Here is a 259,215-nt window from a genome sequence, read left to right as displayed (position 1 = left end):
AAGATAACTATTATCTGTAGCTATATTGGTTTGGATCACCACACCTGATCTAACAGAAAAGAAAAACTAGATTCGTTTGGAGATTTTTTGTTGTTGTTTTGGAACATCATTCAGTTTCTCCCTTTTGGATAAATCAAACATTAAGCAGCCCCAGATGAACTGATTCAAATGAAATGACTGTTCTTTTTGTATCTAGAGTATACAGAACTAGTTGCCAAAGGCAACTGACGGATTGATGGGAAAAAGAATTTAAGTATTGTCATTTAAGTATTCTACACAGAATCTGATCATCACTGACTGATGGATTTTCATGAGATTATGAGAAGCTAGATCTCATTTTTAAATGTTCATAAGCAGAACAAAACACTCATGAAGAATTTTTTAATTTCAGAGTTTATTTTTAGGGATGTATTCAAAGTATAAATCTGAAAAAAAGATCACAGAATCATAGAATGGTTTAGTTGGAAGGGATCTTAAAAATCATCTAGTTCTAACACCATGGGGGGATTTTTATGATCAAAGCTTAATTTTTCTAGTTGCATCTGAAAAGAAAAGGCATTTTCTAATGTCATTGAATTATTTGGATTATATAATATCTTTTTTTTTTCTAGACAGAATCTTAATATTTAACTTATGGCTTTCTCAGTTTTTATTTAACACTTTAAAGAGTTAATAGTCAGGGATGCATACATAGACAATAGCAAAATATCCCAATATATTTTCCCAAGAAAAGTGATTTTCAATAGATGAATATTTTGTCTCAAAGGAAAAAGGTTTCTTAGATTCACATTAGTTAATACTTCCACATTTTGAGTCCCAAAGAGTTACTAACAACAGTAGTTCTCTAGGTAAAAATGTGCCTGATTTATGACTGAGAATATATCCTCGGATCAGACTTCTTAAAACAGTGCAAGTGAAAAGGCTACCATTTTTGAAGATGCACTGAACTTCGCATTATGAGAGATGAAAACTAGTTTTTGTGGAGTCTAAGGTCTATGAAAGAAGAATCTGCTAACTATTGCTTTGCAGTTCAAGACATTCCTGCCTGTAACTCTCCCTCTTGGACACTATGCCACTTGCATCTGTCCTGGGAGTAAGGTTGATAACAGGGAACATGAACCGTCATATTAACCACTTCAGTGGAAAATCTTGTATCTTGGTGTATTCTGCCAAGTGTTTTGGTCTAAAATATCATGCCATGAACTGGAGAGCTGGAGAAACAGACATATTGCTTTGTTTTTGTTCTGTGGCTGAATGGAAAGTTTCCAGCAGCAGGGACAAAATGCAGCTGGGTAATGTTATGAACTCCCTTTAGAAAGGAAACACTGGAGCAAAGGAAATGCTTAGGAAGACCCAGGTTCTTAACTAAGTAGTAACTCCATGTCACTTTGCAATCTGAGGTTCTGCAGTCACTTGAAAAAGTAAAGTTTCTCTTACGGTTGTCCAACTTCTTCTTTACCTTAACTGATGATTTTTATGGCACATAGGTTAATTTTATTATTTATTTATTTGATGAGTATTTAAAACTGCAGATTGCACTTCTGTCCTTTAAGCAGAACTCACAGTGGTTTTGAAAGCAAAGATATATATAGTTGGAGTAGGAACAAGCATAGTGTTTTGAAAGTTTTCTGAGACTCATTTATGTATTGCAATGTGGGAGTGTGTCTAATTTGATTAGCTAATTTGCTGTGTTAATAAATGGCTGTTCCTTTGGGGTCATGTGCTTTCTCTTATGGAACGATCTGATGAAAACTTGTACTCTCAAAAAGACCATAATAAGTTGCACCTGCAAAAGCAAGTTTGTGTTCAATCATCATCTGTAGAAGTTATCCCACTGATAGTGATACACAAACCGTGTTTGTATTCACAGTCTTCACACAGACTCCAAAAGTATGATTCTCTCAAGAAAAAAAAATGCTTTGTTTCAGTTATTCTTTAGCATATTTGCTTAGATTAAGGACTAAGTTAACTTTGGTGTGTTGACCTGCTTTTTCTTTCAGAACCAAGAATTTAAATTTCACCTTGTAATCAAAGATGCAATTTTACAACAATATTGAAGTTGTATTGGGGGTTATTTGGTTTTAAAATAGCCCAAGGCATTCCTGATTCTGACACAGGGACTTGAACAGTCTCAGGAACTGGGAATCTGATAATCTTCTGTGTGCTTTATATTTTGCATCTATGCCTTATGCGTCACAATCCCATTCTTTCCTTCAATATCCTCAGGAAGAATATGCTGTGAAAAAGCAATTTTCCAATAGCCATTTCCAGAGCAGAACTGCATATTAATTCCTTTAAAATTCATGTTTGCTCACTCACCTGCAGTAAGGTATGAATTCTGACATTAAAAAAAAAGTAGGAGATTGGATTTTGTCCCAGCCTAGAGTATTCAGTGAGTACTTAAAGTGAGATAGCAGTGAGACCCTTTTAAGCTCTCCTTAGCACCTAGCACACAGTGGAAGTATTGTTAAACTCCCCGTGTTGAAATCATAAACTCAAATCTGCGAGTTACAAATTTCAAAGACCTGGGAAGGGCAACCACCAATATGTCATCTCACTCCCGTGAAAGCATTGAGAGAAATTTCATTTATAGCTTCCCAGCTCACTGTACTAGCATTGGTTGGCAAAGCTTTATCATTAGGAATGGAGAACCCTTGAGACTCTAGAATTTTTCTCTGTATTTTCCTTTTGAGGTAGATTTTTCTGCACCATTCTTATTTCAGAAGCAAATTTCCATTCAAATGGAGATTAAAATAAAGAAAGCACTGTAATAGTGTGGGAAGGAAACATAAGAGGCTCTGAAAGAAACGTTACAAAGTTAAGGATCACTAAAGGAGTCTCTGAGTTACTTTATTTTCATTACCATGTTTATATTCTTCATTATCCTTGATCATGTTTCTATGAAAAGGGTTAATGGATTTGGTCAAATTCAAAAGTAGGTCTATTTTATGAGGTGCTGCAAAATATTGATAAAACCAGAAAATATTAAAGAGAATTAAAGTCTTTAGAAGTATGTTAAGGGAGGTATAGGTTTCAGAGAGGCAGATATGTGATGGGAAATATTCAGAAAAAAAAGTTTAACAGTATTAAATTCAGAAATATTAAATTGAAGAATTAGAGATCAGACAAATTTTTAAAGGAATACGCCAGCATAAAAGGCCCGTGGAATTGAACTTTGTTAACATGCAGCAGTAGTTTCTCTCTCCCTGAAGCTAACAGAATTGTCCTATGGGCACTACCAGACATGTCCTTAAAGACAGATAATCCCATAAAGGATGAGTCTGAAGGGAGAAAAAGAAAAAAAATCTGATGGGTCTGTTTGGAGGGATTAATTTATGCGGAAAGAATACGTGAAGAAGGATATAAATATGCCTTGTTTGACTAAAAAAACATTAAAAGAGAGAAGGGACAGAATTATCTACACTTTTTCAAAGGGTAACAAGTCTTAAATTTATGTTTAGGTTTTTTTTTATTATTATTATTATTATTCAAGCAAATATTCCCATTGAGATTTCTTAGGGAAAAAAACCTTCCCAGAACTAAGCCCTTTCATATCAGCAAAACAGAGATCTACTATGTCTAATGGCAACATCAATCAGTCTGCATTCTCTAGGACAGATTTTAATACAACACTTTATAAACAGACAGAACAGATTTCTTGGAATTTAAAGCTGTCTAGGTAAAAAAGTGAAATAATCAAAATAAGAAAGTAATATGAATTTATAATTTTTAAGGTAGAGGTTCCTTTATCTCCCCTATGAAGCAAGAGTCCTTAACGTAACCAGAATTCACGGTTTAAAATATTGCATTAAAATGTGCAATCCTGAAACAGAGTAAGCATTCCCACCATCCTCTAGTGGAAAGCTTTTGTAGCCCTCCACTTATTAGCTTAAATGGTAGTGATTCCTCAAGAGTGCTGTCTTTGAAACACTCTGGTACTGCCTGGCTTATGCTATGGATCTTTAGTTCAAGGGATCTGAGAACCAGGCCCTTCATGTTTAATTAGGATTGCTGCATTTGTCTCCTTTTTATTTACAATTGACTGTAAATCAACATTTATTTTTGATTGAAATAGTTCAGCTTTAATTGATGTTCAAGGTCAGCCTGCCCACACTCATCTACCTTTGGACCAGAAATTGTAGCAGGTGAAAGAGGTTTTGCATGGAATGAGGGCAACTTAAAGAAAGGAAGGAAGCCAACACCAAGCAAAAAATATCTAGCAGGTCTTAAAGAGGAGGGGCAGGGCTGAAGGAAGTGAAAATTGAGCTGCATCAACATTTAGCAATAAAATCACATCCTATTGGCTTAGATTTAATCAAGAAAAATATCATAGTAATAGAATTTATAAAAGTAATATAATTTGGAATGACACGACTCCACTGTGCATGTGGCACTCAGAGGAGAGTTAATTTTTCTTTGCTTTTGGGAATGTAATGTTCTCTTGTTAAGGTGCAAACTGACTTGTCATCACTTCTGTGAATTGAGTTTTAGTGGTCTGGTGTAATTTCTTGGGGTAAATATACACTGCCATTACTTAACATACATTAGCAACAGAGTGTGTCTAGTTATGAAAATGCAAATCCCAAGCTTTAAGACATCAATATGGAATATAAACTGCAACCTGTAAAAAAACCCTCCTAAATCTAAATTAGTAAGATTGGCAGATTTTTTATTCTATTGTAGGAACTGATTACTCTTTTCACTTAGAAACCTTTGAAATTGAAACCTTGTGCAACCAAAAGCCAAATTTTAAAATATTTTGTGTCAAGAAACCAGAGTGAAAAGTCATACTGGAGTGTCTCCCTTTATTAGCCATATTTTAACAGATACTCTCCATGCTATTCCATAACAGTTTGTTAAATGACCAGAGCAGTTTGAGATATAAGTTTCCTTGGACTGTCCATACTTTTAACCTACATTCTGCAGCTCACTGAATGTGGGCAATAAGACACGGCAATTTATTTAGTTGGCCTTGTGTTCACTGGATTTGAAGCCCACCAGTGTATCACTAAAAAACCTGCTAAATCATTCTTACTTCTTGAAAGGTAAGGAGAAAATAAAGCCCATAATCGTTAAAAAAATTTTTAAAGCCTTGGTTCAGAAGAATAGGACCAGGAAGAATGCTTTGGCACATAAATTAAATGGCACCAAACCCTGATGTTAAAGTGGGCAATTACTGGTTTTTTGGAGCCCAGATCTTCCTAATACTCAAAGGATTCACTCAAACACATACTTAAAAATTAAGTATTTCCACTTGTTTTTATGTTTATTTCTGCTTTATTTGTAAACAAAATTTGTCCATATCCCTGTCTACTAAATATGATTTTTCATGCCATACTAAGCTCAGTGGACTAGTGTTCTGTCAAGAATTTGCGATGCAAGTAAGAAGATGTTAAGCTCAAAGCTACTAATAATAAATGTTATATAACAAGAAGAATCAGTGAACTAAAGAAGCACTTAGCAGTTAATGATGCAAGAATTATAGAACCAGAGAAGCAGTGAATGGCATGAACCTCAGAGGTCTCCACCCCAATTTCATTATTGCAGTGGGACTGCTGCCAACACTGTATGAGGTGGCTGGCTGTGCATACCTGAATCTTGAAAGTTATCAGACAAGGAGATTACCCAGGCTCTCTGAGTGGCATCTTCTAGTGCTGCCCTACTCCATGAATGTTTTCATTTCCTCCAAGATAAAACCAGCTTTTCCCAAGTTTGGGGAAGTTCCTGAGCAATTCATAGCCCCTTGGTCCATCTGCTCTAACTGAGAAGAGTTTTGCTCTTTTATCCTTCTAAACTCTCCTTCAAGTAATTATGAACAAACTCATTTCCAGCTGTAAGATCAGCTCCGACCTGTGGGACCAGGAAGACCAGTGTGATACCCTGCTCCCCACAAGGTCAGAGTGTCTCGTGGCTGTGGAAGCTCAGCAAGGTACCGTGTTGTCCTGCAGACCACCTTGCCTCTGAGACCCAGTGGCCTGTTGTGGTGCCCCTCTCCCCTCAAGACTGAGCATTTTGGGCCAACATAGTGGTCTACTAAGGTCATCATGCCTGCAGGGTCTAGAAGGCTATGGTTTTACCCTGTTCCCCTCGAGGCTGCTGTGCCTCTGTGACCGCGTACACCATCACGTTGCCCCTGTCCCACTGAGGTCACCGTAACTCCTGGGCAGAGTGAGGCAGCATTGTGCCCTGCTCCCCTTGAGGCCACCCCACCACCTGATCCTCTCAGGCTATCCCACCTTCAGGGCTCAGCATCGTGCCCTCCTTCTCTCTAGGCTACCCCACCTGGCAGGGGTTTCACTCCCCTCTTAGCTGCCCTGCTTTGGGGTCTGTTAGGCTGCACTGGTGTCCTGCTCCCACTCAGGATGCCCAGCACTGAGTTCCACCACTCCAGGCTGCCCCTCCTCCAGAATCTAGCAAGGAGGCCTGCTTCCCTCCAGGTTGCTCTGTTTCTGGAGTCCCACATGGAAGTCTGTTCATCTCAAGGCTGCCTGATCAATTTGGCTCTGGAGAAGCTGCCCTGTCTCCTTGGTCTGGCAGGTGGGCTAGTTCCCTTTGAGACTGCCTTGTCTTCAGGGCATGGTGTGGTGCCCCATTTCCCTTAAGGTCACCACTCCCCTGGAGCTGAGCACGCTGGTGTGGTTCACCAGTCCCCCACAGCTCCTGTGCCTGGCAGGCCAGCATCATGCTCCATTCCCCTTGAGGCTGTGCTGCCTCCATGCCCAGCCTGGAAGTTCAATGCCATTTCAGCTGGGATCACTACATTCCAGCCCTTGATCCCTTCAAGATATTGTAAGCTGCAGATTCAGTAAGTGATTACTACAGTTAATAATACAAGATTAGTGGTAAATAAAACCAGTGCTGACTGTGATAATGTGTAGACTTATTCTAGCATGAAAGTCTTAGTCAAGTACTCACTGCAGCCTCTGTTCTCTCTGGCAGGGAGAGCCAGAAATTCACTAAAGGCCTTCTCTACAAGTGACTTCTGTCCTGTAGCTGTCCCAAGGGGCTCATTAGCCCCACTGTTCTGGCATGAAATCCTGAGAGCAGTAACTGGAATCAGATCACAGGTTGGAGGGGACTATCTGTGGTACCAGCAGCTGAAGAGACTTCACCAAAATTGCTGGTACAGGCAATAATGAGTCACTACCTCCACTATAAACACAGGATTGAAGCTGTCACATTTCTCTCAGCATTAAAGGCAAAATTTCTATATCTTGCCTTTTGGATCTACCCTGCAACAGCCCCAAAACTGTGCTAGTTGAGCTCTTTCTTCAACTATGCAGTAAATGAGTTTAGTAAATAAAATGGAATAAAAATAAACCCTTCAAGAGAAAATGTCACACGCCCAAGAAAAGGAAAAAGATTGGTTTTGTAATTCTAGTCAGTGCCCTGGTCTGGATCAACCTGCATCCACACAGACAAGTAGTCTAACAAACAAAAAAATGCAACAATGGGCAACCAGCATTGCTGTTGAGAAAAATGCCACTTTGAGCTGCATCTTGAGCTCACTAAATCTTTTCATACACTGGTTCATATAAATGCTCATTAGAAGAGAATTATTTCTATAACTACCAGCTTCAGTAAATTTCTGGTTCTGTGATCTAGGGATTAAAACTCCTGTTCCTCTAATAATCTTTTGTGCCACTGTTCCACTCTGACATGCACTCTCAAATTGATCCTTGTGATGTGGAAGTAGGATTCACAATGGAAGTAATTGCTCATCTTTCTGGAAAACAGGCCCTCTGTAAAAAAAACCAGTATGGAGCTACGTCAAAAAGTTTGCACATTTTGCAAAAACAAAACAAAAAAATCCCAACTTGTCACTACCCCAGAACACAGAGCATGGAAATTTGTTGCACTTTAAATGAGGACAGACTAAAGCATTCTTAAATTATTATGCAATAATTGGATCCACATGAAGGAGTTTGGTATTTATTGCCTATGTGAAAGAGTGGTTACTAATGCATGAAACACTACAGTGTTACAGAGCAGTGCTTATTTCAGTTCCCTCTTCCCTTGATTACAAGAACAGCAGCTGACTGTCAGTGTTCTGGAGGAGTAGGCTGTTAAGAATATCTGTTATGGCCATGTGAGCTTGGTCCCAGGTATCCCTGGAGGTGGCTCCAGAGTTAGGTACTCCAGAAGGTAGAGTTCTCCCCTTCAGGATGAGGTGCATGAGAAAATTCTGGATTTTTAACCTGATTATTGATGGGCTTCTCTGAGGTGCTGTACATTGATCAGTGTAGTGGGTTGACAGACAGATATCCTTGAATAGTTAAGTTCTGTTATTTCTGCCAGTTACATGTATTTCATAATACCTGTCTATGCACTTTAACTAATAAAAGTTACATCCCTAACAACCTTATAGCAGTACACCAAATGTCAAACTCTAGGCCTTCAACACCAATCTAATTATTCTAGTCGTCTCAGCTCAGTAGGGATTTACCTCCTTGTAAGAAAGTTTGCTTCTGGGCCAAGTCCCCATTTCTCATGATGTTTTGGCCCCACACATTCCCCCTCTGTCAGTTCCCCATTCTGAACATTCCATTGGGGGTAATGTACATTAGAATGGGTGCACAGACACTCATAATACATACTGTTTGTTAAAAAAAATATTTATATGGATTTTTAGCACAAGATAAAACTCACATAGGAAATCAATCTCTCAAACAGGTTGGTCAGTTGCATTTGGACAGTGATACTGTCAGTCTTCATTGCAAACGTTTTTTGCAAAAGCATCTTCAGCTGAATGAAATGAGACTCACTGAGCTGTTGGTCTGCTGGATTCTTATAACACAGCTGGCTCACAGTCCTATGTGTGTAAATGTAGCCTAGATGTCTTGTTTTGAAGTGTTTTGTTTGAGCATTTGTGTAACTGCAAGAACAGTTCTAAAGACTAGTTACAAGAGTCTGTATACAGTTTGGTCAATTCTGCAGCACCAACTACATGGAAGCACCTCTGAGATAACAGTGCCTGTCAATTAGCTTATACACAGCAGGAGCTGCCTGGGGAAACCTCTAGGACTGTCTGAAATTCCCACTTGGAGAGTTTCTGCAATGGTTTGTCAAATACTTTGTTGTGAAGACAACCAGGAGTTCGGTCAACCACCTCATATTGTGTCAATCCATTGTCTCAAATGAGTTGTCTCAGTCAGCAGAATCTATCTGTGGAGTTCCTCAGCCGCCCAGAGAATTAGTGACTGTGCTGAGTATGCACACTGGCACAGCCAGCATACACAGCTACACTGTGACTGTAACTTGTCACAAATCAGTGCATCAAGGTATTATATATCACTTAGGGAATTAGAGATTGGTGGACTGACAGTGCTTAGAAAACTGAGAAAACAGGCCAGTTTTAAACTGAAAAACTATTTTTTTTTCTAATTTCATCCACCAGCAACACACTTCTAGGTAAGAGTTGATATTTACACTATACTAATCATCTGTACTTATACTATGCTAATCATTACCGCTATGTATACAGAACTGTCAGTCTTTAACAACCATATTTTAAAATAGTTCTGGGTACACATGGAACTGATGGCTCAGAGGTTAGGATGACCAGGCTCGAGAGCACAGCAACAAACCACATTGGAATATTCTTATTAGTATAATTATAGTTTTCAAAGGCTTCTACAGTGGTCACAAACTGTACGTCAAATGCAAAGCTCAATCTTATATCACAGTTAAAACCTAAAATCCATCATTCTTGGCACAAGAGGCACTCAAGACTGTTTTTCTTTTGGTGTGTTTTCAGATGTTTGCATTTTTGTGTCTTTCCCTTCTATATTTGTACTGATGATAAAACAGTTATTAGATATAATAGAGAGGCAAAATAATCACTCAGAGAGACAAAATAATTTTAAAATAGTCTAATCTAAAAATATATGAAGTACATTCAGCTCGAGGGAATAACCATGACTAGGTTACTGTATCTGAAAATGCTACTTGACAATGCCCTCAGTCTTTTTAGTTCTCTTCCTTTTGCAAATCACAGTTTGAAGACTTCTTCCTCTTTGTTACTACAAATTTTAAGGTTGTACTGGATAATGAAACTTTTGGTTTGCAGTGCATGGGATGATTAGTATAATATAAATTTGCAGTCTATAGGTGTTTGCATGCTAATACCACTAATATGACACAATGATATTATAAATATCACTGTAATACCCGATGATGTCCCAATATCCTACCTGAAATGATAATCCAGGTGGTCTCTGCCATTCTTGTGTCACATATAAGAAGTGCTTTAAATAATACTTTGCACTGAGGGAGACTTTTATATTATCTCTAAACATGTACAACACAAGGCATGTACAACACAAGGCATGTACCATCAGCTAGCTACTTATCCACACCTCAAAATGCACCATGTATGTATTTCTAACATAGGCATTAAAAACTTCATTATGTTTTTCCATTAAAAATGTTTTTCAAGGTTTATGCTCCTGTTTGACCCTGCAGGTATCATTATAGGAGTCATTGTGATAAGGTTATTGGTGTTTATTTTTTTATTTATCCTGACAGCAAAAGACAGAACAGCTCAGATTCCTCCTGAGCTCATATTCTTAAAAAATGAGCATGACCTCTCAGATGCCACTTAAAAAACATGCCTTAAATTTGCTTATAATGTAAATCTTCTGTGGTTTAGATTGCTGTAGTTTCCTTTTCCCTCCTCACCAAGTTGGTAATTCTTTGAAAGCTGTACACACATGGATTTACTACATATAAATCATAATTTTTATTTATTTCTAAAACATATTAAGTGCAAGGGAGAGAATGGGCCACTTTCTTTTCTTTTTTTCTGTCATTAAGAAATGACATATTTTGTCTAACCTTTTGCACTAAAGATTAGAATATTTTCATTTGGAGTTGCAGTGGCTTACCCTTCCTGTTAAACCCATCCATTCTATTATTGTTGTTTCCACACTGAAGCAGGTAGTGTTCCTAATGAAAAGGAATGGAGCACACAAATTAGCTTAGTCACAAGAAGAGTTCTAATTCTGCATTATTTTTTTCTAAGTCCTCCATTTTAATTATATACTGCTTTGATTGAGCAGCTTGAATTTCATTTCAAGTTTTTTCCAGCATGCCAGCTCTTAGGTTTACAGACAGAAAGATCCTGTCAGCTTCTGAAATAGACCTGAAAACTGGCTCTGGCCCAGCCATCCTGGAATTTGTTTTATGTTTCATGTAATTCACTTGAGCTCCACGGCACAAGTGTAAAGCAAGAATCGGGGAAATAATGCTTTGCTTTCATCAACTTAGTGGCAAGATACCAAAGCAGGATCTGAAGGGCAATACCTAGAAAAATAGGGTTTCAAGCTTGATGGGCTCCTCTAGGCCACTTCTGTAACAAAAATCACTAGTGTCAGAAACTCTTTCCTTAAGGAAGCTTTACCTCACCTTTAGTAGTATTAGCTATGTTCTAGCTCCGCTTTCCTTCTCAGAACAAGCTTTCACTGCCACTGAAACTGGGAACAACTCTGCTACACTGACTTCTCTAACTTAAAAAATTACGCCCAATACATCTGTATTTCCAGAGGTTTTTTATTACATCAAGCAGGTTTCTGAACTCTACAAGCAAAACTATTATGTACTGCTCACAAAATGTTTTTTTTCCCTGAAAGAATAGACAAGTGCACCGCATATAAAGTTCATGTAATTCTCAATATTGGCTCTTTTGTTTATACCACCTTCTATTTTATGAAGTGTGAAGAAAGAGAGAAGATGGGCACCATTAACACCCACAGTTCACACAATTATACCTATTATGGAGAGTTTAGTATAAATAAGTTGATCTCTCTGGCAGAGACCACAGATGAACTAGCAGAATCTCTAGATTCTGCCAAAGTCCAGAACCACAGCAGTTGCCAAAGTCCACTACTGGATCAATAACCCAGGAGGCTGAGCTCTACTTGCAGCCAGAAAAGTCATCATCTTAGGCACCTCAGAGTGCTGACTCCATGCTATAACCTGGCCAAAGCCTGAATGTATTTAATTTATTTGGGACCATCATCAAGCAACATTCTAAAGAGGTATGACCTCAATTTTACTGAGTTCTAGACAGTTCTAGAAAATGAGCTACATTGTTCTCAGCTCCGAAATCCACACAATACTGATCAGACTTTCCTATTTTTTTATGTTTTAGAGGGAGTCAGCAGCATTTTGGCAATTTTCCTTAATGGAAGAGAAAGGAAAATACCAAAATGGGAAGAAAAAAATGCCAACCCACTATCATAGTTACAGTTGGTTGCTTGTCGACAGTGACGGCTGAACACATGTGCATGTGTTTGAAGAAAATTGCTCACTACAGGAAAACGCGAGACATGTAGCAGAATTACTTACTCCCTGAGACAGTTATGGAAGGGAAAGCAAGAAGACAGACAGCTATTTGCCAGACCTGACAGAGACATCTAAGTGATTTTCTTAGCTCTTCCACTTAAAATGCTTTACGGGAGCGCTCCCAAAGTATTATGTGTATTACTAAAGAAGGCAAATAAATGCCTCCACCATTTTCTGAAAAACAAAAAAGTGACAGAAACCAAGATGACAGAATGCCTGCTATTGGGCAAAGAAGCAAAAAAGGGGTGTAATTTCAGTTGTTGCAACTTCATCTGCAGTCCAGATAAATTCCTCTAACTCCATGTAACATAGCAACTCAAAAGTTTAAGCACAGGCTGTATCCTGAGAAACAAAGAATCAGCTAATATTTGACATTTTGAAAGCAAGAAAACCTCTTGTTTGAATGAATAGTGACATTTTTACATATCTTCACCTCAGACTTGCTAAGCATGCTATAATCCAGTAAAGAAAAGCAGAGCAGATGAAAAAGAAGAGTGTTCTTAAGTGTAGAAATTTCACCTCAGATTCCAGAACACAATATAAGGCAAAAGGTAGTTTTTCTCAGATAGGAAAGTTTCTTAAAGCTATCACATAAGAATAGAAAGTGACAAGATAGGATGGAAGCTAGTGATTTGCATTTCTTTTCAGTAAAGAAGGGTTCATGATTCTGAGAGTATTACTTCACTTTCTTTCTGATAAGCTGAACCAGAACCAATATTCTCTACCCCTTGATAGCTTATGGGTAATGGCATTATAATGAGGTTTAGCTCTTCAAACAACATTACACATTTTCTGTCTCCTGTGAGCACTTAAGAATAGAATGTAAACAACAGTCTGTCACTTCTCTCAGCTTATTTTTTTCTGTGAAATTATTGGCTGCACTTATCAAATCACCTTAGTGTAAGACTATTCATGTATAATCTTTTCAAGGTTTCGTAAGAAATATGGAAGAGAAAGCAAGAAGACAGATGCCTATTGCCCAGATCTGTCAGAGTCATCCATGTGATTTCCAGAGGTCTTCTAGAAGAACATAGAATCACAGAATCGTTGAAGTTAGAAAAGACATCAGGAAATCACGTAGCCCAACCCCCCACTCAGGATAGTCAACTGCAGCAAGTTGCTTGGGGCCATTTATAGCCAGGTTTTTAATATGTCTAAGGAAGAAGATTCCAAAATGTCTTTGGATGTCTTCTCAGCAAAAGAAGGATTTTTTTTTTTTTTTTTAATGTCCTATACTTCAGTTTGTGCCCATTTCCTCATATCTTTTTGCTGGGTAGCATTTAGAAGAGTCTGGCTTCATCTCCTTTACACCCTCCCTCATCAAGCACTCCCAACCTGTCTTCGCATGAGAGAGCTTCCTGGTTACTTAATAACTGTTGCGTCCCTTTCACTGAACTCACTTCAGTATATCCATGTTTTTTCTTACAAGGGAAGAAGTTTTGCATAACATTTCTTAGGCACCTCTTAATTTTAGGATAACTTTGACATCAAACTTCAGAAGTATTTTGTTATCTGTTCTGAGTGCATGATTTGTAATTGTTCAAAAGGTTGAGTGAGAACTGAATGAGGTCAGCATACAATCTTTCATGATACTTATGTCCATTTATCTCTGCCGTTGTAGTAATCACAATTCCCAATGGCCTGCTTAGCTCCTCTAATCCACAGAGGACTGGAGACCCACTTTGGTGGCCTTTATAGAAGTTGTCAGAATAGGACTTGCTTCCAACTGACCTAGTTTAAACTTTTTTAGAATTTAGCACTCACAACAGAAAAAAAAAATGGAAGGAGCATTTTGGTTAAATTTAGATTAAGTTTTCAGTTTGCAAAATGGATCTTCTGTTGTCAATTAAATCTAAAACCTTAGAGAAAAAAATTGGAATTCTGGTGATGAATCCTTGCAGAGATAGTTCCCTTCTGTTTCATTACTTGCAAGCACAGATAAGGGCTCATTCATGACAAGGTGTCTATAATTTAACCCTGAATTATCTGAGCCCTGGACATATATTCTTGGTTTGTGGAAGTGGGTATTTCAGATCATTTTAGCTTCTGATAGACCCTTCCTCACTCAAACCTACGATCAATGTTTTAAAATTGCAATGGCTCCCAGTAAAAGGCTGGAATATGGAGTGTTCATGAAGAAGGATAAGAAGATAATACACAATGAAAAAAAAGGTTACTGAGGAAAGCTTAATGACCATGAAGGAACAGCATATATAAACTAAGATCTTTAAATCCACAGTGTCAATTACAACTCACTTCAAAATCTTCTGAATTAACATGGGCAAATTGCAGGAATAAGAGAAATATTTGAACTGCTAACAACTTCGAGAGGCATAGTAGGGATAGAAGATGTATTAAGAGATTGAAAAGATTGCCAAACATATGGTTTGAGGCAAAGGAAATCGTTAGGACTTCCTGAGCAATAAAGAACAATGGAAAGTGATGCTACAAAAGGATCCTTCCAAATGTCTTCCTTTGATCAGATAACAAACAAAATTTGGTGAAGATATTGGAGTAAGAATAGATTTTTTTTTTCTACAATGTTTTCTCATTCAACTAGGAAGTGGATTTATAGCCTAAGAGTTGCTCCCAGTCTCTGTCTAAAGCCATTCCCCACTTTTCTAAACAAAGAACAAAAGCACAGTTTTTTCTGCTGAAGTCTGAGGTCAAACAGAAGGAGAGAAGTCTTTTCCAGGCTGTTTATGCCCTGTTTTCTTCCTTTCATCAAGATGCAAAATATTAGCACAGATGAAATTTCCTGGATTAATCTTCTGTAGGACCTGTGAATTGGGGAAGAGATGGCCAGTGCTACAGAAATGAGGATGACAGGAGGGCTTGGAATACCCAGTGAAAAGACTGTGTTTTATATGACAGAACACTGCAATGTAATAAATGCAATAGTTTAACATTGATCCAGGCAATATGACCTGTGACACAAAGTGATATTCTATTTAACCTTCTCCTGTCTTCAGCATTTCATGTTTGCTTTTCTTTGCCTTCCATGGCTACCTTATGCTTCCCTATGCAAAACCTTTCTACACTCTTGTTCTCTGCCAGTCTTCTTCTGCTAGTCTTCCACCTGACTTCCTTCCTTACTGATATTTTCTTTTACTCTCTTTTATTTCCTGTCCATTGTTCAACTGGAGCACTGCTATTGCCTCCTACTTGAAATTATGCCAGACTGTCAATGTTTGAAATAACTCTTACCTACTTCAATTGGAATCATCACAGCAGAAACTGCATTCCGTCTTCTTCCCCGAAAAAATATTTTGGGGAGAAAGTTTTCAACAAAGGAAAAAATGTTCTTCTGTTCACACCTGTCCTTAGCTATATCTTTAGCAGATCACCTATTTCACTGCTGTTATACTCAGGCTCACACATTCAATTGCAAAAACGCCAAACAAACAAAAAAAACCACACACCCAAAAATCCCAAAACACAAAACAGAGCAAACCAAAACAAAAACAAAATAACAAAAAACCCCCAAAACTAACCAACCAAACAAGCAAAACGAAACAAAAAAGACTTTTCTTCATAAAGCATGAAGAAAAGGCATTTTTATGTGGATGAACACTCTTTGGGCAATATTGAATCTGAACTTCCAGAGCCACAACTTGCAGCTGCTGCTCTTTTTCAAATGACCTGATGGTACTAAGAGAAGTTTGGATCATCTTACTTACAATCCTTAAGGCTAGTCATAAGCCACTACTGGGTGTCTCTTGGCCTATTCTTCTCCAGACTCGACACACTCACCTCTCCTCAGAGGTTAATGTCCTAAGAGACCACTGTAGTAGTCTTTCACTGAACAATCTCCAATGTGTCAGCCTCCCTCTTGAATCAAGGGATCCAGCTCTGGATGCCGAATCAAAGATGCAGTGTCACCAGCACCAAGCAGAGAGAGAATCATACTTCCCTCATTCAAATGGCCACTTTCCATCTAATGTGGATAATTATACAGTTTGCCTTTCATGCAGTGAGAAAGCATGATGAGTCATATTCAGCCTGGCTACACCTCCACCCCATAACCTCCGGATGCTTTCCATCAGGACTGCTATGCAATTTCTCAGTCTGTACCCATGCACAGGATTACCCCACCTCAAATGCAGACATTTGGATTTCATCCAAGCTAATGACAAAGCTGGCAGTGAGTCTGGATCTTCTGAGGGCCAGCGCAGTATTATTGCCACACTCAGCAAGTAGCACAGCAGCCTCAACCACAGCTGCTATTATTGGATGTCTGAAGTAATAAATACTTCCCTTTCCATTTTCCCTTTAGCACCGCTTCACTCTATTTCTAATACTTTGTGACCTTCACATGTACTTATACATGATATATTTAAACTCAGAAGATGCTTTTGACATCTGGCTTTGTTACAAACGCAGTCACATTTGCATTCACATGGTGAGAGTGGAATTTGTCTACTAAACAATATGTAAGCTCACAAGTTCAGTGTTGCTGTGAATTTCAGTATCAACAGGAACTTGCACTAAGACTCATTCAAACTGAAGGACTCGCCAAGTATCTGTGTGCACACAGACATCTCTGAGTGTGAACAAACTGCTTTGAGTATCTTAAAAGATATTACAAGGAATAACTTCTAACTATGGCTGACTGGAAAAAAAAAAATATCCTGTAGGACAAACCATTTTCCATTTGGAAGAAAGCAGATTAGAGCAAATGGTGTGTGTGTTTTCAAAGTAGTTTCCTCAATCACATATAGAACATAAAAGGAGTGAGGACACCAACCATCTGGCAGATTCCCAAGGGAGTTCAGGACCAAAACATTCATCCTCATGATGGAAACTATAAGACTGGAAGGTTTTCCTAGTATCTGTAAAACATCAGCACCGCGTTCAAGGATGAGCAGTCAGGTATCATCTGTGTTGACAAAGAGGTGGAGGAGGACAAGAATAGGTGCCAGAGTAAGTCATGCAGTATCTGGAGCAGAAGAGGGAAGGATATATTAAATCTCTGCCTGCGAGTTTTGCTGGTTGCCGAGTGCTTTTGAAAATCTGATGCCTCATTTAGCTGACTAAAGAGTGATTGAGCTGTACCAGAAATACAAACCCAGCTGTCAGAGAAAACTGGAAAATATGTTCTGGAGTAGTTTTGCAAAAATCTAATTCTTTATCTCTATATAGAACACCAGTTTATTTTAAAATATTGAATTAGACTAAGTTAAGCTGTGTATATCACCTGAAAATAGAAAAGACACACTAAAACTGTGCAGGTTAGTCCAAATGCATGCTGACTAAAAATCTATGCTCTCACTAATCACCAGATACTCACGACATAGCAGCGAAAAACATTGTGACAAAGACTGCAGAGACATTAAAATTTAAACTGCAGATTATTTTTCCCTTATCTCTCCACCTAGAAATTGAAGAACTTGATGAGAAAGATGTCTATAGCCCAAGACTTTGAGGGTAGCTTTAGAATATTCCACAATAACTATAAGGGTTTTCATGTTTGAAGGGTTTTAAGACCCTTGAGAGCTCTGTGAATGTCCCAAAAAAACGGGGAGATGGCCTGCATCCACTTCTGTCATTACTGTCATCATTCACGCCAAGAAGGTGTGAAATTAAATTCTACTATATAAACAAAGGAGGTGTGGGTGATCACTGAAAAAATTAGCAGTGGTGTGGAGCTAATGAAAGAACCCAAGATGTTAAAATATGTGTGAGCTGAAAGGAATAGGAATCAGAAGCTTGGGAAAAACTGAATGATCAAATGGCTCTGCAAAGTATCTCACAGAGGTCCAGTCTCAAGCTGTATGGCATGTGTGTCTGTAACATACTCTCTCTCATATTCCGAAACCGTTTCATATGGTACCATTGTGCCCTACATGGCATACTGTCATTGTCACTTGACATTTCAGCATACCACACACCTTCTGCTTCCCCAGGTTTCTTACTTTTATGTGATCTATTACAAATTCCTGAATCTATTGCATACCTACTGATCTGTGTCTGAGCAAGAATTTGTGAGGGTCATTCAAGTAAAAGCGAGAAATTTGCTTATTTAATTTTCTTGGCCCCACCTCCTCATCCCCATGGGGCAGGAGACTAGTTTTGCTCTCTACTCTCTAATTCACATTCTCTATTTTCATTCCCCCACCCCCAGGAATATTTCTGCCTCCTGTGTGCCCAGAGACCTCCTGTTTCTTCGGCAGTACTTCATGGTATGTCAGTATTCCAGAGGTCAGCCGAGGACAAACTCTAATTGAAAGATATTAAAATAGGCTGCAAGGGACCAAAATTCAAAACCCCAGATCTATCATAATCTGTTACTGATGAAGCATCTGAGCTGGCTATGTCCTTAAAATATGCATCAGAAGTAATTTTTCAAACCTCTTCTTCAGGTCTCAATTGGCACCCCCAGAGGAAATAATTTCAAACTGTTCAGAGAGCAGCAATCCTGTTCTGGTCCTTGAAATCCTTCGAGCAACACACACCCACACACCAGCATTATTTTGTCACCTCCTCCATATAAAAACAAAACAGAAACGTGAGAACAGTGGGCTGGAGATAGAGCTGCGGAAAGTGAAGTTGGAAGGATTAATTATGTAATACGCCCCCTCTCCCGCCCTTACCCACAGCAACACGAGTGAGGTAAACCCAATCCTCCCAGCTGACAACTCAGAACTAGAAAGTGCCCGGAGGAGTGAGAGCAAAATAAACGTGTGGGGAAGGTGGCGATGCACTCCTACAGAGGAAGATGTCATTAGGAAAAGGCTAAAAACAAGTTCAAATCACCTTTAGCCTCTTCCCTTCCCGCCCCAGCAAGACCTCTCCCTCCGCCTCTTTCCCCCTCCTCCCCCTGCTCCTCCTCCCCCCTTTTCAGCAGGAGCTGCAGCCGGATCGGGACTATATTTCTACAGTTCACGGCTATCTGACGGAGTGTGGAATCTCCTGAAAAACTTCAAGTAAAACAGGAGCTGGGAGCACACACACGAGAAGATATATTAAGAAAGCAGGTTTGCTACTTAACTCGGAGGAAAGAAGCTGGAGCAGACTTCTTCGGTTGCTCTCTAAGAGCCTTGCCGAGAGTCCTTGCAAAGAAAAGTGTTGCTGATTCAAAAGAAGAGGAGGGATGGGGAAGGAAAAAAAATCGTGCATGTCTGTGAGAGGGAGACAACGTGTGTGTGTGTGTGTACGTGTGAATGCGTGCTTGTGTGTGAGAGGGTGTAGGCGATGGGTGGGGGGAGCTTGAAATAATATTTTTTTTCTACGAAAGACACGTGAGTGCAATTCCCAGCGAAGGGCACCAAGCTCTGCCCAACAGCAGAAGGGGTAGGGAGAGGGAAGGGGAGAAGAGAGGGAAGGGGAGAGGGAACGGGAGGGTGGGGGGGAGGAGGGAGGGAGAAGGAGGAGGAGAAGGATTTCTATTTCAGAAGACATTCATAGAAAGAGGGTGGCAAATTCTGTGACCATCTTTAAAGGAAGTGTCTTGGGACATAGAAAGAAAGAAGCCCAAAGAAGGAAAATAAAGGGCTATGATTTCCTTGTCCTGTTGCTTTGTCTCTGGCTCCCTCTGCCTCTGGAAGAGTAGCCACAGGACACAAAGATGCCCAGCTGGTCACTGCACGCCCAAGTTCAGTTTAGCTGGTGCTTCTCTCCTGTTTAGCCTGACTGCTTTCACTGAAGGGGAGGACTCATAGCCCGACAGCCTTATAGTGTAACCTGAAGAGTGTGTGCCGCCTCTCTCTGCCCACCCCAAGAACTCGCTGGAGGTGGAGGAGAGGGGAGAAAGAGGAGGACTTGAAAGTGCCCGAGGAGCTCCCGATGCTAAGAGGAGACAAACATTCCTGTGGACGACGCAGAAAGGACAAAGCTGACTGATTTATTGCTGTTTTCCATATTTTTTTTTCTTCTCCCTGTCCTTTGGCGCACACCAGTGTTTGGAGATCTTTGAAAACACAAACCTAAACACCAGCCCCGAAGCCCCAACCCCTTGGCTAGCTCTTATGGGAATGAAACACTCCTCCCGCTGCCTGCTCCTAAGGAGGAAAATGGCGGAGAACGCTGCTGACAGCACCGAGGTAAGGATGCGAGCCGGAGCCCGGCGCCCGCGCTCCCCCCAGACCCCAGCGCTGCTCCCTTAGCAGAAGCAGCAGTAAGCGCAGAAGAACTTTCCCGGCCCCTTCGTCCAGCTCCGGCCTGCCTTGCTGCTACAGTTTAATGCATTTGCCCCCCTCTCTCCCCCCACACACACACTTCCCCCCGTTCCCCGTAGACAGAGAAGTTTGCACCCCGCCGAGCGCTCCGGGCGCTCGGGCTGCTCGGGGCCGCCGCTCCACGGCTGGATCCCCGGGAAGTTGGGTGGCCGGGCGGAGGGGATGCTCTGCGGGGTGGAGGGGTCTAGGGGAGGCGGCGGGGGATGTGAGCGGCGGGGGGTGTGAGCGGCGGTAATTCGCGTGTCTGCGGAGGCCGAAAGGGACAGACTGTCTCTTGCGGCAGCACCTTGGCCAGCTCCCCGTGCTCTCCGCCGGCAGCCTTGGCTAGGGTTGTCAGGGGGGTCTTTAGCAGCATTCGTGTCTGCAGCATCCTAGATATTACCAAGCGGAGTTGCCCGGGGCGAGGGCTGTCCGGCTGGCCTGGGCAGTGCCGAAAATAGCTTTGCATTGCCTTCAGGCCGGGAGGGTACCCTGCGAGCTCTCAGGTTTTTCTGCAAGGAATCTACTCCCCCACCACCCCCCCTGCCCGTTACCTTCTGTTTCCTCAACATTTGGGTTGAGCAGCCCTTGTTTACTGGGGCTATCTTGACCTCACTGAGACTTCTCAAGGGATACAGCAGTGTGCGAAGTCTCAGGTCTGGAAAAGCAGAAGGATGCAGGATGCAGTCCCAGCATCTCTGGGAGCATGTGAGAAGGAGACAGGCGAAAGTGCGAGTGTGTGCCAAACTCCCTGTTTCTATTAATAAACCATGCCTAGCACTCTGACTGAACACTTAACACATGGGTAAGCGAGATGCAGCACAGCCGTGCTCAGACCCCAAGGACATTGTACCCCAACCAACTTTACAATGTTGCCCTTACACACACGGATGGCACTGAAACTTCTCCCCAGCTGCCCTGCAGGGGTAATAAAGAGCAAAAGCAATGCTTCAGTGTGAGTGAACGAACACATAACTATTCCATCCTTTATTATTTCAACATCTCTGCCAAATGTCTCCTCCTTTCAGTTAGTCCTCCCAGTAGGTGTCCTGCTCGCTCATGAATTCCACATTTCCCTTTGCAATAATGTTCTCTCTGCCTGACCTTCATAAATATGCCTCCTTTGCCATGCCAGGTGAAGAGCCAAATTTTCTTAAATGAATATGATGTAAGCACTTAGTCAAAGAACATGTCTGTTACTGCGCTACAACCCCATGGAGTACTGTTTGCAGAAGAGGCATCTATAAATAGCAAGAAGTCTGGCTGCACATCTGTAAACTGTCATAGTCCTGACAGCACATATTGCATTATAGGTCCCAGGATCCCAGGACAGGATTGCAATGAGAAATGTACAAGCACAGACAGTTCCTTTCGAAGCCAATTTTTTCAATGGAAATCATTTTTAGACAGGGAAAATAGGTGAGAAGAGCTCTTTAAACATTACTCTTCTATATCAGTTCACTCTTAGCACATTTTTGTTGTTTAATCACGCTTGTCTTTCTCTTTATGCAATGCTGCAATGGAGAAGGATTTTTTAAACGATGACAGATTCATTTCAATGCTGCATACAAGTTAGAAGAATATTAAAATGCTGTGCTTCGTCTCCTTGGAGTACCCATCAGTGACAGATTTGTGAAATGAGAGTGAAAATATTGCAGATTAGGCATATCCTGCTGTCCTTCTACCTTAAGAAAATGAGAAGAGATACGTTTGTAACTCATGCCTAGATATTTTCTATTTTAATAATTTTCATATTTCTGATATATACTGAGAGAAGTAATTTGCATATGTGTAGATGTAGAAGTGCACAAAGCAAAATATGCCAAGACCTCTGAAGCTCTTTCACTTGTCAAGCATCTATATTTAGCAAAGTCATATGATACTAGTTTGACCTTCAAACCTGTATTTCTCTAACTTTCTCTTGAAGGTAGCAAATATTCTGTGACAGAAGGGATGCAGGACAAGACATCTCACTTTTGGAGTTACTGCAGTGTGAGAGAAAATTCGGAATTGCTATAAATTCGTTTCATGTGAAACCAGTGGGGTACAAGTAATACTCATATTTTGATACTAAATTTCTGAAGAATTTTGATGTCATGGTGATAGGCATGATATAAAAAATATCATCTATAATGAGAGATGAAGAATTAAAACATTTGAGAAATGGTCAAAATGCCCCACTTCCAAATCATTCCAAAGACCTTCTAGTTCTTACTCAGATTGATTTGACCCAATTACTTATGTTACAGCTTCATAGTACATTTTTTATGTTTGAGGTTTGGTGTTTTTTTCTTTTAAATGCCACACAACTAAGAGCATGAATCTAAGTTTTGATCAAATATGGCAAGTATTCTCTTTCAGTAGCAGGGCAGTTTAAAACACTATATTAAGTCAAAGAACATGGACACTACATGAGAAACTTTTTATTCCCTTAACTGCACTCTGATGACCATAGTGCTAAGTCTTTAGCTTAAAGAGCTTAAAGAAACGATGACAACAAATACAGACAAGGGAAAAACAAAGCTATGGTAAAATAATACTCACTATTTCCTCAAGCAAGAATGCAAGAGAGTAGCATTACTACTCACTAGCATTACTTTCCAGTCAAGGAAGACACCTCGTGTTACTAAGAAACACAGGAGAAGGGTGCTCCTGTGGTACAGATAGTTTTATTACCAGTATTCCTATAGCCTTACATCTTGGTCATCTTGAGTGGAAGGTCTTAGATAAGGCCCTGAATAGTTTTGTGATTTTATTGTACAGATAACAGCCTGATATTAGTCCATCTGTCAGGGTTGAAGTGTAACTAGTGGGGTTATTGTATGTGTTTATAGTAGCCTGATAATACACAGTGTTTGTATAAAAATAAAAGTCAACGGGAATAAACCCATAAGCCTTTTCTGTTTAGAGCCTCACTGAAGGATACGGAGTCCCACTAATAGGAAACTTGCTAAAATAGTTTCAGATCCTTGTTTGAAGCGCACAAGGAACACCCTTGGCCATCCCATGAATTGTAAGAGAAATTCCATTGGAGCAAAAGTTGTAGAATCTCTCCTCAAGATATAATAGTGAAACTCTGTATCTTTAGTCATGAAAGGACACTTTGACTAAATAAAGCAGGCCTGTTTGCATAAATAACAGATGCAGAATTGAGTTCTCTGCAAATAATTAAAGACACACTGACAGAAAACAAAGTAAAAGAGAAACAGTCCTCTGTAGAACATATGCATGGACATCCTGCAAAATTCATGGTGCTGACCTGCTGTAGATTTTGGGTTCTGGGTGTTTTTATTTTAAACGTATTAAGTGGAAGCCTCATTAATAGTAGGCCTTATATCAATGGTGTGAAAAAAATTGAAAGAAGTATGTTTTCACAAGTGTACCAGAATGTATCTTGTGAAACTATGCCATGTGAAAGAAATAGAATCATAGAATCATGGACAGAGGCATCTTCAACTAGAACAAGTTGCTCAACTTGACCTTGAATGTTTTCAGGGATGAGGCATCAACCACCTGCCTGGGCAACCTGTGCCAGTGTTTCACCATTCTCATTGTAAAAAATTTCTTCCTTATGCCTTGTCTAGATATGAGTGTAGTCTAAATCTATCCTCTTTTAATTTAAAACCGTTATTCTTTGTTCTGGCGTAGCAGGTCCCGCTAACAAGTTTGTCCCCATCTTTCTTACAGGTCCCCTTTAAATACTGAAAGGGTGCAATGAGCACAAAATGCTACAATAGCACAAAGTGCCAGGGTTTATGTGCACATCCAACAGACATAGACATGTAAGAGGGTAGTTGCTGACTGAAACAATTCTAGAACTTTAAACTGGTCTGGTTTTGTACAACATACTTGCACAGTAACTTAATAAAAAGCAAATTCTATGCTGAAGACTTTGCAGTGTCTGCAGAAATAAATGATTCTTGTATCATTGCTAAGAATGGAGAGATTAGGTAATTTATTTGTGGTAACAGAATAGAGTCCTCACTGAACATCCTATTATAGAAACAGTGGGCTTTGGTTACACATTTATGCTTAAGTAAAGAATAACAGCAGTCATTCAAAGCAGAGTTTCAAGATGAAATATCTTAGCATGGATCATCATGTGCCATCAAAGGTTTGTTTTAGGGAACAGCATTTTAGTGTCAAGAAGACTGGTATTTTTTAGAAAGGGTATGGTTCATCTTTGTGACATATGGGCCAGATCATATTGTGTCATTGTGCCAATACTAAAAGAGAGGTTCCATGGTAGTGAGTGGGCTTCTAATGGCTCTCTTTTCCCAGCCTCAGTCTGTGAAAAGCACCAAATACTAGAAAGAAGAGAGCAAGAAATTCTACAGGTTGTTACCTTTGTTCTACATCCATGCCAGAAGTGAGCTTAGCAATGGCTCACATGCCTTCCAGAGCTTCACCCTCAGCTGGACAGTGAAAGATGAAGGTTTGTGCAGGCCTACTGGTAGAGGCAGAGCAGAGAAATACATAGAGGTAAAAAAAGCACTGAGTTTATTCTTTTCATAAGATTTTGCTTTAACCTGAGTTTGCAGTGGAGTTCAGTTCATTGACAGATGAGGTTTGTCAGGTCTCAGTTGTGAAAATAAAAAAAAAATTAAAAATTTTAAAAGATATGCAAAATTTGGGATTTTTTCCATGATCTAAATAACTATAAAAATAGTTTGACATTATTGAAATACTCAATTGAAATTGAACAGTTTAAAAACTCAATTTGAAAATCTGAATTAGAAAATCTATTTATCTTCATTTTATTGCATCAACAAATTGGAGATTTAGAGACCAGAATTGGAAATAAGGCAGACTCACTTTAGGAAGCACTCACTGCCAGGTTTGCTTTTCTGAAAACTCTATTAAATGCAGAAATTAAAGATAATTTTGCTTTGTTAGAGCTTGAAATGCTAGGTGATCATAAATAAAATCTCAATGTGTTTGCTTTCCAAAATGAAGAGAATATTTCAATAACAAAACCTTTGCAAGGGTATTATGTTGAGAACAAAATGTTTAGTTAAAATTTTTGACGGAGACACAATAAAGAAGGTGAAAGAATAATATTCTCCCTCACTTAAAACACCATGCCCTGCAGTTAAGATGTGCTTGGAAGTTTGTGTGTATTGAGGACTGCATTGTACCTGGGTGTTTTTAAAAGAAAAAGTAAACACTTCCCTCTCTTGTAACAGTATGATGAAAGTAAACATGTAACGGTTGGAAAACAGTAATATGTAGTGGTCTCCACAGACTAGTATTGAAGTGTTCTCCCAGTGGCCACCATGAACACCTGGGGTTATGTGTGGCCTTGCAGTTCTCCTGTCCTTCTTGTCCTTTTTTGGCCATGCAGCTTACCTTTTGCAATAGGAGAGCTCAAACCCAGTTTCAGAGGCCAGAATAACATGTGACCAAGCCAGGGCCTTCCAGCATCAATCCACCAAACCAAATTTATTTCTGTCATGGACCTTCTCTTTTAGAAAGGAAGACAGGCAATGTTGGCATCTATTTCAGTTTCTAGTTACCTCCTTGTACTATTTATCAATCCATTGTGAAACTTGACCCCAGCTTGGGTTAAAGACCAGCTGCTGATTTTCTTTTCCTCAGTCACAAACAGGGAAGTAATTACCCTTCCTGTAACACATTCTGAGCTACTTGTGCTTGAGAACTGTATACTTCATGGTGTGCCCTCTCTTAGACATGAGCCTGCCTGAGGTACATGTATTTCTCTTTTTTTTTTTTAACTTTGAGTTATATTAGGCTATATCAGGAATAACATCGCTGAGTCCTATATAAATAGGGATCACAGTGGTATGGTAGAAACACAGATATGTTGATTAGCAAGAAGTGCTATAGAACATCTCACACAACCTCACACACAGTGTAGAACAGTCACCAGCATGTTGGCCATTGCTGTTTCTAGCCAAGTTTTGAAAATCAACAAGCACGAAGATTCCACTGCCTCTCTAGGCAATCTCTTGCAGTGCTGCACAGACCTCTACGTGAACAAGTTTTTCTTGTTGTCCTATCTGAACCACCAAAACAGCAGGTTGTGACCTTTGCACCTTGTTATATCATCTGCCAACCGAGAAGAGTTTTCTTCCCCTGTCTTTGTAACTATCTTTCAAGTAATTGCAGGCTGCTATTAGTTTGTCCCTTAGTCTACTCTTTCATAAATCAAGTAAGTTCAGCACACAGTAATTTCTTCTTACAGGTCATCTTTCTTCTCAGGCCCATGACCATTGTATTATATAGCATCTTGCTTTCCTCTTTTTAACTAAAAGCTCTGCAGAAATCGTTATGAGAATGGAGAGGAAGAATATTTTCCCAGCTGAAAGAACTTAGCAGAACACTAACTGATTAAATGCACATGGCCAGATAGTAGCAGTAAAGTGTATTCTGCAAAAATCCCTTGTGACTGAGCCCAGCTGTGTATCTGGCATGTTTTACTTCAGTGTTTTGGGTTAGTTGTTTCTTATTTATTTTTCCTTAGAAAGAGAGGTCAAATGTAAAAAGCAGCACTGCTTCTTACCCACAGTTTGCATCTTGCTAAGTGCACATCTGGAACAGCTGTTTCAGAAGCAAATAAAATGGGATAGTGTTAGCCGTATCACAGTGTCTCCTTAGGAGTCATGGTGTTTTAAACTTAATTAGGAGTAGCCGAATTTACTGGGAGCAGGGGCTGCTCAGCAATTGTTAAGGATGCTCTGCCTCTTGCTGAGCCTTAAAAAAATCATTACCCTTCAGTCCCATTTGCTTTGATAAAGCCTGCTAGATGCTCTGCAACCCTGAAGCATAACAAGGATGCAAAATAGAAAACTGAGATACAAGAACAGTTATTGGGTAGAGAAGGTGAAAAAAGGAAACATATTTTATTGTTCAAAAAAATACGATGCAGACTGAAATTTCAATTAAATCCTTTGCAGCTCGGTGTAAGTTTGATGATCTCTTATATTTCTGGGATTAGAAGCGGCAAACATGAAATTACACTCAAGTAAAAGTCCTGTTGTAGAAAATACTATATTTAGTCATGAAATAGAATGTGGTTTGCAAATTTACTGGAAGTCAAAGTATATTGTGAAATTATTTTGTGAAGCTGCAAAACAAAAGGATGAAGGGAAAAAAGGCAGGCAGGAAAGTGGGTGGGCAGGTGTGCAGGGAGGGAAGGAAGGAGGGAGGGTGAAAAGGAAGAGAAGAGAGGGAGGGAGACGAGAGGAGAGATGGGGAAATAGAGTCAACAATACAGAGAAAAGCAGGAACAGTAGAAATCCATACTTAAATTTACTGCCAAAAAGTCACAGAATCATACTGTGACTGCCTTGAAAGCTGTTCTTACCAGTAAAGGCCAAGGTGAAGAACACACTGATTAACTTGGCCTTCTCCACTACCATTGTCACCAGGGATGCAGTAGGCATCTCCATTTGGCAATAGGCCCACATTTTCCCTAGCCTACCTAGGGCGTATGTACTTGTGCCATTGTCAGATTCAACACATGTCAGGAACCAAGGAGCTGTAGGCTGAGGCAGCAGGAGGCCATCAGAAGAGTGAATCAATTCACCCATTTGCAGCCTGTAAATAGGGAAATAATAGGGGGTTTGGCAACAGCTAGTAAGGTCTAATGCAAATTTCAACTTCTCTGTCAGAAAAAATAAAACCAACATTCATGGCTTTTTGACACGTTAGTCAGCTATGGAATAAGAAGAGATGTGATCCACCCCCACCAGTCATGAACGAGAAAAGAACATAATGCAGAAAAAGACAAGACTGTTTTTAATTAGTTATCAAGGTGTGTATTTGAAAGCTTCCTTGAAATTCTCTGTTGAAATTTGCCTTTACCAGCATTGTCTCACAAATGGTTAATCAATTATTAATCTCAAAAATAACAGATTTACAATACAAAAGTGAGAGAGACTGATAATTAAAGCTTTTCACCCACTCTTACACCTTTGCACACACACATGAAACCCACCCCAATCACCTCAAATAAGTAGAGCTTGAACAACATGTGACACTCCTCACCAGTCTCCATGTCAGGATTTTGAGCAGCACCTCAGCTCCACCTCAGGCACACACTCTGGCTCTCACCTCACCTCATCTCACCTCACAGTCACATTGTCATTGCTGAATCTGAAATATTACTGAGAAGATCCATTTCCTAGCTCGCTCTTTCAACTGCATTACCTTTCTATTAATATCTGAATTGCTGAATCTTTATATTCTATTAAATCAAAAAGCTGATTGTAATTTTCAAGGCGGTTTGAAGCATGTGTCCTGCTACCTATCTGAATTTCTTATTCAGTACCAAGAGATTAATTCAAGCCTCCAGTGCCAAACTCCATCTCACACTTCTTAGATTTTTCTAATAATAAAATTTTAATAGTATCATGGCAGTGTGTGTGCTGTTTTAATGGAGGTTAGCCTAAAAATTGTAAAATTAAGCTAATGGGTTTATATTTCTGTTTTCTCCATATATGACATTGAATTTCTGTCCTGCTTTTCTAAGAGAATTTATTTTAAGCAGATAAACTTGATGGAAGAAAAAGATAGATAAAGATTTTAAGTAAAGAACGTGCTTTCACTTATTACTGTGAGATTTTCATGAAAATGTGAAACTATTCTTGTAGCCTCAGTACCATTATTTTATTGAAGAAAAAAATCTCTGTGCCATCCTTCTATCTTTTAGGTCTGTTCCTTTCTCAACAAAAAAACAATAGGGCTCCTTAGTGCTCATAAAAAAAAAATGTCTTTGTCGCCTTGTAAAATGGAAGGCAAAAGTATTTATGTTTTGCAAGACCTATTTCCATCAGGTAAAACTGAGTATTCTAACCATGCCTACTGGAAACAAAGGCATTCTAAGCTCAAGACAGGTCTACCCTCATGTAAATGCATAAGTTTCAGCAGAATTATTTGTGATTTTTGTAGATTCAAAACCAGCTCAAATCTATATATAAAATTTTATATAGGATGATGAATCACCATTGTTTTGCTCAAGAATAGAGTTTTCATATTCTGTTTTGTGATTGTATAAAAACGTTAAGACCATACTTTCTTGCCTCCTTTTCTTACCTGTATTTAAAAGATGCGTGTAAAATAGCAAAAGCTTATTCGATTGTTAACACAAAGCTAAAAAACTCTGTTTAATATCAACATGACTATCAGCAACTGCTTTTGAAATACACTGTACATTTAAAGGTGAGTTTTAGAACCCATTGTAGTTAACATAGCTCACTGAAGATTTTTGAACACTTCAGTAAATGTTTGATTAATAATGCAAGAAATGCTGAACACAGTTTTGCTCATGTGTGTCAGTAGCACTCAGCATGGTTATTTATTGTAGAATCAAGCTCCATGCCAGCAGGGTATTTAAAACCCCTCCTTATCGACCTTATATAATATGGAGCAAGTGTAATTCCACTGAACTAGTGGTATTACCTCTGTTCTGAATGATAGGTACATATCCATTTTCTTAAATAACTGCTGAAAACACATTTAAGTCAATTGGGGCATTTGCAGCCCTCTTGAGAACAAATATTCCAAGCCTGGAATTAATAGGTTATTAATCTCAGTCTCTTCCAATGACATTCTCACACTAGGTGAAACAGAACCAAATAATGTTTAATGGTCAAATATGAGCAACTATAATTCATTAGGCTAAATTTACAGAGTGGTTAAGAACATATATGTTGGCCTTGCTATAAATGAGGACTAGTCTCAAAGTATACATGATTACCTTTACAGTCTGAAGATTAATATTTCTTTCTCCATTACTAAGCAAACTGTCATGGTTTAACCCCAGTTGGCAAATAAGTACCACACAGCTGCTCCTTCACTGCCCTCATTCCCTGGGGGAATAGCAAGAAGAAACAGGAGAAAAAAAAGAGTAAAATTCATGGGCTGAAATAAGAAGAGTTTAATAATAGAAAGTAAAATATAATAATAACTACTAATTCTATTACTAATAATATGTATTTTAATGAAACGGAGAGGGAGTGAGAAAAAGAAGTGATGCACAGTATAGTTTCTTGGCACCCACTGATTGATGCCCATCCCATCCCTGAGCAGTGATCACTGGGTCCCATTCATGTCACCCCAGTTTATATACTGAGCATGATGTTCAATGGAATATCCCTTTGGCCAGTTTGGGTCAGCTATGCTGTTTATGCTCCCTCCCAGCTTCTTGTGCACCTCCTCACTGGCAGAGCACGAGACACTGAAAAGTCCTCACCTTAGATTAAGCACTGCTCAGCAACAACCAAAACATCACCGTGTTATCAACATTATTCTCATACGGAATCCAAAACACGGCACTGTACAAGCTACTAGGAGGATAATGGGCTCTGTCCCAGCTGACTTATGAGAAACTTTCTTTTACTTGGATTTTTAAAATTGAGATTAAAGTTTAATTAACTGCTTCAATGCAGTTTCAAAATACCATCCCCATTAAAAAAAACCTGTTAATATCCAGTGTAGTTCTAGAGTCTGATAATTAATGAATCACCAAAAGGTGTTCAGTCACACTGACCCAACAGTTTCTACTCTGACACTATTTCAAATCAAGACAGTTACTCTACTCCTCATCTTAGAACTAAAATGCAAATGCAATTTACAACTGTAGTTCTGAGTGAGCAGGGCTATGCTATGTAACAATTCAATAATTGCCTTAACATTGTGATCATTTTTCATTTCAGCCACACAGTTCCTTAAACATTCATTTAATATGCTTTCTTACAAAATACTTGAATATTGTGTACAGTTCTGGTCACTGCAATATAAGAAAGATATTAAGCTATTAGAGAGTGTCCAAAGGAGGGCAACGAAGATGGGGAAGGGTCTTGAGGGGAAGCCGTATGAGGAGCGGCTGAGGTGATTTGTTCTGTTCAGCCTGGAGAAGAGGAGACTGAGGGGAGACCTCATTGCAGTTACAACTTCCTCATGAGGGGAAGAGGAGAGGCAGGCACTGATCTCTTCTCTGTGGTGACCAGTGACAGGGCCAGAGGAAATGGCCTGAAGTTGTGTCAGGTCATTAAAAAAAAGGTTTTTCACTCAGAGGGTGGTTGGGCACTGGAACAGGCTCCCCAGGGAAGTGGTCACAGCACTAAGCCTGACAGAGTGCAAGAATCATTTGGACAACTCTTTCAGGCACATGGTGTGACTCTTGGGGATGATCCTGTGCAGAGTCAGCAGTTGAACTAGATGATCCTTGTGGGTCCCTTCCAACTTGGCATATTCTGTGATTCTGGAAATTACTTACCAGGTGTATGTGTGTGCATACATATACATATACACACAATGTTTTATATTTACACAACATTCGAATTATGCTGTAACATTCATTCCTTTGTGCACCCATGTTGTCCGTGTTAATAAAACTGTCAGAGAAGACACTATTGTGCCTATGTGGGATCATACATTGTAGCATGATAAAATCCTGGTTAAAGTCTTTTACCACTTCAAATATATATATATATGTTGACAGAGAAACTCTGTGTTTAAAAAAGAAGTTTCATGGAAAAGTCCTAGCTTTAAATTCCTTTGCCTCTTTTATGTTCACTGTATTCCTCTGTATGGGTGTTGTGACAAAATGCAGTTTAGTTATGGAGAATCTCAGGAGGATAAACCCTTCCATTTCAAGTTGAAATAACAAACTCATATTTTAGATACAGTACTAACAGAGCTCTAAAATATGTTTAAATTCAACTAACTTGGTGAGCTGTTAGGAATACAGGCCCCCAATTCAGAAAGGGAGCATTTAAAAGTATTTGTCTGTTTCAGTTTAGATCACTTCCAAGCATTCACACCTTTGATTCAGCAATTAAATAAAACTGGTCTTATTTTCTTAAATTCTATAACACACATCTCAGTGGTCGGAGAGTTCCCCACAGGATCCTCCACTTGCCAGCTGGTCCAGCTTGGTGTTTGTTGCAAATATGCAGCACTCACACACTTGTCCCTCATGTGCTTCATGTTCACAGGTCTCCCCGGGCATAGCAGCCCAGACCCCCTGCCCAGGGAACCCTGCCCTGGACCTCAGGCCTCCCAAGTCACTGGCTATTGCAGCTTAAAGTTTGGTGGTGATTATACACGTGCATGGATGGGACTTTGAGATACCTGGTCGAATGGAAGGTTTCCCTGCCCATGGCAGAGTGGGGTGGAACTAGATGATCTTTGAGGTCCTTTTAGTATCATTCTGAGATTGTATGATGGACACAGGCTCAGTTCAGTGGTGCCCATTGACAGGTTCAGAGGCAACAGGCAAAATTTGAAACACAGGAGATTCCATCTGAATACCAGGAAACGCTGTCTTACTGCAAGAATGACAGCACTGGCACAGATTGTCCTGGGAGATTGCGGAGATCCTGGGAGATAATCAAAAGCCATCTGTGCAAAGACGTGGGCAACTGGCCTGGAGTGGTCCTGCTTGAACAGGGAGGTTGGACCAGATGACCTCCAGAGGTCCCTTCCAGCCTCGACTGTAATGTGATTCTGTGAAATCAAACACAAGCTATAAATAAAATTGAAGAGCCTAAAGTTTTATGTATCTATTTTATGCATCACATTCATCGTCTTTTCTTGGTTAATATTTAAAATATCTGGTAAATCTGTAACAAAGGAGCAGAGTCCCTGGTTTTCCTCAGACATTTAATGCTGTGAAATGCTGAGTATGTCCAGATCTCTGTCGACTCTGGGGTTTTTTACACCTGATGAACTGAGACCTAAATAAAATGAAAAGAACCAATGATTTATTACAGTTGCTGGATTGTACAGACTGTACGATCCAGAACAAAGGAAGTCATGTCAATTAATTACTTAAGGTACTAGCCAACAATTCTATATTTAGCTTTCATCCCTTTGCATTATTTTAACTTTTTTTAAACTGCTGGATATGACTTTACTGACACAAATTTAAAACCCAAACCCCTGCTTTATCATCTGTTTTTAGTGAGAAATCCTAGGTTACATAAAGATAGTATTATTGTTTTGGACCTTTTTAAGGAGATAGGGGAGATGCTGTTGTCAGTGTCTGGTTTTCTTCCTTCAACTTTTAATCATTTAGACCTTTCTCCATGGTATGGTCTTTAAAGCAAACCCTATTGTTTGTAATATACAATTTGTACTCTGCCGGTGGCAGAACATTGCATTCCTCTGACTTGCATCCTGCTTCGGAGTTCTGCTGAAAATGATTATATTGTCACTAAAGGGAGAAAAATAAGCTCTTTTTTTATGTGGTGCTGAAAGGTTTTACTTCCACTGCTTCAGTGGCTAAAAAACCCCCATTTTTACAAGCCTTTTGCAATGCTTAAGTTCCTGAAAAAGTTTGAAAGTTGAAATTCAAATCACCCTTTTGGAATCTTCTCGATGAAAGTAATTTAATTTCCATGCTGTTTTAACAAACACGCACAACTCATTGGATAGAATCCAAATGTTCTCTATCATTGGATCAACAAATCTTATGAAAAAAAGATTTTAATTTTTCTTTGAATGGGTTAACTAGGATCTGGAATCTGCTCAAAAACTCAAATGCTTTTACAAGGTGTCTGACTTGGTGGTCTCCTTGTCCTGTCTAATCAGCAGAGACAAACACTTCTGAATGGCAACTCTGCCCGCCTCAAATCTGAATCATACTTTAAAGAAACCTTTTTCTTTCTGTTGATCCTAGACGGAGCCTAAGGTGGTCTGGCGGCCAACCTTCAGTAATATTAACAGACCAAGCACAGTGTTTCTTCATTTGTATAACAGTGCTGAAAGCACAATCCCTTGATTCATAAGCCCATAAAAAAATCCTAGCTTTTTTCTGTTTTTCACATTTTCAGAATCTTCCCCTCATCAGAAGGCTCTCCCTAGCCATTAATCCTGAATGTGCAACCAGTTCAGAAGTGAGAGCTGATGCTTCTTCATCTCTATCCGATTCAGTTGCCAATCATTCCATGAACAGGAAAAATATTTAAAGAAACAGAATTGCATGAAGCTTGATGTGTTCCAAAATGGGGAAAAAAAAAAAAAAAAAGGCAAGCAAACACTCTTCCATGTCAATAAAACCTTGAATCACCTTGAAATGAAACAGTATTTTTACTTCTGTTGTTTCTCTGGTCTTTTTTTTCCATTTTTCAGATCATGCCAAAATTCAGAAAACCAACAAGTGAAACTTTCAGTCTTATCCTTTACCTCCCTGGTTTTGTTGTTGTTTTTTAAATTTTATTTATTTTAGGGGTTTTTTTGGCCAACAGCACATCAAAAGACAAAAAAAACCTGAAGGTCTGTTCCACCATCAGAACACAGATGGGATTGGTGTAACAAAGAATTTTGCATTGCTGTACATCATGCTGTGCCCATACTGTGGCTAAAGAACAATAATGCCAACCTTATATGTGGAAAGGTGATAAGACTAGCTAAAAAAAGACACTGAATTTGCGTCAATGTGTTCCTTTTATAGGCCCTTCAGTACACAGAAACTTTTACTCAGTTTTTTCAAGGTTTCTTCACAACTGTGAATAGTAAAAACATTTCTAAAGCTGAAACTCACTCTCTTAAGCTTTTCAGGTTCAGAAAAGTCACATGAATCATTGAAATTCACAGGTCAGAAGCACTTCAATCAGAGAACATCAGCCTTCATGCTAATCAACCTATTTACACAGCATCAATGCAAGGCTAATTTGAACAGAAGCCCAGTTATACAGATCTTTCTACTGTCAGTTACATTTTCTGCTCATGTTGTCACTAGTAATTTCCTTTTTGATCTACAGCTCTTCTAAGTGGAAATACTTCAGTCTGTACTGATTCTACAGCAATCATTTGTTTTGCTTGTCTGTATTTATTCTCCCCCAGTCATTTGTGTTGCTTCTCTATTACTGCATAAGTGAAGGGAAAGATGAACCACTCATGCATGTACGTGGAGGTCTCACTACCCAGCTGCTCCTGTGAATGCATTTGGCAGAGCCAAATCTTCTCACAGAAGAAGGAAGAATCGGAACCCAGAAGGGATGGCAACAGAAAAGCATGAAAGGGCATGTATACAGAAACTGGGTAGCAGAATGCAGATTGTCCTTGCATGCCTGAGACCTGCAGCAAGGATTCAGCTTCAGCCAACACTGTGTGGTGCAAGTAGCAGTTGCTTGTCGCAGAAGAGGCATTTGCCACTGTCAGGACAGTTTGCATTTTGTGGACAAAGCATTCTACGTTGTGTTCGTAAATCAGGCAAGGATTTCCATTCTGTCTTAGCATGCACCCGCTCTCAGCACACAGTAACATATGCTGCCTTGTGAATCAGCATCGATAGAGGTGCTGAGACACAAAGGGAAAGTGCTGCCAATCCCTTATGAAAATGGCAGCAAGCGAGAAAGGGAAGGAAAATTTTAACTGCAAAACACAGGATGGAGACAGCCCATTAATTTATAGCAATGAGGTGGCTCAAACTCAGCTGTTTGTGATACTTTTACTAACCTGAAAACATTCAGTATAAAATTCATACATTGTGACCCCCAGAGAAGCCTGGAGAGGGAAGAGAAGATGCACTCTTCATTTTAAGTTTTGAGGGGAAGTGTCTTCCTGAACTTAAGATGCCTAGGAGAGAACAGAGTTAGAATTTTCCTCTACCACACACTTAACCATGTTTGAAAGGCAGAAAAGCTACTGATTTCCTTTTAGCAGCTGGGGCTCCTAAGCACAAGTTAAAGGCTTTCTGCCAGGGATTTAATTACAGCTGGGCCCTTTACATGTGGTAAGAAAATAAGCTTTGAATGTCCTCACAAGACTTTTATTCCAATGATTACAAACGAAAATAAAAATTGCAGATAGGCCTTAGAGTTTAATATGCTCTTGATCAGTTTCTTTTCAATAGTCCATGCATGGAGTGTGCAACATTAAATATCAAATGACTTATTAATGTCTTATTTGAAGACAGATGACTTTATATGGGATTTCTGATTTAGTATAGTGATACAAAATACACTGAAAATGCGATACAAATGTATGTTACACTTAGCAAAATATGAGATTGCAGTTCAATCATAATACCAGTGTGTTTTTGTAATATTCTCACTGACACTGGGTATCCCAGTTACTAGGAAGGAAAACAAGAGCTGAAGAAAGCTGAAGCCCAATGCTCTCATTGAAACTATTAGTTATTCAACTTTTGAACTCCACATTGGTCTGAGCCATATAATCACTTCCCCTCATGCATATCTGGCTAACCCAGGGAGACATTCATGCTCATTTAAACCACAAGTTGATCCACTCAAAGTCAGTTTATTTGCAACAGATGTGGTCATTCACACCCTTCGTTATTCACTGAATTTCATGGGCACTTCATCCTTACCTATCTCCAGTGAGCCTTCTTCGTTTGCAGGGGTTGATTCAGAGAGTTACATTCCACCTCTAGGGGTTTCGTCCATGGCAAGAGGGAGCAATACTCTGATAACCCACATTAAGAGACGGCTGACTCCTTCAAAGTCATACCATGAGATGGACTTAAAATCAACACAGAAGTAAAAAAGAGTGCCAGGTGACCAAGAGAAAGTCTGTGCTATAACATATTAAGATCCACTGAGGTACAGTTTCAAAGGAGGTGGCAGGGTGTGTGTGATTGTTCTGTGCAGGGAAACAGGCTATTTTTTGCCAGTTGACAATTGACAGTGCTAAATATGGGACTTCCATTCGATGTTGGTGCCTGTGTGCTGCTAGTTCTGAAGCTGTGCTGACCTGTAAGTTGCTGTGCTGATTTTGTCTGGCACTTCAGCTCAGGAATTACCATTTCTCAGTCTTCTCCTTTCTGTCCTCATTTATCCTGCAGAGGCTAAGAAGTAATAAACTTGGATACTTCATAGAGAGACACCTCTTCTAGAGCTGAAGTGCATCTGAAACTACACTGAAGTGTAAATCAAAAGCTTGGCTAGGATATGGAGTAGGGGTTCAGTTGGATGTTTTTCCCTTCCCCCATACTAGAGCTCAGCAAAGGCTACAGAATATTATGTCTTCCTAGAACTGTTGGGAAACAGCTGAAACTCAGTGAGAGGGGAAGAGAAGACTGGGATAGCAGCAGCAAAGTGACTTTCAGAGATCAGTGCCTTAGAAATTTGCTAAGCAGAGGAGGCCTTCCATTAAATTTTCTGCTAATTTAAGAAAATAATTTGTACAGAAAGAATACTCTGGTTATTTTTGTTAATAATTAGCCTCTAAAAATAGTGGAGCTCTACTTTTTCTTGTGGATTTCAGCTTACTGCCTGATACTGAAAAGGAGCCTAAAAATAACTGGGTTTATAATTGATTAGCACTTTCTGGTTCTTGTTCTTTGTCACTAGAGAGTCAGTCAAGATGATGGTGGGGAGGAGAAGAGGCCATCCAGTGGTACAGCTACTTTCCCTACAAGAAATGTATTATGAGCATTGATAATGGAGACTGTAGTTTCCCCCAACCTTTCCCCAGCTGATTTTCATGCACCTGTCATGGTGATGTAAAGTAGTTTGAAAGTACCAAGTCCCTTTTCCTTCCATTCTATTTTGTGTCCATCTTGAGGAGTTTCTCATAAGGGGATGTATCACTTGTTATTTAGTTGTACATCACTGGAACCATGATCTGTTCAGCAAGGCACGTGCTTAAGCAGCAGCAATGATAGTAAAAACCAGTAAAAAATCACAATGGAAAGTTCACGCTTCTCTGGCTTTGTATCTCAATATCTCTTTATGCAATGATCTGCAACAAACTCTTCCTTTTCACTGCATTCAACTTTGGTATTTTCAGTGCAGGCTTCTATAACTTCTGTTGCTATTTCTACAGCAAGCTGTGCCTTGTGATGTGAGGCATTTTAAAGTAATCTGGCAGATGAATATCTATCTCTTTTCACTTGAAAATCAATAAAAACTTTCAGTCACATTTACATTTCTGTGTACTGCTTCCAGATAACAGTGGCATGTCTTCTCTGGCCTGTAGTTGATCACAAAGTGAAAACAACTGTGAGGGTTTCATGCCTCAGAAAATGACCTTGTCCTTAATATTTTTTTTTTCTTTTCGCAAAAAGAGCTGACTTGCCCAGCCATCCTTAAAATAGAACTAATTACCATCTGCTAACAGGCCTCTAATGCTCTGACTCTAGATCCCTATGCACCATTCATGGTTTCATAGCCATGATGATAAATTGTCAGTAATTCAGAATTTATGTGGAATTATCACAGCTTACGAGGCTGACCCACCACACATTATGGAGCCTTCTTTTGTAGAGGCTTTCAAACTGAATGTTGAATTTTGAAAAGAAATGCAAGGGGAGTCTTTTAGTCTGTGTACACTGTGAGCTATACTGTAGAAAAGGAGTATTAAGGTAACACTAATGAGTCGTTTCTGATGCACGCAGAAGGGAAGGAGCCAACAAGGGCAGAGAGCAATAAGAAACCTAGATCTTCCTTCCAGCTAGTCCAGGTTTGTGCAAAGGTAGTCCTAGAAGACTGGCTCGTTTCGTACTGAGCCCCATATTACAGGAGGAAAAGGAGCTGAATCGTGACTTGTTAAATAACGATACAGGCTTTGAGCTACTCCCAGGGAAACATAGCATGGAATGATTTCTTCATTCTGTTTGATTGCATAGTGCCAAATCTACCCAAGCAGCAGAGAGCATGACTCACCAGGAACCCTGAACTTTGTTATGTGCACAGAGGAAGAACCATTTACTCTTGTTCCAGCTACTGCTTCACGGTACCCAGGTACCCTGGAACTAGCGCTAGATTGACAAGTCTTGGAGATTCCACTCAGCCACACATGAAACTGAGGGTTTCCATCCTGTCTCAAAAAAAGAGGCAGGACTAGTGCTATTTGACTATTTGTATTGCAGAATTCAAGGGGAAGGGGCAGACTTTACACCTGTAGTAATAAGCCTGTCCTGGTCAAGCAATGTGACGCCTTTGCAACCTTCTCACTCTGCTGTACCAAACCTGAAATGGGAGTTGGAACTGGTAGGGAGAGTTCAATCCCTGAACAGCACCCTATGGCTGTGTGTTATTTGTTGGTGGTATAGAAGTGCTTACCCAGTCAGACCAGATGGGACATTACGTATTGTTATCAGTGGAAGTAGTAAGCATTTATTGTTAACAGTTATCACTGCCAAATATAGAGGTGACTCTGCAATGAATGCCCAGGGATTAAATTGATACCTTTTTAAGATTATTTGAGTTTGTGATCAATATGTTAAAATCCTCTGGAAGACCTGATGCATTTTATTAATTCAGAGATATTTCTTCCCTTATGCAATTCCCTGAAAGACAAATCAGAAATAAAATGACACTAAAATTGGAAAGGCTCTTTATTTCCCAGAGGCTGTAGCCTAATTCAAATGGAAAATTCTGCTATCAGCTTTTCCTCTTTCCACTTTCAACAATAGACAGACAGTAGTCATACCTCGAACCTTCCCTCTGAACAACCACAAAAGCTAAGGCTCTTACAGCTCTGTCAGAACAACGGGCATTTCCTCTTCTTATATCTGTGAGTCTGGATTGCTTTTGTTCTAGAGAGTTTTGGATGTAGCCCTTTTAGAGACAAGAGATCTGTCAAAACTCCCAAAAACCCCCAGAAATCTCAGAAGGAAAATCTGTTGCAGGAAAACATACAACATAGTCTATACCTACTGCTTGTTTTTTTCTTGGTAATTAATTACATGGAATAGGGAAAGTATTCCGTGGTGATCAGTCAGCATAAGTGCTCCCTGGCCTTGATTGGCTTCAAATTTTTATACAAGGAATACCAATTATGGTTGGCAATAACAATCTTAGCTCTCACAGTTGACCTCAGTTTTAAATTTTAAATTCTCATGATGATATCAGAATTTCACTTAGTCAACATTGATAGGTTGAGGACCATGCATTAAGGCACCTTCCTGTTTTTCACTACTGACTCATCTTTACCTAATGAATAAGGAATGAAAATAAATTAAATTATCACCTTCCTTAGTCAGAAAAGGAGAGGCTTAAACTGATAGGAAGGTAGGAAGGATTTTTTTTCTTCATAATTTGATTTTATTTGCCTTTCATGAATCCTTTAAAAGGGTCTGGATGCTCCAGTGGAAAGCTGGGACTTGCAGTGCTACTGTGTCAGACATAGCTTTAAATCGGTATGAGTCCAGAAGCTTCCACCTGTAAGAGACACTGGCTTTGTGAAACTGCTTGTTGCACTTTGTGCTGCTCTGTGATCCACACACCAGAGTCAACTGTTCAGACTGGATTCTGGAACAGGAGAACGGCTGCTGTAACATACAAGAACAAAAAGCTCATACTTCTTAGCAAGGCACCAAATTCTGAAGAGCTGTATTAGAGAGGATGCTCTTCCTAGCTGTCCTGATACATGGTACTGAGTCAGTAAAAGGCTGAGAATTTGAGAATGGCTCTCAGAAACACCGTAGCCCTGATGGTTTAGCCTTTGTTTCTTAGCCTACCAGATTTACTTAGAGGTGTCAATCTTTTGGCAAAATAATCAATATGCTTGAGGATACCCATCTCTTCCATTTCTCATTACAGTGAAGAATGGAAACAAAACCACATGACTTCTAGCCACAGATCATCACAGCTTGCTTTCTTTCTTTCTTTCTTTCTTTCTTTCTTTCTTTATTTATTTATTTATTTATTTATTTATTTTTCTATTTATCTATTTATATATTTATTTTAAATTCTCCTCTATTTAATTCTCCACCTTTCAGACTCTTGACTGACACAATAGAGACCATTACACTACAACAAACCCATACGCTGTATATATGGAGGGAGCAGGATGGTTGTACACAAAGATCCGTTTCCAGATTATTAATTGCAGTTAACCTCACGAAATCGAGAATGAATTTAGCCATTTGCCAGCTGTAGTTCACTTTTAATATTATCCACCAGAGGGCAACGGTTCTAAAACACAATCCCCCATTGAGCTGAAGCTGTGAAACTGTTTTCAATAGAAAGGTGTTTGAGCCAGCATTTGAGGACCCCCTCACTGTGCAACTTAGCTCACTCCTCAGGAGGCTTAAGGGGTTTCAAACAAACAGATGGGCAACAGAGTCTAATGACAGACCATCTGCTCAACACCACAGAGTACAGGTGAGAAAGCACAAAACATTTCTCCAGCTGTTTCTTTTCACAGGGATCTTGTAAACCATAAGGTGTTGCAGTTAAGTATCTAAAACAATAATAGACATTAGATCTATCACAATCCAAAGATAATGAAAATTAAATCTTCTCCTAAAGAAAGGTACCTCTCAGCACTTTAAAATTAATGCTTTGCTATCCTTTCATAAGGTGCTTGGCAAAGAGTAAATTTCAGTTAATAGTAATACATATCTCTCCTATTTCCTACTGTTTTGTGCTGAACTAGGACTGTTCGTGCCCTGCACAGGACCTTCTACTTTACATGCATTGCAAAATCTCCATCTTTGTGAAAAGGAACACAACTTCAATTCAACATCAACATCTGTAACTACAATTTGTCACTTTTTTTTTCGCAGCTGCACTATGCACTAAGCAGTCATGACAGCAGGCTGGATGAAGAGCATTTTAATTTCTTGCACTGGCCCACAGAATGGTCTAAAACTGCTCAAAATTTTATAAATGCTACAGATACCTAATATCACTCCCATCCTTGCATTTTGTCAACTCACACCCTATCATCTCAGCCCATTTCTGTTATGAGTAGCTTTAAAAGCTTTTCACTCCTGGGTGTCATGTCCTCCTGTTCTTCTTATAGTGTGCATTCTTTAATCTCATGAAAACAGGTCCTGTTTGTATTGTGTGTACAAATCTATTAATCCAAATTTATAACTCACCCTGTAATCTAAACTAGGCTCAGGTTTATAAACCTTGCCTCCTATATCTCCCACATAGTTCAGACATAACTCTCTATGTCTCAATATCATAGAATAATATGGGTGGAAAGAACCTCTGGAGGTCACCTAGTCCAGCATCCTGCTCAGATGAAAGTTAACTTTTAGGCAGATCAGGCTGGTAAGGGACAGTCTCAGATGAGGTTTGTAATCTACAAGGTTGAAGACCCCACAGATGTGTAAGAATTTATTGCAATGCTTGACATCTATTAGGGAGAAGAATTATTCCTATGTACCCAACTGGAAATTTGCTTGCTTAATTTGTGACCCATCAGTAAGAAGATTCTGGTTTCTCTGAAACAGATAGTCCCTATTACCTTGGGTCAAATCCACAAAGGTATCACAGCTCTTGTCTTGAATTTACACATCTAATTTCCTTTTTAACTTTTAAACAATAAATAACAACTTTGCAAACCTTTGTAATCTTTACATTCCTTCTTGGTACTTGGTACTATTTCTTTTGTAGCCTAAATATCCCATCCACATCTTTATCATACTGAAGACCTGCTTGCAGCTTCTGCTTTGACTTTTTGAGGATTTGTACATCTAAGGCAGTGTTTTCACAATATTTTTGCTATCACCATTACGTTAGGGATATGATGTAGCAGTTGTAATGTACTCTAAGCTATGCTTGCCTGTAAAAAGGACAGGGAATTTCCTGCTGATAACAAATGGACAGGTTTGTCTATGACAAGATGATCTGGCATTTCAGATACTCCATGTAGGAAGTTCATAGCAGCGCTCAACTTTGAAGTGGCTGAAAAGGGGTAGCTACAAAGCAAGCAGCTTTAAGAATCAGTTCTCTTTCTTACAGAGTCTGTCTGACTAGATCTGCAGTTTTAGAGTTTAAAGATATTTGCAGTTGCATTGAACTCATGGCTATCTGCAATTTGAAACAGCCTAAACATAATTTTCATCAAACAGAAAGTGGATTTATAGCTGCTGAAGAACTGGCTATTTTATGCTGGTTTTGAGACATATCACAGCATAAAGCTTCCACTAAGCAGACATTCTTTACCAGTCTTTGAAGGCCCTACTTCCTGAAAACATGTACCTAATACAGGCATATAGAACATCCTTGTTTCCAAGCAGTTATGTCTTTCTGCAGCTGAATGTTTGTCTCATCTGGTCTGTGTTGGAACCCCTTGATTTCTGGCGATTTTTCCCTCCTTGTGAACTTTACACCTTTAGCATAAAAAGGTTTTTCCATGAGTAGAGGAGCTAATGGAACCTTGTTTCCTGCAAGTATGTGCTCTTTATGCCCTCATCTCCCAGCTTAGTTCAGAGAAATGCTTAGTCTTCTTCCTACACCTTCATCACCAGTCATCCAGTATGGTTAGAGGGACACAAGTCAGTGGGCTTAATAAACTCAGAACAAGTAGAAAGCATGACAACTGAAATCTAGCTGCTTAAATTTTAGTGGATCATCAAATCACTTATCCTTCTACCTTATTCCTAGTTTTCAAAAAATGTATAGGGATATGACTGTGTTTGACATTTCCATTCTTCTGTCAGATTACACTGGGTTGGACAAACTCAAAAGTTATCAATGGGGGACACGGACAAGATATTGTAGCAGCTTCATTTCCTCAGAAAAACAGGTTAAAATGTCTTTGATAATGGACTAGATTCTTTGCTCAATCCAAAGATCACTTAAGATAAGCCCAGGACAAAGACTTACTTTATAAGAATACAAGATAAAGGAACCAAGCGAGGTTTTAACCTGTGCCACTGTGTAATGATTTTCAAGGAGTGATTGTAGAAGCCTAAATTTTGGCAGGAGGATATCAAATACCTCTTATATTTGGTTATGCCTTTATATCTACAGCAGGAAGAAGCTGTATTGTTGGAATTTTTGTGTTGACTGCATATCGGTTGATAATCTCTTGCACTCTAAAGGTTTTGATTATTAAATTCAGACTAATGAAAATGATGCTAGGCATATTCTATTCTAGTAGTTCTGACAGAGAAAGCTGTCTGGCCAAAAAAATAAGTAAAACCAACATTTAGATATAATAAAACCATTTCTTTAAAAAGAAAACAATGCTGAAATTGAAACTATATGCTGAAATTTAAACTATAATTCCATTTTTAATTAATTTCTTAATGAAAAGGTAAGCATTTCCAGGTAGAAGGTTCTGTTAACATCTTAAATGACACAGAAATGTCATAAATAACTAAGAATTTGTCAGGAATAAAACACTGGACCTTGAACAACAGTTTTACAAGGATTGGAATTTTAACCTCCAGCCCGGTGTCTCCATAGTAATATCAAGAAAGGAGAATTGAAATTCAGGTTTATTTTTACTCTACACATCACAGCTTTTGTCACAAACCTTCTAAAAAATGAGTTGTGCATATTTCAAAATCTTGCCTCTCTGTAGATGGATGGATATATTTAAAAGGCTCAAATTTTCAAAAATAGACCATCATTTTTGAATACCCAGTTCACTTTTGTATTTTGGGAATTTTAAACCCAGATAACCTTGTAAGTCCATGTTGAATTGGTCAAGTTTTCAAAGAAGCACTTCAACAGTATCCACTGATGCACATGGGCAACTCTATTTGAAAGTCACATCTATCACTGAGGTGCCTATGTGTGTTTTAGAAACCTATGTCAAGATGTTTAGATGTGAGATTTTTAGAAATGAATGAGGGTTATGAATCTTGCCTTTTGTAAGAATTCAAAGCTTTTTTTAAAAAAACAGTCCTGTGCTAGTACATTTGACGTATCTGCAATGTACCAACCTTCTCCAAAAAAAAAGAAGAAAGAAACTTTATTTAATTTTTATAAGTAGGAAAATATCTCCCTAATTTCCTTTGGTTTAAATGTTGAAATAGTACAGAGCAGTGGGGCTTAAGTCCCATAGCAGTGGTAGAAAAAGATTCCTTCTCAGATCCTTCAAACCCTCCAACTCTGCCTTCAGTAGCAAATGGGAAATGGAAAAATAGAGGGCTGCATGTTTAGCACAGGAATTAATGAATTCTGAGGCAGCTGCTTGCATTCTTTCAAACTTCATCTGCATTAGCAGTGGGCAGCGTTCTGGAACTGTGTGCAGCTGACTGGAATCTATACATGAGTTTGTTAGATTCTTTACACTGGTGTGAGGTTTGCCCCCTGCCCATATGCTTTGCCTTTTCAGGAGTTACTCAAAAGATGAGTTGTTTCTCAGGTAGGGTATATGCAAGCTAAACTTGTAAATCAAATCAGGGATTTTTTCAGTTCGGGAAAGAATACAGAAAGTTGTGTTTCCTTGATAGCTTTTCTCTCGGAGGCATGTTTTCTCCTAAAACAGTTATATCATATCCCTAAAAGCTTAATTGTTTCTAGTATACAGTCACAGAGCTGTACACCTGAAGACTTCATTGTTTCTGATGCTATATGTTTCTTTATTCTGTAATTGCCCACTGTGTTTATATGTCTTCCCCAGATATTTGGTGTCATAGGACATGAGTTACTCTTAACTGAAATTGTTCACAGAGTCTATAGCAAATTTATGACAGAGGGATTTCCTGAGCCCCACTCACAAAATTATTCATGTAATTGTGACGTTGTGGTGTTCCAGAATTACAGGGCTACACACAGAAATTCTAGCACTAGGTATTACAGATGCTGCAAAAAAATTTACATAATTTTAATTTGAAAGGTCTGTGTTGTGTTAATATGCCTAAACCAGAAATGAAGCAGCTGATTTAAGGTCCCTGTGACAGTGCTGCTGGTTGAGAAAATAACCACCCTCGTGCAGTTTTCTTTGGCCCCTTCTGCATGAGGCTGTGGTACCCATAGCACAGGATGGACAATGATGTAAATACCTGATGGTATTTACAGCATAATGTTGTCAAACAACCACGGTCAACACATTGTAGCGCGAGCTGCTTGGCTGCAAACTAAGGTATCTGAGGAGCCAACATAATAGGTTTCTACTTCTGCTACATAAGATATGTTCTTTCTGGTGGAGATGTAGATGCACAGTTCAGAATAGTAAATCTTCAGATGCTATAGATACACCTGAAAAGGACTGTGAGTCAAAGGGGCTGTACTGCCTCAGTAGCTTAATAAAAGTTATCTTGCCACCCCTTGGCTGTAGCAGAATTCAGCTGTCTTTGCAGACTATGAAATAATTATGGTAATTTTTTTACATGAAACAAAATCATTCAGACAACTTTCTAGCCTAAGTTGCTGGATTTATTTTCATTCTGTGTCTTTAGTCACAATAAGCCTTGTTCTCACAACCCTGTCTAGATCCTTCTGTCCAGCCAGGAGCAGAACAAGTACTGCCTGAGACCCATACAGAAGATTTGCCTTCAAGACTAGTGTCTTTTGCTGTAGGAAATTCTTTCTGTTGTACAGCAAATCACATTTGAATTTGTAGTTTTACAGCAACAGAAATGCTAGAACCCCCTTGTTTTCATTTACAAAAACTGACACATCTTCTCTCCAGTATGTAGCTTTTGAGCAATTGCCTGTGATGTACTATCTCGTGTCTGGTGACCTTCTTACCTAAGACAGGAACAGAATTAAACTTTCAATGACTGTTCTACATGGTTTTATTTTGTAATTTATATAAATATATATAATTTTGCTTTTAAAATGATGCAAAGGACAAGATTTAGGAGAAAAGTATACGATATTAGAGAGTTCATATTATATTAAAACAGAATTCCAAACATCTACAGTTTAAGTCTTTGTAATCCAGCAGACAAATACAGAAAGTGATACTGAGCAAGGTAACTGCAAAAATTACATAGTGTGTACACCAATGGAGAAAAAGGTTAGGATATAACCTCAAGTATGTAATTAAAAGTAGCAGGATCAAATTTTCAACTATTACAAGCAACACTTTGACAGAAAGAGTTATCAAGGTGTTACTGGTGGCAATGAACTTGCAGTGAAGCAGTGTCTCAAGAGAAATGACTGCGGATGGACACTTTTGAAACTAGACCAGGCAGAAATACAAACACCAATTGGGAGCAATTGTATTCTGCGTGGGAGGTGAACTGGGTGAGGTGAACTGGGTGAGGTGATGAAGTAAAATACGCCAGAAATAGAAAAGATGTATAAATAAGGCACTTCTGTATCTTTGGGGATGAAAGGTGTTACAGGAACATAAACCACTAGTATTCATTTTTCACAGATGGACCAAAAACCCATGAAAAGATGACACACTTAAATCTTTAAATGAACAGGGGAAAAATTGTGGGGGGTTTTTTGTTGTTTTTTTTACATCGAAGCAAACTGAACTAGGCTAATTGATGCTATTCAGAGAGAGTACAACAGATTGATATTTCACAGTACCAAGCTATAGGAGATAGAGTGAACTTTATGAAAGAAGCTAGGAGAGGCTCAGGCAACTCTGGTCCCCACTGGGAAACTACTGAGTCTTAACAAAAAAAAGTACAAGAGAAGATGGCACATTTTAAGTGGGATTGACCTTAATATATGAAGTTGTTGACCCATAATTTACAGTGGCTTAGTGCATATGTAAAGCTGTATCATATTGCTCAGTCATTCCCTGTTTTCAGTATTTTGCTTTATGTTAGGGATCAAAGATGTCGATATACATGTGGGCCAGACCATGAGTTGTTTTATATCATCTTTGCAAAACACTCGATTTTCTGTCTTATATGCTACAGGCATTAAATCTGAGTCTAAGGGGTGCGAGCATTCTGTGTCGATTGAAATACTAATATTGGAGATACAATACATATCAAAAAATTAGGTGCAGTGGGCCATAGTGTGTTGGTAACACATGACTCCTGCATCTCTCAACAACAGGAAACTACATTAAGGGATCACATATGCCACACAGCCCCCTATGGTTTCTGGACGTGCTTTCTGGAAATGCTGAGAAACTTCAGATAGTGTCAGGGACTTTCAGATACTGTGAGCATTCTCATCCCTACCTCATCAGTACAGACAGGTATATTACCTGACAATTAAAAATCGATGGGGAACCCTGTTCTCCTTGTTGGCAACACTGTGTTCCAGATGCTTTGATTATGAGCTCTTCTTTTAAGGGGAACTATTTATTTATTACAACTTGCCTCTCACAGTGCTGTGGCAGTTTGACAGAATATGACACTAAAGGAGAAAACCTAGCTCTTCACTGCCTTGGGTCAACGTTTGCAGTAACCCACTTCAGCCAACACCAATAATTTGCCATTACTCTGCACTAATTTAGGTATTTGCAGAGAAACATCAAGGAAAAATCCATTAAGGCAATTTTCCAAGGCAGAGCAAGTAAGTTAAAGATCCAGGAATAGAAGGCAGCCTAAATTTCAGTTACGGTGCTTCAGGTGTCTTTGAACTTGCTGTCTCCTAGGTAGTTAAAATAATATCACTATACTATATACAGAGAAAAATGTTTTCTTTTAATGATGCCTCTTTACAATATTCCATGTCCTCCTAGGTTTGCCCCATTCCATCCCAGCCACCACAGCCTACTGTTGTTCCAAAGCCAGTTCAATCTGTCATACATGTTCCATTGCAACCAAGCTGCCCGGGCCGAGGCAAGATGGCAAAACTCATCAATCCAGAAGAGATGACATCCAGGGATTATTACTTTGATTCCTATGCTCACTTTGGAATTCATGAGGTAATGCTTATTTTTATTTCAGCAGTTATTAAATAGCAATATAGTAATAATTATAACAACAATATAATTATGTTTTCCTTGATTTATTTCTTATTTATCCCCATCTCACTTGCTTATGACTATATTCCTCTGCCTTTCCTCAGATGAATGTAAAATCTGGTTAAGTGCCAAAGATCTCTAGAGACCTGTACCCCAAACCTCCGTCCCACTTAGATTCTTACATATGGGTTCTCCCCAGAGCTTACAGCAGCTATCTTTGCAGTGGTGAGCTTCACAAGTGCATCAATTTGGTGCATTTATGAGGGCTGCAAACTAACCTGATTACACATGGAAACGACATTATTGCTAAGTTAGGTCTTCTGTTCTCTTGCGTATTTGATCACAGACGTCAGCAGCACCACTACTTCACTGACATGAGAAGCTGAGTAGTTTCTTGACTCCTGGCATGTTACTTGAATTCCTGTATGCATAAAGTGTATTGATGGCAGCATTAAGCTCAGTCATCTCCAGTAAATATACACTCCTGGAAATAATTCAAACTACAGAGTGGACCATATTTACCTTCAAAAAGTTTACTGTAAACCAATTCTAAAGAAGACACTGATATCTTGCCCCACTGATATTTGCAACTCTCAGGAGGACAGGATCTTTAAGACTAGGATGCAGAAAAGCAACAATATGAAATGAATTAGCGACACTTTTCACAAACTGCTTAGCAAACAGTATCTATTTCCATTACTCTAGTAATTGTTTGTGGGGTGTATACATGAAAGTAAGATTTCTATCTGCCAACAACATCTTACGAGTGTAGCATTCGGAAATTCAGTCCAAGAAGGGAAGAAGAGAGAAGAACAATTGAGTGGGAAGGAGACCTAAGAGAAATTCTGAAGACACATCAGAGACCTCAAATCAGATGGCTCTCCTGATGGAAGGATACAGCCATGTAGGTCTCGGTGGATGCAGAGAGTACATGGAGCCTCTTGCTGAGGCTGGGAAGTGGGAGGTTTCCTCCTTTCCTGCAGGAGGTGTGCACTGGTAGAGGATCTGTGTCAACAAGTAAAGGAGGTGCTAAAGGAGGCTGGCAGACTCTGGAGCATCAGAGACATGAGGAAGATTGCCTGGATCTTCTCTAGGAGCCTGAAGATACAAGAGCCTAAATCCCCAGCTGTGCTGAAAGGAGGGGCAATCAGAGTCTATACTTACCAGCTTTGGAAGTGGAGACTCCTCTGATGGTGAGGGCTGGAAACTTGTGACTTCTGGTAACAGGAGGAAGGCTCTTGATCGACCTGCAGATCTCAACCTACAGAACAGGGTCAGTGTCTTCATTGTAGATGAGGGGCAGGAGTTTTTGTCCAACAGACCATTAGAACCAGTTGGCCCTGAGCCATGGAGAAGCACTAGGAGCAAGTACCGAGTGATAGCAGCAGAAGGCTCTCTCCCGCAGGGGACAGAGGACCCCACCTGCTGAGAAGACCTTCTGTCAAAGCAATTGGATCTGAGACACGGTGTAGAGGCTGCTGACATTTGTCCAGCCCTTAGACCAGCCTCAGACTACTGCTGCTGCTCTTTTACATGAGCACCAGTGAGACCCGGAGCATATCAAGTGTGACTAGGCAGCTCCTAGGATGATGATCAACAGCAAAGTGTGCAGTGCCAGGTGGTTTTTTGCCTCAATCATAACAGTTCAAATGGCTTGAGAAGAAGTGCTCCCTCAGGTCCACAGTTGGTTGTGCAGCTGGTGTCAGTGATAAGTTTTCAGTTTTTAATGTCTATTGCACTCTCTTGGAGGACTGAGGTCTGCTAGGAAGAGATGCAATCCACCTGAAAAAAAACAGGCCAAAAGGCATCAGTATTGACTCTTGGGGAGACACCACTAATAACTGGCCTCTAGGTTGACTTTGAGTTGATAATCACAACATCTCGAGAGCAGCAGTTCAGTCAGTTTTCAGTCTACTGTCCATTTTTCATCCATTTTTAAATGAGGATGTTATGGGCAACAGCGTTGAAAGTCTTGCTAAAATCAAGATAAAATGCATCCCCCCTCTTCCCTCATCCACGGAGCCCATTACTTCACCATAGAATGATACCAAGTGATCAGTCATCTCCAAATCCATGCTGAATACTCCCAGTCACCTTTGTGACCTTAATATGTTTGGAAACTGTTTCCATGAGAGTGTGCTCTATCACCTTTCCAGTGCTGATGGACTGTTTTTTGCCTGATGCCAAACCATGCTTTATGATGATTAAAAAACCCCTTTTATTCATCTGCAGTTATTGCATACAGATAGTCTCCAGCCAAGACAGGTAAGTGAGCAACTGATAAATGTAACAGTCCACTTCACTAGTGCCTCAGACTGCATGGCAGTGAACAGATTCTTTTTACCCCAAAATTCAAATCTCATTTGCCTACTTGCTTCAACTATGAAATTATGGCAGTAGTATAAGCAGAAGTTCAGCCTTCTAGACCAAAAAAAGCATTTTCAGAAAATAAAAGTGTTGAGTGGCCTACACTTCTCTTGAAAATGGCACTTGGGTCTTGACCTGAATCCTCTTTATTGATATGGTTTGACTGACATGCATACCTGAAAGCAAGGTATCAATGGAATTAAATGCATGTACTGCTGCTATCATTGGAACAAAAATCAGCACCTAACAATGACAACTTAAAATAGTGAGATAGGGGTCTGGGTTATACATTATTATCTTCTGGAAATTTGTCAGATAAATGAGTGAAGAGTGTTAAGGGAGGACCATGCAGCACAGGATTTCTAAGCTCTGCTGTGGACTTCCTGAATCACTTTGGGCAAGGCTATTAAGACTGCTGTCTTACAATGGTTTATGGAACAATTTCTTTTGTGTTCAAAGAGGAACCTCAGAAGGTCCCTTCATTGAGGCTCTGGGTTGTGCATGCTTTAGGAGGAGAGTAGTGTTTGGATTTCTGTATGGCTTCTGTCTATTCCCAAAGCAGTGCTGCGGTTAGATTATGTTCTGGTTGTCAATTGTAAAAGTGAAGTAATAGCAAAATAAAATTGTACAAGTGGCAACATGCTGCTTCTTAATAATTCAGTTCTAAGTAGCTATCGTTTTACAGTTGCTTTGATGTGTGCACCCCAAAGTACTTGAAAAACCCTTCGTGCTGGGTATTAATAATGCTGAAATAACAAAGAAATGCGTTCAGCAGCAGTGTTGAATGCGTCTAAAGCTCTTCAAATAGTAACACAATGCTTTTATTTCCATCACAGGAAATGCTAAAAGATGAAGTGCGCACCTTAACCTATAGAAACTCAATGTATCACAATAAACATGTTTTTAAAGATAAGATTGTCCTTGATGTTGGAAGCGGCACAGGAATCCTCTCCATGTTTGCTGCAAAGGCAGGAGCTAAGAAGGTATACGGGGTAAGAAGACTTTCTCTCATATTTTGAATTTGTTTGTGCATTTTGCCTGAGAATTTGGCTTGGTGATTTACCTTTTCTTACTTGCCTTGGTTTGAAATTCTTCTCTCCAAGCTCTTCTATGGCTTGATTTACAGGGACTTCAGTGGAATTCTGTTGCATTAGTGTGCCTTTTCCAAGTTGAAATGTAATGTCTTTTCATCTGTGGAACCTTTGGTGACCTGGTACATAACCACATATCTTCTTGGATGAAAAAAAAACTGGTAAAGAGACTCACTCCTACTCAGAGAAGTTAAAGGAGCTATCTTGTTTTTTTAAATTTTCAAGGTCTGCAACTTTGTAGTCTTGGAAACAAATTTCTTTAATACACTTTTCCCTGCATATTACAACTCAGCAAATCATGCAAGAAAGCCCGTGCATGTTTTCTGTGCCAACAATAACGCTTTTCAGAGGCAGAAGGAAATCATTACCTTAAATACATTGAACTTTAGGAGCATGAATGTGCAATTATCTGCAGAGAAGTCATTAGAGAGAGCATAGATTTGCTTCCTAAGTATACTCAGTTATTTGTACTGACTCTAAAATGACAAATACGATTTCTTTTTGCTTTGGACTTCTGTTTGCCTTGCAGACACAATGCAACATAGAAAAGGGGAAATAGATCCTATTTCTCTATGTAGTTCTCTTCAAAAAAAACTGTTTACTAAAACTTAATTGGCTACCTCTGTGCATTTGAAGACACTGATGTCACTAAGTACCCAAACTGTGTGTCTTTGTTACTGGTAATGCCAATACATGAAATGCCAGGGCTCCTGTTCAATTCTTAGGTTTATGTTTTCAAAATCCAATGTTAATTTTGAGCGTCTCATCTGAATATTGGACTAGAGCATGGAAGTATAGATAGATGAAAACAAAAGGTGCTGGCAAAAGTTTTGGAGCTTAAGCATGAGATTTTGTGTACAGAACTGGCAGCTAAAATGTATTTTTTTTGTAAATCAAATATACAATTTATCGTCTCAAAGCCTCAAGGAGGATAAACCCGTAGCTTTCTCTGATGCAGAAATGCAAGTCTCATGCAAATATGTTGCAGTGCTCTAAAAGTATATACAAAATGATGATGCTGTGCTCCCACCTTCCTATCTCTCAGATCCCTGGCCATATGGTCTTCCTCCCTCCCTTGTGCTGGCACTGATGCTTATCTGATTCTACAGTGAGCCAGCTCACTGGCAGAAAATTCACCAAGTAAAATAAAAGTAAATACTTTTCCACATGTTTGGTGATGGTGGTGATTTTTTTTTTTTAGTGGTTTGTTTTTTTCTTTAGACTTCTTTACAGTTCAGGCTGTACCTCAGGCCTTCATAAAGCTCAGTGGTGCACCATTGCCAGCTCACCTATGGACTGTTCAGTACTGAAGCAGAGGGGGTGTGCTATCCAGGGAACTCTCTTAGGTGTGAAATTCCTCTGCTGCAGCCTGAGAATTTCAACCTTCTTGTCACATGAGCTACCTCACCATGAACCCTGTAACAGAGCAAGCTGCAGAGTGGTATTTGTGTTGAACGAGCAGATACTGCAGAGATCTAGCAGTGGAAATCCTATAGTCAAATTCAGACTTTATGGTCATATTGGCAAAGAGAGCTGATGGAAACTGCTTGTGTTCCATTTAAAAAGCAAACATTTGCCATGAGTTATTACATAGAGCGAGATGTTCCAGTTTCTTCTCTAGAGTTATATGTGATTTTTCAAATAGCATGATGTGGGAACTGTTGACAAATGCAGAGTGTTGGTTTTCTGACTACAGTGCCACTGAAATCCCCCTCCTCTTTCTCACTCTTTCTCTTCTTTGGGTTCAAATTCATCCACTACCCTGCCTGGTTCTTCTTATTCTCTCTTATTCACTGTTGGAACTTACTCCTTGCCACTGCCTAAGCCAACTGCTAGAATCATCTCTGGGTCTTCAAGAGATGTAAATCATAGAATCACTGACTTAAAGCTATATCAAGTTGCCCAAGGGTGTCCAGTCCATTTTGGAAAATGTCCAAGGATAGAGATTCTAAATCCTCTCTCAGCACCTATTCCAGATCTGCAATCACCCGAAATTTCCCTTGCCACAGCTCATGATTGCTGACTTTTGTCCTGTCACTGTGCACTTCAGAGGAGAGTTAGACTTTGCCTTCTATAAGCCCTTTTGAGATAGTTGTAGATAGCTATTGGATTGGGGGGTCTATTGTTGTAGATAGCTATTGAGGGGGTCTGTTCTACAAGCTGAACATAACCAGCCCCCTCATTTCCTCTTCTTCATTTAGTTATACAAAACTCAGGACAATTACTGCAGTAAACTACCTGAATTCTATATTATTTTCAAACAAACAAGGCAGCTCAGGTAAGGAGTTAAGCAGACACAGGAAATGAAGGCACATGTTAGATGTTAGCTGATTTGTATAAAAAGGGGCTGATGAGGACACAGCCCAGGGGAAATCTGGGAATGTGGTGACTGTTTCAGAAAGAGACGACAGTAAAAGAGGAGACATTTGCAGAATTAGATCAAAGACTGAGTAGTAAAATGAAAGTAGAAATGAATATACACACACAGAGCTAGACACAGCTGAAGAAACTCAAGGGTCCATACTGGGACCACTCCTATTTAATATCTTCATTAATGACAAAGATAGTGGGAATGAGTTCACCCTCAGCAAGTGTGCAGCTGACACACAACTGCATTGTGCAGCTGGTATACTTGAGGGAAAATATGCGACACAGAGGAATCTTGTCAGCCTTGTGGAGTGGGCCCATGTGAACCTCATGAATTTCAACGAGGCCAAGTGCAAGGTCCTTCACTTGAATCAAAGTAATCCCCAATGTCAATACAGACTGGGTGATGAACTGATTGAGAGCAGCCCTGCAGAAGAGAACTTGGGGCTACCAGCGGATGCACAATTGGATGGGACCTGGCCATGTGTGCTTGCAACGCAGAAAGCTGACTGTGTCCTGGGCTGCATCGAAAAATGTGTGGCCAGCAGGCCGAGGGAGGTGATTGTGCCCTTCCACTCCACTCTTGTGAGACCCCACCTGAAGTGCTGCATCCAGCTCTAGGGCCCCCGGAACAAGAAAGATGTGGACCTTTTGCAGTGGGTCCAGAGGAGGCCACAAAGGTGATCAGAGGGGTGGAGCACCTCTCCTATGAAGATAGACAGCCCGAGACAGCTGAGGTTGTTCAGCCTGGAGAAGAGAAGGTTTCTTATAGTAGTCTTTCAATGTATAAAATGAGCTTTTAAGAAAGGTGGAGAAAGGCTATTTACCAGAGCCTATAGTGATAGGACAAGGGGCAATTGTTTTAATCTGAAAGAAGGTAGGTTGGATTGGATATAAGGAAGACATTTTTTACATGAGGGTGTTGAGGCACTGGCACAGGTTGCCTGGAGATGTTGTGGATGCCCCATCCCTGGAAGTGTTTAAGGCCAGGATAGATGGGGCTTTGAGCAACCTGATCTAGTGGAAGGTGTCCCTGCCTGTAGAATGGAGGTTGGAACTAGCTCATCTTTGAGGTCTCTTCCACCCAAAGCATTCTGTAATTCTGTGACTGAAAACTCAGGTACAAACTTATTTTATTGGAACATACAGTTTTCATAAAATCCAAATGCTTTGTTAAATAGGACAGATTTGAGCAAATCACTGACTTGAAAAAGAACTGGGAAAAATCCTGACAACACTGATTTTTTTGCTATTTTTCTTCACTTACAGAATTTGGTGTTTTCTTTTTTTTTTTTCTGAAATGAGTTGCTTTTTAAAAAATCAACCACAGTATAAAATCCAAGTCAAAATGCAGGTGAACAGCTTTAGCTACCCTAAAGGAAATTTATTTTATTAAGTATCTATTCCTTCATGAAACATTGAATTGTTGAAGGTTTTTATTATTTTGCTTCTTTGCTAATGAAGCAGATTTTTGGAAACTCATAGTCATTCATGAAAGAGAACTTATTTCTTCGCATTTATTTTCTTTAGAAAGGTTGGAAAGCCACCTCCAAACACCTACATGCTTATGCTTTATTTAAAAATCATCCAAACTGTGCAGTGGAATTGAAAATGCCAGACAGGTGTGAATACAGACAGGGAAAATCACAGGATCACAGAATATGCTGAGTTGGAAGGGACCCAAAAGGATCATCAAACTCAACTTCTGGTCCAGCACAGGACGATCCCCAAGAGTCACATCATGTGTCTGAAGGAAAATGAGTATGTTATAGTGGCTGTAACTACAAACAGGACATAGAGTCTATAGAGTTTACAGTAAAGGGAAGAAGTTGGACGGAGCAAAAGGATGGTGCTGTCCCCAAGGGATTTTTTTCCTGAACTCTCTGGGCTGATATTCAGGTGTTCCTTTCTTCAAGCCAGTTTTAGTTTATGTTCAGGCCATTGAGCCAGACATTTTAAGGAACACTTTACATCCACAGGCAAGTAGAATTAATAGTCAAGTTCCCATGGGGACAGGGATTGATATTGTGCCTGCTGTCTGTGTCATATACAATATAAAAATTATAAGGGATTTGTGTGTCCTTCCATCCATTGTCCTGCCATCTGTGAGTGCTATCAGAGAGGTCAGGCACAATTTAGCTTTTAGAGATTAAATGGGATTCGCTGGATATATAAAACACTTCATTAGAGATAATACAGTTCTATTTGACATTCCCATAGGGGATTTAGAGAGACAAGGATTATGCAAAGTAGTATTGGCAGTTTAATGTCAAATTTGGAAGAGGTAAATTAGGAACTGATTCATTGACTACAAGCAACTTTGGCCTCCGTGATTTTCAAAGGGCACAAAAACCAGATTAATGGAATGTAGTATTTCTCTAAAAGATAGTAAAGGTCATTGCAAACATGGGCTTTTATGCTGGTACGCAGATTGTACCAAATTTAAGGGCAAATCTAAAACTAGAAAGTGCTTTGTAATTATTTTCCTAGTAAAAGCACAGAACTTACCAGAGGAAAAGACATGCAGATCTAGATTTTTTTTGTAAGTAGAAAATTTCAGTCATTTCTTATGTGTAAAATGTCCACATTCTTTTGGGATAGCATCCATTGGTAAAGATTATAGAATTTTCATGTAGAAAAATAATTGCTTCTTGGCACAGACCAGTATTGGCATAGTTTGAAATTTAACATTATTCACAGAATTTGAATGTATTTTGTTTTAAAATATGTGTGGAAATATAGCACCATGCTAATTCATTCCCTTCAGCTGAATTTCTGGGGAGAGGAGGCAATATTCTAAAGTAGCAGGAATAAATTAAATAATGCAACTAATAAATCATATAAATTTTGTATTTAGGACCTCTTTTTTTCCCCACATTTCAACAGTTCTAAATCTTTTCTGTAGGAGCCAGTTCAACTCAAACACAGACTGCAATTTAAATATTAGGATATTATTGGTTATGATTCTTCACACGCAGGTTTGATTTACTTTTTATCAGTGGTTCCATGTTCTGTAGTCTTTGCTGCCTTCAGTAGATATTGTTTTTATTCACATAGCTGAGATCTTTAACATATAAATTATTCTTCCTTTTGCTTTTCTTTTTTTTTCTTTTTTTCCCCAGATTGAATGCTCAAGTATATCTGACTACTCAGAAAAAATTATCAAGGCCAACCACTTGGACAACAGTAAGGCATAAATAAATACTTTTATCTTCAGGAAAAAAGAGAAGATAACTGTTTTGCTTTCTCTTATTAATTTATGTTGTGTGGTTTATATATAAATGGTAGTTTTGCAGAATTGACTTACATAAATACAAAACTAAGCGTCTCATTCCAGGCACTACAACAATTCTTCACAGGAATTACTGTTGCTTCCACATTTCCTTCTAGGCTCACAGACAATAGAAGCAAATAGGACTTAACAACAGGCAGTTTGGTTTAGCAAAGCAGACAGAAGATCCCAGCTGAACTTTTCAAATTAATTCTGCCATTTGAATTCCAACTTATCTCTTAAATAGAATTCACACACACACATACACTGACATTCAAATTGAAATAAGGTTTAAAGCAAAAAAGTATTCTATAGCAATATAGATTTTTCACTAAGATTTCCAACTTTCAACTTTAAAAAAATACTGTTTTTTTCCAAAACATATCAAAACACATACACAAACAAAAATGTCCTGTTCTCAAAATAAAACTAGCATAGAAAACTTCTTTTTTTTTTTCTTGAAGAAAAACTGATGAAATTTCCAAGAATGTGGAAACTCTGAAAAAACACACTAAAAATACCCCCAACCTACTGAAAATTCTTAGCACAAAATAATCTCTAAGCAGCTCTATTTCATGCCTTCGGTCCTCCTCCAAATCACAGTACACAAGATATCTTTGTAACAGCCAAAAAAATCAGTCTTTTTTTAACTGAGGCTGTGAGACAGCTCCTGTTAAAAAGTGCTCTTTGTGAAGAGCTTGCCTTTGCTGCAGAGCAGGTCAGGTCTGAGCTGGATGGGCTGTTCCATGTGCCCCCAGTTTTAGCTGTGTCTGCACTGATGCTCTTCTCGCAAAGGCGCAGGAATAGATTTCTGTTCCAGTTTAGATTTGTTCTGATTTTTAGTGCTGTCACTGGCAGTTTCCGACTAACACGGAGCTCTTTGGAAGGAGAATTTATTGTACAGTATGGATATTCAAGGAGTGTGGTGTGAAACAGCAGTGACATGGGATATAAGAGGCCAGCCAGCATGTGCAACTTTTGGTTCAGGAGAAGAAAGAAGTAAAGGACCACGAAATACTCTTCTTCACAGTAGGGATAAGGCACTAAAGCAGTGAGGTGTGATATTAGCTTGGCTTTCCTGCACCTTTGGTGCACAGCTCATATATTCCTGGAGTGGCCTTTTATCAGATAGGAACAAAAATAGCATACCACAAATCAATTTGCATTTGGATTTCCAGCAACGGGAATTGTGTGTGAAGGGACAATTGTCAGAATAAATTAGAAGGTTCCAGTGTGCTCCAGAGGTTGCAGAAGGTATTTATCTCTGCTTCCTTCTCCTGTCTCTACAAGGAGCAAGTCACTAAGAAATTGTAGAGGAGGAAGTGGAAACCCCTCCCCTTTGTCAGGAGACTTGCCTGGACAGGTTCAGCAGTCTGCATGACTGCAGTATAAACAAGTTACATACCTGAACCAACATTTACACTTTCACACTCTACACTGACCAGCATTCACTTTCATTTTAATGCAGCCAAGTACCGAGCCAAAGGATCTTGTTGCTCATGGAAGTTTTTCTTTTTTTTCCCCTAAATGTTTAGAGAAATGCAGACTCAGCAAAAGGGGCTGAACCAAGAGAAAACCCAGAACAGATACAATACAGCTGGGGACAGCACAATCTGTTCCCACATGATGCCTTATGAAGTTTCATCAAAATAAAGGGAGATGGGAGGAACTTGTGCTGCTGCTGCTGCTGCTTATACTATGGCTGTTCTAGGTGTAAATAGAGGGCTTCGAAGTCTGCAGGTGTGCCTGGCAGCTGTCAACAGTGCTAAAATTCACTCTGAAAGAATTGAGACAGTGAAAGTTTTGGGAGAAAGGAGAACTAAGGAGAACTCATGTCTGGAGCTTATAGACGTGCATAGTCTTCAGTATACCTACAGATGAACTATTGGGTACTGTGAAAGAAAGTTGAATGTTTAAAGTAATTTTAAAGAATGGCAAAGAGAAGAGAACTCTTCTCTTTTCCAATCAGGTTGCTCTTACCAGCTGAAATTTTGTGTTACCAGTCTGAATCAGAGTGTTCCGAACCTCTTAAGGGGCCAGTCTGGATTAAAAGTTTGCTATGCAAATAAAGTGGTCACATCTGGTTAGAGTCATACTAGTACTGCACATATTTGGGAAAGACAAACCTCATTTTTCCTGGGCTGAGTTCTAAAGTTCACTTAACCCGCACTTCCACTCTTAACCAGCTAATCTAATTCTAGCTAAATTAAATTACCTTCATCTTTCCCAAACTGAAAGTTGCCCATTTAATCAATAAAAATTGCCATTAATTAAGAGTAATAGAATAATGTTATCAATTAGTAATGGAAAGTAAAATATTCCCTGTCCACCTTATTCCTAAATTTCACATGCATCTGTTACCTGGTCAAGGAAGAATCCAGGACCATGAGACTTTATGCACTGCAGCAAACAATATAAACAGCAGGGAAACACAAGTGGTAAGGTATTTGTCACAAGCTGAAAATACATTTGTAAATAGGAAATGTATTTTTTAAGAAAGCAGGAATGATTGGTGACTTGTGTCACTTGTGCTAAAACAAAATTATTTGTTACAACTGAACTGAATATGGACCACCTTTTAATTTTCCATTAAGCACTATATCTGTTCTGGTATCGAAGAGTTCTGTCATTACTCATTGATTTGCTTTTGCAGGGCATAATCAGTGTCCTGTAAGTAGTATACAGTATTGCCAGTAATTTAATGTGCTGTGTTGTCATAGTGTCTCTGAAGATCTGGTATTCTACTACATCAAACTCCTAGCAGATTTTTTTAATTTTCTTGAAACTAATTCGGTGACGAAGTACCTGACAACAATGTTTCCCAGCAGTCACTTTGGGTAACTCTGGAAAGTTGTGCATGTCTGAAACAGATGGAAGATTTAGAGATGAATGAGTCAATCATGAAGCAGAAAGGAATGAAAAGTTATTTTTTGCGAGAGAACTGTTTTTACAAACTTTCTTGTTTGTGTACTGTCAGGCTAGATATGACTTTCTCAGTTGAGTCAGCTCCCCAGAATTCATGGAAAGAATAAGTCCTAGTTTTCCTCATTGGGAATCCATCATCATATATTTGAAAAACAGATGAGAATGAGATCCTAGTTCAATAATCTCTAATATCTCAGTGATAATATTGAGAATGTGTAAACCTGCAGGCATGTTTTAAGGATTATAGGTGAATTCTTTGCATTGCTTGGTCAATGATCTAGAAATCTTTCAAATTTCAAAGGTCATGTAAAATGAGATCATGCAGGTGAGCAGGTAAGGCCTGTTTTTCTGGTTTTTAAACATGAGGCGTTTTTGTTTGGCCTTTGTTTTTTTGTTTTGTTTTTTTGTTTTTCCCCCCCCTTTTATACTTATTCTATAACTTCTTTTTATTATACTTACTGCAAGTAGTTTTTAAATAGTTTAAAATTCATTGAGTCACATGGAGTCACCCCTTATCTACAGGCACTCAAGAAGAGAATCATATTGAAAAGGTCATCCTGACATTCACCAGAAAGGAACTTGTTCAGGTGTTTTATTATGTGAAACGTATTTCTTTGGATTCTCTTTTCAGTAATCACAATATTTAAAGGTAAAGTGGAAGAAGTTGAATTACCTGTGGATAAAGTAGACATCATCATCAGCGAGTGGATGGGTTACTGTCTGTTCTATGAGTCAATGTTAAACACAGTCATCTTCGCACGAGACAAGTGGCTGGTAGGTGCTCTGCATGTCATGCTCCTTGCTGGAGCAATCATCATTTATTTTCTGACTACAAGCCTTTCCTTTGCTACTGGCACCTGAATAAAATTCAGTTACCTCTCCAAGTGCCATTTCTTAGGCTTTGAGATAAAAAACGGAAAACTCAGTGAAAGAGCTTTGCTTTTGATTAGCTGCTGGCTGGTGAAATTTGTATAGGCACTACCTAATGCCATTGCTACAGGCTGCGAGAATTGCTGAGATTAAAGCTGGTGTGACAATCTGAAGGAAAACAATAAAGGCATGCAAGGGGTGCTTGTCTGGTTTTTGTATGTGCAGTTCAAAATGTGATGTCTTTGTCAGGTGAATAGATTACGAGATCCATTTCCCCAAAATTCATCAACAGAAACCTGGAGGGCTAATGTTTCCAGACCGAGCTGCTTTGTACGTGGTAGCAATTGAAGACAGACAGTACAAGGACTTCAAAATTCACTGTGAGTAACACTTTCCTGTGGTTATTTCCCTAAAATACTTGATTTATAGTGGCTTACTGTAATCTCTGTATTGGCAAAGGATTGCAAAAGCCAAGAAATCTCACTGACCAGGCCAGAATTACAGTATAAATGTTAACACTAAGAACATGTTAGTCTGCTGATAAATTCAGGAAACTTGCAGTAATTTAAAGTGCACAAAGATGCATCAGTAAGTTGATGTAGACTTTGCTTAGAGTTATATTAATACCCCTACCTGTATTTAAAATGTGGATTATAGGAGATTTAGTTTTGTGGTTGTTTTAATAAATATATAATCTATCATAACAACCAGGAAAATTGGTGATATTCTTTTGCCATGCAGGTCCCTGTTTTTGTCTTTTAACATAACAAAACCAGAAAAATAATAAGATGCAAATTAATTGTAAATGTGAAGAAATAAACCTAGAAAAAATTATATCTCCATAATAAGCTTGTCAACAACAACAAAAAAAAAAACACACAACATGTAATGCTTTTTTAAATTTTTTAAAAAATTTTCTCTGAATTTTTAAATTTAAAATTATTAGAAATTTCAATTTTACTTTTATGTTAAAAAGGGTTCCAATTTTTTAAATATATATATACTTCATAGATGCATAAAATTGACTTCTCCTTTGCTTTTAAAATGTTCAGAAGGTTTCCTTGAAGTATCATTGAATAACTGGTGCTATTAGTGACCTCTACAGGTGACCTAGTCCAGGCTCCTGCTACGAGCAGGCCAGATTTCACAGTTAAAGCAAGTCACTCATAGAGCCCTGCCCTGCCATCAGGAGATGGGGATTCTGTAGCTTCTGTGAGTGAAGCAGCCTTAGGAGTGAACATGTCCAGACTGACTTTTCCTTCCTGAGATTTGCCTTCATTCCCTCATCACCAGAAATGAATCTGACTTCTTCTTTGTTTCTGTGGCAGCAGATAGCAAGTAGATACCACCATTAGTCTTTGCTGTCCCAGGCTAAGCAAACCCAGTTTTGTTGGACACTCTCCAAGTCTTAGCATGTGGTTCATTTTCGTCACTAAAAAGATCATACTCCTGGTTCATGTTCAGCTTGTCCCCAGGTCACACATGTTTGGATTTATTTGATCATAACATCATAATAGTTGTGATGAAATGAGTAAGTTTTACATTATTTCAGTTTTTCTTTCCTTTTGAATTTTTTTGCTTTTATTTATTTTTCAGAGCTTAACAATTTCACTTAAAGATATTTTCCACTAGGGGACAAAAAAAAAAAAAAAATCACAAAATTCCTAAGCAGTTATATTAATGAAAGATGAAAGATACGCACAAAAGTTTGTGTTACTTTAGTGGGTTCAACTTTTAAATGAAAATGCCTAACTCCTTGTCCCTCAGAAGAAAGTTTGGTGTTTCTGTAATCAAATTCAGTGCTAATACATGGAATTGTCAATTGGTCATATTTGCTGTTTTGGGTCAAAAGTGAGCCCAGTGCAGTGTGGCGGTGACAAGAAGTCTCTGAAGGTACCAGGGAGAATTATATCTCCTCTTTAAGCACAGCCTAGATTTTTCTCCTTGGTTACATGATGATCTTGACATGTAAATTCCTTACAAATTGTACAGATTCAACTGGATGTATGAGGCACCCGTTCCGTAAAGCAATCAAAGCCATTTTGGCCTAAAATCCTTTACATATTTTTTTCACCTTGCTTTTGAACCCTTTCCTTTCTAGACCTTGAGCCTTTTTCTTTTCTGACTGAAAAAAAAACACTTCAGGTTCTTTTTTCTCTTCTAAAATTTTGTTTTCCTTTAAGACACTTCCTTTTCTAATTTCACCTCTAATTTCTCTTTCCCCCTCACTTTATGTACTCTGTGTTTTCAGTTATTTCCATCTCACTATCTGTCTGCACCACCACCTTCTCTCTCTTACTTTTCTGCCACGATGTACTTGCACATTAAAACTTGGATGTCCTAAATATTGAAACACACCTGTAATTCTACTCCTGTCAGTAATTCACTTGCTGAAACTAAGACTACTTAAATAATCAAAAGAGCATGCAAAGTGCTGATTGAATAGCAATCTATTGGGGGGGGGGGGGAACAAAAACAAAAACAAAAGAAAAAAAAGGAAAACAAACAAACAAACAAACAAACCTCAAAAAACCACCACAATAACCACAATGGATAGGAAAGGCTAGAATAACCCTAACAGCTTTCCAAAGACTCGGCCTGACATATTATATGATTTTGGGCAACACTCTCAAATATCTAAAGCCACAATAATCATCAACAAATCTCATATAACATGGCTTTGGAGACACCAAAGAATAAAGGCCACTTCTTCAAAGGTGTACATTGAGGGGTTATTTTGCCACAACTGCATTATCTGTAAAATAGCAATAATGACATAGACAAGTGGGGCAGAGAGCAAAGAGCTAAAGAGGGAATCTGAAAATTGGGGGATGGTAGAAATTCTTTCAAATGAAAGATGCTTTGAGAAACAAAATGTACTTTCTGTTATTACTGCTAATCTTGGCACATCTGTTTGCATTGGCAGGGTGGGAGAATGTGTACGGCTTTGACATGACCTGTATTAGGGATGTTGCCATGAAGGAGCCGTTGGTGGACATAGTAGATCCAAAGCAAGTGGTGACCAATGCCTGTTTAATAAAGGTTTGGTAATTCCAAATATACTTAATTATGAATGTTTACAACTAACTGTAGGATTCTTTGGAGACCTGCTGCTTATGTTTTACTGCTATCTTTACATGCTTTTATCTAGCTGCAGAAGCCATTATCATAGAATGCTACCATGCTGAGAAGGAAAGTCATGCAGTTTTAAATTAGTCAGTATTGGTATGTTGTACATGCTCAATATTGTCACATGAGCTAAGCATGAACATTGATACCTTAATTTCTTATGGAATACCCAAAAGCAAGATGCTACTCATCTGCTGCTGCAAGCTGTAACTCTAGACTCTTACAAATTTTACATATGCAAATACTGGATAAAGAGAGACATGATGTTTTTAGATATGAATTTTAATTGGCCTACCTTCTTGTAAACAGAGGTTGGAAATTACTGATGGAATGCTGCTGAGGAGAAGGGGTAAATTAATTCTATTTGTGGTAGAAGATGGAAGCATCAGTTTCTTGTCTGTCTGATGATATAACTAACTTATTCCAGAATGTGATCAGAAATGAAACCTAATTTATTTGTCTAACTTCCTAGTTCTTAGCCTTATCCAGAATATTACTGTATTCTCCCAGCCCCAACATTTCCATTCAGAGGTTAGCTTGTACCCTGTCCTACATATAAGACAGAATGGTCACTAATCCCTTTTCACAAGATCATGTTAAGAATGCAGGAACTGCCTGCAGGAATACTTTAAAGCTCTAAAATTCCTTCCATGTGAAGGAAGCCTCCTCATGTGGGACGACTCTCATAAATAAGGCTGTCTGTGTCAATAGCAGTGGAAGGATCAGGTCCATGAATCCAAGAGTATGTTCATTTATCCCAAAGAGTCGGTTTTCGTTTTTCACTTTCACTTTTTGCCAGGAACAAACACAGCATTAAGCATTCCCATATGTAGGAAAGACACACCTCTAGTCTGCAGAACCTTTACTGAAAGCAGCAGAAGGGAACAGAAGTAGAAACTCTGTGTGATAACGTATGCATGCACAGTCCATCTGCATTGAGGGGAACACAGGGTGGTTGTGCCTGAAAACAGCCTGAGCCAGAGCAATTTAAAATTGCAATACACACAAAAGAAACAGCATGTTTCTGTGTAAAATATGTCCAGAGAGTAAGAGGTAAAGCGGCAAAATGGGTTGGCTTCTCTGGAATAAAAAGCTGCATATCCCTAAATGAAGTGCACATCCAGTACTTTATTTAGAAGGGTTTTGAAAGTAATTGGTTTTAAGAAGACCGACAGAAATTTTCAAAGTGTTCCTATTCAGGTTTTATATTTAATTTTGACATCTTTTGTCCATATATTGTATGGTGCTGTGCCATATAGTGGCACTGTGAGAGCAAAGCAGGTAATAACTACACAGTCAGAGACCACTTTCCATTCCAGAATCTGTCACTAATCTCACAACCTGATCACTAAAAAAATAGAAAATTGCTAATGAAAGGGAGGCCTATGTTCAAGCTAGCAATAATGAAGCAGAAAAAACAGAATCTGCATTGTTGGGTGTTTTTTTTAATTTAATTTACTTTTGCACATGGTGTATTCATATAAAGTATATTTCTTTCATCCTGAAAATATTTGTGAATTCAGAAAATTATATTAGCCAAAGAAAACATTTGAGAATAAACAAAACCATAATGTTTAATTATTTAAATGTTTTATTACAGCACTTCAAGATGGCACAGCTTGTTCGTATTAGATTCACAGAGGGATTTTTAGGGGTGCATTCAACCCAAAGCCAGCTAACTTAGGATGCCTACCAGATGAGTCTGGGTTCTCTCTGCCTTAGTCAGTGGATGGACTAGTCACTAGATGCATTCCTCAGAGACCAGTCAGAGCCCTGTGCTGCTGCAGTTATTTTGATTCCCAATTTAGATGCTCTGAATTGTTCTACAAAATCAGCAAAATAAGACATCAGCCCCTGCACGCTGTGTAACCATGGCACTTAGCTAAAATGCTGGAGACTTGAGTAAAATTTCCTGTTTTGTACTCCTCAGAAATTGGATGTAACATAAGTCTTGAATCCTTTAAGGAACTCTAGCCACTAGGCCACAGGTGTACCGGGAGTGGTATGCAGAGAATACAGCACGTTCTGTGTTGTGGAAGCCATTCCCTTTTGAATGATCTCTTAAATATATCTCAGGGGCACAGGAGTGGGACTCCTCTGTTTTAACTTCCAAGCCAGGGAGGGTAGTGGGATCAAAGCATCTTGAAACCATCAGTCAATAACTGAACTCAAGATAAGTGTATAGATGTCCTATTGAGGGCTTACTGCTTTCAGTAATACTGCCAAAAAAAGAGGAAGTTTGTTTCAAACTCAGTAAAACAGTTGTGTTTTCTTCTCTGATCCCCTTGTATATCGAAAAAATACATATGGTTTTGAACTGACTGAAAACTTTTTCTGCCTGTTAATTCTGATATGGTGTCAGCACCAGAGACTAAAATAACAATAACAATAATAACAAACATAATAACAAAATAACAATAAAATAACGTTGTTTACATACCTGTAGAAAAACCTGCAATGAAAGAGTAGCGAAAACTGACAAAACCAAACAAGAACAAAGGACACGCCACATCCAGTTTGTAATAAAAAATATTGTTAAGCTTTCCTGAATATCCTTCCCTATCTAGACACAGAACTAAAAAAGAAAAAACAGAAATCTGTTTCTGTGTTCTTTCCAAGTACAGATTACAGCTCCTGCAGATCAGACACCACTTCAAGATTACACAGTCTAATGCTACTTAAATCACAAACTGCCTTCCTTGCACCAAAAAAAAAAAAAAAAAAAAAGAAAAAAGAAAAAAAAATTATGCAACATTCTTGTTTCTCAGAGACTGTCTGGGAAGGGGATCAGAAAAGAGGTGCTGTGGCACTCTAGAAGCAACCTTAATTCTGATTCGTATGAAGAAATGGGTCAGGCAGCAAGTCAGCTTTTTTTCCATGAGCAAACCTGATTGAGAGCTGTTCCATTAGAAGGGAGCTGCCTGGGTGATACCATTCAAACAACAAATATACAGTAGCTGGCGACACGGCATCTCAACCTCACAGTTGATTCTAAATGATCATCTATACATTGTTTGCTCAATCCTAAACCAATTTGTGCCACAGGACAGTCCAGGAACCATTCTTTATGAAGTGAATGTGAACACTGAACCTCTCTCTGTCTCTCTGCAACAGGGACATGTACCATGGGATATCTCATGGTCTTTCATGCAGTGTCAACTATGGTCTGAACCCCCTTACTCAGCTGATAATTTTGACACTTTTACTGCTGCTTAGTTTAAAATATTCTATCTTTGTATTGTGATAATAAAGAGCTCTATTTTTATCAGATCCCTGCATATCTATGCCCATTTTGTTGTTGTTATTGTTGTTGTTGTTGTTGAAACCTGAATGAAATCTGGTAAATCATGACTTTTCCATTTATTTTATGCAATGATAGTGTTTGTCCCTGTGAAGTTAGCTGTAATAAGCAGTGCCATTGAATATAAGAATATGTAGGTAGACAGGCTAGAATTCAGAGATCACCAAAACTGGATTCATCCATTCTCAAAATTGTATTAACTAATAAAAAAACCCCACACATTTGTCTCACACCTTGCATAGAAAAAAAAAAAAAACATGTTTCTGTCCTTAAAAAAAAAGACTGTGAAAGTGACCAACATTTTAGGCAGCCCGTCTGTTCAATATTTTTGATAAATTTCTACTGACTTCTCTAATAAAAATATTTCCTGGTTCTTTCGATTCTACTTTACCCTGCAGAGCCAACACAACTCAGAGAGAGGGAGCTAGATCCCTTTTATGTGCCTCACCATTAGACCTAAGTCACAATTTCCCCACAGTAAAACCACTAAAAAGACACCAAAAATTACAGAAATCTCCAGCTATCACCCACCAGTCCAGTCTAGCTTGTCAAAGCAAATTTTGCAGTCTGCTGTGGATCTCTGCTAGGAGACCTCAGAAGTTCTTATTCCTGTTGTGCTTTTTTCATACTTTCTTTTAAGGGCAAAACCCCCAAAACATTTTAAGGCTATCACAGCTTTAATTGACCAATTATATGCATGGGAGTCACAGACTTCTGCATGTAAATGCCTTTTTCTTTCTCCTCAAAACAGGAAGTAGATATTTATACAGTGAAGACTGAAGAATTGGCATTTACTTCTGCATTCTGCCTCCAAATTCAACGTAATGATTACATTCATGCCTTGGTCACCTATTTTAATATTGAATTTACGAAGTGCCACAAGAAGATGGGATTTTCTACAGGTAATCTGTATTTCTTTTAATTTCATTTCTGTTGCTATCAGTCTAGCAGTTCTGCTGGTCAGATGGTACAGAAAGGTTTAATGTACTACCAGGTTTGAATTTCAGTGATAAAAATTGTTGTCATTTTGGGGGAGGTGAGCACGATGGGGAAAGAGCAACTGCTTATAGGAATTTTATAGAAACAGAGGCATGATTTCACTATGGCTACCAAGCTTAGGGTTCAGTGGGAATTATGACCTAGGAGTTTATGCTCCTCACCAGTTATATCTAAATACCATGTCAAGTTTTCAGATTAGATAGGGAATTATCAGCTCAGTGAGAGATAGCAGCTCTGCATCCTAGTTTTCCCTAAATCCAAAACTCAATAAAGCTCTTGCTTGTCTCTGACTCTAGGATAAAATCATAATTCTTTCCAAGCACACACTGCTTATGTAAATCATCTCTAACAATGTGAAACTCTAACTTACCTTGGTGAGCAGAAATTTAAAAGAATAAACCCACTCCTTTAAGGCATCATTTAACAGACTGAATAAACCACAGAGTGTTGTAAGAAATGCAAAAACCTCATCTGTATTAGCCTGACCGCATACAGGAGGTTGAAGAAAGCGTTTCTCTGCCTCTGTTTAGTACATCATGGTAAGGCAGGTGCAGAAGTTACTCCATAAAAAAGTCATTTGGCCATCTGTTGCTGAAGGTCACCACTGTCTGGAAGACTGGTCTAGATTCTCAGCTGGTGACTGTTGGCAAACTGAATTCAGTAAAATATACGAGTTTGTAGGACATGATGAAGTTTCCCTTGATTGATATGTAGTTTTTTTAATTATGAAGAAACTAAGTATGTGATTTGGAGTGGACCTGAAGACCTGTGCCTACATTACATACACACACACACACACACACACACACACACACAAGTTTCCAGTTATGTCAGGCTTTTCCAAGGAACATAGCCCGGCAAAAGGGTATACACACATGTACGTGTGTGTACAAGGTAGCAGTTACAATTTAAAATATAAACTCCATTTAGTTTTGGTCTAACATGTTTTCACTTAAGAGTTTTACAGAGGCATGTCCAAATAGTAAACAGAGTCTGAATCTGAACTCCTACAAGAAGATCTCTCCGTTTAAATATTGCGATTAGTAGTCATTAAAACTGTCTGGACACAGAGAGAGAAATTATCTGGTAAAATACTTTTCCTTTGGAAGATACAAGTTTGCCAGCGTGGTTTCTGAGAAAAACTTTGTTTATATCAGTCTTCTGATACTAGAATTTTGGGAGGAAAAAAAAAGTTAAAAATTCCTGTCTCAACAGTTTTTTGAAAAAACAACAGTATTTCCCCAGTCACAAAAAATGTCAAAATCCAAATATTTTTTTAATATTGATGTTGAAATGAAATAAGATCATCATTTTATTACACAGTCTTAATATATTATTAGTATGATATAATAAAATGGCCTCATGTGACTGGGGATACAAATAGAAGACAAATTTATCAGAGGATTTTTGCCCAGTCAGGAAGTCTCTGAACTTGTTTAGGTATTCTTAGCTTCCTAGATGCTCCTGACTGCAAGAATGCTAGAAGTGCTAAGTAACCAATGTCATTTCATTAGGCACTGCTCAAAGGTTTGAATTTAAATTAAAAAAAAAAAAAAAATTACAGCCTGAAATAGCAGAGGAGTGTCAAAGGGATTCTGCTAAGCAAGACAACAAATTAATTTAGATCAGTTTCCATCTCTGGCAGATTGCCCACAGTATCTGCCTTTTAAAAATCCAAAGCCAGGCCAAGGTACAAGTACCCTTTCAACAGCTCTATCCTCCGGGAAACTATAAAATCTGCTGTTCAGGGATCATGAATCAAAGGTTTCATCTGTGGCATTGTAAATAATAGTTTTTGATGATTTTGTGTAATTCTTTTTTGAACTAATTTAGACTTCTGACATTCAAAGCACTTAGTGGTAAAGATTTCCCCAATTTGAACATGTGTGGGTTGAAAGGAAAGCATCAAAAAGTGCCTGTCTTGCTCTGTAACCCCCTTTGTGGAATCCTTCTTGCTGGGTGTGATTCACGTCTGGCACATTCCAGTAAAAATTAGAAGACAACCCACTGACAGCCAAAGAATTAATTGTGTTGTTATAAAGTACATTTACTGGTATAGTACATAAGTTAAAGCATTCTGTGAGAAGAAAGGTTTTTTGCAATTGTTCCCAAGTCTTAATTTGATTTGCAAGACAAGTAAGAAATTTTGTTAAGTAATACCCGTATATATTTTTTAGCACCTGATGCTCCTTATACTCACTGGAAGCAAACTGTCTTCTACTTAGAGGACTATTTAACTGTGAGACGAGGAGAAGAAATCTATGGAACTATATCCATGAAACCAAATGCAAAAAATGTGGTAAGTCAGCATCCCTTATTCTAATTCAAACTCTATTGATCACAAACTATAATCAACAGTAAATGCATACAAGTAAAAACCATGAGAATGCTAAAGGCATTCATGTTTATTAGGAAAAGCTCTAGTCACAGTTTCACCAGAGCTGATGACTGCAATGATACAGCAGTGCTAATGTTACAGAAGTCAGCCTGCAAACAAGCTAGCATGCGGAGAAAGGATTCAAATGCATCACCCAGTCAGCTGTCCTCTGCAATCTGCTTTATTCACATTTTGTGAAGCACGTAGGCAAGGGTTTCTTCATATTGTCACTTAAATCAGTGGTAAGATCCCTTCTGCCAACATAGGATGATCAAGAGTAAGTACTTCAGTTCCACATCTATGGCCAGTGAGTGATTTCCCACTCAGAGCCCAAGAACTCTCCAGTAGGAAATCAAGTGACACAATTCATTTGAATGTCTGTGTGAACTCATTGATCAAATGTACTTAACACACTAATCAAGTCACAGGGTTGTTTAAAAATTATGGCTTTCCATAAACAATGCAGTGTTTTATTCAAGACTAAAACTAAAGCATGATGGATTTCATACTACGACTGGTGAAAACTTCCTCAGTTTCTGTGCTATGGGTTGAATCCCTCGATGTCAGTTATTCAGTACTTCTTTTAACTTGTAAGTAGACTATGAGACCTAGCTGCAGTTGCTGTAATTGTTGAACTATTGCGTTTGTTGATTGCAGCAAATCTTAACATTTTATTGTCTTCCTTTTTTGTGTTACTTTTCCATTTTTGTGCCAAACACAGCTTGGATATGGTTTTCATAGTAGTGGAATACTGTAGAGGGGAAGAAATAAACACAAAATAAACTTGGCATTAAAAGAAACACATTCACCCCTGAAGCTACAGCTTGCTGTGAAAGAGAGGAAAATAGTCTGTTTTCCACCTTTATATTGTCCTTGGGGGACTGGAACATTTTCTTTTGGGTTGAGCGTATCAATTTTCTTTGACAGAAATGAATAAAATATCAAATTGGTTTGCACAGCAGTAAGCACCTGAATGCAGATTTACGTGCTAAAATTAATGTGTTCTTGATAGTTGTCATAAAACAGAGAGACCACCTTGGTTAAAAGGAAAGATGAAGGCTTTCAAGAGCTTGTAGAGTCAGAGCTTCCTTTTGTAGGGCTATGTAGTGCCTCTTTCCTAAAACCATGTCATTATAAGATAAAGAACGACTACAGGCTTCTCTACAATGGGAAGTTTACTAGATCTATTCTGGAATAACCCCTAGTGTGAGAGCCCTTTAGCCTAGATAAGGAGCATCTCAATGGGGAATACCCTTCAGGAAATTTTTATACGATATGTATGGTAACAGCACCTCAGAAGCTTCCTAGTAGTAACCGGGATATTAAATCAGCCTCAAGAAGAATACAGAAATATGACCTAAGCATAGATTGTATGGTGAATGCTATTACACATCCTACACCCTGTTTTTTCAGTGTTAGCACCATTTAAAACCAAAAGAAGTTAGAAATCACTGTAGGTATCTCTTGAATCTGAAGGTCTTTTCAACTCAAGCAATGATAACTGAATTGATACACTAAACTGATGGTCTTACTTACATGTTACATTTTAATCTTTTTACAGCGTGACCTGGATTTCACAGTAGACTTGGATTTTAAAGGACAGCTATGTGAAATGTCAGTATCTAATGACTACAAAATGCGTTAGCAGGAAACCTTTCAGAGAGATGAAAAGGAGAATTTTATCGAGTCTTGAACTGCTGAGCTTCAAGCTAAGAGCAACTGTTCACAAGATTATTTTATTAACTACTAGAATGTTTACTCTGATGGAGAGCAGTAACTTGATCTTTCTTGCAGACAGTACAGGGGGCTGGGATCCCACTGTGAATGTACAGTATACAGAACTGTAGCTTTTGTCAAACATAGGAAAAATTAAGCAACAGTCTTGAGTGTTCTGGTTAACTTCAGGATGGCAGAAGATGCATATACAAATTGTATTACTTACTGTGAATTTCTGGTTCTTCCAAGCTTTGCATGTTAAGATGATTAGGGCAGTTTTCTCACTATGAAAGACTACTACAGCACATTACTGTGATAGTATTACTGGACTTATATTCAATATAAATGAATATATATATATTGTACATGGGGAAAAAAAGTAATTTCATAATAGGAATTTGTTTTGTGAATATTTAATTCTCATTATGCAGTTATGGAAAGATAATGGTGTTACCTCTGGCACTACTCTAGGCAGTGACATTAACTGTCCATCCAATGTTACAGCTTTGGTAAATACTTCATGCAAAGTGTACATAAGAGCTGGGCATTTACAGGAAGTTCAACAACTATATTTTTGAATGTCCTCTGGAAAATGTGGACCATTAGTTTTGAAATTCACCTTCACAACTGGATGTCTGTCAGAGCTTTAAAAAACATTAGCTTTTTATCTTTGAAAATATTCTGTGGTGAGTTTTTATAGCTGGATTTTGCATGAGACCTGAAATCAGACACCTAGTATTTAAATGTGATGAATGCAAAGTCTCTGAAATGGTGGATAATTCATGTTTTTTAGCCATGCCATATTTCAGTTCTTTGCAAGATTCTTAATACAAAATAATTTTAAAAAATAGGAATTAGTGTTTCCTTTTGGTGATGTTTTAGATAAGTTTTAAATTGCAAATACTATTCTCAAGAGTGCGGTGATTTGCAGGAACAGATTAATGTCTTTAAAAATGTCAATGGCTTCTGATAATACTAAGATGTCTGTAGCTTCCCCATCCCCTTAAGCCCCTTGTTTTTCTTACAAAATCTCCCGCTTATTGTTAAAACATTAAGTGCTTATAATTCCGTATATGTATGTATCAGGTCTTTTTACTATATGAATGTGGACCATTTAATCACATGTAATTCATCAACAACTGCGTCATCAGTCCTATCTTCGCATTTTCCAGTCTGTCTGGCATTAGGTACTGAATCATTCTATCATGTATTGGGTAAGATTGACTAGTTTTTTGCCTAAAAATCTTTTTAATCACCTGCAAATAAAGCATACTTGAAGATGTATTTTGTCAGTATTTGTCAACTTCTCATGTTTTAGAAACCTGTATCTATTGATTTTCCCTTCACAGAAACTGTACAGTGCCTCCATTTTCTTATGGTCTAAAGATTACGGTCTAGGGGCTGTATCACATGGTATCTATGTAGAATGAAATTAAACTGTATTTCAGCAGTAAAATGCTTTTTGCAATGTAGTGCATCACTGTTGTTTTAAAGCACTTTTCTTTCATTTTTTTAAATGAGGATGAAGAACTTTCCTCACGAAATCACTAGGGTTTTATCTGTCAAATATTACTGTCATTTTCAGGGAATCAGTTCAGCTACTCTTTCAGTAATGGACTGGGAAAAAACCCTCTGCAAGTTCCCTTTCTAGTAACACTTCTGTGATTCTAGAACTTTAAGGTAAAGAATTCTACCAGATTTTTTCTCAGGCCCCTTCATTTATATAGAGATGTTCAAATGATGTTTTCATCCTCTCCTTTGCCACTAATCACTGAGCTGTTACTGAAAGAAGAAGGACTCTTGCTTCATTTGCCTGAATTATACTTTGACAGCATTTCAAATCATCTACTTCTCTTGCCCACTGCAGGAATCTTTAATAAGTTTAATATTAAAAGAATAACAAAGAAGAAAAAAAATCCCACACCTTGTCTGAAACAAGAAAAAGACCATAAAAAAAAATAATCCCAAGGGTCTTAATAGAGAATGTGCCATTTTTGCCTGACAGACAGCACTAGTCAAGAAGCTGAAAAAAAAAAAAAAAAAACCTTGATCAGGACAGCTCATTAACCAATTTGAAAGGCATTTAAGCAGTGTTGAATAGTGACTGCCCTTTCTGGCTCATCTTTCAACTACTGACAGTGAGGTGAAGGTCTCTCTTCGACAGTGGCCAGTGGCCACCTTGCCTTAGTACTTAAACTGCCCATTCACTTCAACATTACAAGATTAAGTCCTGGCTGATACTGTTAATGGCACAGTTCTGGGATGGCAATCAGACCTCAGGGACACTCAGTCCTGGAAAACTGGTTTGTGCTTTTCTTTATTTATAAAACATATCACATATTGCTCCATCACAAAAAGAAATGAGAGTGCCTACTGCAGTGTGGCTGAGTGTCTTTAAAATCAAAGTGATCAAAAAGCAAATTCAGGTTTCCAAGGCCATTATAGGTGTTACCTATCACAAAGGTTTTAAAAGCACCAAAAGTTCAGCATACATAGGATCTGTTATGTCAGCATTCCTGAAACTGGTACGCAAAAACTTGCAGACCAGGCTCTTAGGTTTGCTCAGCAATCCAGCAAGTCTGGGTACCTACCACAGAGTCTGAGCCTAATTTTCTCAAGGCTTGGACAAGAAAGCCTCCTGTGAACTCCAGGGTTGAACCAAAGCCACTGGTTTTCAAAGCTTTACATTAAAATACTAATGACAAAATGACTGCTGACAACTGAAACAGACACATGTTTAAAGCATTTAATTTCCCTCCCACTGACAGGAAATGAAGAGCATGAGCTGAAGACAGAGCACGAGAAAGAAACTGAAATACAGTATTTACACAAAAAACTTTCCCTGATGAGTAGTACAGGCCTGGAGAAAAGAGAAAGCAGGTCACCTCTGCCTTGACTCTGATCTAAGGCAAAAGTATTAAAACTCCTCTCAGGGATTTTCCTGTCACTTGAAACACAAAGAAACGTCCAAAAAAAAGTTAAATACTGAGCATGGCTCTAAAAGGCATAGTGGGCAATTCAAACTTGCAGTGCTTGTAAGGATTAAGGAAGTAGTCTGTAATGTTAGGAGGGCTACTCTGTATTCCCAAGGTTCTCTACAGAACAAAACAGTATGACTCCATTCTCACATGCATTTCTTATTCCCAGCACGAACTGGCCCTTGACAGATGTTACTAAAGATTCAAGTTTAGCTTGGTTTTTGCAGAGGTTGTTCTGGGGACCTTCCTATGTGCAAAATTAGGAAATTTAGAGCCTTTTTACACCAGCTTAGACTTTTAATAGGAGTTGAAACAGTCCAGAATATAAACAATAGTATTATCCAAGGCGGCATGCTTTTACTACAGAGCTAATTTGAAGAAGCTTCTCAGAGATAATTTCTTACAGGATTTTAAATTTAATATTAACTGATAATTTAACAAATACAGATTTGATTATACATAACCAAGAGAAACTTTATTCACTTAGAAGGTAATTTTATAAAGGTGGCCCAACGTATAAAAGGAAGAATAAATGCTTGCTTTAAGAAGATAAGAAAATACAGGCTGGGAGCCGGCCTGCTGGAAAGCAGCTCTGCAGAGAAGGACCTGAGGGTTCTGGTGGACAAGTTGTCCATGAGCCAGCAGTGCCCTTGTGGCCAAGAGGGCCAATGGCACCTTAGAGTGCTTTAGGAAGAGTGTTGCCAGCAGGCTGAGGGAGATGATCCTGTCCCTCTACTCAGCCACAGTGAAGCCACAGCTGGAGAGCTGTGTCCAGTTCTGGGCTGCTCAGTTAGGAGAGACATGGAGCTCCTGGAGCAGGTCCAGTGGAGGGCAACAAAGATGATTTCCTCTTAAGAGGAAAGGCTGAGGGAGTTGGGCCTGTTCAGCCTCAAGAAGAGGAGACTGAGAGGGGAACCTCATCAAAATATGTAAGTATCTGAAGGGAGTGTGTCAACAGGATGGACCAGATGCTGAGCAATAGGACGAAAGGCCATGGGCAGACACTGATGCACAGGAGGTTCCACCTGAATATGAGGAAAAACTTTACTGTGCACATGACCGAGCACTGGAACAGATTGCCCAGAAAGGATCTGGAATCTCCTTCCTAGAGATATTCAAAAGCCACCTGAGTAATGTGCTCTAAGGGACCCTGCTTGAGCAGGATTTAGACTACATGACCTCCAGTAGTCCTTTCCAAACCTAACCATTCTGGGATTATGTGATTTCCAAGAACAGAGACTCCCCAGCCTCTCTTGGCAGCTGTTCCAATGTTGGGCTAATCTCACATAAGCACTTTATGTTCAACTGGAATGTCTTGTGTTTTAAATGGGGACTGTTGGTTCTTGTTATTTTCCTATTTGCCCCTGAGAAGAGTCTGGCTCTGTTTTCACTGTAATCTGCATTAGATACTGGAAGATAAAATTAGTTCCCACCTTAGTTCCCTCATGGTACCTCCTCTCCTCCCTATACAACCCATGATTGCAGCCTGGCCTTTTATATGAATTACACCTCATATCCACCTGTAATCCTTCCTCCCTTTTTTTTTGTCCTTCTAACAGAGTCTAAGCATATATTGCTTCTGTTACACAAGTTTTAACAAATGTACCTAAGGGTTTTGCAAAGAATATAACCCCAAAGAGAACTTCAGGTTCTCTTACTGCATTGTGTTGGTGGCACTGAGGACATATTTTACGAGTAATTTTCAGGGTGGCATATAAGGTCATATATAAGGTCACTGCCATATAAGGTTTATGCCAATGTGTGCACTTGCCTAGTTTGAATATACAACAAAGCCACGTGATTTCTTTTTCAATAGGTACTCAGCATTCACAGATTACTTCCAACTGGAAAAGTGGGAGGGTTCTAGTCTTTTTTGAAACATTTATTTTCAACATTTCTCAGAGATGTTAATCCCCAAAGCACACAGGCACGTGGGTGGAAGACAAATCCTTTAGATCTAAACTTCCTAAAAATTAAATGTGAATTTACAGCACCTACAAATCTTCTTGAAGAGCAACTAAAGAAATAAACCTGGTGTTTCAGATCTGATAAAACAATATATTTAAAGAAGATGTGAATAATGAGCTAGAGATTTCCCAGAAAAATTATATTTGTGCACAGTATGTTGACTGAGGTGAGCCAGGGCAGTAGTACGCCTACAGGGAACAAGAGTGTTCCCTGAAAATAGCTGCTGCTTCTGGGGATAGACACAAAAATGGTAAAAGACGTGCTCTACACAGCTGAGATGGAGAAAGACACAGACCACTGCTCACAGAGGGCTGCTAAAGCAGAGCACTCATCCTTTAGACAAAAAATTATTCCAGGGCACAAATACGGCTGAAGGGAAATAAAAAGGTTTTTATGATCTTAAAATTCTTGCAATCAACATTGTTCTCTTTGCCTGTCTTTCCAGTCTCTGCAGGTACCAATACAATTTCCCTGAATTTTCCCTTTTCTTATGTTTGATATATTTTTCTCATTTTTCAGTGGAAACAAACATTGGAGATAAGTGATGATGCAAACAACATAAATATAGCATTTTTTGAGAAAGCTTGGAGAGAGCTATAGTGTGACTGTGAAACAGAAAGAAACCATGTTAGCTTTGAGATGACAACTGCAACACAAAATCAGTCTTACTTCTCACAGAGCACACAGGGCTACTATCCAGGTCATTCCTCTGAATCATCAAATGTGGTCTTTTAGAGGCACATCAGCAAAATCAAGCCTAAGCTGACCTCTAAATCTTCATGTGGAAAACAGAACATCCTCTTTTGCAGATTGACTCTGTGGTTTTGTGCCTCGCCATTTTCCATTTGCTCACATGAACCATCAGCATTTCCAGTAAAACACAGCCTTAGAATCAGAAATGGACTCCTGTATTAAGGTCACAACAGCATTTAATCACAAATCATACAAGCCCTGCCATTTTGATGCAGGAATATGAAATGGCAGCCCCGAAAGGCACGTGTAACTCATTAACAGTAACTTGCAATGCTGATCAGTTAGCAGAAGTACTTTATCATCATAGTGGCATATTTTCACATTTATTGGCATGACAAATCAGTGTCATTAGCTAATGAGATCTGATTGAAGTAAAAATAATTGCTATTACCACCACCAACAGAGTATCTCAGAGAAAAAAAGCTCATTATTTTGCTTGCTTTCTATGGGATGAGTGTAGGTAGGCAAGGAACATAAGTGCTCTGTCAGGCTGAAGCAGGAGCATGTGATGGATAGAATTTGTATGTCAAATAGACAACAAAACACATGATGAAAAAAAATTCTAAGCCATGAATTGAGGGTATGGAAGCAGCAGAATTCGAAAGGTCAAGGTATCCTTTACCAGTAAAGATGTGGAGGTAACTAAGAAAATAATCAGAAAATACTCCGAAGACCAGGTAAATTGGTCTGACTCGTCCCACTAACAAATGTCGCAGAGACATTAAAACATAACATCTTCTGTGAGAAATTTCCATTTGAATTCTACTGCTAAAGTGATACCATTAAGTAGGAATTCTGTTAAGCAGCAGGATGTCTGATCTCAATCTGAGCAAATGCCTGGACTATTCCAACCTAATGTTCATGGCTCCAAATACAAAATTCACTTCTGCTTGCCAGAATATTTGATACTGTGTTATGTTCTTCCCATCCTTGTTCTTTCAACAGTATTGGCACAATATGCTGTTTCTTTTCCTTCATCTTGAGATGTTTCTAGCTTGTACTTTAGTGATATACAAGATTCCCATTCTGGAACCTGCTTAGAAATCAAATCCAGACCTAAATCAAACTTTTCAACTAAGTTGTCCTCATCTCTTATTTGCCTGTTTGTCATGTGTTCTTTTTATTACGGTCCACTCATGCAAATGCCTGTGGTAGCGAGGATAAATCTAGTCAGCCTGGAGATCCTGCTGGTCCCATGGAACTTGGAACATTTATAAGGAGTCAGAATTTTAGAAGTCAGAAAGTACCACTGTGATTTATCAATCTCCTGTAAAACATCCAACCCTACTGCTGAAGCAGGACAAGCTGGAACAGGTTGTCCAGGACCATTTATAGTTGGGGTTTGAGTATCTCCAAGGATGGACAACTCCACAACCTCTCTGAGAAAACTATTCTGGTGTTTGACAACCAACACATTTAAAAAAAAAATAATTAATTCCTATGTTCAAATGGAATTTCTTGTGTTTCAGTTTGGTGCCTGTAGCCTCTTCTCCTGTCACTGGGCATTCTTGAGAAGAGTTTGTCTCCCTACTCTTCATTCCCCATATCCATCAAGTATTTACACACACTGTTAAGCTCCCTCTCTCTTCTTTAGGCCCTCTTGGCCCAATCATATAACATGAATGCAGCAACTAGAAATGTGGGTTAAAACTACAGCTTGGAGGAATGTATTCTGTAAAGTACTGACTTCTGAAAGTATGTAGAGGCTAGTAGTCTGTTCAATCTTAATTGCTAGGAGACTATAGCAAAAACTGGTTAGGCAATCTCACAATGGATGAGTGCAACAATATTTCTTAAGAACAAGTTACTGATGATAATTCTGTATACCATAGCAGTAAAATAGGCACAGTAATTGCATGGAATTTTGATGTCCTGATTTTTAATTTGGGCTAGTAGGGCTTGTTATTTGAAAAAAAACCCCACAGGTGGTTCTCTATGAAGAATAAAATTAAGCTGTGGAATTCCTTGCAAAGGATACTGTAGATCTGACAGATTTATTTGAGTTCAAAATAAGATTCAACATGTTCCAGCCTCAGAGGAGAAGCCAATGGAAGCTCAGGAAGAGCCTGCAAAGTAGGCTGTGGAAATCAGAAGAATATAGAAGAAAATATCATAAATTGCAGTCATATTGATATTTCTTTTAGGCATCTGGTTTTGGCCACCTGCTTTTGATCCAGTATGGAAACTGGAGAAAGAGCAGATGACTTATAGTCTCTAGGTATTGCCATTACATATTAAAGGCTCTTTAGTCTTCTGTAAGAGAATATCAGTCAGAAGCTGAGGCCACTCATTTCAAAGAGATAATAACAGCATTTTTACAGTGAAGAAGACTATCAACTTTCTGAGCAGTTTGTCCCAATAGTTAAGGTTGTCAGTTCTTAATGTCTTCAAATCAAGACAAATGAAAAGAGATACAGTAGATACAGATAAAAGAGATACATCAAAGTTCACCAAACACAATGTTTTAGATTTCATTCGGAGTAATTGGGTGCAATGGAATGCCTGGTAATACACAAATCAAATTGACTTAATGGGCCCTTTTTCCTTTTAAAACTCTACAACTCCATAAATCATACCTCAGCAAAAAAAGTTCATTGCGTGTTAATGCAGGGGAGAGGTGTAAAACTACCAAATGTAATTCACTACCAAGGACTTCTTGCCTTCTGAACCACTAACGGAAAGCAAAAGCAAATGGGAAAAGTACTTTCAAATTAAGCTAACATTTTAATCTGAAATACTTTTCTTTAACTGCCTAATTGTGGGATTTACAAACTTTTATAAGAAAACTGAGCAGACAAATGGTTTTCCACATGATAGAAGATAAACTCATCCTTTGATTTCTTGTTGAAGAAGGCAGTATTTTTCTCTGTAGAAAGTAGAAACTGCACATCTTATCTGAGTTTAGTAATTCCTTGCACAGTCTCCCCTGGGGCTTCTAATGACACCAATGATTTCAGTGCAGAAGGTGACTTTACAGGGTGGTTACAAATAAAAATGCCTATAGCATACCTGTAGAAAGTTTTACTCCTATCATTCGTCCTTCTCTGCTGACAGACATGTCATTTAATGCAAATCAGTTTCTCTGTTAGAATAATACCTAAAGAAGCGCTGTCACTGAGAAGCTGCATTAGTGATTTATGCCTCATTTCAAAGGGATGAGCAACGGCCTTATTACAGCTCCATAATATAAATCCATACAATACAGGGGTTGCTATGACAACTGATGAGCCTTAATAGCTAGATTCAAAGGACCTTGTTCAAAACTGTCAAGTAGTGCAGTTCAATGTAGCTCAGTCATTTGCACCTGTAAGAACTGGGAGAAGGCCATGCAGGAATAGAACAGGACAGAACAGTTCACTCACAGTCACAGCTTTCAAGCTGAGTGCCTTACCTCTGAGCTGTGCAGTGGTAGTCTGGAGGCTTTTCAGCCCCTAGCAGAAGTATGCAAACTGGTGTTTGGCTGCAGCAATACTGACCGGCCCACGAAACCACCTGAGAAGCATGGTGAATTAGTTCACATCCAGTTCCATTTATCCATATTAAAAGACGATATTATAAAGAGATAAGACAATTAAACACCTTGCTGTTACTGAAAATGGGCTGGCCACCCCTCTAGACTTCTTCTCTCAAAACTCTGATCCTAGCTGTGTTTTTTGCCCATATCCTCCCACTAACTCTGATATTTGCCAGATTTTGCTGGGCTAGTTCAGCTCACTAATGCAGTAGAGAACTCTGTCTTCTTCCCCCCCCCTCTCCCCTTGAGATTCTGACAAGGGAGTAACTTAAAATCGTTTACTGCAGAGTTCTAATGCCTTGGAAAAGGTAAAATGGAGGAGTAATGACTAGCAGGGATGGTCACAAACCTATCCTGTACTCTACCCCCTGAAAACGGCACCTGAGCTTTAATAGCAGCTATACAGACACAGTAATATACACATGCATGATTCATATACTTGATTTGCTCTGCAAAGGCTAAAGATGGCACAAGATAAAACACAAGGCACAACACAGTATATCATACAGGTATGATAGTTGTGGCTGCTGCTGTTCCTTTGTGCAAGTCCAGACAAAAGCTGAGCTGCGTACATATTGCAAAGGTGCAGATACACACATAACACAATGATGTCATCAGCCACACAGACAACACAGCAGGGTCTTCACTGTTCATTACTCACATACACACAAACAGCAACTCAAGTAATATGAGTACTTGAGTAAGACTCAGAGCCATGTAATATTCTACCTGAATGTCTCCATTCCACAGGCTTCCCTACTCACTTTTAGTGAAAACCAGTAATTTCCAGTGAGAAAGTTCCTCTGAATCTGGATTCTTCTAGGAATAGGAAGACTTGCAATGATTGTTGTGCCCCAAAGAAGCATGTTGCAGAAAAGGCACTGGAAGGAGACTGATAACTTCAGAAGCTAAACACCATTTTCCAGTGTAGCTGGATTTGTTTGAAACACTTTCCTCTTCAGTGTTTGAAAGGGAGGAAGCAATGCTTATCTGACTAATCAGATGTCCTTTAACTTCCAGTACATTTGGAAGGAATCAATGTCACTACATACAGTATCTCAGATTAGTAATAGGAAGGAACTTTTATACCTGCCCTGTAAATTTAACCTACAGATTTTTTTCCCTTGAGAAGCCTATTTTCATCATATAATAATCAGTTGTCTTTTACTAGTTTCATATTAAAAGAACTTTAGTTGTTTGTGGTCTAAACAGGTCAAAGTGTCCATCTTTCTTTTTTTCAGGAGCGTATGAGAGTGCTATTGCAATTCCTGTAATTTCAATAACCAAAAAGACCCATTATTTCAACAGCTGTGGATGAATTCAGGAAGTTGCTACTGATTAGCTTTATGAGCATCTTTCTGCTTTCTAAAACAAGCTTCCACTTGTGCAGATGATGAAGTGGATTTATTCCAAAACAATCTCACATGGTGAGAAATTCTGCCAATATACGGATGTTGCAAACAAAAACGGTCTCAAGTTGGGAAATTTTACTTGAGTTAATTTACTATGAAGCAACACAAATATTTTATCGATGATTCAGGTTCTGGGGAAAAAAAAAGAATGCAGACCATTTGACAAAAACATTCATGTACATTTTTTCCTCTGCTCTGCTCCCAAATTTCAGTTTCCTCTATTTTCACAGTGAGGTACACTCTGTTAGAATTTACCCAGTGAGCCAACAGGCAATGTGTGTAACACTTGGGCCAAACCAAGTAATATGGTTTCTGCCATTCAGTGCTCAACGCTTCCAGTTGTCTTGAGCATAGGGATTCCAGTTGTCCTGTTCTTCATTTGTCCCTGCTCCAGCATGGGGAGTGACCACTGACTGCAGTTCTTTCAGAGGCAAACTTTCTTCAGCGTGGTCTGTTCCTCACACATTCCTTGTGTGTGGAGCAGTTCCCACCTTAAGCAGATTACTCCATAAATATGTCACGGGAGGAGGTGCTGTACACTTCTCTCAGTAAGCTTATGGTGTGCAATGATTTTTTTTCCACTGATGCTCGGCTCGCATCTGGGCAGGCTGGAATCACTTTTAACTGGCTCACAGTAAGTCATGATCTTGCCATTCCAAAGGGAGCACTGTATATCCATGCAAATACACTGTAGTGTGCATGATGATACCCAAAGATCTGTTAGTATTGGGTACTTGACCAGGCTGAGATTAATTCCTCCCACTTTCTCCTACCAACTCATCATCTTCTCTAAGAGTTTACGTAGGTGCACGCTGCCTGTGAGCTGATTTACTGTACACAGGGTGACATCAGAAGAAACATTCCTGAGTCAAGGAGTTACATCAGTGAACTTGAGAAGATGAAGCCTGATGAGCGTAAAGAGCTACTTTTCAGCAGAATTTCTCATTCTCTGTTGTTGGTACTTTTCATTCTAGTAATGGAAATTTTCAAGACCTTATACATCCCTAAAAGAATACACTACTGTCACTGATCTTACATCACCTATGGATTTTTTCATGGAAGACTCCATGACCCAGAGGCCACGATGCACAGTTGTATCATGATCTTGGCTTATCTTCATTCAAAATGATTTTGCAAAGAGGTGGATGGGGAGACTGTGAGCAAACTAAAGCTAATTCAAAAAGAGAGAAGGAGAGGGAGAGGGAGGAAAAGGGAAAAGAAAGAAAGTTTAACTGCTACTAAGCCAGTATTAAATTTCTGAAGATCTGAGAAAAATACTGACAGGAAGTACGAAATTCTGGTGAAGAGTCAGAAGACAGCAATCCAGCAACAGAGATCAGATGGCATTAAGGAGAATGGAAAGCTGACAATTCCCACACTGGTCTGATGACCACCTGGACAGTAGAATCTGTCCAAAACCAGAGTCCTTTCACGTTACTCATACCTGTATTCTGTAAGCATTATTCAATCCGTAAGTTCTGTTTATTCAGGTGTGCTAACAGGTGACTAGGCCCTGGCCTGAGGTTTAGCTAATCAAACAGACCATGAAAAACTCTGGGCATGACACAAGCAACTCTGAACACTGCAAATAACAGAGCGAGACGCCGGTCACAGTTACAGACAGCACTGTGAGCAATGGCTGGACTTCACAGGTAGAGAAGGGGGAGTTACGCAGTAACTTCACATGTAATTGGAATGGAACAGTAGGGATTCTTTTGGGAGTGGAAACTTGCAACGCCAGCAGCACCTAAGTAACTACACCAATAGCTTGTAAAGCTGAGGCAACTTGGGAAATGGTAGAAGAAATATGTATGCAGGTACAGATGTAGAAAACCTGGGGCAAACAGGGAAAAGGCAACTGGGGACAAGTTGTTTCTTTGAGATACGAAGGGCAAAGAAATGGAGAGGTCAGGGTGGATGGTGGAAGCATGGGAAAAAAATCAAGAAAAGGTAGAGTAAAAGGGACTAGGTGAATGCAAGCAAGCTGCTTATCTGACTAAGCCCTATGTCCCATAGCTGCAGGCTACCCAATCTTTTTATTAAACCTTATTTCTACCAAATTTCTGCATGATTCTGGGGAAAGGGTGAGGGCAGAGTGAGAGGGAGAGAGCACTGCAAGTCACAGGATTTGTGTACATCTATATTTTCATTAGCAAACTTCAATCTTGATCTGCTGGAATAGAAGAGAAGGCTTGGGCTGTGTTCCTATTTATGGGAATGATGTTTGTGTATTGTGGGTGACAAGGAGTGAAGACATCAATCTCTTTGTTGTCTGTGTGGCTGATGACGTTAGTGTTGTGTGTGTGTGTGTATCTGCACCTCTGCAATACATATTCTGCTTGGGTTTTGGCTTTGGTTTTGCAAAAAGGAACAGCATCAGCCACAGCTATCAGTCTGAGACAGAAGATACTGCCTGGGTCTTAGACTGCACCAGATTTGTCTCTAGTAGAAGAAATCCCTGCCACCTAAGCTGCTCCTTAGCATTGTTTGGCCTCAAGTTGTGTATACCCTGCTAGCAGGGTCTCAGTGCACACTAAAAGACCAAATAAAAACGATCCTGTGGAAGTCACATAAAGAAAATCCACCTCACATGTCATTGTCCTTCAAAATTTAAATGAACTTCAAGGGAATAAAAAATTAAGGATCTCAATTTTGGGGCTTGTGGGGCTAGAGTCATGAGTAGTAAAGCTGAAATTAAGCCTTCAAACTGTCTTCCTGAGGTTGACAGAGGTTGGAAGAAATACTGCCATTCTGATGTTGATGAGGTAGAAAACACCCTACTGCAGGGGAACAGATCATTCAAAGCCAATTAGCACAGCCAATATTTAAACTGATGACACTTCTTCCCTAATTGAAATTGGGATAAAGAGTCAGTTTTGTTGATGTTTAAATTAAGGGGCTGCACTAGTTCAGCTTCAGCCAGGACTGAAAACAGATGGTTCAATTCTGAGAAGATTTCCATGATGGATAATATGCAACAGTCGATAACATGACTCATCTTTCCACAAGCAGTAATGGTTTCAAGAAGCAATCCTGGGAAGTGAACAGAAAGCCTACTGATTTTCAGTAATGGATGTTTAATTTTGGTCCTTTTGTGTTTTACAGCTTCTTAGGCCTCTCACTGAAACCAAAGGGTTTTTTTTATTTGGATGAGCAGATTCTCAAGAATCAACAAGGGTAAAACTCTTTAGCATCAGCTTATCCTGGGCTACTTAATTCATCCGTCATTACTGATAGAAATAAAATTAAAACGCTGCTTATTTTACCTGATAGGTAAGGGCTCATATTTGGATCCCAGCTCATAGAAAAGGGTATTTGAGTGCTGGTATGGATATAGAAATTGCTGTGGGGGAAAGTCTGCAAAGCTCTATTGTGTAGTTCTTGCACCTAGATACATACCTTTGATCAGACTGAAATCCCAAGAGCACAATAATTACCGACAAAGTTTTTATCCAAAAATAAGTTACTTACTGAGCTAGTGCTTAACATTCATCCTTAGTTTCAAACTGATTCATTATTCAAATGAAAAATAATTTTTTAAAAACATTTAGAAAAGGAATTAAAAACAATGTCTCTAACAGTCTCATATAATGAAATCTACAGTTTTGCTTGATATTTTAATGCAAGAAATTATGCCATGAGTTCTAGTTTCCAAACAATCTCACCACCACAGATAATTGTTCTTGAATGCTTACCACAATAGCTCGATGCAGTGAAGACATACACCAACAGGAATAATTATTGATCATATGCTGGAAGGGTGACCCACTCTTAAATTTCTGTTTCTCATAAATATTCTACAAAGGTTTTCAAAATTAATTATGACATTTGCGTTTCTTATGATCTGATTTTCTAAAACATGTCCCTGCGGGTTTGATTTTTCAAACACTGTATCTCAGTGAGATCAGGCCCTGGGGGAATGCTGTGTGGCAGATGCTTTTGAAAAATCAGTCACATGTTTAAGTACATGAAGAGGAATTTTTTCTTAACATTGCTAAAGAGAGCAATATCTCACTGGATTTTGGTGAGATTTTTCACTCCTTAAATGCTGGCAAGTTTCGCTAAGTCTTCCTCAAAGTAAGCTCTGCCATTTCTGAAAATTCTACCTCCAACATCTGGCATGAAACTTTCTGTGACAGACTTTTGGACACAAGGAGCTGTTCATTCAGCTGAACATACTTAGTACTACCCACAAATAAACCTATAGTAATTTTTAAAAAACTGTAACAAAGGTTAGCACAAAATCAGGATCTAAATAGCTCTGAAATAAACACTATTCAGAAGACAGGTCATTAACACCAGTAAGAATTTACTTCACATTCCAAGTAGTTTTTCTTCCTATAAAATTATTTCTAATTATTAAGAAAGTGGTAGCTTCCACAAGCCTGATAATAAAGCAGGATTCAGTGGTGTTAGGCATCAAACAGAATTAAAAGACTGTTATTGCCCCAAATACATTGTCAATTAACTAAAGATAATATTTATAAAAGCTGAGATCAGAGCACACAAAGATTTTAAGTTTCACTTACACCTACACTCAGAACACAGCAGAGTATTTGGAAGATAAAAGCAAATCTGACAGTGCTATGTAGTGTCAAATAAACGTATGACACACCCCAGCATTTTATTGCCTGATACAGCAAGACTTTTTATTCATATCAGATTGAAGTTCAATGGTTTTCTCTTTCACTTTATCTTCATGTTCTTTTAAAAACCTGGGGGAAAGAAACAATGCTTTAGAGAAAAAAGTCAATAATACCCATAAGAGATCAAACAAAAAGCATTTTCCCAAGCCTATAAAATTGTCCAGAGAACAACAGAAAATGATAGAACATTGCAAACTAACAAACAAACAGAAAAGTACAATTATGGTGCCTCCATCACAATACTGCCTACTTTCATTTAGTTAGAAAAATTTAGTGCTGATTGTTAGCATTTATTGTATATTATGGAGACTCAAAACAGTGACTTCTATTTGTTATTTCTGAGGCCAGAACAAAACAGAACCATATCCAGCTACCTAGACACTTATCAATTACTTGACATTTTCACAAAATTTCACTCATTTCAGCAACAATATTAAAGATTTGCCAACTCATTACCATTGTCTTCTTTTCCGTAAGTAGTTCAGAGGGGACATATTTTCCTGTATTTATACCTCTAGCCTTTATAAAACTTCAAAAATCCATTTCTCCCTGTCTCCCAGCCCCCAGGCAGACAGCAGAATTTCAGCTGTAATGAGCAGAGGGAAGAAGCTGCAAGGAGTCAGCAGCATCCATTTTCAAGTATATTTCTCCAGACCTTCAAGACATTCTTGCAAGACCTATCACAACATCCTAGGCCCTCAGCTTTCCTAGCAATAATTCATGTGTTTCTGGATCTATACAGAGCTTCCCTAGCTTAACACAGGACTCTTTATGCACCTGAGTAACTACTCAATCAGAGCAATAGGGTCAGGCTACAGACCAGTTTAAAAGGAACAAATATTTAATCTCTCTAAGTTCCTATAGAACTAATTTAACCAAGATAATTCACTCTGTTATCAACGACAGGGCAGTCAGGCACATGAACTTATAGACTGTGTTTTTCTTACCTAGCTAAGTGAAGCACAGACTTTTCCACATTGTACCCAGAACATGCACTGCATTCATAGAAAATTAAATTGTAATCCTACAATCAAACAAAAAGACCATTTCAATTATTTTTGCACAATATCTTGCTCCAGTTTTAAAAAAAACAATGCAGATAAGCTGAAATATGCAAATAAAGAAACAGAAATAGATCATCTTAGGAAAAATTATGATTTAATTCTAGAACTAACACTAAAGAGTAACAAAAGAAATCCAAGTACTGGTCACAAACAACAACCTTATGATTCTCTTAGCAGATATTTGTTCTATACAGTAGCTTTGGCTGTAAGAGCTGAAACACAAACATGCCTTGTAAGGTACTGAAGTCTTGTGAACTTTCTTTGTGACACTCAGGCAACTAGTACATCACTGAGTGCTGGACAAAGCAAATGAAAAGAATTCCAGTAACTTTTGTTTCATCTTTTTGTATATGTGAATTTTTACTGCACCTTCTCTTGCAGTCAGCCTGCACCTTTGGTTTTGTACCTCCTGGGAGCTTTGCAATTAAGAACAGTAGATAAATGATCAAGTCTTGGAGAAATTCTCAGCACTTCAGCTGAAGTCTTATCACCATAAGTGCAAATGCAAGAGATTATCTGCACAAAAGCTTGACCTGGCAGTGGTGACTGCAAAGAAGTTTGAAAGGGAATGACAGATAATCCTGCAAAATAGACATCTGTCTAACTTCACAACATACTACATTACAGCTCATCTACACTGCCTCTATGGAATTAGAACATGTCCTTTTACCCATCCAGATTTCAAGGTTCTATTCACTTTCCACTTTTCTATGTGTCTTATTGCTATTTATGGCAGTAGCTTAAAATTCAAATAAATAAGTCAGTACTTTAGGAAATAACAATCACATCTGCAAATTTTCATTTGTTTGTTATAAACTGTGGTTACTGCATTAGTACTTATTTAACCACTCTTCATAAGACACTTATAATTCAGTTTTCAAAGGCTCCCATTAAAATGACTAGGTATTCCAGTTGTAGTAGGGCTTTTTTACATACATACAATATGCTTCAAAACTCACACAACTTTTGTAAATTTTTGTTGTCTTCACGAAATTCCAGAGACAAGAAGTGGAGGAAAGAATTGTCATAAATATGGTAGTTTATTTTAGCATCATTAACAAAGGGCTTCAGTGTTAACATGTTAGTTTTGAATATGTTGTTAATGGTTACATTGTTCTAGTAAAAAAACAGGACTGAACCACTTGCAGGAATTTCTGGATGGCCAGATATGCACAGAAGAGCAGAGAAGGAAGAAATCAGGCAATGTTAGTGTTGGATAGCTTTTTTTTTTTTTTTTTTAAATCAGTGTTCTGTATGACATTTACAATTGCATAACCCTATGATTCTCTTGCTTTTCTTAGGAAAGGTTTAAGATAAAATTTGACTGGGTCAAATCTCTTGCTAGCTATGCAAACAGAAGTTTGAAATAAAATTTACACTCTCTTCTTTCTGCTGAGCTGGTCAGGACTCTAACAGAAAACTCACTGTGGTCAGCTTCCAGCTACTTTATGTCAGTCAAGCAGAGAGTGATGATACTCCTCTGACATCTTCCCCACATACAGCAGAATGTCACTAGAGGAGAATTCCCAGTGATGACATCATTTACACTGGTATGAATCTGAATGGATTTTTCAACAAACTGCATGGGTGGAAAAAGAGCAATTTAAACTCAATTGATAATAATGGTTTAATTCTCTCTGTCTGGCAAAAGGTTTTCTCTGAAAGGGGAGACAGTCTGGAAATGCAAAGTGTCATTCCTTTGATTCAAAGAGGAAACTTTAATTGATAGCATACACAAGGAGCACAAAGTAGCAGAAGGCAGGACACATATAATGAATAAGCCAGGGAACGCCATCCATCTCCATCCAAGAATTAGCTATTGAACCTTGGAAAGCACTGCCAATTACTCCATTTTAAAAACTTACCTACAAATCAGCAGACATCTAAAGAACAGTGAGGAAAATTAATTATTACCAAAGGGAGCTGGGCAATTTCTGTCCTGTAAAGTAGCATCACTGAGAATAGCTCCCTCATTAGCAGTATTTATGTAACAATGCCACTGACAGGTTGACAAAGGAGACACTGTATGAACACACAGAAACAGTCCTTATCCCATGAAGCATATATAGTCTGCAGTCAAGGCAGACAAAGGCATTACTATCTTTTTTATAGTTGAGGAAGAGTGACAGAGAAGGATTTATTGACCCGTTTAAGATCTGTCAGGAAATACATGCAGGGCCAAAATAAAATCATTCTGAGTATGAGCATGCCTGAGCCGCACCTTTATCATAAAGCATTTTATTTTAATAATTGTCAGTGGCTACACTAATCCATTCAAATAGAACATTAGCTGTTCCTGGATGCTCACAAGATGTCTGAATACTCTATGTGTTGTTGTGCTTATATGATCTCCTGATCACACCAGATCAAGCTAAGCTAAATAGAAATTTGTTAAATGGAGTTTTCTTTCTGGATCCTCAGCTAAAAAGGTCAAATGGACTTCCATGATCCCTATGGTCATTCCATTCCCCTTTCACAAGGTGGAACACAAACTGCAACTACAGGACTTCTCAAATGACAAGGACTCTCTTCAGGCTGCCGTTCTTCCTTTTAATAATGAACTGTGCTGCCTGCCTTGCAAAGGAGTTACGTGAATTTGTAGTACACTGACTTACAAGATGTTGGAAGGGAAGACGCAAAACAATGGTTAACACAGCTGGGCTGGAATGGACTCTGAAAGTAGACATTTCTTTCTGACTACAGAAAAAGCTAGGTCAAATCAAACCTATCCCATGAGACACTGAAACAGTCCTTAAAACTGTTGGACTTCAGGGTCAACAGGCTAATCTGATTCTTTGTCTGCACAAGAGCAGCTTGTTTTCACCAAATATGGTTTTACTTGTATCATCTCATCATCCAGTCCTGTGTATTTTGGATCATTTGTGAGTAATTCACCGTAAGTGATTATTCACAAAATAGGTAACTCAGTTGCGTTCACTAATAGAGACAGTGGTATGTGGTTTCATAAGAATTACATGGTCATTTAGCAAGAATTAATATTTCATTAAAATTCATGGTTATTATTAGCTCAGCAGGCAAATTATTATAATTTAATTATATCTATGCTGCTTTTCAACTAATCCATTGTCATTAATCATTCCTTAACTACCTCAGGCAGCACATTCACACAAATGAGTCATTCAGATCCATTCATTTGATTATAACCACCTTATTTGACAACTTTCTTTGTTTTACTTATGCAAAACATTTTATTTTTTTTTGCATGACATGTTAGAATTAATAGCCTGGTGGGCTGTGAATTCTATATACTAGAATGATTCATCTTTTTTTTAACTAGTACAATTTTTTTAGAGAGTGAGATGACACGCAAGACACCTACTCTCTGTCCATTTAGCATTTATTTGTCACTTGTTTTTTCACAGGATTCAGTGTTACACCCTGGAGTCCCTTCTAGCCTCCAAGGTCTCAAAGCTATTAGCATTTCCGTGCATACAAGAAAATAAAGCTGATTTCCCACAGGGAGAACCTTTGAGGGATAAAGTTCCAGATTGATATTGCTCTCCTATAAAATCAAAATAATGGATACAAACCTGAACATGGAGGTACAATTTCAAAAGGCTGTATGAATAACCAGATTAAGATAAAAAGAGATCTGGCCCTAATTCTTTCAGTTATAGAGAAGTGCCTTGCAGCAATCTATCCTGCAAGAAAAATTCAGCTGCATTTCAAATTTCAAAAATACCCTTTTTGGTTACTAGCAAGCAGAGCTGTAAATCTATTTTCAAAGGAGAAACATGTAAATATGTGAAATCCAGCACGTTGTGTAATTTAGGTATATTCAGTTAATTTTTCAGGAATATTGAAATGACTTATTATTAAATAAATGAATATTCTGCAGGCATTGATGTTCAAACTATATGCACTGCATAGAAAGATTCAAAAGAAAATTTGATAGGCATGGCACACAGGAATATAAACAAGTCTCCAGTATTTGCAGTCCCTTTAATGCTTAAATTACGCCCATGGATAACCAGTACTGTGATAGATGCAGACTGCTAACTCATTTTATCTCTTTGATGGAAAGTTACTAAAAGTAAACATGTTTTCTACTCCTACCACAGGAGTAACAGATGGTCTTCTGTGGTTTTACAGGAGGTAGGAGGGAGAAAAGGTCCCCAAATTATCTCTCTTTTAAGAATCCATCCACAGAGAAAATGGAGAAAAAAAGAGGGAATAAAAAAAGAAGAGAAGAAAAAAATAGAGAGAAAAAGAGAAGAGAGACAGAAGAGAGATAACGAGAGTGAACTCCTAGATTACTTTTTTCTCCACTCACTTTTTGGTTTGGTTTTTTTTTTTGTTGTTGTTGTTCTGTTGGTTGGTTTGGTTTGGGGATGTTTTCTTTTAATCTAGACAGTGTTATAACTACTATAATTATCAGCACTTACATCACTGAGAGCTGAACTGATGAGTGTGATGGGGTTCCTAATCCTTAAAAATACTCATCTGATCAAAATTAATCTCTGTTTCTGTAAATTTAGACACACTGAGACTCCATTTTAAAACCTTCACCGTCAAGCTTTGTAAGGGAACCTTACCTTAGCAAGATGCTCTCCCATTCCCATAGGGACCTCACGTTCCTTTTCATTATCAGTTTTATTACCCACCAAAAGGACAGGCACATTCTCCCCTGTTGCCTCCTGCAGAATAAAGAACAAACATCAGCTGAGTGAGGCCTTGTATTTAAAAAAAAAAAAAAATCACAGATCAAGAGGATAAAAGCTAACAAATGTCACACCATAACAAGACATTTAAGACTTAACACATGAGCCAGGTATGTGGCACTCTACTTGCAAACACGTCAGGAATTAAAGTTGGATTAAAGACATGAAAAAGACAGAATGCTAAGATTACACTAGCTTGGCATTTTTTTAATAACAGCACAGAAGCTCATTAGACTATATTAAAATGGAAGAGAGAAAACCACCGTACTACACAGGCTCAGACATTGTGTGTTTATTGCCATTGCTTTTCTAATTACATAGCCAAGAAAAATAATGCCAACACCTGGGTACAATTACGCCAAATGAATTACATGAAACAGTGGAGAAATACACAGAATAGGCCCCCAAAAATACAGAGAATAGACAGAAATCAAAATTCATTCTGAAAAGGGTTATAATTATCACAGTGAGTGCCTTCATAAAGTGGGCTGAATGCTACAGCAGTAAATGGACTTGGCCGTATGTCCAACTTAGCAACAGTTTGCAGCAAACAAAATTAGTCAGTAAAGAAGAGTGAACTGTTACAGCTCGGAAAAAGGTTTTAACCACAATATTCAATCTTTCTGAATCAAAATCTAAAAAGCTCTCCTAGCTTTTACCATGCTGAATTAAAAATCACTGATTTATTAAGATCATATATTTAATAAGGGTCTGCTTTTATCAAATGCATGCTAACATTACTTAAGTAAGACTACTCATGTGGAATAACTATGCCTGCTTGGAAACATTCGAATGACTGAGTCCTAATTTGAACTCACAAAGCCACTTCTTGGTCTTTATGGAAAACAGAGTATTATATTAGAGCGCATGGCCAATAAAATCAGACTAAATGATCTTTACATATCAATTTGTCCCTTACTTTTTCAGTGAACAAACAGGAAGTCACACTTTGTTCACACTGACTCAGCCCTTCATGGCAGCAGCCTGAGTTTTGTTTTTTGTTCTGGCCACAAGCAAATTCAGCTGCTCACACTCTTAGTACGTTTTAATTTTTAGTTTACTGAAGTCACTCGGTGGCATGGTCTAGGATTTTATTTTCATGTGGTTGAAAGAATGATTTCCAGGAAACTGAACTGTCCATCATGAGACAGTTTTATAGCACTAATGTAGTACTTTGTAGCACTTCAAAGTGTATTTTTAAGTTTATGGTTTATGTTCACAATATGGTCAATTTCCCACAAGCTGCATGGTTTGACTTGGTTGTCAAACTGCTAGTGCTGATCAGTGATCATCAGATCACCATCACCGATCAAAGTGCCTCTCAACACTAGCAGTGATCCCATGGGAGTCATGAGATAAATTACCTTTATGACAAATCAGAGGGCTCCACGCTGAGATTTCCCCACGCCCATATCTGAAGTCCTTTAAAGCCTGGAACTATGGGGTTTTTTTCACAGAGATTAAAAACACCTTTAATGGTAACTGTGCAGACCAAACTCACGAGCAGAAATGTACTTGTGACAACACAAGAAACATGCTGTTTTCTGTGATTTGCCCTGCTAACAGCCCTTGTTCAGAAGAAGGCAGAGAATAATGACACAAGAGTTTAAAGTTATGTCATGTTACCTCAATGCTTATCAGCCACTGCCTCACAGCTGTGAATGTGTCTTTTGCTGTTATATCGTACATCACAATGACACCATCAGCTTTTCTGAAAAACTGCTTCGTAATACTTCGGTACCTACAAGTAAGAATGTGTTTATGGCTCTCTTCAACAGAAGCAGTAATCTGATACAGAAAAATTTATAGTAATTCCCCCCCCTCCCCTCCATTTCCCAAAGGAATATGCTGCCATAGAGTTTCTTCTGATCATCACCTAGTAAGAGTTAAAGCCCTGTTAATGGGGCTCACCTATGCATTCTAAAATTCCATAAACTAGTCAAGAGAGAAGCTGTAATACTGATTTTCACTGCAGACCCTGTTTGAAAGATGAAGCTTATTATAAATCATAGCAAACAATCTCATTCTTCTTGAAGCACCAGACCCCACACATTACTGCAAAGACAAGTAATTTGTTGGGGGAAAAAAAAAATTAAAAGAAACTGTTTGGAGAAGTTCTTCCTGCCGTCTTTAATTGATTCTGGGTTAAGCTGGATAACCAGCTGCATATCTCACCTTCTCCCACCCTCTTTATTTTAAGATTGGAGGAGAAATTTCCCCTTCACTAAATGCTCTTTAGTAACAGAAAACTACAGAACAGGTGAGGAGATGGGGAAAAAAAATACGCTGAAAACTTAAAGAAATTTAGAGTTCTTCGGCTACAATGGGATTGTTTTGATAAAAAACTCTCTTTGTTATCTGCTAAGAAATTTTCTGCCATATAAATAATTCTAGGTTCATTTTAAAATCAGTCTTCCTCCTAAAGAAACTGTGCGGTGTTAAACTTTTAAGAGTTCAAATAAGAATCTCTTTTACAGATTGGCAGTTTCTCAATGGACTTCGCAGCAAATCAGCACACTATTGACACAAGGGAAGGATTTAAACTGGCTCTATTAGGAATTTGTTCCTCTCCTGAGATGCAGGATTAGGTCCATGCTTACTAATCTTCAAACAGATGATTCAAGGAGGCAAAACCTTAAAATGTATGCTAGTTTTGATTGGGATAGAGTTAATTCCATCACGCAGTCCATATTTCAAACAAGGAGTTTTGTCACTCTCACCCCTCCAATTCTCTCCTCCATCCCATTGAATGGGGGAGTGAAGGAACAGCTACACAGCTTAGCTGACTACTAGTGTTCTCACCGTTCCTGGCCAGCAGTGTCCCAGAGCTGCAGCGCAACTTGGGTATTATCTACTGTGACAGTCTTCACGTTGTAATCCACACCTACAACAGAAATGCAAGGTAAGTTCTCTCTTTATATGCTGTTTGAAAACTGGATCCAGGAAATAGCAAAAACTCCAGAAAGGTTACAAGATAGATATTACATTAAGAATTATGTCCATAGTCTCCAACTATCAGAGGACAATGAGAGCTTTTATTTGCCCAAAGTTCTTCAGTAATAAAATAATGAACATTAATAGCATAGTTCAATATTGTAAAAGCTGTAAGGTAGGTCAATTTCCAAATCAGGGAACATGAGTCAAGGGTCCATTTGACAGTCCACAGCAGTCCAAGCCATTTAGCCTGGAATTCATGCTGTATAACTTCAGCTGTATGAAATTTGTTAGTTTAGTCAGAGCTAACCACATAACACCTTCTACAATTAGTGGAAAAACATACGGCACAGCACAGGGGACAATGGAAATTAAGGGAAATGCTGAAGATAAATGGATGGAATATGTGAAGAACCTCCTACCTACCCTGTTCAGAATATAGAAGATGAGCTCACTACAGTTACATTAGCCCCCTAATTAAGGGGATAAATGGAAGTAAGATAGAAATTAATTTCTCTAAACTTTTAAATGAATCCTCTCCCAATTTCCCTAACCTGTGAAGATGTAAGTAAGTATCTTCTGGATATTTATAACAATAATTAGAGTCTTAAATGTCAATCAGTCACTGCCTCCTCCTAATGACAATCTGCATTTTCTTGTATCACAGTGTACTGTATCACAAAACCACAAAATCATTGAATGATTCAGGTTGGAAGGGATCTCAGTAGGGCATCAACCATTTCTTTGGAGCCATTTTCCACATCAGTGGGATTTTTGCCACTGGCAGTAATGAAAAAACATCTACGTCTGCATTCCTTCAACAGACAATTACAACATCTGCATTGAAGACATATCCATTGCGTATGTCTCAAGGGAAGAAATCTGAACTGTTCTGTAGAAATTCAATGAGAACACTTCTCCAGATTGTTCACTTGACTTTTCAACTGGCTGTATCTTGCCAGCCATAGTCCACACCTATGAAACTCATTGATGTGAACCTTAAAAATCAAAGCTATGACAAATACTTTCTCGCCATTTTCTTTGCAAGAACCCTGGATGATCAGCCAAAAGATGAAAAAGGTCAGACTCACTCCTTTTCTTTTGGAAAACTTGCACACGCTGTGTAAGACCTCAGATTACAGATAAGTGTATTGGCCACATACATAACATCACGAATAGGACACAGCATACAGGTCTACAGGACATATGAATAGACAATTGCATTTGGGTGTCTAAGCTCCCATTCCAGTTAACAAAGATGTAGTCAGTGAAAACCTAGAAGTCTAGGAAATTACTAAGCTCACCTTGAAGTAGGCATCAAGGGTCAGGTTAATTGGTGCCTAGGCTCTTCTTTCTGACTGGATTAATTTGGAGAGAATGGGAGGGTAGAAATCAGCTCTTTCCTCACAAGAACCTAAAACTTTGCATGTCCTACTTATACAACACCTGAGATGCTCTTTGGTAATCAACATATTCCATATGGCAGAACAGCCAGGAGACCTGCTCTCTTCCAAAGCAGCAGGAGGACAGGATATCCATTTCAGAATAGTCAGATCTAAAAGGAAATTCCAGCTTCACTGCAATCAGTAGGATTTTTCTGATTTATTTCAGTGCTGCCAGGATTTCGCATCTCCATCAATTATCTGCTTCCCAGTTTAGGAGAACTCACTTTGCATGTCCTACTTATACAACAGCTGTATGCTTCTGTTTTATAACACATGGCCTATCTCAGTAGAGGCTGCTAAGTACTATTGGAACAAAAATAATAATAGGAATCATGTTTCTTAAACTTACCTACAGTAGCAGCTGTGCCTGGGAAAAAACGATCTTCACAAAATCTTCTTAAGAATGAAGTCTTTCCCACACTCGAATTGCCCACAAAAATAATCTTGAATAAGTGCTCTGGGACAGAGTTTATTCTCTCCTCCTTCAAGTAAGAGCAAAAATTAGTCTCAAACTGTTCTATAAATCTTGTTCCCTCTCCAGTTTGAGGCTGAGATGAGAAAAAGAATAGTTTAAATCCTCTCATGTTCTCCATTACTCATGAAGCAATATTCTGTTTCTTAAAATAACTCAGCATTTCAGATGTTTGCTATGCATCATTCCAATTATTTGAAGTGCAGTGATTTGCACTGAGCTCTAGAAGTATACTGAACATGAACCTTTGCATGACATTGCATTGAAAAATGAATGAAACTGCCTAAATAAAACAGTTTATGTTCATGGCCACAAATCAAACTTTATAAAGCTTCACACAGCTCCGCTCAGTAGCTTCACCCTATACCAGTGACACAGAGGAAGCAGCACATCTTCATCTACATAACAGAAGCAAAGTCATAATTTTTTGGCTTATGCCACCAGACTCTTCTCTTTGCTACTACCATGGAGCCAAGAGCTTCCATCCAATTACTGCATTTCTACATCCGTTCAACATTACAGGCAGAAGCAGGGGGGAAAGAGAGAGACAGAGAGAGAATTAGACTAGTTAATCAGGCTGTAAACATTCAGCTATGTTTCTGTCATTTCATTTTTTAAGCAGAAGGAACAACAATTTGTTCTGCTTATCCAAGTCCTGTTTACTGCAGGCTAAGCAAAGTGGATGCTGGAGAGAATATTTATATCCTCTGTCAAGTAGGTCATTATTGCTTTGTATGTAGATCAGGAGTTGCTTAAGGAAGAACACTGTAGCACCAGCTGGTTTGCAGGGAGTGCCCTAGCTGGTCTCTTCTATTTTACATAAAGGTGAAGGAAAAGGGAGATTGAATGTTTGTTTTGAATGCTGCAGAAGGGGAGCAAGATCATGATGGTCCTGGCATTAGTATGTTGAGTTGGGGGCTGTGAGGAGCGAAAGGAGGGAGGGAAAGGCCCTCTGCCAGTCATTTGAGGTGAAGAACTCTCAAGACTGCTGCCTTCATGCAGACATAAGAACTGAATTCGCTGCCCAACAGTACTTTGAATAAGACACTGAAGTAGGGGCTTGGAAGGGTATTCTACAAATACACTGAAATCTTACAGAAAGCAGAAACAGAGTGCTGCACTTGATGGGGAAAAAAACCCAAGCCACAAAACCTCAAGCTGCTGTCTTCCTTAGAATGGAAAAAAAAAAAAATAAAATCATTCACTGCTGTAAATTTTGGGGACAAAAGTGCATGTCTCTTTCATGAGCTGGGCTAATAGCCCATTACAATTACACAGAGGTTTCTTATTCTCCTTTTCTATCAAAACCCCAAACCCCAGGCTACTAGTAGTACACATACACTTATATAAAGCACATTTTCCATTCTGCCGAAAAACATTCCCAGCTTATTAGACTGTGTGCTCTGGGAAATTAAAAAAAAGTTAACATACAATCATCAGCTTGGCAGCATTTTCACAGGGCTTCTGAGAACAATAACTAACTATATGGACTACGTGACCTGTAATACCTTGTCCCTAGTGGTTATACACACCTCAGTAGAACTAAGACTCAAAGACACCAAAGGCCTTCAGCTCAACTCCCAGTATAAGAAGTCATTTTTCACTGAGATGTATCAAATCCACTGATGAAAATAACTTTAATAATCAAATTTGTTTATAAACCTGCATCTGAACACTATACCAAGGAAAAAGCTTCTTCACAGTCTGCTTCAACGAAGTGCTGATGGGAAAATGGAATAGCAGTAGAATGTGAATTTAGTTTACAATGCAGTCTGAAAAAGTCTTCCCTAGATGGGTCTTTTGAGTGGTCTTTATCTAAACAGCAGCCAGGTCAAGTAACACATCTAGCTTTTGTGCACTTTAACACAAATGTGCAAGATGACAGGTATGAACACAGTGGTTCATATTCCATATGGAAATAACAGAAGGGAGAGGAACTGAATCTCAGGCAGAGGTTTTGGACAGAAAATTTTGCTTTAATTTCCATTACGGTTCCTGCAGGTGTTTTCCCAAATACATTTCTGCTAATGCTAACTGCAGCTTCATCTGTATAGCCACTTAGAAAAATGTTCTACCCGACTGTCAACTCAGAGATAACATGGCAGTTGCTGGCCAGTACCTGGCTGGTGCAGACACTGGTTCTACTCACCTGTAAGATGCAGTGGGTCATAAAGGATTAGCAGGTAAACTACTGTGACTATGTGGTGAATAGGAAGGCTTAATGCCAGCAGCTAGGAGCCAGGTTCTATATAGTAAGCAATGAGATCACGGAATGAAGTAGTACAAAGCCAGTGTACACAATTGCAAGGAATCATTCTGCCCCCTTTGCACAAGTATTTCTAGATCCTACACTCCTTTATACTGCACAGCTTTTGGGCAGCAAAATGTAAGGGGAGAGAAAGACTGGGTACAGAAGACAGCCTAGTTGACATGTGGCCCTGAGACTCACAGCTCATAACTCATGATGCACCAAGCAGGGAGTTAACTTTTCCTGAAGTTTTCTTCAGCTCCAGTTGAGCATTACATGCAGAGCTGACCTCAAAACACTTACTAATTGAATACTACTTCTTCTAGCTCAGGTATGTTATTAGAAGAGGGAAAAAGTGTGCAAGGACTGTACGGAACAAGATCGCTTTTGATATCTAAATCTCATGTTCAGGAAGTGTGAACCCAGGAGCCATCATTTAGGAAACACAAAGCTGTACAAGCAATTCATCTGACTGCAGCTGCAGCATGTAAGGAAGGAGACAACGCACTCCTCACACCAAATGGCAGGAGTCAGACACTTACACAGCACAGAGACTGCCCTAAGCAATGAAATGCCATCAACTGAATAGTCCTTGGCAGGCCAAAAGAACCATGCACGTGCACCATGACTTCAGTGTCACACGGACAGAGCTTACCAGAAAAGGGTATGCTGCTGTGTTGTTGGTTTTTCTTTTAATCTAAATTTTAAAAACAAACAAACAAGCAAAAAAACCAACCCAAAATAAAGGTTGGGCTAAATCACTGGCATTTCATAGAGAGAAAACAAACAAAGAATTCCCAGTTCGAAATAACCTTTGGAAATTAACTTCATGTTTACCCTCATCATGTTCCTTTAAAAACTGAAACAAAATTTTTTCAACAACCAGGTATGAGAAATTTTATGGTTTCTTCTCTCCAATCCCTGACTGCTTGCTGTCAAAACTGTTTATGGGGAAAAGAATATAAGAAACAAGATCTAGTTCCTACCTAGCTGAGAGGATGTGCTTTTCAGGGGCATGACTGCTGAAACAGAGCAGGCAGAACAGGTTTGTCCTAGCTTTACAGGATGAGGTACCTGACTTTTGCTGTCCTAAAGTCCAATGATGCCACACTTTGAAAATCCAATACGAAATAAGTCATACAGCAAGCAAAAAGCATGCATTGAATTAAATAATTTCAAAAGATGAAGCTCTGTTCTGTACCCTGGACTTTTTATTAAAAGGTACCACTTAGAAGTTATTATGTAACCATGGCATAATTCTACCATAATTTTTAAGATATGCTTGCTTCTTCTAAAAGAACTATATAATTATGACCAAGCAAACCTATTTTTCCTATACTTTAATCTTTTTAATATGTACTTCAAGAACCTAAAAATGAGTAATACCTAACAATGATACTAAAATTAGAAAACAAGCACAGCTAGCTCTGAAGCAATAGCAGTGCAAGCAGAACTTTAAACTCATAAGAAATGTTCCTTCCAGCATATTGTTTTAAGGATTATTACCGCATTGTGAATTCATTGCTAACATGCACATACAAGCTAGAGCTGAAAAAAATATCAGATTTCTACTCGCTAATTAAAAGTCTTTTCAAAAAATAATTAAAAAGTAATGATATTTCTCTCATTATTTCTCAGATAATGTAAAAGCTACCGAAACTGATTCAAAAGTATCAGAATATGAGAAATACCACTTTGTAGCAAAAAAAAACACACAGCCAACCAACCAAACAATTTTTGTAAAAAAAGTCTTGCTTCTTTTTTAAGACCATTGCTACCTTTCAGTGGATCTTCCTGTGTCATCTATTACAAGGCTTAACTTCACTTTTCCTAAACAGTCCTTCAGACATAAGTCTATGCACACAGTCTGCAGTATATTTCCATCTCCCACTGGCTTATTTTGTCATGCTTCAACTTAAAAACAGAAAACTAAATGATTTTAGACTCTAAGAATAAAACATTACCCTTCAACACCATTTCACGCTTTCCAAGGTCCTGTAGAATAGAAAAGAACAGGACAGTTCCAGTTGGATGGGACCTACAGCAATCATCTAGTCCAGTTTCCTAAACACTTCAGGGCTGACTAAAAGTTAAAGCCTGTTATTAAGGGCCTTATCCAAATTCTTCTTATCCACTGACAGGCTTGGAGCATGGACCACCTCCCTAGGAAGCCTGTTCCAGTGTCTGATCACACTCTCAGTAAAGATATGTTTCCCAACATTAAGAAGTCTGAGCCTTCCCTGAGGCAGCTTTGAACCATTCCCACGCATTCTATCATTGGTCCCAGGGAGAAGGGATCAGCATCTCCCTCTCCACTTCCCCTTCTCAGGGAGCTGTAGAGAGCAAAGGGGTTGCCCTTCAGCTTCTGTTTCTCCAAACTAGACAAGCCCAGAGTACTCAGTCTCTTCTCACAGTACATGCTAGCCCTGTCACCAGCTTTGTTGTCCTCCTCTGAATGCATTCAAGAACCTTCACGTCCTCCTTAAACCATAGGGCCCAGAACTTCACACTATATTCAAGGTGAGGTTCCCTTTGTCCTCTTACATTTGACAGTGTTTCCTTCCCTATAGGCTGCTCTCTAGAAGATGAAGGTGAGTGTTCCATTGATTGTTCTGTGTTTTTCTTATGCATTTCCACCTCAGAAGTACTGTCATCTTCCTCAGTCCACCTGTTCAGCTGCTTATCAACCAGCCTGTCAAGAAGCTGGGGTAGGTGATCTTCTTCAATTGATATTATTCTTTGGAGACGTGATGTTTTAGACATTCCTCCAGTGACTCCAGCATCTGACTCTTCAGAAAGAATTCCATTCAGTCCAGCAGAATTCCTTCTCTTTGAGTTACTGAATATATCATCTTCTTCAAATGAATGGCTGGACAGAGAAAAAAAGAAAGTACACCACAAAAACGTATTGGAGTTGGGTTCCTACTGTTTTATTGTAGTGTAACTGAATTTTATCTCCCATGGTTTTTTACTAATCAAATCAGGCGTAAGAGATTTCATCCAATGTCTACTGAAGCAGAATTAGACATGAGATTAACCTCAATTCTAACCTCATGGAGTAGCTGAAGTTTCTCTACTGTGATTTTCTTATTTGCCATTCCCCATCTCCATTCTGGAGGAATAAAACCGCCCCCCAGTCCAGATTCTTTCTATGTGTAACCTAATTTTCTCTTTAGCAGGTAGGAGGGACATGGGTTTGTTTAATAGGGGTTAAAAAAGGCTAAGTGGGGATTCAACAGAAAGAGGAGTGTAGATAAAATATATGAGTCTTCTCAAGTGTGTGCAATGACCACAGATGCAAGTTGCAATAAAAAAATGCCAACTAGATACAGGGAACAAAATTTCTTCAAGAGACTGCTGCAGCAAGGGAACAGGTGCTCAAAGTGGTTGTGGGACCTCCATCTAGGTGTTCACAAACTCAAATGAACAAGACCTGGAACAACCTTAGCTAGCTAAGGAGCTGGACCTGCTTGAAGAGATTGCACTGGAGACATCAGAGGTCCTTCCCACCTAAATTTTAGCGTGATTTTTTGTGCCATAGCTGCTTCTCCAATGATGCTCCACTTCTCAGTACTGAACATACTAAACTGTACCTCAGAGACCTTTCTCTTTTTAGAGTTCATGACTCTGTGCCTGCAGGGTCACTGTCTTAGCTACTATTTCACAGTGAAATACTAAGACTTTCCAGCTCCTCTTGCCTCAAAGGAAGTGCTAGTGTTTCACTGAGATGGCCGTCTCGTTCCTGCTGATTTCAAGTTTACAACCACACAGTTGAGAATTAAATTCTCTATTTTACTAATTGCACATCTCATACTTTACAACAGGACTGCCATTCTCTGTAGTGACAGGAGATAGACTCTTTAGGAAGTTACCAAGGAAACCATACCCATTAACATGGGATAACGGGACAGCTTTTGTGCCTCCCAGCATATAGTCATCCACAATGGGGAAATTCTTTGCCTTTGCAGTTTTATGTTAAAACTTGTCACTTTATTTTCAAATTTCTTAATGAGCACAGCAATCTTATAGACACTTTAGAAACGCATGCTTTGAGAAGTCCAAAGGTATCAGAAAGAAAACATTCCTTATCTTCTTTCTATAAGCCTCATCATACTCAAATAGGGAACACATGAAAAAGAAGTTCTTACCTGTTAGGCAGCATCTTCCCCTCTATGTATTTCCCAATGACAGACCCTGATCTTTGCTTCCAGCTGGCTTTTGGAATACTTGCTTTGCGTTTCTGCAGAAATACAGAATACTTCTTACTAATTTACTCTTGTTCATTATGGTTAACTGCCCTCATTCCTAACGCTTAAATAATGCAGTGCATATGAAAGAAAAAAATGTAGAAAAAATCCTACAGGTATAAATGCTTCAGAATGCTGATTGATAGACAATCACAACAGGGAAACTCCAGATCCCGCAAGAATTCATCTGCTTTGTAAACTGAGTGGACCACAACAAAACAGCATAATGTCATGAAAAAAAGTCGATATATTTTTTTACACCAGCAGCTTCCCGTAGGACTAAGAAAACAAACAACTGTAAATTAAGTAACCTTAGTCTCCTTACACCAGCATTCTTCTGGAACTTCTTAGGGGCCCATTCTCTGCTGCTGTTTAAAAAGTTAATATGATCTGCTCTTACCCGGTACCAACAGGTATTCTGGTCCTGATTAAGGTACTCAGTTATTGTACTGTTGTATAGACATTTCAGGATATTAGCTACCCTTGACTAAACAGATTAACACAATTTAATTGTTAAATGTTTAGATTATTTCATCCTCTCATGACTGCATTCTTAGTTTCTTCTAAAACACATTCATCCTTCTCGAGCTAGCTCCAACTTTACAATTTTGAACATGTAGCTCTTAAAATGGTTCAGCAAATTTTAAAATCTTTTTTGAAGTGAGAATAAAAGATAATACAAATTAAAAATGGGGCACGATTTAAGTAGCACAAAAATTCTATCTCTGGCACAGCTTTCTGATCCCCTTCTTTTGAGGCTGTTCTGATATGTGTTTGCTCAACACTGGGTTTGAAAATAATAGCTGGTTACCTGTAAAAATATGTCACGTTCATCACTGAGATGTTTGTTCATCTCTCTGTAAAGAGAACAAAAGAATCACTGAGGCCAAGTTTTAGGACTGCTGACTTTTCTGCTCCACACTAACAGACAGATTGGACAGTTGGCAGTGTAAAACTTTGATCATTCTTTATTTATATTCTCCCCACAGCCAGTTCCTTGTCTGGGCTATTGATTCTCCGCTAGGGCTGATTAAAGCCAGTACAGATGGTATCTGGACCTCATTCTGTACTTTATCTAAACAAATGCCTTAACACATGGAAATCAGTTCTAGTCAATGTGCCTTCACTTACTATAAATTAGAATGGTTAATGATTTTCACAGTAAAGACGATGTCTTAATCTGGAGAGGGTGTAATGAACACCATCGCTTGTTCATCTGGTGACAGCTGTGAAGGCCAGTTATGTCCCTCTGAGGGCTACAGTTGGGGCTGCCATGGAAAAGTCTCCCTAGGAAAACATCCATCTTCCATCCTTTATGCAGAAACAACGAAAATGCCAAGAACTTGAGACTCCAGGCAATCAGCAAGCTCTGATCAGATCTGACAATACACCTACTTAGTATATTTGTCTTCATCTGTTCTGGCCTGGCCACAAAAAGAGAATGAGCAGCCACTATAGCCTGAGTGAGCAGAAACCACCTCTTTTGTCAGGTATTTCTACCTACGTCCCCACTACCTGCAGTGGGCAAGATCACACCACATAGAGTGACCTATGGAAAACACACTGCAAAATAAGAGCCTTCCCTCAAGCATGTGGAATTTTTAGGTAACTTTGAAATGAGGCCTCCCGAAGGAAGTGCAGTCAGTGAAGGCAGGTGCAATGTATAGCCCATACAAACTGACTACTCAGCAAACAAAACCTAACATGGCTGCACATTAATGAGAAGGCAAAAGTTGTCTGAACATAGTTCCAAACTTTGAAGTCTATCAATAAAGGGAAATGTTACCTAACTTTATTTTGATAGCATTTTTCAAACAAGCATTTTGGGGAAAGAACATTTACTCTGGCTCAACTCCTACTGCTTCAGAAACAACAGAGCCTTTTAGCATGCTTCATCTCCTGCAGCCAGCCTTCTGCCACAGAACCAGCTTAGAACAGTTCACTATTGTTCCATCTCACATTTGACTTTTGAAAAGGAGATTGTCCTACAATACTGAATTCCCAAAACAAAGCATACCTTTCAGGTGTGCTGCCTTCTACCATATGCCAGAAAAGGGCATAAAAAAGTATTTTGTAACCATTTTTGCTATCTTTTGTGACTTTATCCTGCGGCAAGTTGACCTTGACTGGCTGCCAGATGTGCAGTCAGGCCACTCTCTCACTCCCTTTCCTCAATACGACAAGGGAAGAAAATAAGATGGAGAAGCTTGTGGTTCAAGACAAGAACAAGAAGATTACTCAGCAACTACCATTACAGACAAAACAGACTCAACAGGATGATGAGAAACAAAGCCAAAACTAAAATCACCTTCTTCTCAACCCTGTTTCTTCTCAGGCTCAACTTCACTCCTATGCTCTCAGGTCTTCTACCTCCTTACCAATCCTGACTGGCACAGGGGTGTGGGGAACAGTGGGGTTTATAGTCAGTCCATAACAGCTTCCCTCTGTGGTTCCTTCTTCCTCACACTGTTCTCTCGCTCCAGTCTGGGTTCCTTCATATCGGTTACAGTCCTTCACAAACTGCTCCATCACAGATCCTTTCCACTGTCTGCTCCAGTGCCTGGAGCACCTTCTACTACCACACCTTCTTCACTGACCTTGGTGTCTGAAGGGCTTTCTCACACATTTTTTCTCACATCCCTCTCACAAGTGCTTTGCTTCCCTTTCTTACAGAGGCTATCCCAGAAGCACCATCATGCCTGTAAGTGTTCTGCTGTTTCCTGTGTTGCGTGTCAGCATGGGACAGCCCCGGCCTTTTCTCTCTGGCACAGAGACTGTCAGCGCTTGGATGCCTACACTCAGTACATATTCCAACACAATTGCATCCTTTAATGTACCTCTTCAGAATGATGTAAGAAATTTTTGAATGTAAGGTCCGCATTACCTTAAAAGATCCAGCTGCTTCAGAAGTCCTGACTTCTCTCGCTGTAAGGTTTCTGTCACTCGGTACACCTCCCTGTAATAAAAAGAAAATAAAAACAAAACAACTGTTCTAACCATGGTAAGAAGACTGCTAAAATGTTTCCCCTAGGAGTATCTACATTTGAGATTTCAGCTTCTCAAAATCTGTAGGTTATATTCTGCATGAAAGGTTATTCACTTTAAAAAAGTTTATTCAGTACGAGGCTTAAAGTATCACAGCAGTTTGAGTTAGCAGAGGAAGGAGTAGAGGTTCTTTTTTAAAAAGAGATGGTTTTTTTATTTCTTCATCCAGAGAGCTTAATATATGTCAATATTGAGCATTTGGAGCACTTCGAGCATTCAGAAAAGATACACTGCTGAAGTACTTCTCACTCATGGCCACTAAAAAACAGGTAATATATACAAAATTAGAGCTTATCTTGCTGCTGGAACCATACGTCAGGCTCACACACATCTACAATCCCTACCATTTCTTTCCAATTCCTGACAGTTATGCAGTGGTTTTAACACCATTTACTTTGACATAATGCAATTTGGCATTTGGCCTTAAATATTTTTTTGCCTTTCAGTGAAGCCTCAGGTTCTTCCTGTGCACTGTCTGAACATTACACCTGCTGTAACAGCTCAGGTCTTACCAGACTGATACAGATGTTTAAAGCAACACTGCAGGTGCAGTTGAGTAGGGCTGAACTCTAATTCCATAAACCACTATTGAATCCAAAGTGCTTTGTAAATGCAGTAGTGTTATTCATCAGTCTGACCACTGGGCAGATTTCCTTTGTAGCTTTAAAATCAGATCATTCCATAGCCTTTGCTCTGGATCTGAAAAGAGAAGCCTCAAAGAGGAAACAAACCACCTTGAGGAGGAATATTTCTACTGTCTTCTTCCAAAATACACATCAAACATGCAAACCTAAAAATAGTGTGTTCTAAACATGGTGGCCATTCCTTAATAATAATAATTTATCAAACTAGTTCATCATTTAAACCCTCAAGAAAAAATAAATATGTAATAACTAAGCAGAGTTTGGCATCAAGCTTAAGAGAAAAAGAATTTGACATTTGAACATGTTCTGCTCTATCCTGAAATATGTCAAACAGCAAAAGCTCTGAGTTATAGAGTTCATTGCTGAAACGTATAGAGTCTGGTCAGATATGTCTGGCATTCATGTGCTCTCTGTTACTAGTGAGAGGGTTTACAGATCCCTGAGCATTTATTTAAAATACACTTCAGTGAACATTTCTGCCGATTACAGATTAAGGTAATATAACTTCTGCTTTGTGCAGAAGGCTGGAGGCAAGACAGGTAGATTGACATATCACTGAAAGGTCATTTCTATCCCTCAAAATATGAATTGTAAATATTTCTTCTTGATTTTTTTTTTTTAATTCAGAGTCAGAATCTGAAATCCACACATTTGAACTGGAACACCCCAAATTATTAGGTTTCGTATGAACTGTGATAAGCTACATTTTACCTTGCTGGCTAGGCTCCTTGGTTAGAAATTATGTACTAGGCATACTTCTGAGGAAGAAAAAAGTAGATCCTGGGTGACTCACAGTCAGAGTGCATCCTGAGAACCAAGTTTTAGATAGACTTAGCTTTGAGTAGGATGGAGCATCATGTGCCACAGCTGTAATATCTGTAAGGAATCCCACTGGTATTTCAAAGCTAAGACGTTAAACTGATTTTTAGTTCCAAATAGTCTCAAGAAACAGCAGGGGGGAGAACACAGACATTTTGAAAACACAGAAAAAGATTCTGTAGAAGCCAGATATGCTACAGAAAGCATGTTGAATTACCTGGGGGGAAATGGCTAGAACTGCATGGGGCTTTCCTGGTGGTTTCTGCTTATGACACAAGCTTAAATCACTACATTGAATACCATGAGAAGGAGGCTCACTGGCACAGTAAGCACATGCACTGAACTACTGCAGCTGGAGACTTACATTTCCTTCTCCTCATGTAGTCTTGATGCCTCCTTCTGAAGCATCTCTAACTGTTGTTGAGCCAGGCTTAGTTCGTGAGATGTTCTTTCCAGATCTTTTAACAGCTCCTGGTTAGTCAGCTTCAGCTTGGTGTTCTCTACTTTGGTTTGTTCTTTGCCACTGAGGAGTTCTGTACATTGATGCTCTAGCTGGGGTGGAGGAAAAGAGAGCAGAAAGTATTATAACTAACCAAGGCATCTTGGTTTTGAGGCTTTCAATTCAAATCTTAAGAGGTTAGTTAAACAAGGAAGCAATTTCTATCAAAGCACATATGGTGCTCTTCCATTGCTCTTTGTACAGACATAATTACGTTACACAAAAACAAAGTCATTCCACTCTATGACTGAATTCCATCCAGTTCAAAAATGCACCAGGACAAACCATAAGAAAAGGTGCTACAGATTAGCAGCACTTAGTTGATATTCACAAGTGCTATTTTAGACTATTTCCCACAAAGGCAAGGCCTACACAGAGTGATTCAGAGGTCTGTCTAAAAACTGAATTAGAGCTTTTTTTATTCACTTTTATATTCACTCTCCAAAGTACATCAAAGGAAAGATACACCTTCCCTCTGAAACAGGTAACAGCAGACAACAGTGGTCTCTGGTATATAAAGAAGTTTTACCTGCTTATCCCTGGCTAACTGAGCAAAGTTAGATGGCAGAGCAAAAGTTTGTATTAGGGAAGACACTGTTGACCTAAAAATATAAAAGCTTTATTTTATTTTATTTATGCTCTTCAAGGGAAATAAAATGTACTAGGAGCATTACAATGATACCATCTCAATCTTCCAGATCTGAGACACAACATTGCTACAACTCTAATCTTCCCATCTCAACAAGCGGAGCTCACCCAACCAAAATCTGTCCTCAATCAGCTCTGCCAGTCTGTTCCCCCTCCACAATGCTGCTGTTTCTAGTCTTGGTTTTGAAAAGGGCCCAAGTTAAAAACAAAAGCAGAAAATACTTTCTAGCTGGGATTGTGAGAAGTCAGGAACAAGAGTAGAGTGGGAGCACTTAGCAGCAGCACAAGCTTAACATATTTGCTGAACTGTGTCCTCAGCAGGCTCAGAGTTCACATGGAACAGTGACTGGCTGGGCACCACATTACTGCTGAGCAATGCTGGTTTACATGGCTAGATTACTTCAGTTCCTGAATATTGTTTCTACTCTGTGACAGAATGAACTTATCTATTCTAAGTAAAAGGCCAGATGCTTCAGGTACTAGAAGACAAGACTTTCTTATCCAGATGAGAGGATCTGGGAGAAGTGAAAAGCGACTGTACAAAGATGAACTTTCAAAAATCTTATGAGCTACAAATTGCAGGCAGAAATCCCACTTACAGAATACTATGACCATCTGAAAACTAATGCGGAGACTGTTGTGGAAATGCAACTGCAATGGTAGCCAACAACACCCCCCAGAATCATATATACTGATGTTAGAAATACTTGCTATAAATCTTGGTGCTTACTCTTGTCAGAAAAACAATAATATCGTAATATATGAACCCCAGGACACAAGAAGAGGAGAAAGGGTTATGTAACAGCAATACAGAGCTCCTTTCTTTAACTATACCCACATAATTCTTTGAGGGATGTCAAACACTATTTTTAAAGCATTAATTTAAAAACCTCCCAATACAGTGAAATAGCTCATTAGGTGAGCTAACACAGACACAGTAGCCAATGATGCCTATTTTTTTTGACAAAAACAGGAGAAAAAACTCGCAAGTTTGAGTAAAGAACTGGGACTGTCCAATACAAAGAAGCTGTTGTTGAGGACAGCTATTGCTGTCCCTAAAAGACACATACATTAAACACTCTCCATGTATTCCCTTGTTCTTAGCCCAGCATCCTTTTTGAAGATTTTCTCTTCCCTCCCTCCCCCCCCCTTTACTTTAGGTGCACGTGAAAGGTGAAACATTTATATTGTTACAAGGCTGAGGATTATTTTGTTCTTTATGCTTTTCTTAACAATCTAATCACTTGATTTGCCTTTTTTGAGTGCTACTGATCCATGTTCTCCTGGATCTCGTTCAGAATCCCAGGATCAAGCTCTTCAGTGGCTGTCATCAGCACTGTACCCATCATTTTATGTTAGAAGCCCAGTAACTTTCGTGCATTTTACCTGGTCCAAACTTACTTCCATCCCCTCATACAAGATTATGTGCCCTAGATGTTATGCTGGACATCCCCTGTCCCCAGTGCCTTCTTCTGAGCCATTCCATCACATATCCCTTGAGGAACAAGGGATGAGAATACCTTGTGTATTATCTAAGCCATAGATAGTGCAAGCTGAGAATTCAAGATCAAGGCAGTCAGCAAAAGGCCCTAGACAAAGAATCTTGGCCAGTCAACATGGAATCAGATCCATATTCCAGTCATGCCAGGCAAGAGACGCTCACAAGGGAGAATCCCTCTGACTGTGTCAGTAGAAACAACACCTGAAGTCATCTGGTTTGGAGGTTCTATTTCACATTTTTGATAATAATTTCCAACACAGGAATAGTTATATTGCATTAAAAAAAAAATAAAAGAAAGGACTTATTAACGAAGTTAGGAAAAAGGCATTTGTATTACTTACAAGAGGTTCTCTCATACAATCAAGTATGGAAGTTTTAATGCAATCAAACTACCACTACTATCTGCAAGAACAGATTTAATTATCAAAGTATATTTTCATGCCAGAGGAGGCAAAAGTGACAGTGATCTCTCAATAAGGCAAGCCTTAGACAGCACACATGGATATCCAGGCGAATGAGAAGTAATGCCAGAAAATGAGTGGGAGTACTATAAAACCAGATCTGAATAAAGATGAATGTCACTTTCAGAGAAGTTCATTAGAAATTAGAAAAACATATGTAGAAAACACTGCCAATAACTACACTGAGTAGTGCATTCAAATCAACAGGTTAGGTTTATAAACCAGAGACAAAAAAAACCCCAAACCATCAAATACCGCGTATCAGATTGACAATGGGTCAATCAACTGGTTGAATGAAAAAAGTTTCAATTGTTCTGATGGTTCTCATCATCAAAAATTTTTTCTTGTGTCCAGTCAAAGTCTCCCAGGGACCCATCACCCATCTTTTCCATGTGACTCCTTGTAAAAAGGGCATGTCCACCTTTTTTATAGCCCCCCTTTAAATATTGGAACACAGTCTTCTCCAAGTCTTCTTTTCTCAAACCTGAACAAACCCAGTTCTCTCAGCTCTTCCCCACATGTCAGGCTTCCCAGTCCTTTCATCAGCTTTGTGACCCTTCCCTGGAACCTCTCCAGCCTGCCCACATCTATTTTGCACAGCTGGGACCAAAACTGAACATGGTATTACAGGTGTGATCTGACAAGCGCTGAATAAAGTGGAATAATTCCTGCTAGTTGATACAACCCAGCATCTTGGTTGCCTTTCTCTGCTGCAGCAGTACACAGTTCACTCATATTGAGCTTGATGTCCACCAGGAGCCCTAGGTCCCTTACCACAGAATTGTTCCCCAGCCAGTTAGATCCCAGCCTGTTCTGCACTCCTGGATTAAGTTTTCCCAGGTATTTACACTTGTGTTTGTTGAACTTAAGATTCTTTTTAGCCCATTCCTGCAGCCTATGCAGGTCTTCCTGAAGGTTGGCTCTCTCTCCCAAAGCATCCGCTTCCCCACTCAGTTTGGTATTATCAGCAAACTTAGTCAGGGTACACTTTGTGCCATAATCTAGATCACTTCAGAAAGTATTAAGCAGCCTTGGGCCCCGTATCAATCCCTGCTGGACCCCACTTGTACCAGGTTGCCAGTGTGAAAAGGAGCTATTTACCCTCACCCCTCAATACCTCCTGTCAGCCAGTTCCCCACCCACCGCATGGAACACTTGCCCAGACCATAACACATTCTCCAGGAGAATGCTTATCAAAAAACCCCATAAGAATGCTTATCAAAAAAAACCCCTTTTGATAAGGGAAACCTTATCAAGAGCCTTGGAGAAATCCAGGTAGTGTCCACTGATTGCTCCACATCAACTAAGCAGGTTACTTTGTTGTAGAAGGCAAACAGGTTTTCCAAGCATGATTTCCCCTTGGTAAATCCATGCTGGCTTTTACCAATCATGTGCTTCATTTGACTTGTGACAGCCCCTCAGGATAGCCCTAACTTGCGTGATTATAGTAAGCTAGAGGTTTGTCTCTCCTCTTACTCAAGTACAATTCTGCAATTCCCATCAGCTTCAGCAGCACCTAGATTCATTGCTCAGAGGAATGAATCTAAAGAGGACCTAAATACTACATACAACTAGGAAACAGCCCTCAAACTTCTTTTTCCTCTTCCGCACTCACAAGCACTACTGCTAGGAAAAATTTTTGTATGTATTTTATAATCATATTCTACACGTGGAATTAGGTTTAGAGCATTCCATTTCAGCCCTTTAAATTCCTTTCCCTATTGCTAGTCTTTCCTGCACTGACCTTGAAGACACTTTACAGGAAGTTCACACCTTCAGAAATACTCTGCTTCCCCAAGCAGGCCATGCATTTTAAGAAGTAAAACACATCAGGTTTTAATATGAGAATTTGACAAGCTGTTACCATGCAAGCGAATCATGCACTGCTATAAAACTGTTATCACAGAGATATATCAGGAGCAGTTTGTTCAGGAGAAAGCACTTCAAGTTCATAGTGCTGAATAGTCCAAAACAAGTAAATGAGTGGTTGGTACAAGTTTGCAGCAAAGGTATACACTGGAAGACACAAACCATTGATTTCTGCTCTTGAGTAGAACTTACTACTTCTGAGTAGTAAGCCAGTTCCTAGTACATTGAAGACAGTGAAATTCTGCTACATTTTCATAAAATTAACCTTCTACCTGGAGAGAATACCCAAAATATTTTTTTTCATTATATCACATAAAAGGACAATTATTGTAGAAATAGAGGGTAACATTTTTCCTAAACACATGACACATAAGCACCAGAGGGGTGACAGTTTGGCAGAACCACATTACACCAACTTGGAGTTTTGGGACCCAAAATAGTACCTAAATAAAATCACATGAACAAATAAGAGTTATCTATATTCAACTCTGAAGGATATCAGTTAGTACCCTTTTCTGTTTTTGAACCAATTGTTCCAGTTCTTGTTCCTTTGACAGCAGCTTGCACTCCAGCTCCTTACTATAGGACTGAAACCTCTCTGTGTCCTGCAAAATTGAAAGAGGAAACAGATTAACAGAATAGAACAATTGCATCAGCAGAAGGAGAAAAAGAATCAGGCAAGAAAAGAACATATAGGCTTTCCACAGTGAAAATAATGAGATATGGGTAGAACTCAATTTAGGGATGGTATCACTCACAAATCAAGATTCTGAGCTTCTATAAACTGGTGTAGCCCAGCAACTCCAAAGACTGCAGTTGCTACGGAATGTGCTGATTGCATGAGTAGGCATCCAGTCTACAAAAGCAGACAGAAGTCTTCTGTCTCAGGTGTGAGCCTTAGGAGCTTCGCCAATCTAAATCAATGAAGCCAGAACGTATCTTCTCATTTCCAGCCACACATACCCTTATGCTCCTATACACTAGCATTAATGTTCATCGATTGCAGCAGTGAGCTGCTTCAGAGAGCTAAACAAACTGGAAAAAACCCAGCAACAGAGTGAATAGATTCCTGCACATTCGCTTTCCTTAGCTAGACACTGCTGGCACGGAGAAGTGATGAGAATGCACCTGTGGAAACAACCTGGACAAATGTATTATGGAGTCTTACGGAGTCATCCTGTAACTCAGATACAAGATATCAGGTCTGATATGGGAAATACAGGATACAGTACAGCAGAACAGATTGAAGGTAAAAAGAAACAATACCTGCCATGTTTAAAATCCATCTCTAACAACAATTTGTCACAGATGTTCCACTGATATAAAAAAAGTGATTGGGGCCTTCACTTCGCAATTACATCAACCTGTCCAGCTTCTAAAAATCCTGCAATCACTAGGAATTCAGTCATATATGGAATTACTCCTTCAGACACTCCCCAGCTGAGACAAATTGTCAGACCTCCTCTGAGTAAAGTCAGGTTCCAGCAGTATGTATCAGCTGAGAATCTGTCCTGTTCCTCCACAATAGGCTCCTACTCCCCAAGGTCTCCAGGAAAATGCTTCTAAACAAAAATAAAAAACCCCTCAAGACAGCAGTGGTTCTTACATGCATTTCCCCTTCAGCAGTACATGTAATGGGGTAATCAAATGCATAATAATTGGTTTCTTCTGTGGAAGAACATATACCCAAGTGAGAAAGACAGAGTAACTGCCCCTTTTATATAACCTTCAGTCAGCAGGGTACTAAGTATTGTAAATAGCTACAATTTGTACTTATTTGCATCTTACCAATTTCTTTAAATGTATTCTTCAAGAGCTGCTCTTCATTCAAGCTATAATAATTTCCCCTTTATATGGCATCAATGCATCTCTCCAGGCTGTAAAGTCTTTGTAAGACTTTGCATTAGAGAAAGAATTTAACAGCCAGATCCCCTCAGATCCCAAATTAGTCATGCCAAGAAACAATACTCTTTGAGTGTCTGGCAACCCTTAGTGTGAATGCTGACTACACTGTAAATAGCTTGAGTGGGAAGCTTTAATGGAAAAGCCTGAAAGAAATGGCTTTACCTCAAATATACAACTAATTAGGAGATCCAACAATCACTGCTTACAGAAAAGTCTTTGTTGTTTTAGGAGTTTCAATACCACTTCAGTTGTGGGGTATTAAGAGCATATGAACTATTTTTTCCCACAAAACTGCTGTCAGGCAAAGTTGCAAATACATTTTATCCTTCAACTGATACACAAACTTTATATAAAAGGTTCATCTCACACACCACTAAAAACTGCTCTCAGCTAGGATTACAAAAAACTTGAAAATTTGAGTCAGGTTCATTACTGTGTGAGGCAAGTAAAAAGAATGATTCCTTAGATAAAAGCATCTTTTTTTTTTTTTTTTTTTTTTTTTTTTTTTTTTTTTTTTTTTTTTTTTTTTTTTTTTTTTTTTTATGGTCAGGAAACAAAAGATGCTTGATATATTTAGGGGAAAAAAAGGAAGTTTTAGATATCATATTTGATTGAGAATGGAGACAATAACCACTTCTTTGGCAACATTTTGTTACCGTGTTGCTGAAACCCTAAATTGCTTTCATTTATAAGGCTGGTGCCAAGACAACAAAAAGGCATGAGCCAGTAGCTCATGATGGATAGTCCCAGGCCACCTAGAGCAGCTGAGGAACTTCCAGCATTTCAATATTCAAAATTTAACTGGACATGTCCCTGAGCAACCTGATCTAGTTTGAAAGTTAGGAGTTCCACAGGCACCTTCTCACCCATGATTCTAAAATTACTCTTTCCTGAAGCATAATGGAAGTTCTTGTTAGTTTCCTTTTTTGGAAAAAAAAAAAAAATAAAAAAGAAGACAGAAAAATGCAAAGAAAAGACTACAAATGCAGTGGAGGAGATTTAAATAAGTCTTTGCCAAAAAAGGGAATTCACTTTCCGGTGTTCTGGAGGCACCATAGCAGTGACAAAAGAGTCTGACCTATTTTTTATTTTTCAAATAGTTGTGGTGGTTTCAGAAGTTACCATCATTTGAACCATCTCTTGTTGCTCTTCAGTGAGATCTTATCTCCTCCCAAAAAGCTGAGACTATAGAATTCAACAGGTTTGGTGCTGCTCTGAGCAACCTCCAAGAGCATTTTTCCTAACTGTAACCAGAAGTTCAGAAGTTGAACCTATAGCAATACCAGTAATAAAATGCTTGTAATTTAACTGATTTCCAAAAGAATGCCAGCTGCTACTGTATGCCAACCACTGAGTACAGGACATCAGTGTTCCTCTCATCCAACAAGTCACTTAGTTTGAAGCTGCAGAGATTGGATTAGTACAAAAGTAGCTATGAGGGGAAAAAAGTTTTTTTCTTATTTGGTTGTGAAACGCATTTTGTGGGCTTTGACACCCAGAATGAGTATGAAACCACTGAAAGGGGAACCAGAATCCAGGCCCACAATAACAAGGATACACTCACTTTCAATAGAAACTGCTCTTTCTCCTTTTTGATTTGCTGTTCCATTTCCTCGTAGAGGTGTTGAATTTCTTCATCATAAGCAGCAATTTTCCTAACAAGAGATAAAAGTACAGTGACTGAGTCTTAGTAGCATTACTTCAAATCATGGCTCACATTATGAACTGAGCTTCACATTTCTGCCTTAACACAGGACTCTAACAAATGTTCTAGTGTCAAGGAAATAGGAACTTTTGTGCAGCAAAGTTCACAGATTAATTTTTTTTTCCTCTTGCAGAAGGAAAGCTTCAACAGTTGAAAAGCTCACATAAAGCTACACATCTGATGTTTCCATATAAAGCACCTGTTTGTTATGCAGTTATAATGACTACTAAATCTTACATATAAGGAAGAGACAATACTAAGAACATCAGAGCCTAAGTTTGCCAATTAAAAGTATTTTCACTGTAACTTCATTTCTTTTTACTCTGGAAGTGATTATTCCCCACTCAAGAGCACCGAATGAGGTACTTCTATCATGTCTAAGATACATTAGCTGGAAGAGAATTCTTGAAAGACCTTCTTGAAAGCTGCCTTACTGCCTCTCTGACAGCTTTGCTGAAACAAATTTTAAAAGCCCAGGTGAGGAACAGAAATTAATATGCTGTGCACAAGTATATGTGACTGTAGGAAAAAAGAAGTACCAACAAAGTTCACTTTTTTTCCAGTAGAATTTTGCAATTAATATCACTGCAGTTTGATACATGAAGGATTCTGTTCTATTATATTGTCATTAAACCAGAAACTGAAAAGCAAAAATCACTTTGTATCAAACTCAAGGGACATCCTCGAAAGATTATTAATAGAGATTAACAGGGTCTTTATATGACATTGCTGTATTTTCCCCCATATTCTTCCTGCCATAGATGTTCCTTGAGCAATCTGCACAATTCATCTCTTACAAGTAAAGTACATAATCTCCATGGGTATTCACATCAGTAAGAGCAAGACAAAAAATATACAGTTGAAAAAAAACACCCAACATTAATTTTGTAATCCAGGTATCTCTTTTTTTTTTTTTCCTCAGTGCTCCACAATTTCTATGTTTTCACTTATCGAAGGCTTGATTCTCTTCTCAGTTAGAGCAAAGCAAATTGGAAAGGCACTTCAAGAAACTTACCTAAGCTAAAAAGAATGAGCAAAACCAGAAACAAGTCTTTCCTTCCCCCTTTCAAACAACGGAACACTTGGCACTGCCTGCTTTTCAGTCACAGGTAAAAAATCTGAGGGGAGACATTTTTTCAGGATTTGCAGTAGCAATAAACAAATGTCAAGCCATATGAATTTGACGAAAACGATGGCTGTCCCTTGAACTTTTTAAAACTCTGACCAGGTGAGAAAAGCAGCCCAGACAAAGGTCTCTTCATTTGACTGCAACACTTCAAATAGAGCGTTGTTTTTGCTGCCCTTACCGTTTGAAGATGGGTTGTGTTCTGATTTTAAATTTTATTTTCTTCAAAATACAAAAATCCTTCATAAGAAATCAGCACTCATCAATGAAATAAAATTAAAACAAAACCATAAAGAAATAAAAATTACTTAGAAAGGTATGACAGAGATGCTGAGATCATATACCTACTGTATTCATGCAGTACAACGTCACTTTGACCGGGGCTAGATTGACTATGTACTGAAAAACCCTGTAACTTTGCACAGGCAGAACACATTGTAGAGCAGTCAGTGTTTCCATGGGAATCATAAAGACTTTCTTTGCTTCTGTGTGACAGGGAGAATAACTTTAGTCCCATATTATTAAGCTGCTGATTTAGTTATTTCTTTCCTCTTTATGTGTTTGGAAGCAAAGGATATGGCAGCATCATCAAGACTCCATCCAGGAGGCACTGCTGGATGTAGGAATCTTTTCGGTTGGTCTGGCACATAAGCACAAGCCATTTCTGCAGGCTGAATACTCCCTAAGCATTTTATTCATACCATTCTTAACTCTGATCAAATGAAACAGAAAGTTAAAATAATATCCTGTTATAATCAAAAGTGTAACACAATAATAAGTAACATAACTAACTAAAAGCAGAAAAATAATCCAATACATTAGCTGGCAAATATTCCCCACATATAATCAGGGGAAAAAACCTGAAGCCCTAAGGGTATGTCATTGTTATGTAAAAAATGCAGCAAGTTTTGATTAAAATCTCTATTCCCTGGGATCATCCCATCTAGTTTTACTTAACACATTATTGTGTAGCTTCAGTAATATTTGATAATGTGACCTTTTTCCAGTAGTGCTGTGGAACGAACAGATGGAGACCAAAGGAGATGGAACGTAACATGAGTTCACTAAGTTCAGATGAGAAGAGTTCAACAGACTCACAAGGGTTTAAATTCTGCTCGTTCATGTAGCTGAAATGTGAATTGTTCTTTCTCCTTAAAAAAACCACAGTGATTTGTGCACACTGTGCACTAATGTTCTGAGCTGCTGATTCTCCTCTTCCACAAAGACTCTGACACTGTCCCATGCTAAGCCCATGAGAAGATAGTTCATCCTGCCACTTCCCCTTTATACTTTTGTTTATCTTCTCAGTTTAGAACTGGTTTGAAACACAGCACACGTTTATACTAGGTTTTTCCTTCAAATGCAAAGCACAGCAGCAGACTGAGCTAATGGCAGTTGAAGATTTTATCTTCAACTAGATAAGGAGAAAAAGCTCTTTCTCATCTCTTTTCAGCTTAATTCCTATCAGACTTACTAAATGCCCCTTGGTTCTACTGCCAGGGATTTGAAGAATAACAAGGTCTGTCATATCCCACTCCAGCCTTAGCCTCCTTATTCAAGAGATCCGACCTTTTAAAAATAGCTCTCTCAGAATAGCTGTTCTATTCCTTTAACCGCTGAATTGCCGTTCTCTGTACTTTTCTTTATCCCACTATATTCTTCTTGTGTTGCAGAGACCAGGACTTCACACAGTACTAAAATTCCATGAAGTGGCAAAACCATGTTTTGTCACGTGCTCAGTACCCTCCCTGATAATGCACAGAAGTTTAGTGGGGTCTTTGGGCTGCCACTGCACCGTGAACTGATGATTTCAGGAAGCTCTCTGTGCTCTCTCTGGAATTATAACTGCCCATCATGTAAGCATGACTTTATTTTATCTTCCTTACAGTCATCTACTGGTTTTTTTGCTCATTTAATACATCACCATATTATTTAAAAACCACTAAGTTAGGAAACCATCTAATTTTAAATTAGCACTTCAAAATAAATATGAATACCAGAAAATCAAGCAGAATTAATTTATCCTAGAAAATAAAAATTTGTATCCAAAGAATTGCATTCTGTTTAGATTTAAGAATCACATTTTTTTTTTCTTTCTGTCTCCCATGTGTGGTGTATTTACATGTTTGGTATTGAGAATATATGTTCAGCCTCACTACTGCCCAGACCTACAAAAAGGACAGCATCAGAGTACTGTATGTATTGGACCAGAACAGGAGGAAATCCCTGAGTCTCTTAGATCATGGGACTCAGGTTCAGGAATGAAAATATGCATGTAGGAAAGCTCCAGAAGAAAAGACAAAAAACAGATAGAGAAGAACGTCGTAGACAGCATAGATTGTCACAACGCAAAGATCCCAGTGCAAGCACATGAAGCTTCTCAGGGTACCCAGGATAGGAAAAAAAGGAGCAGCTTAAGACAAAAGCACAGCCTACATCCAGGAAAGGAGACAAAAGGCTGAGAGTAGACTGCCTTTTTGCCTAATGACTCACGGAGGTGAGTCAGAAAGGAAAGATGAAAGATCACATTATTCAAATTCACTTTCCAAAGGCTATTATTGTCACCAATCAAGAATAACCCAGAAGACATTATAAGACCTCAATAACCTGCATCCCTTATCATCTGTGACCCTACAGTAAATGCTTGCCAGTCTATCCAGATACACGCATGTTAGTGTTAGTAAGTGAGTATTAAAAAAAAATAATTTTCCCTTTATGTGGTCTTGTCTTTGCTGTTATTTGTACATGGTTTAAAAGAAAAGAAGTTTTTCATCCCCACTGTTACTAAAGACAACATTACTACTCTGACTCCTTCCAGTTACTGACTACAAACAAAACCACAATCTATTTGCTGAAATTAGAGGTGTTGTTGGGATCAACAAAAAGAAGAAATTAGCTAAAACCTGATTTTACTACAAAAATATAAAAATGCAATGCATTTTTAAGGTAGAGATTTCACATCAGCCAGAAAAGAAAATGCCACTGCATTCTCTGTGCACCTCTGTGCTGATCACAACTATGAAACAGAACAAATTTATTCATTCAGTTTCAAAAAAACACTCTCAAAAATCCCAAACAAAACCACAAAACAAACCCCTCATCACACATAGCAGCTACTAATCTCTAGTCTAAAAAAGACAGCAAAAGTCCCTGTATGCTGTTTCCAACTGACTAGCTGTCTGAAGACTAAAACTACACTTGTAGACTTAGATAAAAATGCTACTATGAATATAAACCAATTGTCTTTAATGACCATACAGTTTTAGGCCTTTTTCTTCTTCATATGCCTTGTCACATTCTCAGAACAGCCAAGAGAGTGCTGAACAAACGAAATAAATGTTCAACAATATATTCTGTAAGAATCTGAAATTCAGAAGTGACACTTCACAATAAAAATACACTGGAACTTCAAACATAACCATAATTTTGCATTCTGTTTCGATTTAGCACAACAACCTTTTTTCCCCCAGGTAGCTACATATTAAAGGGTTATCTGTTAACTTTTAGTTCTTATATGTTTTTATATATATGCATTTTATATATTTGTTTTTATATATACATTTACATATAAAACAAATACATATTATTTACTATATTCCATAGGCTTGCTTTATAGATATGTATTTGCAAACTTACATTTTCACTAATATCAGTACTTTGTGCTGTTTTAACATCTTAAACCTCTTATGTCTCTGGCCAGTTAATCCAGATTTATAGCTTTTCTGCACGCAGGGGTTTCAAAGCACACGGACAATTTACCAGATTTACTGGTAAATCTGACCGTCCTCTGGAATCAAACTGATTAACTAGATTGGAATTGCTTAATATTGTCTTAAAACTTCAATGCAATAATAGACATCTGCAAAAGAATTTCCGTCAATAAAATCTGTTAACAGGAAGAGAAAAGCTAATTTCATCCAATTCTGCAATACAAATAATTTTACCAGTATTCTTCATTACTAATAAAATATTACATAATGGGAACTCTTGTCCTCCATTCTCCACTGAAATACCTTGTTTCCTTCAGAAGTTCAAATAGGAAGTAAGACAGTTGTAAAACTACATGAACAGTCTAACAAAGAGAAGTACTAACTTTTTTAGAGCGCATTCCAACTCATTCTTCTCATTATCTGCTTCTTGGAGCTGGGAGAAAATTCTGACCAAGAGGTCTTCAAAATTGGCAAGTAAATGAGGTTCATCTTTTCTTAGCTGCAACCAAAGTTGCTTCACATCACTCTCACTGAAAGCAGAGATCATAAAGGATTCATTAAGAGAGAACATTTCTCCGGCTGCAATAAATGTTCATCCTAGTAGATGGAGGCTTAAGGGCATCACTAGTCAGAATACAAAACTTATTATAAACAAGGGCTACTTGCCAGACTTTAAAAGGAGGAAGTGGATGGGAAATGATGGAAACTGCATTTATTCAAAAAAATGCATCATATTGTATGGCCATTCACAGCTGCACATTATCAAAGGAGCTGCTTGTTTAGTGGATGCCCTGCCAGACACTTCCTCTGAACAGGAATGCATAAGAAAGGAGACAGATGAGATACAATGAAGTAAAGAGGCTCTCATGAATCTACGGCAAAGGGGGCAGCGCAAAAGCTAATCAAAACCCCTTCCTCATAAGTTACTTAGACATGATAAGAAATTGTGTTTGTACTGACTTCTTTCATTTTCAACACATTTTGATTCTACCGTCTGTTACCGTCTGCTACAAAAATCAGCATAAAACATCTTGAAATTTCAATTAAAAGATTTACCAAGATAATGTTTTGTTTCCAAATACGTTCAGCAGATACTGGAAAAAAGATGCTCTACTGTGAATGATAACAGATTTTCTAATACTTTGCCTATATTCTCCTGAACAACTTTTTTTGTTTGTTTATTCTTGAGTCACTCTCTACCATGTGCATTGTAAGCCTGAACCTAGCCAGCAAAGAGTGCTATATTTAAAGGACAAATTGAGGATAAGGATAGAAAAAGTGGGTGATGAAAACCTCTTCAAAATGAAAGCCTTTCAGGATGACTGACAACCAACTGTTACCCGTAACAGGCAATCAGGTGAAGCAAAAGAAAGACTGAGGAGCACTTTAATTTCATGGTAAGAATCACTGATGTATTTCTTAAACATTCCTACCATCTGTGCAGATTCTCTCCCACTTTTGCTCCATGCTTTTTTTTCTTTTGTTCTAGAACATTCCTTGTGATTGAACAAAGAATGTCAGGCCTACACACAAAAAAATCCCAGTGCAGGTTTTACGTTCCATGTTTCAGAGTGAGCCATCCTGGCCCTGGAAGAGATAGTGTTATCAGAACAATCACAACATGCAATTATGCATGAAGGAGAGAAAAGGCAGAAAAACAGGAGAAAACCTCCTTTCCTGTGTTTAACTGGTGTACTTTAAACACAGGCCTTGCCAAGAAAAACCAGTCATCATGCACTGTTTGATTGAAAATCAGTGGCATCTGTGGATTATATGCTAATTATATTCAAAACACACGACACATAAAGTGGTATAGCAGCAAAATAAGTTTCATATGCTTGGAATACAATAGTTTTGCTCTTGGACATTTTGGTTAAATGGTATCTGACAACCAAGAAAATTAATTTTTTTAACAATCACTGTGTTACTGAGCAGTCTTAGTTTCATTATTTACCTTGGGTTTAACTAAAATCAAACCCAGAGATTAATTATAAAAAAAATCATACAATTGATTACTATTGCTGCAAAGACTCACTCATTCAAAACCTTTTTAGCTCCAAGTCGATCCATCAGATTGGAGAATTGGAAGTCTTCATCCTCATCATCACCCATGGTCTCTTTGCACATATCTGGGCAGGCTGTTTCACCTTCTGATTGCTGCATCATGTCATTTTTCAAAGCAATCTGCTCCAAAAGAAATTGGCCTAAGAATTAGAAATTACACACATTAGCATTTTCAGAACTCAGCTATAAGAAGCAATGTAATACTAAACATACTAAAGATCAAATTTGACAGCAAGTATAATTTGTGAGGGAAACATCTACACTTGTTTACAGGCAGAGTAAGGAAATAACATAATGAAATAACAAAATGATGAAATAACAAAAGGATGAGGCATGGCAAGAGGATCTCTTGAGTTCTGTGGCTGACTTAGCAGCCTATACCTAGTAGAGCTTCTGCTTCTACTAGGAATACCAACATCATCACCTAGCCAAATATATGACTACCTAGCCTGGAAAAAACCTGTGAATGCTGTGTAGAAGGTTAAAATGTACCATGCTTTACACTGTCTTCCTTATGTCTTTTGCCAATCCTATACACATGTGCTGTGACCATGTCCTTTGTGTGCTTGTGTGTGTCCATGTGTGGGTGCCTCTGGGATACACGTTTATCTTCACTGCCAGCTGAACCTGCAAACAGGACAGCAGTGGCCACATCCACCTTATTCTCTGGACTGGGCTCCAGCAGTTGAGCAGAAGTAATCTCCAGGATCTGGAGCTGCTGTAGATGGGAGCCACTTACAACCTCACTTAATAAACAGTTTTGGTTTTGCAGGGAATACGTATGAAAATAATCTTCATTTAACCTAAGAAATAAGTATAATTTACTTGTGAAAAGTAAAGCAGTAATATATTATTTCATTTTTAAATAAGGGCAATTTTGAGATTAAACCATACTCTATTAGGATACTTGATCTAGCTCTACAAGGGAAGAGGCGGAACACAAGAGAATTAAGATTTCAAACAACTGGTGATTTGAAAGCAAAAATGAAGGTCCTATTTCCTGGACCTAGTATCGTACTATATAATATATATAAATACTATAAATAAATAGTATAAATAGATAGTATTTAAATTGAGATTTATTGTTTCAATTCCCGCATGGAAGACATTTCATTTTCTAGAGGAAATGCTAAAATTTAAGCACAAAATTGATTTTGCATAAACAATTGAACACAGTCTCCCTAACACTGTCATCTTATCTGGAATGTCACAGCTGGGAAGAAAACAGCCCTGTGACAAACACAGAGAACATGACAGTAAGAGTGCTGTTGCAAAACAGGCAATTACAAAGAACTTATCAGCTCCTATTATGCAGTAATAAGTGCCTCATCCTATTTTGTTTTGAAATAAATTAACATTACTTGAAGAATTAATTTGTTGTAGAAAACATCTCCATAGCTGTAAGGACAGTGGTATTAACACATTTTTAACATTGTCTTACAATAATCTTAGAGATAATCTTAATTATCTTTCAGGTCTTATGACGTGATTGAAATAAAACACAAGATTTCACCCCTCCCTGTTCCCCCATCAAGGTAAACCTTAAAAAAAATTGCACATAGATCTACTCCACAGCTTAAAACAGGTACAATTCAGATGATTATATAATTTGTCTCGTATTATGTCATGGCTTGCCATTTTACACAAGAGAAAGATCCTGGAACCCTTTGTTTATTTATTCACACTATCTGACCACTTCTTCATCTGCTACATATATCTACAGTATATAGGGAATAGTCTGGCTCCCTGTGTGCATTATTAAGTGTACTCCTAAGACAAAATGCTTCTTTACTGATGTGAAGAGTACAGAACATGAATAAAGCTCAGTACAGGAGACACGCTTTCCAAAACTCACTGAGTCCTGTGATGAATTCCTTTGGGGTAAGTGAGCCATTGCCATCAGCATCTAATGTAACAAAAACTTTTTCAAGCTCTTCCAGGCTAAGAGGTAACTCAGGATGCAGTCTCTGAAATGACAAAACATACAGCAACTTCATCCACTACTATAGAATAAGAGGAAGATTAGATTCTACAGAATACCCATAATACAGAAGGATAGGTCCTTTGTTTCCCCGAGTGAAAATCCAAACACATTACAGAGTAAAGATCAACTGAGGGACATTTGCTATAATAACTTCTTTATTTGCCTTTATGAATCCATTATGACAAAGCAATGAGAACAAGCTCCCTTTGACAGAAATTCCAATCACACAGGGAAGAGGAAGAACTTAAGGTGGAGACTCAGCATCCAGGTGAAATGCCTTGATTATCAAGCTACTGGACAAACTTGGCAGCAGAACTGTATGCCCAGTTCCTTCCACATCACGAGGTCAAGGAAGAGACTCTTCAGGTGACTCCATTATACGGGATATATCGTCCTAACTAAAGCTGCTTCAAAGTATGTAATTTTGAAAGTAACTACATAAACAAACAAATAAATAAAACAAAGCTAAGAAAGCTGCATGGTTCAAAGACCAAGGACCTTCTGATCCTGTATCGAGTTAAATGTAGTTTATGACTGTCTACTTCTAAAATGCAGCACGCTTACACCAAAGAAGACATAACTTTATGAAACCATCTCCACAAAATTACATTTTTTTCCCTGATAATCTCGAGAAAGGCATAAAAGAAAAAAAGTAAAAAAAAAAATCTGTAAAACTAATCCTAATGAGTTTACTCCAATTCTTTTGACAATGTAGACAGATTCCCAGAAATAGGAGGAACTAGAATGGCAAACAACTACAACAGCAAGGATCTCCAGTGAGAGCAAGTAATAGGAAGATTAAAAAACCAGCTTAAAAAGCAGTATAAATACACACTAGTGAAGTCCTCTACTTTATTAGTTAAGCTTTTAATTCCCTGCCTCAAACTGCTGTTGTATATAAAACAGACTAAAATTGCAAGCTAGTCAGTTGATAAAGTTCATCAGATTAAAACCCTTAAACTGTTCCACTGTGGGGAAGGGATTTAGGGCCAAAGAAAGTTTTTCCTTCAGTCCAGGTACAATAGAAACGACTATTCAATATACTAAGCCATATAGGCAAGGAAAGAATTGGCTGAGTACATTAACCAGGATTTCCCTGGCTGCAATGAAGGCTGCAATGGACTGTATGAGCTGAAGGAAGAGCAGTAAAAGGAATTCCAAGGTGGTCTTGAGAAATTAAATCAACAGTTTCTAAAGCACAGAACTATCTGGAACAGTCACAAAGGGATTTCTGAGCAGGATTAATTGTGCATTGCTGCCTGCTTCCAAAAAAACAAAGAAAATTTACTTCATCAGCAATATTCCTGGTCACCAGTTTCTAACTTAAACACAGCCATGTTCCCAAAGCTCTGGATTTTAATCTCTTAGATCTAAAGGGAAACTTTTAAAAATGAGCTTCCATTGTAAATCTTACAGCCTACACTGCACTGATGAGGGAGGAGGTGCTTCAGACAAATAACTCTTTTTACAATTAGAAAAACAGAAACCGTGCCCCTACTGCCGGGTCTTTTGCTGAAGAAACACTTCTTGAGAGCTGGTTGTCCTTCTTTGACCATGCCACCAATACAGACCCACTTGCTATTCCAGTACAATGGCTTGTGGATCTTTCTGCAAACTTGACCGACAAATACACACTTCTCCAAATACAGCTGGAGTGCCCTAATGCAGCGCTCAAATTCTGATGTGAATTACACTATTTTTACAATAGAAAACACCACAATTACTTCTATTTTCTTGGGAAAGTATATGAAAATAGGAGATTTTGAGGAATGTTCCATTGAATTCCTTGTAGATAATTTACAGACTTTGATGAACTGAAGTGATGGCCACATTTACCATGGTTACTAACAGTGAGTCAATGTTTTCCCAATCTCTTGTTTTTATTCTTAATTAAATAATAAATTTTTTTTGTTGTTAGGAATAGGAAATGTTATTGGTCTCAAAAATACCAGACATATTGGTGTTTTAGTTTATTTGCTCATTTCAGGCTTACTGTAAAATCCTTTAAATATGAGGCTCTTGAAAACTTTAAAAGAAAAAAAAAAAGAAATAAAACAGTCAGAGATACCACTGGAGCTTCAAAAGAAACTATCTGCATTGCCACCAAATGTGCTCTGGGCTTTCATGACATCCATGTTTAATTATCTGAAAATACCAAGCTTTTACTCTGCTAAATAAAAAGACAGAGGTCAAATAGCTAAGAGCAAGATTTGAACTCACTTCTGCTATACACACTTTACAACACTAATTCTCTTTATTCATTACAACCTCAAGGCCCAAAGGACAAAGTTGTGGTTTCAAGTTTCAGGTAGAATATTCTTTCTTGCAATTTCAGAAAACCTCTTGTTTGTTTGAAAGTTGAGTATATTTGCTATTTTGAAATGGATTTAAAAAAATCAGTATTAACATAATGGCCAGTCTTCGTGAACAAAAATCCGGGGAAGGTCTTTCCACCTTCCAGCCTGCGCATTGGATTTTTTAGGTGAGACACAATGTGCGCGGAACTGAGCCCACCCTTTAATCCTGAGGTTCATCTGCCAGGGCCAAGCGAGCTTGGATGGTGGCAGCGAGGTCCTCAGGACGTAGATGGATTGCCTTACAGGACTAACGAGCTCCATCTGACCGGGGAGGGGCCCTGACCGGGAATCGAACCTGGGCCTCGGCGGAGACAGCGCCGCATCCTTAACCACTAGACCACCAGGGGCTCCTAGTATTAACATAGTCTCACAATAAATAGCATTATATAATCAGGGAGAAGTAAATCTTTAGTATAATTATTATAGACATAATAGAAAACTTTGCAAAAATTATTCCATTGAAATTAAGTGGATATTAGATACTCAACACTGTTGAAAATCACAACTGTATCACAAAACTAAAGACTGAAAAGAGTAATGTCAGCATCCTGTATTGGAGGCAAAGCTTCATTAATAGTAAGCAGTACAGAACTACCTAACAGCACAATGCAAATGTGATGAACAATTAGTACCTTTTAAAGAAAAACTGATTTACTTAATTGATTTATGTCTTTGCTATAGGGAGTAAACATCATGAAAAGTACAGGAAATAAAAGCAAGTAAAAGAAACATCATCTCAAGTGTCCTGAGCACCTTTATTTTTGCATTTAAAGAACTTGCATACACTTACATACATACTGAAGTTGTCAGACATAATAAACAAGCACTCACGATGACATAGAAGAAATGTATTTCATCCATTCTTTGCAACCCTTTTTCTACTGCATCTTTAGAACCTGAAGTATAATTTTATCAGTCCTCTAAGCATAAAACCCAGAATCAAACAGAAATGAACAATTTTGCGTTCCTTGAGAAAACAGGCATTAAAAGTTTTTATACACATATATGGGTCTTCCATCAGGTAAAAATATATGCCATGCAGTTTTTGGAAAGACAATAAAATTATAATCTATTAAATTCTCCATGGGTCTGGTTTCACCAAAAACTACCATTGGCAATATATTTGTTTCTGTTCAGTTACTTCAATGAGATAATGTAGATTTGTAAAGCCTACAGCACAGCAAGAATCTGCACCCCTCTCTTTTTTTGACTTCGGATAATTAACAAAGGTCATCTGAAAACTCAGCAACGCAAAACTCCACAGAAACCAAAGAAACCTCTTGAGAGCTGATAATCTGAGCAGTTCACTTAGATTTTTGCCCTTTTTTTTTTTCTTTTAACTAAGGTTTTTGCTCTTCCAACATAGGTAGCTAAAATTGTTTCCTTTATACAGACACAACTTTGTTTCTGAGGACATGGAAGGTTTCTAAATTTTACATTACTTGCTTTCTTTGATAGTTCTTTGCAAGTAATTCATTTTGCTCCCAAACCCCAATTCTACTTTATCCGTAAGTACTGAAGTAGAAATGGATTAACACAATTAAATTATGATTTGCACGTCACTCGTGAGTATATACTTGTTTTCTGCCACATCCTGGTTCAAATCATCTTATCAGTTCTGCAGTATGCACCCAATCACATTTTCAAAAGATTCTGTTATATATAGTTGCTTTTTTTGTCAACATTTTAAGCAAATCTGATTTTGGATCCTCAAACAAATTAAACACAAATAGATAAGATTACTGCAAGTACTGAATAATGCTAAAAATACTGTTCCTCTATGCTTCCTATATTTATATGTGATCAGACGAGAGTTCACCATTGTCGAGCAGTGAAACCAAGGGGAAAGACTTTATTTACACAATTTTACTGAAAATACAGAAGGATAAAATTGATGGACTGAATACATTCATGACACTGAGGCAAACTGCAAAGTAATTAATTTACTGGTGTTTCAACTTCTTCGATGAGAAACAAATTAAATTCCCAGGGAATTTTTTTAAACTTCACTTACTTTGATTTTCCACTTTTTTTTTTTTTTTGCTTTGACTGAAAAAAAAAAATCAGGCATTATGTAAGACTTCAAATATATTATTTTAAATTCCATATATCTGTTTAAAGTTATGAGAAGGGTGATAACATTTTTAACTCTAAATTAATCTGTTTCAACTCATTAAGGGCATTAGGAGCTTCTCTCACTGCGCATTTCACATAACCAATTTTGTTTTACCTGCATGTCTTGACGAGTGACGAAGCCTTTGCCTTCCAGATCACAAATCTGAAAGAACTCTTGTGCTTTCCCCAACACAGTTAGTTCTGGGTCTTGTTCTCCAGTCCTGCCCCCCTCTGCATCTCCTGGTGGCACAGGACTGGCACAGTCTCCTTGTATTCTGTCCATTGTCTCAATCTCAGCTCAGGATTATTTTGGGATGCTGCTACCCCATGTACTCGTAAATTCTGATCTGAAACCTGTGCATGGAAGGTAAGCAAAAAAGCAAATTAGACCCTCTTAATGATGTTTTCCACAATCTCTTAGCAACCATCTATTTAATTAGGCATTAAAGCTATGAAAGAAAAAAAGCTTTTTGAAAATACCTACCCTTGATGGGCCGCACTAAAGACATTGCAAATGGGATGATGAATGAGGAGGAGGCAGTCTGAGGGAAGGCAAAACTAGCTCCAAAATGGAATCTCAAAGCAAAATCAGCCAGTTTGGCAAGAAATATGGACAATCAATCAATATGAACAAGGAAACACAAGAAATATGGGTAAATGTAAAAATAATTTAAAGCCATTACAAGTAATAAACTGGTATCCTTTTGACTCTTATCATCGTAACACCACATATCACAATTTGTGTATAGTGTTTTGGGACACAGTTTACATGACAGGAATAAAATGGAAGGTAATTGATGTCTGAAGGAAAATGATGGATCATGGTGTTTAAATCAACTAAGTAAAATTAAGGGAAAGGTAATGTATTATGGAATTCTGAAATATTTTCTTAGATTCATCCTTATTACTTAGGGCCTTCACTTTCACCTGTGAAGGAGAACTAATTGCTAGTGAACGTCGGGCAGAGACTTCCCTGTATGATTTTAACTCATTATCATGTGGGTAAACCAAGTAGGAGACTGTTTCACTGTAGTACTGTGTATTTGTGACAGGCTAAGAACATGTATAGAGTTATCAGCTCTCAGATGACATGCAAAAACTTGACTCGTTATCTGCATCTCAAATTTGTCTTTCTGCTTTTCTAAGTAGGTCTATCTAAAGTAGCCACAAATTTTTAACAGATTAAAGTATTTTGTATGACATTTAACTATTATAAAGGAATAAAGCCTGATTCTGATTCATGCACAACTTGGAACAGCTCCAACAGAGGCCAGTGAGAACTGTTTAAATCTGAAATGTACACTGTCTTCAGAGTACAGGCCTTGGCATTGCATGGATGTGAATGCAGAACCTGAGGAAACATGACCTCAGGCTTGTCTATGCAGTTTCTTAAGGAGAAAAAGCTCACATAGACAGAGTAATTCAGCCAGAGCCTGTTTTATTTTATGCTTAAGTTCAAACCTGGCAGTGTTTAAAACACAGCATATTCTAAGAACTTCATAGATGTCACACTTAGAGCTTGCAGTGGCTTCCCATGACAAAGCAACTTCTCTGATAGCTATGGACCAGGCAGTTGGATTTCCCATCTTGCATGTAAGTATATGTAGTGGGTTTACACATGCACTATAAACAGGCCACTGACTTCAAACCGAACTAGGATTTGGATAAGCAAATCACCCACCCCCTCTGAAACCATGTGACAAAAATCTGCAAACATAGGTCATTTTCCTCTCTCTCCCTCCTCTCTTTTACAGTCATCATCCCAGGACTGTTCTTCAAATACCCTCTGAAGCTGAAACAATTCTGGCTTAATAGCCAAAGAACACAGATGTCCAAATCCGCCCTTAAAGCAGAAGAAGAAAAAACTCAGAGAAGCCAAGAAATGGCTATATCCAATGACATCCTGCCTTAGAAAACTCCTCCTCAGAATGGGTTTTGCTTCAGTTATAATGTACTGCAGTCAGGGATGCTCTATAAACCCCAGGACCAGCTATTTAAACCAAGCCCTGGCCTCACCTGCACTCAACACACCGTGCAGGGTGACCCCCAAAAGGCACTGGAGCCTACCAGAACACCCACACCAGCAGCCAAGGAGGCCCTAGATAATTAACAAGGCTAGAAAATGCTGTCACAGCAAATACTGGTCCCACATAAGAAGGAGCTTTTGGCTATTACAGCTGCCTGAACAGCTGTACTCCTACGAGAAAAATTTATACCTCAGAAAGTCTGACCAGGCTTCAGTAGCTGCGAAGATACACAGAGGAAAAGATCGCTCCATAACTGCCCAGTTTCTTAGCGCCTTTAATGACATTTCAAATAACAGACAATCTTAAAAACTGTAAAAGACCTAGCTGAATCTTCGCTCTCACTCTGTATAGCCATCTACAAGTGGATCAGAGGGAAATGCCAGAGAAGACCACATTCAGACTACAGAGCTGTAATACTCTGAATGAGATTCTCCTTTCACACTGCTTTTACACACCTGAACTTCACTTACGTCAATACAGCTCACTCCTGGCTGACACCAGCATATGAGGTAATCAAAATCAGGCCACTGTTTCAGCTTTGCAGTGACGCTAACTTAAAGACAGGTTTAAAAATACAATAAATCAACAGGACAAGTGCAGCCTAATAATGGTCTTGACAAGATCTGACACAGACTCCAAATGTACTGCAGATATTCTTTTTCACATCTCAACAATTTCTCAACAGGCCACAACTGCAGGAACAGGTGCAGTTAATCATAATAGTAAGTCTACTAATGCCTGTGATCTCTACACAGTCCATTAGACTTCCTTAAGAAAAAGGAAAAACTGTGCAAGGAATAGATAGCCAAGTGCATGTGAAAAAAAACAGAAATACAAAACCAGATTAAAAACAGTGGAACAAAAAGGCAGTCTATACAGTCTGATAGAGTTATTTGCATTTAGCAAACAGCACAGTTCAGCAAACGTCACCATGATTTCTAAATACTTCCATACCACAAAATGAAATTACGTGCATCATGAGAGCCTCGCCTTCGTACAAGTTGCCCCACCTTTTAAACACACCATAAAAACTTGATACAGAATGTCTTCAATACAGCAGAAAATTAAATTAGAGCATAGGCAAAAATCCTTATGTCCTTATGGTAGCTTCTAAAGCTGGCAGAGTTCATCTTAATTCCTACAGCGTCCTGATACTTTGCAAATGCTGGTAATAACATGAAAGATTAAAACTGCAGTTTGTCCCTCATGACTGAATCAGTGATGAAATTATTTCAAGGCCAGTTTTAAATAACATAGGTAGCTCAACTCACTCATCCATCTCCTCTAAAAAACAAATGGCTTACAAAATCAATCCTATTAAGACCTTTGATTTCCGTTCTTTTAGCTACACACTTCACTATGCAAAACAGGTCATACCACGACCTCATGCAAACAAGCATTGCTCCAAATAATAAACAAGGATGTGGGCTTTATGAGGTTTTTGTAGATTAATCATGAGGTAATTTTGGATGGGTCTGTAAAAGGCAGGTCACTGTTCATATTTTAAATGACATTTTCATCATTTCCAGTCAGGTCTACTGTAAATCACCAAACTCTAGAGGTAAAGAGCAATGCTGAGCCACAGATTTCAGAAGTCATGAATTATGACAGCCCCAGACTCCTTAACTGTTATAGTTAAAAACGTAGACCTGCTTTACCTGCATTCAAGTCTCTGAGGTTTTAGGTATCAGTAATATATTTTTCTTAGCATGTGTCTACAGGTAAAAACTTTCTGCAGCACACTTCCAAACATATCCTCCACAGAAAAATGCAGTAAGCTTACTTAATACTGAGGTCAACTTGGATTTATAAAAAACACTCTTATGAGAGGTAACATTTATGTTTTATGAACACTGGAAAATAAAAATTAGATTGCATACCTTTTCTACAAGAAATATATTTTCCTACAATCAAATTATCATTGCTAAAATAATCTGTAGCTGCCGTGTAGCATGCTTACACACCATCAGGGACCTCTTCAGAACTAACTTAGTGTCAGAGTCAGTTATCTTCCAGCGTTATGCTGAAAAGCTCCCAAAGCTAAAATGTATCACCACAAGTGTTTTATGTTAGCACAAGCCTGCTGAAAGAAGTAATTCTGTTTTGCCTTGTGTTTAAACAAATATTCATACAGTTAGACAGTGAACCCTGCTGAATTCTTTCCATTTAATCAGGAAAGTTTTAGTTTATTAGTTCAATTGAGGTTAAGTGGTCCATCAATAAGAAAAAAAATTTAAAAAAAGTAAGACCTCCAGAGAATGACAGACGAATGAGACTGCTAAGACAAAAGAGAGCACCATGTATAACCATCCTTAAGTACACAGAAGTTTGTTAGATACAGGATTGGTGAAAAATGTTCCCTATGCACATAACACAAAACACAAAAAGTAAAACTCTTGTGCTGTAACCTGGCAGACAAGCTAGACATGAAAACCCACCCAAGGATAAAGAAAATAAAGCACTGAACTGCGAAAGGCTGCAAAGGCAGTGCAACTGCCAGCATGGAAGAACAGACCAAACACAAATCTGCAAATAATGGTAGAGGTAGGAATTCCTTGGGAAAGATGAAGATAGCAGTGTACCTCAATGTTACTTTTAGCCATTTTTAAAAGATCTTAAAAGACCACTCAATGTAAAAATTCAGGCCCCACACTTAAAACAACTAGCAGAGATACAAAGTTGTGTCCTCAAGAAAATATCTGTGTTTTTCTTAACTATGACTAAGACAATTACCCTTTAAGTCTCATGGAAGCATTATAAAGCTTGACTTAACCATATAAACACCTAGACAGAACTAGATGAGAAAAACAGGACTTTCATTCCTCCAATTTTGACCTTTCAAGTACAAACATGCAAGTCAGCAAGGCACTGAAATGTATCATCAAAACCTCTTCCACACAGCCTGAATTCACTTCTCTCACGATGTACACCACCTCTCACGGTTCTCCTGTCGTAGGACACAGTGCATCATGGAGTGGGTATGGGGAGTTTAACCGTGGAGGGAGAGATCTGAGGCAGGCTGCAATTGCTATGGGGGACCACAAGAAGATAGTTTGAAAGAAATGTGTCATGAAAATAATTTCAGGGGAGTAGCAAAGGCAGATGACAGAAGAATCCGACATCCACTGGTCTATAAAAGGAAAAACTTTTTAGTTATGTCAAAACTCCTTTCCTGTGAGTAAATTTGTGTGGGAGAACCAAATTCGGTTTACAATCAGTCTTAATAGAAACTCTCCAAGCAGCCTTGACTGGCTTTTTAAGATTAGGGGAACCTTTAGGATCACCTACTTTGATATCTGAAAGCTTATACCACAAAAACATTTTAGGTTTCTTGAAGATTATTTCCACTTATTTTTATATTTTCCAGTATAATTCAATTTATTTCAAAGTAAGGGAGGTTAGTAGAAATCAAGGAGGTGTTATACATGCATCATAATCATATAAATGAGATTTCTTCTTTTCAGAAGATTACTCATTTATTAAAAACAAAACAAATTAAAACTAAACAAGAAGGTCATATATCTGAAGCAGAGTTTCCACAATATTAAGTGTGAAACAGGAGAAAATCAGAAAATATTATTCAAGTGGAAGCATTAATGATTCCAAAACAGGCTACCAAAGATTTTGAACACAGACCACTTAATCCCCACTTGGCATTTGTCCCTGGATGAATCCACAAATCCAAATGTTGGAAAAAACCCAAATGATGTCACTCCTGCGCACAGTGATGCAGAATCCCAACTCTCTGACTAGTAAAGATACGTTCATTAACCTTTTTTTTCTAACATCCCCATCCAAGCAACTAGTTTTCACTGGGCTGGCAAGAAAATTTTCTTCTTCCAAAGGGCAGTTTCCCCCACAGATGAAGAAGAAAGTTGCCTGCCTGGCTGCTTGCTGGCCCGTATGGACGTAGTAAGCAAAACTATTCACGTATTAGAATTCAGATGTCCAAAAGCAACAGAGGTAAGAAAAGGAAGCAGGCAGATTAATTTATTCCCCATCGTGCTCTTCAATATGAAAACACTAATGAAAAATGACTAGCAGGATTTTTATTGCCTAAATTTTAGCAGTTCTTAGGGATCCATAGTGAAAAGGCAAGGTGAATGGAACTGCTAAGCTCCTTCAGAAGTAAGGTTACTTTAAATAGTTATGATTTTAGCAGAAATACATCTTTTCCTCTTGCTTCACTGCTTAGATACTTCCCTTTTAATGTATTTAAGAAATTAAAAGCTAAGAACTGTCTGGAAATGCAAACTACTTAAAAAAGGACACTGAATTTAAGGGCAACAGTCATCATGGAAATCACTGTTGCAGAATAGTCACAGGATCATCAGAGCTGTGAGAGCACTCTGTCTCTGCGTGCTTCAAGGACCCACGGTTCCCTTCTCTCCCTCCACTGCCTCTTTCTGCCTTAGTCAAGGACACTAACACCAAGAGGAACTCTTCTCCCTCCCTCTTGTTCCTTCCTGCCTGCTGCCTGCAAGAACCTTGAGTCTGAAAGAAACTGCTGGCCTATCCATTACCTGAACAGGATGGTGGTGTAAGTATGTATGTGTATCTGAGTGTTTGTTTTCCTTACAAATTCTGTCTCTATCTCTCTAATGTACAAATAAATCATTACTGCATACAAATACAGTTTGGCCAGTTATGGGCCAAAATTCTGGCTTAACATCTGTGGCTGCAGCATTAGTTTTGATAAACATTTGCATGCAAACAGGACAGACAGTTATGGAATTTGTATCAGAACTATTATAGAACTATGTATTTTACCATTATTTTGACTTCTTTCTAAAATATAAAATGTTAGTTCGGAGATGTAAAACATATCATTAAGAAGGAGCACCTTACAACATATGCAGTACATCAATACATTTGAAGTATGGTTAAGGCAAAAGTGAGCTGACTCTATCTGACTGCAGAGAATCATAGAATCATTTAGGTTGGAAAAGACCTAAAGACTCAGCATGATTTATTGCGTTGCATTGTTCCAAGTACTGAAATTAAATGCAATTAACTATATTGATAACAGAATTATACTATTAAATGGTGTAACATGAAATTCTGGTAGGATATATTCCCAATTCATACGAGCTGTTCCATCTGTTTACAAATTATTAGCCTTGGAAACAGACCCTCTCCCCCTAAAGTAAAGGTACGGAAAGAGTTTCAGTAAAGCAGTATATATTCCTTTTAATTGTCTTATCTTTCAGGTTTTCCTAATGACTCACTGCTAAGTGAAGCTACTTTCAGCTGGTAAGGTCTGGTTGACAAGAACATTTTTGATGTACACCATTTTCACAAAAAAGAAAAACTTGAAATATTCTGCCTCCTCCAAAACTCTTTGCTAAAAATGCATCTTCTGAAAAAAAATCAAAACCTTTTATCTGCCTGAAAAACAGCAAAATTTTGTCTTGAAGTCTAAAATTCACTCCCTATTTCTAGTTTTTCAAGGAATGTTACACCTTCAGTTTAACTTAAAGGATTCTGAGATGCAAATTAAATATTCTCTTCCAATAAAAATTGATTTTTAATGGAAAAAAAATGTCAGTGGAAAATTTCAGTCTACTCTGCCACTGATATTAGTGGATCCAAGCTAGTGCAGATTGCACTAGAGGACTGAGAGACACATTCCAAGTGTTTCCTTAGCTATTTGGCACTTGGTTTGCAAAAATCATTGTTCTCAAAATGTTCAGAATTTCTAAAACTACAGACTTGGTCCTGGAAACCACCTTTACCTGAGTCAGGGGGAGAGTTTATATAGGACAAGAGCATGCTAGGGAGGCACAGGAATATTTAATTTGCTAGTCCGCTGCTTTTCTATTGCAAGAAGTAATGGTACAATACAAAACTAGCAGAGTCATATTTTCCTATATGCAGAACAAGATAACCTTCCTGCTATCTGTTCAGCGTGGCTCGCTTCCAAGGCCTTGGAAACATATAAACAAATCCACTTATCTATATTTGATTAGTAGGCTTGGTGTACCTCATCCTGTTCAGTTTTACAAAAAAAGCCTCGCAATGCAAACAACTAAAAATGCATTGTTACAGATTCTGAATTGGATTTTAATTCACCACTGCTTTCAAGGAGAAATACAGCTTCCTCATTCTCTGTGAGTCAACTAGTCAAAAAGTTACTCTTGCAATTTTGTGTGATCCCTGCCTTAGTTTAATGCTGATCTTTAGTGAATGGAAGTTTTCTTGACACTAAGGAATAGGATGAGCAGTGAGGAAAAACGGGCTATTGCAATGGTAGTGCAGGTTTGGCCTGGCCCTCTGGAGGTCACAGGCTCTTCCAAGGGGCACATATCTAGGCCACGGCTCAGCAGTGTGGTGACTTCCCTCAGTGCAACAGGTATGGCTATGTCATTGTTTCTGTCTGGCAAAATAAAGCATCAAAGCAAGGGGTAGTGTGGGACAAAACAGAATAAACCCACAATACAGAGGCACAGTAGAAGGAGAGCATTAGAAGGAAGTCAAATTAGACTGAGACAAGATACATAATAAATCTGAGTGTGACTAACGAGACCAACTGGACAAGATTTCCAGTAAGCTATCCTATACCTTGCTAAGCTGCCCCTGTGGTGATTCAGCTTACTGACTGTGGGGAAGAACTACGCCAGAAAAGGGTAGTGGCAATTACATAAGAAATGCAGGCAACTATTTATCATCAATTATTTGTTTTCTCTTAGGATAAAACAATAAATCGATTGAGACTGAAAACTCTAGGCCTGATCTGGTTAGATCTTTATCTGGTGAGAGCTCCAAAGTCTTCAAACTCAGTTTCAGTCAGTTTCTTGACACTGACATCCTGGCGCTTCTGCATGGATAAGTCATGGAGAGCGGAATCAATTACGGGTTTTCATCAGGTTAAACTTAAACTGATTAAATCTGCTGGTTTTAACATGAGAAATAAAACCCTAAAGATATATTACTCCCTCCTTACATTTAGAACTATACATTCATATAATACTTTTACTGCATGACAGCATATCATTTGTCAATGAACAGAAACAAGAGGAAACAAGAGATCTGTTTGAAGCAGCACATATCCTGTGGTCTAAAGAAACCACAAGAAAAGCTTGCAGAGTAACGCTCTTTAGTGCATTCATTTCTGCTACTTTCTTTACAGTTCTAGTTCACCACAAGATAAGAGGAAAAGGGCGGGGAGAGGTGTCTCACAGGGAACCAAATACTCCTCCTCCATTTCAGCAGCAGTGAACAAGTTTCCAAGAGCTGGCAAACCAGCATTCTGCAAACTATTATGGCCCTAAATTTCATCTGCTCTTTAATCCATTCACAGAAATACATCTGCTCTTTGTGCTTGAGACACTGACTTTTGATTTCTTTTCTTGATGTCGTAAAAAGACAATTTAGTATAAAGAAGATTGAAATTTAATTGTCAGTCTTTTGGGTGTAACAGTTCCCTTTTGAGTTGAACAGTACTGAAGTCCATAATGATAAGCTCGGGGACCAGATACCTGAGTCCTTAGAACATCCAACAACCAACCAATAAAGTTTTACTCATGCATGAGAATAATTCACAAAATCTAAAAAGAAAAGTGAAACTAGCTTGAAAACTATTGCTGAAAACCAATATGAAACTAGAAGAGTCTTATTTTCCTTGCAACTAAGTAAATTGCAACTAAGAAAATAAAAAAGCATGTTAAATCAGTCAAAGTTTCCAGAGGGATTTCACCATTCTCACAATTGTGACACTACCCACTTTTCACTACATGCAGTCATAATCTGTTCTACTGGTGTATATTAAGAAATCCATTATCCTGACAGGAGCAAGTTTCTTTTATAACTGTCATTTAGAGTCATCATAAGCCTTCAGTATCAAGAAAGACAGAAAACTAAATCAGGTACCACACAAGTACTACAGCAGTGTAAGAGTGACACCGAACTATTGCAGGGGGGCACAGGAATCATTTTTACAACCATCAGGAGCAGCACTGCCTTCATCTTCAAGTATTTGGTGGTCCTGAAGGCAGTCACCAGCCACAAACTCAAGTATCTTCCCTGTATCTGCCGGGAAGTGAAAACCAGCGGGGCAGCACCTGAGGTGACCGGACCATAAAGAGATTTCTCTGTGACAGCGACTGTCAGCCTCAGCACCAAGTTACATAAGGCACGCAGAACTGCAAACACAAGGACCGTCAGTCAACAGCACTTTTAGGCACCACCTTTACGAAACATTCCCTGTGTGGGAGGAGTCACGACAGCTCGCACCCTCCGCACTCAGCTGTCGCTCCCCACGCCAGCCCTCGCCCCCCGTCGGTGCCGGTGCTGCTCCGAGGAGGGAGCGCGGCAGAGTTGGATGCGGCGCCGTGCGGGCGTTCGCGCCGGCAGGCGATGCGGGGACCAGCCTGTTCGGCAGCCACCCCGGCTCATCCAGATACCTTCCCTGCTGTCTTCCAGCCTGAGAGCGAGCCGAGGGAGAGTTAAGGGCAGCGCCTGGGCAGCGCCCAGTGACCCCTAGGCTCTCCATGCCCGCCCCTCCACTCCTGCCACCTTCCTGAGCAGCTCCAGCTCTGCTGCGTTCCCGGGGGCAGCAGCGGGATAGGACACTTCCCCTGTCGGCTACCCTGAGCCTGCCCAGCCCCTGCCCAGCCCTTGCGGACACCCCCCGCAGGAAGCTCCGCTTGCGACAGAGCTCGGCACTCTTGGGACACCGGGGCTCTGCAGAGGAGGGTGAAACAGCAGCCGCGGGTGCCTACCCGGCGGCAGCTTCGCCGGGAGAGCGGTCCGGCTGTGCACGAACCTCCCCGTCTTCCTGCCCCGGCTCCTCTGTCCCGCAGTGCCACCCCCAGACTCACCTGCCGCCGCCTCCCGCAGGAACCTGCCCGGTGCGCTGGCCGGGCCGGCTCTCCCCCGGCTGGGAGTGGGACCGCGGAAAGGCTGAAAACACTTTCCTAACTTTGTTTTGAGTACGGGTGACATAATTGGGCGAGGCGAGCTGCGCCCCGGGGGCGGGCCGGCCGTCCCGGCCTTTCCCTCCCTCCTCTCTACCTGCAGCCAGAGCGCGGTTGCCCCGGCCGGTCTCACCTCACCTTGGGCGAGAGAGACTCGCCCTCGGCGAGACGAGAGAACCAGGAGAAGTTGAGGAGGCTCAGTCTTCTCTGGTCCCTCTTGCAGTCAGGACTATATGCGCGACAGCTCTCCAGGGTAAGGGTGTTGGTAACGTAAACGGCACAGGGCAGCAGAGTTTGGAAGGGCGCAGGAATGCTCATCCACAGCGAGATCTTAAGGTGGCAACCGGTCCAAATGGACCAACTAGGATCTTCCCCATCTTGTCATCTTGGACTGTCTGAGTTCTACTTACAGAAGGTGGTGATGGGGAGACAGAATTAGTTCACATTCAATTAGAAAATTTCACTTAGCCCAAAGTGCATTTTGAAAAGTACCTGTTCTGGGATCAGGTTTTCTGAGTAGTCCCCCCAGGAAGAGAAAATCTTCAACATAATTCTCATCACTGTACTATCCCAACTGCAAAATAGTTCTTAGGGCGCCGTGTCTGAAGAAGGCTTCACCTGCTTCTTGATCAGGTGATCTGGTCGCAGAGACATCTATGACCCCAACTGCAGTGGTCTGTTCTTGGGTCCTTACCCCCGTTCTCCATGGATTCAATAACTGTCCCAAATAAAGCTCCATGCACTCAAGGCACTCCTTTTCACAGTAAACAAGAGCTTCTACTTGCCTTCCCAACCCATCTTTCCTGAACAGGCTGTAATCCTTCAGGTTTATCTCCTTAAAGTAAGCTACAACACCAGAGCATTGGTAAAAATGCAAATCTTGCAGCTATAAAGGGGAATGTGAAGACAACCTGCAGGTAGTCTGCCAAATACAGGCATGCATGTATGCCTAGTAAATCTACTTACATAGCACTACAAGCAATCGTTTAAAACAGTTATTAAACATCGAGTTGATTATGTGAGTTTAACTAGGATAGCTTCTGCAATAGGAAACATTTCTTCACACATTATTATGATTCTTAGACTGTAGACTTGTACAGTTTTCCACAAGGCAAGCTTGAATGAGGATTTACAGTACATTAAAGTGCCACTTGACAGTTACTGCTCACATTCATGCTCAGTAAAAAAAGTAAATATTTGAAACTTGCTTACCACAGCAGCTGCCTTATATGTACTATGGGCTAAAATAGGCACACAGGTAGTTATCATGAAATCATCAGCATGTTGAATAGCTATAATACTCTGCACATACTGACTTGACTCAGGCTAACATATATTTAACCTTTTGTTATGTAAGTAAAATAGCGGGTGAAAGGTGGAATTACATTTCTTTTAAATGTGTGGACAGTTTTACAAAATTCTTTCAGAGAAATGAAGACACACTGTCAGCCAGAAGCTACTAGACATAATTCAGAAGCTTGTGGAGAAACTGAAGACAGCATATAGAAAGTCTCATAACAGCAGGGTATTTGCCACATGCACGGGGAAAAAAGCTCGCTGAAGTAGCATTTGCAGACTTAGTGGTAGCATTAATGTATTAAGGCCCCAGGGAATATATCTTAAAACTGAGGATTGCTTAGGTTCTTGTTGCAACAGCTAATTCAATTTTCTTTCTTACCATCTAGTATGAGGCAGTTTGGACTTTCAAGTTTCTGTAAGAAATTTTTGGGACCTACAAAGCAATAGTAGAATAGCAGCCAGTAAAGTTTTCTAGGTCTTGTCTAGACAGCTAATGCAGTTTTTACATATATCTGTGAATACCTTGGAGTACAGCCTTACAGAGCCAGCTAGAAATAGGCTATTGCTCTCTATTTTCATTCTCTCTCACAGCAAAAAGTCATGGATTCTATTGCACTCCTGTACTGCTGTGATTTCATTCAGCAGTTTCTGATCATATACCTTCATATGCACTCCGTTTCGTAGCTGATGATGGCAGAGACAGAGAGCCTGATAAACTTCAGCAGCCACAGTTTGTTCTTCATGAATTGCCAGAATCAAATGCATTACCATAGCTCTCTCCTGAAGTAAGTGGATTGAAAAGCAGTAAACTCATATACTATGATGTTGGAGACTATGGCACTAACTGCAAAGGAAAAAAATAGCCCAAGAATAAAGGTACATAGGCATGAATGTACGTTTTAACACAGGCCTAAATTACAGTGCTAAATGGAATACTTTAAAGAATTAAACCCTTTTATATGGGTCTAAAATTGTCTTCTCTAAAATCCAGGCATAAACCCACTTGGTTTTCTTCAAGGACTAAAAACAGGAGATTTTGAAAAACACCAGGGTGCAAAACATATTGTCTGGAGCTAGGATCCTTCTGACTGCTATGTTTAATGTACAGTGAGTTAGAAACTGGATGACAGTTTCTACCACTGGGTTATACAAATGCCAGAACTACAAACAGAAACATGTGGTAGGCAGAAGACAGCTTGCAGCTCTTAAGTCAGGAAATGCCAAGTGCAATATAAAAATAAAACCACCACCCTTTAAATAAAACAGGTTATATTCCACAGTTTATTTAGGGTGATGTGTGTTTATTTCAGTCTAGAAAGCCATCATACTGCTGGGACGCAAGGGGTCATTTCCTTCTACATTTAGGCTGTTAGAGGCCTATTTTGTCTTTCCACAATAATGCAGCTTTTAATTGCCTATGAAATTGCACCACCCTGAGGGAACTTCATAGTAACACTGAAATTGGGTTTTCCTTCTTTATGGTCAAGGATCAGAGGAAAAGCTACAGAAACTGGAGTCATATGTTTATGAAATTTACAGATTTACAATAAATTTTACCAGAAATTTACATTAAAATGCAAATTGTATTAAGCGGCAGCTAGGAAACTGGAGGTCTTCCATCTTTTCCAGCTCTGAAATCATCTCACTTTCCAGAATAAAGGAAATACATGTTGATTTCATGCTCAGTGCAGTATGATTGTGCTACACTGGGGAAAAAAAAAAAAAAAAAAAAAGGCAAGACTTTCCCAAAAATCAGGGTTTAATTATGGAGTTAATCTGGTTATCATCTATTCCAACCCTTGCTCATAGCAGAGTCAGCTAGAAGCAGGTTGTCCAGGGCCTTGTCCATCTGGATTTTGAAAATTCCAAAGATGGAGACTCCACAACCTCAGTGGGCAACCTGTTATAGTGCTTGGGCATGTACACAGTAAAAATATTGTTTTGTTGTATTTAGGTGGAATTTCCTGAATTTTAATTTGTGCCCATTGCCTCTTGTCCTTTCACTTCACAGTACTAAGAAGAGACTAGCTTTGTCTTCTTTATATCTTCCAACCAAATATTTATATACATTCATAAAATTACCCCTCAAGCCTTTTTTTCTTGAGGCTAAACAGTCATGGTTCTCTCAGTCTCTCCTCAAATGTTTCAATATCTTAAACATTTTACTGGCTGTTCTCTGGATTCACTCAAATACATCCATGTCTCATACTGGGAAATCCAGACCTGCATAAAACACTCCAGCTGTGGTCGAGCACTGAGTAGAAGGGAAGAATCATCTTCCTCAAACCTGCCAGAAACACTCCTTCGCATTTCAAGTTGCCTTGCAATGACACTGGCCAGCTCCCTCCCTCCCTTCTCAGGGATGCATCCCATCAGGTTCCATAGACTTAGAATCACAGAATATCTCAAGTTGGAAGGGACCCATAAGGATCATTAAGTCCAAATCCCCACTCCCCACAGGACTACCTAAAACTAATCCATACAATTAAGAGCATCATCCAGATGCTCCTTGAACTCTGACAGGCTCAGTGCCGTGAGCAGTTCCTTTGGGAGCCTGTTTCAGTGACCGACCACCTTCTCAATAAAGAACCTTTTCCTAATGTTTAATCTGAACTTACCCTGGTGCAGCTTCATTGCATTTCCTCCTTGCTGGTTACCAGATCAGCTCCTCCCCCTCCACAGCTTGCATTCAGGAAGCTGGTGAGGTTACCCCTCAGGCTTCTCTCCCATAAGCTGAACAAACCAAGGTGACCTCAGCAAATTCCTCCTAAGGCTTGCCTTTGAGACCTTTCACCATCTAGGCCACCCTTCTCTGGACATGCTCCAATAGCTTTATATCCTCCTTATATTGTGGTGCCCAAAACTGCTCACAGGACTCAAGATGAGGCCGTACCAGAACAGAGCAGAGCAGGACAATCACCTCCCTCGAGGGGCTGCCGATGCTGTGCCTGCTGCACTCCAGGACACAGCCGGCCTTCCTGGCTGCCAGTGCACACTGCTGGCTCATATTCAACTTGCCAGGGTCCCCCAGGTCCCTTTCCAAAATGCTGCTCCCCAGTCTCTTGTCCCTCAATTTGTATAAATAACCAGGATTACTGTGTCCCAGATGGAGAATCCAGCACTTGGTCTAGATAAATTTCATACAGTTGGTGATTGCCCAGCTTTCCAGTCTACCCAGATCTCTCTGCAGGGCCTCTTTACCCTCACGGGAGTCCACAGCTCCTTCTAGTTTAGTATGACTGACAAACTTACTTATTGTACATTTGATTCCCATGTCCAGATAGTTTGTAAAGACATTGAAGAGCACTGCCTGTAAAATTGACTGCTGGGAAACCCCAGTAGTGACTGGCTGCCAGACTGATGTAACCCCATGTACCCAACGTGTAATGGATTTGTCTATCTGTGTGCTGGGTAGTTGATTCAGAAGGATACTGTGAGAATAGTATCAAAAGCTTGGTAACATCCCCAAACACCACATTTACTGGCTTCCCTTGGTCAATTAGATGGGTGACCTTTTCATGAAATGAAATTAAGTTGGTTAAGCAGAACTTTCCCCTTGTGAACCTGTACTGACTATAATCAGTGACTGCATTCATTGTCTCTCAGAATAACCTTCTCCATAGTTTTACCAGGCGCTGAAGTGAGACTGGCAGGCCTGTAATTACTAGGGTCTTCCTGCTTACCCTTTTTGAAATGTTGCCAGCTTCCAGTTCTTGAACAAGTTCAGGGACACCTGAGAGTTTTATCATCCCCTCAGTCATGGTCTTCCAACACAGGGCTCCTGGGGTCCCCAGGCCCATCACTGGTGTTAAAGACAGAGACAAAGAAGGCATTAAATGCCTCTGCTTTGTCTACATCTTTATTTGCAAGGCAACCAATCCTGTCAACCAACAGAGCAGTGTTATTTCTGCTTCTGCTTTTGCTGTTAACATACTTTTAAAAGCCTGGTTGTGTTGTCCTTCGCAGTGCAGGCCAGCTTGAACTCTAGTCAAGCTTTGACTACATGAATTTTCTCCCTGCAGTGCAAAACAGGATCTCTGTAGTCCTCTTGTGTCACCTGTTCTTGCTTTCAGTGTCTGAACACTTTCCCTTTCCTAAATTCTATAAGAAGAACCCTGCCCAGCCAAGGCAGCTATCTGCCCTGCTTGCTTGACTTCCCTTACTTTGGAATTCCCTGCTCCTGTGCTCTTAAGAGATGGCTCTTAAAAAGTGACCAGCATTCATGGACCCCAACACTTTCAAAAGCAGATTCCCTGGGGTCCATACTAACTAGCTCCTTTAGCAGCCCAAACTTTGCTCTTCCCATACCTGGGGCCGAAGTTTTGCTGGTGTTTTTTCTCCTATCACCAACGATTTCAAACTCAGCAACTTCATGGTCACTGTGATCAAGACAGACACCGATCACCACTTCACCCATGAAAACCTCACTATTCACAAACAGCAAAGCCAGGAGGGCACTTATCCTATCTCTTAGTACCTGTACCAAGAAGTTATCTTCAATGTGCTTCAGCAATTTTCTGGACCTGTTTGTGTTCACTGTATGACATTAACCAGCTGATGTCTGGGGAAGTTAAAAACACGCAAAAGGACAAGGGCAGCTGATCTAGAGAGATCCCTCAATTCCTTATTGAATAATTCATCATTGTTGCTGTCCTGGCTGGGTCTACAATAGTAGACTCCCACAACGACATTTGCTTTAGTTGCTTTCCCCTTCATCCTTACCCAGAGGCCACCAAGGATGTCATCACCAACCATAAGCACTGCACAATCCAACCCTCCCTTGCACACAGCACCACCCCGGACTCACCTGCCCTGCCTGTACCTCCTGCAGAGCCAACAAATATCCATCACAACACCTCAGCCACAAGTCCCTACACCAGCCACCTGATCCAATTCTACTGAGAAAAAGTGGTGTGCCAGACCTTGCCTCTTGTCTCAGGGATTTGGGAATCCTGACGGCAGATCTTACCACTGAGGCATTTGAGTATCTCAGCCTTTTCCCTGTCCTTTGTCACCAGGTCACCTGTTCCATTCAGCAACAGGCCTATTGCTTCCCTAATTGCTTTGGTTTTGGTTTGTTTGTTACTGATATACCTCTAGATGCCCATTTGATGCCCCTCAAATCCCTCACTACATTTAGTTTTGGCTTTCCTCACCCTGTCCATGCATGCTCAAGACAGCATTGCTTTATTCTTCCCAAGTCACCTTTCCACACTGCCACTTCTTGTGTGCTTCCTTTGGATGTCTGACTTCAGTCAGAAGTTCCTTATTCATCCATGAAGGCATCTTGCCACTTTTGTATGACTTTCTGGATGCTGCGATGGACCATTCTTGAGCATAATGTGTAATAAAATTACAAAACAAAAACAAAACAAAAAAACCCCAAACCAAACCAAAAAAAACAACAACAAAAATTCTTTCCTTCCATATAGCATTATGCATTAAAAATGTTTTCCTTCAACCATAGGTAGCTCAGCACTGGCACGTGAACAATTATAGCTGTTACATAAAATGGCACTTTTTCCAGTAAGGCCGCATCAGCTCAGCAATAAAGCATGAATTAACAGGTGTTTTTGTGTATGCCAAGAGCTTACAAAGCAAGGAAACTTGAGACCTACATTGCTTATTTGCCCTGTCTCTCAGAAAACAGTATCTGCTCTTCCCAATTGCAGCTCAGGACTTTCTACCTCTTGTGACTCTAAAGGAGACCAAATTAGCTATCTAATATACAGTGACCTATTTCTTCCCCCTTAATACTGAACATAGAGTCTTTGTGCATGCTCATGTCTATCATGCTCTTCCAATCCCTTTCCCTCAGGACTAAGCAAACCCATTTCTGAAATATTAAAAACCACAACATTCCCAGGGGAACATTCAAATCAGTTCTTCATGTTGTGTTTTTTTTTTTCTATCACATTTTACAGCCGCACTCTTCATATTTCTCAAACTGAAAAGAATTAGCATTTAATTTTTATTTTAGAAGAAAAACACCATTTTAGAATGTTTCCCTTTGGGGATGTGGATCCAGCAGTACAGTAGATGGACTTCTCTCTCAGTCTGTGCTATGGCACAATTCTAATTTTACTCAATATTCCACAGTTTGCTGAATCATAAACCAATCTTAAAAGCAATACTGTCATTAAAAATCTTGATCTTCTCTACTAAGGGAAAAGTATACTGGATCAAATCCAACATTAATTATATACCATCTTACCAATTCCCCCCACAGTTATGCTGCAGTGGTAAACTGTGTATTTTTGTCCACAAGCTGTCCATCTGTGATGAAGCACTACATAGATTCCAGCCCAGAAACAGCTGAAGAGCACTGATAGCTAGAAGCTCTGTTAGTCACATCTCTTCCACTCAGCGCTTTCAGTTTAAGTGAATAGTTATTATAAAGAGAACTGTATTGTCTTCCTGAATGCAGTTCTCATAAAAAGTGTTGAATTCTGTTCAATGAAGGACTTTGTGCATCAAAAAGAAAACTTTCAGAATTACACCACCTTATGAGCAAGTTTGATAGAAACCTGTCTTTTTACAAAAAAAACGGAGCAGGTTTATATTCTGACATTGGAAATATTTATCACCACAGCAGCTAAAGGCCAAGAAAAATGGAGATCTATTGCAATAATATATGCACACAACAGAAGACAGTTCCTTTCTAGAAATCAATTGCTTCATAGAGCAGACAATTTAGAGCAATATCAGTTTCCTCTGATCTGTTAACATAGAACAAAGCATTTTTGCTCTTTTTGTCACACTAGAGTGATTGATTAAGTACAGTAAATTTGATACCACACACTTGCCGTGGAAGAAATGCAAAGACAAGATGTATGCAATGTCACTGGAGGGGGACATTTCAAGAAGCCTCAGGAGAAGCCAGTCAGTTTACAGGAGACAGGAATACTTTGCTATCCCCATACTCAGAAGAGGTGCTGTGTTATGTCTCTCATTTCTGACAGTTCTGTATCATTTCTCTACCACTTCTATAAGTCTGCTCTCATCATAAAGTGCCAAAAGACATGACAATTTGACTACAGGTCCCCTGACTCTCCATCCAATACTCTGTGCCACTGGGAATATATAAAAATATTGCCAAACATTCAGGAAGAAAATCAGCACGAAAACTGAGTTTACAATTTTTAAAGGATAAATTTAAAGCAGTAATATTTTTGTTCTCTCCATTTCTTGCATCTACTGCTCAGCCCCAGTGTACATGCACACACATGCACCATTTCACTTATGTAACCATTTTTCTCCCATTGATCTTCCCCCCCCCCACCCCCCCAGTACTTCCATCTGTTGTCCTTGTCTTATCCCATTGCTTTGGGTCATATTTCTTATACTAAAAATAAAAATCAAAATTATTTAAAAAAACAGTCAGGAGCTGCTATTAAGTCACTCTCATATACATCCAGTTACTAGCTGATACAGCTTTGTCAGGGACACAGTATTCTCAAGAGCTGTGTTAAAATCTGTGATGAAAGTATTTGTGTCAGCCAGTCCTTTTATAGAAACAAGTCTTTAAAAAGTAATCCCTGTAGTTAATACATAGATAATAACTCAGTGTATCCAATATGCAATCATCCTTTGAAAGCCTAATTTGCAGCCACCGTTCTCAGCTGGGATTACTTTCTTGGACAACTTTCACCAGGTCAAAGGTAGGTAATGACTAGAAAAAAAATTACATATACTAGCTACTTGATCAGCACCAGGTCTGTAACCAAACACATCACTTAATACAGTAAACTGCATTAGCATATTCCCACTTCAAATTAGTTTTTAACAACAATCTAGATCTTTCCTCTGTTTCACTTTATGACAACTTGAATGCAAGTAATGCCAATACATTTATCCTTTCTTGTTCATCTTTCATCCCTCTTGCAAAAACAAACAAACAAACAAAACCCAAAACAAAAAAACAAACAAACCAAACAAAAACAAACCACAAAACAACCAACAAAAAACAAACAAATAGGCATACAAAATATAAATACAGACATTAATGACATTTCTAGTTAACAAAGTCAGTAGCTGAGAAGAGCATAGCTTCAGACTCATTTCTAGCAGTGGAGTCGCAATCTCTTTTGCAAAAGACTCTATAAGTAGTAGCAGTAAATTAATCTTCAAATGTCTGCAAGTAAGTGTGCAAACATCCAGCTGGTTTGCCATCCTTAACATGACAGCAGTGTCAAACTCTTAACAGCTCAAAGCACACAAGGAAGAGAAACTCTTTTTATGGTATTCCATGGAACTGATACTGTCATAATGGGTAGAATTTATTTTCTGTATCCTTTCCCTATACTTACACTGTCTCTTCATTACACTGCAGTTTTTCTCTTGCTTATTGCAAATGCTCTCCTATTTCTGTACATCCAATTGGGCCCTTAAAAATTAAAAAATCCACTCGAAAGAACTTGCAAACTTTCAGTCTTTATGTTTCTTTAGCTGTCTCTTGTCCAGGGATCAGGATGAAAACTGTGCAAACAATCCTAAGGGTATTCATTACCACAGGAAAGAAATGTGACCTCTCCAACTAAACCCCCAAGTTAGGATAAATGTGGAACCGGAATTGCAGGACATGGTTTATGGCACAATTATCTGTACGAGTATATGGAAGGAGAGTGTCTGCTCCTTTAAGGGAATCTGGTCAAGGACCTTTTCTAATACAACAGGGACAGTAAGAAAAGGAGGAAACAAGAACAAGAAAAGGGATGCAAACCTGACTGACGTCATGAGGGAGGCTGTGATGAGAACCAAACCTGGTCAGTCACATTAGTTGATAAGGGCATGTGACAGCGTGAAGTTTAGTCCTGCAGGGTTATCTGACTGGGGACCTGGCAGTGAGAAAACTAAGGGAAAAAGGGGGAAAGCAGAAACAAAATACACCAAGAGACAGACTTGTCAAAACAAACTCAGAAACAATGACAATAAACCAACCTCACCCCTCACACTAACTGATGTATTATCAAGAAACTCCAGGTGCCCCTTTTGGGAAGATCAGCCTGGACTTTGGAACTGGTATCGGGAGATCTGACTGTGACGGGTGGAGGAACTGATGAAGCTGTACACACACATGGAGGGGGGGATGCAAAAGGGAAGGGGGAGCCAAGGAGAACAAAGGGAGTAAGCAGAACGAGGTGCCTGTGGGCTGGTCAATACACTTGTCTAGCCGAGCCCCTTACCTGCCCAATGCAGTCTGGTCTTGCTTCTTCTATCTTCCTATGAAATCTTAAGAATCTCTCCGTCCCCTGTGAACATGCTGCAAGCACTCAGTGCCAGCTACTGTCGAGCCAGTGTGTGAATGAGGAGAATTTAGTGCCAGATCCTGGGGTGAGACCAGTGATGCCAGTGACTGGAGTGAGTGGGGTCCCCTCAGGTACTGGAGCCAGCAGGGGTCTTGAACTTGCCCAGATACTGGGGCAGGAACAGCATCTGTTCCCAAAACCAGCTGTCAGGGACACAGCATGAGTGAGACAAGCAAGGAGCTCAGCACGACTGGAGTGGGACCATGGGTCACTGTGTGCTTGGTGCCAGCTGCGAGGGGAGTCTGTGTCTGCCCCAGATTTGGTGTGCCTGGGGGAGTGTGCATATTCACCAGCAAACTTTAAGGTGGACTAACCAGCAACTTGAGAGGCCAAGGATCTAGGCCAGGCTCCCCTAGTCCATTTGCTATGAAATACATGTATTTTGCAAAAACGCCCACATTTGACCTTCAGCGTGGCTTGCTGATGTAGGCTTTTCTGTGAAAAAATCATGTCAATGAGTGCATCTGTCTCAGTTTACAAAAAAGCAAACAAAAAACCAAAAGGAGCCAAGCAACCACATTCTTATTTTGCCTGCTTAAAGATTATGCCTCTAAACACCCTCACTAATTCTGCAGGGTTGTGGCCCAGAGAAAAAAAAAAGCATGGGAGAAGCAAATACATTACAAAGTATTCCATCTGTCAGTCCCCATAGGTTTTTGGTGACTTGTGAAGAGTAGATGGCTATACTGGAACAGACCTGTGCTGTTCTGCAAGCCTGCTGTTTTAGACAGTGCCTAAAAATAATAATAGTTACAACACTGACGGACATTTAGGTCAAAGGAATTTTAAGACTGGCGTGTTCATCTTCCTGAAAGTAATTTCCACTATGTGGACTGCACAAACTCACTTGAGCTTTCCTGCTATGATCTTGTGTGCTGATAATGGTTTAAAAAGGATGAGTTGTCCTTAAACCACCTGAACTGGCATCCAATGTACTCCTGGAATTTAAGTCAGCAACTCTAGCCAGTAAATTACATATCTCACATCTAACTTGGATGGGAGTGTACGGGAACACCTATTAAAAATATAGCTGTATCTTTTTGTTTCTTCAGATTCTACATTAAAAACCTGAGTTTGTACAAATTTGCCATGTAAATGAACTGGAATACAGACTGTCCCAAATTAATCTGGATGAAATAAGATCTGTTCAGCAATAATTGAGTACACACCCATTCTAAAAAGCAAAGCTGGTCCACAAGGCCAGTTTGAGCTGATCTCATTTCTATGTCATACTTAAGTGCTGTGCTCATGTGAAAACCTTCTGCCACAAGAATAATTCAGTAAGAAAGCTTTACCTTGGGTCAAGACTCATAAGAGAATGACATGCTCTCTTGCACAGGTATAAAAAACAAAATGGAGCATACAGTTTCACTACATGAAATAGTAACAGAAAATAGCAGGTATCCTTTTCTGGAATCAGAACAAAAACCCTTTTTGTTTCTTTAACACTCGATAGGCTAAGAAATTATTTTCCTCCCTTCGTCTCTCACTGATTCTTTTACTAAGTCCAACTATCTCCTGTATTGGCTACTTGTACAGTTCTGGACTTTGCAATAATAATCTCTCTCACCTTGTCAGAAAAAGGACGGTTACTTTACAGTCACCTTCAATAACATAATTCAGCAGCACAAAAATAGACGCCAAAAAGCAGAACACTACACTGAAAGAAGAGCTAAAACTTCAACTGTGCAATGATTTGGTAAGATTAAGATTCTACCATTCCGTTTGAATTAAGTAGTAAACAAGACACCACCACACAAACAACTGGAAAAGTCTCTAAGATCAGCATCGATTATGGTGTTTTGTGTCTATGAGACGCTTAAAAAGAAACTTCCATTTTCTTAACTAAAAAGGTAAGTTCAGACCTCAGAAGAAAAAAAAGACCAAACCAAAGGAACAACAGCGCATGTATTTGTTAGTTTCACAAAATGTATGCTCTGTAGAATACTGTATCAGAATACAAAGGACTCAGTAATACACAAATTCCCTGTATGATTTGCTATTATTTTATACAGCGTGGGGAACAAAGTGCCTTTTGCACAGTTAGTGTAGTAGTGAATCAAACACAAATCATACCTACAACAGTAGAAACTAGAGTTCCCAACTGGGATCAGAAATCATACTTCCTAAAATAAAGGAAAATGCATTAGCCCTAAATGGTTTAGGGATAGAGGCAAAAGGAAAACTTGCAATGAAATTACAGATACAAACAAACATAGAACTTGTGTAAGATCTACTGACAGGCAACAATAACAGCACTAAGGAGATATTTGTGTCCTCAGTTTTGATGCCAGATATGTAGTCATATTCTGCTTCCAGTTCCATCGATTTAATATGACTTTGAGCAGACGTGGTCATGCCAGCAGTTGCAGTGCCTTTTAAATACAACAGATTTTAAACAGAGCCTTAGATCCAATATGTCAATTAACAATTCTATAATAGACCAATATAGATCATTCTATATCTGCCACAAATACATACTATTTCTACAGGGAATTTTTACTGGTCATAGCCAAAGGAAAAGCCTCAAAAGGCTTCAACTTTGTTCTTAGTGCTACTTAGGTCCTTTAACAAAGAACACTAGGAACACAATTTCATAGCAAATTGTTTAACATGTAAGGGCATTTCACTGCAACAGCCCCTTCTTCGAGTTCTTCATGCTTTTAGGTACTCACGTTCCTTTTTTACCTAAACACCATCTCTTTGGCTGTTTCTACATGTGAAAAATACTCTCTAACTATACCAGCTATGGAAACCCGGTCAACAGAACTGTTACAGAAAGCATTCTATTAAAGTGTTTAAAAGATGGCATCTTTTGAAATTTTCATGGTTAGTTTAACTGTATTATTTCCAGTAAAGTTAATCTAAACATTGTCTTCAGTAACAGTAAGTACATGAGCACTGAGTGCTTCTTAAACTCCAATGAGACAGGAACCACAGCAGCACATAAATACTGTAACAGGATGGCAAAAATGCCATAGAATGAGAACTCAGAAAGGTGCATGGCACTGCTGATATCCCAACAGTGAACTCAGCAGTTGCATACAAAACAATTAACCACAAGAGTTTACTGGCCTCAATTCTGTCAAAACCGAAGTTCAAATCCTAGCAAGGGCTTTGTAATTTTGCAAGTATATACCTGGAGCTTACGTTAAAATGTACCTAAAGTTAAACCTAACCTCTTTGTAGAACTTCATCTGGGAAAACTGATGGAGGTGCTATAAATTTATTTTTTTAATAGGTTTAGAACACAAACTAAGAGACCTCCAAACACAAAGCAACGTGTATACAGAACACACACACATATGTAGCCAAGTCCCCTCGGGTTTTGCTGTTGTTGTTACTTTATGTTTTATAGACAATCTTTATAAAAGATTAGTTTCATCATATGCATACTATATTAGAGGCATATTTCTACCACATGAATAATTTTAATATATTTTTAAAAAATCAGAATGTAAAATCTTGCCTTTGAAAACTTCCCAACAACCAACAACATATTTAAGGATCACTACGCAACCTCACATTTCTAACAGTCTCTACATTTGAAAAATGCACTAATAAAGTTTACAGATTTTACAAAAAATTTCACCAATCTCTCTTATGTACTTAATAGTTTGCCTCCTCCATAAATGTATGCCACCTTTTCTTTCACCTCTCTCCTTTAATGCTTCATGTTTTCATGTTGTTGTCTTCATGAAAGAAATGAAAGTATCAAAAAGACACAAACAATACTCAGTTCAAACTTAACAAAATTCTATTAAATACTCAGGGTAGATTTGGTTAGCATCGAAGATGACAAAGATCTTTGGGTTCCAGGTATTATCCACACAGCTGTCATACAAGTTCACAAAACTTCCATCTTTTGAAGGAGGTCTTATGTATTTTGAGTCCCCACCAATATAGTCACCAGTTAATACACGAGCAAGAAACATGACTTTATCTGGTCTATGCAGATGAGGCTGCAGATTCACGCCATGAATCTGGAAAGTATCTCCATGCTTCATGCTCTCTTTGCAGAAGTGACTGGAATATGATGCATCTCTGGCGAAGTAAGTCCCTTTCAAATAAAAAACAAACAAAAAAAATCTGATGACATTCATACCGTGACAGCTTAACCACTAGAGCAAGGATATAGGTACCAGGATGATGAAAAATGTCTGTTCTCTTATCTTCATTAGCAATTCTTTTTTACTTTTATTTAAGTTGTTGAATTATAGCAACATGATCAAATATTTTTAGAGGGAACATTTTTGTAGGGAGATTGTCTTTGATCAGCACTGCTTTGCTGAGCATCCCTTCTCCATGCTCCCTGGTCCTACTAGCCAGTTTTGATTACATTCATTACTGCATCTTAACTTTCTTAATTACACTTGATGTAAAAGCAGAGCTGTATTAAACAGCTCTTGGATAAACAGAGGGTGTGCATCACCAAGTATAATCTATATGGAACACTTAACAATGCAGAACTGTCAACAATACCAAACTGTTGTATGTGACAACTATACTTACCTTTTCCATATACAGCAGCATGCATCCCATTTATTCTCCAGTCAAAGTTATGAATACATATTGCTTCAACAAATTCATTACTGGTGCCATGAAACAGCATCTGCTCATTAATCGTTGGAACACCCCTTTTCTTCTTCAGTTGAGCTTTCTTCCTACAGAAAACACACAATACAGGATTACAAACAGCTGTACAATCACATTAAGTTACTACCGTGAAAACACTGCACAGGGGACAGACCTAAAACACTGCACACATTCCACTTTGACAAATGCCTAGATGGTTCTAGTTTTTAAACAGCTCAGAATTCTTAAGCTGCAGTTTTAGAAATCACACTTTTCTGAATGCTGTGGACTATTTTCAGACATAGTCCAAGATTAAGAAAAAAGGTCTTTTATACCAATTTATCACCATGGTTCATTTGGCACTAGTTTTACTGTGGTCATTTTCTGCAGATACATTTTTTTTTAAAAGTGCATTTTTCTCACATTTGGTTCCTACTTAAGTAGCATGGTGGGAGGCATAGCAAAGTCAACAGATTATAAAGTACTATTACCTAGGTAAATAGCAGAAATATTAAAATAAAATCACCTAATGTTTTAGTCAAATTTACTTTCACATGATCACTTCATAATGATTTTCTGAATTTATGGTTCACTAATACTTTTTAAAAGACACAGTTGTGCATCGGCAGGGTTACATCAGTCTAAAACTTTGGACAAAAACCCCCCAAAAAACCCAACTTATACTACAGGTGAATGTATATCACAGTCTCATGGGCAGAAAGCCATAGCACACCTCCAATTAAATAGCAGATACATTTTCCATCAATCTTTCAGTGACTTTCTGTCAGTGGGGTTTTCCTTAGATCCATGAAGTTGACTCTGCAGCTGTGTCAAATCAGAAGAATGTCAGTGTAATCTGAATGGCATCTGGGAGGTTTCAGTACTAATCTCATTAGTAAACATTTTTTTATCAGAGGCAGACAGGCTCCAGGCACTCAAGTTCCACTTTATTAGCAGTTCAACAAAATCTAAGAGCCAAGACTCCCTTCATCTTGAGAAAACTACCTGTGTGAGGAAACACCTTTTGATCTAAGGGCTACTAATGCTGAACATTTGAAATTTTTCTATTATTAGCCCTCTATTGTTGGCTGATGATCTCTGTAGCCTAACTTCTCTTGAAACAGGGGAACAGAACAAATTTACGGAAGAGGTGAATATTCAATTGTCAAAGAATGCTCTGTAACAGTCCTTCACTATCTCTGACCAGTTTATTTCCTAAAACCAATTTGGAATTGTCATTAATATGGGAACTACTGAAAGAGGCAAATGTGTTTTGACCTCTACAATGATGCAAATAATCATTCAGGCAATGATATAATCATTGATCTTATCAATTAAACAAAACACTTTTTCAAAACCATCAAAGTTTAAGTAGCAATTGTTCCTCATAAGTAGCAGAGTATACTGGGCACACTGGGAAGCTCGTTCCGCAGAATGAAGAAATGCCACAACAGGGCATTTTGTTAATTTGGAACAGAAATTGAGGAGCCCGACTATTCTAAAAAGCATCATCTTAGCACTTTTCACCAGCAGTGACCAGCTAATCCAGTTCAACAAAATTAATCCACTACTCACAAGGTTTTTGTGCAGCTGGTTTGGTCAATAAAAGGAAAAACCTACAGCAAAACTAAAAACCCATAGACATGCTCTTTGTACACAAGCAAGCACCTAAGTAATCTCACTGACCAACAACGTTTTTACTTGCTGTACTCCTCTGCAACTCCAAACTGAGTTGCATAAACAGAAATATGCTAGACTAAGCTTCATCTTCTTTTTAACATTCTTACCTGGGACACCAAAAGAACTTCTAGGGAATTTGAAATGCTGGAATACCTATTACTTTCTAATATACTACCAGGCAATGATTTCTTCACCAGTGTTTGTAAGCCCATCTACTTCAAGGCTGTATTTTACCCTCAGCAGAAAAGCAGCTAAGCCTCAATTGCACACTCTTATTCTAGCAATTTTCATTGTTACTTGTAATTTTTTATACAGGAAAAAAAATTTAGAACTGAAATTACTTTTCTCCATATACTTTTACACTGTACAAGTACTAAAAAGTACTTTGGTTTGTAGTCAATTATATGGTGATACTGTAATACTCCTGGCATATGAAATTCTAATTCCCACTCTCAGTTTCATACCTTGAGAGCATTTTGGCACAGCATCCATAGATTCAGAGCTCTTAAACCATGAATTCTATTCACTGACCAGTCATGAAAACTAGTACAGTCTCCAAATGATATCAGTTGCTAAACTAAGCAAAAAAAAGTCTTCCTTAGCCTGCCTCTGCCATCTACACTGAGACTCAAAGGACATTTACTTTGAAGCCTGCTTAGTACTCTTATTGTCAGAAATTAGGGTATGTATAAATATACCTCTTCAGAAACATAATACTAGAAAGGTAGATGGTGAAACACAAGGCCAAGCAAATAAGCCTTAATATTTACACAAGGTAAATATAAGCAAATATTATATATAAAATTTGCAATTAGAATTACAGTCATTTAGGTTGGAAAAACCCCATGAGTCCAACCTGACATTAACCTGACACTGATAAGTCTACCACTAAACCATGTCCCTAAGCACCACATCTACACATCTTTTAACTACATCCAGCGATGGTGATTCCACCACTGCTCAGGGCAGCCCATTCCAATGCTTGACAACCCTTTCAGGGAAGCAGTTTTTCCTAATAGCCAATCTAAACCTGCCCTGGCACAACTTGAGGCCATTTCCTCTTGTCCTATCACTTCTTACATGGGAAGAAGAGACTGACCTTCACCTTACTACAACCTCCTTTCTAGCTGAATAAGGTGTCCCCCTGAGCCTCCTTTTCTCCAGGCTCAACAATACCAGATCCCTCAGCTGCTCCTTGTAACTCTTGTGCTCCAGACTCTTCATCAGCTTCGTTGCCCTTCTCTGGACATGCTCAATATCTTACTACTTTCTTGTAGTAAGGGGTTCAAAACTGAGGACAGGAGGTGCAGCCTCACCAGTGCCCAGTACAGAGGGACAATCATTTCCCTGGTCCTGCTGGCCACACTATTTCTGACACATGCCAGGATGCCACTGGCCTTCTCAGCCACCTGGGACCGTGGATGGCTCATATGCAGCCAGCTGTCAAACAGTACCTCCAGGTCCTTTTCCTCTGGGCAGCTTTCCAGTCACTCTTCCCAAGCCTGTAGTGCTGCATGTTGTGACCCAAGTGCAGGACCTGGTATTTGGCCTTGTTGAACCTCATACAACTGGCCTCAGTCCATTGATCCAGCCTGTCCAGATCCCTGTGCAGAGCCTTTCTAACTTCCAGCAGATCAACACTCCCACCCAGCTTGGTTTTGTCTGCAAACTGACTGAGGGTGCCCTCGATCCCCTCGTCCAGATCATCAATAAAGATATTAAACAGGACTGGCACCAACCCTGATCCCTGGGGAACCCCACTAGTGATTGGCCACCGACTGGATACAACTCCATTCATCACCACTCTCTGGGCTCACCCATCCACCCATGTTTACAGGGCACCTGTCCAAGCCATGGGCTGCCAGCTCCTCCAGAATGCTGTGGGAAATAGTGTCAAAGGCTTTACTGAAGTCCAGGTAAACAATATCTGCAGTCTTTCCCTCATGCACTAGGTGAGTCACCTTGTCATAGAAGGAGACCAGGTTGGTCAACCAGGAACTGCCTTTCCTAAACCCCTGCTGGCTGGGCCTGATCCCCCTGTTGTCCTGTACATGCCATGTGATGGCACTCAAGATGATCTGTTCCATGACCTTCCCCAGCATCAAAGTCAGGCTGACTGGCTTGTAGTTCCCTGGATCCTCCTTCCGATGCTTCTTGTGCATGGGAGTCACATTTGCTCACCACCAGTCAACTGGGACCTCCTCAGGGGAGCCAGGACTGCTGGTAAAAAATAGCTTGGTGAGCACTTCTGCCAGCTACCTCAGTAGCCTCAGGTGGATCCCATCCGGCCCCCTAGAGTTGTGTGTTTAAGTGCTGTAGCAGGTCACTGAGAATTTCCCCTTGAATTACAGGGGCTCCATTCTGCTCCCTGTCTCCATCTTCCAGGTCAGGGTCTGGGTCCTTGGAGAACAACTGCTCTTGGTATTAATGCTTTCTTGGCCTCAGTATTTAAAGTATCTCAGCCTTTTCCTCATCCTTAGTCATTAGTTTTCTCCTCACATCCAGTGAAGGATGGAGATTCTCTGTAGCCCTCCGTTTGTTGCTGATTTATTTATAAAAATACTTTTTATTTTCTTTTACAGTAGTGGCCAGACTAAGTTCTAGCTGGGCTTTGGCGCTTCTACTTTTCTCCTTGGAAAACATCACAGCATCCTTTAATCCTCCTAAGTTGCCTGCCCTTTCTTCCAAAAAGTCATAAACTCTCTTTTTCCCTTAAATTCCATCCAAAGTTCTCTGTTCAACCAGGCTGATCTTCCTCGACTACTTGTCTTCCAGCACACAGAGACATTCAGCTCATGAGCCTTTAGGATTTCCTTCTTGCAGAATGTCCAGCCTTCCTTGACTCCTTTGCCCTTCAGGACTGCCTCCTAAGGGACTCTGTCAAACAGTCTTCTAAACAAGCCAAAGTCTGACCTCTGAAGTCCAAGGTAGCAGTTCTGCTGACTTTTGTCCTTACTTCTCCAAGAATAAACAAACTTAATTAAGAGTACGATAACTCACTTAACTATCAATGTTATAAGGAAAATAATTTCCTTATACATGTTATTGATATAGCTCTCAATTAACAATAAATTACATATCTTTCAAAAAAAAATCACAAAACTTATTTTAATATACATCTGCTTAGTTATTTCCCCACTATTTAACTTAGTTCAGTTGGTTTTATTAGTGTAATACATCTTTAAAACTTCTGATATGTACTTCTTCTTAGAGACTACACAAAAAACTTTTGTCAAATACAACTGCTTAAGACTGATACTACAAAATAAGTGAATGCTGAACTGAGAACTTCCAGCTTCTTCCAGGCCAGCACAACATGAAGAGGGAAAAGCCAAGAACTCAGAACAAGATTTTGTAGCACATTAAACTTCAGGAAATTGGAAAAATATGTGGTAATTAGACACTTAATTCTGTCCTGAGTTTCATAAATTTGAGAATCTCAACAAGACACAAATATTTATTTGTTTCGTTCAGTAAAGATTAAAATAATACAATCTTCTCAAGGAGTTATTTTACAAGAAGCTTGGTTTTGTTCTCCTTACTTCACTGTAAGTATTCTGGGCATCTTCATGTGGACATTCTGAACATCTTTAATGCATTAGTCTTATCTGTGCTACACTATAACTAATGCATTTCTATAAGTATTACAACAATGCACCTGTAAAAGCTACAGTCTTGAAAATGGAAGTTTGAATAGAGAAATAACAAATAAGAAAATTTTTAAAAGATAAAAAGGAACACAAATTTTCATTAATAATAAAAACAATTAAACATATTTCTGATACATGACTTCAAAACTTGCTGCATTAACAATCCTAAGACTGTTGGGTTTAGAAATAATCTCACCTGCAAAAAAACTCCCACAAGTCTAGATTTTGTATTCTCTTAATTCTTTTAATTCGGTGGCTATCCATTGTTTTTCCAAAGAGACTAGAAACTTCATTATATTCATTTGTTTTCTTTTGCAATGGAATAAGCTGGAAAAAAAGAGGTTAGTACGATTTCAATTCATTGCATTATTTCATTATCCCCCGTTTCTGACCAACTTGCATACCAACTCTTACCTGGTATGGCTCCTCAGTATTTACATTCTCCCAGTGCGAAGGCATAGGGATAGCCTCATTTTCACAGATGAAACTTCAAACAAAAAAGGTAAAAACACATCACACTAAAGACATGAGGCATTTGTTTCCTGTCAAACTCCTCCTCCAAACAATACACTATGCAAAAAACCCCCACAAAACTCCACAAGGTTTACACAGAACTACTCAGGGTTTTACTTTCAATCAAAGGCTGTTGCCAACAGGTAAAGTCAAAGGCAAGAGGTCTTTTTTTGTATTCAAATTCTGCCTTAGCTTTTTGTAACTAAACCGTGGCAATGAACAGTTTTAATACACCATCTATCTAATAAAAGATAGGAAGATAAAGCAGAAGAAGTGGTCAAAAAGTTCCACAACATTAGGAGAGCAACACTGATTTAGAAATGTGACGGTGAACATACAGCCGGAACACTTCAAACTATCAGGAATTACAACTGGCCTACTGTCTGGAAACTGAGCCCTCATTTGAAGTAATTAAAAGCACCATGTTAAAAATACACATTTGAAAATTAGTTTACTTTAAAAAACTCTCAAAACAACAAAACTTAAAAAAGAGTGTTTTAAACATATACAACTTTTAAGCCTTAAAACTGGGACTAAATGAAGGAATCTCCTGAAAGTAAACAATGTCATCACATGGAACTCAAGAGTACTGAATGCAAGAAACAAAAAAAGGTAAATTGCCACATCATTGCATGCACTATTCAGCAAATATCTAATGAAAAAAACAGCTAACACTTCAAAAAAAACCAGGCCTTCTTGAAAGTCAGTGTAAACAGATGGCTACTACATTTCTTAGGACAAATTACAAATTTCTTTTTGAATGTATAACCAGACTACAATTCAGAACTAAAATTATTTCTCAGAAACTATATGGGGAAAAAAACACCATATATTCCATGTAATTAATTTCATCTGTGGCAGCATCACTGCATAGTTGAGTTCATTGTTTAGAGAGTATCAGCAGGGCTTTACACCTAATGATTGATCAAATGGTAGACAACTTACAATGTAAAGCAATTAGACTAAAAAAATCCGGTTGTTACAACACAATTTCTTTAACTTCAAATCATTTTAGAGCACATGACTAAAACACAGGCAAGAAAATATAACTCAATCTTTTTTGCTGTTACAATAATACTTCTAAATAATTTTTGAAGTCAATGGAACAAACTGCCCCATTTTTTGCTGCTGGTTCCCCGCAGCAATTCTGATTCAACAGGTATTCAGAGCAAGTGAGTCCAATGGCTAAAGCCAAGCACAGCTTTAAGAACCCTGCCTAAGCATATCAGTATACAGCACGCCTTTCTTCTCCCAATACAAATTCTTTGATTTCTCAGAAAACAAAAGATAAAAAATAAACTAAAAATTCTCTTGTCACTCTTCTCTGATGAAATGTCTTCCTTCTTCACTTGACTAGCTCTCCCACCTTGGTTTACCTCTCAAATTGTTTCATGCAAAAAGCAAATAAATATAAACAATAAAGACAAAACATTTTTGTTTCATTTTACTTAGAAGAATCAGGAATAAAATAAAAATAAGGAATCTTCCTTTTATTTCCTTACCTGAATGAATTGATAGAAAAGGGAGCTCGCTTTATTGGACGTTGCTTAAGGGTAGTTAGGTTGATTTGTTTCATCACTGAGCATAAAACAAAAGTTAAAATGAAAGTTTCTGGAATTCTTCTATAGCATCTGAAACATTTACGTGACGTTTTTTAAAATAACATTTTTTAAAATAACGTTTTTTTAAAACACACCCTAAGTTGCTTGACAGGGATTCCTTTTTCAGCAATTAACAAATCAGCATTTTCAATAAATATTTCTAAGTGCATTGTCATTTATATGAGTTGGTGAAATGCACAAATATTACACATAAAAAATGATTATTTTTAAAATACCCATCTAAAATTCAGCTTCACTAAATCACTGGCAAAATTTCCACTGACTTTAACAGGATGACAAAGAATATTACTACTACTATCCTTAATGTAAGATATTATGACCTACAGACAGTGACAAAAATTGCTCTTTAATATTTGCATTTAGTGTTTTTATTCTGGATGCAAAACAGTTTTTTTAAACAGACATTTTAACACAAGTAAACATTAAAACTCCTTGTGTTGTTACATACTACTTTACTACCAGTACATTGCTATTTTCCCCAGTCCTCACTTTTTGTATTTGAAATACTTGAAATTCGAGTATAATAGAATATATATTTATTTCCTTGATTTCCTATATTTAAACATATAGCCGTTTTGTAATTTAATCAGAAAACAAACAATCTACAAATGGAAAAACTAAAAAAAAACCAAAAACAAACAAAAAAAGGAAGTTATTAGAACACATCTTGCACGTTGAAGAAAAACGGTTCAAACTTCCCGGTTTAATCAATGTAGGCTACATACTGTCTGCAGTTGAGGCAAGCAGCAAGTAACAAGATGGAGTGCTATGAAACAAGACATGCTAGCACAGTAATAAACTACACTACAAAAATGTAACAGGGCAGCAGCTTCTAAAAACTCATATGAACTTCCTATAAAGGTGGCATTTTCAATTACATGTTTTGGCATTAGATACAAGGACAGTAACTTCCTGAATGAACAAATGTGACGTGTACCTGGCACCTTCCATTATTTATATTTACTCTATGAAAAGATACATACCTGAAAAGTCTAGCATGTAGTTAAATTTTGCAGTTGTAAAAGACAGAGAACCATGTGGGTTTGTTCGGAAACTCCTTTCAATATCTTCACTGCTAATAGAGCAATGACTGTTTGAATCAGTCTTCAAAATAAATAAAACAAATGAAAAGGCACATTTAGACAAATTCGGCAATAGGTAGTTGGATGTATGGAAATACACCACAATATAACTTGATAGGAATTTACCTGAAACATATGCCATTTACCACACTCAGCCAAATAAAACCAGCCCCACTGGGTATCAGAGGTATCCATCTCTTCAACCGGACTTTCCATCTTTGGAAATACATCTTCTGATGGTCCTTGGAGCATTTCCTGAAACATTCATACACACAAAAAATTTTGATTTGAGAAATTTATAAAGAAGCAAAATAAAGTCCATTTGCAATACTTACAAAAAATCCTGGCAGACGAGGACATGTTTGTTTTTTTCTTTTTCAGAGAAAAATTCACAATTTGATACTTTTCCAGTATTAAATCATCTACATTAGTTAAACATTTTCAAAACTCTTCTTAATTGTCTGTCAAGTAAAGGCAAGTTATAGGCTTTAACATATCAAGGAGAGGTGCTAAATTTCACACTGATGGCTGTAGAATCAAGGCTATACAGATATACATAATGGGCTCTCCATTACATACTGCTCAGGAATGACATTGTCAGGTTACATCAAAGAGCTTGATGAAAAGATCTACTAGGTGTTCATCAACAGTGAACAAATCAGACTGGATATCAAAAGTTGTAAAAAAAATATTTCAAAATTAAGTCAAAGAATATAATTATTTAACTGTGAAAGAGCACAGTACATTATCCTTCCACAGTGCATGAAGGACAGTTTCCCCCTCTAACACACCCACTTAAAAATGACACAGTAAAATTAATGGCACTCTGTACTTTTATTTACAGAGAAGAGTCACACCATAAGCCAGAGTGGCTTCCACACAAGCAATGACTATGATAGTTAAGGTGCTGCAGGATGGAAGAAAAAAGACTGAAGAAAGAATATAGCAGAGGCCTACAAAATCATGACAAAACCAAAGAGGGAATAAAGAATCACTTTTTTTTCTGACAGACAGAGCAGACACCTATTGAAGGCTACAAATGTCAAGTTCAAAAACAGTGAAAGATAAACTTCCTGAACCAGAGGAATTCCTTTTCATGTTATGGTGTGGATGCTGCAAACTGGAAGTTCAAACAGCGGCTAGACAAGGTCAAGCCAACCAGAGCTGTGCCAAAATACCTTTAGAAGAACCCATTAGTCCCTGCCATGTTTCAGCTCATTCTTCACTCGCCAGTAAAATTCTGAAAACTCTGAAAGTGCTTGTCTCCACTTGCATGTATTTCCTAACAAGTCAACCATCTGCAACAACCTCCCCAAGCAAAAATTCTAAGTAAGTTAGGAGGAAATCTTTCAGAAAAAGAAGCTTGAGCCACTCCCAGAAAAGGTCAGCAATTCATCCACTCTGTTTAATCAAAACACTTTGGCACTCTTCCCAAAAATTTCCTCAATTTCACTTCTGCTTCCAAGAAGTGAAACAATAATGTCCAGCACAAGTAAGTCAAACAATACAGTTTGTATCCTGGATGCTTCAGTTGTTTCCTGATCACTTCAACCCAGAAAAAAAGTAGAGTCCAGAAGAAGACAAATACTGGAAATCAGAAGCAAGAACCACATGGATGGTACTACCGGGGCAGGAGTTACAGAAGCAGGAAAGCACAAGGCACTTCTAACATCACCCCTCCCTCCCCACTATTTTTCCCAAGTTAGCCTGCTGTGGTCGTTTGAAAAACAATCTGAGATACCTCTTTGTGATAATAGCTATAGACTGCATTCTAATCATCAAAAGCTCCAAAGGGTGTTCAGAAGACAGGGGAATCAGAAGTGGACCTCCACATCTCTAAACTGCAGGAACTGAGGGCAAACCTTCTTCAGTACAAATGGAAGCCTGCCCAAGGCCATGCACATGGATTGATACCTCAAGTTCAAGCAGAACTACACTAAGGGTACATCAGCTGCATGGAAAAAGTATTTTGAAAGAGGGAAGAAAACTATTCTCCATTTCAGAAGGCATCTGCCAACATTTCTTCATTTCTTCTATTCCTCACAGCAATACAGCATCACAGAACCTACATTCACTTGGTGCTAAAAGCACAACTGGCTGACAGTTTTTGACTATAATCTTTCACCTTCAAGTTGATTCTTTCTCTCAGGTAAGCATTTGGCTACGTTCTACCCTACAGAGAGAAGGCAGAGAGGTAGATGTAGCCTGCACTTTTTTAAAGTTATGACAAAAGCAATTCAGGCTTTTTTGGTATAGTTTTCTCATGTTCCCACTAAAACAGCCAGACCTCAGCTCCATCCCACTGCTAGTTTAGGGCCTTGACTCTGACCAATCAAATCAGTAATGCCTTTGGAACAAGCAAGAACATGTCTTTACAAGCAGAGAGGTACAATTACCTGTGCCTGTCAACACACAGTCCTCCAAGGACAACACAGCCTCCAGAATAAACCATTTACTAGGAAGATAGTTATTCCCATGGTTTTCAAAAATATTACATTCAATCCACATATTACCCTCTTCACAAAGTCTAGGGTAAGCAGGTAGATTCCAGGATACTTCAGATGCATGGAGAAATGACCCGAAAGCATGAACACGGAAAGCCGTAAAACCAAGAGAGCTGTTCTCAAAGGTGACACAAATCCAAAATGCTGGCGAGAATTACTGATTAATTTAAAATCAAACACACACCATTTACTAAGGATCAAGAAGTTTTCTGAGAAGGACTTATTAACACTGTTTCTACTGGTCTAGGAGTTACCAGAACAGTTCAAATTAAACAAATTACTCTGGCAGGAAAAACATCATCCCAAACACGATGAATGCTTGTTGTGTGTTGTGACTGAATGGCCTACTACTAGTAATACATTGACTCATTTTTCTAGAAGTACTTTATATTTGAATGATAAACATGCTTTACAGTGTGCAGAGTCTCAGAATGGTTTGGGCTGGCAGGACACTTACAAGACCATCTAGTCCAACACCGTACCCCATCCAACCTGGCCTTGAACACTTCCAGGGATGGGGCATCCAGGACTTCTGGGAGCAACCTGTGCCTCACCACCCTCGTGGTAAAAAAATATAACAGTATCCCAGTGGGCTACTCTGTCTGCATTCTTGTGCTGTCTGCTTCCACTTGGCACATTGTGCCTACACAGATCAACTTGGTATGGTTCTCTGCTGGAAACACAAGCAGTGCCGAGGGATTCTCCGGCTTTTCCTTAGAGAACACGACACCCTGATTAGGACACTTGTCTGAGGTAGCGTGCAGGGCTTGGGAGGGGAGGCGAGAAGGAGGAACACCATCAGCACCAGTACGGGACACCAGGTGAAATGACAATGCCCTTCCCACCTGCGCCCCCACGCACCCGCTCTGTGCTGCCGAAGGCCACCGTCGCAGTCACACCCGCCACCGAACCCTCCAGAGCCGAGTCCATTGCAGCTCAAGGGCACGGCCGGGAAATCGAGGCAACCACAGCGCCGCTACCCCCTCATCGGGGCCGCAGGCCGCTCCCACACACACACGGTGGCCAACGCCCCCCACCCCCTTGCGCAACCTGGCAGCGCGCTCGGCGACGGGGCGGGAGGGGCAGCGGCCTGCGGGGCGCGCGGGGCACGGGCTCGAGGGAGAAGGGCGGGAGGAGCGGCCGTTCCGTTCCGCTCCGTTCCGCTCCGTTCCGTTCCGCGGCCCGCCCGCACTCACCGCATGGGCCGCCCCCCCCGGGCGCGCTCCCCACATGCCGCGCGCGGGGCCCGCTCCGCTCCGGGCGCTTCCGTTACCGGCGGCCGGGGAAGGGGCGGGGCGGCCCCCGCGCTGGGCGGCGCCCCATTGGCTCGTCAGCGCCGGGTATGCAAATGACAGCGGGGTGGGCGGGGCCGACCCCCAGGGGCGGAGCCGCTGCCGTGGGGCGAGCGAAGGGGAGGCTCGGACACAGCTCCGGTCCCGGTCGCAGTCCCGGAGACTCTGCCGGGACTGAGCAGAACTAAGACCAGTACCAGGCCTACTTCCAGTACCAGTCCCAATCCCAATACAAGTCCCAGTTCTAGTACCAGTGCCAGTACGTGTACTAGTCCCAGTACTTGTACCAGTACTGACCAGTACCAATACCAGTACTGGCCAGAACTAATACCAGTACCAGGCCAAGTTCCAGCGGCTGTCCCAGTTCCAATACCAGTAGCAGTACCTGTGCCAGGCCTGGTTCCAGTCGCAGTTGCAGTCCCAGTCTGAGTTCCAGTCCCAGCTGCAATCACAGTTCCAATAACACTACCAGACCGATTTCCTATCCCAGTCCCCATTCCAGTACCAATCAATACCAGTTCAGGTACCTATACCAGTACCTGCACCAGTATCAGGCCCAGCTCCAGGCCCAGCACCAGTTCTAGTCACAGTATCTTACCTGTACCATACAGGTAAGAGATCCAGTACCAATACCAGTGTCTTGCACCAGCCAGAGCCATGACACGCCCTCCTCTGCTCTGTATCCCACCACCTGGTCTTTTAGTTCTTTTGATTCTTGGCATTGCTAGTAATGGGCCTCTGCTTTAGCAAGAAACATTTTTTATAATTATTGGTAATTTGGTAACACAACAGCCCACCATTTGCCTGTGAAGCACAGATATACTTGGGCCCCTACATGCATTCATTTCTGCACGCACAGCTTTTTAAAGAACTGATGCCATGTTGACGCCAGGCATGGCAGCAGACACGGCCATCACCCTGTGCACAGAGCATGGCCACCCAGTGCAAAGAGGGCAGCAATAAGAGCTGCAGCCTGTTGCGGGCACTCAGGGCCCATGGGCAGCTTCATGTTACAACTGAGGTCTAGAAGCCTCAGCAGCAGCAGCTCTAGGACCAGTTAGTAAGAGAGGACACAGTCATAAATGTAACTGACCCCAGCCTTTTGGTGCAGATAGTCTAGGATGGGAGCTGTTGGGCAGAGAAGCAGGCAGTAACACCAGCTACTTCAGTCTTCAGTCAGCCAGGGGCCTGGTAACTTCAAAAAACCGTGTCATCATCATACATGTGTGCAGTCACTGAAGCACATCCTGCAGTGAAGCATTTTCGTTGAGCAGCATGCCAAAACCAACACAGGTGGATTGAAAATGAATTTCACAAATTCTGAGAGAGTGTCAGGCAGGATATGTATCCAGATTCTGGCTGTGCTGACCTTGCCTCTGAATGCAGTTAGAAAAGGTTATTTTTCTGAGTTAAAAAGTCAAGCAGCCTCTGGTGAATCACTGGAGCTATTTTACTGGCATGAACATGATGCTTCTGGAATAAAGGAGTTTTCTGGAAGTCGAGACATCTTTTCTCAGCCATGATATTTGTATTGACATTGTTGGAAAGCACATAAAGATTGTGGGGAGGTATCCTGCCTGTTCTGACTTTATGACTCTATACACAGAATAGAGGTAGGGGAGGTTTCTGTTACCGCCTTAGCTGTTGAATGTCTGTTGAACATCTTTTTTTTGCTTGAAAAGATGCTGTCAATGCTTTATGTTTAACATGGGACTCTTTGAGTCATCTATTTCTATTTTTATTATTGCCGTTGTGGGTTTTTAAAATAACGGTCAGGTTTTTAGTAGAATTTACATAAGTGTATCTGAAGTTAAATTACCACGACACACTGTTTTCTAGGAGATGAAAGTTTTAAATAAGTTTCTGCTGCTATGCCTTGAAGCATGGGATAGAGTTGAGATTTATATTGTATGTTTCTTCCCTGTCTTTGTAATTACACTGATAATTAATAATGGAGCTTAAGCCTTTCTTGAGATAAAAATATCTTCATTACAGTGAAAACATAGCTTGTTGGAGTGACTGTGTTTTCAGGAAGCTACATGCTAATGCCAGACTCTTTCTAGCAACAACTAAAAACCTTCAAAATCCAAAGATTTCAGTGGATACCTTATGTACTGTGTGCAGTCTAACAGCTTATCTGAAGAAGATATAACTGCATTAATTGATTCTCATCAGCTTCAAGCAGTAAAAAGGCAGAAACTGGAGAGGTTTGGACACATGACTTGAGTTACAAATCCATTGTTTCAGGGAATGGTCAAATGGAAGTGAAAGAGAGAACTCCCTGATGCTGCCTGGTACGTAAACTGTAGGATGGTAGAAGGATCTAGGTTTGAAAGGTCTCATGAAGTTCTTTAATCCAGTCTCCTTACCAAAGCAGGTCTAACTTCAAATCTAGATTAGATTGCTGAGTTCCTCATCTAGCCTTTCCTTTTTTCTCTTTTTTTTTTTTTCCTTCCAGGCATGTCTGCCGAACTGTTTTCAGGGGTAATTTTTAATAATCAATGTAATGTTGCATGTATACAATGGAATGATATTGTAAATGATAATGAAATATAATTCTACCACCATTAACTGACAGTAAGCAGAAATCCCAAACAGAGTAACCAAGGGTTGAAATACAAACATTCCACGCTCCCCAAAATACCCATAACAATACAATGACTGTGCCATTAAAATAAAATATTGACAGTATTTTGCCACTTTTTGAACACCGTAAGATTTTGTCATGGGCATGTGTATTGCAGTATAAAGGAAATTGTATGATGAATGTGGTATCCACAAACTTGTAAACTCACAAATACAGTTGCCCAGAGGCAGGAGAAGAAAACGAGGAAATACTCTACTTAATACAGAGCATCACATCTGAAGGCAATGGTTGTCCACCTCAAATATGGCATTGGTCTTGAGGTGTGAAGGAAGCTGTAGAAGCAAATCATTATGCATTCTTTCCTTGAAAGTCTACATGGTCTTCATTTGTTGTTCAAGGAGCTGCTAGATGTATCAAGCAATCTTTCTTAACTGACTCTCTTGCATCCTTCTGTGTTCTAGAAGATACTCTTCTAACCCTGTCCCCGGTTATGCCTATGATCCAAAGCAGTACCTGTGGAGAACACAACCCACAGCCAAGAGTCTTCCTTGTCTCCTTTCATTTTTCTTTCATATTTCTATATGTTCTTTTTCCCCCTAGTTGTCTCACTCTTATACCCAATACTTCACCATATTTGGTTTCTTAAAATTGCCAGTTGCCTTTCTGTCTCCTTTTATGGGTAGACTGAGTTCCAGCATCTCAACTTGTCTTTTTTGTTTGTTTTTATGAAGGAGGAGTCCTTCACTGACATTAAGAGAATTTAAATGCAAATAGATGCAATTGTAGCAGCGGGAGAAATGCAGAGAGGTTTTTGTTTGTTTTTCTCTAGAGAAGGACCTAGGCGATTCATGAGCACAGAGAACACATTGATACCTGCACTCATTTTGGACTCCTATCTTTCCCAGGCTAGCACAACCATGTACTGCTAACTGCAGCATTGCAGAAAGACATCAAGGCCTGAGCCAAACAGCAAAAACAGTCAGAGAACAAGATAACCTCAAAAACAGTGAGTCTGCCAGCACCAGTGCAGTTTCTCAGGTATAACATGAACAAAATGGGACTGGTTCTCATTGATCCTGCAGTGCTGCTCCTTGTGTGTTGTTATAATGAATAAACTTCACTCATCACCCTACTTCCCTTACTTTGCATAGTCCTTCTGTGCTTCTATGTACATATCAGACCTGCACTGGACTCCATCAGTCTAAGGTTTCAATATAAACATTCTACATACAAAGAGAAAAAGACTTACCCATAGGCTGATGCACTCCTCTCCCACCATTCATTACAACTTAGGAAAGGATGCAGGACTACTTGCAACCTTGTTCAATGACTGGAGATGGCATTCCTGTCCACCTCATCTCCTAGTGAATAACACTGATGAAGGGAACAGCTTCTCCATCTTTGCTGCCTGTGCTGAGCTGGACTATCTCTGAGGAGAGAAAAGCATTTGTAAAGAACTTTTGTGCCCAGTTACATTAGGCAGCAGAAGCAACTATAGTTTCAGTAGTTTCTTCTGTGTTTGCAGAATGCAGTGAGCAAAACTGGGATGATCAGAGACAGTGCCATGCTGCAAACTGTGGGGTTGGGAGACTGGTTGTCCAGGAAGTCTGGAGAGGATAGTCATCCAGAAGAAGAAAAGGCAAAATTGCATTACCCATCTCTCTGGATCTTCATGTTATCTCTATCCACCAGCACTGAAGTGATGCTTAAGGGTGTACTAGGGTCTGTCTAGAATAGTGTTAATTTCTTTTGTAGTAAACTGTATGATGCTGTGTTTTGGATTTGTGACTAAAGCAGCCCTGATAAGACACGTGGTTTGGCTATTGCTAAGCAGTGCTTGCACAGCATCAAGGCTTTCTCTTTTTCCCACTCAGCCCTCCTCAGGAGTATGCACAAATTTGGAGGGGACACAAGCAGGATAGCTGAGCCAAATAATATTGTATGCCCTATAACATCATATACAGTAACAGAAATTGAGGAGAGAGGGATTTTGGGGAGGTAGCCATTGCTCAGAAACTGGCTCTAGACATCACTCTGCTTTTGCATCACTTCTTGCTTCACTTACTAAACTATATCTGTCTCAACCCATGAGTTTTCTTGCTTTTGCTCTCCCCATCCTGCTGTGGTTTTGTGGGAGGAGTGAGTGAGATATCGTGTGGTGCTTAGCTGTGGGTGAGGGTCAACCTGCTACAAAGTGAGAAAAGAAAACCTCCAGAGTCTATCTGCTGTACACACAATCAGACTTCCACACAGCTACAGTACATTCCCATACTCAAATGTATGCACATACATGCATCCCAGCATCTGCTCTGGTGCAGTCACTCACCATCTCACTGTTTACCCCAGGACAACACAGGTGCTGTGAATTGCCAAGGGATGCGTCACAGCCAGCTGAATCTGAACCACACTTGAGCCAGCACTGTGACACTAGTTGGAAAGTTCCTTCTACAGGGTACAGAGGCATCTACTGACCTTGTTTGCCACCTCACATGACCTGTTGATTGAGGGAAGTTAGACCTGAGACTGTTGCAGAGTCCAGAGTTTGGCCTGTTCCCCTGGCCTGCTCATCCATGTGTGCACCAATGATATTGTCAAAGGAGACCTTAGCAACCCAAGGGTGGCCACAAGGCACTGGAGCCCAGGTGCTGTTCTCCTTGGTCCTGCCAGTGGAAAGGCAAGGCTTGGGCAGGAGGGCGCCCAACCTATGGGTTAACACCTGACTGCACAGCCAGTGTTGCAGGCAGAGCTTTGGCTTTTGTGACAGTGGAGCCCCAATTTGAGGAACAAGGGCAAGAACATGTTTTCCAATAGGCTTTCCAGCCTATTGTCTTCTTTCTGTCTGTCTGCTGTACTTTTTCACCTCTTCAAGGCTACTCTGATCACTAGATCTCTTTCTGGCCTACTTTTTTCCACCTTTCTGTGGCTAATCTTTGTTATCCTTCACATTTGCAGGCTTTATGCTATTTTCTTAACTTCTCTGAGCCTACTCTGTCTTTTCTGAGGTTCTTTCAGGCTCTTTTCTAATCTCAGGCTCTGCGAGGCTTCTCTGTTCTCTGGGACTCTCTCAACCTCTCCACTTCTTCCCTAGACTCTCCAAAGCTGCTATGGCTGCTTTTCAGTTTCTTCCTTCCTCTCTGACTTTGGAGCACTTTCAGTCTTTCTGCTTGTTTTGTATCTCACTCACCTCTCAGTTCCCCTTTCCGTCATTACACTGGGTTTTCTGCAGCTGTTTTATTTTTCCTTCAAGGTCCATGGCATTTCAGCAACTACCCTTCTTTCTCCTGAGACTTTTTCAGCCTTCCTGCTTGTTTATTCCCTTCTCCAAGGTGATTTTTTGTTGCTCTTTTAGCCTCTCTCCTCTTTTAAGAGATGCAGGTACAGACTCCCAATTCTCTTGCACAATCTCTGATACTTTCTTGTTGTTGTCAGGGTCTCTTGTGTGTTATCATAGTTCTTTCAGGCTTTCTACAAGTTCCTTTTTTTTCCTCAGTCTTCTCTTGAGGCCACCCTTGGTACTACTGAGTACTCCAGAACTGCTTTCATAGTTCTGAGACCTTCTTGTTATCACTCAGCATCTTTTGTATTCTGAGGGATTCTTATCTGCCTTATCTATTTATTTCTTGCCATTTTGACATTGCTACATTATCTTTTCTTGAGCACTTACAGGCTTTGTTCCCTTCCCTGAGGCTAGTTTATATACTCTGAATCTCTTTCAGACTCTCTGTTGCTTTGTTCCCTTCTGTTTGGCTCCACTGTTTCATTTGGTGATCTTTCAGGCCATCTTCTACTTTCCTGGCATTTGGAAGGCTATTCTGCAATTTTTCTCTATCTGAGTGTTAATCAGTTTTCACATTTTGTCTGAGATTTCTCAGTGTCCTCTGGATGTCTTTCAAGCTCTCTACTACTTTGTTCTCTCTTCAGCTATTCTATATTCTCTGGGAGTCTTGCAATCTCTTTCCTATATTAACAGGCTCTCAAAACCGTTTTTCCATTCTTTGGATACTTTTCACACTTTTTTCTGTTCTATTAGAGTATTGTTTTGAAGGATGAGAGAGGACTGGGGCAGGGGGCAGGATGGGAATCTTTTCAGAGATGCAATAGTTTCAAGAGCACTGGATTTCAAATGCAGTGGAGCTGGAATAGATCTCTGTCAGTCACCTTTTGGACTTTTTTTGTCCCTTTTTGGTTTTGATGGTGGAGTTAGGAGACAAATGAGCTCAAAGAGGCACCTTTGAAAAAACGCTTTATTTTTATATCATCCTAGTAAAAATCTTTTATATAAAGGCGAAAGTAGGTATTGCATAGAAGAAACACTGGTGCAAACATCACCTGGTGGGAATGGCATGTTGTTTCTTAGTGTCTACTATCTACTGCACAACAGATGGCTAGCCCACAGCCAGACATCTCCAGGTTTCCCCATGCCAGCTACAGGATGAAGCCTCTCAACTCTGTGGAAAGAAGTTACATCAGAATTATGTGTGGCCTATTCCATGCTGCTCCCAAGAACCATCTGCTGGGAAAACACCCTTTTCTCCTTGGTCTTTTCTATGCCTGACCACTAGTTGCCCAAGAAAGACCATGAGGATCAGTTTGGCTGCCCCCTGCTTGCACCCTATGTGAGTTTGTACTACATGCATACAAATGGGGAGGGTGGACACAGGATAGGAGAGTTGGCCTAAAGCGACCATAGTCCAGGAACTCAATGCATGACATACCCAAGGCATCTTCTGTCATCTTGGAGACATTTGCGTCATTGTTTTTAACATCTTACATGCTACGGGCACTTTTTTTGAGCACCTTTCGTCTGGGCTTCCTGTAACTAACAGCCTTGGTAAGTCCAGAAGGGAACAGAATTCACTGCAAACACTTCATCAGCTTTCAAGTAGAGGTTCTTCAGGCAATTCTCCTGTTTTGTCTCTGCTTAAGTTCTATTGCAGCTTCCAAGCATGAAGGACAGTAAGACAGCAGGTATGCTACAGTCTGAAGGAACACTCAGAGAATTAGCACTTTCACAGACTTGAACTGTGCTTTCATGAATTAGAGATACAGAGAGGTATGCATTTATACAAATCAATATTTGTGTATATTAAAGATATTTTTTACTCAGTATCAGTTTTTATTTAAAAACATGCTAAAAACTTATAGTTAAATAATCAGAGTGACATTTGGGGAAAACACACAGATAGCCACCTACCAGCATAAGCAAAAAAAGTGCATACATACATGAGCCAAAGCTCCCTTTGACCAGTTTACAGGATAATTTGTGCCTTCTCTGACAAACTGACTGATGCAGCCTCACACTTTCCAGAGCTGTTTTTTGCTGCCTGGAAAATGGTATTACTTTTCTGCACCTTTGAGGATGTCTGTCATCACCTCCCACATCAGAGAGTCAGCTAGAGACACAAATCAGTCCTGCTTTTGACTCCTCTCCTGTAGGTGGCTTCATAGAGATGAATACATGAAGCTCATGTAACTATCTCACTTAATACTGTGCTTAAAATGCCAAAAGTAGTCATTAAAAAAAGATTTCAGGATCTATGCTGCTAGATCGTGAAATGGAATGAAGCATTCTAGAAAAATAAGTTTGGATGGAAGGCAAAGTAGCTGAGTTTGCAACTACACATTTCATCTCTGAGTTACTCATAAACATTTTTTATTTCCTTATTACTTTCACTAATATATTTTACCATTTTTGTACAAAAACTGACTGCAGATTAAAATTTAAGATGCGGCAAGTACCACTGTGCAACCCCAAAGGACAGAGATGATGCTCCTGCTTAGCCCTGCACCCTGCTCTTTTGAAGCACCAGAGAAAGCTAGAGAAAGCTAAGCACTTCTGTCCAAAAGGAGAATGCAGTGAAGCCATCAAATGAAAATCATCCTGTCTTTTCTTGCAAAAATGGGAACGCATCTTAGCAACTTTGGATACAGTCTTACATGTAGCAGCAAGTACACTGGGCATCAGAGCCCCTTCTTCAACATGGAACAGCCATCTCCAGTGAGGCTCAGATGCTCCTGGTCCCAATTTTTGTTAGAAATGGAAGTAAAACTGGATTCAGTTTCTGTGCTTTCCCTCTGCTTCTTCCCCAACTCCTTCAAAGGCTATCCAAGTGAAACAGCTGAACCCATATGGCCTTGTCTGCTTCAGTGGGAAACAAGAGCCCTGTGAAACTTTGGGCAATTGTGCTCATATGGGCAAAGGCTGTGCTCTAAAAATAGTAACCTTCTTCACTGTAACACCCAAATTCATCTCTATCACCCACACATTCACACTCCTTCCTGTCACACTGATTTCATAGGAACTCAAGAAAGTGACACATAGGTCAGACAAAACACTATTGTTGCCAGATGTACAGATGCATGCAGGACTTACTAGGAATACAAACAGAGGACTAAAACCTCCCAGATATAGTGGCTCAACAGCTATTTCAGCCCACAAGGAAAAGATAGGCTGAATGATACAATAAAAATTGTATCTTTTTAGAGCTTAAAGTATAAATATTCAGATTGGACATTAAGAGAATTTTGTTTACCAGAGTAGTTGACGTGGCATGGCTCTGAAAGGCACGATATCTCCACCCTCAACAGATTCTGAAACTCAGCCCAATACTGTCATAAAGAACCCCATCTCACATACATGTCAGTACCCCTTTGAGAGTGACACTGGATGAGGTAACCTCTGAAGGTTGACTCTGACAGTTGCTAATGCAAAAAGCTGTATTTCTTTCAGAGCTGAGTCAAGCCCTGACTGAGATTTAGTCAGAACATCTTCCAGTGTCTATGCCTTTCCCTCTTCCTTCACAAATTAGCAAAAACCTGGCTAAGAAGGTCGATGGCATCCTGCCCTATATCAGGAACAATGTGGCCAGCAGGACCAGGGAAGTGATTCTCCCCGTGTACTCAACGCTGGTGAGGCCACACCTGGAGTGCTGTGTCCAGTTCTGGGCCCCTCAGTTCAGGAAGGACATTGAGGTGCTGGAGCAGGTCCAGAGAAGAGCAACGAGGCTGGTGAAGGGACTCAAACACAAGTCCTATGAGGAGAGGCTGAGGGAGCTGGGGTTGTTTTTCCTGGAGGAGGCTCAGGGGAGACCTCATCACTCTCTACAACTACCCAAAAGGAGGTTGTAGCCAGGTGGGGGTCTGTCTCTTCTCCCAGGCAACTATCAGTAAGACAAGAGGGCATGGTCTTAAGCTCTGCCAGGGGAGGTTTAGGTTGGATATTAGAAAGAAATTCTTTACAGAGAGGGTATTCAGGCATAGGAATGGCCTGCCCAGGGAGGTGGATTCTCTGTCCCTGTAGGTTTTTAAGATGAGACTGGATGTGGCACTGAGTGCCATGGTCTAGTAACCATGGCAGTGTTGGATCAAGGATTGGACTTGATGATCTCAGAGGTCCTTTCCAACCCAGCTGATTCTATGATGACTTGGCAATCCATCAGCAAGAATCAATCTGTACTGAAGGTGTGACAACACAATCCATCTCTGAGTGCTGTTTTGGAAATTACCCCTTTCCTGCACCATCTGGTCACCTTTAATCAAACCACCTTTTCTACCTCAGGGAGAGAGCTGTCTTTGGCTTGAGGAAACCCCTACAATGAAGAGCATGGCATGACAGTGTTGCCATCAAATTGCCCTTCCCTTCCTTCACATCCAGCAGCACGCCATGCCTTGGGCAAACTTTTTTGAAGCAGACGACACAATCTGTGAAGTCTGCTGCCAGCAGGTCAGACTGCAATCTCTCTCCTTTGCGCTAACAGTAACTTGCTTAGTCAGTGCTTTAAGCTTTCAGAGTAGCATGACATCAAAGCAGCCAGGCACTGCTTTGGGTGAGTAAAGGCATTGAAACTTTGCCTCACAGGAGTAGGAAGCTCATCATCTGGTCCAGTGGGAAGGCTTTGCATTCCATCTGAGGAAAGAATCTCTGATTTTAAAGTGACACCTTTGTTACAGTAAGGGCATCGAGGCCCTGATAAAGGTAGACAATGCCTCCCCATGGACTTGAGAAAAGTTGTGTCTTTGCCCGCACCATCAACTTTGAAAAACATGTCCTCTGGAGATCGCACAGTGGTTCCGAAATTAATGTACAATAAATGTGTAAAACCAAAAACAGTAAGAAGTTATAAGTCAGGCAACTAAATTCTAAGCTATATCCATCATAATAATAATCATCATCATCATTATTATAATAAAAAAGTATACACCATAAGGTACAAGAAGCTGCAAAGCAAAGCAGCTCCAATTCCTAGGACTCTCAGTCAGAGTGGCTTTTCTGAGTCTTCCAGTAAATTGGATATAAGGGTTGAAAACTTAATGGAAGACTTTGAAGAATTCTCACTTGAAGTTGAACACATGTAATTTTTGCACATATAGCATGGATTAGTAGAGCAAAACATTTTCTTAAGTTAAGAAACATTCTTAGAGCAGATCTATGATTTCGTGTAGAAAATCCATTTGTTTGGGGGGGTTTCCCCCTCTTTGGCAAATAAATGGCAAATGTGAAACAGAAAAAAAAAAAAAGAGTCAAATAAGTTGTGATAATAACTGGACAAGTAACAACAAAGTGGATCAGTCAATGGGACGGATTCCCTCAGCAGGGCTAAGTGTGATGCTCCTTGTGGTCATTCCTTGTGTTCATTTTTATGATGAGACAGAAGGGTTGATGTGATAATGTTTCAGAGGCTTTAGGCATCATATTTTTTGCCAGTCCTGTGAATCTGCTGGAAGAGTGTCATGGAGAAGGCCATGCCAAGAATCTGAAGGAAAACAAACAATAAGGGCTTTAATATAGGAAGGCTTCCAAGACTGCACTGCTGACCTGTGTTCATGGCCCAGCTGTAGTTCTAACAGTCATTCTACTCTAGCCATATTTCCCAAGCTTCAACACCGAGAAGTAAACTTGAATGTATGTTGTTCAGGCACGTAGTGATGTCCAGGGTTGTATCTGTCAGAGCACAGATGGAGACAAAAAGGTCTCAGGGCTCTTTGTCATATGCGCAACAATTTTTCAGAATCTATACGTACAAATCACTCTTCCCTTTGACCCAACAACTTGTGCTTGTTTAGCCAGGTAACTGTGACTGAAACTATCAGAGCCAGGTATCATCTCCCAAAAGTATAGCAGTCATAGAATCATAGAACATTGTGAGTTAGAAGGGACCCACAAGGATCATCGAGTCCAGCTCCTGGCCCTGCACAGGACAACCTCAAAAATCACACCATGTGCCTGAGAACATTGTCCAAAGGCTTCTTGAACTCTGGTCAGCTTAGTGCCATGACCACATCCCTGGAACAGGAACCCCAAAACCTTAACAGATTATTACCATACTTCTGCATTTCTTTTTTAAAACATGTTAACCTACTCAGTTGAGTGGCTATGACTTGATTCATTTTGGAAGTTTCTGGAACTTGCTTCCAAAATTAAAAAACAACCAGTTCCCTAAGGGACAGCATAACAAATGGCTAAATATGTGAACTCCAAAGAGGCACTCTGAAGTCAAAACATAGATAAGCAAAACCCCACTGCAAAGAAGTCCAGTCTTTGCAGGACTCACTGCTGACATGCTTCCTTTCTGAGCAGATGGCCTTATATGAACTCATAAAACAAATCTGACATTATTGAAATAATATTCCAACTCAAAGCAGTTGAGCATCACTTTTCACACAGCAGAATCAAGAATGCTGACAGCAAATCAAAGCCATGTTGACAAACATCATACCAGTATTACCTGCATTATGAGGATGCACATCCCAATCGAACCAAGGACATGCTTATTCTCATCAAACCAGGTCATAACTCTCTCATAACATCCCTGAAATGATGAAAAATGAAAATTGAAACCCCAAGGTCACATTTTATTTCATGCACATTCCCTCCATTTTGTTCCTTCCCACCCCTACCTAAGACTTGACCTGGGCAAAGTGAGCCTTACCGTTTTCCAGACTAATTCAGTGGAGTTCCTTCCACAGTCTTGGGAGTTTTCTGTACAACATCGGTCTGGAACAACATTTTCTCCCAGGACTGGGTACCAATCTGTAAAGTCATTCACACCACAGCATTTCATCTGTGCAAAAGTAAAGAATTCATAAATTAACTGGGACAATTTGTGAATCACACACAACCACAAATTTGTACTTCCACTAAACCACTCTGTATTTTCCAAAGGGTTGTCACAACACTTCAGTAGTTTTAAAGTGTTCTGTGGTTGCTGACCTCTAAAAGCAAATACTTAAAAACACGAAGAAAAAACAAAATCAAGAAAAATAAATGGTTCCACGTCCAAGGTATATTGGTCTTCTTGTCACAGAGACATGAGCCCAAACACCAAAACATAAGGTAATCTGCCCTCAACTGCTAACAGCAAAAGTCTGCCAAAAAGTCTTCAGTTCCACCTATGCAGGTTTTGTTGCCTCTCTGCTGCTTCAGATCATCTGTGACAGGCAAAGAGAATCTCAGACAGGTGAGCATCTTTCACCTTACAGAGTACCCTTTGATCCTGGTTTCACAGTTCTCCCTGGATATTCTGAAGTGCAAAATCAGAAACCAAAACCTGCATTAGACATCCATGGATGCCACACTTAACAGACTGCAGTAGGTTTCATGAACAAATCACTATTTTTTTTTTATATTGAGAAAATATATTACCTCTGCTTGAATGATATTCCAGGCATTTTTCAGTCCAACATTATTTTCTGAATTGTATAGCTTCATACCTTCCTTCAAATCCTTCTTTGCACTCTCACTGACCTGCACCATGTAAAAGATAGAGAAAGTCAAAGCTGTTCAGAGGAAAGGACCAAATGGTATAGACACACATATAGAACATCTGTCTCTTAACTTCTTTCACCACAAACTTAATGTAGGTAGAAAAGCTTCAAGACTCTCACAAGTCAGTGGGACCTTTAAGCAACTGCCAAAGGCCTAGTCTCTCCCTAAGATTGCAAAATACTGGATAAATTCTCTTGAGATAGGAGACCTCTGCCAAGAGCTCATCCTGTATAGTCATCATCTGATTCAAACTAATTGAACATTAACAGCATAAATCTGCTGAGTTTACTGTAACCTTGCCAGAGACGGCTCTTGTCAATACCCCACAGCAGCCTCTACTGCCTGTAACCTATGGCCTACTTTAAGGCCAGAGTTCTGGACTTCCAACCCTAACAGAGTTATCTTTGCATGAGTTCAGTTGAAAAAAGACATTATTGTTGTTCTCCTTGTGGAAACAGACTTTAAGGATTTATGGCTTTTAACTGTGCTCTTCTTTTCTTAGAGGATAAAGTTGGAATGCTTAACAAGAGATCTGAGATGTCTCATTTCTTGTATAAATTTCAGTCTGAGCTCAGAGTCCCAGATGCAGGTAAGCAGGCACCTTGCCTCTGACACTAGTGAGCTGGCAGCAGAGAAAGGATTATGGTCCTGGCATAAAGGTCAACTATATTATAAGATCTCTTTCATCCCTCTTTGACATCTCTGTCAAAATCAGAAGTTCACCTCAGCTCCCTGAAGTAGCAGGCACTATAATTATAGAATCATAGAATTAACTGGGTTGGAAGAGACTTCTGAGATCATCAAGTCCAACCCTTGTTCCAACCCCACTGTGATTACTAGATCATGGCACTCAGTGCCACATCCAGACTCGTCTTAAAAACCTCCAGGGACAGTGAATCCACCACCTCCCTGGGCAGTGGTGGTGCCAGTGTCTGATCACTCTCTCTGGAAAGAATTTCTTTCTAATATCCAACCTAAACCTCCCCTGGCAGAGCTTAAGACCATGCCCTCTTGTCCTATTGCTGATTGCCTGGGAGAAGAGACCAACCCCCACCTGGCTACAACCTCCTCTCAGGGAGTTGTAGACAGTGATGAGGTCACCCCTGAGCCTCCTCTTCTCCAGACTAAACAACCCCAGCTCCCTCAGCCTCTCCTCATAGGACTTGTGTTCGAGTCCCTTCACCAGCCTCGTTGCTCTTCTCTGGACCTGCTCTAGCACCTCAATGTCCTTCCTGAAATAATGACAACCTGAGAAGAGATAAAGGTCTCATAGGAGGAGCTGTTTTAAAATAAGTCTGGACATGCTCATACTGCAAGGTTCTGCCCTGTGTTTAGCAGAGTTCTCCAGTTCCTCAGGCACTTTTCCAGTCTCACATATCCAATGGGCCAGCCAATTGTGCCTACTTCACTTGGTCTCTATGAGATAGCAGTTTCCTACAGATGAGCTTTATGAGAGCCTGTCTCCTGATCCATTTTGCACCCTTGCCAAACTCTCTGGGGCTGCCCAGTCAATTAAGACAACTGGTGGGATCTGGAATAACCTGTGAATATCCCATCCCTCTCTCCTCCAGTCCTGTTCCAAGGGTTGGCCCTAATAGGCTAAGCAGGTTTTAACTAGGACCTCCCACAACTCAGATCCACAAGATGATCAGCTTCTTGCAGACATCAAACGGCTATCAAAAGGCTAAGATTTTAAAAGAAGACTAAAAGGGAGGTCCTGGAACACAATTTTATGTCAGCGATTTCTCTTCTGCTTGCTCTCCTCATCACCTCCTCCCCCACCTTCAGAAGCAGCTCACAGAAAACAGCCAAGATTTAAAGTGAAACCTTCACCAAAGTGAAGATCAAGGACAATCCCCATACTTTTATCAAACAAAACCAAACTGAACCTGGTTTACATGCTAGTACAGATAATTAATCTATGTGGTATATTTGCTTACCTTGTCCATATAAACAAAGAACAAAATGAGTAATATCAGCTCTGCCAGAAGAATTATCAGCAAAACGATGAAAAACTGGAACAAAGAAAAAACAGTGTATACACACTTGCCAACCAGAGAGCAAACATGGGGCTTCTAGAAACTATGAAAACATGCTCCCGAATGTCACAGCATCTGAATTCATAAGCTGTGACTGAATGGGAACCTGTCTGCTTCGAAAGCCCTCCTGTCACCTTCTGCCACACTACCTCTCTCCTTGGGGTGGGGAGAAGCATGATGAGCTCTCCTGGGTTCATGCAAGAGGAGTGATCCACACTGTGTGTTCTGAGAGGGGATACAAACCTCTGAGCTTCAGTGCTGAACAAAGACAGGTGAGGATCAGACTTTTTCTTTTTTTTTTTAAATTGATAAGGTCTGGCAGAGACCTTGACTTCTTAAGTTTGGGTCAGATGGTTTCCACTATCCTCTGCCCTTAGATAAGGGCAGTGTAGAAAACAGCAATGAGAGGCTTTGAGCCCCTCTGTGTTTATAATTTTTTCAGACCATCCTTCTAAGAGACATTTCCAGAAGGGCTCTCTGGGTTGATCCTACAGTTCCTGCTTAACTAGAGGTAACTGATAGTAATTTTCTATGCTATCTAATACATTAGGGCACATAGTAACAAGGATACATTTGCTAATACACCATTGATATCACTGTGATCAAAGCTGTGGGATGTCATACTGCAAGCATACGGAAGACTGAAAGCCAAGGGCAATATTACAGTGAGCCACAAGGCTATTTTTGCACTGGTCATTCAAATACAATAACAACAAAGCAACAGTCATTGTCTTAGTGAAAAGGAGTATTGATGTCTTACGCTCAACAGGAGGCACTTGTTTTCCTTGATAGCACCTAGACAGCCCAGAAAGCCGGTCACCATGATCACTGTGCCAATGGCAATGACTAGGTTGGCAGCTGAAAGTGATGGAAAGCTAGGAGAAAATGTGGCGAAGTTTCCTTGCGACACCGACAGCCAGATGCCCACACCCAGCAGACCACAGCCACATAACTGCAACGAGATAAACAAAAGAAAGGTGTAACCATTTTAAAGAATGTCACTGTCTCCTTTCGCAGCAACTCTGAAAAGAAAGAATTTCACAGGTAAATTCTCAGCAAGTGTTCTGCAGAAATGCTTTCACTGGCTTGGTGCAGAAACAAAGTGAAATTAAATGTTCTTACTTAGACTTGGTCATGTCATCTATACTTATAATTCTATTTAAAAGCCACTGGATGGCAGAATTCTCTTTTTAAAGACTTAGCACATGAAACTAGGGCTATTCATTGATCTCCCAACAGCAAAACCCAATGCAATTTTAATCAATAACATCATTTCAATAAATATTTATCATAAAATTCCCAGTCCCAGTAGCCATATTGGGTTTTAGTATGAGTTTTCATAGCTTTAGTTTGTTTGCCTGTGTTCAGTGTCACAAAAATCAGATTTCTGTGTTCATTATCTACAGAAAGGTAAACTTCTGCTACTCTCCATCAGTGAGAGAACCTGAAGGAAATGCATAGCTGCTAATAAAACATAAAATTATATCCCAATGTACCAAGCATAAAAATATAGGGTTGTGAAGGCAGAAAAAGAGAATGAGAGATGGAGAGTAACTATATTGCAATGGTGGTAATTTCCACATCCCTTTGAACCTAAGCTTTAGTTTAGCAATCTGGAGGAAAACTCAGTGTCTAAAGCTCAGAAGAACATGCATTGAATAACACAGAGGAAATTTTCAGCGTTCTTGTAAGGAGACTGGGAAGCACCTCTGCTTTTGAAACGCAACACACAGTAACTCTCCAGAGTGAGTTGGGGAGCTTTGCATCACTGGGTGAAGATAAATGTCAACATCTGTTTCTTATCATAGACCTGGATACAGCTGTAACATGAGTGTGTGCAGACAAAAGTTAAACACCGACTATCCTGTGAAAAGACTGGCACAAAACACACACACGCACATATCGCAGGGGAGGGCTACAGGACTTTCATCTCTTCCCTCAAATCTGTCCTCTCCAGTTAATAGTTTTGAATTGATTTCTCACTGCCTTTCATGTATATCAGCAAGGTCAACGTGAATTAGAGTAGTAAAAAGCTGAGGGGGGATGTGAAACAGAAGCCTCCTGATCACATGCTGCTGCAGGACCCAATAAACAACGCTACAGGTTTAAACTCCCTGCAGTTCATGGAACCAGCCACCCTATTGCTCCTGCTTTAAATTTCATCTACTCTGTCCTTGAACTGCTGCAGTTTTGGTGCCTCAAGCCCACTCAGGAATCCACTGTGTGGCTCAGCTGTTTTCACCATTAGATGAGAACTGCAGGCAGTTGCTTGGGCTGAGACCTTAAAGGTTCAGGAGGTCAGAAGCAGCTCTCAATTCACAACATTCATTTGAGATATTAAATGGCACTTCTAAGTTTCCAAGGCTGCCATTGCCATTAGCTGATGGCACTTCAATCAATGACTTCATAATACACCATGGCTGAGACTTGAAATGTTTCCAAAGAAGTTTCTACCAAAGTCCAAAAATGTTAAGTGTAACTTTCCATCAGAACCTGAATCCAAATTTTAAAGGCCACTCACAAATGCATTCCTTGGACTTTCAGACTCTATTAGGCTCAGAAATCACAGCCCTAGCTGAAGTGTTTTGAAACAGTGTCGTGAATTCTGGAATCATGAGGAGAAAAGCAATAGATCATTGCAGAGAAACAAGGTGGTGGTAAGAGCAAGATCAGGACAAAAGGCTTACAGAGGAAGGGCTAGTAAAGGACAAATATGTTGATGAATAGAAAGATCAGCCCATGAAGAGTCACACCTCGGGATCCAATGCCAATTATGAGATAGTAGTAAAAGAGACAGTAGAAAGAACCCTTACCAGCATCTCTTTACATCTGAAAAAATTCTGCAGTACAGTCTTGACTGAGATTGAGTCTAGAAGATAAGGGTAGCTAGGAAATTTCAAGGCTCACGTTTATGTTTAATAAGACAAAGTCAGAAGCAGCTAATTGCTTAGATGAGGGGAGAGCTACCTTCAAGTATAGGAAATCAGAAAAGTGATGGGCCTACTGGTGCTCCATGGGGTGGACATGAAGACTAAAGAGAAGGACCAGGAGCAGAAGGAGAATCAAAGCTGCAGGGCAGAAAAACAGACAGAAGGCTTCTGTCCTTTTGACAGGCCTTCAGTTCAAGACACCTTCTATATACACTTCCATACAGGGCAGATCATATCTCCACATCAGCATTTTGATAAACTCAGGAGCAAAATACTTTGCTTTTTGGCAGAAGACTGGTCACCTGCAACTTCACCTTTCCACAGTGCCTTATTGAGATGAAGTCTTTGATACTTAATGTGAAATGTTTGCAACAAAGGTTTGGTGCTGTCCCTAGGCAGATCACTACGGGGATGCAACTTGAATGCAAGGCATATGAACATGCTGGGAGGAGAGTCCTTTACAGCGCAAAATGAATTGCTACATCAGCTGAGGCTGCAGACATATCGACGTTTGCCATTTTTTCCTGCAATTCTAATGTCCCACTGAAGACAACTTTCCTTTCCAGGTTCTGTAGTGATTGGATAGCATGCCAAATTGCATAGTGTGATTACAGTATCATCCAGAGCTTTGTGAAAACACTTATTTGGTGCAGTACTACAACTACACTGCAGTACCTGCACTGATCACGTTCTTACCATGCCTGATTTCCAAGCTAAATTCTCCTTTTCACAGACTTTTTACCTCTCAAAGTAAGATTTCTCCACCCTTACGCTGAAAGTTCAGATTACATAAAAAATCAGGTGATGAAGGGGCTATTAAAGACCAAGGCTGATATATATAAGCAGGATTATCTACAATGACTGAAGAGAGTAAAAAGTCAGGAAGACTTGCAAGAGATTTAATAAAAGATGTGGCATCCTAAAAACTTCCACAAGGGGGCATTCCATACCAAATAGCTCTAGGAGTTTAAGACAAATTGAGTATTTCTTCTCTCCACAGCTCCTCGATTTTTGTGCTTTCTTCTCTGTTTTTCTCTGTCTTTCTACTGAGTAGCAGTACTGTTGATGCTAAAATTTATGCTTTAAACCTCAGGTCCCATGACAAATGCTTTTTTCACTCGTGCTTTTTGAAAAAATCCAAATAATGCCACTGACATGGAACTTAATTGCATGCACCATACCAACCAAAGCTAGCTAGCATTCTAGCAATAAAATACCTTTCCCTGACAGTTTATTCTATACCATTCCCATTTTTTATACTACATGAACACTGTAAAAAATGTTCTGACAGCCATTTATTCTCACAGGATCCACCTCTTTCTGTTTGGAACAACTGAATCCTGGAGAGTGAAAGGAGAAAAAATATATCAAGTCATCTTATTAATTCCTTTTTCACCATATAATGAAATAATATATGCTGCTTGGTATTTAATTGTGTGAGAGTGATGGCACTGACATTCCTTCCCTAGAGAAATGGTTCAACAGCATAATAAATTTCACTGGATTTTTCTTCTCAAAAGATGTTGGCTTGTTTCCCTCGCATGATTAGAAATCATCATCCTCCAGGCAACCCTCAAATCTCTCCTTCCCCTGGTGTTTATGTCACCACAGAACACTATCATAAAGTCAGTCACTTTTACTTACGGAGTAATTTAGCCAAGCTATGGTACATATATTTTGAGCTTAAAAGCAAACAAAAGGAACACTAACTTTCCTCACAGGTTCTTCCACACTTTGCTGTTTCACTGATCAAAGTCTGAATTCTTTTCAGTACCTCAGCATCTATCCATCACCATCATTGCGCCCAGAAAAATTACCAAATTCTAGGAAACAGTAAGAATCTCAAATGCTTCAAGAGAAATGAGAAGTCCAGACAAACACAGAGAGAGAACCCCCAAAACAAGTCTTTCCCTGACAAATGCTATCAGCAGAGCGGGAAAGGGGCTCTTTTATTTTATTCTACATTTCTGAGCATTGCATGAACTAATACAATACAAACTTTCACAATACAGAACCATATCCAGGTTTAGTTGCCTTAACAAAAAGAAGACATAGGAAGAGTTTATAAGACCTAGGAAAGGGCAACACAGATGGTCAGAGGTATGCCAAGGCTGACATATTGTACAGAAGGAGATTGTGCACAGGATTATCTAGCCTGGGAGGTATTACGAGACAGGATGTGAATGAAATATTCACAACTTCAGAGGTCAGTATGAAAACCAAACAGCCTGTCTCTTCAGTCTTTTTCAATCATAGGAACAAGGAGACTATTAGCAAGCATTTTTAGTATATTTTGCTTCACATAACTTAGAAGTAAATTGATAAATCATGCCATAGGTGATTACAAGAATCAAGCATTGTGGGCACAGTTGTCAGCAAGGGCTAGATGATTTTATGTATTGGTAATAGCATTTGTAGTTTCTTAGCATATACATAAAAAATGATATTTCCTGCTTCTCAGAGTAAGATAATGAATGCAGAATCCAGCAAAAGTACCAAGCAGCAAACAAGGTAGGGTAAAGAAGGGGTAGGAAATGTCATTCTGGCAAGGTTTATTAATAGAATTATTTTTATAGACTTGCTCTTGAAGTTATTGAACAGCATCAGGAAAAGGGATGAGGCCATATTCTTGTTGACTTGCCATCATTCCATGCCATGCACAAAGTGAGTGATGGAAAAGCTGCACAACTATGTGTGAGGGAGAAAGAGTGAAGGGAAGATTTATTCTTGACATCAGACTTCCTAGTGCTGGTTAAACACCAGGAGAGCTCTTAATGCACTTGGAATAGAACAGAGACATTTAGAAACCAAACACTGAGAGACAATCACTAGGGACAAAGAAGAAGCAAGTCTCTCTGTACTCCACTTTGAATAACATGCCCTGGGCTGTCTGTGGCCCAGTTACAGAGAACAGAAAGCTCCCCACCTTACTGTGTTGAGTTAAAACAGGCAATCTTGCCTGAAGCAAAAATGATACAATGAAAAATACACAGAACGGCTTAAATATGGCCCCATAAAGTGGCAATAAGCACAGGAGGTTTTTTACTAGGAAATACTAACAGCATGACTGAAAAAACAAGTGTCAGTGCTGGGAATTGATTTCAGGACAACTGCAGTGACAGAAAGACACTCAGAATTAGGCTTTGACAGTCCTTTATTTAAACAAAATTTAACAGAAAGATGACCTGCAGCAAAAGGACAAGAATAAAAAAGCCACATGGACAAGCACAATGCTCCACCAAAGCCTAGCACAGAAAAGTTTTTCAGTGTCCAGGTGGCTCTTAAAACCCTCCCTTCTGCTGGCGTCAGCAACACTTTGGAAAAGCTGCCAGTAATATTTTCCTTCTGTTTGGTAAGTTTTACAAGATAAAAGTTACCTATCTTAGCTCTTCTTTTCAAGATAGAAAGATTTTCTACCTTTTCTCCAACTGACTCTTGGACCAGCCAATGTGCAGATGAGATAACAAAGGCAATGGCCCTAATGAAGCAGCAAAGTCTTCTCACTCTGATCCTGGGTTTTGGTTTGAATTTTTTTTAATAGTTTCCCCTCTCCTTCATTTATGGTATCTTAATGACCTCACAGGTTTCCTATGAAATCAAGAAGCAGCACATCTTGGAAAACAGTTTGAAAGGCTGTTCTTTCACACCATGCAGGAATTTTTAAAGAAAACTTCTATGAAACATAAAGATGGTCATCATCTTCTTTAGCAGCTGAAAACCTGATTCAAAGACTCTTCAGATCAGGAGGAAGAGTTCACATCTTCTGTCCATTTGGGACCTGGTGCTTCATTTGGAAGCAGCCTGGTATAGAGATTCAAACCAGTAAGAGATACCATTCAAAAAAACCCCATCCTGTCTCAAAAGACATAGCGGTCCCTGGTCTTGTTTCAATGCACATTAACTAACCCCAGTTTTGGAAGATACTAACTTGGTTGTCCAGGACACATTGTCATCAGAATTAACAGGATTTTTCCAACTATCACAATGCATTAACTGCTCTGTTGAGAGCAGAATGTTAATCAAAGGGGGTGTGTGAGGGTGACTTAAAAGGGAAAGAGGACTCAAAGCTCAGCAGAAGAGTCATTCCATCCATTTCCCATCAGGCAGAGGTGCTCACCTTTTGCTTTTGCTGTATCCTCCTCTGAGTTACAGATCAGAATAACTGTTCTGGGAGGAGGCAGAGATGGGAACTACATGGTTTCTACCACTTCAAAATCCATTCCAAACGAGAGATATGCTGTCTGCAAATTAAGTTTTCGGATGCCAATTGCCATCTCTGGATTTGGGTGGTTAATCCATCTCTGGAAAGGGCTGGTGCTTAAAGGAGATTTTCAGGTAAGACCAGATAAATTTTCCCACACCGCCTAGATAATCCACAGGATTAATCAAAACTGGGGCTTAACAGCTGACAATCTCAGAGGTTTCTTGCAAAGCAAGATCATCTTCTACACATGATCCAAAATATAGCAAGAACATCAAAATCTGAGAAGTTCTTCAGTCATAAACTAGGAAATGAGAATGGAGTACCGAAGTAGATTAATATACTTAAAAATACCTACTAAGTGCTACTGTCATAACAAAATATCAAATTTACACTCCTCTACTAGATTCCTAGAACTGGACACTGATGGAAGATAAGGGAATAATTTTTATTTCTTCTTTGAGTCTAGTGCTGTAACACCTGTAAGGACAGCCTGTGAGTAATAGAAGCTAAAGAACTGGAATCTGTGCAAATGCTGAATGTCCTTAATTCATCTGCCAGAGAAAGCAGTTATCCTCTTAGAGTCATTCCCCCAGCAGGATGGTCCTGAAAAACTGAAATGAGGTTATCCGAGACTGTGATCTTTTGTGGGGCTAGCAGAGGGAGAGCCACCCCGAGGAGCATTAAATTTGGACACTTTTACCAGTCTGTGGTTTCGGAATGTGTAAATTTGCAGGCAGAAGCCTTAAGCTTTGGCTTGGATGCTCTTCCCCAGTCACACAGGAGTTTTCAATAAGGGACATGTTTTGTAAAACGAAGTTGTAATAGCCGGGTTTGCTTGGTTTGTCAAGGACAGCTTAACCTCTTTATTTAGTTGAAGGGCAACTTGGATACTTCATGTTGCACATTAGGAGAAATTGTCATTGAGAAATTAGTACAGCACTGGAAGTAACCAAGGAGGTGTCAAAATCTCCAGTCACAGAGGTTTGCAATGCTTTGCTGGAATCAATCATGGTTGACCTGACCTAGCACTAGCAACAGTACCACTTGGTATGACTTGCAGAAATTCCTGTCAAGGAACATTTCTGTGATTTTATAATTTCCTCAGCTACCGTGTTCTTTCTCATTTGTGAAAAATTCAACAACCATGTCATTTCTAATGAACACATAAAAACTACTACCTTTGGAAACCTTATGGGGAGAGCTCTCTTGCCCATGCTGGGGAATCAGCACACTCATCTCTCTCCAATGGCTGCACACCAGCACATAAAACACAGTGAACAACAAGGAGGAACCGTTCATGTGAGCACAGTTACAGGGCTATAACAGAGACAGTGGGATAACTCACATAACTGGAGTGCTGTGATGGATAAAAACAGGCTCTTTAGGCGGATCAGGCTGGGAAGACAAGGGGACACTGCACCTTATGTGAGAAAGCAGTGGAAATGCACAGCACTCTGCCTTGGGATGGATGACAAGGAGTCAGTAAAGAGTTATGAGTCCTGTGTATGCCTACATACCTACACAGGGAACATCCCTTTGGTTTGGCCACTGTTTTGACAGGGCATTGCCCTTTTATGGCAGGGAGTTGCCATTTTGTTAATATCACCTGTTCTGTCATTGGCTGAAAACAGTTATAAAATGCACAAAACAAATTCTTTAATAAGAGCTAATGGAATGAATAACTCAAGTTTGAATATAAACAAAAGCAAAAGGCACTTCAGCAGATTGCAGAACAAGCAGTCTGAGCTGGGGTAAGACTTTAAGAAGGTAGAAGGGCACCAAAAGGATGATGAACATAGACAAGTTGAAAGATGTGCAAGGGTTACAGACCCCTCCTAGGAGGTCACCAAGGCGCCCCAGTGCAAAGCCTGTCACAGGCAAAGAGCCCAGTCCTTCGAGTGGGACTAAGAGGCCTCTGCATCTTCCCACAAACACCAGCTTGAACTTCACTGCACAGCTGGGGAGGCCCCCAGAACTCTAAGGGAAGTGGGAGTTGGGGCTGATGGAAACCACACAGCTGAAATAACATCAGCAAAGATGTTGTCTTCGAAACAGCACTGCAGGGTAAAGCATGGCAGTGTAACTTGGAAAAGAGCTATCGTCTGTGCTTCTCCATGTTGATGGAATATCTGACAGCTGATGTCACTGCAAGGCCACTCTTGGTTACTTTTGTTATGTCATGGCAATTGGGAGAGGATACTGAAAAGACTGAAAGAGAACAAATGTCACTCCTATCTTAAACAAGGAAGATCTAGGGAACCACATGCCAATCAGTCTCACCTCAACCCTTGGAAAAATAAAGGACCAACTAACCCTGGAAACCATTTCCAAATAGATGAGGGACAAGAAGGTGATATGTCGTAGTCCCATGAATTTACAAAGGAGAAATCATGCCTAAGGAAACCAATAGCCTTCTACAATGAAGTGACTAGCTTGGTGGACGAGAGGAGAGCTGCTGATGTTACTTAACTCAACTTTAGAAAGGTTGTGGAGCCTACACTTGTGGAGATATTCAAAACCTGACTACACACTGTACAGCTCTATTCTCCACTATGCACACATCCCCCCTCTTTTTTTTCCCCTGTACCCAGTGTCTTCCTGAACAGGTAAGGAATAAGTCCTCTCCAATATTCAAGTTTGTATCCAACACAAGCACAGCACGATATGCTAATAATTGTTATTAATTATTAGGAAGTAAACATCTTCTTCATGAAACTCTAGGTGATAAATTGTGTGAGGAAAAGAAGCAATAGAAAGGAAACAAAGGATTAATTTAAAGGAAACATACACCTACAGAATTATATTGCAAAATACAGACTTTCTGTAAGATGTTTTGGGAAAAGTTGATATAAAGAAGCAAAGTATCAAAGCAAATGAGACATTACTTTGGACTGCAGTATTTCTTCTTCCAAAACTTCACAGTTATTTTGAGTGGCATGCACAAAGGCAGAAAAGCAAAAAACAACTAAACTGTCTCTGCCTGCAGCTGTGAAAGGTCAAATTTAATTGTGCCAATGTCAGCACTATAATATTTTTGTATATAAGACACAGTGCCCAAAGTGCAGTTGGCTAGAAGGAAGGCTGAGCATTTGAAAAGGATTCAGAGATGATGTACGAAGGAGGATTAGAATGTGTACTACAATCTAAGTGACACTTAAACTCAGAGGGCAGGAAGGATAATGGAGGCAGAACTTGGAAACAGTCTTAGAAAAAAAAAAAGAAAAAAAATTTTTAAAATTATAGATCAAATACTGAAACTCCTGAAATCAGAAGGACTGGCAGGACCCCAGTTACTCATCTGCTGGATGGAAAAACATCAAAGACCACAGAGAGTTCAAAATGTCAAAGACAACATACATAAAATCCAGAGAATAATACAGAGAAAGGAATTATGCAGTCACTCCAAAGAGGAAACCTGATTGGAAGGGTATTTAACATACAATTCATAAAGGCTATGTAATTTGTGAAGGCTATGTATGTAATTCATAAAGCCCATAAAGGACTTGTTCCTACAGAACCTTATGCATACATTAGAATGTGCAGTTATGCTGTCCTTGATAACAGACTGACAATAATAGCTCATTTAAAATATAGTAACAAAGCATTATACATAATCTTCACATTAAACCGTGTTCTCATTAGTAAGCAAGGGGATAAGAGCTGAAAAATTCTCTAAGCAATTCATCATAATGAATGAGAATCCATCAGCCTAACAAAGCACTTCTGAGCATTAAGCTCCATTTCCTAAACACATATAACTGAAAAGATATCTTCCTGAAACTCAAAGTTTAGGGATTAAACTCAGTCGCCCTTTAATTCCTTCAAATGACCCTATCTACAGACTTCAAACTGAAAACAGGCAGCAAATTACAATGCTGTCTTTTAATGCAAAACTTTTTGAAGCTAGATGTCAGGAGATGTAAGTTTAGGGCTTTCCCCTATGTAATAACAGGAATTACAAAATGGAAATGTGCAATGATTTTAAAATGCTTTTATTTTATTTTCCAATGTATTTCCATAAAGTTAATTTCACTTGAGATGAAAATCCAATCTGAAAACCAGCTGGACAGAAAGATCTCCTGAATTTACTGTTCCACAGAAACATTTATATTTGAATTGGATAGCAAAAGCAAATGCATGTTGCTGTTTAACCCCATTAAACCTACAGAACAGAAAGAGAAGTGAATTTTGTTATTCCAGTTCTTGGAAAAATTGGAAGGATATTTTACTGCAATTCTTAATCCCTGTGCAAGCATAACAAAGTACAAGATTTTTACATGTTAGCAACCATGATTTGGCTAATAAAAATGTTTTGGTTTGCCTCACTATTAAAACGTCTTTTCAAAACCATTGATTCACAGATTCAAAACTAGCACTCAGAGCTTTGAAAGCTGGAAGGAGACTTTTCAAATACTTTCATAGATGTCAACAGGAAGAGACAGTTTTACCAAAACAGTTTCCAGAGTAACAAACACCTAAATCACAGTCCAAATTCCAGTATACAAAAGCCCCAAGAGAAACGTATCAGACAAGACAGAAAATCATATTTTATTCAATTGTTAGTAGAGAGAAAAACAAATGTAACACTATCAATTGAGTCCCCTCAGTGCTCTAATTTTTGGGCAATGACATTAAAGCCCTAATAGAACTGTATGGATGTTTAAAACTATATGGTAAATGCATATATTTGCACAAATGCAGGGGCATGCATCTGCAGTATTTTCTTCTGAGATGGAAGACCCTGCTAGTTATGCATGGACACTTTATGCCCAAAAGGAGCATAGTCAGATTCTGGTCAGTCTACCATCAAACAAACTCTTACAATGTTTAGCATCCACTGGCTAACTTTATGAAATTTAGGCACCTCTGTTGGTCACATGTTGTTAATCTGTCTCTTTTTTCCTGATCCAATTCTCATGACGCCACTTTATCCTCTTTGTTTATTTTAACCACAGCTGCTTAATTCTGCTCTATCTCTTAATACCAAATAAAAGCAGTAGTAACAAAAAAAAATATTTAAAAAAAAATCTGATGTGCAAAGGACTTGTGGTGGGTCAACAGTCAGCAGCCCTCACCCAAATCTGTCTGAAAGGAGTGAGGACCTGTGCAGCCCCAAAGTAGTTACCATGACCTAAGATACTATCTTGAAGATGTACTACAAGCTACAGCTAAGAACACTGCATCTCAAACACTTAGTGTTCTCCATCTGCCCAAAAGGGGCTTAAACTACATTCTGCAAACTGACTTGTACCCTTCTCTTTCACATGCTGGAGGCGCTTCTGAGAAAAGGTGCAAGGAATCAATGAGAAGCAATTACCTACAGAAGTTATTTGTAAACCCATCACTATAAGTGTGAAGTAAGCCTTGTACTTGTTGGACTATACGCATTCTACTCTTTGTCAATTTGTACGTTAAAACAGCACAAAACTCTGGGTGATTCAGTCCCCTCTTTATTCATTACATCTTCTTGCACCACTGATAACTAAGAAGTAAAACTGACTTTCAGTTTTACTTACTTTATGGCAGATAGTAGCACGGCCTCCAGTGCCCAGTGACCTTGTGTTGCTTAAACTTTCAGAAAAACAAGCATGCCAATGCTCAAATACAAACAACAACAGGAATAAAGGCAGGAAAACAAGTTCTTTGTCCTCTGTGTGTCTGCTCTTCTTGGTATTGAAGTAGAATTTTGTGAATAGCAATGATAATAAATAGCAATAATAAATAAATAGCGAAATAGCAATGATAATAAAAGAAACAGTTTTGCTCAGCATTCTTTAGGAAAAAATAAATCAATAACTCTATTAGATCTACTAGACAAAAATTGTATTAAAATTGACTAATTCAGTGCAGATTTAATATTTCTTTGGTAGTATTTAAAGTTATTCTACCTCTTTCTATTAATATGTTCTCTTTCGAAGGTACTACCAAGCAAATAACATCTCCCAGTGGATTGAGAACACCTCCTACTTACTGTTAAATACTCTGTCAAGAGGTCTTCAATTAAAAATATTTTATGTGTTCCATCATTGCCTGAATCATCTCTATCTTGTTACTTTCCAAGATGTAAAAAAACCTCAAGCAAGTGAAACCTTTCACCTGCAGGTTGCTGGAAATACTACTGGCTGAACCTAATTCTCTTCAGATATACTAACAAGGATTGCTATTAAAAAGGGGCCAGATCGGATAAATAAGAAGGGGTAGTAGAGCAGCCATGAGCTACAGTCAGAATAGTTATAAGCATCAGAGTAGGCAAATGATTCATTAGTTAACTGAATCTCGCTTTTCCCTTCCATCCAGAGATCTGTCTTAGGGAAATGAAAAACAGGCTCATGCTGGCACAATAGGAAACATGAAAATTCACAAGAAAATTTAGCCAGTAAGAGGTGGACAAATACTTTTGCTATCCCAAAGCAAACACAGGACAGTGGCACTAGACCATTTAACAAATACAGATGCACGCTGCAATCTGTCACTGAGTCCTGCATTGCCTCCAAGAAAACATCTTTTAAAAGCTTTCACTGACTCGTCTGAAAGGAGACTGACGACTACTTATTGTGGAAGCAAGAAAAAAAGGAAGTGCTCTAATTTATATCTAGAATATTTTAACAATATTTTCATGCCAAATTCACTGTAAGAAGAAAGAACCTGCAGAGGACCAGATGCCAGAATGGTTTAGTTAAGGGAGTACTGAGGTCACGTCTGATCCTGCTCAGTGTTGATTAAGTTCCATGGTCCAGCTACCATCAGAGTGAGAAAGACCTGGGGCTGTTTCATCACTGTTATGGTATTTTTTTTTTAATATATCATGACAAAACAATCTTGCTTTCAGAAAAGCTAGGAAACAAGTCCCTGTTGCCAGATAGGAGCTGTGATGTTATCCCCGTATCTGAAATGCTGGAAAACGAGACTGGGACAGAAGAATGTCTAGCAACCAGCTCTAAAAATCAGCTCTGGCAATTACTGTATCAAACAAATGAGTATTCATGATATGTACATATTCAGTCTTCAGATGGGCACTGCTACTGAAAGACACAGCATAGTTTGTGATACAGTGATTTCAAATTAATTAGGAGGTAAATCTAAAAGGAGCAGTCCTAGAAAAGGTGAGAGAAAGTGACTAGAACAGGAGGACAAACAAGGCCATATGAGAAGCGGAAGATAAGCTCATGTATCTCTTTTTTTCCACATGCCAGATTGAGAGGAAATTGGGTTAGCGAAGACAAATCCGCACGGATTCACAAGTAATAAAATTTACAACTTCAAATATTAACATGAGGGGACTCTGCAAGCAGTACATCTAACAATGACACCTGATGTCCCTGATACCTAGGGAAAAGTGTAAGGTGTTAGGCTTACTTGTGGTTTAGACTGTCCTTTCTCTACTACGTGTTCAGTCTGCTAACATGACCAATGGATGAAATATTTCAGGTGGCAGACATTGTGTGTTTTCTGTGCCTTTACAATCTAACCGAACGTGGTGTGAAGCAGAGAAAAGTGCTTCCCACTGGAGTCCAGTTGCACTTTAGTCTTCCAAAACACAAATGCAACGGATATAAATGTACTGGAAAGTTCTAGATTCTAACAGAAATTTACATTCTCAAAAATATCTTAAAAATACGTTCTATAAAAATAACTTGCTGTACAATCTGTAAAGTTACAGGTCTCAATTCCCACTGTAACACAAAAATAATTTGGTTTCTGCAGGTTCTCCACAGACTTCCCATATGTTCTTATTTCTGAGGCTGGATTAGGTTCACAAAACATACTACCAGAAGCAAGGAAGATTTAAGTGAGACTGGTGATGCCTCACCCTTCCCTCCCTTTCAGTGAGCCTCTCTGTCCACCACACAAGCCCACTAAAGACAAAAGCTGCTGTTCTGACAGCATTACATTTGAACATGCTGACAAGACTACAGGGGTCACAGTTGGGAAATACTGGGACTACAGAAGTCAATTCCATCCCATTGTCTGATAGATGTTTGTATTCACTTCTGCACAGATCAGAATAGTAGCAGAGCTTTTACACCAGCCATACTGAGAGGACTAAGTGCATTTTATTTTGCAAGTCAAAATTCAGCCATCAACAGAGAAGGTGATTGCCAGATCAGTGGCGGTAGCATAAAACAATTTCCTCTAATTTTTGTGTTGACAAGAGTTACAAAGTGCACTGACTAATACTCACTAGAGCATGGGTTTGTACTCAAAATTATTTTGGTTGACTTTGTCTTTTACCTAAAAACACTTTCATAGCTGACTGCAGTTTAAAATAACCTTTCAGCAATCAATGAAGGTAGCAAAAGACACACTTAATTACAAAATGTTTCAGAATAAGATTAAAAAAGCTGTGGGCCACAACATCACCTAGGACGTCTTTCAATCTCTTATCTCTGCTCTGCCACTTCCACATGTGTGAAAGCCAAAATAAATGTACCAAATAGCAGAAATGAAAGGTAAAATGCAAAATCCTGTCTCAGCATATTCTACTGCTTAAAAGGCTAAAGTACTGGTAACAACACATTGATACTAGCAGCAGCTTCACTATTTGAGAAAATCATTATCTAACTGCATCATATGCACACAGAAAAAGAAAAGCAGTATTCAAATTCTGTAAGAAACAAAAATCTGTGCCAATGAGCTACATCTGGGTATAATGCAGTGAGACTACTCTTACGTGCTCGAGTATTCCATGCCAACACTGAATCAATATAATATTTCCTATGTGTGATTTGTTCTGCATGCAAAAAACTCCAGCAGTTCTTCAGACTGATTTACTTATTTTAGCTTACAGGAGGGAAATATGTCCTCAACAACTCATACTCACTTGACTAGGGCCTAAAAAAAGCAAACAACTTTGCCACAGAAGACATAATGAAACCTGGATTCCCATAGATTTGTGACTCATAATTGGAATCTCGGCTTTCTGATTTTATGTGAGCTAACCTCTATTAATGCTTGCCCTCTTAGAGGGCATGTAGAACAATTTGCTCATGTGTGGATTCTCTGGCATCTAGTAAAGCTGGAGTTCATTCTGCGGGCTTGCAGGGTGTGTATCCCCTATCCAGTCACATCTTCAGTTTTATTTCTGTCCCTGCAGAATTCATTAAAATGTAAATTACGTTCTACTGAGAAAACGTAAGACTGTTAATGGAATTTCATCCATTGCATTATGTAGATATCCAAAATAGACAGCCACTTAGAGCTAGTCATGATATACAGTGAAAGTTAGACTCAAAGGTCGTTTCAAAAAGTAAATGCACTAGGTTTGGTTTTTTTTCTTATCCCAGGTGCTATTTGTTTGGAGTTTGGACAGATGCTTGACCAAAAAACTTAACAGATGGTATTAATTAAATCCCTCAAATACAGCCTAAAAATACCTCCATTTCCCTACCTCTAATTCTTTACTCACAAGTTAACTGCCCCTGAGCACTTTTTTCCTCTAATTTCTGCAAGTCACCTGTAAGTAATTTATCAAGAAACAAAACATTTTAGGTAAAGAGTAGGCTTCTCTCTTAGTAAATCCAGATTGTAATCTTCAGTAATCTCTTTGACTTGCCTGTTACTAAGACCAAGCTAACTGATACACTTATTCTGGAGTCAGAAATAGTTAATGGTTAACCACTGAGAAGAAAACCAACAAAATACAGTCACAGACAATGACTTATGAACCCCTATTTTAAATAAATTTATTCCAAATAAAGGATTTATCACCCTTCTTGGTATCTCATCTAACTTTGTTATCAAAAAAAAAAGTAACTGATAAGAACCTAACACGAGACTAACTATAGCTACTCTTTACATCTACAAGCACTAGTGCAATGTTACCTTACTTCATTTTTTACCAAAGTCAGCTGCCCAAGTTGTCGAGCTACGAATATATTCTGTAGCTATGTCATTGACTAGATTCACAACTGCTAATGAGAAGTGTGTCTTCACATTTTCATACTCTAATGATGAAACTCAAATGGAACTACTTGGTTACAAAAATTATATCCACGATGAAGAGAAATACATATATTTTCAGATTATTTCTCAGCAAAAAGCTTCATTACCCTGAAGATTAACATCTAAATTTAGGGTAGTATTGCCTCCAGGTGGGAGCTGACTCAAGGACCAAAGCCAAAGATATAAACAAACCTCTTGCAGAAATCTCATCCCATTGCATGGAAAGATTCAGCAACTTACACAGGAGACCTCAATTCAAGTCCCTACTGTTGGCAAAACAGTTAGAATTTCTCCATCCTATAATTTTATGTATTTCCTAAGGCTCTTCAGTTAAAATCTCATCATCTTGGGCTGCCTGTATAAATATGCATGCCTTCAGAAAAAGACTCACACCACATAGAAGTAGTTATGCACAAAGTGAGTAAAAGCATCCTACACAGCCCCCAAGCAGAGACAGAGACCATTCACATAGACAAGTGTAGTTGCCTTAAAATAAAATTGGGGTTTAAAACTGCAAAGTTGTACTGCAAAATGTAATATCAGGTGTAACTAGAATTTGAACACATCCCACTTCAGAAACCGTGCTGCTTTGGAGTGCTGAAAGTATCTGTATTCCACCTCTATAGGTAACACAACTTATGCAGATAGAAATAAAAAAAATATAGTTCAGTTAAATGGGATGAGACCCTGTGTGAAACAGACTGTTATGAATTGCATTTGGAGTCTCACATCCATCTTTTAATTTTTCCCATCATTCTGAATACTACATATAAATTACCCATTAATGGGAACAAAGGCATTATTGTATGTAAGTACTGTGACTTAAGTGAGTCAAAAGCCTTCTATTATTTCTAAAATACACGATTCCCCATTTGGAAGATTAGAGAATAACACTTCTCTACCCTACAGAGGTATCTTCTTTCTCTAATTAAGGCATCCTTATGAGGAAAAGCAAACAATTAAAGCACCACAATAAATCAGGGAAAAGCTTGGAAGCAAAAACAGAATACACAGAGTAAGAAATACAAATAACATTTCCATCTTTTTACCCCACAAACTGCACTTTTCTGTAATTTTTTTTTCCACTTGTATGGCACTTTTATAGTGTCTACAAACTTCAAGTATAGAATCCCTAAAGAGCTAAGCCACACCTATTTTTAGTTATGCTACTTGTACCACTATTCATGAATCTTACACTGGGAATCATCTTAAAGGACCCCTCCTCACTAAGAACAATTTCTGAGCAGCACTCTTTCACTCCCTGGATTTTCTTGATGCTTCTCTTCTTGGTGCCATTTTGTGTTTTGTTTTGGCCCATTGTTTCCATGGCTAAACTAATGTTCAACACTAACTATCAAAAGTCATTCTAGCAAGCTGGTTCCTTGTTACTAATGATGGTTTTGCTGGCTTTATACAAGGAGAGATACATGCAAGCCATGTGGATGACTGAGGCCTGTGAAGCCATGAAAAGTCTAAGAGGTCTAAATTAAAGTAAAATGTAACTACAGGTTCCTAAATCCAAATTTGGATATCTTTGTGAGTTTAAAACACAAAGAAAATAACACTCTCCATCAAAATGAAGTTTTTTCATTTTTTCTTGAGAAAAACCCAAACCATATCAGGCTAAACTTATTCTAAGCCTGGACTTACCATCAACATTTTTCCTCTGATGTGTATTTTTGCCAAGAATGATGTTTCTCCTTTATGAAGCCAATGGCAATGCATGGTTATACACAGTCTCCAAAAGCAGCCAGTCTTTTACAAAAAATAGCTGAGTTTACTGCTATGAAGGGTATATGCTTACTTGTCTTTACTGGCTGCCACAGGATACCTCAGTGTGCATGTAACAGGACTAGTGGATTCTCTGGAAGGTGACAATTCATAACACCCACTATGTGGAAATGTGTTTGTTTATACAGCTCTACATGACAACAGATGATGGAGCTGTCAACATCAGTTTGAATTCTTGATGTCTTACAGTAGATAACCTTCTATGCTTTCAGTGATTAACTTGCATAGCACAAATTCAGCTGTCCAGAAATGGCAACTTCCAAAGTCAGAGGTCTGTTGATCTTCAACTTCTCACAATTTTTTCTCTGGTCTTCCTTTCAAGCCTGGTATACCTGGAATGTCCTTTCCCACATGGGTATGCTAAGTCATCAGCCTTTATGCATTAAAGCCCATCTGGAGGGACCTTGGGTTGTGCTGAGGCTGTTCATTTACTATATTTAGACCTGAGAATTATCTATGATTATGCACAGACAACATACTCAAAATGGCACAAAGATGAATCACAGAATCACAGACCAGTTGAGGGTGGAAGGGACCTCTGAAGGTCATCTGGACCAACCCCGCTGCTCAAACAGGGACACCTAGAATCAGTTTCTCAGGACCATGGGTGGCTATTGAATATCTTCAACGACGGAGAATCCACAACCTCTTTGGGCGACTTGTTCCAGTGCTTGGTCACCCTCACAGTAAAATAAGTGTTCCTTGATGTTCAGGGTTTGCCCATAGTCTCTTGTGCTGTCACGGTCACCAATGAAAAAAACCTTGGCTTGGTTTGCTTTACACCCTCCTGTCAAGTATTTACATACATTAGTTAGATCCTTGAGCCTCTCTTTTCCAGGTTTGACAGTCCTGGCTCAATCAGCCTTCCCTCATATGAGAGATGCTTCATCACATTAATGGAAAGAGTCAAACAAAGGGCCACTATGTCCGTGTCTCTCTGGTACTGAGAAGCCCAAAACTCCACGTGTGGCCTGGCCAGTGCTGAATGGAGTCACCTGCCCTTGACCTGCTTGCAATACTTCTTATGCAGCCCAGGATACTGTTAGACTTCTTTGCAGCAGGGACACGTTTCTGGCTCCTGTTCAATCTGGCGTTCACCAGAATTCCCAGGTCCTTTTCCATCAAACTTCTTTCCAGCCAGGTGACCCCAGCATGTACTGGTGCATGGCACTGTTCCTCCCCAGTTTGCATTTTCCCTTGCTGAATTTCATGAGTTTCCTATCAGCCTATGAAAACCATCTTCACATCATGATTACATTTTGGTTGAAGAAGAAGGAACTCACCTAAAACTAAACTAGGCCTCTCTGTAGCCAAAAAACATGAGATGGTATATTTTGAGCTAAGCAGTAAAAGCCACCAAATAAGCCCTAAGCAACTTGTTCTTCCTGCAAGGGCACAATGAGATAGGTCTATCACACAATTACTCTCATAACTTATGCACCCCATGAGGAGTTCACAATCTGACAAGCATAAGAAGGTAAAAGACACAAAGAAGAGTTTCCAGGAGCCAAACATGAAAGTGTAAGCAACACATAAACAAAATTCCAAATCCATAAGAACAGCAGCATTTAAACACTCTGATAAACGCAGATGCGTCAAAGGGATGTGTCGGTCAACACATATGCTGGGACTGGTTACCTTCTTATAGAGTCAGGATATCCTATGATCATATATGAATCTTGAGTTTGCTTTACCAGGTCTGTAAAATTCATAGTAAAGCTCCAGTTGCTGACTGTAAATCTGTGCAGTGTAATCTGCCTACATAGCACTGCTCGTAATGATAAAATCATTCTGGGGTAATTTCCTGACATGGTATCTCAGTACTGACTTGCCTCACACAAGATATCTCACTGGCATATATAGGTAATCCTAAACTGCAAGCTGTGCTACAGATTTTAATACAAACATGGATTACATGAACACATTGACTAAAATAATCTCTCAGCAGAGAGGCAGCCATGGGATTTTGACCTTTCCAGTCCCTATCCAGAAAGCTTTCAAAAAATACTTCCCATTCCACAAGTTAAAATAGCTTTTGCTTCAGCTGGAACATCCAAAACCACAGTGCTTGCTCACTTACCTTCCCATATGCTTCTATCTCTTTTACCACATACATTAAAGAGAAGCTAAATTGGCTTCAGTTATTGTTGCCGTTGTGAAATCCATCCAGTCAGAGCTTAAAGTCAGGAAAGACCAATCTAATTCCCAATTTGACTTCATATGTGCTGACATATTTCTCCAATTATCCTCTGACCTCAGACACATTACAAGAATCCAGAAACCCATGCAGTGATTTCTTTGCATTGTTCCCAATTCACCTCTTACTGAGGGCTTGAACTCTGTGCCTTGCCCTCATGAACTCCTAGCTCATACTTTTCTGTATATAATTAATGCATCTTTTTGTCAGGACAGAAGAGAATCTATGTCTGTACATTTAATCACCTTTTGTTGCTGTTTTTAATATGCCAGGAAGCAGTGAATATGTTTTTATTTACCTTTTTTTTTTTTTAATACTAACTGAATTTTGTTAGAAATTGGCATTCAATCAAAAGCCACAACATTTCAAAACTACACATTATTAGTTACATACTACTATACCTAGTGTGCTGTATGGATAAGAAACAGGGATGGTTTCTTATCAAGAATCTATCATAGTTTTCATTTTAAATGGATTTAACGGGCAGTATTACCCTTAGTTAAAGAATTGAACACTTCTGATGAACAAACTCATTAAAAGCATAGAAACTGTAAGTTCTTATATGCTAATATCTCATTCTCTATGTGCTCAAAAATAGAAAGCAAGTTTGTCTATTTTTTTCAGCTGCCAGTTTTTCAATACTAAATGAATTAGATGTTTAGAAGAACTAAATGAATAATCTGAAATAAAAGCTACTGCTGATTTAAGCTTTCAAAAACTGGTTTAGTCTTTCAGTCAGCTTTGCTTCCAGCTGCTAAGACTTCTACCAGTTTTTTTCTTGTCTTCTTTGCAGAAACTGACAGCAAATACTCTTGAATGTTTTTATTAAACTTGCATTTTCAGAGATTATAGTCATGAAATGTGTTGTGAAGATTTTGAATAGGTTTAGTTTTTCAAAAGGAGTAAAGTGGAGTTAAATTAAAAGGTATCTTTTTTTTTCTCCTCCAGCTTAGAATGCTAGTTAACAATTAGCAAAAAGTGGTGAGCACTCTCTTGGCAAAGCATGAAGGAATCCTAGTAATTCTTTATGTTGGACTTATTATTTCAAGTCCCCCTTTAAAAAAAAAAAAAAAAGATTTTCACTTTCCTCTTTATTTAAAAAAAAGCCCATCTCCAGTAGTAGCTATGCTGGAAAGTCACAAAGATAAGAGAGCAGATGCTATAAGGATTCACACTGCAGCAGCAATGGAACAATATCTCTTCATACTGTAGTCAAAATAGCAGCATGAAATGAATGTCACATGCAAATTCATCAGCTATAACAAACAAGGAAATATACTTCCATAAAAAGCAGCAACCTGGGAATAACAGTAAAGACATCAGTCTATACTGGTCCTCTAGACACTTTGGTCTATTAGGCTCCTCTCCCACTGCCAGAACAGCGCTGTTTCAGTTTGCTCTTATGTTTTTGTCCCAGCGATGATTTTGCAGTACAACTTCACAAGTTCCTGTCTGTCCCTTAAAAATGTAGTCAAACTCAGTACTCTGGAAATACCACAGTATTTCCACCAGTTAACATTCAGTTCATTCACCAATAAAGTCAAAGTTCTTCCTTCTTCCCCCCAGCAAAAATATTCTTGCTATTTCACTTTTTTCATTGTGTTTCTCACACTATTCCAGATCCTGCATTAACCAGACAGAGTTGATCCCCACATGCAAATAAGCAAGAGAATAAAACACTGATTTTACATGCAAAACCATGAATCATTTTGATTATATAGCAAGCATCTGAGAAACCTAGTAGTGGGGACTACTTATGTGACATTACGTAAGGGACTTCAAAGATTGTAATTCATAGTGAGAACAAAAGTAATGAAATAAATAATTTTTGGCCTTTGTAGTATTTTGCATCATTGTTTTACCTAACATTTTACCAGTTAAGGGATCTCACTAAATTAAATGTCTGATATTAAAGGATTGGTTGTAGCCATACAGAGCAGTTTAAAAGCTGTGATTACAGGTACAGTCAGGAACAGAAGGGGAAGAAGAGAGAAAACTACAAGTGACAGTTCCATTACGCCATTATTAACCAGGAGAACACTGTAGGTTGTACTGGCTCACCATGTGTGAGAAGAAAAAAAGGACATGTAGACGAAAGATCTTGAGGGTTTTTTTCAAATAAAGAAAAATAATCAAAGTTGCATAAATAAAATTTCAATACCTAGCACAGTGAATTATCAGGATATAATTGAAAATGACACTCATTTCATAGCATTAGTGGAAGGTGTAAAATGAAAATTCCTATGGTTTATCAATATGAAGTGATAAATTTACCCCACAATTTTTTGTGGAATGTTTCCTGGCTGCACACATAATTTGATCCTCAGATGCACCACTCTTTTCCCCTTCCAGAAGAAAAGACCGTCATAATCATTCTGGCATAAGTCCAGTACATTTTAGACACTAAATGATATCCCTGTGATGACCTCTAATACTTTTCTTCCCCTTTTCTATTTCTCTAAAAGTAGGTAGGGTAAGGCTTGCACCATCCTTAGCACTGAGAGAATGAGAGCAATTTCCCTTTACACAGTTTAAAATAGAAATACAAACCTTGCCAGAATGATTTGAAAGCATTGGCAGATGGGTGAAATATTTCTGAATCTGCATCGTGTAACATTTGGCAGCTAACATGACTACTGAACAGCTGACTTTTATGCAATGACATTATTAATTATATCTTCCTTGCCAAACAAGCACCGTAACTGAGCCTCTGCAGTAGTCTGTCATTAAGCAGCTCATGCATGTCTGCTAAACTGATCATACGGTAAGTGATGTAGCTGTCCTGTCCCAGGCCTACTAAAAACATCAGCTTGACCCAGCCAAACTACCATCTGATTGCAAGAGCTACTATATATGGGCCAAAGACAGTACAGTAACCAGAGGGTGGTATGTTCCACCCGTCTCATCAGACGTGAGACAACAGTCATTCCCAACATTATTCCTGCCTTGCCAAGACCACCAATAATGCAAGTCATTCATGCCTACCGATTAATTTGCATAAAATTTGCCTGCAGGCTGAAATGTCTTCATTTTGGACACTTTCCATTTAAGGATTTTTTTATTATTTTTTTTTAAATTGAAATCTGCAGAAGCATCTCTAAAGCCCATGTATGCCTGCAGGCATATACTAACTGAGCTGAGATTTGCAGTGTGCAAAACTAACTCAATGAAAAGCCAGCACTTGTTTCAGGAAACGGAAAAACTGACAGAAACCATCATGTCTCTATTCCTAACTGCCCTAAGCCTCAATACTGTGCAAACATAGTGATCCTTCTCACTTCAAGCCAGCACAAGAAATTTCCGATAGATGTATTGGATAGATGTGTAAGTGCCTGCAACACTTATAATTCAAACAAAATACACACATATTCTCTGTTCCAAATCCCAACAGCCACTCACACGCAGCAGCCATGTTAATCTATCCCTGTGACTTCCCTGTTTCACTCATCCAAGCTTTCAGCAGTTCTGCTGGCTACTGGAACCCAGTTCCTAATGTTTGACACTGTTTGCTTCACATAGAAATTTCTGGGGGAACTTTGGCTTGAATTTGATGGTCTTCCTTTACTTCTATACTAATTCCCTCCTAGGTAGTCACAAAACAGGTGAGAGGCAGCACAGATTTGATTTCTTCTCAGGCAGCAGAAGCTGCTAGCCAGACATTTGCTTTGAGATCCTTTGGGTATAACCAGGGTGGGGTTTTGCTGTCCTCCAACAGACCTCCCAGTGTTACAATTTCGGCACATTTAAACTACATTTCACTCTTTGTGAGAAGTTCCATAACTCCATAAAATTGACTAATTCTGATGGATGCTTACTGAAACGGGCAAATCACAGAACTGCATTGATGCAATCTTCACACGCCTCTAAAGTCATCAAAAAGTCACTGTTAAGTTCAGTTTGCTTTTGAGTGGGCCATAAACAAGCATATTTAGATGAATAATAATGTACAGGTATGAACAATGCCACAAACCATTGTGTTCACCATTATTTCTATACTTAAACATGGAAAATATGCAGTATTGATCTCACTTTCCAAAGCCACAGATGGAACCTGTATCGAATATGTAGCAAAGCGTTGACCACCACGGGGTACTCATTTTCCTCTCGCTCTGAAAATTTATCCCGCTCTATCAGTGGACTTCTTTATCTGTTTACAATGATATTCAAGTATATGATAGTGTTGGTGAGTTCACAAGCTCTCTATTCCATGTGTTTTATGGGTCATACCCATGTATGGTAGCTTTAGCTGTATCATCATCATGTTATAAATTAAAGCTGTATTAGAAAACAATACTAAACAGAAAATTAGAACAGTATCTTGCATAATAGGAGGGCAGAGCATACAGAGACTTCTGCCACTGATAAGCCAGTTGCTATTGCCCTTGTCACCTCACAAAGAGAAACTGCTTACTGTAGAGGATCAAAGAAGTTGACTTTAGTTGTGGGGTCGATTGTGGTGGTGCACTATGATCTGAGAAATCCTTGTTAGGCCTCAGCCTTGACAAACTGCACATGGGCTAAGCCCCTCTTGAGCTTATCAGAAACACTGTCTGTTCCCAGAAACTAACAGGTGTCTAATGAGCAGCTGTTTTTTAACAAAGAGTCTTGGAAACTTATTTTTCTTGCCTGAATAACAACTCAAGTGGAATAATATTTTTGTTACTGAACCTTCAAAGAAATTTACTGACTCAAATTGTGGCCAGGATGGAAAATTACTATGACTACTCACTCTCTTGTGACCCTATAAACAGCGATCCAAAATGAGATCCTTTTGAGCTCTCAATCCCCAGAAGGTAAGGGGCTAATGTGTATGTCTCAAACATAATTGATAAGAGGATGACTGTGGAGCCAACCAAGGACTGTTAGTAATAACAGACAAGAATTGTGGATAATAACCAAGAACTATTGGTATTAAGACACAATGAGAAAGAACAAGACTTGGCTGGAGAAAGGGAGCAAGCAGAAATAGGGCAGAACTTTTTCCTGAGAAAGAACCACAACATAGTACAGCACAAGCACAGAAATGAGGCCAAGAAGTCAGCATGGACTAAAGGGTGGGATTAAGACCACCAAAGACTCCTGAATCTCTCCGACCCTTTCCCAGAAAGGCCTGATAGAGAGGACTGCACATGACAACTAATTTGCATAGAAAACAAGAAACCTGTCTTCAGGGCAGAGAAACCTATCCATAAAAAGGTATCCAAGCCCAGGCAGCGTCTCCAGGACCCTGAACATCTCACTGACTGGGCCAACCCAGCTGCATTGACACTGAAACCAGGATTATCATCTGGATCGATGCTGAACATCCCATCAGCTGGATCAATGCTGAAAGCAGGATCAACATCGCATCATCTGGATTGACGCTGGAACCAAGATCAACACGCCATCAGCTGGATCAATGCTGGAACTAGGACTGGTGGTCTCTTTTTGCTCTTTTTCTCTCTTTTCTCCTTTCTGAAATCAGTTGCTCTCCTAAATCTTGCCCTTGAGACCATTCACCATCTTGGCTGCCCACCTGGGGACAACTAATAGTCTGAAGTTCCTCTTATATAAAGACTCCCACAATGGCTCACAGCACACGTGACGAGGCCACCCCAGTGCAGAGTGGAGCAAGACAATCACCTCCCTCAACAGGCTGGCAATGCTTTGCTTGATGCACCCCAGGTCACAGTTGGCCCTTTTGGCTGCCAGGGCACTGCTGACTCATATTCAACTTGCCATCAACCCAGAGGTCTTTCTTAGTCATGTTACCATTCTTGCTGTGCCCAATTTTAAGCAACACAAAAAGAGCAACCTAATTGCTGCAAAGAAATGCAACCCAAATGTCATGGTAGAGGCTATATAGCCATGACGTCAGGCACATGGCATTCTTAGAATCAACTTGTAATTTGTCTCCTGACATGTCATATGACCTCGGACTAGTCAGTTCACAATCTGAGCTAGATGTATTGCTTTCTTTGACCTGTAAAATTAGAAGATCCTTGAACTTGCAAATCATCTTCCTTATCGCTCCATAAGCATGTTAACTGCCTCAAACATTTAATGTACTGCCTCAAAGTTGAACAAAACCAAAGTACAGATGTGGATAGGCAAATATGTGGCTGACCATTCTGTCAAAAAACTCACCTCCAGTTTATTTCTCATTCTCTTCCACTCGCCCCATGCAAGAAGAAAATCCAAGACACTTTTCAGTGCACTGCTTGTACAATGATAGCACAGTCTAAGCAAGCTGCCTCTGCAACTGGGCACATGGGGCACCTATGTCCCAGATTCAGAAGATGCAGTTATAAAGTTAAACTGACTCTAGATATGGGCCAGAAGGGCTGTGCTGCATTATAAGTGTACTGAATGGCACAGACCAACATTAACTCAGAGGTCTTTTGCTTTGACTTTATTGACCAACATAGCATGCCTGCAGTTGGGAAATCCTTAAGAAGGACAACTTGCTAAACACAGAGACACATTTTTGTGCAGTAATAATGGTTTTTTCTGCCTTGCCACTCTGAACTAAACATTTTTCGTAGTCATTGTAGAGATCACTCCATTCATTCTCAGCCTATGCAGAATTTTTTGTGCACATGCTAAACAACTTGCTAGCAGCTGTACAGCCAAATTTAAACTGAATCACCAGAGACAGCTCTCTCACTTTTCTGTAACATCTGCAAAATAGGTAGAAACAAAAAATGGCCACTAAGACTTCAAGTTGAACCACTGACACCACATAAAACATTCAAGGAACACAAAGGTCAGAAATGAAGCAGGGTTAGCAATCATAAATGAAATGAGCTGGGATTCTTGTTTATGCATCACTTGCTTTGTGCTTCACAAGAATTAGATCTGTCTAAGTACATTTATAAGGAGGCAGCTCAGGATTAATTTCTGGCTAAATGAATCCTTTCTTGGTGACAAGCAGTACGTGGTGATTGCTGCAGCAAAAATTTTCAAAGGCTATTTCCTTCATAAATTCCAGAACAGTTTCTAGGGAAGGATGGTTTGTTGGGTCATTTTCTAACAATCCTTGTAAGAAGGTGAAATCATATAATCATAGAATGCTTTGCATTGGAAGGGACCTTTAGTCCAAGTCCAATGTTTGAGATGTTTGAAGAAGCTTAAATATTTCTTTAATACAGGTGGCAGTGGCTCCCACTTAATGCAGTAATTTCACTGATTTTGTTGGCAAAAAAAATGTTAAGGAATACTTTTGTTAGGAAAAGACTAGTGTCCTTAGTAATACTGTTTGTAAATCACTTTCCAAACAGTTTTTAGGTTCAACCTAAATTAACTCAGATTAAATTAAGGCTTGGTTGACATAATCCAGAGATCAGATGTGCTTTGTGGAGAGGAGAGCTGGCAAAAGTAATTTTTAGGAAGGTCCTACATTCAAGTCCACTTTTTCAAACTTATTTCTGAAGTAGTCTTTTTGATCTCATTGTCATACATGCATATGTGTGAAAATCTGTCGTGTATCTGAAATGTCTAGGCATGGAAAATAGCTACATACAGGACAAAGACTTAAAAACATTTTTTCATATCTAGTTTAATTTCCTCATAAAGGAAAAAAAAATAAACTGACCTATTGTCTCCTGAATAGCAACAAACTACAGGTAGGACAGTTAGCTGTGAGTATAGTAGGAAAAATAAGTGCTAAAAGAGTCTAAACATAAATGGTCTTCTTGAATAGAAAAGATAAAATTCCAGCTACAGTGAAATCAATATTATAGCTTCTGCTGACTTCAACGGAGTCACAGAGAGGAGGGATGGAAGCCAGCCTTCCTGATCCGCTTCATACTGAATGTTTCATAATGCAATAATAGATAACACAAAATTAATAGAAATCAGAGTAGAAGAAGGAGATGGTAAGAAGGACAAGGACCCATTACCATGGGCAGCAGGATCCAAACAATGCTACTGCCCCATTTCTGAACACACAGCTAAGGTTCTCAAATATTAGTTGAACTGCTGCTTTTCAAGAAATAGATTAACTCCTGCTCACCGCTTTTAGGAAAACATTTCGGGGGAGCCATGAAAAAAAGATACAGAAAAAAATGTTAGGCACTCAACTTCAAACCTGTAGTTAACTATTTTCTTCACATTTTAGAGACTAGTGACTGGAATAACCTTGACTCTTGGAAGATTTTTGGCAAGAAAGCCCAAGATAGAAATGCAATAATGTGTTCCAAGATCTTGGCCTAATCTTTACTTGGCGTGTTCCTGACACTTAACAAACGAGAAAAGTCACACATTACCTTTTTAGTGCAACAATTAACAGCTAGACAAAAGCAAAAGCAGCTAAATCCAGATGTTTCAAATACAGAGACGCAGCAATTTGAATACAGAATTGCTGATCTACACAGCATAGGTTTGCTGTAATACGGGTGTTTAGTGGCACTCAGAGAACTTCAAGCACTTCTGAAGTATGAAGCATTGCCAAGTGTTAGCTCAGATGTGTTAAATACATTGTCAGGTGGCTGCAACCTGGTTAAATATGATAGAAAATGACCACATATTTCCTACAGTGTGTAGCTCTGCAACAAGAATGTCGAATGAATGAACTTTATGCTATGCAGCTGACAGAGAAAGGCATCAATTGTTCCACTTAAAAAGCGTAACTGAACGAACAAAACCTCATATCAGATCTAATTTTTTTCCTTTTAGGCCTTGTAGTAAAATTAAAAGCTACTGTAAGGAATGCAGAAATGTATTCTGCTACACATATGGATAATTCTCTAACTGCTTTGCACATTTCTTAATTTATATCTTCACCCCAGCCCGTCATTTTTACTTCTGTAACTTCTCCCTCTAAGGGCAGCTGACACCCTTCCATTCATTCCCTATATGGCTGTTTAGAATATTCAGGGAATCAAATTAAAATAGATACTCACATCAATAGTTTGGATTTTCTGGCCCTAAATGCTAGCCCCTGCCTAGAGGTGCTAAGAGTGATACAAGATTTGACAGGACCTTATTTGCAGTTTCCTAATTTTAGATCTTCTCTGTGGACTATACAAGCAGCCAAGAGAGAAGCAGAAGGTCTTTGACCATACCCAAACCTATAGCTCTTTCTGTGGGCAAAGATATGCAAAGCAGTCCCAGAAAGACCTTAAAAGCAAATTCTCTTTTTTTTTTTTTTTTTTCTTGCCAGTTAGGTAGAAGAATGAAGATGTTCTACACAGCTATTTACAAAACCTTCCAAATTTTTTCTAGACCCAAAGGAATTTCTAGTAACAGCCTGATATCTAAATGAAGAGTCAGTCAATAAAGGGAAATCAGAAAGAGCAACAGCCTCTTGTTCCTTTATAAGCATTAGAGATCCCTTTCAAACAAATTATATTACCTTTTTTCTACTTAATGAATGACTTATACATACAACATGAAAACAGAGGGATATACCATCTGAATTGTTCCATGTTACTAACACCCATAAATCACAAGTCATATGTAATTCTAATACTGTATCTATTACAATATCCAATTTCACACTATAGATTGGATGAAAACTATCACCTAATTTCTGGATAAGGGTTCCAGAATCTTCACCACTTCTCACAACGCTTTTCTACATGTTACAATAGGAATAACAGCACATGCATATAAATCCCCTCCATCTCTGGTATGAACACTTCCAATATTCAACCATTTACAGAAAAAACACAATAGTTCATAAAAGGAACACAGCATTCCATGTCAAAATACTGGCAGTTGTGAGCATTTTTGTTAAGCTGGGCTCCATTTTTTTCAGTACTGGGCATTCAGAAGTTTGGTTGAAATCAAAACAAACTGAAGGCAAACAGCTTCTTGGTAAATCAGGACTGACCTGCTAGTGGATGCATGAGCAAGAGAACAGTGTGGCCCTCGAGACCTAGATTCTATCCTCAGTGTGATGCTGGTCTGCTGGAGGGCCTGCAAGGAGTAATTTTATTGTCTGTGACTTGGTTTCTCCATTAATAAGATCAGTGTGAGTATTTAGCTCTTCTGAAAGCACTTTTTGATCTGCTGATGAAAATCATTACAAAAATGAGTCTCACTCATTTTCTGATTCTTTATTTGCTCAATAAGGACCTACCTAGGAGTCAATGGTTCTACACCAATGAAAACCAAAGTAAGTATGATAGTAATCACCAGGAAAAGATTTAACCAAGACAGTCATTGCTACTTGATTTTCAAAAAAGGAGACCCCAACCATCTGAAGTCTAGTAGTCCCTGCATAGGTTTATGTTATGCTACAATACTGAAAGTGAAACAAAATCAATTAATCTGCTTTTTATCAATAGCAAAGTTCTTCAAAGGTGATCTGCCATCCACACAGCCATCAGGTCCAAACCTGCTTAGTTGCTCCATATGAAAGTGGAGTTGTCATTATCCTGTTTTTCAATGGAAATTGAGCTGACTCCTCACTAAGTCTTTACACATAGAGGAAAACATAAATTAGATGGAAACAGCTCTGTTGCTAACAGCCTGGGCTAGATTTAAAACTGTGACCTGCCATACAATGCTTTATATCTCAGATATGCAGTTCCCTTCTTCCTGTATCCCCAAAATATTAAAAGAAAGTATTATGGTGGTATTCCTTCTGTTTTGTTTTTTTTTCCTTGAATCTTACCTCATTACCTAGACATCCACTGCCCTTTGCCAGATGTCTGCCTCTATGAAAATGCTGTGGAGACAGCATCTAGCCAAGATACATATTGATAATGGACAATTTGTACGTGCATAATCAGATCATGTTAAAGGAAAGAAAAGCCCCACGCATCTAAGTAGTACGTGGATACTTTTAAGTCTCTAAGGTCTAGTAGAGGATTAGCAAACTGCATGGTTGGCTTATTACTGGTCTTCATTTTGCATTACTTCATGAAAATCCCTTATGATGATTGAAGTGTACACCTGCAGTCTTTTCTGTAAAATTTAGGAGTGCAGAAATGTCCGTGGATTAGAACAGAAACATTACTGCGGTAGTTCAAACACTGGTCAAGAAAACCCAACCAGCTGGTGTCCTTTTTCTGCCTCCTATTTCACCCCTCTGTCCACATAGGCTTATGCATACATAATGAGTAAGCCATATGCTTTGTAAAGGGAAAAAAAAAAAAAAACAAACAAAAAAACCTAAACCACAACACAAACCCACAAACAAACAACCCTCCTCAAATAAACAAACAAACCCCAAAACAACACAAAACAAAAACACACACACAAAAAACCCCTAATCTATCCCTGTTTCTGTTTTGTACACGCACAACCAATGTGTGTGCACATAAGTAGAAAGTGAGATTACACTTTCTATTTCAGTAGGTTCATATAGTTGACAGGAGACTGCCTCTTCAAAGGCCAACAAAATTCTTAACCACAGGACTAAGAAAATTTCCACATCTAATTGTTAATTTCTTTTGTTAACATCTGCTCAACTAATTCATTGTAAATGTGCTAAGGAACATTCCCTTTTCTAATAGCTCCACATTTTCTCCTCAGCCAAGGAGAAACTCAGAAGATTCCAACATCTTCAAAGACAATCAACAGGAGAGTCAATCAGAGACTTAGTTTGACCAAAGTTAATGTCACGACATTTCTTTTTAAGAATGAAAAATAATCCTGATTTTTCACTCTCTGCCTGTACAATAGAGAATGGAAGATGAGCAGATTTTTTTCCCCTTTATCTCTCTCCCTTAATTCTTGCAGCTAAAGCTGCTTTTTTTTAATAGTCCATTTATACACTTACTGATTAAAAGTAAGTTACACAATGGAAGTGATGTCCACTATCTTTTAAGAGCCTACAAAATTGAAGGCTCCAGTGCAAGAATAGCAGGATTTTTTTTCCTAGTCACTTTAATGTCATTCTTCCTTTTATGACATGACCAATTGCTGGCTCTTCTGTGAGGATTCAATCCTTTTTATGACATGACCAATTGCTGGCTCTTCTGTGAGGATTCAATCCTTACAATCCCAAGTGCGTTCACGATAGTTTCAGCATCTGCATCTACAGCTCACTTGATACCTTGCTAGTACATCCTTAGTTCTGTTTCTCAAACATTTAGTTTACACTAATCCTGCAACTGAAATTAAAGTTCCAAGTTCACCTCCCCTTATGGAGCAACCCATTGTTACTGCTCCCACACATGCATAAGTCACATAAGAGAGTCTTATAAGAGACACAAAGGCTCCAAATTATTTACAGTGAGACTTGGGAGCCCAAGTACTGTTAAATAACCACTCTTGCAATTATGATGAAAGATATTTTTGAAGACCATAACCATTATTTGTAATTTTTGTTAGGGTCCTGTGTAGCTATTAACCTTCAGGTCAGAGTAAAGATATAAGAACCTAACAAAACTAGAGATGATGAAGGATAAACACAGAAATGAATACTTTTTCCTCCCTTTTTAATAAAAAAAAAGGTAGTACTTTAAAAAGGCCAAAATAAATGAAGAGCAAGGAAAAAGAAAGGATCATTGAGCCTCTATTGTCTGCATTTCAATAGGGAGAAGAACAAGATAGATCCTCAGAATGACTACACTTTGTTCAGTATGCTTTTCCACTGCACTTTAGTACTAATACCTCTGAGCCATGCTTTCTCACAAAGGTATTCAAAGGACATTTATTTCCCTCTTGTTCTATTAAGATCCTTCTTCATCAGTGTTATTTTAAAATATACACACAGGACCATTTTATAAATTCAAGAGGACGAGGCAAGTGTGTGATACTGTGAAAGCATTGCTTCATAGTCAGTATGAGAATTCTGCTACAAATGTCACCTTCGTTTCTCCCTGGTTAAAGAACAGTGATGCTGTAGCCTGACAGTACCTTAGTTGGCCATGGCATTCCTCCTGTGCTAGATAATTCTATGTCACAGAAGCTGCACTACCACTACTTGGAAAAAGCTTAATGGAAGCAGCCTTAGTCTAGATTGCCCCTAACAACAATTACTGGTGCCTAAGAAAACAAAAGCCAAGATCCTTTCCCTTATTACTAGCAACAGCACAGGACAAGATCCATGACTGAAGTACTCTATACCTCACAGGGGTTGGGCAAATCCTAGTAGGCTCAGAAGCTGCCAGTGAAGTGAGGTCATATGGCAATGTGAAAATATGGGGTAAATTGTCAATCATATTTCTTATTCCAAGTTCAGTGCCATAATTTCTAGGATTTTATTACAGAAGAACTGCCATACTAGATATAATGTTAAGTCTCCACCATACCAGATCTTGCCTTTGACAATATTTGAAAACCAAACACATCCAAAGGAAGCTCAATAAGCAAAATGCCCTAGAGACAAAGGTGAGATTAAGTCACAAGTCACACAGCAAGCGAGATGTGTTTTTTTGCTCTAACATTTGACCAGTGGACAGTCTTTTCACAGAGAAACCCAAAAGATCTTTGAATCTCTTATTGTTGTTATCATCTTATAGCAGTGAATTCCACAGCCATAGCAAGTGTCAGGAGAGCAGCATTGCTGCTGCAGTTTATGGGAATTTTGGGGGTTTCAAGTGGTTTGCATATTAATTCACCACATTCTGTGAAACAAGATGAAGAGAAATTACAGATTCTCTTCGCTATCAAGTTTCATTATTTTGCACTCTGTTATAGTGTTATTTATTCAACTCATGTAATTTCACTATTCAACTTATTTCTAAGACAGTCTTCTAAGCCATCTTCTCAGGCTCTCCATACTTGTATCTCTTTGAAGCGAAGAACAGAGCAAGCTTTCCCCTTCACTGCTGAAAGTATCTTTGAAAAGAAGTAGGATCCTCCCTTCATCTAGGAAAGGAGAGTCTTTTATCCATCCTGTCCTCAGTATAGATGAAACTTGAGCATTAGCACAGCACAAAGACCAGCATCGCATCTCACTCTGACACATTCTCAGTCAACCACCAGCAGTTACAACTGCAATGCAAATAACCTCTGCAATTCACGACTCTAAAAGACTCAGAGGGAGAGAACACATTTGTTTTGAGCATAGACAAGTGATAACTGGCAGTTTTTAAGGCCAGCAGTGTTAAAAACAAACCAGAAAGACAGTTATGAGGTTAATCGATACCAAAATGGAGACTGTTTCCTGCTCTTTTTATGAAGTAAAGCTGCTTGGCTTCATTTGCTGACATGCACTGAAAACACAGAGAACTTTTTCAAGGAATTGGACATTTTTATATCAAGGTCATGTGACTGCCTCCCTGCTGAAGCCCATATATCAAAGCAGGCAGCTGCTAGCCTGAAAGCACAGCACTGCATCTATTTTCACATAGGAATTACTGTGTCGCTTGGCAGAATTCTGTTCTATATTCAGTGGGTGACATAAACCACAGCAATGAACCCTGGAAGCTGAGTCTCTCTCTCCTCCCCTGCACTGCTCTCAGAGGTGAAATACCAGCAAAACGAAACCTGTCCTGTGCCAGGGAAGTGTGTATGCTGAACAAGCATTCTCTCTGTCTTTTTTGGTCCATTGCTCCAATAAGGAAAGGCTGGGCTCAGCCTCATTAATAATTAAAACTAGATATGCATAAATTATGTTCAAGGAAATTATGGAGAGGTTAAGCTGAACAAATTGAGAAATAATCCTCCAGCAATACATATTTCAAAATGCCATACTCAAAAATGCTACTCTGTGCTAACATCCCGTATGCTACTGTTTAAGGATTCTATCTGTCTGAGCCACAAACTTTTAAAAAGATTAAAACAAATTTATTTCCCAATTCTATACCATCACAAGCCATAGGGGTAAAGACCAAAAAAATCAGATTTTTTTTTCAAAGAAAAGAGAGTTTTTGGCTTTTCTCATAATTTATTTTTAAAATTACACCCGTCTCATAAAAATGTACCTTTAAAATTGGGATATTGCCAAGGAGCTTAGGCTTAACATTCAATCTAGTAATAAAACTGACAGATTGAAGGAGAGAACAGAAATGAATTAAAGTGAACTACAATAGAGACAAATGGGAAGCGATTCAGAGTGATTATTCCTTTCTAATGCACAAAACCAGAACGGGGTTAACTGGCTTGGCAGATGCTTCACACAGACAGATCTTACTAGTCAGACTGGGAGTCAATTGAATACAGAATTTGAATGCCAAGATGATAATCTTCCCAAAATGGAAAATGGAAGTGGGGGTCAGTAATCTCAGCTGATAACACCTGCACAGAGAGTATAGTTATTTATTTAAACATAAATCAATATATCAGGCCAGACTACTTTTTAAAATTTAAGGAAAATGCATGACAAATTGGTTTTCATTTCCTCGATAGCAACCAAAAGATAGAGGTCTTCTTATTCTGATGGTCTGCTAACTAGCCAGCATAAGCTGGGACTCCAGGCTGGCAGCTCAGCTTCCCAAATCCTGGAGACGAACTGCCTCCTTAGGCATTCATGCCTGGAAATCTCAGTATTTTACTTCCAAAATTCCTAGATGTGAAAATCAATTCAGCAGTGCAACTAAGCTTACACTTATTTATTGTACAAGTCTCTTTATATTGCTTTTTCCCTGACCTTTCATAACTAATTTATGTATTATTCACTTTCTAGTCTTCATGTTTTGCCTTTCTTAATGAAATGTGGCAAAACCTCTGCATTTAGAAATTCATATTTTCATTCCTTTTCCCTTAAGCGAGTCTTTCGTTCTTTAAATTACACTAACTCCATGCTGAGTAATGCCAGTGAATGTGGGGTTACAATAACACAACAAATTTAGAAAGGAGAGATGATATATGCACAGCTGAGAGGTCTACTCAAAACGTGGAAGGCTTACTGAAAAAGAGAAAGGAAAATCTCATTTACCCATTAGTCAATAGAAACAGAATTAGGAATCCAGTTTGATCAGGCTGATGCAGAGGTTAAATTTGAGATTTATTTTGTCCTATGGAGGTGAATAAAAAGGAAATAACAGCTATTTCTATCAAATAAGTACTAGACAGAATGAGTGCTGGAAAACTTCAGTCACGATAACCTCGGTGAGCTGAGAGTGAAAGGATTCTGTCATTCAGCAAAGTGGGGGGAGGAATTGAGTATCACTGATTAATAATTGAGATAATTTGAATGCTAGGCACATTTTGGGACATTTGTTTTTTCTTAGTTGTATTTTTTGACAGACAAAAAAATCCTGACCAAACAAACCCTAAGGTAATAATCCAGAATGCAAAAAACTCCAAAGTATTAGAAGGATTGGGAGTGTGCGGTGTTTTGACCAAAACATTTACCCAAGCAAGCAGCCAGACTCGTCACTAATCACATCGCATGCTCTGGCCACCAGGGATGACCTTCTGAATGAGGGAGAAAGGCACAGTGGCAAAGGACACTGTACCAGACTGTCTCCTATCTCCTTACCCCACGCATGTCTCACTCTTATCTCAGCATGGTAGGCACCATTCTTTAAAGGAAAGGAGCAGGACAAAAGGAAAAGGCAGCTCTCAACCTTTCTGTAAACAGCCTATACAAGCCATCCGTTTCAGCTTTGCCACAGGACAGCCTTTCACTTCCCAAAGCCTGTTTCTGATGGTCTTGAGGTTAGTGCTGATGGTTTACTCGGTTTGTGGCTGCACTGTCACATGTGAAAAGCTACCAGCTGACTCTGACATTTCAGCTTCTCCTCTGTCTTCAGTATTGGAACAAGGTCACCTGCAGAGCTGCCCCATTTAACAGTGGCAGTGGAAAACACTCTGCTGAAGCACTCCTTCGCCTGAAGTTTCCTCTCTTTTCAGAGTTATAATCAGACAGAGACCACACTTCATGTTTTGCTTTAATTGTTTGTTCACCCCCAAGCAGTGTAGGTACATATACCAATGACTGCCGTTAAACCTTTTTACAAGCTGTGTGGGCCACAGTGTTATCATCCACTTTGCAAAAACTCAGTCCAATTTATTTCTTTGCACACCACCAAACAGCTGCCTTTCAGATAGATGTTTCAGAAGTTCTTTACTACAGAGTTTAAATTACGTACAGATTATTCCCAACGAGCAGCGATGACACTAAGAAAGCAAGACAAGTCCCTTGCAGACCCTGTATCTTTCACTAAGAGAGTAAAAGGGACATGCTTTAATAAAGAGAGCTTCCCCAGTTTAATTCCTGTGAATTATTTATGCTCCTCTCAGATGTTTAGATACACATCCACCCCTTAGATTACACATGTGCGTTATCAGCAAGAAATGGAGAATCGTTCCTGCAGGGAACTGGAATTACAGCAGTCTAGCCAAGAAGAAAATGTAGAGCTGGACAACTGCCGCTCTCCCCTACTGGAGTGTTCACGTTTGGAGTTTGCCTGAAATACGGAATACAGTTTGTCCATAAACCAGAATTTATGCACACAATTGTTCATAATTCTACACTTAAAATCACCCTAGACATATGAACACACACTCTTCGTGCACAAAGCCCTCTCTTTCACATAAATGACCTTGCCTTCTTATAGAAAGATAGGGAGTTCTGTATTTGATTTTCTAACAAGTCCTTTTCCATTCATCTTGAATAAGAAGAAGGTACTAACGATGTGCAAAGCAATAAATTCATGTGCCACTTCGAAAGAGAAATAAATGCCAGGTGTACTTATCTTATACTGTCTTTCTCTCTGTGCACCTGACTTGGACTAAAACAGAAATGCTGTCTTCCTCTAGATATACATCAACAGCACTGGCACAGCAAGTATAAACAATAGAGTTCAGCAATTGTACCAAAATACCACATCATTTATATCAAACCCTACCAAGTGAACACTTGCTGATAGGACTGTAAAAGAAAACAGCATGTGCAGAGAGTTAAAAATTGAAGAAGGAAGGAGGGAGAGAGAAGCTAAAGGAAACACTGGGAATAGACTAAATTCTCCCAGGCTGCAATAGGCTTGGAGCAAGAAAAGAACAACCAAGTCTAGCCACTTCACGACAGTAAGCATACCAAGTTGTGAACAAAATGGTTAACTACAGGTGACAGCACACAGATGTGGGTACAAAGAAACATATCACTAAAAACACACAGCTTTTAGAAGTGCTGGAGCTCAGCACCTGAACCAGCTGATAAAATGGTGAAGGAGTCTAGGGGTTTGAAACAGAGCTGTGAGACACCTGAATTGTGAAGTTAACATCAGTCACAAACCAGCAATCACTTTTCTCTTCCCAGCTTTTCAGTTCAAAAGACAACCATAGGCTGAAATTAAAAGTCATTGTATTTAAACCATCAAACCAATGATCCAGTAGTGAGAATGTTGGGTGCTGCTATAGTGCATAGCAGGGTTTGTTTTCTTATTTGCATGATGGGGTTTGTTTTCTTATTAAGCTTTATGAAGGGCATAAAAAAACATGTGTTTGATGTTTCCAGTTAGAAAATGTAACCTAAGGGCATGCCAGCCTATCTGAATTATTTCCTGGAGAAGCAATCTCAAGAAAACAATGGGAAAAGGATTATGTGTACCCCTTCCCTTCTCAGCCTCTTCCCAAACTCTTTCTCTTCTTCCTCCTCCTATTTTCTCTCCTCTTTTCTTTTAAACAACCCAAATCTGCTGCTGCAGTCCTCCTACTGCCTTATTATTATGTTTTTTACTGTTCTGTGGCACTCAACCTTTTCTATTTCCCTTCCTGAATACTTCCCTACAAGCATGTTGCCTCACTCCTCTGTCCCCTCAACACATACTATGTGACTGTTTTGCAAAACAGAGAAAGAAACTGCTCATCCTTTACGAAGGTATTTAGCTTGTACACAGATACATGGATTGTTAGCAATTCTCAGACAGGGCAGAGGAGATCCCAAGTGCCAAGTCAAGGAAAGGAAAGGGAATTGCCATTAGGGAGTTAACAACCCTACCCTGGGCAGCAAGGCAGGCTATGGGGACATCCTCCCTCCCTTGTGTCCCTCATTATGGACCTGGGGTTCCTTCGGAGAGCTACTGAACACATCTGTGCTCTTGCCATAGTTACGGTGAGCGTTCTTTAGCTGCTTTTATGAAGTGGAGTTAGGCAAACATGTGATAACAGCTGCACTGGTAGAATAACCAGAACATAAATACTGTCAGCGTTTAGCAAGGCTGAAATTAAACCACCTTGGACTACCAGAGCTGAAGCGGAGTTCTACACGCACGCTGAATCATGAGAACTATTTAATTCTGAAGTGTGACATACCATAGAGAGATTATTTTCTCTTCACCCACAAAGAAATAGTCTGAAACTTTATCTCTACGAACAGTCATTTTACATGCAGATGTTAAATGTTAAAAGAGAACTTCCCATAAGGGTAAGCAAGAAGGGGGCAAAATATCTAGAAAGATACTGCAAACTATCATGAGTCACTTAAAAAATATCTGCCACGAATACAAAAAAAAAAAAAAAGCTTCTTTTGTGATGATAATACATTTGATATTATTAATTTTCAAAATATTCTAACACATTGATATGTTTCTCTCTCCTCAGCCTTTTCCATCATCACTCTATAGCACAAAAAGCTGGGGGGAAAAAAACCCAACCAAGAACCTGGAAAAAAAAGCCCAAAACAACAACCCAGAGAGAGCTATAAAAAGGAGTTAGAGGTTCATATGGAACCTGTAATTTTTATAGCTAATTAGTTTCTCAGTTTTCAAATTCCAGCATACAACGAACACATTTACAGTCCATAAACACTATTAAAAAGATTTTTTTCAAAATTCATAGCTGTTACAGATGGCAACAGTTATACCTTTCAGCCCAGCTGCAACAGCTGGCTGTGTGAACTACAAAGAGCTGGATGGAATCCACTTTCAAGGCAAGCAGTAAAAACTATAGACAATCATACTATCTCTTCTATCTGAGAATCAAAAAGAATGTGGAGGAAAACATAAATCAGAAGAACAAAGCAAAACTGAAATAATTCAAAATCTACCTTCCAAAGAGCTTCAGACTATCATCTCAAAAATATACCATAAAATATTATTTATAGAGTAGACAGAACTATTGCTGGACATACAGCACTACTGCATTCAGTTACGCATCTGGGAGGAAGATCACTCAGAATAAACTGCATCTGGGTCCATCACACCCAGCAAGAGTTATAGACCTCTACAAGATTTAATCTTATTTTAAGAAGGTATATTTGCTATAATTAATGATATTATTTTAATGTATTTGACTCCTGTCCTAACATCAGCAAATTAGATTTCAAGATAAAATTAGTTTTAACATTGGTTCAACTTGAGTACTAATGTTCCTTTAGTCATTAAAGATAATAACTCATTACACTACACAACAGAAACATGCTCACCAAGTTATTAAAAAATCAATTTGTCATACATCTCATATGACCACATCCTATATAAGCTAAGTACTACAATCACAAGGTAAGAGAGCTGAAATGAAATTCATCAAGCACTCTATTTTGCAGTGGTGCAGCCTCACCTCGAGTCCCGTGAGCAGTTTTGAGCACCTCAATATGTGAAAGGTATAGTGTGTCCAAAGGAGGGCTACAAAGATGATGAAGGGTCTAGAGGGGAAGCCATACCAGGAGCAGTTGAGGTCACTTGGCTTGTTCAGCCTGGAGAAGAGGAGACTGAGGAGAGACCTGACCACATTCTACAGCTTCCTCACAAGGGGAAGTGGAGGGACAGGCACCAATCTCTTCTCTCTGGTCCCCAGTGACAGGACATGAGGGAACAGCATGAACCTGTGTCAGGGGGGTTTAGGCTGGAAATCAGGAGAAAGTTCGTCACCCTAGAAACTGATGGTTGGGCACTGGAACAGACTGCCCAGGGAAATGGTCACAGCATCAAGCCTGACAGAGTTCAAGAAGTGTGTGGACAACATTCTCATCTGTCTAGTGTGGGGCCAGGAGTTTGACTTGATAATCCTTGTAGATCCCTTCCAACTCAAGATATTCTATATTCTACGATTCTAAGTACCTTCTCTGACACTCATCTTTTCTTTATATTTCCTAAACACTGCATTTAAATAAATAAATAAATAAATAACCACTGAAAATGAAATGTGGACTGGACCTTTGTGCACTGGAGTAAGTGGGCATTTCTCACACTCCTCTGCTTCCATTATAAGCAGGATTTGTCTAAGTTATCAGATAATTATTCAGCCAGAAAATTCAATTGCTTCTGGCAATGGCCAATCATATCTAGTTGAATACGAGTAAATCCCTTCCTGTGCAGAATTATCCCCAACTGAATACAGACTAGTCAGAAAACAGACAAGATAACTCCAAACTTCTTTATCTTTGAAGGATGTTCATTAATAAGTTTCTGAAGAAGATTTCTCTTATAAAAGAAAGATAGTGTCTGACATGTCTGAGCACAGAAGAAGGAATCTTATCCTGTACATCCTTACTTAGGATAACGAAGCTTTTGGTTTCAGTGGGACCACCTCTGCAAATAAAGACTCGGTAAATGAAGAAATAAGTCCCACTCTCAGAACTCGTGTTTTCTTACATAACTCACATTAGTGAACTTCACAGGAGGGTCATAAAAAATTCTCAGTAACTCTACAGATAGGTGAATTTCTGGAATGCTGGGTCCAGACTAGCTATTAACTCGGGACAACATTACTGCAATGCCAACTGTTAAGTGAATGCCTGTTTCCTGTAAAAAAGAGACAATACTTTCTCTGCAGTGCAGACTGCTTTCACAATAGTTGAACCCCAGAATCCTTTGTCCAAAAAGGATTTCTAGGGTACAAGTCTATCCCCATATTGACCCACCATAGGACAGACTGCACTGTAACTAAAAAATGTTTGATGCTTTCTACCTGACAGTGAGAAGAGATATTTACAGTGATAGGATGTGTAGGAATGATTCAAAACTGCCTCACGGGAGGTTCAGAATTGACATTAGGAAGCATTTTAGGAAGAATTCAGTTTTACTGAAAGCTTGGTCAGACACTGGAACGGGTTTCCTAGAGAAGGTGGCCGACGCCTCATGCTCCTCAGGGTTTAAGAGGTTTTTGGGCAATGCTCTTCATAATCTGCTTTAACTTTAGATCAGTCCTGCAGTGGTCAGACAGTTGGACTAGTCATTGCAGGTCCCTTCCAAGTTGAAGTACTCTGTTCTATTCTGTGATTCTGTTCTGCTCTATTCCAAATCAAACCAAGGAGACAGCTGTCCCTTGGAAACAAAGCAATAACATATTAAGTGAAATGTATGCTCCTCCAGCCCAGAGCAACCACATGTGAAGACCATTTTGATCCATAACATTATGGATGGAACTAGCCATGATGTGACTGCTTGATGAGAAAGAGGAAGGAAAGACCTATAACTTTCATGTATCCAGGAGGACATGCAAGGCACAGCTGAGGTGCTGATGGAGGGACTGTACTCACAGTAATCACACCTTTCATAGACAGCAAAGGTAATATCAGTCTATATTTCTATCATTGCTGTTACCTTGGGATCACTGAATTCTGCACCAACATCAGTGGCTCCTTAGACCTAATCCTTATACAGGTATGTCCTCACATGACAGAAACCATCTGTTCCCACAGGGGGCAAGGAGAATTGGATGCACTGACTAGAGTCCTAACCGTGCTTCTTTTCCCCTTTATAGAAATCAGTGGTGCCTCATTTTTTCTTTTGAAGTTCCCCCTGACGAGCAGAAAAAACTATACATTTGGAAGAGCTGTAATGGAAGATGCACCACACCTCCAGACGGCTACCAATAGGCATGCTCTCCCTGCACCCAGACCACTGTCCACTTTGCCTCAGGTCCATGCAGCTCCATGTTTCCCAGTGCACCTGAAGTGTGCAATAATCTGAAACATGAGCAGTCTCCAAATACAGAAAAGCACTTAAAGAACTCGTAATTTCAAAGTGATTCTGTTCAGGCCTAAGACCCATATACTTTATAGTGTTACTTTCTGTTTCATAACATGGGGTTTAACTGCACAGTTTACAAGTTTGTTGGGTATAGAATTAAAACTTCCTTTTCCCAGATGATGCTTCAGAACAGTAAAGTTAGGCTATAAACTAAATATGTAAGCTAGAAGTACTGTATGGTATGAAAGCTGTCAAATAAATTTGCCATTCCAAATAGATCACTTCAGTTACAACACACAAGATAACCTGCATGCTGAATAGCACAAGTCTGACTGAGCACAAATAATGCCACATTGTTCTTAACCAAATCAGAAGCACTACCATTTAAGCCATTTTAATGTCAGCCCATTAGCTTGAATTAAATTGATATGGGTATGCTCATCATTTTACAAGTGATTATGGTACATTGATTTTGCAATCAATGAAAGTTTTTTTGTGATTCTGGGTAATAAAAAACCCCATAATCTACACACTTAAGGAAAAAGCCAGAAATTCGGAGGAGATCAATGCACAGATAAAAGCATTACATTTAGGTAAAGATGTACCTAGACCTCAGTGTATGTGGCACACAAAAATACCAATCACAATCAGGTCTGATGAACAGAAATACTGAAAATGATTTTATGTGCAGAAGTAACAAGCAGGTCTTGAAATGCACAAACTAAGTAAAAATTAATGCTGCTTGTGCTCTGGCACTCTAAAAGGCTGGTTACTAAAAGTGTAGCTACTAAACTACCAAGGGAATATTTGCATATCATTACAATCACTGTATCTTAGGAAGAACATTGCTGCAGAAAAAAGATTACTTCATTTCGATTACTTCATTTTGTGAATCTGTGCCGGGAAAGTTGATTATTCAGATATGGCATTTACAGGTCTGACAAACAGCAGCAAAATGTTGGAGATGAAACAGACTCAGGAAAGAAATTAACAGATCGACACCAATAATCAATTCCCGATAGTATCTAATCTAATCATGAGGGGAAATACAGACAATATTTCTGAACTCCAGAAATAAATACACCTGTAAAATTCACTTGCTTTTGCCTAAGATCCTTTCTCTTCCCATTCACAAAAAATATTTCCTTTTTCAATAAGGTTGCATGTTCTAAAACTAAATGACTTTCTCATCCTCTGCAGTGCTTAAGGTCTTGGGTTAATTGGACAAAATAAAGAAGGGCAGAAAGACAGAAGAAATGAAGAGCAAATGATGAACTTGTAAGCATGGAGATGGTGTCAGCATTGACAAAAGACACACCTGAGGAACAGATGGGTCTTTCAAGCCACTGGTGGCATGGTGAAAGTAGCCAAGACCATCAGAGAGGGCTGATGCCATCTTTCAAACCGAGTAAACTAAAAAGTTCCTGATGAGTTTCCTATGTGAACTTCTCTCACTTTTTTCTGTTTTTTAATATTAAAAAATGTAATTAAGAACCTGAAACACTTTTATGGATTCACCACTTGAATAGTCTTTCAATCATTCCTCCACAGCTGTCTGAAGTGTAGTAGGAAGGAATGAAGCTACATTCCATTCAGAACACCTGCATTCACAGAGCATGTTTTCACACAATTCTTACCTTGCTTTCAGGGTTTTTTTAATGTCCCCGCACAACTTGCCAATTTTAAGTGTGTTTATAACTTTTTATTCTCAGTTCAGAAGTTTTGCTGAGGCGATGTTTCAGTTGATAATTAAACAGTAAAAAATCTCTGGACCAACAGCATGCCATCATTTACACAGAAGGATGCAGATTTCCCTCATAAAAGATGCACATAAAAGATTACTAATTTTCCATTGTGAATCAACCTCCCCTTCCTCCCATACCTATGTCATTGACTTATCTCTAGACATTTTAACTCTATTAGAATTACCAATAAAGTCTCCCTCCTTACTTTCCTCTCCCTCCTCTGAACTAACACAGGAGCCCAAAATGGGTATTACGTCTTTGCAAGGAAAAGCAATCATTATTGACTGGCACACTTTGCATTCTGCTCTGTGTTTCCTGCACAGTATTACAGATGGGAAGCTGGCAGGCCAAGTGAAATGGTTCTCTAGGTGACATCCAACCCTGAAAGCTGAAATAAAATTTGGCACTAGAGAAAGAGATTGCACATCAACTGTGAAGATCATATTTGAATTTTCAGTTTATTTGGGGAACGAGAGACAACCCACTTCATGGCAGAAGTTGCATACTTAACAAGTAATTTGTTACTGATTTTTATCTCTGCGTTTGCAACACGATTCAAAACTTCCCAAACTTCACAGCTTCTACCAAACACAGTGTTCCACGGACAGGTATATTAGATGATGTCCTAGATGCAAAACCAGATGGAATAGCCAAGTAATAAATGTATTTTCATGGATATGGTTCACCCAGTCAGAGGCGGGGAAACTGCACAGATATTGAAAATATATTACCAGCTAATGTGAAGTATTTTCTCTAAATGGGATGTTTTCCAAAATTTTCCTAGGAAACAGGTATTCTCAGCTGTTTAGAGTCACTATGCAAGCTGTCACTGCACCTAGGTCATTAACAAATACGTTAAACATATGAAGAGAATGTCATAATTTATAGCATAAGAGCAATATTGCTACTACTGATCTGGGATGCAAAGCTGCTTTCTATAACCTTCAATATCCATGTATCCAGCTCTATCCCTAGAGAGATAAAGTAGCAATGGGTGTAAGACATATTTAGCATTTTAAAGTAATCTTATTCTTTCAATTTTACAGTCTCATTTGCTTGGCAGAATGCCACCAGAGTATGCAATTTAATAAAGTCATTGCTGTCACAAGACATACTAGATTGCTCTATCTATGGACTGTCTTCTATATATAACTGATAAGAGCTTGCATAATTAAAGTTGCATTTAGAAGTCTCAGCTATGTAACTAACAGCTCTTTCAGTGTGTTTTCATTATACATGAAACACAAGCTTTCCTCACAATTTTTCTTCTCCAAAAATGTTTTGATAATGCATTTACAATGATCTTCAATGTTAACAAGGACTGTAAATTTAAGACATGGTGTAATTTCTTTGAACTTTTAATATTAAACTGCAGACTTTTTCTTTGTATAGAAGAGAAACAATTTTATACGAACGTTAAACGAGGAAAAGTCTGTATATTATTGTCATTACGCATTAGATTGTGAAACAACTGAAGACTGATTTTCCAGAAACTCATCAAGAAGTCCATTTCACTTCCTACACAGCACAAAAAGAAGCTGTCAAAAGGAGGAATACCTGGAAAGCTGCCAGGAAAAGGTAGATTGTGTTCAGAATTGTGGTACTTTAACTTTCAAAGGAAACCAAATGCATCTAAATGTGACACAAGACTTTCTCTTCCCAGGCAGTACAGAAGATGTTGCAAGAACAAATTTTGAGATGACATATACAGGAGGTATGACACTTCTAAACAATCCACAGGAGCACTTATTACTGCATCTTTTGCCTATAATTCAGAGAGCTTTCTCCATCAAAGAAACTCTAGTTTGTGTGCTGTGGTTGTGCACTTGAATACTAACCTACAAAATAACATAAAGCTGTTTCAAACCATGAAAGCTACACAGACTCAATTAATTTATAACAGCAACTTTAGAACAGTCCAATTTTTTTTTCTGCTTGGTACAGGACAACAAAAATAAGTTAGGTGTTAAACGCTCAAGACATCTTTTACAATCAGTGTTGTACAATCAGTTTACAATCTCAACACCTTAGCAGGAGAAACAGACCACTTATTTGATGGTTAAGTAATTCCCTAAAGACATCTATTTTATTAGAAATAGAAGTTGCAGGATCTGAAGTATGCCACAGCTTTACCATTACCCAAGACTCTCTTGAATTTCCATTCAGCAGTATTTATTCTTCTGTTATTTCTAAGAAGTTGGCAATAAGCACACAGAGTACCCTGAAAATGAGCACTGGGTCTTCTAGAAAAATTCTACAGCTACTGGAACAGAATTCAGTTCACCAGTTCTGCTTGATGGAGCACTAAACTTGTGCAAAGGTTTTCGCTTACTTCCAGAGGCTTTCGGGATACTTTTTGGACAGATTCTATTTTGCTCATTTTTAAATAATGTCAGGAGTAGTCTATTAATCTCAGGTAAGTGTGGGACATTTGGACCCCATACATGTTCAAAGCAGTTGGAATTCAAGTGAAATGAATTCTCCATTCAGCAACTCTATTTACTGGCCAAGAGACAATAAGACAGAGAAAGAACCACCTCCTTCTTTTGCTTCCTTCCCTTGTCCCCAGGGGTAAATATGCAGTTTGCATGTACTTTAATACTTCCTATAAGAAATTTGTGACTGTTGTCCAAACCCTTTACTTTCACTTCCTATGGCATAAATCCCTAACACCACAGAAAGTAAAATACTTGATACTCAGAATAATATTAGAAGTGCACACAACACACTGTACCTTACAGCACACTTACCACTGACATTAGTGCATGCTGAGACTTCAAAAACATTACAATGAGACCTCTGTTGTGAGTATCCAGGTAACTTCATCTGTAGGTAGTATAATTTGCATTTATTTATCTATTAGACACTTATATGGCTCCCTCACTGTGTTACTAAGGCATATTACAGGCAACAATGAATTTTCCCAGGACATACCCTTGCAAATAAGCATGATTATCTCCAGGTCAGAAGTGAACAATAGATATACAAAGGAACTTATGAAGGTCAGTCTGAAAGTCTGAAACAACCACTGAACGGCTATAAAACAATGATAATCAGAACAAAAATCTCCCCAAATCATGGCTGACTGTGTCTCCTCCCATGCTTGTCCTTCCTCTCGTGCTGTTTTGGTTGAACAAAAGTCAAAGAGAAACCTTTGGCTTCTCAAGCTTGAAACAAAATTATTACCTCTGACTGAAATAACCATGAAATGTTAAAATCTTCTGTGTCATGCCACCACAAATACATTAGGATGCATTTATCCCCAATATTCTTAGCAAAATGCTTATATGATAATTGTCCCATTAATCCCTACTGCTGCTAGTGGTAGCTGTGACAGAGCTGAGTAACAGAGGCTATTTTCATCATGCAGAAATAATTCTGCAGCAGCTCATACAGAGTTTATAGCATTTAGGAACAAAGACAACATCAGTCTGCAATTCAGGGATTTGGTAGAGTCCTTGCCCTGAATGATCACTTTTCATTAACTCTAAATCTAGGACAGCTATATGTCAAACCTAGCTGCTTCCTAACAAAATCTGTGGAGGTGATTTGAAGAAATGTAGGCATCAGAGGTATTGAAATCTAACAAAGAAATTGTACGCCTGAAATCATCTAATCATCTTTTTTCTTTTTCCCCATTTTTTTCCTTTTTTTGGGGGGTGAGGGGAATCAATTATAATAAAAGGAATATGCTTTCCTACAAGGCACTGCTTGCTTATAGCCTCTGACCTTCACAGTACCATAATGCTAATCTTTCCTGATTTTCATCCTAGACTACCAGGAAAGAACTCAATGTTTGTATTAGAAATTCCCCCACTACAAACAGCCCGATAACACTAGGAATGACACTGGTAACCAAGAATATTTATAGCTTGGTTTTGATGGGAGTCCTGCTTCTTTGAGAATACAAAACACAGAGTTCATGGATTTATAGTGCTCCTAGCACTGAGAAACTACCAGGAAGCTTAAGGGTGTGAAGTGACTATCAAAGCCAAGTAAATAGAAACACAGATTTAAACTCAGAAAGGAATTATTCCTTGGAGCAGGAATTCTAGGATCCATGGGGGTAATTTGCTTACTCTGTACTGCTGTCCATTCACAAGGACCGCATGGTCATTTCTGAATAACAACATCCATACTGCTGTACAGACTTAAAAGTCTGGTAACTTTCCTGAAGCTTGTGATAGCTTTTTAATATTTTTCATCTTTTGTTTGAAAGACTTTTAGTTTGGTTCAATCCACCAGGATGTTTTATGGTTTACACATGAGGAGGGCAGATCTATGGATGTGTGTTCAACAAGCCTTTCAGCACCATACACATATCACATGCTGCCTGCCTGAACAAGTCTAATGGACGTGTTTTCTGTCCTGAGTTCTTATCTCTGTCCTGAGTTCTTATCTCTCAAGTCAGAGAAAGTGGGCTCACCCTGTCCAAACCAAATCTGTCATCAGAAGGACCACAGAAATAGCACCAAACAGATGTCCATATAAATTGAAGGATGAAGAAATCACCATGTCATTTAATAATCTGTGAGCTTTCAGCATCATACACACCAGCTAGCTGCAAGCAGCACTTATCAGGCGCACCACTTCTCTTAAGGTAGCTTATTAATGTTCAGAGGCACACTTAATGAGTTTGAAGCAGCACAGGTTGGGGATGACACAGCTCAAGCTGTCCCAGAGAAGACACAGATTCAAACAGCAGCTGAATGTCTCCCCCTTTCCCCATCAGACAGACCATCTTGAAAAAAAATCTAATTCATAATGGCAGAAAATCATCAGGATACCTCAATTTCACACCAAAGAAAAACGGGCTTATGTAGGAGCTACATCATAGCACAGTCAGTGTGTGATCCTTTCACACCCTTGACAGTAATGTAACCAGCCATTAAGCCGACCAACCAACCCTTTGTAGTACATCATAAATCAGCACCACAGTTCAAACGTCTGTTGTTGAGACAACACATGTAACTAATGGTAGCACTGAGATTAGAACCTGGTGCTATTCTCTGGGTCTTTCCTGTGCCAAAGAAGGCTTAAAGGAACATATATAAATACCCTGAATGAAAACTAGACAGGTCAAAAAAGGACTTTATCTTATAGACGCGACGAAAGTAATCCAGCTTGAAAATATGGCAGCTGTAAGGAAAACCAACACATCATGCCAGCAAACTTCCCATCAGGATCTTGTGAACAGGAACACAGAGCAGCATGTGCTGGTTCCCAACATCAAATCCTACAGCAAACAGCCTCCCTTTAGGATCACCTAGTTGAGCCTTTGCCATACCCAACTCCAGCATAGATTGAGAGATCAGCTCAGCCCACCATGGTGCGGTATAAGATTCCACACTCTGGTGTGAAAAGAAATTGTTTTTCACTAAAATTCTATAAATTTGCTTTGATACATATTTTCCCACAAAAGGTCTCTGGATTGTTTAAACACCTCGAGGATCTCCAAATCATTCATTCCAACATGTACTTCCTCTAGCAACCCTTTAACCCTCATGTTCCCCTTTGGTAAGCATCTATAACGGACGCCAGCCATAAAGAATCTTCTCTTTCTCTAATGTTTTTCTACATGGTTAGAATAAGATGAGAGTTTTCACCCATAATAATCAATTCAGTGTCACCTTCAGCATCTGTCCCTGCAACAGATGAACCATTTACTACACTCCTCTGGAGAACTGCACATTCAGGACCCATTCCTTTCTTCCCATAATCATCTGTGGAGAACTGTTCATGAGCAGTAGACATTTCAGGTTTTTTAAATGTTCAGGAATTTACCACATTTGAGCACAGCAAGAGTGATGGCAACAGAGAGACTCTGTTTTTACATCCTTTTTTTTTGCCTCCTTTCTCACATACATGAACTCACATAAAAGACAGAAGTGCTTTCTCTCCCCTACGTGCACCCTTTAATTAAAGGATGTGCATCTTCCATTAATTTCTTATGATACTCCACACATCCTTTAGATGCACTAGCAGATCACTACTACCATTATATTAGCACTCCCCAGCAAACCTTTAAAGGTTGCAATACAGAATGATGCCATACTTCTGATGTCAATATTGAGTGTTACAGTTCCTTCTTGCATGCCCTACATACTTCCATGAATTTGTTTATATCCTTCATCTTTCCCTTCCACAATGACAGACTCATTGCATTTCTTTATTAAAGCCCTTCAGTTTTCTCAAGTGTAAAATATATTAAATGTACAATAGCAGCAGCAGGATAATAAGACATGAAGTAAGTTAGCTTCAAGTTCATACTTCCATCCTCAGCTTCTGGTTTTGATTCTTATGTCTACCACTAAGTGTTAACACTTGCACCCAGCTCTGGTGCTCATACTCAATGGTCAGCAACTTGCTGTGTGACCCTGGCCACATCATATCAATTCCCATCTTTCTTACTTGCACACTGCTTGTAATTCTCAGGCATGGGAAGTCACTAAATCCAAATATTCTTACAGTAAACATGTCCTAGTGCCATCATGAAAGGTTCTATGGAAGAGTAAAGTGATAGCAAAACGCTGTTATTGATGTGTGCATGAAGATACTTCACCTGAACTTCCAAGCACCTTTTCAGCCCTGGAGAGGACATCAGGACCAAGAAAGAGTGCTGCAAGAAAACTAGCAATTACCTGAAGGGTGTAATAGCAATAATGGAAATTTTTTTACTCAGATCAAGATAGAACCTTTTTATTTTTTGCTCAAGTGTTAACACAGAACATGCATGGCATTTTTACAGTTCCTGATATTAATCAATACTAGGGAGTAATAATCAAGGTGTTTTTCCCTCCAACTGAATGAGACCAAAGAGAGAAATAAATTCCAGCAGTGAAAAAAAGTAATAAAATATTGACATACTCACTTAGCTCTAAGTTTATACATTTGACACTCATATTATTAAGTTCCTACTCATCTACAGAGAATATTCCTTTATCTTTCTAACAAAATAACTGGAGTTGCTGCGCAGCATAACTTAAATGTAGCATTGAAGTCATAACACACACACACACTTCTATAGAGCCAAACTGAGCAATCACCTGATAGAGCCATAAAGTAACTTCCATTTTGTACATTTTTGCTAAGTGGAGGTGTGTAGAAACATAGCTGGGCAAATTGATTTTGGAATCAGGTCAAACCTAAAATTAAATGCTTTGTGACAGCTGTCACTATTTGTCTGTCACGCATCAGAGAACATTAGGCCATACTATGACATCAGTTGAAGAACATACAGCCTTTTGTCTAAGCTACCGACTAGTTCAGTGCTTTCATGACAACTCTTGTGCACATTTCTTATACCTTTAATTGATACCTGGCAGGAGATTACAAGTGAAATTCCTCTTGCTTCTTTCCTACCAGGAGTATAAACTCTCCTTGGGCCTCAGCCAACTTTAAGCCTTGCCAGGTAAAATGCATCAGTACAATTCTGAAGCAATCTCCAACCCCTCAGCAGCTATTCCAAAGGTTTTACACTACTTCTGTGGATTTCCACTTACCATTGTTTATTAGTCTACCAAAAGAAGACCTACAAGCACCTTTGGAGAAAGTGAGACATAACAGCATGTTCTCATTGCTTGTACCATAAACTTTCTCCTATATGCAAACTAGGCAAATAAAAAAATCCCACCCCTTTAGTGGAAAACTCTACATTAGACTGAGCAACTTGCTCTGCTAGTAGGCAACATGCCAGTTGTTGGGAGAGCCTGGGAATGTCTTGATGTATGTGTACCAAAAAAACCTGATCATATTTCTCCACAGTAGTGTTGCTAAAATGGCAAATAAGAAGAATATGGGGCCAAATGGTAAAGTTATCACAGAACAGATAACATCCTAAGGAGTCTCAAAATGACCAAAGATTTTATACTTTAAAACAAAAGAGGCAGAAGATACTTGGAGAGAGACATCTGAAAAACTGCATCTGGAGGACAGATAAACAGCATATGGGTCCTAAGCAGAATGCTATTGCAATATCGTTAATCAAGATAGCTCAGCCTGATGTTTTTCATCCTTTTTCTACAGTGACCAGCTTTAAAAGTCTAAGAACTATACTGTAAAAATTTGTTCAAATTAGTTTGGAAACGGACATGGAATTTAGCTGTAATAGCTTGTGTTTGTGCCAAGTATTGCTGCTATTGCACATTTCTCTTGTTAATGTTTTTAAACTATGAGCACACTGCAATTACTCTGCATTGATTTTAAATGCAGACTTAGCGCAGTAACGTCTCCAATTTGTAAGCAAAACATCAGCACTATAAATCAAACTGTTAAAGTCACTGTTGGAGCCAAACACAAGCAAATTAATAGACAACAACTATGGAGATCTGTCTTTAGATTTCTATATATTAAATCTGTGGACTTTAGCACCCATTACATTGTGCTTTGTGTCATTCACATGACTTAGGAAGAGAATTGCTGAATGATGGTAGCTTTATTGCTGTGTACCCCACTGTCAGTCCACATACACAGAACTGAAGATGACTTGCAGGTTCTTCCTTCTGCAAGGGTGAGAAGTGCAGACACAGCAGAGCCATTTGCTTGACATTGCAAGCCTTTCACATACAGTGGAAATGGTATTAAAATCTCCAACCACTGTGCCATGAAAGAATGACAGAAGAGCAGGATGTTGAGCGAGAAAGTGATAATTACTAGATCTAAGATGTGATTAGATTAATCTTTCTGTGTAATATAACAAAATGCTTCATAACAGCACACATCAAGCCTCCAGTGCACTGTTAGGCCAATGAAACTAGAGAAATTAATTATGTTTAGTTGTTTCTTGCTCAGAAGACTAGAGCTATTTTATGGTTAAACTTGGATGCTTACAATAGCATATACCTAAGAAACAGGCAATGAAGTCAGAAAAAGACTCCCATTAAAATTAGGTTCTGACATCTTGTCATCCATACCTGAACAAACGTGCCCAGCACAAAATGAAAGGCTTAAGAGATGTGCTAGCACCCTGATTTTTGCCTTATACATAACAGAGGTGCCCACAATTCTCTTTTCCATGAGGTACAAGGCTGAAGACAACCCAGGCACTGCATAGACATTGAATAGACACTGAAAGATCTCAAAGGTGCTCTGGTGCTCTTAAACATGTGGTTAACACACAGCCATGGGTGGAAGCATGTGCAGCCAGTCAACCAAACCCCTGCTCAGTGGGAAGAATACACAGAGCTGCTTTTTAATTCCCAAGAGAGGAGTCTTGAAGTTTATCAAGTATACTGGAGAGGGAGGAAGTATCTTCTTCAATAGTCCCAGCAGATGGACAGAAGAAGTTGTCCTCAAGAAACAGGTGCCAAGATCCCACTAAACAAAAAAGTAAAAAAGAAAATAAAAGAAAGAATGAAAGGAAAAAAAAAGAAACAAAGGGGGGTGGGGGGAGGAGGGGGAAGCACGTTTCCTCTGAGTGTCAGTACCAGAGAAAGACTTTTTAGCTGCACTCTAACCAGGCAATGACTGCAAGGCATTTAATTTTCCAATTAATTAGATCCTAACTCTAAATGTAGAAGTAATTGATGTGTCAACACAGACAAATGAAACAACTCTCGACATAAAAGCAAGGACAATGTGTCTACCACTCAGTACTGGATGAGGGATTCTATGATTTTTTTTCTGTAAAAAATTGCTTCAGTGAGAAGCAACGCCACTGCAGCTCAGCAGCCATGCAGTGGCATATTTATTATATAAGGTACCTTCACATCATTCCATATTTTTAGTAGGCAACACATCCCTACAACACCTACCACCTCTCTTCTTTGACTGTAAAAACTCATTTGTCCTGTTTTGAACATGTATGGTTCACCCAAGCATTCACTGATAGCCTAAACACTATCTGCTTTCTTCTGCCAAACACACAAACATTCAACACGTAAAATTGTAAAGAGAGATGCCTGATCTTCTTTTAAATGCTCTCACCAAAATAGCAGCCAACTGCCTCCAGTTAGATTGACTGTCACTAACCAAGACTTAAAGTACTAAGTGTATAATATCAGTGAACCTGCTAGATTCCCTCAACTTCCCTTTTTGCCTGGGCATCATCCATTACATTTAATCAAATTTCTTAAATACAGTCTTTATGAGGCAAGGGCTGTTTTCTTTGCCTTCATTTCTAATGACCACTGCAAGGGGTCATTCTAATGACCACTACCAAACCTTACTAAAGTAATAAAGCTGGCAGAGAGAGGCACAAGAAAGTCAAAGCAGGTGTTAGTTGGAAAGCTTACATAACATCTGAGCACTTCATCCCTGCCCTTTTTTTTTGTTGTTCTGTAAACATACACCCACACATGTGCACACACAAAGAGTCAGCAGGCACTATCAAGAATTGTTGTAAGCCTCTCTGTAATGCTACTCTCTCTCTCTTTTTTTTTTTTTTTTTTTTTTTTTTTTTTTTTTTTTTTTTTTTTTTTTTTTTTTTTTTTTTTTTTTTAAATCTAGCTGAATTACTGGCTTCAGGTAGGAAACTTTGGCTAGTCTACTTCTAAAATGCTTTCCAGAAAGTTGTGAACTCACTGGCAACTGAGGTATTAGAAACAAAAATACTCCCAAACCTTTCACTGAGCTATTACACTAATCAATGTGCTGTACAATAATTCAGAATACTTGAGTTCCTATCATTCCACTACCCTGCTCATATATCACTACTAATCTTACTTTAAAACAAAAATGTATTAACAGGATACAAGAAATTCAGTAATAACTTGGGGAGACAAGTTTCATCTAAGTTTAAATGAGGTTTTTAAGGAAGTCACTTAATAAAGGCTTTTTGCTTTATCCATTTAGTGTATGGAGGCATTAAAGCAAGGCACTCTCCAGTCTTTCAGCATCTGAACTACAAATGCAAATGTACAGGGATGGGAAGGAGCCAGATGGCTCCAGGGATGACAGCCTGGTCAAGGGATATTCCTTCTTTCACCTTATCTAGGTCAACAGTTTGAAACAGACTAAAAAAAAATTACCAGTTGACAGGAAAGGACCTGTTGGCCCATCCCAGTCACCACCCTCCCCTTCCCCCCAGCAACTGGCAGCTTTTCTAACATTTAATCAGCAACAAGCTCAGAGATGACCTCAACCAGTTGCCCCTAGAACACCATCAGGGTGGGATGTACAGCTGTAGGAAGCTTGCTTGACAGAATCCAAACTCCTCTCTTCTGCAGCTAAAAACCTGCTTACACTAAGGCTAGCAGACAGTTCACTTTTCACTGATACTGAAAGCTTCAACATAGAAGAAGAGAAAGGAATTGCCATTTCAAGGAGGCAAAAAAATTAGCTCAGCCCATTTCCCTGGCAACAGAGTCTTACTCAAAGGTTTTCCAAAGTCTATTACACAAGTACCCAAGATGAAAGGTTGATTCAAGTAAATTCTTCAACTCTTTCTGAAATCTCAGGTTGTTTAAATACCAGAACACATTAATTTAGTCCTGTGAAATGTCGGCTGGAGGACAATCACACTTCCAAATTCCAGCACATCCATAACTTTGACTCCTCTCTGTGCATACATCAGATATAAGAGGGGTTACACAATGGTTCTTACAAACCCTCTGATTAGAAACCCTTTCTCTGGATATTTTTCACAGCAGGCATAAATAAGAGAAAATTCCATGAGAATCCATTCCTACAGCACTAGGAGAAAAGTTCATTCCTTCTCTGCTTCACTACCAGCTTTGAAATACCCCTTGGTGCAGAATAGCCAGTCACAAGTGTCACAATCTAAAAAGCAGAAATATTGCATTTTCTGACTTTATTGAAGAACTACAGAGAGAGTAGAAAACAAAAGAAAAACAGCAGCTTTCCAGAGCCCCCTTCTTTAACACACAATGGGCCTGGTTTTGCATATAGATGCATCCCATAGCTTCCAGATTCGGCAGCTGCCCAAATATGATAACTTGCTCCATTCTGCAGGCAGGGACTGGATCAGCCATCAGCCTGCTTCTGGCTGCATTTTACATCCCACGCAGTAGCTGATCTTGAAGTATTTCAGAGCTACAAAGTAACTGTCCTGAAGTATATGCCTTAGATACTGGGCAACTGAGTTCTTCCCTAATAACAGAAAGTCTTCCAGAGAGAGCAGTAACAGGCACATCTTATTTAGCAAAGTATACAGTGAGCACCTCGGGCTTGTAACAAATTTTATCTCCCTGTTAATTCAGTTATATTCAAAGGTGTACACAACTGAAGACAGCAGTCAAGGTAGCTTATGATATAGTTGAGCATATAACCCAATGAACATATTCAGAAATGTATTTAAAATTTAATCTGTTTAGAGACTATAACTTCAAGATACTGCTAATGTGTATGACAAACAAGCACTACATCTGGTGTTCTCCATTCCATACATCTCTATACATCTATCTCTACACATTATCTATTCTATACATCTCCGGTATTCTCTTCTCTATACATCTCTATTCCCTGGTACTTTCCTAGTCAGCATGAAAGGTGCTGACTAAGCATTTGCTCCTTTAATGAAATAGATTTCAAAAGTAACACAGCACAGGCAATGGTTTTTTGTTTAAAAATCAAACCCAGACTCTTCTAGGTTTCTGTAGGGAATTTTGCTGTGTGGGGAGTAGGAGAGAACAAGTTTTACTTTACTGGCATTGCCATTTGTTTGTGTGCAATAGCACCCAGTGATAGGTAAAGCACTGTTCTAATGCATGAGAGACAGAACTCTTGCCCCCAAAACCTCCACGTGAAACAGGCACTGCAATTCCAATTCACAGAACAACTAATAAGAGTTGGGAAGCATTTCAAGAGAGTGCTGCAGACACTTGATAAAATCTGGAGTATATTGCCTTGCTGTCTCCTCCACAGCTAAAACTTGCTCCTCACCCTTACAAGCAGGAACTATTCTATTGACCTCTAGAGTTCTTAATTTGCTTTTTTTGTATTAACTCCCTCTCTCTGAACACCCCTTTCAGCTCCCTCGATAAATGGATCAATTTGAACAGAAGACAGCAAAGTGCTGAGTCATCACTCAACTCCCACTGAAAATACAAAGAGCTGAGCGTAATCAGTCAATGGAAGGGCTTAGAAGTCTTCTAGCTGTTACTATAAGAGAAGCCTCTTTCATTTCCAACATCATGCCAATTCCTGTTATTACAACAGCCCAGCTACTTGCTTTCCAAATGTACACTTTGTCTTTTACTCTTTACAACCTTTGTTTACAGTAAAAATTAACAGTCAAGTGCCTCTAAAACTTGTACTTAAGAACTTAAAAAATAAATATACAAAAAAAAAAAAAAAAAACCACAAGTGAAAAAAACCCACAATTATTTTTTATTAGGTAATATATTTGGGGTTCTTTTTCTGTCTTTAATATTCCCCCTATAGTTTTTACTCCTGTTTTCAAGCTTTTCTCAAAATCTCCAGGGCTAATGCTTTGTCTAGCATTTTAGTTTGGTTTCCTTTTGGTTATGAATAATTAAAATTATTCATTTTAATAATCACATGACTCTGGGATCAAGGCTTTAAGATAACTGAAAATTTAAAGACTTAAAGTCACAACATTTGGCAATGTTTAAATCTTTCCATTTCTAACTCCTACATTCCTATTTTATTATGTGCTGGTAAAATCATCACATTACTGGTTTCAAATGGAGCTTTAATCCAGTCAAGGAAGCTAACATCATGAGACATCTCTCATCTATCCATATAGTGCTAGCACACACACTTCCTAGTAAAAATGAGGTACTACACAAAGAGAAGTTGATTTTGAATCAAGAAGGCAGAACGGCAAAACCAAATCACACTAATGCCAAATAGCACAAAATGAGAATTCATTACTTTAAGGGTTTAATAGAACTTGATTTTTTTAATATAATTTGAGAGACTCTTCATTGTTTAATTTAGTCAGAATACTATGAGCAGGTTCAAACACCAGCCAAACTCCCTTGTTTATAAGAACTCGTCTGTCCTCTTCTTTTTCTTGCATATTTCCTTGCATATTTGCTCACTGAACATTTTAAGATTACAATATAATATATCCTTCTAAAAGTTTAAAACTTAACATTTGCAAAACACAAAAAAGTGGAAAGTTGTTCTCTTGGGTGATCATGTTCAGCTGCTCAGTACTGGGGTAACTAAGGATTCAGAACTGACAACAAGAATAATAAAAAAAAAAAATTTAAAAAAAAAATCAGAGCCTGAGTAGCTAAAACAGTGAAAATATGCTTGTTTGCCTCTCATCCAAAGTAAATAAACCCATCATCTGCTAGAATGGCTCATCTCTGCAAGAACATAGTTAAATAAAACATAAAACTTACTTCCACTCAGCAGTCAAAAAATAAATGTAGACCTGTGCATTTTGTCAGCGGTCTGGTTTTTGACCAAAAAAAGAAGCACTAAATAAAATGTGCTGAGCTCTCCTAATTCAGCACAGGTACTGCAATAGGTAAAGAATTATTGTGTTCCTCAGGCTAGGCTATTTCAAATTCCACTTGTACTCACATCAGGTAGGGGGGACATGAGAAGCCCGTGGGGGGAGAGATCTTATACCTCACTGCTGGGCCATGGGCAGGTCAGTTTCTGTAGTTTGCACACAACGACAAAACACTTTGCTTTTTATATTTGGTTTCTCAAAGACATGGAGTCGGCAACTTATGCAGGGAATGGCTGAATGAAAAATTCACTTTGGCAGGGATAATTTTTACATAAACTAGCATCCTAAAAAATAACTCTAGGACACTAACATAAACAGCAGATGTGTTTATGGCAAGTGTTCCCCAATATCACAAACAAATAGCGAGATCTCCACAGTAGCTGGAAGAGAGCCATATTGCAAGCAGATGGTTTGAAGAACAGTCCAGAGTTGTCATCTCAGGACTTTTCCAATCAGAGGATATTCCTCTCAAAGTACCAACTCTGATCTGAAGCTAACAGCCCTCTTTTCCTTGCTTTCAAAGGCAGAAGACAAAGCACAGAAAGCTGGTCCACGTAAGCTGCCTTAAAAGCCCTGTACTGTTTTCATTAGTGGCAGAGTAGCTGCACTGACCATAGCAATTGCCAGTCCTGTGAGATGCTCATCTCTGCACCATTCCACCCCATATGATCACACAATATTCAGTGGGAAATGAATGAAGAGGCCAAGGCGGGACTATCTGTATTCCCCAAAGCATCTTAAACATAAGCTCTGGAACAAAGTACTATTCCTGCTTTTGTAACCATAGACACACAGCGGTCTTCGACGTTCGCCCCAAGCCTTGCACCAGGCACCAGGAGTTTTGACCAGAGACAGAGCAAAGATTATGAATCCCATCTTGTTCCACAGTAGGCAAAATGGTACTGATGTTCACAAAGAGTTTTGCCTGAAAACTTCCACTGTTCCAATTAGCCACTTGCTTGAAAAACAGCTTGCACAACTTGCTAATCTCAGCTCTGCTCTTCCCTATCTTCTTTGGCCTAGAAGCTCATTAAGTCCCATCTCTTCTACATTTCTTCTCCCTTCTTCTATCTTGTGAATTAACTCACCACCTCCATGGTGATGAATTCCTCCATGGAATGAATTCCACTCATATTTCACCAGCAAATATCACCATATCAATCCCTCTGCTTGCACACTTTTATCCCTTTACCTGCCTCATTTTTCTCTGTGTGTAAGCATCCAAAACAGGCTCTGCCTTTAACTCTGCATTTACACAAAACCTTGCCCGGACCTATGCTAGTCTCTAGACATTGCTCTAACACTTCTATTAGGGTTTTTTCTCTCTATCTACGTTATTCGGTCAAATAAAGGTGTCGTATCTTTCTACAAACCTCAACACAATAATAATAGAACAATAATGATGGTGGCAGCAGCACTGTACAATTCCCATTGTCAGCACAAGGCACAGGAGGGAAAGTACCTGTGATACCATGTTTGAGATGCGAATTGAAGAATATATTGCCTGCCCACTCGGAAACAATGTGGAATTTAAGAAGGTAGAGCATAATTACCTGGGCTGGTCTTGGCTAGGAGGCCAGGATTAGCACTCCACCACTTCTGAAAAGTGGTCAAGGAAGGCTGTTTTGCCTCTCATCCAAAGGAAAATAAACCCATCATCTGTTAGATGGCCCCCAAACACTACCTGAGGCATCATTTTTACACAGATTTGAGAAAAGTGTCTTTACTGATCCACCTGAACGACTCCCAGCATCAATGCATCCCTTAGCAGTGCACTGGACCAGTATCAACCAAGAAAACCAAGTGGCTCTTCCCTGGTTCATCAAAAGCACACCCTTAGCTATCTTAGTTTTTCTGTAGATTTTTCAGCCAGTTACACAGAGACATTAAAGGAAACAGTGACCTAATTCTGACTCTGTGGTTTCATAATGTAAAGATAACCTAATTCTTCAGCAGTCCCAAAACTCCTCTTCCTGTTAAATGACCTTCTCTCTGGAGTATTTAATATTACTTTTGGCAATTAGAGGACTGAACAGAATATGCAAACTGGAAATTAAAAAGCCTTGCTTTTCCTTTAGATCAGTTAGGATTATGAACACAAACACAGAAAAAGAATATAAAATACATAAATGTGCGACTCTTCATCCTAAGATATGGGCAATCAAATCTCTTGCTTCAGTAAGTACTGAGATAGGGGGTCATGAAGGAAAGTTGTTTTCCCCCACAGTACAACACTGCTTAATTGCTCAGAAATTTTCTTTAATGTTCTTAAGCATCAACAGGTACTGGCCCTAAATAGATCAAGAAAGGTCTTGGTAAAGCAGTTCCTATTAGTTAGCAAAGAGCATAGCTGAAGACATTCAGCAAACAGAAATATGATAGATTCCTACCATATTATTAATCTAATCAAAAAATAGTTTACATAATTAATTTTAAAAATCTTAGCCACCAAGAAGTAAAGTCAAGAGAAAACTGCATTTAAATGCAAAAAAAAATAGGCAAATTAACCAGGATACAGGTCATGTTAGCATGACTTACCCTTATGTATAGTTTGAAAAAGTGAAGGAGCCTAAGACAGAGAATGGTCATGGACTTTTCATGGAATTGGCTAACTGTATGGGTTCATAAACAACAGTTGAAGGGAAGAAGAGCTTCTAAAGTAGCATGATGCTGGGCATGATGAATCAGCATTCTAAGAGGAATACTTTTATGTCAGTAAGCAAGGGCAACAGACGAAGCTAAGTTTTACCTTCCATCACTCCTGCATTACTATCTTTTTCAAGGTCACGTGTGCAGGACAGCCTCATCTCTTACGTGATCTGTGAAATTCATTGCACAAAGCTCAGTGCACTTGCTTTGAGAATTCATGACTTCCAAAGACTTCTTTCCTATGACATCACTTGCATATATACTCCCATGGAGTGTAAAAGAAGCAACGTTAAGTCCGCCACCCTGGTCTAAGAACCTCTTGCAAAACTGTCACTGAAGTGACAAGACTGCAGGAGCTAAATAAGATGCCAGGCTTTACCATGAGGACTTTGGTCAGCTTGGACAAACCCCACTATTTGGAAGCATGAAAATGGAAACTTCCTTTTATAAGGAAGTTACTGAGAGCAACAGGACGAAACTTCCAAAGTCCTCCTGGCTAACATCTATTACTGGTTGATCAGTGAGCAGCATCCTCACTGAAAGGTACACACTGTGTCCTTTTTCTCTCCTTTGCAAGTACTCTCCTCTAACAGATGGTCAGTTTACATGTGGTAATGATCCACTGTAATTAAAAACTCCATTCTCATTAGCCATCCTCCAAGAATACGACAGCTCTGGCTCACTTTTGCTGGTGAGTATGTGCTTTGTTTAATGATAAACAGCAGCCAGGAAAATAAAAAAAAACCAATAAATTTCTAAACTGGGATTGAGTGGAAGGGTTGGATTGCGGATTCCCAAGGAGACAGACAGATCATTTACCAAGGTTGAGATATCCAAGTTTGGGAGTCAATATGTGAAGTTCCTCTGTCTTCTGTAAGGATTCACTGTGATTCATATTTCCTTCACCTTTCAAGTACCTTTCTCATTGAGATAACATATTTACAATCAACTGCTCCACAATAATTATGGAATACAACAACTGCAAACTAGAGAGACATTAACAGGATTCTGTTTTTTATAAAGGCACAGATTTACTGCTTCCCCCTTCCTGCAATTCCTCCCTTCCTCTCCAGTTGGAAAAGCCAAAGAGCCCAGATAGACATATATTTTTCAAGAGTCATTACCTTCCCTCCAACTCTACAGACCATTTTGGATGTAGTGTCACTGCAGAATGGAGACATTGTGGACTACTGAAAGTGTCTGTAGAATCACTGACTCAAAAAATCTCTAACACCTGAGAAAGACCATCATCATTTAGAGGCCTGAGGGGAGCAAAACAGTATTGCAAACAAGACCTTTAATCAAACCTCTGGAGACACAGGTTCAATTTTCAGTTCTTTCATAAATCACTCTCTAATGCTCACCATCTGTAAATATATATGGAGAAGCATTTCCCACTTCAGATCACAAATACTCAGCTGCTGGAAGCACCTTTTACTGTCTTTTAATTCAGAATCTCATCAAGTAGAACCAGTTGCTGAGTGGTGTCCTGAGATGGTACCTCTGTATACAGCAACACGGGCAGAGCCCTATTGTGCTCCACTCAAAGTTACCTGCAAGGTCCCAAGAGGAGCAGTAGAGTCACATAGACAGATAGAATGATATAAGTCAAAGCATTCTCCTGGGACAAATTTCTTGGCTGCAGGTAAATACTATGTACCAGGGTTTAAGTCAGGTTTTTTTTTTTTTTAGTCTTTGCAGCTCCTCTATCAATTTTTCACTTACTTCAACCTTCCCATGAGTCTAGCAAAAACCTGACTGCAAGACAGTAAAAAGCAGATATTTTCTAGTGCCAGGTCTGACTCCTAGATAGAAAATTTTAATTATCAAGGCAAAATTATTTTATGTGGCAGTGATGACACACAATCCCTCTTACAGGGAGCTCTATTTTCCATTTCAAGCAAATAGATTTTCTGTCCTAAGCATCAAAAATTTAAACCACTCATACTCCCTAGTGTTTTGCATTGAGCATGGCTCACTTCCAAAAGTCAATGTCAAAATGCAGTAGGGAGGTCCAGTGTTACATTACTTCTCAATTTTTTCTGCATCAGTCGTGTTTGGTTTGCAGTTATCAAATACAGTTTTATGTGTTATTTTTTCCTGCTGACTCTGAATCCTGAAGTCTCAGTCCTGGGTTTTAGAAACAAACTGAGCTATTTTCTTCTGTCACTCTTTCCCTCATAGCAGTACTTTCACAGGCAAATTCCGTTCTGCTGTGAAGGGTCTCACTGACTTAACAAACCCACTATTTCTGTGAAACATGCAGATTTGCTTCTGGGCTGGAGAAGCACTAAAAGGACAAGAAGTTAAAAGCTCTCTCTCCAAGTTACCTCACTTGACAAAATCAATAGACGTGACTATGTGCATCACTGGTGGCCAAGTTACAGCATTTGAGCCGTGGCCTCGAATGCTTGGAGTGCAGGTAACACTCAGCCCTATCTGAGTACATACTCAGGTTAGCCTCATGCAGCAACCAAGCAAAGGGACCTGTAAGAAGCTGTTGTCACCTCACTCTCCCAAATTACTCATAGAAACCCCCTTCCCCAGAGCTCTCCTAAATATGAGGTATGTACCCTGTGGCATTCCACTGCTGAGAAGTTTAATTCATGTCTCACAGGGTTGGAAAAGTTGGACACCTGTAAGATACAAATGGCTGCATTAAGGGTTACTTTTATACAGCTCTTGGAACTCAAAGCAGCACAGCTAATAAAATGTCACCTCATCTGCTTGCTACTTCTGAGGCCATTACAAACTACAGCAAAAAACAAAAAGTGGAAAGAAGCAGAGAGGTGATCTATAGCACACAGGGGGCCTGACTAGCAGAGAAGTACACAGGGCTGATCTCAGGTATAACCTGTCCTCCTGCATGGGCCCGCTAAGGCAGTCAAACCCTCTGTATCTCAGGTGCCTACCTTGTAATCCTTAATAAAGGGCTTTGAAATTTTAAGAAGAAAGGTGTCTTAACACACCTTGTCCCTATCTTCATCTTGGATTTTTTTTTTAGTTTCCCTTTCAGGAGGGTTAGTACAGGGAAAGTACTAGGTTTCTCATTGTAGCAGGATGCCCTGCCTAGAGACAGGGTAAGTCAGTTGGAACTTTTTTAATTTGCAAAGCTATCAGTGGTGAATGGAGAAGGGGATGTCATGCTGGCTTTCATGTTGAAGAATGCTGAAATCAGCCTGACTCACCAACCCCAAAGTTAAACATTCTGAGGAAGAACGAAGTACCTGATAAAGGAACCAAAAACTGATACTCCTTACAACTTATCTAAGTTGAGCTGGCACAGCTGGCCTGGAGATATATATGACTGACAGTCAATTACTTTATACTATAGAAGTCCATTCCCACTTAGTAACTGTAGGGTTACACCCTTTCTCAGAGTGTATGTGGAAATTTCTCCCTTGAATGGGGACATCCCTCAAGATTACTCCTTCAGGCTGAATGAAAGAGATTTGCCCAAAGCCATCAGTACAGTTGAGTAAAATCAATCTCTTTTTAACAATTGAATTTTCTAGCTTTAATATAATTGCTGCAATATTACTTAAAAAATAGTGCACTAGTTATAGCTACCTGTACTGTGTAGTAAATAATCCTGATTAAGATCTTATAGTTTTATAATTATAATTATCACAACAAATTTAAATAGTTTATTTTACATATATATATGTGTGAGTGTGTATATATATATATATTTGGGCTGCCATCCTTAATCCTGCAGGACAAAGTTCTATAAAGGTTCAATTGCACCTATATAATGCTTTAGACATAAAACACAGACAAAGTCTGGGGCCAAGACTGGATCCAGCTGTACCTAGACTCCCTTTTGAGAAAAGTATAGAAAGCAAGAGAAGTCCTTTGTGCACCTCGTGACTCAACGGGAGGGCTTCTTTAATAAACTTTGTCTCAAGTCCCATTCTGCCCACAGCACTCATGAGTCTTGACTTTATTTATTTGAGTTATGCTCATGAAAAGCAATAGTAAAAAGCTAATTGCACATAGTCACAAAGCAAACATGGCATCTGCCAGGTCCTTGGGCTCTTCTCACTTTTGACTCTCAGTTTTTTGTTAAGAAATTAAAACATTACAAGGTCTTTCATCTGCAGCAGAGATAAGGTGTTTTCATGCTTTCGTGCTCTGCTAGTGTATGCTAAACCTACTTGGAAGGCATCATCATGAGGCATTTTTTGTGAGCAAATCTATTAAAGGAAAGCTCTGTAAAGAAATTGCCTCAAGGCTCCAGTTCAGTGGTAGCTATGGCAGTGTTCCTGTGCTGTTGGCTTGCACTCACTGTGGAAAGTCCCCGTGAAGTCATGAATAAACAGAGCTCTTTATGCTTTTGCCATGGAATCACATGGGCATATCAGTCCAAAATGAGCAGGAATCTCTTTTACAAAACCACGGTTTTTTTGAAGGTAGAAGAATGGATTCATTTAAGCAGGTCTTCCCAATTCAGTACCTTTGAATGAGACATGTTAAATAAAAGTTCATGTCATCTGTCAGCTGAAATGTATTTTCTATCTCCATTGCTATATTTGAATGACTAGACTTTGGAAACAACTTTGAAGTCTCTTCCTAATTAATACCTTAAACAGAGATAACTTGGAGTCATGTGACTTAAGAGTAACTAAATCGAGGTAGGAGCTCTTGCTCAATGCCAAGGGCATTTTAAATTAAATCTCCCATTGCATGACAGACAACTCTTTTCACAGAAAAGAAAAGAAAAAAAAACAGAAAGAAAAAACCAAAAAAGCCAAAGCAGTAAAAAATGCTAAAACAAGTCAGTGTGTCCCTAGGAGTCTGCAAATGGAAACATCCTCATTTTCACTCAGGCACAACAATGCTAAACTGAATATTCAAGTTAAGCTCTCACTTTGCTTTAGCCATCTACAAAGTAACAGTGTAGAAGCTCTTGTAATCATGTTTACGTGTTGGATCTGCAGCATCTACCTTAGAACAAGTTTAACCATAGCCTGCCACCTGTGAAGGGAGCTTCTGGGGAATCTCTCAGGTACAGCATCCATAGCAGACAAATCTTAGCATAGACAGATAATTATGCAAGATGACTCCTGTCCATGGAGCTGGAAAGACAATGGAGTTTTGATGACACAAAGAACTCTGTCACAAGCTGTTGAGAGCAAGCTTAACAAATCCTCAGGCACTAGCATCTGGCTAGTGACTGAATAGAGTACCAGGCATTTGGGAGCTTGAAAACTGGCCATCAATGCATTCTTCTCTCAGAAAGCTGACTCCAACAGCAGCAAAGCCCAGTCAGTGATGAAAGCTTTCAAAAATCCTACTTTTCATTATGAATGTTTGAGATCAGGACTTCACTGGAAGTTGTTGGTTTAGTGGGTTTTTTTCATTGCTTACTTTGTTGGGGTTTTTTGCAACTGATGGCTCAGCTATAATTTTCTAAAAATGGATTTCAGATAGGACTACAGAACAAGGTTTGATTTTCCAAGAGCTTGCAGGAGTGTTACAAAATAAAAACTTTATTGAAAACAATAATCTATTTAAAAAGGCATTTTTAAGGGGCTCAACTATTTTCAAGATATCAAAACCAATTCAAGGTAGGCATATTCGTGAACAAGAGTACTCAGTCTTTCTCCAATGCCCACAGTTCCACCCTGGAGAACCAAAAGCGTTTGCAACCTCTTCTTCCTCCTTCCTAGAGTGCCAAGCAAAAGGCTGCCTCTGCTCAGTCTCAAGGAGCTGAGTTGTGACTTATCATCAGAACAATCTCAAACTTGATCATACGTAATGTCACGCTATCACTGTTTCTTAACCTTTTTTTAGATTAAAATAATTGGACACCTGAAATAAGCAGAACAGTCACTATAAATACTACCTAATCCTTTAAAAAAAACCCCAAAAATTAGGGTTCATCCTGCACAGTGATGACACTGTCATGTCTCTGTCACAAACTCTGTGCTCCGAAGGTTTTTCCTTTCAAGCATATGTTCCTGAATCTTTACACTGCCTTTTGTTTCAGCACAGCCATTGCTCATTTCAGCTCTAAGACAGATCTTAAATCTATATAGTCTATATAATCATAGGCAGACATAATTCAACAAGCCTGTTTTTTCTCTTCATGCTATTGGGTTTGAACATTTTCTTTGCTAAACCTGCCCGCAGCACGTCCTATAACAGAAAACCTTGAGCTGAGTACCCATAAAATACATTGCATCAATGACCACACATAAATCTGCACAGATACTGCAGCAAAAAGAGCCACTGCTGAAATGAATGCCACATCAGGTTGTGGTCTCGGAACAACAGACAGAAGCAGGAGACACTACAGGGCAGAAATAGCGAAGGAAGAAGCCTCCCTCTCTCCCCCAAGCTGCAATGAAGCAAAAAATTAGGCCAGAGATTGTCATTAAAGCAGTATTGTAATTAAAGCTTCTAGAACCTTTTGCAAGTAAGCTGAGGACAGAAAGAAGGTTCTTTAGAAGGAGCTGAGCTTCGTTCAACAGAAAATAGAAAAACACCTCTCAATTATTCACTCAAAAACCTGAAGTCACGTCAGAGAACTGTGTGCACGCAGGAGCAGTGCTATCGGAATTATAAAAGCGGTGCCTCACACAAGTGCAAATGAACCCTCTCAGCTTTCTCTGATGGAGGCTGGGAAAGAAAGCAAGTAAGCCAGCAGCTGTTATTCCCCAGAAACCTGATCATAACCTCGTCAGGATCTTTGCTTCCCCTCATTCAGTTGCGCAAATTTTGAATCACAAAAGAGCAAGTATGACATTAGTACCAGGCAAGGCTGGGCACAGAGAACAGATAGGTTGGTGGACAGCTAAACTTTGGGCAGAAACAGATGGTGTGCTGCGGATTCCGGCAAAAAAGAAAGGAGGAAAGGGGCGGGGGGATAGAGTGGAGGAAATTAAGGGTGCTTTTATCCTCTCATTTTCCCTCATATTTCTTTATGAAGCACACAGTAAAAATTTAAAAGACAAAAATACTTCTATGTATATGTTCCCACAAGTAAATAGAATTACAGTAGTGACGTTTTTCTCCTTTCACATCAATTTTATGCACATCTTCCTTCAATATGTTTGTTGGAGAACTCTTTGTAGATCCACAGGCAGAATCTTGTAATTGCAGTAGTAAAAGTTCCTGAATAATAAGGAAACAGAAACCATCTGGACACAAACAAAAATTTCTTCCTTCTTTCCAGTGCTCTGGCTCCACTCCTCCATCCTCCTTCAGTGCTGTAATGCTGTCTGTTCCTTCTTGCTCCTGAGAGTCTCCCATGATGCAGGAACTGGGAGAGCCAACACCTATGAGGAGTTGCACACAGAACCACAGAACAAGGTGGGACACTATCAAAAAGTACCAACATCAAGGATGTAGGAGGTAAGGATAGTCTTGAGGAAGGACTAATTTTTTTCCTACTTTTTGCATGTCAACTTTTGAGATAAAAAATACAGAATGCTGCAAAGAATTAAAAGCTTTGTGAGAAATACATTTCATGGTGGGAAGCAGAGAGAAAAAAAGCCAGTGGTTAAGAACCAGATAAATTTGAAGGAAGCAACAATTTAAATATCAGTGACATTTCTGACAACGTGTCTGATGGTATGCCACAGAAGGAAATTAATCCATAACTTTCTAATCTGGATTTATGGGAGAAGTATATAATTCAGTGGATCTTCAGCATGTAACATACAGCAAGTATTTCAGCTTTCCAAAAGTATGCACTGCTTCAACCAGTATATGCCATTTGGAATAGGTTGGGGAGTACTCATTAAATCACTTGTTTATTATTCACACTACAGGAATGTGAGTTCTATTGGTAAAATGAATCAATCAGAGAGCAAAGAGCTATTCTCTGGAGTCTGCATTAATCAGCCCGACAAGCTGTCACTAAGGATTGGGTCAGGCTCATAACATAGCATCCAACCAGTGGGGAAAAAAATCCCTGAGACTGCTGAAACAGGGAACAGTTCACCCATTTAAAGCTGTCCCCAGAGGCTTGTGTCAACCATTTATTACTGCTCACACACAGCTGCAGAAGCTTTTAAGTGAGAAACCTGCATTCTTGGACATTCCAGAAGTGTGTGTGTTGTGGAAACATGCTTGATCCCAGCTAGTTCTGTGAGGACAAGCAAGATGAAGTGTCCTGAAAGAAATAGTGTTGGACTTTAATATAGCTCTCTGAAGAAAAAACATTCATGAACTTAGAAAAGGTCTAAAACTAGGACACATGTCAGAACAGATACACTGTTGGGAAACACACAGAGTTGTCATGCAGTCTGCACTTCAATAAAACATTTTATAAAAAATCCCCACTGTTTCAACAGACTACTTTTCATACAGGCAAATTGTTTTCAAGGTTTAGCTGTTTCCCAGCCTCTCTCAATGTAAGTCTAAAATATAAAGTATCATTTAAGATAATGTCACACATAAGAACGCACACACACACAAATTTGCTTTTTCTTTAAAAAAAAAAAAAAACAAACAAACAAAACTCCCAGCCTAAACAAAACCCCACAACCATTATCCTGCCCCACTCCCAGCCCTGCTGGTAAAAACCATGAACTACTAAAATCTCATTATTCTGAGATACATACTTTGTTAATGAGAATCAATATTACAGAGAAAACAAGCACTAGGTGGACTTCAGGAGCCCTAATCAGACCTGAAATGTGGAACAAAAAAACCAGTCAGCAGTTCCAACAATACTGTGAAGCCATGTAACACATATAGCAATGCATAAAATCAATATACCGTACCAGGGAACACAATCATACCCTGCGACCACTTGGATGGGGGAGTGATAAGATCAGGGTTTCTGTTCTTGTCAGCAATTGCGCTGGACGGAGTTTAAAACTGAGTATGACTAACAGTGACAGAGCTGCAGGATGGGCTACAAAACCTGCTGAATGGCTCAAACAAGCAGAAGTGGTTTAGCTGAAGTGTACTTCAGGGGAGGCAAGGAGGGAAGGCAGACCCACTCTTGGGAGGGAAAAACAATAAAAGGCTGAAAGTGTTTAGTTGCAGCAATGTAATATGAGTGTACATGCTCAGGAGTGAGGAAGAAAATATTTCTCTCCTCATAACAGAGCTTCTCCATTTCACTGAACTCTATATGGAGTGCTGTGCCTGCTGCTACTCTAAACTTGATGTTAAAAGCTACATCACCAAATAACATAAATATTAGTGTAAACATTTAAAGACAGCCTCAGGCAGCACCTGCAAGACTATATCCTGCAGATCAGGAGATGTGATTATTCCACTCTACTCAGCACTTGTTAGACCACGCTTAGACTACTTCAACCAGGTTTGGTCATCCCAGCTCAAGAAATTGAAGACCATCCTGCATAGTTCCACCAAGACAAACAATGATTTTTGGTGGGGCTATAAGGAAAACTGAGAACAAACTGAATGAACTGAAAACAATTAAACACTGGAATAGATTACCAGGAGTAGAATCTGTCTTCCTATAAATACTCAGTGCTGAGCTTGCAAGGGCCTTGGGTAACACAATCTAAGGATTTCCCTTTAACAGAAGGTTGGACCAGATGTTCTCTAGAGGTTCCTACCAACCTCGAATTTTTCTATGATTCTGTGATCTAAACATATGCTATGCTAAGCGTTGCTAAATATTACTTTTTCAGTAAACACATTTTAAATTAGAATTTAGTTTTTCTTCCCATTCCAGCAATAAAATAAAAAAAAACCAAAAACAATAATGACAAGCCGAAAGGAGCAGGATTCACTGTTTTACAGAATAACTGTTATCATCTATTCAAGAAGGCTTGAAAAGAAATGCCCTTTCACAGAATACTTAATTCTGTTTCACAGAAACAAGTGAACTTACTGTCAGAATTTTGAATAAATGACCAAAAGGAGTTCCATAAATTTGTTCAATTCCTTTAGTGTCTATTAAGCATGCTTTACCATCTACTTTGAAAGATAGACTTTTGGTCTGATCCAGTATAACCAGTTTTGCATTTGAGTCTCATGAATGAGAGATAAATCAAAATACTAGAAGTCAAGCACACTGACCCACTTGTAACCCACTACCATTTAATGGGATCATGAATTTGAATATTCAAAACAAAACAATAGAAACCTTGCCACTAGTAAGGTAAACCTTACCACTAATATCTAGTAAATCACAAAGCACAACAATTATTTATTTCAATCAAGTCATAAACGGAAGAACAGGCTAAGAAATAAAACAAGAAGAAAATCCAGCAACAGCATCAGCTTTCAATTTTGCCTAATGGCAGAAAGACAGGTTTAAATTTCCAAAGAAAATGGGATTCCAACCTGCCAAAGTAATAGATAACTCTATCCTACGTACATAGATAGGTACTAAGGCCATCATACATCATAGCCACCTCCACAGGCAACTTCTATGAAGAGACTAGATTACATCAAAAAAAGAGCCTAAACAAACACAAAATAACACAACAGGAGCAAAAATAACTCTATCTATCCGCATTTTCAACTACATCCCATAAGACACAAAACCAGTGTTACACTGAAAGACATCCCAACAGATGAGAGTGGAAAAAAAGATCCCACCTGAGAGTTCTTTTTAAATTCCACATGCTGAAAAAGCTGTTAGTGCAAACATTCCTCAGACAGTAAAAGACAAACATATGGCTTGAGAGGCTATGGAAAGCAGGAAGA

At 39.2% G+C, this 259,215-nt stretch overlaps 4 protein-coding genes and 1 long non-coding RNA gene across 13 annotated transcripts in view; 2 read left to right on the top strand and 3 right to left on the bottom strand.

The window, feature by feature from the left end:
- The first annotated feature begins 19,052 nt into the window (after positions 1–19,052).
- LOC114064249 (protein arginine N-methyltransferase 8) lies at positions 19,053–74,827 on the top strand. 3 transcript variants are annotated; one of them, XM_027897124.1, is made up of 11 exons: positions 19,053–19,322; positions 20,244–20,387; positions 48,735–48,920; positions 52,163–52,318; positions 57,907–57,970; positions 61,612–61,754; positions 62,143–62,230; positions 64,777–64,892; positions 69,032–69,182; positions 71,457–71,578; positions 73,218–74,827. In XM_027897124.1, exons 2-11 carry the CDS (start codon positions 20,313–20,315, stop codon positions 73,299–73,301), a joined length of 1,185 nt encoding a protein of 394 aa, XP_027752925.1. In that variant the 5' UTR covers positions 19,053–19,322; positions 20,244–20,312; the 3' UTR covers positions 73,302–74,827. The 3 variants fall into 3 exon arrangements, with proteins under 3 accessions (XP_027752925.1, XP_027752924.1, XP_027752926.1); XM_027897123.1 differs by having other exon boundaries at positions 19,973–20,387; XM_027897125.1 differs by lacking the exon at positions 19,053–19,322 and adding an exon at positions 19,471–19,638.
- Positions 74,828–88,289: 13,462 nt separating this feature from the next.
- On the bottom strand, positions 88,290–143,138 carry CRACR2A (calcium release activated channel regulator 2A). Of its 2 annotated transcripts, XM_027897127.1 has the most exons (18): positions 143,034–143,138; positions 132,303–132,541; positions 127,587–127,698; positions 125,703–125,871; positions 124,051–124,197; positions 118,691–118,781; positions 115,731–115,826; positions 110,608–110,795; positions 108,620–108,691; positions 106,547–106,592; positions 105,637–105,728; positions 104,033–104,357; positions 99,118–99,250; positions 97,192–97,273; positions 96,016–96,130; positions 94,264–94,365; positions 89,591–89,667; positions 88,290–88,712 (listed from the first exon to the last, which is right to left on the bottom strand). In XM_027897127.1, the coding sequence occupies exons 2-18, from the start codon at positions 132,468–132,470 to the stop codon at positions 88,622–88,624; spliced, it is 2,106 nt and encodes a 701-aa protein (XP_027752928.1). In that variant the 5' UTR covers positions 132,471–132,541; positions 143,034–143,138; the 3' UTR covers positions 88,290–88,621. The 2 variants fall into 2 exon arrangements, 1 of the variants encoding a protein (XP_027752928.1); XR_003572719.1 differs by lacking the exon at positions 96,016–96,130 and having other exon boundaries at positions 88,679–88,712.
- Positions 143,139–156,565: 13,427 nt separating this feature from the next.
- Positions 156,566–171,156, bottom strand: PARP11 (poly(ADP-ribose) polymerase family member 11). Of its 4 annotated transcripts, none has more exons than XM_027897116.1 (8): positions 171,040–171,156; positions 166,985–167,113; positions 166,760–166,880; positions 165,657–165,732; positions 164,056–164,128; positions 163,838–163,968; positions 158,249–158,400; positions 156,566–157,796 (listed from the first exon to the last, which is right to left on the bottom strand). In XM_027897116.1, exons 2-8 carry the CDS (start codon positions 167,108–167,110, stop codon positions 157,483–157,485), a joined length of 993 nt encoding a protein of 330 aa, XP_027752917.1. In that variant the 5' UTR covers positions 167,111–167,113; positions 171,040–171,156; the 3' UTR covers positions 156,566–157,482. The 4 variants fall into 4 exon arrangements, with proteins under 4 accessions (XP_027752917.1, XP_027752916.1, XP_027752915.1 ...); XM_027897115.1 differs by lacking the exon at positions 171,040–171,156 and adding an exon at positions 170,559–170,633; XM_027897114.1 differs by lacking the exon at positions 171,040–171,156 and adding an exon at positions 170,224–170,471.
- Positions 170,629–175,773, top strand: LOC114064247. Its single transcript, XR_003572718.1, has 3 exons — positions 170,629–170,702; positions 173,113–173,138; positions 175,588–175,773. It is a non-coding gene; the product is annotated as an uncharacterized LOC114064247 (long non-coding RNA).
- A 4,892-nt stretch (positions 175,774–180,665) lies between these two features.
- The window catches only part of TSPAN9 (tetraspanin 9), a 166,204-nt gene continuing 87,654 nt past the window's right edge, over positions 180,666–259,215 (bottom strand). For all 3 annotated transcript variants that reach the window (XM_027897120.1, XM_027897119.1, XM_027897118.1), the window contains 6 exons: positions 186,806–186,997; positions 185,947–186,021; positions 183,884–183,985; positions 183,171–183,302; positions 182,967–183,050; positions 180,666–181,994 (listed from right to left, as the gene is read on the bottom strand). In XM_027897120.1, coding sequence (XP_027752921.1) covers positions 181,923–181,994; positions 182,967–183,050; positions 183,171–183,302; positions 183,884–183,985; positions 185,947–186,021; positions 186,806–186,997 — 657 coding nt within the window. In that variant the 3' untranslated portion in view covers positions 180,666–181,922. The remainder of the gene's footprint in view (positions 181,995–182,966; positions 183,051–183,170; positions 183,303–183,883; positions 183,986–185,946; positions 186,022–186,805; positions 186,998–259,215) is intronic.

This window comes from Empidonax traillii, unplaced genomic scaffold (assembly GCF_003031625.1).
Source record: "Empidonax traillii isolate 1590-97213 ecotype Southwest subspecies unplaced genomic scaffold, ASM303162v1 scaffold531:size451153, whole genome shotgun sequence".
In the NCBI taxonomy this organism is placed as follows: domain Eukaryota; kingdom Metazoa; phylum Chordata; class Aves; order Passeriformes; family Tyrannidae; genus Empidonax; species Empidonax traillii.
Note: the sequence above shows the minus strand (reverse complement) of the source record. Positions and strands in the feature narration are given on the sequence as shown.

Bases quoted from the DNA above. Each gene is read 5' to 3' on its own strand.
- LOC114064249 (XM_027897124.1), top strand. From the start codon at position 20,313: ATGGGAATGAAACACTCCTCCCGCTGCCTGCTCCTAAGGAGGAAAATG. The intron at 69,183-71,456 runs GTAATCTGTATT...TATATTTTTTAG, and splicing joins GAAGATGGGATTTTCTACAG to CACCTGATGCTCCTTATACT. The intron at 71,579-73,217 runs GTAAGTCAGCAT...ATCTTTTTACAG, and splicing joins AACCAAATGCAAAAAATGTG to CGTGACCTGGATTTCACAGT.
- CRACR2A (XM_027897127.1), bottom strand. From the start codon at position 132,470: ATGGACAGAATACAAGGAGACTGTGCCAGTCCTGTGCCACCAGGAGAT. The intron at 127,699-132,302 runs GTAAAACAAAAT...TTGTCATTTCAG, and splicing joins TCACTCGTCAAGACATGCAG to AGACTGCATCCTGAGTTACC. The intron at 108,692-110,607 runs GTAAGTCTCCAG...TTTTTATTACAG, and splicing joins CTACATGAGGAGAAGGAAAT to GGAGGTGTACCGAGTGACAG.
- PARP11 (XM_027897114.1), bottom strand. From the start codon at position 170,292: ATGGACTCGGCTCTGGAGGGTTCGGTGGCGGGTGTGACTGCGACGGTG. The intron at 158,401-163,837 runs GTGAGATTATTT...TGTTTTCTGTAG, and splicing joins TTGTGGGAGTTTTTTTGCAG to GAAGAAAGCTCAACTGAAGA. The intron at 157,797-158,248 runs GTAAGTATAGTT...TTTATTTGAAAG, and splicing joins TGCTGCTGTATATGGAAAAG to GGACTTACTTCGCCAGAGAT.